This window comes from Staurois parvus, unplaced genomic scaffold (genome assembly GCF_062004578.1).
Source record: "Staurois parvus isolate SC_StPar_1 unplaced genomic scaffold, SC_StPar_1.0 ptg000022l, whole genome shotgun sequence".
In the NCBI taxonomy this organism is placed as follows: Eukaryota; Metazoa; Chordata; class Amphibia; order Anura; family Ranidae; genus Staurois; species Staurois parvus.
The window spans coordinates 8,812,377-9,100,734 of record NW_028317818.1 but is presented as its reverse complement, the minus strand read 5'-3'; the positions used below and the strand labels follow the sequence as shown (position 1 = coordinate 9,100,734).

At 42.4% G+C, this 288,358-nt stretch overlaps 2 protein-coding genes and 1 pseudogene across 5 annotated transcripts in view; 2 read left to right on the top strand and 1 right to left on the bottom strand.

The window, feature by feature from the left end:
• Positions 1-27,287, top strand: part of TMEM186 (transmembrane protein 186) — a 28,425-nt gene extending 1,138 nt beyond the window's left edge. For 2 of the 3 annotated variants that reach the window (XM_089692166.1, XM_089692150.1), the window contains exon 2: positions 26,556-27,287. In XM_089692166.1, coding sequence (XP_089548292.1) covers positions 26,567-27,271 — 705 coding nt within the window. In that variant the 5' untranslated portion in view covers positions 26,556-26,566 and the 3' untranslated portion in view covers positions 27,272-27,287. Of the gene's footprint in view, positions 1-26,552 lie in introns of all 3 variants that reach the window. The other variant, XM_089692156.1, reaches the window with a different exon arrangement.
• Positions 27,288-48,280: 20,993 nt separating this feature from the next.
• ABAT (4-aminobutyrate aminotransferase) lies at positions 48,281-257,884 on the bottom strand. 2 transcript variants are annotated; one of them, XM_089692117.1, is made up of 16 exons: positions 257,746-257,884; positions 199,067-199,198; positions 137,407-137,504; positions 134,579-134,608; positions 132,527-132,644; positions 110,642-110,691; positions 96,248-96,328; positions 95,646-95,738; positions 90,427-90,489; positions 88,821-88,884; positions 71,957-72,105; positions 65,447-65,584; positions 63,377-63,544; positions 58,889-59,035; positions 57,545-57,656; positions 48,281-53,446 (listed from the first exon to the last, which is right to left on the bottom strand). In XM_089692117.1, the coding sequence occupies exons 2-16, from the start codon at positions 199,134-199,136 to the stop codon at positions 53,325-53,327; spliced, it is 1,503 nt and encodes a 500-aa protein (XP_089548243.1). In that variant the 5' UTR covers positions 199,137-199,198; positions 257,746-257,884; the 3' UTR covers positions 48,281-53,324. The 2 variants fall into 2 exon arrangements, with proteins under 2 accessions (XP_089548243.1, XP_089548238.1); XM_089692112.1 differs by having other exon boundaries at positions 257,682-257,866.
• On the top strand, positions 100,164-106,220 carry LOC149472196 (uncharacterized; annotated as a pseudogene).
• Positions 257,885-288,358: the final 30,474 nt, after the last annotated feature.

Here is a 288,358-nt window from a genome sequence, read left to right as displayed (position 1 = left end):
CCTTTCATATGTTTTCAGAAGTTGGTATAATGGAAAAGTAGTTGTGAAAAAACCCTTATTTTTGTATTCATTCTTGATGGTCTCTAAGTGGGGTGTGGCAGGGGGTGTGTTCTTTGTCTCCATACTTTGTGCTGAAAGGTGCGCCTCCAGGGGGGTGGACATTTAAAAAAAAAAATACTTGTCCAAGGGGCTAAATTGGGGTCCCAATCTACTTGTCTCTCATGACAATCTACTTGTCCTGATAAAAATAATTCCAACCAAAATTGTATTTAACCGCTTTACAACTGCACTATAGCTGAAAGACGGCTACAGAGCAGTTGTCCTGTTCTGGGAGGGCGTCATATGAAGCCCTCCCAGAATGCACCTCTAGCTGCACGCACCCGACACTGTCTGTGATCAGCTGTGTCCTACGGACACAGCTGATCACATGACTAGGTAAAAAGCCAATCACAGCGGCCTTTTACGACGTGATCATCTGTGTCCAATGACACGGCTGATCGCAAAGTAAATACAGTTGCCGGTTATCGGCTACACTTTCCTCCTCACTGTCACAACATGAGGAAAATACTGCTGATAACCATCAAATGTCACAGAACAGGTTTGCACTGATAGGGCAATCAGTGCCCATCATTGCTGCATATCAGTGCCTCCTCATTAATGCCCCCCCAGTGCCGCCTCATCAGTGGGAACTCATCAGTGCAGCCTCTGCTTAAACCAATGACTTCTGCAGGTATCCTACCTTCTGAAACTTCTTTCTTTATCCCTTGGTTTTGTTATTGCTCTCTCTTTCTCTCTCTCTCTCTCTCTCTCTCTCTTTGTTGCATCTTTTTCTGTACATATTTTTATTGCACCATTTTGACCTTTTAGTAATAAATCCTATTTTCTGAAAAGTGTTGAACTGTTTTTAAAGCTCTTTAATGCAAACTAAGAATCCCTGTCTCTGAAGAGTGCTACTGTGTGTTTTAAAACCTCTGTCTACATCTGTCTGCGGTGGCAGTGTGTATACAGATGCTTATTCAAACATCATAGTGTTACTGTTAAGATTTGTGAGTTTCCTCCTTCTCTGTAAAAAGGTGATAGAGGCAGTGTGAAGGGTTAATTGCGTAATTAACCTGACCCAGTAACAATCGCTCTCAGGCTGCTGGCACATAGATTGTGGTCAAGCGAGCTGGAAAATCTTTGTGCAGGTGCAGCCGAGAGTGGCATTGTTATGCAAGTGGCAGCGCGGTTTTAGATTTGCTGGTCCTGCGGTCACAAGTTGGTGAGAAGGGCTGGGGTCTGACGCCACGCTCGTCACAGTACGGTGTTGCATGACTGCGCAATTGTCATTCAAACTGCAACAGCACTGAAAGCTGAAAATTGGCCTGGGCAGGAAGTGGGTAAAAGTGCCCAGTAGGTAAGTGGCTAAATCTGAGGTGCTTTTTGGATTGTCTGGGTCTTTTTATAAACAAAAGGGGCTTTATGGCAACTTCACCTTTTCTTGTTTTTAACATTGCGTTGTTTATCTTCTCACCTCCCTGGCTGTCTCCAGCACCACCCCCAGGGAGTAGCAATGAGGAGAGAGACCTTGCAGTGTGATGAGCACTGATTGGGTGTTTGTCAGGAAAGGGCAGTGTCAGGCTATCCTAACGCTCAGCAGAAGTGTATTTGCTGAGTGAGTAAATGTGGCGCCGACCCCAATGAGAAAAAAAACTTTATTCCTTCAGGTTACCCTTGCACACGGAAACATTTGGGGGCTCAGTACAAGCGCATGCTGAGCACCAGTCAATTTCCAGTGTCTGCTCTGTTAATGGATAAGTTCACCTTGAAAAAAAATAAAAGTGCATTTTTAAAAAAAAATGTTAAGGAGCCTGTAAAGCAGATCACTGGTGCCATGCAGACTGTCAGTGTGACTGTCTGTACATCATACAGTGGGGCAAAAAAGTGTTTAGTCAGCCACCAATTGTGCAAGTTCTCCCACTTAAAAAGATGAGAGAGGCCTGTAATTGGCATCATAGGTAGACCTCAACCATGAGAGACAAAATGAGAAAAAAAATCCAGACAATCACATTGGCTGATTTGGAAAGAATTTATTTGCAAATTATGGTGGAAAATAAGTATTTTGTCACCTACAAACAAGCAAGATTTCTGGCTCTCACAGACCTGTACCTTCTTCTTTAAGAGGCTCCTCTGTCCTGCACTCATTACCTGTATCAATGGCACCTGTTTAAACTTGTTATCAGTATAAAAGACACCTGTCCACAACCTCAAACAGTCACACTCCAAACTCCACTATGGTGAAGATCAAAGAGCTGTCGAAGGACACCAGAAACAAAATTGTAGACCTGCACCAGGCTGGGAAGACTGAATCTGCAATAGACAAGCAGCTTGGTGTGAACAAATCAACTGTGGGAGCAATAATTAGAAAATGGAAGACATACAAGACCACTGATAATCTCCCTCGAACTGGGGCTCCACGCAAGATCTCACCCCGTGGAGTTAATTTTTCTTGTACACTTATCAGCCTATAATAAAGAAATCACCCCGTGGGGTCAAAATGATCACAAGAACGGTGAGCAAAAATCCCAGGACCACACGGGGGGACCTAGTGAATGACCTGCAGAGAGCTGGGACCAACGTAACAAAAGCTACCATCAGTAACACACTACGCCGCCAGGGACTCAGATCCTGCAGTGTCAGACGTGTCCCCCTGCTTAAGCCAGTACATGTCCGGGCCCGTCTGAAGTTTGCTAGAGAGCATTTGGATGATCCAGAAGAGGATTGGGAGAATGTCATATGGTCAGATGAAACCAAAATAGAACTGTTTGGTAGAAACACAACTCGTCGTGTTTGGAGGAGAGAGAATGCTGAGTTGCATCCAAAGAACACCATACCTACTGTGAAGCATGGGGGTGGCAACATCATGCTTTGGGGCTGTTTCTCCGCAAAGGGACCAGGACAACTGATCCATGTACAGGACAGAATGAATGGGGCCATGTATCGTGAGATTTTGAGTGCAAACCTCCTTCCATCAGCAAGAACATTGAAGATGAAATGTGGTTGGGTCTTCAAACATGACAATGATCCCAAACATACTGCCCGGGCAACGAAGGAGTGGCTTCGTAAGAAGCATTTCAAGGTCCTGGAGTGGCCTAGCCAGCCTCCAGATCTCAACCCCATAGATAACCTTTGGAGGGAGTTGAAAGTCTGTGTTGCCCAGCGACAGCCCCAAAACATCGCTGCTCTAGAGGAGATCTGCATGGAGGAATGGGCCAACATACCACCAACAGTGTGTGCCAACCTTGTGAAGACTTACAGGAAACGTTTGACCTCTGTCATTGCCAACAAAGGATATATAACAAAGTATTGAGATGAACTTTTGATATTGACCAAATACTTATTTTCCACCATAATTTGCAAATAAATTCTTTCCAAATCAGCCAATGTGATTGTCTGGATTTTGTTTCTCATTTTGTCTCTCATAGTTGAGGTCTACCTATGATGCCAATTACAGGCCTCTCTCATCTTTTTAAGTGGGAGAACTTGCACAATTGGTGGCTGACTAAATACTTTTTTGCCCCACTGTCCATTGTACAGGCAGGCAGTTTCACACTGACAGGAAGAATCAATGACTACCAGAGCGCTCCACAGCGCCGTGGTAGTTCATTGAGAACTACAAGCTACATGTTGGTACTCATAGTTGATTCATTCACAGAATTTTGTGAATGGATGACGCGCCATGTGGGCGAAGCCCTGCAAAGCCGCGCTCTTTTCAAAAAGTGACAGTGTGTCGAACTTCTCCCTGCTGTCACACAGAGGGCTCGAATCATTAAGCCGCTGCGGGAGCATATCACATATTCAACCCTAAATACGGGTGGAACAAGTAAAATGTTCCCAAAGGTGAACTTATCCTAACCCTTTTGCTGCCAGAGCCCTTTTTGCGTTTTTTGCACATGTTTAAAAAAAAAATATTTTAGGCCTGAATGTTACAGAAAAACCCCAAAACATGATATATTTTATGAAAGCAGACACACTAGCGAATAAAATAGTGGTAGTTACAATTTTTTTATATCACATGATATTACCACAAAGGTCTAGGAAGCCCAAAATTTAAGTAAAAAATACACTTAAGTTAATTTTAGGGCACAAAAAGGCAATAAATGACTCATTTTATGGTAAAATATAAAAGGTGAGGTTGCACAGAGTAAATAGATACCCTTAATCAATATACTTAAAATTTGTGTGCACTCATGAAATGGAGACAAACTTCAGTACCCTATATTTTCTATAGGTGACACTTTTAAAGCCCCCTGTAGGTCATTAGTTTAGCGTTACAGAGGAGGTCTGGTGCCAGAATTATTGCTCTCATTCCAGTGTGCGTTGCAATACCTAACATGTTTTCTTCCTCAATGAACGGGGGTGCATATACCCTTGCACCAAAGCCAATGGGACCCAATGAGTTTACCTAATTAACCACGCAAAATCACGTGTGTATATATATATATGTGATTTTGCATTTCCTAGTACAGGACGTGCCTACTCACACCACCATTCGCGGCTGGAGCTGTCAATCACCAGGTCCCGGACGGTGATTACTGAGGATCTCCGACGGGGAGAACTGTTTTGTTTACTAACAGTTCTCCTCTGTGTTAGCTCGGGCACACTGCTCTGGATTCCTGTGCACAGCACAGCCATCCAAAGCAGTGTGCTTACAGTGAAGCACACAGACACCGCTCCCTAGTGAAACACTCCCTGCACACAGTTAACCATTTGATCGCCCCCTCATGTTAACCCCTTGCTGCCCAGTGCCATTAGTACAGTGTCGGTAATTTTTTTTTTTTTTTTTTTTCTTCAGCACTGATCACTGTATCAGTGTCACTGGGGATGTCTGTGACACCAAGCCAGTCCTCCCAGTGCCAGAATGTCCACTGCAGTCTGACAACCCTGCTATAAGTCGCTAGTCGCCACCATTACTAGTGAAAAAAAAACCCAGTATATATACCGCTATTTGTAAACGCTATAACGTTCACGTATACCAATTCATTTACACACATGGGGATTTGTTTTGGCAAAGACATGTAGCAGAATACATTTTGGCCTAAATTTATGATGAAATTTGATTTTTTTAAATTTTCTACTGGACATGTTTAATAGCAAAAAGTAAAAAAAAATTTTTTAAAAACCGCACAGGCGATCAAATACCACCAAAAGAAAGCTCAGTTTGTGGGAAAAGACTTGCCTTTCATTTGTGTGCAGTGTTGCATGACCGTGCAATTGTCATTGTGGTAAAGTAACGCAGCACCGTAATGCAAAATATGGCCTGGTCAGGAAGGAGGGTAAATCCTCAGGAGGGCAAGTGGATAATAGGATTTTTATAAACAAAGACTGGGGATTTTAGTGCTCAGATTTTCCTAAAGAAAGAGATCAAGCACATATTGTCCATTCCTTCTTTAAAAGCGGTATCATAAGAGAGGATAGATCACCTCTATTTGTGTCATCAAAGTCACACCAGTTTTAATCAGTAATGTTGCATATCAGGGATCAGAATTTAATCGCAATATACTACTTGTGCTAAGAGACTATTACAACCTAGCCCTATTCTTATCGTGGTGAATCGTATATCCATGACAGGTATAGTTAGTCATCTTTTTAAGTAGCCCATTGTAGACAGCAGAGCATAGCTGAGTTAAATATAATTGTTCACCCATCTACGTTTGCAGCTTCACTGTTCAACAATGTTGTCTCTTCAAATATCCATGCTTATTGTTCACTGTATGCATGTATATGTACACATTCTTTCATGGAACAGGTTCATCCCCAATTTGTCCCTAACTGAAAACTACAGCTGAAAAGCTATTTCAAAAAGGGATGGGGGGATTGGCTTTCTAGCTCTACATAGTATATCTCAGAGTTCACCCGTACCCATAACTCCTAACGCCTCTTTCCAGGAGAAAATCATGCATAAGTAAGCATATTGATGTTGTCTTGATCCCAATCAGTATCAAAGGATAGGCAAAGGTTTCTTGATCTCATTCCTCTAAATAAGTATAACGTGCTCAAACACAAAAACAGAAAAATAACCTCAACATGTTTAGCTCCTGCAATGGAGTTTGGTCAGGCGTAAATATATGTGCACCCCTTATTGTGTCAAACAAAAGCACATGGTTCAAAGCTTGGTCTGTTTGTATGGGACTTCTATTTATATTTTCCCCTTTCAAAGATGACGCAATTATGTCATCGCGCTGCATCTGTACGTTTTGACGTCACCGTGTAATGATGTCGAGCATGCGCAGTAGTGATATACAACGCGATCCTGTGGGAGGAGGATGGAATGACAAACAACACTGAATATCATTCCAGCATCAGTGCCAATCAGAATTATATTCTCTCACATAGGAAAGGAGGCATAGACTCCCACCGTAGACTTGGCATCCACATACCACAACAAATTATCAAGATATTTTTATTCTCTTGCAGGCAATCACTTATATGTATATTGGCATGGCTCTATAGAGGAATATGCATGTCCTAGATTTGAGATTCTACACCATTCCTTCTACTCCAGCCCTCCATAAATCACCTGATGAATATGCTGAATATCAACCTTTTAAATATTTTTGCCCACATACACCATTTATTGATTCCCTTATCTAATACCAAGTTTTGGCCATACTGTAGAACAGGCCCCATATGTTGATATATGTACAGTAAATATAAACACCTGTTAAAATGTCAGGTTTTTGTGATGTAAAAAAATTAGACAAAGATAAATCATTTTAGAACTTTTTCCACCTTTAATGTGACCTATAAACTGTACAACTGAATTGAAAAACAAACTGAAATCTTTTAGGGGGGGAGTAAACATTAAAAAAATAAAATAATGTGGTTGCATAAGTGTGCACAACCTCTTATAACTGGGGGTGTAGCTGTGTTCAGAATTACGCAATCACATTCAAAATCATGTCAAATAGGTGTCAGTACACACCTGCCATCATTTAAAGTGCCTCTGATGAACCCCAAATAAAGTTCAGCTGTTCTAGTGGGACTTTCCTGACATTTTGTTAGTTGCATCCTACAGCAAAAGCCATGATCCACAGAGAGCTTCCAAAGCATCAGAGGGATCTCATTGTTAAAAGGTATCATTCAGGAGAAGGGTACAAAAGAATTTCCAAGGCATTAGATATACCATGGAACAGTGATGACAGGCATCATCAAGTGTAGAAAATATGGTGCAACAGTGACATTACCAATAATTGGACGTCCCTCCAAAATTGATGAAAAGATGAAAATAAAACTGATCTGAGAGGCTGCCAAGAGGCCTAGAGCAACATTAAAGGAGCTGCAGGAATATTTGGCAAGTACTGTCTGTGCGGTACATGTGACAACAATCTCCCGTATTCTTCATATGTCAAATGTATGCTAAGGAATGGCTTCACCAGTAGAAGATCAAAGTTTTGAAATGGCCCAGTCAGAACCCAGACTTGAATTCGATCAAAAATCTGTGGGGTGATCTCAAGAGGGCTGTGCACAGGAGATGCCCACGCAATCTGACAGATTTGGAGTGTTTTTGCAAGGAAGAGTGGGCAAATATTGCCAAGTCAAGATGTGCCATGCTGATAGACTCATACCCACAATGAGTGCTGTAATAAAATAAAAAGGTGCTTCAACAAAGTAATAGTTTAAGGGTGTGCACACTTATGCAAACATATTATGTTAGTTTTTTATTTTTACTTCCCTCCACCTTAAAGATTTCAGTTTGTTGTTCAACTGAGTTGTACAGTTTATAGGTTACATTAAAGGTGGAAAAAGTTCTAAAATGATTTATCTTTGTCTCATTTTTTTACATCACAGAAACCTGACATTTTAACAGGGGTGTGTAGACTTTTTATATCCACTTTATATATAGCCATGAAAGAGAGGCACTCAAACGCATGTTGAAGGCAACCTTGCTTCATATATTATTAAATTTAAATATTTATTAAATTTTTCATGTTAATACAAAAACTCAAACAGGGAAGTAATTCTCATACAAGTATACATTTATAACATTTCTGTCTTTCCCTTACTTAAAACTCTTTTCTTTCCCATCCCACTACCCCTCCCTCCCACCCCTCTTCCCCCTCTGCAGACTCTATCCCATTCTATTCTCTTGAGGCTTTTTAGTGTTATGTTAACATCCTAGTTTATGTTTTCTTATATTTCTCTTTCAATCCTGCTCTTTCCCACTTTTCCCATCTCCTGAGATACACTCCCATTCTGTCTTCCTGCATATGATATGATCTTTCCATTCTACCTATCTGGTTTACTCTGTTAATCCAGTCCGCCTCCTTCGGTACCTCGACTTTCCGCCAAAACTTGGGTATCAACCCTTTCGCTGCATTCAAGAAGTACCAAATACCTGAATCTTTATATTTATTTACAGATGTCTCCACATCGTGTAGGAGACACGTCGTTGGATCTAATCCTATGTCAATTTCCGTTATTTCTTTAATCAACTTGACTATTGTCTTCCAAAAAGCCTGGATTTTCGGACATTCCCACCATATGTGAAACACCGTGCCTATATCTCCACATCCTCTCCAACACATATTTGAACTTTCCCCATTCATCTTGTGTTCAACACTCGGTGTGATGTGCCATCGTGTCACAAACTTATAATTAACCTCCACCTCTCTCATACTAACATTATCGTGTATCAATCTAAACATCTTTCTCTGTCTATCCTCATCAAACTCAACTCCCATATCTCTTTCCCATTTTGTCATAAAATTTAACTTTGTGTTTGTGTCTAATTCTGTGAGAATTCTATACACTTTTGAAACACCGTGCTTCCCATCCCTTCGTGTCTCCAACAACCTTTCAAACATATTCCACTCCTGTTTTATTCTCAAAGGTTTCGGTAGTTTTCCAATAAAACTTTTCAATTGATGGTATTTCCACTCATCCATTCTAAAAAAAATGTCTCCCTTCTTCTCTATTAACTCTTTAAGTGATCTCAATTCCCCCTCCACCAATACATCTCTCAATTGGGTATCTTCCTTTCTGAACCATCTCCCCGAAATCTTGTTCTTTCCCGGAGGGAAGTACTCAGAATTCGTGAGAGGCATTAATGTTGAATTAAATTCCCATTTCATATTTTTATGTAAATTGTCCCATACCCTAAAAACATTTAAAGTGTAAATACTTGTGCTTTCTTTGGTTCCCCTAAACTGTGGTGGGACCCATATCATCTGACTCAATCCAATTCCACTAAGCTCATTCTCTATTGTTACCCAACTTTTCCCCTTATGGTTAAATGTCCAGTCATATATTCTTGCCAAAACCACTGCTTTATAATATCTCTTGACATCTGGTAAACCCAATCCCCCTTTCTCTTTAGTCCTACTCAATGTTTCATATGCTATTCTAGGTTTTTTATTCTTCCATATGTATCTTGTTAACATTTTTTTCATTATCTTAAAGAAGGCTTCTGGAATTTTAATTGGTACCATTTGAAATCTATACAGTATTTTAGGCATAATTACCATTTTGACTAAGTTTATACGTCCTATCCAGGATGGATTTCCTCCTTCTAGTCTTTTTAAATCTTCCCTGATCTCATTAATCAAAGAGATATAATTTACTCTATACAAATGCTTGGATGAGGCAGTGATTTTTATTCCTAGGTATTTTATCTCTTTTTCTCTCCAAATAAAGGGGAATTCTTTTTGTAATTTTTCTTTTTCATTCTTGGATATATTAATATTCAGGATCTCTGTTTTCGTTGGGTTAATTTTTAAATTTGATAGTTCACCGTACTCCTTCAGAATCTTCATTATATTTGGGAGAGTTATTCTGGGATTCCCCACATAGAACAATAAATCGTCCGCAAAGGCCGCTACTCTATGTTCTATGGATTCTATCTGAATTCCCTTTACCGATCCACTATTTCTTATTATTGACAGCAGAGGTTCGAGTGACAATACATATAGCAGGGGAGACAGAGGACAGCCCTGTCTTGTACCATTTGACATTCCAATGGGTTCTGATCTCTCCCCATTTACCGTGATGATTGCAGTAGGCTCCCTATATAGTTTACTTATCCACTCTCGCATTCTATCTCCTAACCCCAGCACTTTTAAGTTGTCTATCATAAAGCCCCAGTCCACTCTATCAAATGCCTTCTCCGCATCAATTGACAAGAGCACCACCGGGGCTTTCCCTCTTCTACTCTTCTGAATAAGCATCAGGGTTCTCAAGCCATTATCTCTACCTTCTCTCCCCGGTACAAAGCCCACCTGATCTCCGTGGATCCATTCAGGCATCAGATCTCTCAACCTGTTTGCTAACACCTTTGCATACAGTTTAGTGTCTGTGTTCAATAATGAGATAGGTCTATAGCTGGAGCACTGCGATGGGTCCTTTCCCTCCTTGTGAATAAGTACTACATGTGCCTGTAGGGATTCTCTCCTCATTTCCATCCCACCTCCCAGTGCATTCATATATTTCTCCAGTTTGGGTAACAATACTTCACTAAATTTCTTATAGTACCTAACTGTATAGCCATCCGGACCTGGACTTTTTCCCCCTCCTGTACTTCTTAATGCTATTTTAATTTCTTCCTGGGAGATTTCTACGTCTAGGGAGTTCAACTGTGCTTCACTTAGTTTTGGTAATCCCGCATTTTTTAAGTATGTCATCTTTTTTTCCTTAATTCCCTCTTGTATTTCCTTTAGAGGGTCTTGGGGGCTAATATTATATAACTTTTTATAATACTCCGTAAACACTTTAATAATCTCTTTATTTGAGTGGGCCAGCTCCCCCTTTGAACTTTTTATCTTTTCTATATAATTCCTATTTTTCTTTTTATTCAAAGCTCTCATTAAATATCTTCCTGGTCTGTCTCCCCATCTATACCTCTCGTTCAAAACCCTGTTGTATACTCTTCTCTTCTCCTCATCCATCAACCTCTCTAACTCCTCTTTTTTATCCAGTAAGTTCTGTCTCGTATCTTTTGTTATTTTCTTCTTATGGATCTGCTCCAAGTCTAATATTTCTTTTAAGAGCCCACTGACCTTCTCTCTTCTTTCCTTTTTCTTCCTTGCTCCAGCCGCAATCAAGATTCCTCTTATGAATACCTTATGACTTTCCCAGACTGTAGCTATCGATACTTCCTCTGTTTCGTTCTCCTTAAAGTATTCCTTAATCTCTTTCTCGATTTTCTGAACTACATCCTCATCCAGAAGAAGGGCCTCATTTAACCTCCACCCTAATCCTCCCGTCCACCTTCTTCCCCATCTCAACTTCATCACGACCGGAGCATGATCCGAGAACGTCCTTGTCTCTATGTCAATTTTTACCAGGTGATCTATTAGTTGATGGTCTATTAAGATGTAATCTAATCTCGAGTATATCTCATGTGCATTCGAGAAGAAGGTATAGTCTCTGTCTTTCATATGCCTTATTCTCCAAGTATCCACTAGTTGATATTCATGCATCACTTTTTTCATAGCTCTCAGAGCCCTACTCCCCTCTCTTTGCACAGGAGAGGTATTATCTTTTTGTGGGTCCATACAAAAGTTTAGATCTCCAGCTACTATCAAACGCCCTTTTTTAAAGTCCATTAATTTTTTCAACAAGCCCTTCATATACTTCTCCGAGTTTTTATTGGGACAATATATATTGGCTAAAGTACACTCAATCCCCTGGAGTCTACCTTTTAAAAATAAGAACCTCCCCTCCGGGTCGGTTCTTCTATCCTCCAACTCAAATCTCATGTTCTTTGCCACACCTATTGCAACCCCTTTTGCTCTTTTAATTGGGGAATCTGCGTAGTACCATGTTGGATAGTATTTGGATTTCAATTTCACGTTTGCCTCTATCTCGAAATGCGTCTCTTGTAAAAATACCACTGACGTAGCCCTATGATGTAACTCTTTAAACAACCTAAATCTCTTCCCTGGACAACTCAGCCCGTTCACATTATAGGTTATAAACTGTAATTCTTCCATCTTTCCCAATTAAGTCCATCTCTCTTCCAGATTGCCTCTTCCTCTTCATCTCTTCTGTCCTGCAGAGTATTGACCCAATACCTCCTCTCCTCCCTTCCACCCACCCAACTCTCTTCCCCTCCCCCCTCCCTCCCTCCCCACCTCCCCCCACCCCTCCCATCCCCCCTTCTTTTTTCCCTACCCGTTTTTAGGCCTATAATCTGCCTACAAATCATTTGTGGATCTATTTCCACCATTGATTTAAAGTTTAGGGCGTCAGCTCCGCCTATGTACGGTTCACCTCTCCTCCAACCGCCCCGATTCCCTCTCTCTGTCAAAAAGTCTTTACTCTTTACCCCCCTGCCTTAATCGGAGCCTCCAAGCGGGTCTCGGCATCCGGAGGGGGAAGGCTAGGGGCGAGAGGGAGAAGTAAGAGAGAGAGAAGAAAAAAAAAAAAAAAAAATTCGTTTTCTACTTAATTCTCCCTCTCCTCCTCCACCCCCGATGCCTCCCTCAGCCCGACCTGTTGCCAGTCCTCTTTTCTTTTAACATTTATGTTTCCTTTATCTTCTTCCTCTTCTTCCCAGCCAGCTATCTTCATTCTTTGCAAGTCCAGTCTATCACAAAAATCTCTTAAATCATCCGGAAATCTCAAATACGCTGTGACCCCATTTTTCCAGCCAATCAGAAATGCTGAGGTACCCCATCTATACTGCACATTCTGTTTTCTCATTTGCTCCAACAGGGGTTTCAGGGATCTCCTTCTCCTTAGGGTCTCTACTGTTAAGTCCGCATAGATTTGGATAGTCAAGTCTCCATACTTAACTAATGGTCTTCCCTTGGTCTTCTTCCAGATCTCATCTTTGGCCCCAAAATTTTGGAACTGGACAATTATGTCCCTCGATCTTTCCTTCTCAGTAGCCCGTTTGAACTTTCCTACCCTAAACACTCCATCCAGGTCGATCCCATCAGGTTCCGGTTTATCTCTTATGGAGTTTAGGATTTTTTTAACTAGTTCATATAGTATTTCCCCTTTAGCAGTCTCTGGGATTCCTCGTATTCTAAGATTACTCCTTCTTTCTTTATTTTCCTGAACTTCCATCCTATAGGTCATTTTTTTCTGGTTATTTTCTAATTGGCTTATTCTTTCCTTTAAATTATCTATTTTCTGGGCCTGGATTTTAACTTTCTTCTCCGTTTCTTCCATTCTCAATAGAAGGTGACCTAAATCATTTCGAATAGCTGTCATTTCATGTTTTATCGTTTTTTCCAGATTTTGAAACATTTCTGCCATCTCCTTCTTATTTGGTAGTTGTAGTTCACCTTCTGGTTCTTTTTTTCCCAAGCCCTCCACTATTTGTTGGCTACCGCTGCTATTTATGCCCAATGATAACCTAGGGCTATTTCCTGAACTAATGTCCATTTCCCCCTTTGCACCTTGGGCCCTTTCTGGTGTAGTATTTCCATAAGATGTAAATTTCTTTATTGTTCCTGTTTGGGCCCCTTTGGGCCCTGCTCCCTTGGAACCTTTGTTCTTCATATCCTCTATATATCTTGATAGCCTTGCAGTTTTTCCTATTTCCTTTACTCTCCTGGGACACCTGGACCTCCTTTCTTCTTCTTTTCTAACCCCTGGGAATCCTCCCCTCTTTAACCTCTTGGACGCCTGTATCACTCAGGGGTTCACCATGCAATAGGCCCCCAACAGTTTTCACTCACCCTTCCCCTCTCCGGACGGTGGTTCCAGGCTTATGTGGAGGGCCTTCACTGCTGCTCAGTCCTGGGGGGGATTCCTCGGGGTATCCGTTATTCAGTTTCTTTCTTTCCACCTCCTTTCTCTCTCCTTGAGGATGGTCTTGGGGAAGAAGAATAGCTGTCCTAATATTTATGGGTCTCCCTGACCCAGGATTAAACAGCCGGCCAGGGGGATAAAGGCAACTATAAGGTGGCAACACTTTATTTCATTAGAGCACCGACCAGCCTCCTCTCTCCCACCGAGGTCTTCCTCAGCTGGTCCCTTTCTCCTGCTTCACTCCTCCACTGGCCGCACAGCTTTCCAATCCTGTAACACAGGGGGAGCCGACTTGTCACTGCCGCTCTGACAGGGAGCCGGCCGGCGTCTCTGTCTCCCAGTGATGCCTTGCGGCGAGCAGCGTGCTCACACCGCCCTGCTTCGTCTCCCCGGCAACCCGACAGCCGCCCTGGAGTCTCCGCAGCGAGATCACCTTCCGGAGGTCCGTGTCCGCTCTCCTCTCTCCTCCACGCGCCAGTCTCTCTCCGCTTGGAGCCCTCCTCAAGCAGGTAGGGCTTCACTCCATGAGGGTCTCGGAAGGTTAGTTTGGAGGTTATCGGAGAGCACTCACATCGTGCTCTCCGACGCCGCCATGTTTAGGCTCCGCCCCACCTTGCTTCATATATTAACCATTCACTAATGGCAAATAGGTAAAACCCTCATTAAGACCATGAGTGGATCTAGACCGCAGGCGGAAGATCCATTTTGCTTCTAATTTCAATAGGATTTTATCAGTCTAGCTTTCCGTACTGCCCACAATGATAAACATTCTGGTTTACCATTGTGTTTCTCTAGAATGTGTCTTGCTATTGGTATGTCTTTCTTAAGGATGATGTCATTCACATGCTCCAATATTCTACTTAATTGACGGATCATTTTTCCAACTGTGAGAACTAGTATCAAATGGTAGAGTTTTTCCAGCACACAGCCAGTCGCTTTATTCTTTTTCAAAGGCCTTTTAGCCCAATTTTATTTAAAAGAAAGTTCCACAACATGCTTCTCACGCAGGGGTATCCACCATGTTACAAATGAAACAAATAATCAGCCTCCTGGCTTGTACACACAATTCTGCCGCTCTGGCCTTCCACTTTAGGCTCACAGCTGTCTCCTACAGACTCCTTCCAAAATGGCTTTTAGCACACAGCTAGCAGACACTTGCAACCAGCTAGCAGCCACTTGCTGCTCTGGTTCCCACCTCTCGTAGGTGGAGCTCTACTTACTCCAGGGCAATGACCTCCTGTCTGCCGGGGTGGAGCCCCGAATCATGGTTAGGCCTCTACAAAAAGGCCTGTACACACCTGTGCAATCAGTGTGCTGGGGGTTCTGAAAACACGGACCCTGGATTGGAGAATTAATCCCTCCCAGATCACTTTAAAATCTCCAGGCTCCAGATCCCAAAACAGACTTTACGAATAAATGAGGAAACTGAAAAAACAGATTCCTCTGAAATAAACCCTCTGGAGCCCCTCAACCTGTATGGTTGAGAATCCAGGGTTATAAGCTTTATTTAGACCATGGCAGGATTCTGCACTGCCACACAATATATAGATAGGTACAGGGACATTTTTACCACATATATTGCACCTCTGTACTACAATGGAAAAAACTATAATGGTGATAATTTACCGTTTTTTTTGATTGGTGAACTCCTTTAACTTGGCGCCATAGGCACAAGTCTTACAATGACCACATCTGTGGCTTCCCAATGGTTTGTCTGGCAGCCACGTATGTGTTTGCTGTGGCTGAGATATTCTTTCCATATGACTATGTACCAACAGATCTCGTAAACTTTTTCCTTTTCGATATGTGAACAAGGGAGCATTTGACAATATCTTTGATAGATCTTTATCGTCAAGCAATATATACCAATACTTCTTTACAATATTCTAGATCTGCCCTGATTGTCTACAATATTTTCCTGCTACCCTCATTTCAACATCCTCCTTCTTTTTGATCCTTTTGGGAGCAAGAAGCTGTTCCCTGGGGATGCTTCTTACCTTATTGTAGGATTTGTTAAGATCCAGAGTTTTATACCCCCTTTTCTTAAATCATTCGAACAATCGAGTACTTTTCTATTTGAAAATTTCCTCAGAGGAGCATTTTCTCCTAGCCCTCAAAAACTGTCCAGTTGGAATCCCACATTTTAGGGGGGCGGGATGATGACTTTCCCAATGTAGGAGGCTGTTTGTAGAGGTTGGCTTACGGTATATTGCAGTACATAATTTTCCTTCATTATCCCTTGTTATAAACAAATCTAGAAAGTTGATGCTATCTCTGTGGATTTCACTAGTAAAGTACATACCTATGTCATTGTCATTAAGAGTTCTATCAAAATCATGGAATGTTGCTTCCGATCCCTGCCACAAAATTAATACATCATCAATGAATCTAGCCCAAAGCAATATTTTTGATGTGAAGATCTCCATATTGTCGGTAAATACAATTGGAAATAGATTGGCGTAAGTGGGGGCACACATAGTGCCTATTGCTGTGCCTTTTATCTGTTTGTATATTTTACCATAAAATATATGAAGAAGTTATGTTCAAGAACAAACCTTAATAGTCCCAAAATGAAATTGGTGTGCAGTTGAAAAACTGCTCCACTATTTTGTAGGAAAGTGTGCACTTTCAGCCCCTATCCATTATATAACTATAGCTTGAATATGTTTTGGCAACTACCTGAAAAAAGCTAAAATTGTGCCTGTGTCCAAATATATATGGACCCAACTGTATTACTGAGTAGGGTCTCCAACTAGGACCTCATAATTGTTATCTTTACTCAGAATATCATAAGAAATACAAATGATGTAGCGCTAAAACACCCAGTTAAAGCGTCAGTGCCTTAGGACATGCAGCATGATGTTAAAATCCTATATGAACATAATACATATATGTGCGTGATGATACTGACAAAATGGAAAACAGATGTGCAACCCCTACACACAGTGCACATATATGAATATAAAGTCCAGTGATCCTGTATCAATATTTGCACTCAAACAGAGTCCTTGGACTGTATGTGGGCCCGCACACCACCACGTGCAATCCGAAATCAGCTGAAGTGGCCTCTCACCTCCTCCCTGCGACCCTGCAGGGCCACAGAGCTTTATCAGATCCCCACTGAGTCAAGGTATGCTTCCTGTTGAGTGGATGGTTGGTATATCCCCAGTATACAGCTTCCACCTCTCCTGTGGTATCCTCCGAGGTGAGCTGAGCAGGATGCACCCCAGCTCAGGCCCCCATGGGATAAAGGAAGCAAAAGACATCCTCCATAGTGTAAAACCGTTTAATAAATGCCGGAAAATAAATGTATAATACACTCACATTTGCCAAATAACATACAAGCTGTTTCCCATAGCATGGGTGTATGCGTGTGGCTGAGGGTGTACCAAGATGGCGCCGCGCCGGAAGTGCGTCACCACGTATTGCCGTCGACGCGTTGCGTCACGTGACCCCGTGACTTCCTCAGGACTGACGTGATTGGTCTATAGCACTCACTTAAATAGGCCAGCCTTTCCTCCAATCGTGACCCGCTGGGAGTGGTCACGGCGGCCATGTTCTTGTAGCCCGTCGATCTTCTACTTACACATAGCCTGAATAGGTGTATATAGAAGTATACATACACCACAGGCTTCAGCTCTAGCACAAAAAATCGTGCCAGAACCGATGTGGAATGTAATGGTAAGTAATTATGATGTACTAAATCCACCAGCAAAATGTAAAAACACATATATGAAAAATGTGATGAATCTATAAACAAAAAGCCTCCTGAAATGAACTTTATTAGGGAGGTAAATAAAATGCAAATGCAAATCTAAAAAATAATGATGATAAAAATAATAATGAAATGTATATAAAAAATATATATATATATAAAAAAAATATATATATAAAACAGGTAGATCACAGAAAACCGCCGCTCTCTATTTGAGGAGATAAATATTGCCAAAAATCTTGGGAAAAAAACATATAAATAAAAATATAAAAATAAAAATAAAAATACCACCTCTAGACATACGCTGTTCACCCTTCATATGGTTACATATATGAATAAGAATGCAAATAACCAGAAAACACATAAGTAACTCAAGATACCACACAAAAGAAAAATTAATAATTGCTAATGAAGCAATTTAAATCAAAATCAATGTTAAGCCCTTTGGGCGTGTGTGTATCTAAAATAAATATCCACTTTGACTCCGCCTGACTTAATGCTCTGATCTTATGGCTTCCTCTCCAGTGCCTATGATACTTCTCAATTCCCCAGAAAACCAGACTAGAGGGATCCTTATACGTGGTGACGCACTTCCGGCGCGGCGCCATCTTGGTACACCCTCAGCCACACGCATACACCCATGCTATGGGAAACAGCTTGTATGTTATTTGGCAAATGTGAGTGTATTATACATTTATTTTCCGGCATTTATTAAACGGTTTTACACTATGGAGGATGTCTTTTGCTTCCTTTATCCCATGGGGGCCTGAGCTGGGGTGCATCCTGCTCAGCTCACCTCGGAGGATACCACAGGAGAGGTGGAAGCTGTATACTGGGGATATACCAACCATCCACTCAACAGGAAGCATACCTTGACTCAGTGGGGATCTGATAAAGCTCTGTGGCCCTGCAGGGTCGCAGGGAGGAGGTGAGAGGCCACTTCAGCTGATTTCGGATTGCACGTGGTGGTGTGCGGGCCCACATACAGTCCAAGGACTCTGTTTGAGTGCAAATATTGATACAGGATCACTGGACTTTATATTCATATATGTGCACTGTGTGTAGGGGTTGCACATCTGTTTTCCATTTTGTCAGTATCATCACGCACATATATGTATTATGTTCATATAGGATTTTAACATCATGCTGCATGTCCTAAGGCACTGACGCTTTAACTGGGTGTTTTAGCGCTACATCATTTGTATTTCTTCTGCATTGTTTTGATCTTGGGGTATTGGATCAGATGTTAGCAGCTTCACACGTTTACCAATTGTATTTTGCATAGGAGCGCAAGCAGATTCTTAATTATCAACTCAGAATATCATAACACAGCTAAAGATAAAAATTCCTGTTCATCAATACTATATTACCACCCTTATCTGCAGGTTTTATAATCAGCTCTTGATTACTTTTTAGGCTTTCCATTCGGGATAAGGCTACTTTCACACTGATCTGCGCAAAAACGCATTGGCGTTTTTACCGTGCTTTCTGAGTGTTTTTAAAGGATACATGACTTAAAAACTGCACCAAAAACACTTCTCAGAGGCATGTTTGAGGAGCTTTTCAGGCGTTTTCCATTGATTTAAATGGGAAGAGGCTTTTTTGGGGTGTTTATTTTTCCCCAAACATGCCCCAAAGATGCTGCAAGCAGGAGTTTTTACACTGCTCCGCAAGCGCAATGCCTCAGTTTGAAAACATACATAGATATACATTCACATACATAGCGAAGCGTTTTTCTTGAGCTTTTCAGGTGCTTTTTTTTAACCCAAAAACTCCTCAGTGTTAAAATAGCCTTAGTGAGATTGTAGAACTTCTGTCTTTTATCTCTACGTATTTTGGTACTTAAAGGTGTTAATTCTTGTTCCGTAAATTTTACGAACAATTGTATTTGAGTACCCTGGGGTGTGGGAGGTGTGTAATTGGATCTAGCCTAAGGGATGTAAATGGGCCCTCAATCCTCACAGCTCTCCCCTCATTTTTATTTTGTAATGATTCTAAGACTCTCAAAATCTCAATATCCCTAGATGTTTTCAGGGGTGTGGAAATTTTTAAAAAACTACTTGTCCTTCATGACAATCTACTTGTCCAGATAAAAATAAATTTGAACCAAAACCATATTTAAATCTGAGGTGCTTTTAGGAATTTCTGGGGCTTTTAAAATCAAAAGGGGCTTTATGGCGACTTAAATGTGTTATATTTTTAACATTGCGCTGTTTATCTCCTCCTCCCCTCCCTGCCTGTTTCCAGCACCGCACCCAGGGATTAAGGAGGACGGGAAGGGAGACACCTTGCAGTGTAATGAGCACCGATTCGGTGCCTGTCGGGGAGTGTCCGGCTTATCCTTTTTATCCCTTTCGCTGCCAGAGCTGTTTTTGCGTTTTTTGCCCACGTTTAAAAAATCATTTTGGACCCGAAGTTTACACAACCCCCCAAAATATTATATATTTTCTGAAAGCAGCCACATCTTGTTTGTTTCATTTCAAATCCATTGTGGTGGTGTATAGAGCCAAAAATGTTAGAATTGTGTTGATGTCCCAATATTTTTGGACCTGACTGTATATGTGTAAAGCGCTGCATAAAATGACAGCGCTATATAAGTACCTGAAATAAATAAATGTTCATATCATCAGTATGAGAGTGAGGCTTAATCATGATTCTCAGACTGCAAACCATTATCTTTTTTGGGATATGCATTTCTAGGCTGACCACCTCCCACCAGCACCCAGAATGTTTTTTGTATGCTTTCAGCATGCATTTGAATGCCTGAAAAATGTTATCTTCTTTTGATTGTATTAGTGTTTCATTCAAAAAAACCTGGCTGGACTCAACTGAGAGTCTATTCCTTCATCAAGGAAGCCTGCCATATTTGCTATAATAGACCCAGGCCCAGTCTATCATAAAACGCACTATTTATCAACTATAATCACTTCTATGCCTGCTATATCAAACTATTTTGAGGTTCCCTCTCTTGGCATAATTCTTGCTTCCTCAATGAACGAGGGTGCGCATACCCACGCACCAAAGCCAATGGGACCTTATTAGTTTACCTAATTAATAGTTAGGATTTTTATAGACAACGACTGGGGATGTTAGTGTTCAAATTTTCCTAAAGAAAGAGATCAAGCACATATGGTCCATTCCTTAGTTAAAAGCCACGTTTGAGGGGGGCAGGATGATGACTTTCCCAATGTAGGAGGCTGTTTGTAGAGGTTGGCTTATGGTATATTTCAGTACCTATTTTTCCTTCATTATCCCTTTTTATACACAAATCTAGAAAGCTGATGCTATCTCTGTGGATTTCACTAGTAAAGTACATATGTCATTGGCATTTTGAGTTCTAACAAAATCATGGAAAGTTGCTTCCAGCGCCATCGCATGGCTGCAAGGAGGGATCCCTGACTCCTAGATAGCGTTCTATATTACTATATAGGGCCTCTACGTCTAAGCTTGCCAGCCACACATTCTCTGTCAGGACTATACCTAACGAGCATGGTTATTTGAAGAGACAACATTGTTTAACAGTGAAGCTGAAAACGTAGATGGGTGAATAATTATATTTAACTCGGCTATGCTCTTCTGTCTACAATACATTACTTAAATAGATGACTAAAGTTATCCGATTCTCCATGATGAGGATAGGGATACGTTGTAATAGTCTCTTAGCACAAGTAGTATATTGCTGTTAAATTCTGATCCCTGATATGCACCATTACTGATGAAAAATGGTGTGACTTTGATGACACAATAAGAGATGGTCTATCTATCCTCTCTTACAATATCACTTTTAAAGAAGGAATGGACAATATGTGCTTGATCTCTTTTTTTAGGAAAATTTGAACACAAAAATCCCCAGTCTTTGTTTATAAAAATCCTAACTATTAATTAGGTAAACTTATTAGGTCCCATTTGGCTTTGGTGTGTGGGTATGCGCACCCCCGTTCATTGAGGAAGCAAGTAATAGGAGAGGGAACCTCAAAATAGTTTGATAGAAGTTTTGCAATGTAATGTGCATCGCAATTGACTTTTTTTAAGCGTAGGCGCCCATATGCGTATACAGGGGTGAGGAAATTGTTAAACCATTAACGTTCGTGGTGATACCTCACATGCATGATGCAAGCTCTTTTTGCATACCACCATAGGACTGCTGCTTGCTTTTGCGTGCAAGGATGGGGGTGGGGGTAAATTTTATTTTTTTTTTAATTCATTTTGCTTGAACTATTTTTACACTGTACCTTTTTTCATTTTGTTTTTCGATCACTTTTATTGTTATCTCATGGAATGTAAATATCCCCTGTGATAGCAATAGGCATTGACAGGTTTTCTTTTCTGAGAAATTTGGGGTCTGTTAGACTCTAGATCTCTCCTCTGCCCTTAAAGTATCTGATCACACCAAGATCGATGTGATCAGATGCTTTCCCAATTTTAAATTGGTGCTGTTTATATCCAGCAAAACAGAAATAATTAAATGCTCTTAGCCGGTCTCCTAGACCAGTGTTTCTCAAACTTTTTTCAAACAAGGCACCCTTTAAAATTTGGCAGAATCCCGGGGCACAACAATCAAAAATTAAAAAAAAATGAAATGTTACTTACCATCAATTACCAACTTGTGCTTGAGACGACCCACACAATTTCAGAGTTTAGCCGTTACAAACACAGTTTACAGATCACTAGTAAGTAGTAGTAGTAGTTAGTCAGAATGCCGCAGCGCAGTTGTAGTACAGGGTGCCCATATTTGTTGCCTGTGGTTTCACAAAGACTTCTATTATGTCCTGCTTTTTTGGTGCATTTTATGAAAGTCTCTATGGGAAACCGCAGGTGATGAGTACAAAAAACTCCTTGCTGCACCCACACTGTGGCCAAACTGCAGCAGGGCAACCGGTAAGCAATATAAAAAAAGTGCAGTACAAAGTTTTAGAAAGTAATGAAAACCACATAGCAAAAAAAGAAAAAAAAAAATATATATATATAATTTTTTTTGTTTGCTATGAGGTTTTCATTAGTTTCTAAATGTTGTCCTGTACTTTTTATTTTGTATGCTTCATGCACAATGCCCTGTTGCAGTTTGGCCACAGTGTGGGTGCAGCGCAGGTTACCCGCGGCACATATATAGACTCTAATTTTTTTTTTATTTTTTTTTTTACTTGATTACATAAAAACCAATCACCAAATCTGCCGTGAAAAACAGTGGAGGGGCTAAACGCTAGTGCTGTCAGCAAACAGGGCTGATCCTGTTGACACTGCATTTTTGGGGACACTATACAAAAGAGGCACTAGTATAGTTCCGTTTGTGATCAATATATTGATCTATACAAACACTATACAAGTAATGGCGATGATCAGCGACCTATAGCATGAGTGCGATAGTGTGGGCAATCTAGCACTAGCTGACCCTGGCTGGGAGGGGCACTAACTGACGCTGATGCTATCTGATGTCGCTAGTGGCAGTAATACAGTGATAAAGTGATTCTATATACTGACACTGTATTGACACTGGCTGAGTGACTAGGTGATCTAAGGATTATAGGGGTGATCAAAGTGTTAAACATGTTACTCTAACGTGCGTGTAAAATGTAGTGCTTTTACTCAGTGCCATATTCATTCTTCTCTCCCTAGATGGCCTAGTGGGCAGCCGGGGGGGCGTACACACACCCAGAAATAAAAAGTGACATAAGATTATGTGGCTTTGCCCACAGCCGCTGCTTGCCCACACATTGTTGGTGGGCGGGTGGCAAGTAGTTGGGAAAAGATTCAAACTTTTTGTTTAAACATTTTTCTTTTTTTTTTACTTTCATCAGAGTTCTGCAACGTTACCATAGTAACATTGAACTGCTGGGGGGGGAGGGGAGGTTGAACTGGATGGACTTTTGTCTTTTTTCAGCCAGACTGACTATGTAACATGTTATACTTACCTGTGTAATGGTTTTGCACAGAGCAGCCAGGATCCTCAACTTCTTGGGTCCCCCACCAACGTTTCCTTCATAGCTAGACACTTGCTATGGAGGCACTCATGCATGCTCAATCCCGAGCCCTGCTCCGTGTGTTCATAAGACAAACAGAACAGGGCTTGGCCCGCCTCGCTCCTTCCTTACTGGCTGTGATTGAAAGCAGTGGGAGCCAATGACTATTGCACATCGCAGGATCAAGATAGGGCTCAGGTAAGTATTTAGGGGGACCGGAGGAGATCTGCATGCAGGCTTGCTGTACTTACCTCTGGGGTTGCCAAGCTATCAGCACCTTCATGTCCCTGGACAAATCAAAAAACGATTTTATAAAACCCATTTTTTTTTTTTTCACCACTATTTTTCTTTTTTACTGGCTTCTCAAAATAGATGCAAATGTTCAGACGTCAAATAAAGGTTTAGTGTAATATGACATTTTTGTTTGTTAAATAGTATTTTTTACAGAGATCTATGCATCAGACCGAAAATAGGAGGAATTAAGTGCTAAACAAGCAGCTATGCCAACACGGATTGCGCATGTATGATCCATAGTTGTTTTCAGGAAGCTGGTCCAAAGCAATGCTGTCTGTGCAATGCTGAAGCAAGTGCATGTAGACAGGAAATGGTTAAATGAGCCTGGAGAAGAACTGACCCCAAAACCAATATATCTTCCCAAGCCAAAAAAACTCCATTCAATGCTTTAGTGTACTGCAGTGCAGTTCATTTTGAATGTCACCCTGATGCACTAAAGCAGTGGTGGGCAACCTTTTTTATCAACTGAGCCAAATCGCGCCAAAACCATGATTGAAATTTATTTTGAGAGCCACATTTTTAAAACTGAAAATACATCCCCCATAGTAATTCATCCCCCATATAGTAATTCATCCCCCATATAGTAATTCATCCCCCCCCTATAGTAATTCATCCCCCCCTATAGTAATTAATTCCCCATATTGTGTCAATTCACTTACCTTTGCTCCGTGCGTTCCTCTCGCCGTGTTCCCGCGCCGTTCTGGTCTTCAGGGCGGACTGTGAGAGGAGAGGAGTTCGTCACGCTGCCCCGCCTACATCCTGACAGCCAATGTTTGCCACGCTCCGCGGGCCGGATTAAAAGGTCCGCCGGGCCGTAGTTTGCCCATTGCTGGGTTAGCTGCAGAGTCCTGACTTTTGAGGCGGCCGCCCGAGAGGAGGGAGGGGAGCGGGCGCCCGGCACACAGAAGAACCGCATTAGAGTGTGTAAAGAGCCACATGTGGCTCGCGAGCCGCGGCTTGCCGACCACTGCACTAAAGCAATGCAGCTCCAACACCTGTTGAATTCTATGAGGAGGTGCAGATGAATATCACAAACTCCCTTCCTCTAATGACAATACACCTGTGCATGTTCTGTACAGAATAGATGTGGAATAAGCAACCCGCTATAATTTGTGTACTTCAGCCAGATCTGTAAGTTTCAGCCCCAGAAATTCAGCAGTTACTGTACAAGCTTAATGTAAGTAGGCCGGTTCACACCGTATGGATAGTAGGTTATGAGGTTTCCAATGGCATAGTTCACACCAGTGCAGTCACTTCCAGAGCATTCCAGTTGCAGAAAAAAAGTAGAACACATTGCATTTTTTTCTGCACTAAACTGTACTGAAACGCGGTATAAAAAAACAAAAAAGTGAAAAAATGCATCGGAATGCATCAAAAACACACATGCAGAAATGCATCACGAACACATCCCTTAACCAGCCTTTAATTAGTAGTAGCCACAAACTTTATTAGGGTAATTTATGTTTACAGTTCAAAGGTCCAAACATTGTTTTCATATTCCACTTTAAGGCTTCAATCCCTTTTAACCACTTGCCCTCCTCAGGATTTACCCCCTTTCCTGACCAGGCCATTTTTTGTGTTACGGTGCTGCTTTAACTGACCATTGCGCGGTCATGCAACGCTGCACCCAAATTAAATGTACGTCCTTTTTTTTTTTTTTTTCAAAAATTTTGCTTTTTTGATTGCCTGTGTGGTTTACATTTTTTGCGCTATAAAAAAAAGACAAAAAAGAAAAAAAAACAATATTTTGACTTTTTGCTATTAAACACATCCAGTAAAAAAATTTAAAAAATCTAATTTTGTCATAAATTTACACCAATATGTATTCTACGACATGTCTTTGCTAAAAAAAAAATCCCAATACATGTAAATGAATTGGTTTACGTGAAAGTTATAGCGTTTACAAATGGCGGTATATATACTGGGATTTTTTTTTTTTACTAGTAGTGGTGGCGATCAGCGACTTATAGCAGGACTGCGGCGGACATTCTGACACTGGGGGGAACTGGCTTGGTATCATTGACATCCCCAGTGCAACCAATGCAGTGAAAAGCACTGACACTGTACTAATGGCACTGGGCAGGAACGGGTTAACAAGAGGGGGCGATCAAAGGGTTAGCTGCGTGCAGGGAGTGTTTTACTAGGGGGCGGTGTCTGTGTGCTTCACTGTAATTACACTGCTTCGGATGGCTGTGCTGTGCACCGCCATCCAGAGCCGTGTGCCCGAGCTGACAGGGAGGAGAACTGTTAGTAAACAAAACAGGTCTCCCCCTGTCGGAGATCTTTGGAAATCACCGGGGGCCATCGAGTAATTACCAGCCGGGACCTGGTGATTGACGACTGCGAATGGTGGCGAGGGTGGGGTGCATGCGTGACTCGCTGGTGTCCCCTATCCGGAATTGCGACATCACGTATATATACGTGATTTTGCGCACCCGTGCCGCCTTGTAGCAGTATTTCTGCTATAGGTCAGTCGGGAAGCGGTTAATGTAAATGGTATTTTGTCTTTTATGCATTGATTTACTATACTAATATATTATGATTTCACTTGAATACTCAGTTCACAGATATAAACTTACAAAGCAGAGGCTAGGCTTCTCATCACATCAAGGTACGTGATAACATGATTCTATGAAAGGTGTACATGAAGCAATCTCTGACACTAGATGGAGAGGTCTAAAGCTAGATGCCAATTTGTAATCCAAAAAATGTTTTTTTTTGTTTTTTTTTAAACATTTGGAATGAATCTGGTAACAAAATGTGTGTTTTGATGTCTTGGACATTATACAAGAAAAAGAAGGAAGGATTTCAGTTTTACGGCTTTAAAAACATTTATTTCTCTTTAGCAGGATCCATAAACATGGCACTACTTTATGGATTTTCTATGAGGTTCAGACCAATTAATCAACAGATACTGTTATGGACATGGAGATCAAGATTGCATAGGAGTGCCAGCCTCATTGGATGTAGAGAAACTCCTCAAGCTATACATGGAAATGTATTTTCACATTTGTCTGTTAAAGTCAGGCATCCACAGGTACAAAGCCAAAATACATTCTGTTCATCTGCTTCTGACACCACGACTGATGAGAAGAAATTTCATGTGATCTACAAGTTTCCTGGAATACGCATGTGCAAGGCTGTGTCCAGACTGAAGATTCTGCAGACAATGTTGACTTTTACAGCCCTTCCACCTGTTTATTATTACTATTTGCAAGGGCAAGTTTCAGAGTTAGTTTTTTATTATTTCACTGGATTAACTGTGTTTGCTGGAGTTATGCTGTATAGCATTACGTATTATTTACAGAGAATTATAGGGATGATTTATGTAAACCAAGAAGCAACAACTCTGAAGATTTCTCACTTGACATTTTGGGGTAAAAGAAAAGATATTTTTTTACCTGTTGAAGATGTGAAAGTGCTGTCAGAAACTGGAGACATAAAAGGGGAAGTTTTCCTTCAGATCAGAAGATACAGCAGTCCAGATGTTTTGTACATAACCAAACACTACGGCCAGGTTATGGATAAGGAAAAGTTTCAATTTATATTTGGAGAAATAAAATAACTCAGAGTTGTCAGGATTCTTGTTGTGTTCTCTGGTTGATTTTACAACCCTGATTCCAAAAAAGTTTAGATACTGTGTAAAATCTATATAAAAACAATACAGTGATTTGAAAATCTCATAAACCCATATTTTATTCACAATAGAAATTAGAAAACCTATCAAATGTTTAAACTGAGAAACTATCATTTTAAGATAAAAAGTAAGGTAATTTTGACATTGATGGCAGCAATAGGTCTCAAAAAAGTTGGAACAGGGCCAGTGTTTATCACGGCGTAGCACTCCTTGTTTTTTTTAACAACACTGTAAATGTCTGGAAACTGAGAGGACCAGTCAGTGGAGGTTTGGGAGAGGAATGTTGTCCCATGCTCGCCTGATATAAGATTCTAGCTGCTCAGCTGCCTTGGGTCATCTTTGTTGTATTATTCATTTCATGATATACCAAATAGTTTCAGTTGGTGAAAGGTCTGGACTGTTATGCAGTCCAGTTATGCAGTCCAGTTATGCACTTGGACTCTTCTGCTAGAAAGCTATGCTGTTGTCATAGATGCAGTATGCAATTTAGCATTGTCCTACTAAAATATTCAAGACCTTCCATGAAAAAATACATTGTCTTGATGGGAGCATTTGCTGCTCTTAAACCTGTATATATCTTTCAGCATTGATGGTGCCTTTCCAGATGTGCAAGCTGGCCATTCCATAAACATTTATGCGCCCCCAGAACATGCGGGTTTTGAACTGAGCGCTGATAGCAAGCTGGAAGGTCCTTCTCCTCTTTAGTCTGGAGGATGCATCATCCTTGGTTGCCACACAACAGTTTTCCACTTTAGAACAGACCATTTTAAATGAGCTTTGGCCCAGATAAAATGGATTATGTTCAGATGTGGCTTTCTCTTTGCATGATCGAGCTTTACTGTACATTTTTGGATAGCATGGTGAATTGTGTTCACAGACATTTATTTTTGGAAGTATTCCTGAGCCCATGCAGTGATGTCCATCACAGAATCATTCCTGTTTTTAATTTTTAATGCAGTGCTGTCTGAGGGCCTAAAGATCACAGGCATCCAGTATTGTGTTTCAACCTTGTCCTTTACCACAAAGATTTATTTCTCCAGATTGTCAGAATTTTTTGATGATATCATGTACTGTAGATGATGATATATTTAAAGTTCTTGAAATTTTATATTGAGAAACATTATTCTAGAAATTGTTTGATTTTTAGATGCAGCCCATCTTTACTTCTGAGACACTCTGACTCTCTAAGATGCCCTTTTTATACCCAGTCATGTTACTGATCGATTGGCAGGTAACCCAATTATTTGCAAAATGTTCTTCCAGCTTTTCCTTGTTAGTGCCACTTTGCCAGCTTTTTGCTGCCAACTTTTTCAGATGTGTTGCTGCCATCAATTTTAAAATTAACTTCTTTTTTACATGGTACATTTTCTCAGTTTAAACATTTGATATGTATTCTATTATGAATAAAATACAGATTTTTGAGATTTACAAATCATTGCATTCTGTTTTTTTATATAGATTTTACACAGCATCCCAACTATTTTGGAAATTGGGTTACATTATATATCAGTAAAATGCCCTACATTCTATACTTAAAGCGGTTTTTCAGTTATCTTTTGAAAAATTAAACAGCAGTTACAAAAAGTGTAGCTGCTGACTTTTTAATAAACAGACACTCACTTGTCCGAGGATCCAGTGCTGTTCTCACCCAGCTGGCTTCTTCGTAGAAATCCTACGCCAGCATACTGTGGGCAGCCAGCTGCTCACTACGCATGCGCAAGCCATGCTGCGCTTACTGAATGCTCTGCAGCTTTCTGGGGCCTGTGACTTGTCCCAGAAGGTTGCAGGGGGAAGGAGGGAGGCTGAAACCAGGTACCTGCTTCCGTGAAAAAAAATTGTGCCAAGCACTTAATACTTACCTGCTGTGTGTATTGGATTTGCACAGAGCAGCCTAGACCCTCCTGTTGTCGGGTCCCCCGCCGGCACTCCTGGCCCCTTCCTCCTGTTAGGTGCCCCCACAGCAAGCAGCTTGCTATGGGTGCACACGCTGCTCCATGTGTCCATTCACACACAGAGCCTCGGCTTGGCCTCGCCCCCTCTCTTTTCATTGGCTCACAAGCTGTGATTGACACCAGTGGGAGCAAATTCTGTCTTAGCCAATGGGGAGAAGGAGTCCCGTGATTTCCGAGACTCCAGTGCACATCACTGGATTGAGAAGGGACTAAGTTGAGTATTAGGGGGGCTGTGGGAGCTGCTGCACAGAAAAGGTTTTTTTTACCTACATGCATAGAATGCATAAAGCAAAAACAAATCTTGAGCCTTTACAACCACTCTAAAGTGCCCAAAAGAAATGTGAAAAATGAGTAACATTTCAACCGGGAGTTATAAAGAATGCAATACTTTGTATACAACATATGAGGAGATCATAAGCACATACAACTTTACATAAACATAGAAACATTGTAAGCATTTGTCACGTATGTACTACCAACATGAGTGCCATCATGCAGTTGCTTCTAATTTAAAGTAGTCTGTTTTCACAGTATATTTACTGGCTACTAATTTAGTGACAATATCAATCTGCTGCTGTACCATCTACCTGTTTCCTTGTGTCTCCAGCGCACATAGTGTTCTCTGTTGTGCTAACCCAGAGACTGCTGTCAGCCTGTGCTTTGACAAGCAACGTCTAATCATAATGGTTCTGTCTGCACATAGAACCTGAGATTTCTAAAAGAAGGCATTTCTGCCCTGTGGTTTAACCCCCTTAACGAATGCCACAAATGTTTTCATTTTGCAATATGTATTCAATTCATAAGAACTTTATATATAAACAAATTGCACTGTTTTCCTGAGGATAGCTTTGGCTTTCTTTTAGTACATGAAGTGATTGTAAAGCTGTTTTTTTAAAAATAAAATAACAAACATGTTATGCATACCTGCTATGTGCAATGGTATTGCACGAATTGGCCCGAATCCTCATCTTCTGGGGTCCTACTGCCCCCATAGCAAGGTCCAACTGGGCCCCAAATGACAGGGAGAAGGAAACTGTATTAACGTGTTACTGAGGGCTACTTTTTGTTTTTAGTTCAAATGTGACAAACCAAATGTGAAACCTACCTGCTCTGTGAAATTGTACTGCAAAGTGCGGCCCTGATCCTTCTTCTTGGGTCCCCTGCCAGCGATCTTGGCTCCTCCTGTTCTTTGTGTGTCCCCATAGCAAGTGTTTGCTATAAAGGCACACTGTGTCTGCTCGCTCCTGAGCTGTGTGTCTGTGGAGCTACTCTCCATAGACTTACACAGCAGGACTTAGCCCCTCCCCCCCACTTCCTCCTCCCTGCATTTGATTGACAGTACCAGAAGCCAAAAGTCCTGTGTGAATTACTTTAAATGCATTATTCTTGGTTTATATGAATAAAAAAGAGGGCAGTAATAAAAAAGACCATAATGTTAATAATAATATATGTTTGCTTACACATATATTATTAAAGAGTTTAACCAGGTTATAGTCAGACTATTATTCCTAATTTGGTACCAGCTGATTGGAGAAAAGCAAATGTGGTAGAAATATTCAAAAAAGGGTTAAGATATACAGTACTGTGCAAACGTTTTAGGCAGATGGGAAAGGGAAGGGAAATCCAAATCAAATCAATATTTGGTGTCACCACCCTTTGCCTTCAAAACAGCATCAATTCTTTTAGGTACACTTGCACACAGTTAAAGGATAAGTTCACCTTTAGAACATGTTACATGTTCCACCTGTTTTTAGGGTGTAACATGTTCCCATAGCTGCAGCTGCGCCCCACCGCCCCAGAGTTCTGTGAATGAGTGCCTACAAGTCCCAGTATCCTTAGCAGCTGTCGGCTTGTAGTTTTCAATGAACTACCATGGAGCTGTGGAGCGCTGTGGTAGTTCATTGAAGCTTACTGCCAGTATATCTGCTTGCGACAGGCAGATATTCTGACAGATCTGCAGGAGACCTGCATGGGATCAGCGATCTGCTGATCGCTGGTGCAATACTTTCCAGACTCCTGCAAAAAAAATGTGCATTTATTATTTTTGTCAAAAAGGTGAACTTATCCTTTAATGAAGGAATTTGGCAGGTAGGTTGCCTTTTTACAGACCCGGAAGCACTTTTTTTTTTTTCATCACATAGGGGACAAAAAGTCCCCTATGTGATGATTTTTTTGGTGACAAGTTTTCTTCTAATTTCTTTCTCCCTTGTGGTCCACTGAATCTAATGTAATGCAGTGCAGATCCATGCTGGCTGGGGAAACTGACAGGGTGACAGCAAGAAGAAGGGGAGGAGAGCGGACGCTCAACTCCCTCCCCTCTACCTGGCAGCACCCACTATGCCGGTTCTGGGCCTGCAGATGGGCAAGCGGAGACCAGGATACATGGCATAGAATGCGTGGGGGGTGTGGAAGTAATCCGGTGCTACCTGAGGTACCAAACTGCTTCCATCTGAAAACCAGAGGTCGTCTTGTCAGATATGCATCTATTATTTGTGGTAGAATATAAGCTATTTAGAAAGTTTAGCCCATCTCTGATTTAGGTTACAGCTGCCACCTCTCCCTCTGTAGATCTGAAGAGGTTAAAAAGAGGGACTCTGCATTTAAGGATTCTTCAGGCATAGATTAAGCCATCCTCTTGAGAAAGTTCTCTACAGACAAAACATCGTTGGGGTGTGGCTGAATCTGTGTGCGAGTATGCAGGCTGTCAAGCTGGAAGAGAGCAAAGATTAGATCTATAGGTGGTAGCTGTCCACATTGTGAACACAAGGTCCTGATGGCTCTAAGACAAGCTGAGCCTGTGCTTGTAAGTAGGATTTTAAAGGACTGATTAAATAAAATGGGTTGTTTTATGGAATTACACAATTGTGCTGCTATTTCTTTTTCCATGGGTTTTGTAACACCTACAGTATTCTGGATGAGAATTACTCTCTGGAAAGGGTAATTTGAACTGCCTGTAAGTTACATGCTAGGAGGGTAACCTCTGGGGGGAACCGAGGATGGAAAAGGATCTGGGGGTCCTTTTTAGATGACAAGACTCAGCAATAGCATGCAATGCCAAGCTGCAGCAAACAAGGCCAGCAGAGCACTAGCATGTATTAACTGCTTCCCGATAGGCCTATTGTAAAATGATAGCTGAGTGGGACCTCTCCCATTCTGGGTGGACATCATATGACGTCTTTTTGGGGCCATGCTTCTGCATGATCTATCATCCACTGTTTCCGTTGGACACAGTGGATAATAGCCTGGCCAGTCCTGGTATTATGTGATTGCTGTGACCACAGAGATCATGTCAGTTGTACACAATGAATGGCTTTATGATTGGTCACAATGATCACATGGTAGAGACAGAGCCAACCACAGTGCATCAGTACCATCTGATAGCTATGGCTAATCACACTGATAATGAATGGTTACCATTCATAAAAATGATTGCTTGTAACAGTGATCATTACTGTTATAAGCAATCACAGAGAAAAAAAATCCTGATCTCTTCCCCAGAGTAGTACAATGTCACTATGGTAATACTGCAATGCTCTGGTCATAGTCAGTAAAAAAAAAAAAAGTAATCATTTTAATTTTTTCACGTACTGTCATCAGTCAGTACGCCTGATCACGTCCCACCAGTCATATGATAACGCTCTACTGCCCTGATTACAGTATGTAAAAAAAAAAGTGAAAAATATATTTAATTTCTTAATTTTCAAAAAAATTATGCCAGATTCACTGTGCCTCTTACTAACTACCTCAGACTGTCTACCTTCCAAAAGCTACATCAGGTTTGATCAATTTTCTAAAAATATATATCATAGTTTGTAGACTCTATAACTTTCACACAGACTAAATAATATATACTGTTTTGGGTTATTTTTCCCAAACAAATGTAGCAGAATACATTTGGTGTAAATTTATGAAGAAAGATTATTTATTTGCAAAATTTTAGAAACTAAGAAAAATTTGGTGGGGTTTTTTTTTTACATTTTTGGTATTTTTTCACTTTGCAAAAAAAAAAAACAGTGGTGATGAAATAGCAGCAAAAGAAAACTGTCTCGGAAAACTGCAAAAAATGTTATTTGGGAACAGTGTTGCATGACTGAGTAATAGTCATTCAAAGTGTAACAACGCTAAAAGCTGAAAATTGGCATGGGCAGGAAGGCGGTGAATGTATCTGGTACTGAATTGGTTAAAAAGGTATTTACACGAGATAAGACTATAATTTTACAACTCTGGTTCAGCCACATCTTGAATATACCGCCCAGTTCTGGTTACCAATCCTCAGGAAGGAGGTGCTTGAACTGGAGAGAAGAATGACTACAAACAATAAACTTGTTCTTGAAGAAGAAACACTTATGAGAGGATATGATTGAAATATACAAATCTTTAAATGGGGAATGTATCTTTGGGGGAAAATTATTTAATCTTAGGTCTCTAAAGAAGACAAGTGGCCACACAATGAAGTTTGACGAGAAGTGGTTCATTCTTGCCCACAAGGCACTAATACCCCCTTCCTGCCCATGCTAATTTTTAGCTTTCAGCGCTGTTACACTTTGAATTGCGCGGTCATGCAACACTGTACCCATATGAAATTTTTATAATTTTTTTGTGACAGAGCTTTCTTTTGGTGGTATTTAATCACCTCTGGGTTTTTTATGTTTTGCTAAACAAACAAAAACCACAGAAAATTTTGAAAAAAAAAGTTTTTTTCTTAGTTTTTGTTATAAAATTTTGATTTTTCTCCTTCACTGATGTGCTCTAATGAGGCTGCACTGATGGGCACTGAAAGGTGGCACTGATGGACATTGACAGGCATCACTGATGGTCACTGAAAGGCAGCACTCATATATGGCACTGATAGGCGGCACTGACTGGCACTGATAGGGTGCACTGACTAGCACTGATAGGCGGCACTGACTGGCATTGATAGGAGGCACTGACTGGCACTGATAGGAGACACTGAACCCCTTGTAACTGGCACTTTTGCTAGACAGCAGTCAGGTCTTAGTGTAAACATAGAACAAAATATAATAAACTATGTGAAAAAGAGGAACTTTGAGTTACCTGTAAACTCTTTATCTTGGAGTACAGTACAGGCAGAGGCGGCTCTTCAATTAGGCAAATTAGGTGCTCGCCTAAGGCCTCACAGCTGCCTAATTTGCCTAATGCAGTGGTAGGCAACCTGGGGCTCTCTAGCTGTTGTGGAACTACATTTCCCATGAGGCATTGCAACATTACAAAACTGACAGTTACAGCTATGACTTGTAGAGGCATGATGAAACTTGTAGTCCTGCTACAGCTGGAGAGCCGCAGGTTGCCTACCCCTTGCCTAATGCATTACACCAGTTTTTAGCACTGCAGCAGGGCTTAGGAGTCTGCTGAGCAAGCATCAGCAGTCTGGCGTGAGATATCTTCTGTTCTGCTTTCCAGTTGGGCTGTCACCACCTATACACAGGCTCCCTGAGTGGCTGTGTCTGGGATCATTTAATCAGGAATGTCGGCGGCTCTGTGGCTGGGAGCAGATTGGGTGCACAATGAACTGTGCTGTCTTTGGCTTTGGGGCCCCTGAAGATTCCCCCCTCTGGCACAGTTAGTGTCAGTGTAGAAGCATCAGGAAGGAACAATAGGAACAGCAGCTGATCTGCGTCCTGATAATTACTGAGCCAATGGGTGGTGTTGTAACCCGCCCTCTTCTCAAGCCTGCCACCTTTGCGAAAAGATTGGAGCTATGCTGGAGTCCTGTGGAGAAAGAACCAAGCTGCCTTGGGGACCGCGGAGGAGGCGGAAAAAGAGCAGAACTAAGCAGGAGAAGTTAATCGGCATAATGTGCACAAAGAAGTGATTTTTACTGCAAGGGCCCCCCTCTCCCTCCCCCTCCCTTCCCTCTCCTCCCCCCTCCCTCTCCTCCCTCCCTCCCTCTCCTCCCCCCCTCTCCCTCTTTCCCTCTCCTCCCCTCCCTCCCTCTCCTTCCCCTCCCTCCCCCCCTCTCCCTCCCTCCCCCCCTCTCCCTCCCTCCCCCCCTCTCCCTCCCTCCCTCCCCCCCTCTCCCTCCCTCCCCCTCCCTCTCCTCCCCCCCTCTCCCCCCCTCCCTCCCTCCCTCTCCTCCCCCTCCCTCCCCCCTCTCCCTCCCTCCCTCTCCCCCTCTCCTCTCCTCCCCCTCTCCTCCCCCCCTTTCCCCCCCTCTCCCTCCCTCCCCCTCCCCCCCTCCCTCCCCCTCCCCCTCCCTCTCTCCCCTCCCTCTCTCCCCCTCCCTCCCTCTCTCCCCCTCTATCGCCCCCTCCCTCTCTCTTTCTCCCCTCCCTCTCTCTCCCCCTCCCTCTCTCCCTCCCCTCTCTCTTTCTCATGTCTAAGACATCACAAAGCCTAAAGCTGCTTCTGTGTACAGGACACAGGCTGTGTATTTAAAGACCCTGCGTAGTCCCCAAGCAATGAATGAGGAATGTGAATGAGGCAGCTTTGAAGACACCCCCCTCAGCACCTCCTATATATCCCTATCCCACAATGTGAGTCCTCAATTTTGTAGCAAGCAATGCAGATTAATTTAGGAATAAATGTGTAGACTGTGTTCTGTACTGTACTCCCAGACATAGATATTACAGGCAACTCAAAATGCCTCCTCTCTTAACCATACAGTATAGGATTCAGGCAAAATATTCATAGAACCTGGGAAGCCCCCAAGCAAAGACTAAGAAGGGTGGGCAACAAATGGCAAACCAAACTATGCCAGTAGGTCCAACAACAAAAAGCGTCAATAGTACCAACTTCACAGTGCTGTTGCAAAAAACTTGTGGCTGAAAGCTGCGTACGCAGAAGACGGGTTGTTTATCTAGTAGATCTTTGAAGAGGTATGAACAGAGGACCAGGCAGCAACCCTAAAAAGCTAGGCTACAGAGGCCTGGTGCTGGAATGTTCAGGAAACCCCCACTGACCTTTAGACTGTAAAATGTAGCGATGCGTTGTCTTGTCCATCAAACGATAGTGGACTTTGAAGAAGGATGTCCCTTGCATTATCCTAGGGGTAGGATGTATAGGGAGGATGGCTTGCTGATAGAAGCTGTCACTTTGAGGTAGACTGTGATGGCTCTGACTACATTCAGGCAGTGAAGAGTAATTTCCTTTGAGTGCTTTGGAACAAGGCATAGAGATGGAAGAATTATGTCTTCAATGAAGTGGAAGACTGATATCACCTTAGGAAGAAAAGATGGTTTTGGCCGTAAGACACCTTGTTTTTCTGAAGAATGAGAAACAGCTGCTTTTAAAACAGCCATCAGCTCAGAGACACTCAAGAAAGTCACTTTGCAGGAGTCATCTAAGGGGATATCCCTGGTGGGTTCAAAGGGTGGTTTGTGAGAGAGAACCAAATTGAGGTGCCAAACAAGCACAGGCTGCTATAAGAGGGGGCATGATCAGAGAATATAGGCTTTGACCAGAGGTTTTTTGAAAAAGAATGGGTCGAAACTTGTCCTTTCTGCGTGCTTAAGGCCAAGTTCTGGTCAAGTCCTGATTGTAGGAAGTTCAGAATGCAATGCGCACAGTAAACTCTGGAACTGAAGTACCTATGTTCACAGCAGGCAAAGAATGATTTGCATGTATTATCATACGCATGCGCGGTGCCATTTTGCCATGGATTTCACGGACTTAGTGATAAATCAGCCTGGTTTACATAGGGTAACCAGGCTGATTAATCACTAACTCCGTGAAATCCGCGCAGTTAGCATGTTCTGGTTTTGGTCTTCGGCAAATAGGCGCTGACGTTACACGCACGCGCCATTTTCCCCCATTTTCCCTATAAATTTAATGGATCACATACATGGCGTCATTTGGTATCCACCCTCTGAAGAAGTACATGCACACGAAACGTGTTAGGAGGAGCCAAAGACGCCGTGACGTCACGCCGCTGGTGCCACGTGGAGGCCCGGCGGCCATCTTAGTTACTGGATGGTCAGTTCATTGCATGCTTACTGCTGCTCACTCTGCTTTATTTGGATATTTTCCTTATTATACTTACCCTGCTGTATACTCTGCTTTTATGAGAGCTTTGTGATTACCCTAACATTTTAATCAATAAATTAAGTCATTTACATACTACACTAGGCTTTTTCTATGGTCTCCTGTATGGAGCAATATATTTCCACAGCCCTCTATGATCCAGCCTCCACAGTATCCAGGGAGGGGAGTCCCTTATCCAGGCTTCTACAACCCGTCAATCCCTTTAAGGGATCTCTGGCCAGCTGGACCATATTCCCATCTGTGAGCGCCTGAAAAGCACCACCATACTCAGAAGGAGGACAGCCTAGGATTAGGACCCCATTCAACATCTAGGCGAGACCTCCGCAGTGATATTTAATGCGTATTTACTTTACGTATCTGGTGAGTGCGTAATTCTTCCATACGTTATTGGAGCATTGATTTGAAGAATCCACAGCTTATGTGCACACAGATCTTAACTGACTATCATTTATTGGCATACTCATGAACGTTATTATTTGCACTGCACCTTTTATTTATTTTATGTCTTTGAATGTTTTTACTATTGGTTGCCTTTGGTATTCTAGCTGCTTTTAATAGAGAGTGCTTGCTTCTTCTTTTATGTTTTATAATTGGGTCCTGCTACACTGCAAGGAAAACAATGTCCCTCTGAGGCTGAGTGTCATGTGGGCCTTTGGCAGAGCAAATGTTCATCTGAGTTTGTCATGGCTTCCTTCTCCTGGTTTCTACCATAGCTAAGGGTGAGAATAATCCCCTGTGGGGTACTAATGGAGTAGGGTGCATAGTATAGGGCAAGTGTGTTTCAGATGGAATTTGCAGCAACCCAGGTACAAACCAACCTGTAGAAAAGTCCTTGTGACAAAAGGGTGGGTGAAAGTTCCTGATTACCTTATACAGGCTTTAGAAGGAAGTGGTGGTAAAATGTGCAAGCTGTGGTTTGATGTAACTCCTGTCATCCACATGGGACTAAGCGCTGAATGTTTGAGTGTTATCACTAAATTTGAAAAGTTTACACTGTAAAGTGAGTACATTTCAAACCTAGCCCAGCAAAGGTTAAAGATACAGGGCGACCCTGTCTTACCTGTCCAAAACACTGGTCCCTATGTAGGTTCCAGGCTTCACCCACCACAGTGCAATATGCATACCCCTGAAGTATTCCCTGAAGCTTCTGGGTTCCATGGACCTGATGAGTACCCTGCAGCTAACTACAAGTTTTGCACAAAGTGCCAAGGCAAGTGCCCATGCAGGATCCAGTTCCCAAAGGAACCTTCCAAGCCATCCCCACAATGTGGGGTACCAGCATGGCTCCCACGGTTTTACGGAGGTTTCCGAGATCCAGCTGTCCTGCTTTGATTGTTGAACAACTGACTGAAGAACCAGAGGATAAAATAATAAAGTAGCTGTACTAAAAGTGATTTTTCCATAAAGGAGAAGAGGTCCATCACCTTAGAACAGGGTTACAGGGGAGATGTCCAGGGGGCATGTCAACAAAAGCTTTGCCAGTGTCCTTCATCTGAATGTACAACCCTTTAACCCAGGGTCTATGCATACTCAAGCTGTGTACTGTACATCAACTGGAACTAAAGAACATTACCTGTACATCATAAATAGGTGTAAAGAACATTGCATGTCATAATTCACCTTACCCTCCTAGCTGCATAGTTATAGTTACATAGTTGGTAAGGTTGAATAAAGACACCAGTCCATCCAGTTCACCCTTAGTGTGTATGTGTGTGTGTTTATGTCTCCACCATTTTCAATATCACTGTACTTTGGTATTTGCTAATAAACATATCTGAAAGTTCTTTGGATTTACAGTATGTGCATTCCAAGTGCAGAACGAAGTTCCACATCCTTACCATTCTAACCGTAAAGAACTCTTTATGCAGTTTAAGTCTGAACTGCTTCTCGTCCAACTTCACTGTGTGGCTGTATGTCTTCTTTAGGGGCCTAAGAATATATAGTTTCCTCGCAATGCTAGAGTCAAAATTTTAAAGATTTGTATATCGCCATCATATCCCCTCTTAAGCACCTCCTATCCAGGGAGAAGTTTAATGTTTCTAGTTGTTTCTCACAACTAAGGACCTGCAGCCCCCTTATGAGATTTGGTGAACTTCTCTGGACTTGCTCTTTAGTTTAAATACACTGCTCAAAAAAATTAAAGGAACACTTTGAAAACACATCAGATCTCAATGGGGAAAAATATCATGCTGTATATCTATGCTGATAAAGACTGGGTAATATGTTAGGAACGTAAGGATGCCCCATCGTTTGATGGAAATTAAAATTATCAATCTACAGAGGACTGAATTCAAAGACACCCCAAAAATCATACCGAAAAAATCATGCAGCAGGCTAGTCCATTTTGCTGAAATTTCATTGCAGCAATTCAGAATGGTACTCAGTAGTTTTGTATTGCCCCCACGTGCTTGTATGCATGCTTGACAATGTCGGGGCATGCTCCTAATGAGACAATGGATGGTGTCCTGGAATATTTCCTCCCAGATCTGGACCAGGGCATCACTGAGCTCCTGGACAGTCTGAGGTGTAACCTTGCGGCATCAGATGGACTGAAACATGATATCCCAGGTGTTCTATCGGGAGAAGCCATGAACATTATGCTGCCTGTAACATTGTTCATCATGACCTCTACTAGCTAGACAATGGCCTTCATGCTCGCCTGACCTAAATCCAATAGAACACCCAGAGTGGATGAGGGGGACCGTGGAGCATTCCAGACGCGGAGACTGATCACCTCCGAAAGCGGTAAGTGAATTTTTATGTCTAATAATTCCTTACCTGCGTAGTCTGGAATTGCCCAGCGGGACTACTCACCCGTCTGGCTGTCCGTTGATCAGCAAAGTGACAGGTATACTTGCCCGGGGCTCCTTTGAACCCACCTGTCAGTGTAACGTCATCTACCAGTGTGATATGTCTTGTCTTTTGTGTTGTCTGTGTGTACCAGTGTGATTGGTTGGGTTGTTGTTGATGCGCCTGTGAGGGAGGGGAGAATTAAGGCAAAATATTCCTCGTCAGGAGTGGACAGGATACACTCTGATTTGAGAGAGGGTGCCGGGAACTCGCAGTCGCAGTGATGGTGACTGACGAGGAGATCTCGTAGTCGCAGTAATGGCGACACGGGGGAAAAAACCACAGCCAGGGATTGGCTTGTGAGGGAAAAAGAAAACTAAAAAAAACAAAAAAAAACAAACATTTTACTCCCGACAGGCGTGTCTGAAATACTATGTCATGATCACACTGTGTATGTGGATTAATGTTTGGTGTACACCACGAAAGAGTGAGGATTGGTGAAAGTGGTACAGTGACAATCGTAGCTCCTGATATATTGGTTTACAGGGTTAATGTACATTATTCTCAGTGTAGCAGGAAAATAGGGAAGTTACTGGAGGAGAAGCGGGGGGGGCAAAGTGCTGCGCGGGTTTCGCTTACACTGTCTCACGGCACAGCACTTTCAGAACAGAGTGACGGCTTTGGGGACCACCTTAGGGTCCCCGGGAGGGAAGTAAAACAAAATGGGACAGAAACTTATAAAGCCAGAGAACAGTTCGTTTGCTTGTGAACTAGTGGAGGAGAGAGAGGGACCAGAGTATGTAAAAAAGTTGAGAAAGCTGTGTAAAGAGAAGAGAAAGAGGGCTTCTAATGAAGCATGACATGTTAAAGACAGCAGAAACTTGGTTTAATGTGGCCCGCGCCCTACATCAGGAGGGGTGGGTGGAGCAAAAACTGAATCAGGACGGGGGAGTTGTATATGTATATTACAGGAAAGGAGATGCGCCTGGTAAGGTGCCGCCCCCCATGATGATGGCCCGTCCTGGAGGTGCAAGGCATGTGGAAATACAGGAAGGCCCCGAGAGTCCAGATTTTTGCATACCGTGTAGTCAGAACCTCCGGATATGTAAGGGGTGTTCAGTTAAGAATCCGGGGTGGGAGGAGATTTGCAAGGGATGTGACCGGAAGCTGACTGACTATGCAACATCCGATGCTTCAAACTCAGTCACCTCCATTTCCCCCTCCAGCCCCACCCCTTCCGCCCTCATCAAAGATGGCGGCGCCCAGTGAAGCCACCGGAAGCCATGTTGACTCTGGGCTTAGTACACCGATACACCATACACACCTCATGCCAGCTGCCCCCCCTTTGCCCAGTGCTTACTGTCTCTGGCTCCCAACCACCTTCGGCTCTCCACACACCCCTAATGCCTGTAGTACCACCACCACCAAAACGAACAGAGGCTTCAGACCAAGTTGAACTGAAGACACCCACAGAATGGCCGGGCTTGAATTTTACAGATGTGGTGACCCCTACCTCTCTGCCAGACAGAAGAGGATGGGCTCAAGAAGTGACAGCGGCCACCATCTGCCCCCCAACGGGACCGCCCACCCCTGGAGGGCCGCAGTTCAGATCCGGAGAAACACCCGATGCCTTTTTACCGGCGCATAGCCCAGATCCACAAGACCTATTCCACAGCCTGGAGGGATTTGGTCAGTCTGTGTGAGATCAAGGCTGGGGATGCATATTGGCCGATAATGGAAAAGGATCTCACCAGAGTAAAGCCAAATGAGGACACCACTTATGCCTCGGGAATTTCTTTCTGTGACCAGTTGCAGCAGTGGGCCAGAGAGAGACTGGCGGACCAGGCCACCACATTGCAGGACATTACCCAAGACAAGACTGAGTCGGTGGAAAAGTTCCATACCAGACTAACACAGGTGTTTACAGAGCTGGGATTCAGTGTCCATAACAAGGTACATACTCAAATGCTGGCCTCTGCATTTGTATCAGGACTAAAGGAGTCTGTTCGCAAGGGCTTGATCACTGCCCGTTCAGAGTACCGTACCCTCCACCTGGATATACTGCTATTAGTGGCAAAAGGTCTGGAGACCGCCCAGGTGGCCTGAAAGCCGACACCATTCATGTTGTCGGCTGGAGAGCAGGTCTCCAGAAGAAACCCACTTATTTGCTTCAACTGTGGAAAACCAGGACATTTCAGAAGGGAATGCAGAGCTCCCAGACGTTCACGACGACCCAATGACTACAACTCAGGGTGGGAAGAGTCTGCAATGCCACCACCTCCACCGCTTCCAGGACCCCCACGCACAGGTCCTACCCAAGAACATCTAAACCTTCTCCAATAGGACAGGTGCAGCCAGAAGCGTTTTGCAGAGAGAAGATTTACCCAATGAAACATACCTCTCAAACATTGATGTTTCCTGCGTTGGAGTAGACGGCTGCCCACAACGCAGTTGGCTTACAAAACCTCTACATATCGGCACCTTACCCAATCTTGTCTCGTTTTGTGGTGTCAAATACTTGCCCGTTGAATCTGCTGGGAGCTGATGTCTTGTCCAGGTTGCAAGCAACTATATCCTACCAACCAGATGGCACCATTCAGCTCTCCACCCCCTTGGGAGAGGAAGACACCTCGGCTCTATGTTCATTACCACTGATGATGTCTCCACAGGAAGTTTCAGGCCACCCCTTGCCAGACCATGTAGAACAGGCCTTACAGGAGCTGCCACTCACTCTTTGGTCCACCGGCCCTGAGGATATTGGCCATCTGAAAGTTGCTCCAGTGTTAGTCCAGCTTAAGCCTGGAGCACCATTGCCACGGAAGCCTCAATACCCTCTGAAGCAAGCCCAGATGGACGCCATCTCCAAACAAGTCAATATACTTCTGGAAAATGGGGCATTAATTCCCTGTGTGTCCCCATGCAATACACCCCTTTGCCCAGTGAAGAAAAGAACTCCAAAAGGTGAGCCCACCAAATATCGCATGGTTCAAGATCTGAGAGCAGTCAATGAGGCAACTATTTTGGAAACCCCCATTGTACCAAACCCCCACACCCTGCTTGCAGGGGTACCTCCCACAGCCCAAGTGTTCACAGTTATTGACTTGGCAAATGCCTTCTTCAGTGTTCTGCTGGACCCCTCTTGTATGTATCTCTTCGCCTTTACCCATGCTGGCCGACAGTATACCTGGAGAGTTATGCCCCAAGGGGCCCAAAATTCGCCAAGCCAATTTACAAAGGCCATGACAACTATCCTCAGCACCTGGCAACAGTCACACCCGGAAGTCATAGTGCTCCAATATGTGGATGACTTGCTCCTATGTACCACCAACCATTCTGAAGGAAAAATCGCCTCTCTGAGCCTCCTCCACCACCTGGCTGAACAGGGCTGCAAGGTTTCTAAGGACAAGTTACAGTGGTGCCAAACTTCTGTCATTTTCTTGGGACATTGCATTTCCCAAGCCACTCGTCACCTCACACCGGATAGAGTACGGGCTATCCAGAATGTCCCAATACCTCAGGGACCAAAAACCCTGCATGCTTTTCTAAGGTTGGTTTCCTATTGTCGTTCCTGGATCCCAGAAGCTTCCATCTTGATGCAGTCCCTTTATGATGCCCTGAAATCTGAACCCTTTTCCCTGACAGAAGAAGCTGTACTTGATTTCCATCGCCTGAAAAAAGCCATCTCCACTGCACCTGCATTAGGTCTACCAGATTATGATGAGCCCTTCAAACTTTTTGTGGCTGAGAGACAGGGTCATGCAACAGGAGTTCTGGCATAACGCCATGGGGGTCGCCATGCGGCCTCTGGGTTATTACTCCTGCAGGCTAGACCCGGTTGCACGAGGTGGTCCCTCCTGTCTGAGGGCTGTTTTTGCTGCTCATCTTCTTCTGGATAAAACGGCAGATTTGGTCTTAGGACATCCACTCACACTTCTGGCCCCCCATGACATTACCGCAATACTGAACCAAACCCAACCAAAACATCTATCTGCTGCCAGGCATCTGCGACTGCAAGGCTCCCTTCTTTTACCTGATCATGTCACCCTGGTCAGATGCACCCAGATAAACCCTGCAACTCTTCTCCCTCTTCCAGGGGGGGGGTAGACGAAACAGAAGAAGACATCGAAGACATGGCACCAGAGGATGTGGTACATGACTGTTTGGGACTTATGCAGGCAGAAACTACACACCTACCAACAGTCCATGATACGCCCCTATCAAATCCTGACCTAATAATTTTTGTGGATGGATCCCGCTTTGCAGATAATGCTGGCACCTACCACACTGGATATGCTGTGACTACCGACACAATGGTACTGCAAGCTAGACCTCTTCCACCTTTTATGTCTGCACAAGAGGCTGAACTAAGGGCCCTCACCAAAGCCTGTGAATTAACAAAAGGACAGACAGCTAACATTTACACGGACTCCAGATATGCACTGGGAGTTGCACTTGATTTTGGCCTAATCTGGAAAATGAGACAGCAAGAACCACTGCCAAGAAGCTGCTCACGGAGATAGTCTGCAGATATGGAGTGCCCGAGGTGGTTGAAAGCGATCAGGGGCCGGCTTTTACTGCCAATGTCACAAAAGAGATCTGGGAGGCTCTGGGGGTCACACATGCGTTTCACACACCCTATCATCCCCAGAGTAGTGGGAAGGTAGAGCGCCTAAATGGGGTCCTGAAGTCAAGAATGTTAAAAATGGCCCAAGAGGTAGGCATGGGATGGCCGGACAGCTTGCCTATTGCTCTTTTCAGTGTTAGATACACACCAAGGGAAAGTCATGGGTTGTCTCCCTATGAGATTTTGTTTGGGTCCGCCCCTAGACTGGGTACCTACTATCCTCAACAATTACAATTGCAGTCTGACTCATTGACAAAGTATGTGATATCTTTGACACGTGTGTTGACTAATATCCATGTGCAAGTATTCTCCTCCATTCCAGATCCTGAGGCGGACATAGGAACACACACTTTACAACCTGGAGACTGGGTCTTGGTCAAAAAGTTTCTGCGAAAACATACATTGGAACCCAGATATGACGGTCCTTTCCAGGTGCTCCTGGTGACTGCCACTTCAGTGAAGTTGGAGGGAAAGTCCACCTGGATACACGCCTCACATTGCAAGAAGGTTCCAGCTCCAGAGGATGAGGCCCTGTCCGTGTCATCCACACCACAATGATTGTGTTGCATATCCTTTTTTGGTGGAAATGGGAGGGGGCCAACAGGTGGCCATGACTCACAAGGGTGACTCCACCCTGGTTTGGTATAATTCATCCAACACACAAGTAGCAACATTTTTCTTCAATCATAGCCTGTGCAAGAACACACCTGTCCCCATTGCCTCCACAATATATATATATGTGTTACAGATAATTCTTGGGGAGCAGATTGTGGCTACTGGGGATCAGTGGGATGGAACACGAGACCGGTTTGGGGGTATAAGCCACAAAGTGCAGTAGAGCGGAAAGACCGGTATGGAAAATCTCTAATTTCCCGAATGACACTCACTTACCACCCCTAAGGTAGATAGGTGATCCACAAAAATGAACAAGCAATTCACTGTAGCCATCCCCCTTACTCTGACCATAGAGAGTCCGGGAGATCAGGGAACTTACCTTCTAGGGGTGTTATACCCCAGAGGTGGCACAATCCACCATTGTGAGTTCCAACTGAAAGATATATACCTTTCAAAAGAGTGGTTGGCCCCCCTTAATCATTCTCTCCCTTCTCCCAATCCCCACGCCTCCATGCCATAATGCCATTGCACATCCTCTCAGATCCATTACTTAAGGTGCCTCCCAAACCCCCCCCATGCAACCAAGCACAAACGAAGTGCCCCGCAAGGGAGTTTTGACCCCCATGTCTATAAAGATGCGATAGGAGTCCCAAGGGGGGTACCCGATGAATTCAAGGCCAGAGACCAGGTGACCGCGGGATTTGAATCCCTATTCCTCTTCATCACTGAGAACAAGAATGTAGATTGGATAAACTACATCTACTATAATCAACAACGGTTTGTAAACTACACACGAGATGCCCTAAAGGGGATAGCAGAGCAGTTGGAGGCTACTTCTAACATGGTCTTTCAAAATCGTATGACACTCGATATGTTATTAGCTGAAAAAGGGGGGGTCTGTAAAATGATACCAAAGACCATGACCTGCTGTACGTATATTCCAGATAACACAGGCCCAAATGGGAAGGTGACACTGGCCATCAAGAGGTTGGAGGACCTGTCAAATGAACTTAAGGAAAACTCTGGTGTTACACATCCCTGGGATCAGTGGTTTGGATGGCTGAGTGGCTGGCAGAAAGCCCTCGCCCAAGCAGGGGTGGTTATCCTGGGTATTATCATTCTAATGGCAATAGTCGCCTGCTGTGTGATCCCTTGCATTAAGAGGCTAATAGGGAAAGCTGTGAACGAGATCTCCCCTACATTCCTGAACTATAACAATGTTGAACTCCCCCGTGAAGAAAGGGAATCCTATACTCCCTTACAGACCATGGCCCCTGATCATCATATTTCAGACTTATAAAAAAAAAAAGGGGAATGCTACAAATTTCCCCCCCCCCCTAACAGACAACTATAAGCAGGGAAAGACAGTGCCTGACTGTGGCCTTCTCAGGACGTATCGAGACTCTAGGGATGGATTAGCCACTCAGGGGCTCTATATGCGTTTTAAAAGAGTTCCAGAGGGAGGGCCACCAGGCAGTTAGGACATCAGAAGATATAGGGACAGTCAGGAATAAAATAGCCATTTTAAGGGGGGATTGTAGTGGATTGTGATTGACAGTCCACGTTTTATTAGATGATCAGTAAAATGACAATTTTATAGTCTTGCTACTGTCTGTATCTTGCTCTTTAAATTCCTTACTCTCTTAAGTAAACAATCAGATATAGGTTGACAGAACAATGATGATAATTAAGATGGCGCCTTCATCCGGAGTCTCACCCTTGGTGACTCATTAGGAGAAAAGTATCTTTTAATGTAAACAACCCCCATAAAAGGGAATGAGTCTCTTTGGGGACAATGATTGGAAGATATCAACACGGATGGACGAACACGCAGAAACCCAGTGGACTTTTCACCCAATCAATGTATATGCTTTGCCTGCATCATATGCCCTATAAATGATACTGTTAGTTCCTCAATAAAACAGAATTTTAGGAAGCTGGCAAACTGCGAAGTGTCAGTGTCTTACTTCCACGTGCACGTATTCTCATATTAATTTGGCTCACTGGTAGATCACGGTAAATGGTCTGTAAGTGACCAAGTCCAAGACAGAGGCACACACTGCAAGATGCTTGAAGTCCAGTGTGAAGTTTCCACAGTCAGTGTTGATTTGGGGAGCCATGTCATCTGCTGGTGTTGGTCCACTATGCTTCATTAAGTCCAGGGTCAACGCAGCCGTCTACCAGGAGATTTTGGAGCACTTCATGCTTCCTTCCGCAGACGAGCTTTATGGGGATGCTGACTTCATTTTCCAGCAGGACTTGACACCTGCCCACACTGCCAAAAGCACCAAAACCTGGTTCAATGACCGTGGGATTACTAGGCTTCATTGGCCAGCAAACTCGCCTGACCTGAACCCCATAGAGAATCTATGGGGCATTGCCAAGAGAAAGATGAGAGACATGAGACCGAACAATGCAGAAGAGCTGAATGCCGCTATTGAAGCATCCTGGTCTTCCATAACACCTCAGCAGTGCCACAGGCTGATAGCTTCCTTGCCATGCCACATTGAGGCAGTAATTGCTGCAAAAGGGGCCCAAACCAAGTACTGAGTACATATGCATGCTTATACTTTTAAGGTCTGATATTGTTCTATGTACAATCCTTGTTTTATTGATTGCATGTAATATTCTAATTTTCTGAGATTGTGGATTTGGGGTTTTCATGAGCTGTAAGCCATAATCATCACAATTATGACAAATCACAGCTTGAACTATCTTGCTTTGCATATAATGAGTCTATCTCATATATTAGTTTCACCAAATGAACCTTTGCACGATATTCTAATTTTTCGAGTTTCACCTGTAGTATGAAATGCAGCCTATTAAAGTTGGCTTTTTTGAAATGTTTTGTACTCATCCTTCCCCCCCACGTCTCAAAGATGTCAGGAAATAGGAGATAGCATGCCCTATACTGTTAAAGTTAAAGTTACAAAGAAAAATAAACTGGAATTCTACTTTAAATTTACAAATACATTTTATTTATAATTAACACATAAAGCAGTTAAAATTTAACAGATTTGTTTCAACATGAATACAGAAGTGCAGTTAGTCATAACATGTTTGGCACTATATAACACTGTAAACAGTAGTTCAGATTCCTTTCATGAGCACCCTAATTATCAGTCATAATTATACTGGTTTTTTTAATTATAACTTCCTATATGTTTGGTATACAAAATAAGTGCGAAAAGAAGGAAAGAAAATACAGGAAAAAGCATAATTATGTATTTGGAAGTTAACAGATGTACAGAACATGCTATATACATGTTAATCTCAATGGATCTGAAACATTCAACAAACTATCCCATTCATACAAGAGTATCTGTTTAGTTACCTTTCATATTTAAAAAGGTTTACAAACTTCTAGAAATTTTAGCCTAATGCGGTCATTGTTTATTTTTCAAATATTGCTAAAACATATACGTATAACAACCCATAAGATGTTAATTTAGTTTTCACAAGAAAGATGTATTTTAATTTCCTCTGTGAGGTTCATTCATTTTCCCATCCAACACTCTGTAGCGCTATACTGTTTATTCAACATTTATCTGATACGTTCTCTATAATGTACAGAGGTCAAGCTATCTGAACCAATGCTAACATCCTGATCTTTCGCACACAGCAAAATCTCTCTATAACACACCTGTGGCTCCTGAGCTGAACTTCTATGGTGCATGCTGGACAAATGAGGAGCGCACAAAGGAGCAGACACAATCTTTGTATGACTGCATTAACTATTCTGAACTTTCAATATCCGGTCTTCCAATATCAGCCTTATGGGCCCTTTTCACATGGGTGGTGTGATTAGGTTCACCTGTCAGTTTTTCAGCAGACCTGACCAGAAGCTCTATGCAAGTCTATGGGCAGGCAGATGTAAATGGACGTGCTTCTGCTTACATCCAATTACCTCTGAATCCATCCAGGTTCAGAAAAAAGAAAACAAAAAAGAAATGCCAAATTTTCCTTGTTTTGGATCTAAAGATGACAGATCAGAGATATCCTGAAGTAATCGGTAAGTTCTTTTACATAAGGTGGCCCCAGACCCAATACGGGTCTGCCAAAGTCTGCTGCCAAAATGCAGGCAAAAACTAAATGGGCACGGGTGTCAGAAGAGTGACACCGATTCTGCTCTGATTCAGCAGGGGATCTGTTCATGGATCCTTTGCTGAACAAAGTGGAAAGCACATGTGAGAGAACCCCATCAGTTATGGATGCCTTATGTACAGTACAATCTCTCAATAACAGGTCAAACATGTAGACATTTAGGATGAAGCACATACCTTTTTTATAACCTGCAAAGTCACACGTTCAGAGACAAGCTACAACTCTGGGGCATTAATAACGGTGCCAGCCAACAGTCAGCATTACCACAAGCTTACACAGGTTTGCTTGTAGGCTACTCAAAAAAAGACACTGGAATTTCCCCTGATCAGGACTAATGTTTACATAAACTATACCAACCCCTTCTCTACCCATAGGTCATTAGCAGCTGATTATAAGTTCTAACCCACCAAAGGTATGCAAGTGGCACACAACAGCTATTTCTGCAGTAAAGCTGCCTATAATTTATAGTTATAGACAGTATTAATGCATTAAGAATGAGTAAACAGGAAAGCCGTAGATGCTGCCCCTATATTTAATTAATTAAAAGTCAATACATTTGAACAGCTTCTAAAACTTCTAGCTCAACATGTACTAAATGAAACAAAGGCAAAAGCAGTTATCCTAGTACTTTTATATAAGACCTATTGTAGACCTATCTGCTCATTCAATCTCTAAATATATATTTTACTGTAAATGTCCATATTTAGGGCACATATTAATGGTTTAGGTCTATGGCAATAGCGTCCTTTAGTTAATAGAACAAGTTATAAAAATAAACTTTTACAATAGTATAATAATAATCTACTTTATTACCCTACATGATATATTGACCTTATACATTGCCTGGATGGAATTAAACAGTGCCTACAGACAGGTTGTGATGTTTCAATCACTCGATTTAATGTAGGCCCAGAATACCCATTAATCATAGAAAACTGTACTGTACCTACAAAGATTTTTAAACAATTTGCCACTCAGCTGATAGAGCCCAATGAATGGCAGAGCTGCTTTCTCTGAAAAACTTTATATACAGCTTGCATGATACGTTTGTGCTTATGGGTTATATTAGGAATTTCATAGTGCAAATACTGCAGAAGGCAAAGCATTTAACCAGCAGATGAAGCTGTTCATTGCTTCAGAGTAAAAGATCAGAGTGCAGTGTGTGCACTGTTCTCTGAGTTTCTTGAGAATTGTAGTGTCCCCTCGTTCTCAGTTGGCTCATGCAAGAATGGGTGGGAAGGCAGCTATCTCCCCACGTTGTTTCCCGGGAAAGTGTTATCTGACAGTGGTAAGTCCAGACAAGCTACTTTCACTATCTTTAAGCTTCTGGCTCATACGTCAATATGCACACTCATTTGAACATGGTACATTATGCATGTGTTTTTGTTCTAATGAACCAATATTTTTTGCCATATGGATTAAGAAATAACCCCTGCAAATCCAAATAACCTGTCATGTGATGACTGTGCCTGTCAGAATACCAAGGGAGAAAGATACAGACTGGCCAAGTGGGCAACAGTCTTACATAATGTTTGTGGGAAAGCATACAAGTGACCAATACTCAAATGAGATGCTCTAAAATTCTACATTCCACCCAGGCAATATACAAGAACATATCTATAATTTAGGAAAATCCATACACTTTATCATCAAAGAAAAATACAAACATTTTACAGAATGTATGCATTTCTATGGACAGCTTAGCACAACATAAATATATTTGGCTCAAGTACAGAATAGTAATTTAAGAATGTGTTACATACACATACATACATTTGGCCAAGTCTATGGGGTTCAAGAAGTTTCAAAAGATTTGGCACTTCAGACATTCACATCAGGTGGTGGTCAGGGTTCTACAGCCAAAAGATCTTGAACACTTATACATGTATTCTTATATTCACAAGGGGTAAGGTTCAGGTTTGCGGCTAATGTGGATCTGTGCGGAATCCCTAGGAATCACAAACTTTTGATCAAAAACTTTGCAGATTCTTCACTAGAGATAAGGAACACGTATAATGCACTGTATAAAGTTGCCCTAGGTCAGATTAATTACAAAAAACAATAATTTGAAGGAATGGATAACCCAGCTCTGTTTCTAGAAAAGGGACGGCTTACAGCAGCCATATTGTTATTGTGTGTGTTGGGGCAGTTGGGGAGAGCTGAAATTTCTGTGTAGACTATGATAATTTGTTTTTGTTTGTTTTTAGTTTTTCTTAAATTTTGGCATTGGTACATGGCAGTGCCCACTTCCCATGTCCTTTGTTTGTGAATAACGTGTCTATTAGCTCTACAAATGGCCAGAATTGAATAACAAGATTTGCCCCCCATAGACATCAAATTGGTGTGCTGCAAAGCTCACGAACTTCAAGCAAGATTCTCAGAAATCTTAGCAAAGTCAACCCAGGTATATTCACTCATCCCTCATAGCCACTGTATGCACTATCAACTGCTGTGACGTGTGGCACCATATGTATCTGTGCTGAATGGGGAATAACAGTTTGCTAGGCAAATATTTGTACTCTAGCCAATAGAGTCAATAACTGCCGATCAGACTTCCCAGCCCCATAAGACAACTAGCATCTGATTTCTACAGGTACCATACCTTCTTGTTACAAGGCTATAAGTCTTTACAGGTCTGCTATAATATGAGTTTGTTTAAAAAAAGGCAAATAGTTAGAAAAGAGGACAATTACAATGAAAAAAACAGCAAATATTTATTGATCTCTTTTGACTAAAATGTCTGGCCATAGGCTGCACAGTAAAGCTATCACGTATCTATCTAATAATAGGAACCATCTCTATTTTTGTACATGTATGTACTCCGATATATATTTTTGTGCCTCTTTCATATAATATTTTTTTGGATAAATGGGTATTTAAACAAGGTATACAACAAATAGACTAGATACATGGATAACCTGAGTTAAAGAGAAACTAGCTTGAATTTATCATCAGGAAAAGACAATGACAAAATGGCTTATTATTTAGAAAAAAAAAAAACATACTGGCTGTAGCAAAAATAAATGCTTTGGAGAGCAAAGCACAGATTTTCGATAAAAGCAATTAAAAGGTATATCTGATACCACTTAAAATACTGCACTGATCTAGGAAAATGAAAATGAATTAAGAATGGATGAAAGATACTTGATTTGTATTATTGATGTTCTTTATGGCCATTATGTAGAGGATGCCATAGTCAAAGGTCTAGCAAAGAGAAATATGTCACATATAATTAAAGACTGTTTGAATTTTTCTCTATACAAGGTAACATGCAAATATATTTCAAGTGGGGTCATTTACCTAGTGCTACTGGAACATGATGTCAGTTCTAATCTAATTAGTCTAGTATCTAACTATAAATCCAATGTCGTAAATAACTAATCTCACAGAACCAGACTCTCACGCTATGGGGACAATGAATGGTGAGAGGTAGGCCAAGAAATTCCTACCATTTTTTCCTAATCCTTAACACTTACATCGATAAAACACATACACTGAACCTACATTGTGAAACTGAACACAGTGTTGATACTCTCAAAGCAATAAGGTAATTGAATGGGAGAAAAGAAAAACAATTTCACAGTCTCTTTGTTACACAACTTCTTAATTATTATACAATATTAATAAGTACTTTGTATTGAAATCCTTTATTTTGATAACATCCCTGAACACTATAAGCTGTACACTAGAAAAAAATCCGTTTTCCTATGAAAATAGGCATTGCAGGACTTTAAAACGGATTTGTATGGGAACACTGGTTTGGCTCAAGAGCAAAAATACTCTTCCTTCTGCTAAAGTTAGACCTGAACTGTGTGTATAGAGTAGTAGAGATTAATAAAAACAGATTAAGATCTCCTTCCTTCTTTTGACTAAGGCAGCTCAGCAGAATCAGTTTCTACTTGAAATCCCTCAGGATGTCATTGAAGATGTTCAAGAAGAGGTGTGCATGGTGGTCTTTGAAGACCAAGGTTGGCCTGAAGCGGATGGATCGGTCACCACAACCTCCTAGTACCACACCTAAGAAGACAAAATGCTCATTAGAATATTCTTGCTTCTTTGCACTTTAGAACATTCCATGTTAACAGTATGCAGCATTAAAAGAAAACTGTCATGAGCAGAAACACTTAGAATATCAAAGCTGACCTCTCCTACTGAAAAGTTAGTTGCCTGGCCGTCATACTGATCCAGTGGCTTTAATATTTTACCCAATCACATGCCCAAACAAAGTTTGTAGATCAGGAGTTTGGACCATTGTGATCACCTGGCACACACTGGGTCTATTACATATTTAAAAAGGCCAGAAACATTGAAGGCAGTCACAGCTAGGCAAATAGCATCTTCAGGATGGCCAGCAATGGCAGCCCTTTTTTTTACTCTCATATCCTTTGAAGTACATAAAATATGGAACTGGACAAGACGTGATTCACTTATGTGTTTTAAATGCGTCTTTATAGCGGAAGTAAACCAATCAGTTTACAGATTTCATGGCATGCCATGATTATTTACTGTCACAGTTGCTTGTACTCTCAACTGATCTGACAAGCCAGTAAATAACTGGTGTCATAACTGATCATATGTGCAGCACCATGGTAACTGCAGATCAAACATGATGGCAGCTTCCTTGACCTTAAAGGATAGGGGGGCTTAGTTCCGCTTTAAATTTCAGTTACCTGTGGTTCTAAAGGCTGAAGGTTTTTTTTTCATCTTAACACATTCTCTGCATTTATGTAACAAAACCTTCGGAGTGCAGCTTCCCCCCAGTCCCCCCTCCCCAAATACCTGAAACCGATCTCGATCTTGATCCAGTGCTGTGCACAAGAGCAGGAACTCTATCTCTGCTCATAGATTCAGAGACAGCAGCCAGTGAGGAGAGAGCAGGGAAAGTGGGGACAGGGCCGAGCTGTGCTGTGTGTCTATGGACACACAACACTGGCTCTGGAAGGAGCCTGCTCAAGTGCCCCCAGAGCAAATGGCTTGCTATGGTGCACATTTGGTAGGGGGTTGGAACCAGGAGAGCTTGCGGAGGAACTGAGAAAAGGAGGATTGGGGCTGCTCTGTGCAAAACCATTACGCAGAGCAGGTGAGTATGATGTTTTATATATGTAAAAGTGTTATAAACAAACTTTAAATAAAAACTGTGAAGTCCATCAATCAGTCCATCAAACAGTTATTAACTCTCACTATCCTATAATATCAAAGTTCAAGATGTTCAGAAACTCTTCTAACGATCTCCCATGTGCATGTACCAACATTTCAGAAAACACATGCTTATATCAATCCAACAGCTTTCTCAGGATGAATGATCTCCACAATCCTCCCTGGATTGCTGATCCCACTGTTTCCAGGCACTTTACTCCATCCAGGGACAAAACATAAGGAACACAATAGTGTAATACCGCCAATAGTAAAATCAAATGACCTTTATTTGAACTGCTTACATCAAAACAAGCCTTTATGCACGTAATCACTCATAATAGAAACCTCACAGCCTCACAGCCATCCAGGAAGAACGTCCAGGTGCTCCAGATCATTCGCTTCCCTTTTCCAAAATGGCCGCCGGTCAACTTCCGGTTCCTGTGTGCGTCTTGACGTCACTTCCCTTGACGCTTTTCGTCATTGGCTTAATCATAAGGGCCCCACTTTTACATATATAAATCTGTTACACCTTCAGGGGAAGGTGTTGTTTGTGTTAAGGGTTATTGTTTATCACATTTATTTAGGAGGTGGTTTTTTGTTAAAATGAGTATGACGTTTGTTATTAGAAAAAAAAAAAGGTTTACAATCATTTTAAAATCCCTAGAGATGGAATGGTATCACTGCGATTACATGTTAATGCAGGGGTCTAGCCATAGCCTGATAGTCAGATTTTATGTGCATGTCATGCTCTATAGTCACCGCAAGGCTTTGTACATATGAGCAGTGTGTGTACAGCGAACTCTTATAAAGCTTTCAAGCACCTTCGTTGAATATTTCCAGGCACCATTAGGCTCCTCAGTGGATTGCTTTTCAGAACTAGTTAAAAGGTGGCTCAGAGGCCATATGCTGTCTCCTAGATGACCTCTTTTTTTTAGAAAATCCCACCGTACCATGTGCATTGGATACAGGTGCATCACGGTACCATTAACCTGAAACAAGCTTGTTTGGTGACAATGCAGCCTGCTAAAAGAGACATACTGTGTAACATTTGCTGCATCTGGTCACTGCCACAAAAATCTGCCCAAACATGTCCACCAACAATGTTACCTTGCCAGTGGGCTGCCAGAGTGAATAAATACTTAAAAAGGCATAGAATGAATGGAGCCAAGTTATTGAAAGAGACCCTCAAATCATTTTATGCCTATTAAAAATTAAAACGTTAGAGTACCCAAACAAGCATATGCTAGGCCATATTTGAAAATCATTTTTCCCCACCATGCTGAAAACAGAGCTCGTCTTTTCATTCACCTCTCACACTATAGTCTTTGGCTGGGGATGGAGAAGTCTCACAAGTCTGCAACCACTGTTGATTCTGATCTTCCCTGACCCCTTCAGGATCCTGGCTGATGATAGAGCTGGGAGTGGCTTTGTTGGTTTGGAAGGTGTTGGAGGAGAGTAAATAGACAGGGTCTATTTTCGGCACAGCGGGGTTTTTAATTTTTAATCAAATAAAGCCTAGAATGTATGTGAGTATATGTGTATGTATATATATATATACAGTAAGCGAGTACTGTAACTAAAAATGTTTATCATAATAGGCATGAGATGATGACAGGGTTTCTTTAAAGCAAATCATGTTTTTGTTTTTTCACTGACATATATTTTATACTGACGTGGTATTTCTGCAGAGCTGAATGGTCACTCTAGATTAGAATAACATTTTTTCCATGCAGGGTCTGTTATAACATACATGCTTATTCCTAAAGTATTAAATCAAAAGCAAACATTTATCATAGTGCATCTTAATAGTTCTTTGATATGATGGCTGCATTCATTTTCTTTTTTTTTTTCTATTTTCATCTGGTGATCTAGCCAGCAAGCCTGTTGTTTTTCAAACGCACAAGCTCTCCAGCAGAATGCATCAGTTACATGGATGAGTCAAATCACTTAATATTGGCAGAGGTGCTTAGAATGATCAACTTTTATTATTTATTTAAAACCTTTATCCTAACAGGAAAAAAACAAAGCAAAACAAAAAAAACGTTTGCTGTAACTGATTATAGAGTGTGAACGGGAGTTTGGCTTCAATTTGTTAGTGTATTTAAATGTGCTAGTACATCTAAATCGCTCCTCCCCCCAGACTTAAATTGTTTCTGCCCAAATGTGCTCCGTGTGCTCCTCCATCCAGAGTAGTGTCTCATTAATACAGGAGGTGTGTTACTTCCAGATCACCAGGTGAAAACAGAGGGAAGAAAGCCAAAGAAAAGAAAACTACTAATGCAGCCACCCCATCTAATGATTGGTAATCTGCAATATATTACATTTTTGGTTTTGGTTATAAACCGCTTGAACTCTGGGATAAGCAAATATTGTCTAAATACATTAACCTTGTCTATTCTTATATCTTGGTGTCCTTTGTGTGTTTCTTCCAGATTTGTGCAGTAATCCAGTGTGAAGCTTTGGGGTTCATTTACTAAAGGCAAATAGACAGCACTTTTCAAGTGAAGTTGTCCAGAGCTTAGTAAAAGAGGGGAAGCTCTGTTGACTGGCATCATCCAATCATGTGCAAGCACAAAGGCGGTTTATTTTCCTGGTATGTGATTAGGTATTTTTTGCAAAGTGAAGCTTTGCTGCAAAGTGAAGCTTGGCACAATTGCACTTGCAAAGTGCAAGGTCCATTTGCCTTTAGTAAATCAAACCCACTTTCTCTTCAGGAGCTTCCTGTAATAAAGACCAGTCACTTCTGCTGTCTCTGCTTGGTCTTGTAGCCACCCCCTGTATTGTTTTGCAGGCCGCCTACAGTGTGTGGACCTGCTGGGTCCCTCCCAAAGCTCTGTTATCAGCATGGCCCATGTGTATTAGTGATGATGGCACTGCTACAATAATAAGGTTAAAGTTAATATATGAAATATTCAATTTACTCCAAACCAGAATTTTCCAATAAAAGGTATATTGTCTGAAGGAATATTGCCAACTTACCTTTATTTCTTGCTTGTGATATTAACTTAACCCGGGTTGCATCATTTGGAGCGTCAAAAGCACAGAATGTCCCTCTACCTCTAGCTCTGCTCACAAGATGTGGATACCGGGACTGGAAGAAATGGCACATACTTCCAATTATTTCACATTCTAAGATCAAGTCTGATGCATTTCAGTTGAAAATGCAGTGAAATAAACACCAGATAATAAGGTTTAATCCTTTTCCTGCCAGAGCAGTTTTTGCATTTTGTGCACACGTTTAAAAAATCATTTTAAATGGGTTTTGTGAAATCTTCAGGCCTAAAACAATTTTTTGAAATACATTCTTTCCCGAGCTGGAAGTGACGTCATACACGTTGCTTTCCGGGACACAGCAAGAGTGGGAGGAGAGCGGATGTGTGCCCGCTCTCCTGTCCCCCCCTCCTCCCGCCATGTCAGCCCCAGGCCTGCAGATGGGCAAGTGGGGCCCAGAATACAAGGCGGGGGACAATTACTGGATTGTGTGTACCCTCCCACGGTGTCAGGACCATACAAAGTACAAACCTGGCAGCGAATTGGTTAAATATGTAAATGCTTCTCTAACAAGACAAAATTATATTTGCCATAACATCCAGCATATACAATTTAAGCCATTACATGCATATGTGAAATATGATTTTGACTTACCTGTAAATTCCATATCTTGGAGTACAATAAAGCACACAAGACTGGTCTTTATAGACTATGATAGCCGCATATAACCCATGGTCTATGGATACCAATCCTGTATCCTGTACTGTATGATTAAAGCAGAATTCAGGGCTATTTTTTTTTGCTTGTGCAGTGGGGCTGTGCCGACACTGCATGGGTTAACTGCTCGTTTTGTTATAGGGGAGAGGACAGCAACAATACTCACCTGACCCAGTTATTCTCCGCACACAAGACATCGGCAGGAACAGTTCACCACTGGACCGTGGGGGAGTGTGGTCTTCTGTAGGATCAGCGGGTCAGGTGAGTATGAGCTTTGTCCTCACCCCTAAAAAAAAGCAAGCAGCTGTTCCATGCAGTGGGGGTACAGCCCCACTTCATGGTAAAAAAAAAAAAATTGGACCGGAGTTCTGATTTAAGATATAACTAATACCACCATATATTTCTTATACCAAATAGCTAAACACTGAAAATTGGTTAAATTACATCTAGTTGTGAAGTTTTACAGGTATATTTACTAAGGCGTACCTTTTAAAAATGTTCACATCTTAAAAAAACAATTGTTTAATTTACATCAGATCAAGAGTGCAGTATACTTGTGAGTATTGGTATGACAGCAAACTATAGACAGATGTAATATAAAAAAATAAAGATTACCTGGACATCCAGAAGGCCATCTAAAAGAACTTTTCCAGATTGTACAGCATTGTTTAGGAGATCCTCTCGCTTTATGACATTTAAAACTTCAGCCAGCAGAAGTGTTTTGGAGGGGTCACCAAGCCAGGTGTTGAAAATTCGGTAAGGCTTACAAAAGAATGGAAAAGAGAAAAGCACATTTTTACTGCAAGGTATACTGTATATGGAAAGTAAATACATCTTAGCAAAAGAGAAAAAAGAAATCCAATATGAAGTCATGTTGTACTATACTGACATTTTCAGTCTAATAACCTCATTTTTCTCCAGGAAGTAGGGCATAACTGTGTTGTGCTGACTCTTGTAAACATGAACAGTTTAAAGAAGTGAGTCTCATGAACTACTAGTAATAAAATCAGTAAGGTAGTGGAAAGTAAAATGTGTTTGCTGGATGCAGGAATCGGGCCCAGAGGTCACTGAAAATTATTTAGTACACAATTTTGAGAAGAGCCCTGCTGTTTTCTTTATTATAGGCTGATAAGTGTACAAGAAAAATTAACTCCACGGGGTGAGATCTTGCGTGGAGCCCCAGATCGAGGGAGATTATCAGTGGTCTTGTATGTCTTCCATTTTCTAATTATTGCTCCCACAGTTGATTTGTTCACACCAAGCTGCTTGCCTATTGCAGATTCAGTCTTCCCAGCCTGGTGCAGGTCTACAATTTTGTTACTGGTGTCCTTCGACAGCTCTTTGATCTTCACCATAGTGGAGTTTGGAGTGTGACTGTTTGAGGTTGTGGACAGGTGTCATTTATACTGATAAAAAGTTCAAACAGGTGCCATTGATACAGGTAATGAGTGCAGGACAGAGGAGCCTCTTAAAGAAAAAGGTACAGGTCTGTGAGAGCCAGAAATCTTGCTTGTTTGTAGATGACCAAATACTTATTTTCCACCATAATTTGCAAATAAATTCTTTCCAAATCAGCCAATGTGATTGTCTGGATTTTTTTTCTCATTTTGTCTCTCATAGTTGAGGTCTACCTATGATGCCAATTACAGGCCTCTCTCATCTTTTTAAGTGGGAAAACTTGCACAATTGGTGGCTGACTAAATACTTTTTTGTCCCACTGTATACCCAACAAGGACCAGCGACGTACTGGTACATCACTGGAATTTGAATGGCTATACCAGGATGATGCCTACAGCTGCAGGCATCATCCTGGTATCATTTTTTTCAGCCGGTGATTGGCTTTCATGTAAAAGCAATCCTAGTGGCTAATTAGCTGCAGGATTGCTTTTACAAGCAGTGGGAGATGATGCCCCCCCTCCCCCGCTGCCTTCCACGGCCTTCTCGAGCAGTCTCGTGCCACCGGGGAACCGGAGAATGCAGCCGGTGTTTCTGCCAGCTAACCATAGAGCTGATTGGAGACCAGGGTGGTGCCAATCATCTCTATAGTCTAAGAATTTGGAAGCTACAAGCATTTCATCACTTCAGTTTCGCAGCATCCGATCACACCGAATTTGGTTTGATTAGATAATGTAAGGAGATATCCAGAGTCTGATAGACCCCAGATTTCTAAAAAAAGAAATATATGACAATGCCCATTGAAGTTATAGGGGATATTTGCATTCCTGTTATAGCATTAAAAGTGATAAAAAAAAAAAAAATCGCCCCTCCCATGTGCGCACGCCTGTGTGCACAAGCCTTGACCCTGTGCAGGTATGTAAACAGCGGTTGCACCATGCATGTGAGGTATTGCCGTGAACGTCAGATCAAGGGCAGTAATTCTAACACTAGACCTCCTCTGTAAATCTAAAATGGTAGCTTTTAAAGGCTTTTAAACCGTTGCCTATGGATATTAAAAATGTTTGCAGTTTGTTGCCATTGCATGTGCAGTTTTAAAGCATGTCATGTTTGGTATCTATTTACTCGGCATACCATTATTTTTTTATATCTTACCAAATAATTGGCCAATATATTGTGTTTTTGTGCATTAAAAGTAAAAAAAGTGTATTTTTTTTAAATTTGCTTTGGAAAATCCGCTGCGCGAGTACTATGTGGCATAAAAAATTGTAGTACCCACCATTTTATTAACTAGGGTGTCTGCTTTAAAAAAATATATAATGTTTGGGGGTTTAAATTAATTTCCTAGCAAAAAATACAGATTTTTTTCATGTGAACAAAAAGTGTCAGAAAAGGCTTGATCTTCAGGTGGTTAGAAGAGTGAGTGATGTGTGGCATAAACTTCTAATAAAACACACCTGCCCCCCAAAACGACCCCTTTTTGGAAAGTAGATACCCCAAACTATTTGCTGAGTGGCATGTTGAATCAATAGAAGAATTTATTTTTTTACCACAAGTTTTTGGAAAATGACAAAAAAAAAAATATATTTTTTTACACAAAATTGTCACTTAAATGATTTACTGCTCACACATGCCATGGTTATATATGGAATTACTCCCCAAAATACATTTTGCTACTTCTCCCGAGTATGGGGGTACCACATGTGAGAGACGTTTTGGCAGTCTAGCCAAGCACAGGACCCCAAAATCCAATAACCACCTTCAGGCTTTTAAAGGGCTTTATTTCCTCACTACACTTCCAGACTACCTATTACAGTTTCAGAGGCCCTGAAATGCCAGGATAGCACTTAACCCCCCAAATCACCCCTTTTTGGAAAGTAGACACCCCAAGAAATTTGATTAAAAGCACGGTAAGTATTTTTCAGATCTCATTTGTTGCCACAAGTTTTTGGAAAATGAAGAAAAAAAAACAAAAACATATTTTTTCTATTCTTTTTTTATATTTCAAAACTTTGTGAGAAAAAATGAGATATGCAAAATACTCACCATGCCTCTTTTTAAATTCCTTGGGGTGTCTATTTTCCAGAAAGGGGTCATTTGGGGGGGGTGGGGGAGTTGGTGCTATCCTGGCATGTCAGGGCCTTCAAAACTGTGATAGGTAGTGAGGAAGTGTAATGAGGAAGTTACGCACCTTCAGGCTTTCAAAGTGGTCATTGGATTTCAGGCTCCTGTATGTGGTTAGGCTCCCAAAAAGTCTCACACATGGTATCCCCATACTCGGTAGAAGTAGCAGAATGTATTTTGGGGTGTAATTCCACATATACCCATGGCTTGTGTGAGAAATAAATCATTTAAAATGACAACTTTGTGTAAAAAAAAACGTTTTTGTCATTTTCCAGAAACTTGTGGAAAAAAAATAAATCTTCCATGGACTCAATATGCTTCTCAGCAGATAGCTTAGGGTGTCTACTTTCCAAAAAGGGGTCATTTGAGGGTGTTTGTACTATCCTGGTATTTTAGCACCTCAAGAAATATGATGGGCAGTCAGAAAGTAAAAGCTGTGTAAATTCCATTATCTATACCATAGTTTGTAGACGCTATAACTTTCACACAAAGCAATCAATTTACACTTACTGGGATTTTTTTAACCAAAAACATGTGCAGAATACATTTTGGCCTAAATTTATGACAAAAGTTTAATTTTTTTGGATATTTTTTATGACAGAAATGAGAAAATAATGTTTTTCTCAAAAGTTTTTTTTTCTTCATTAATTTTTCTGGTTATAGCGCCAAAAATAAAAAGTGCACAGGTGATCAAATACCACCAAAAGAAAGCTCTATTTGTGTGAAAAAAGAACATAAATGTCATTTATGTACCGTATTGCATGACCACGCAATTGTCCGTTAAACTAGTGCAGTGCTGTATAGCAAAAAAATGGCGCAAATTGCAGTATCTTTACCATAGTTTGTAGACGCTATAACTTTCACACAAAGCAATCAATATACACTTATTGGGATTTTTTTTACCAAAAACATGTAGCAGAATACATTTTGGCCTAAATGTATAACTAGCTTTGAGTTTACTATATATTTTTTATAGCTGAAAGTAAAAAATATCATTTTTCATCAAAGTTTTTGGTCTTTTTTTGTTTATAGCGTGAAAAATAAAAAGCGCACAGGTGATCAAATACCAACTAAAGAAAGCTCTATTTGTGTGAAAAAAGGACGTAAATTTCGTTTAGGTGCAGCATTGCATGACCGCGCAATTATCAGTTGAATTAGTGCAGCGCCGAGTAGCAAAAAGAGGCCTGGTCAGGAAGTTGGGTAAATCCTCAGGAGGGCAAGTGGTTAAATAGATATATTTCAGGATTTTTTTTATATTTTATCCCAGAATTGCAATGTTAAATCTAAGGCACTGCCATCTATAGTCATCTACAAGTGAAATCATGTTTTCTAAATAAAGTATTCTGCTGTCGGTGTTTACAGGATGGGAAACGACTCTGACTGGCTCTTGAGAGTTTGATGGGATCAAAGGATATTCATGTTTCATGAAATGACTATTTTAAAGAAATGCAGTTTAAGTAACTTTATCATCTTAGTGAATTGACCTAAATGTTGAAAATGGGAGCTGTTAACACAATAGGTTTATAGGCGCTTTAGAATATATTTTCCTCAACAGCATTAAGCAATAATAGTCTGAACACTTACTGCATCAGGACGAAGTTCCTCCTTAAAGAAGAACCCTCCTGTCATCATTTTCTTACTGAAGGAAACAACATCAGCTGGATCGTCCAAGCCCCAATGTTCGTGGGCCCAAAATTTCCCAGTTGCTCCTCCTCCAGTTTGAACCTCATCCACTAAAAATGCGCATCCATGCTGTAGAGATTTAATATTAGGATGGATTAAAACTCAAGTAATAATGCAAACTTACTATTGTAATTACAGAAAATTGAAAGAAATCAAATTCAGATAGATTATAACAGGTAATTCTGGTTCAAAAATATTCTTGTGTTGTGAATAAATCAGGACATTTGTGTTCTTCAGTATCTAAATGCGTCTAACGGGCAAGGCATTATACCTATGGGTGGCCCTATTTTTATGTCTTTGGCTGAACTGAAAGTCACAGTTATGGACAGTAGAATGACATAGGATGGCCCAAATTAATAGCTTATCCTTCTGAGTTTTCTGTGACTAAAAGCAAACCTTTTCCCCCACTTTTGATAGAGTAAGGGAGAGTTATAATTCCAGTCGGTTTTTTACCACCTGTGTCCCATTCTGGAGCTTTCCCTTCAAATCATGTCCCAAATCCAAAACAGGAATGGGTGGGAAATCAGTCCAAAGTGAGGGATAAACCTGGTTGTCACCAGAACAAGTTTTTCCATTGGAAGATTTCCCCTCTATTCCTGTTCTGTGGGCAGCACAGTGGCTAAGTGGTTTGCACTTCCATCTAGGCTGATTGGTTTGAATCCCAACCATGGCACTACCTGCCTGGAGTTTGTATGTTCTCCCTGTGCCTACTTGTTTTTCCTTTGGGTACTCCAGTTTCCTCCCACAATCCAAATACATGCTGGTAGGTTAATTGGATCCTGTCTAAATTGACCCTAGTATGTGTATGTATGAATGTGAGTTAGGGACCTCAGATTGTACGTTCCTTGAGGGCAGGACTGATGTAAAAGTACAATATATATGTATTTATATATGCTGTAATATTTAAATAAACTTGAAACTGGTTTAATTTAAATAAACTTTCACTCTTGATGATGATAACGATAAAGAGAACAAATTGACAGGGTGAATCTCCCAAGTGGGGGAGGAGAAAACAATAAAAATTGACAGGTGGTCTAATCCCTCTCCACTCTATCGTAAACTAAAATTCCTTTTCAATTTCACACTTTAACAAGGAGAATAAGATGCTTGTATACTGAATATTTTGTGCACTGGTAACATGCAAAATTTCACATGATTATTGGAATATGGAGATAACCATATCACATACTTGTTCATTCTCATGTTCTGGCTAGAAAATGCATTGTTATGCCCTAGACTGAAACTTTGTTAATTGTCATAATGGAAATGGCCTAGATTTTGAACTCTACAGACTGGTTAGCTCAACCTCTATAATAAACCTGCAAAACCTTTATATTTGTATCCATGAATGTTAATTTAAAGTGTTACTAAACCCATAACATTAAAATCAGTCTGTATATGCAGTAAAGCATGCTTGTTATACTCATTGTGGAACCTAAGGGGTTAATCCTCTGCATTGTGTAATAAGGCTGTTTGATCCTGTCTTCTCTGATCCTCCCCTGTCCCCAATCCATCTGCTGAGCCATAGGAAGCACTCTGCACATACTTAGTTTGGTGTGTATTGCTAGAGAGGTTTTTTCTTTTTTCTTGGGAGGGTGCATGTGATTGGCACAGTGCCAATCAGCATTATCCAGACAGAGGGTCAGGGTTCCTGCAGATTCATAGAACAGCCAGAGGAGAATGAAAACCTCTCTTATCAGCTTGAACCAATCCTCGGCTGGACAGTGATAGAAGTCACAAGACTGCCATATACAGCTGAAGAGAAAAGGCATTTAGCAGTTTATATTTACTAAAATAATTGCATTTCCATATTCTGTGTACTGTGGGAGACCAGACAGAGTGAATGACTGGATATAGTGAATGCAGAGTCCTGGGTTTAGCAACACTTCAACTTAAAAATTTGACTTAAAATGATTTATGTTAATATTTGGATACATAATAACAACAATAATAACTTTTAAGTTTTACAACCTTACGAGCAATATCTCTCAGTTTTCTAAAGAAGTCATCGGATGCATGGTTGTCTCCTCCTTCTGACTGGATTGGCTCTGTAACAATTCCTGCAACAGTTTTTTTCTTTTTCCTGTATTGTACAATCAAGTCTTCAACCTACATGAACACACAGGGTTAGGTTAAGGCTATAGATACATGGACAATTTTTGGTAGCTCAGTTATGCTAGAAGATATTCCAAGAGTAGAAATCTATTGTTGCATAATTCCTTTTTGTGTAAACTATGCAAGAGGCATGTAACATGAATCAATCTGAAGATGTCGCACAATGCTTTTAGCCTCCACCATGGAGGGCCAAAAGTGTCTGTATGGCTTTAGTTTTAAGTCAGTTACATGCTCAACTAAACGAAAGGCTACTTCTTAGCAGCTGCAACTTGCAAAGCCCATGTAAAACACAAGATATCAAGTATCTCCAGGGCTCCTGTAGCTACCAACTTCTTACTCATTGCTGCCACAAGTAAGTCTGGCCACACTAGAATTGTGTTCTAAAGTCACGAAAGTAATGCTGACAGATTACCTGCTCCGCTTTAGTGTTTGATCTTCGAGGTTGACTGCTAGAAAAGGACTCTTATTAGAGCATTTTCTGATCACACAATTTAAGCTCCTCTTACAGTAATCCCTGTATGTAGTCTTGCTTTATTCTTTAACACCACAGTGGAGCAGGAGAGTTCTCATGTCACTATTTATACCACCAATGCAGTATGTGACATTGGAATCATTCCAACACAATGCATACTACTGCTTCAATACCCTGCTTGCAAAATGGACCATAATGAATAAAACAATAATCCTAGGAGCATCAGTAATCTCCATTAAAAGAGACATTTACGAACAGATTGTGACTGATTTGGTGTCAATACACTTTGCTAGAAGAGGTCTTGCCAACTCAGTTGAGGATCCCTTAATTTGATTAATGGCTGAATGATACATCAAGGCAAGCTGAACAAATTCTTTTGAAAGTTGGTTGTGTACCTTCGGAGTCTGCACAATTGTCAACAGTATTCAATGGGCCGAGAGGCTATTCTTGATAAAGAAAGAAAATAAGAAGGGCATTGTTGTGAGAAAGCAGATATTTGACATCCTAGCCCTGGCAACTTTCTTTCACTTTCAGCCCATAACGTGGATAGATGACCTCATTAACAAATATTGAGGGGAAAAAAAGGCCATATGGAGTGGGGTCAAGCTGGAAACCAAGTTGAAATTTGAATGTGAGAGAAATTGGAATTTAGAGTTCCTAGTGCGCTCAACAGGAAAACGTGCAGTAAACAGAAAACAAGTAACAAAAGGCTGGGGCATTACGAACTAGTGTCACTCAATAGAAGTGCTACAAATAGAATAGGTCTGGTCTGCAGGACTACTTGGTGGACAAGGCACAAGTTTATCTACTCAAAATATAAATTAGATGATTGTGACTATACAAAGATATATCAAACTTCCATATTATTTAGCCTAGCAAGGGTAATACCATGTCTAATTATAGACAATCAATCCAACACAAGGGGGTTGGCCCCACTGTATGTCCACACTATAAATGGTCTGTTGTAGGTGGCTTTAGAGAGTTCCCATTTGTGAGGTAATGAAAAACCAAATCAACACCATTACTTACATTCCTCACATACAGAACTCAGAAAGATTTCCTCTTTCTACTTCAACATCATCCTTGGCCCAGTTCTATACAATGATCACCTGTAGTATATTTAGCATCTCTTGTATCCAGTTGCTCTAAACAAAGGCATCACCTTTGCAAAATAAAACGTGATTGTTGTTCAGGAATTATAAATGAACTTTGTGGAAGGAAATGAATATATATACATTGCAGAGGAGAGATGTGGGGTCTTATTGATCCCACATCTCTCCATAAAGAGGACCTGTCACTACATATTTCTATTACAAGGGATGTATTTTTTTAAGGGACAGGGCAAAAAAAAAAAAAATTAAATAAATAATAATATAAAAAAATGTTTAAAGTGCCCCCATCCCCTCCCCGTGCTCGCATTTAGTGGTGAACGCATACATAGGCCATGCTCACATATGTAAATGGTGTTCAAACCACACAAGTGAGGTATCGCCACGAACGTCAGAGCAAGAGCAATAATTCTAGCACTGGATCTCCTCTGTAACTTTACACTGCTAACCTGTAGACATTTTTAAAGCATCACCCATGGAGATTTTTAAGTACCGCACTTTTATGCCATTTCACGAATATGTGCAATTTTAAAACGTGACATGTTGGGTATCCATTTACTCGCCATAGCATCCTCTTTCATATTTTACAAAACAATTGGGGTATATATTGTTTTTTTTTTAATCAAAATAATTCATTCATTTTTAAAAACTGTGCATTTCGGATTTTGGCCAAGTGCATTTTGAATTTTTGGTTATATATATATATAGGAGGTGAATTTTATTATATCTTTTTATGTGACAACACTGAAATGACACTTTGCTACAATGTAAAGTAGTGAGTGTACAGCTTGTATCACATTTGCTGTCCCCTCAAAATAAATCAACACACAGCCATTAATGTCTAAACTGCTGCCAACAAAGGTGAGTACACCCCTAAGTGAAAATGTCCAAATCGGACCCAATTAGCCATTTTCCCTCCCCGGTGTCATGTGACTCCTATGTGTTACAAGGTCTCAGGTGTGAATGGGGAGCAGGTGTGTTAAATTTGGTGTCATTGTTCTCTCACTCTTACATACTGGTCACTGGAAGTTCAACATGGCACCTCATGGCAAAGAATTCTCTGAGGATCTGAAAAAAAGAATTGTTGCTCTACATAAAGATGGCCTAGGCCAGTGATGGCGAACCCGTGGCACGCGTGCCACAGCCGGCATGCCGAGCCTTATCTGTGGGCACGCCAGGAGAATACCGTATTTTTCGCTCCATAAGACGCACTTTTTTTCCCCCAAAAAAGGGGGGAAAATGTCAGTGCGTCTTATGAAGCGAATATAGAGCGGCCGGTCCGGTATTTCCACCGCCGCCGTGTCAGAATACCGGGCCGGCCGCTCAGCTCTGCAGTGGGACCGTACCTGTCCCTCTATCCAGCGGCGCGCTGTCTTCCCGGCTTCTGTAGGGTGCGTGACAGCCGGGTCCCAAGTGCGCATGCGCAAGAAGCAGTGCTCTTTGTGAATGGTAAGGCGGTACCTGGGACACATGACAGATCCCAGAAGCCGCCGGACCAATCACAAAGCGCAGCGCTTCTTGCGCATGCGCACTGGGCATCCGGCTGTCCGACGAGCGCCCACACTACAGAAGCCGGGAAGACAGCGCGCGGCTGGATAAAGGAACAGGTAAGATGAAAAAAAACTCTGCGGAAGTAAGAGCGGGTACCTGTCAAATTCAGGTACCCGCTCCCCCCCTCCCCAAAGGTCAGCAGTCATCTGTACTGTCCGCAGTCTCTGGTCATCCCTGTGCTGTCCGCAGTCTCTGGTCATCTCCTGTACTGTCCGCAGTCTCTGGTCATCCCTGAACTGTCCGCAGTCTCTGGTCATCCCTGTACTGTGTCCGCAGTCTCTGGTCATCCCTGTACTGTGTCCGCAGTCTCTGGTCATCCCTGTACTGTCCGCAGTCTCTGGTCATCCCCTGTACTGTCCGCAGTCTCTGGTCATCCCTGTACTGTGTCCGCAGTCTCTGGTCATCTCCTGTACTGTGTCCGCAGTCTCTGGTCATCCCTGTACTGTGTCCGCAGTCTCTGGTCATCCCTGTACTGTGTCCGCAGTCTCTGGTCATCCCTGTACTGTGTCCGCAGTCTCTGGTCATCCCTGTACTGTGTCTGCAGTCTCTGGTCATCCCCTGTACTGTGTCTGCAGTCTCTGGTCATCCCCTGTACTGTGTCTGCAGTCTCTGGTCATCCCTGTACTGTGTCTGCAGTCTCTGGTCATCCCTGTACCGTGTCCGCAGTCTCTGGTCATCTCCTGTACCGTGTCCGCAGTCTCTGGTCATCTCCTGTACCGTGTCCGCAGTCTCTGGTCATCCCTGTACCGTGTCCGCAGTCTCTGGTCATCCCTGTACCGTGTCCGCAGTCTCTGGTCATCCCTGTACTGTGTCTGCAGTCTCTGGTCATCCCTGTACCGTGTCCGCAGTCTCTGGTCATCCCTGTACCGTGTCCGCAGTCTCTGGTCATCCCTGTACCGTGTCCGCAGTCTCTGGTCATCCCTGTACTGTGTCTGCAGTCTCTGGTCATCCCTGTACTGTGTCCGCAGTCTCTGGTCATCCCTGTACTGTGTCCGCAGTCTCTGGTCATCCCTGTACTGTGTCTGCAGTCTCTGGTCATCCCTGTACTGTGTCCGCAGTCTCTGGTCATCCCTGTACTGTTAATTAGTTTGCACTACTGTACGAGTTGTTTTTTCTAAACCAAAAGCTCGATATTCAGGTTTCATTGCAGTGTTGGCACTTTGAAAGAAATAAGTTGGTTTTGGGTTGCAGTTTGGGCACTCGGGCTCAAAAAGGTTCGCCATCACTGGCCTAGGCTATAAGAAGATTGACAAGATCCTGAAACTGAACTGCAGCACGGTGGCCAAGACCATACTGCGGTTTAACAGGACAGGTTCCACTCAGAACAGGCCTCGCCATGGTTGACCAAAGAAGTTGAGTGCACGTGCTCAGTGTGATATCCAGAGGTTGTCTTTGGGAAATAGACGTATGAGTGCTGCCAGCATTGCTGCAGAGGTTGAAGGGGTGGGGGGTCAGCCTGTCAGTGATCAGACCATACGTCGCACATTGCATCAAATTGGTCTGCATGGCTATCATCCCAGAAGGAAGCCTCTTCTAAAGATGATGCACAAGAAAGCTCACAAACAGTTTGCTAAAGACAAGCAGAATAAGGACATGGATTACTGGAACCATGTCCTGTGGTCTGATGAGACCAAGATAAACTTATTTGGTTCAGATGGTGTCAAGCGTGTGTGCCGGCAACCAGGTGAGGAGTACAAAGACGTGTGTCTTGCCTACAGTCAAGCATGGTGGTGGGAGTGTCATGGTCTGGGGCTGCATGAGTGCTGCCGGCACTGGGGAGCTACAGTTCATTGAGAGAACCATGAATGTCAACATGTACTGTGACATACTGAAGCAGAGCTTGATCCCCTCCCTTCGGAGACTGGGCTGCAGGGCAGTATTCCAACATGATAATGACCCCAAACACACCTCTAAGAAGACCACTGCCTTGCTAAAGAAGCTAAGGGTAAAGGTGATAGACTGGGCAAGCATGTCTCCAGACTTAAACCCTATGGAGCACATCTGTGGGGCATCTTCAAATGGAAGGTGGAGGAGTGCAAGGTCTCTAACATTCATCAGCTCCGTGATGTCATCATGGAGGAGTAGAAGAGGACTCCAGTGGAAACCTGTGAAGCTCTGGTGAACTCCATGCCCAAGAGGGTTAAGGCAGTACTGGAAAATATTGGTGGCCACACAAAATATTGACACTTTGGGCCCAGTTTGGACATTTTCACTTAGGGCTGTACTCACTTTTGTTGCCAGCGGCTTAGACATTAATGGCTGTGTGTTGAGTTTATTTTGATGGGACAGCAAATTTACACTTTTATACAAGCTGTATACTCACTACTTTACATTGTAGCAAAGTGTCATTTCAGTGTTGTCACATGAAAAGATATAATAAAATATGTAAAAAAATGTGAGGGGTGTACTCACTTCTGTGAGATACTGTGTGTGTAAATATATATATATATATATATAAAACAAACAATGGTGACAGTGCAACTGCACTATACATTTGGGGAGCAATTGCTTCTGAGGCAGCAAAAAGACGTTTACCAGCAGATATCCCTGGAAATTGAGTGGGGTCTTCAGAAGATAATTAATACATGCAATGTAGTGATACATGGACAGACCGAAAATTCAAAATATGCACAGATGTGTGGTACCTAAGACTTCACAGAACTAGCTAAGCATCCAATAATTATCTTTTGGACTCATTTACTTCAGAAGACAAAGTTTGTAATAAGTATGTTTTTACATTGCATATGTACTTGAAAAATGCCATAGTGCCCAAGTTCCAGGTGATGTTTTATTTTGTAAACCTTTTGTAACATGGATGGTAGGTAGGTCTATGAGGAGCAGGGATATTCCTGGTGGGTGTGGTATTACTAAAGAGGAATGCTTAAGTTTTTTTTCAGAGAGCACTTAGAAGGAGCAAGGGAAGGATATATGGATATACTGTACATAGTGTGTGTGTGTGTATGTATATGTATATATATATATATATATATATATATATATATATATATATACACAAACCACAAACAAACCAGCCATTTAAGACACCTAACCAATGCTCGTCCATTGGGTATAGTTGTATTTCAATAAATCAATAATATTCGGTAATGGCGAGAATTATCTGCAATTTTTTACTGTGGTGGTGTGTTTCTACATAATTAATGCATTTTTAGATTTAAAGTGATAACATTGCCTGGGAATTCTCATTTAAATTATACTGTATATACTGCCAGTTACCTCTTCCAAACAGTGGGCCTCTTCATCTTGGTTTTCCTTTGCAAACTGCTCCAATGGGTACTTTAGTCTTGGAAAAGGGGCAATAGGCCAGTCGAAAGAAGGAATATCTAGTTTGTGAATAGCTTTAGAATGTGTTGTTGCTAGGCAACCTATAAAGTAAAAATAAAAATATGTAGCACAAAAGAAAAATATGCATAATTGTTACCAATAGCAAAAGAAGAAGAAAGAAATGTATGATATTAATTGTTAAGTAATAACAATGTACTACAAATAGGGTAAACAAGAAAAACTAGGTTACTTCTTAATCTTAAAATAATGAATTAATATTTTAAAAGGTAATTGACCGTACACCTTATACTTGTTTAACCGCTTTCCGGCTGCCCTATAGTAGAAATACTGCTACAGGGCAGCACAGGTATATATATATATGTGATATTGCAGTTCCGGGCCATTCGCGGCCTTGGCTGTCAATCGCCGGGTCCCAGCTGGTGATTGCCGAGTATGAACGACGGGAGAGAACTGTATGTAAATAATACAGTTCTCTCCCCTGTCAGCTCCTGCACACTGCTTTGTATGGCTCTGTATAGCACAACCAAGTGACAAGCTGTGACCAATCACAGCTCACTCATTAGTTCTCAATGGCTGCAAGAATGCAGCTAGAGAGAAGGAGAAATGATTGCTTTTATATCCTTTATGGGTATAAAAGCAATCAGTGTAAAAAAAAAGAAAACATTTTTTCATCACCCCCCCACAAGTAGTACAGTGTCACCATGGTGACACTGTACTGTTAGGGTGACAGTATGTAAAAAAATAATAATAAATATAAAAATTTTTTTTTAAAAAAAATTATGATTTTTGGTTATAAACTAATTTGGGTTATTTTTTTTTACTAAAAATATAACGGAATAAATTTTGGCCAAGATTTATGATGAAATATCATTTATTTGCTAAATTTTATAAAAAAAACACTTTTTTTCCAAATTTTTGGACTTTCATAGCAAAAAAAATAAAAATCCCAGTGGTGAATAAATACCACCAAAATAAAGCTTTATCTGTCTCAAAAAAATTCATATGGGTACAGTGTTGCATGACCGCGCAATTGTCATTCAAAGTGTGATAGCACTGATAGCTGAAAATTGGCCTGGACAGGAAGAGGGTAAAAGTGTCCAGACTGGAAGTGGTTAATATGGGTGCAGCACTGCATGACCACGCAATTGTCAGTTAAAATAATGCAGCGCCGCAGCACAAAAAATGGCCTGGTCAGGAAGGGGGGTAAATCCTGTGGAGGGCAAGTGGTTAAGAAAACACTTTTCCAAAACTGTTTGTATAGTTATGATATTATTTCTAAAGTCAAGTAAACAGTTGTTTCTTGAAAGTACCACAAAACATAAGCCAAAAAAGCCACTGAGCTCTTTTCTTTAAAAGACAACTAAAATGAAAATCTCTTTAGTTGCTTTCAAAGGAGGCTCAGCATTCATTTTGTCCAGAGTATGAGATGGAAAAATGGCTAAGCAGTGTGATAATTCTGGTGGGGAGGTGTGACTAGAGTCTTTGCTGTGATGAGAGACAGCAATGCTGTGATGAGCACCCAATGACTATCATGTCCTGGAAATAAGGATGTAATAATGTAAACATAGAAAGTGTTTCAGCCAGGCTGCATTGGTGAAATAAAAGACCTGCAGGTGTGGCATTTCAAGTAAATAATATTTTTACAAATGGCACAATGTATTTCAAACTACTGGGGCTGCATTTTGCAAAAAAACTGTTTTATCCTGCTGTTCACTGTCCCTCTCTCTTCGACTGTATCCCACTTGCTCACAAGCAAATGCAAAAACATATGTACAGTCAGGTCCATAAATATTGGGACATTGACACAATTCTAACATTTTTGGCTCTATACACCACCACAATGGATTTGAAATGAAACTAATAAGATGTGCTTTAACTGCAGACTGTCAGCTTTAATTTGAGGGTATTTACATCCAAATCAGGTGAACGGTGTAGGAATTACAACAGTTTGCGTATGTGCCTCCCACTTGTTAAGGGACCAAAAGTAATGGGACAGAATAATAATCATAAATCAAACTTTCACTTTTTAATGCTTGGTTGCAAATCCTTTGCAGTCAATTACAGCCTGAAGTCTGGAACGCATAGACATCACCAGACGCTGGGTTTCATCCCTGGTGATGCTCTGCCAGGCTTCTACTGCAACTGTCTTCAGTTCCTGCTTGTTCTTGGGGCATTTTCCCTTCAGTTTTGTCTTCAGCAAGTGAAATGCATGCTCAATGGGATTCAGGTCAGGTGATTGACTTGGCCATTGCATAACATTCCACTTCTTTCCCTTAAAGAACTCTTTGGTTGCTTTTGCAGTATGCTTTGGGTCATTGTCCATCTGCACTGTGAAGCGGCGTCCAATGAGTTCTGAAGCATTTGGCTGAATATGAGCAGATAATATTGCCCGAAACACTTCAGAATTCATCCTGCTGCTTTTGTCAATAAATACAAGAGAACCAGTTCCATTGGCAGCCATACATGCCCACGCCATGACACTACCACCACCATGCTTCACTGATGAGGTGGTATGCTTAGGATCATGAGCAGTTCCTTTCCTTCTCCATACTCTTCTCTTCCCATCACTCTGGTACAAGTTGATCTTGGTCTCATCTGTCCATAGGATGTTGTTCCAGAACTGTGAAGGCTTTTTTAGATGTCGTTTGGCAAACTCTAATCTGGCCTTCCTGTTTTTGAGGCTCACCAATGGTTTCTATCTTGTGGTGAACCCTCTGTATTCACTCTGGTGCAGGCTTCTTTTGATTGTTGACTTTGACACACATACACCTACCTCCTGGAGAGTGTTCTTGATCTAGCCAACTGTTAAGAAGGGTGTTTTCTTCACCAGGGAAAGAATTCTTCGGTCATCCACCACAGTTGTTTTCCGTGGTCTTCTGGGTCTTTTGGTGTTGCTGAGCTCATCGGTGCGTTCCTTCTTTTTAAGAATGTTCCAAACCGTTGTTTTGGCCACGCCTAATGTTTTTGCTATCTCTCTGATGGGTTTGTTTTGTTTTTTCAGCCTAATGATGGCTTGCTTCACTGATAGTGACAGCTCTTTGGATCTCATCTTGAGAGTTGACAGCAACAGATTCCAAATGCAAATAGCACACTTGAAATTAACTCTGGACCTTTTATCTGCTCATTGTAATTGGGATAATGAGGGAATAACACACACCTGGCCATGGGACAGCTGAGAAGCCAATTGTCCCATTACTTTTGGTCCCTTAACAAGTGGGAGGCACATATGCAAACTGTTGTAATTCCTACACCGTTCACCTGATTTGGATGTAAATAACCTCAAATTAAAGCTGACAGTCTGCAGTTAAAGCACATCTTGTTCATTTCATTTCAAATCCATTGTGGTGGTGTATAGAGCCAAAAATGTTAGAATTGTGTCGATGTCCCAATATTTATGGACCTGACTGTAGGTCCCCCATGCATATGTAAACGCGATGATGCGATCACACCAAACATGTGAGGTATCCCCATGAACGTCAGAGTGAGAACAATAATTCTAGCACCAGACTTCCTGTGTAACTCTAAACTGGTAACCTGTAAAGACTTTTAAAGCATTGTCTATGTAGATTTTTAGGTATTGTAGTTTGTCCCATTCCACTGGCATTCACAATTTTAAAAGCGTGACATGTTGGGTAACTCAGTGTAATATCATCTTTTATATTTTACCCAAAAATTAAATATTATATATTTTTTTACATGTATGAGAGTAATGTCAGAATTGGCCTGGGCAGCAAGTGGTACAGATCTACCAACATCTGTTCTAAAGTGGAAAATAGTGCTTGTTGTAAATCTTAATTTATGTATTTTTTATTATAATTTTTATTAATTACATTTTACAAAAATGCAACACATCACCAACACAAATTCTCTAAAACACATTTACATATTCCATTTTCCCCTCCCCACCCTATCCCACCTCTCCTTCTCCTCTTCTACTATTTGTCTCACTACACCTTTATTATACATCCTTTCTCCATATTCCTCTCCCTACTCTTTCCTTCTCCTCTTTACTCTATCAGATCAACATATTTCTGTGTAGTCCTATATTCATACCACCTCCCACATGTTTTTCCATTTTATCCTCCCCACTAAGATTTAATTCTTCTATCCTATATAACCCTCTTTATCCAATCTTTAACCTTTGGTGCTTCTTGGGTCTTCCAATATTTGGGTATCAACCCATTCGCTGCATTAATTAAATGAAATACAATCGTATTGTTTTACCATAAGACCAGTATTAAAAAATAAACAAACCCGTGGGTCAACTGTTAAACTTTATCGTTCAGTTTCTAATATTTGTCGTACTATCTTCTGCCAATATTCCTGTATCTTGGGACATTCCCACCATATATGTGCCATTGTACCCTCTCTCCCACATCCCCTCCAGCAGAGCGAAAAATTCTCTGGGTGATACTTATGCACTCTACTCGGCGTATCATACCATCTTGTCAGGAGTTTATAACTCATCTCTACTGTGTTCATATCAATTGCCCCATGAGAAATTCTAAATATTTTCTTTTTTTGTTGTTCATTCAGCTGTGTTTCTAGTTCCTTTTCCCATCTTTCCATATATAATGGAAAAACCAGCTCCAATATTATAGTGTCTTATACATACGAGAGGTGCAATGTTTTTGTGATCCTTCTAAATTCATCAATTGTTCTAGTAGGCGCAAATTTTCAATTGCTCTTATTGGCTGTGGAAGTGTTGCAACAAAATGTATAAAGTGGTGTATCTCCATTCATCCATCACATAAAACATGTCCCTTTTGTGTTTCAACTCCTGAAAAGAACATATTTCTCCTTTTTCCATAATATCATTCAAACGTGCATTCCTATCTTTTATCCACATCCCTGTTATGCTCCTCATCCCTTGTGTAAAATATTTTGTTCCCTCTAGTGGTATTAGGGGTGAATTATATCCCCATCCCATCTGTTTATATATTAAATCCCATATCTGTAATACATTCCATGTTAGAGGGCTAGTATTTTCCGCTATCGAACGGTATTGTTGTGGAATCCATATAATCTTATCTAATTGTGTTTCACTCAATGTTTTTTTCAATCTTTACCCAACTTTTCCCCTGTGAGTTATAAGCCCGTCCCATTATTCATGACAATATTACTGCAAAATAATTTATTTTAATGTCCGGCATATTTAGACCCCCCTTTATTATGTCCTTACATAATACCTCCTGCTTAATCCTTGGTTTTTTACTTACCCATATATGTCTCATTATCACTCTTTTTAAGACCCTAAGAAACACCTGCAGCAGGTATATTGGTAACATTTGAAATTTATATAGAATGTTTGTCAATGATCCATCTTAACCATATTTATTCACCCTATCCAGGAAAGAGATCCCTTTGAGCTTCTTCTCAATTCCTCCTCTATCTCATTAATTAATGGGACATAATTTACATAATAAATACCCTTCAATGATGGAGTTAATTTAATTTCTGAGAAATTTAATTTTTCTCTCCAGGTAAAGGGGAACTTTCCTTGTATCTGCCTTTGATAGATTAATATTCAATATTTCTGACTTCCCCAAATTAAAAAAAAAAATTGACAACTCTCCATATTGTTTTAATATACTCATTAAGTTCGGTAGTGTCAATCTAGGATTTACAACATAAAAAAAACCAAATCATCTGCGTATGCCGCCACTTTATGCTCCGTATCTCCAATCTGAATCCCTTTTATGTCTACACTATTCAGTATAGTCGCTAACAGAGGTTATAAAGATAATATAAACAGGAGTGGCGAAAGTGGACATGCCTGTCTTGTTCTATTATATATTGTAAACGGTTGGGACAGTGAACCGTTAATGTTCACTACTGCTGAGGGCTGACCAAAACATTTTTTTTATCCATTGCATAATTTTATATCCTAGTGCTAATACCTCTAAAGTACACATCATAAATCCCCAATCTACTCTGTCAATTGCTTTTGCAGCGTCTATTGACAAGAATATCACTGGGGACTTTCCTTTCTTACTTTCCTGCAGAAGGAGTAACGATCTCAAGCCGTTATCCCTTCCTTCTCTCCTTGGTACAAATCCCACCTGGTCAAAGTGGACCCATCCTGCCATTAAATCTTTTATCCTATTAGCAATAACTTTCGCATATAGTTTTGTATCTACATTCAATAATGATATTGGTCTGTAGCTAGCCCATTGAGATAAATCTTTCCCTTCTTTAGGTAGAATTGTAATGTGTACCAACAACTCTTTCCTCATTTCCTTCCCCTCTCCTAATGCATTCATATATTCATACATTCTGGGCACTAGCTGTTCCAGAAATTTCCTATAATATCTTACTGTATAACCATCCGGCCCTGGACTCTTTCCACTTTTGTGCTCTTTTAAGCTACTCGTATTTCCTCTTGTGTTATTGGATTTTCCAGCATTGCCATTCTTTCTTCTTCTAATCTAGATAATCCAGCTGCTTCTAAAAATGCCTTAATTTTCAATCTTCTTTGTCCCTCCGGTTCACCTTGGTCCTTGTGTTTAACAGCATACAATGAGCTATAGTATTTTTGGAATATGCTAGTGATCTTTTTAGTTGGATATACTATCTCCCCTTATTTATTCCTGATCTTCTCTATATAATTAATTGATTTCTTCTCTTTTAGTATCTTTGCCAAATATTTCCCAGGTTTATTCCCTCACTTATGTTTCTTTTGCAATCATGTTAAAAATCCTCTGTCTTCTGTTTCAGTAGATCATTTAGCTTTTCTCTTTTTAAGATTATTTCATGATATACCTCCATTTCTGTTCTTTTATGAGCTTGTGCTAATTCCTGTATTTCCTCTATTAATATTCTAATTGTTTCTGCCTGTTTTCTCTTTTTTTCTGCCGTACTGAAATCAGGATACCCCTTTATACGCCTTATGAATTTCCCATACCATGGCTTTGGAGACACCCTCTGCTTTATTTAACTGAAAGTATTGCTCTGTTTCTTTTTTAATTCTTCCTTCAGTCTCCTGATCTTGTAAAAGTGACTCATTTAATTTTCATGCATTTATCTCATCTATTGACATCCCAGTGGGTTCCGACCTCTCCCCATTTACCATAATAATTGCGAAGGGCTTCCTGTATAATTTTGCTATCCACTCTCTCATTCTAACTCCAATCTCCAGGGCTTCCAGAGTATTCATCATGAAGCCCCAGTCAACTCTATCGAATGTCTTTTAGGCATCGACTGAAAGCACTACCACCGGAGCTTTTCCTTTTATAAATGAGCATCAGGGTTCTCAACCCATTGTCTCTACCCTCCCTCCCTGGGACAAAGCCCACCTGATCCCCATGTATCCATTCAGGCATTAGTTCTTTCAACCTATTTGCTAAAACATTTGCGTATAACTTAGTATCTGTGTTCAATAATGAAATTGGTCTATAACTAGAGCACTGAGAAGCATCTTTTCCTTCCTTATGAATAAGTACCACATGGGCCTGTAGAGATTCTCTCCTCACATCCATCCCACCTCCCAAGGCATTCATATATCTCAACTTAGGTATTAATAATTCACTGTATTTTTTATAGTACCTCACGGTGTAATCATCTGGTCCTGGACTTTTCCCCGTCACTGTACCTTTTAGTGCTACTTTTATTTCTTCCCGTGTAATTTCTGCATCTAAGGAATTCAATTATGCTTCGCTTAATTTAGGTAGGCCCACATTTTTTAGATATGTCTTCCTTTTTTCAATATTCACAGTTTCAGTATTATTTAAAGAATACTGGGGACTGATATTATACAACTTTCTATAGTACTCCGTAAACACTTTAACGATCTCTTTAGTTGAATGGACCAATTCCCCCTTGGGGCTTTTTATTTTTTCTATATAGTTCCTGTTTTTCTTTTTCCTCAGGGCTCTCATTAAATATTTTCCTGGTCTATCTCCCCATCTATATCTCTCACTTAACACTTTGTTATAGACTCTTCTCCTCTCCTCTTCCATCAAAGTCTCTAGTTCTTCTTTCTTATTTATTACCTTCTGCCTTGTTTCTTTTGGTATTTTATTCTTGTGTATCTGTTCCAGGTCAAATATTTCTTTTAGGAGCCCACTAATTTTCTCTCCTTTCTTTTTTCTTTTTTGCCCCAATCGCGATCAAGATTCCTCTTATATATACCTTATGGGACTGCCACACTGTAGCTATCGACACATCCGCTGTCTCATTCGCCTTAAAATATCGCTTAATCTCTTCCCCAATCTTCTGAGCAGTATCTTTATCCAGGAGAAGTGCCTCATTCAACTTCCATCCTAAGCCACCTGTCCACCGCCTTCCCCATCCCATTTTCATTATAACAGAGGCGTGGTCCGAAAGAGACATTGCTTCTATTTCTACTTTAACCAGAAACTCAATAAGTCGGTGATCTATTAATATATAATCCAGTCTCCAGTATATCTCATGTGCATTTGAGAGAAGGTATAGTCTCTATCATTCATATGCATAATTCTCCAGATGTCCGCAGTTGAACAGTGTCCTCAGTTCCCCTTCATGCCACGAGGAGGCCCGGTGGCCATATTACTTTTGGTCAGTTGCACAACTCTTATCATTCACTGGTTCAGTGTTTTCTGCCCTGTTTTACTTTTTTACTATTTTGGAATAAATGTTCTTGATTTTACTCACCTACTACACTATGGAGTTTTTTTGGCTCCTACCTGGAGCTAATTAATTTTTAGGATATCATACCTATTCTGGCCCCTGGAGGGAGTTCCTCGTCCATTACTCACCTGGTCTAAAGAGGATCTCTGGATCTGGATGCTGTCCATTTTACCAAGATTGCCTGCTCCCGGATACCCATTGTACCCGCTTGATGAGTGATTTCCAGGGGTCATATTACATATGCGCTTTTATATAGCGCGTCCAGTGAGTGCGCAATTTTACCGTTTGATCCTGGGCTTACTAGTTTCTATGCAAGATCCTGCGTTTATTTGCCTGGACATTATCACTTATTCATTATTGGTCACTATTTCTGTTATACATCACAGTGTGCTTTCAGATCATCTGAGACATATATGGGTTTCTAGATCCTATGTCATATCTATCAGCGCCGCACCTTTTTTATATTTTCTGTGTATGTTCGAATATTTTTTTTATTGTACTAGCGTTTGTCTTGGAAGTTTTAACCCCTCCGCCTTTTGCTGATCTGCTGATTTGCTCTTCATCCTGTAACCTCCAACAGTTCTTGCTATGCCTTCAAATATTTCTTTATTCCCCGTTTTCTTTCGCTCTAGAGGGATATAGATTATGGACCGTACCAAGGCTACTGAAATTGCACCTTTATGTCTCACTGGGTGACCCTCTTTCTCCACATCCCACCAGCTTCTACTCTTGGTTTTCTTCCTCCAAACAATACAAAAACATTATGGAAGTGCTATGACTAAGCACGCAACGCTCTCAGCCTTCTGCCTCCCGGCCACCGACTGTTCAGTTCCCTGTACCCGTGAGCACCGTCCTCTTGGTGGGGGGATTTCCGAGGTGTCTGCCCAAAAAGCCCTGGTCCTCCTCCTCCCCCTCTCTCACACCGACAGCATTTTCCAGGAGGCCGCGATTTCGTCATCACTCGGCTTTTTCCACTTCACTTCCTCTTTCCACCGCACACCTCTCTTGGAGCCTATCTGCACTTCCAACCCAACTAAGGAGCCTCCGGGGTTCCTACATCCAGCTGGGAACCCCTCTCTCCAGCAGTGCAAGGTATGGCATTAACGGCAGGTGCATGGAGCTCCTGCTACACGCTCCCACTCAGAGCCATGTGCAGGCCTCGCCCCCCCTTGCGGCGGGTGCCCACACTAAAGGGAGGACAACTTCGCGGAAGTGGGAGCGGGTACCTGTCAAATTCAGGTACCGCTCCCCCTCCCTCCCCAAAGGTCAGCAGTCTCTTAGTCATCTCCTGTACTGTCCACAGTCTCTGGTCATCTCCTGTACTATGTCCGCAGTCTCCAGTCATCTCCTGTACTATGTCTGCAGTCCATTGGTTCAGGATATTTTTTTTCTTGTTTTCTGCCTCTAAAACTTAGGTGCGTCTTATGGTCAGGTGAGTCTTATGGAGCGAAAAATACGGTACTTTAAACCAGGCCTTGAAATTTCCATTTGCCTGCTCGCCGATGGCTTGCTGAGCAGGCTTGGAGCTCAGGCCGGATCTGTCATTGTCACTGGGAGCCGTCAGGCTGCTCAATAGCTGAGCGCAGTGAAAGCAAAGGAAAGAGTGTGTGCTGTGCTTTCTGCCTCCGCCTAGAGTGCAGTACCCGGCTCTGTGAACAACGAAGTACTGCAACTTTTTATAGGGGTGTGTGCGTGTGTGTGTCTACCTAATTGCAGCTCACTCTGGTCACATGATCCTCTATGTCAGCCAGTGGTAGCTTCAGGGGAGAGAAGAGAGCACTTAACAGCGTGCATGTGTGTACATGTGTGTGTCTGTACATGTGCCTGCGTGTATGTACATGTGTGTATGTACATGCGTCTGTGCGTGTGTATTTCTGTATATGTACATGTATCTCTGTGTATGCGTGTCTGTACGTGCCTGTGTGTGTATACATGTGTCTGTATGTGTGCGTGTGTTCATGTGTTTCTGTGTGTATGTATGTACATATCTGTGTGTGTTTACAGGTGTCTCTGTTTATAGGTGTTTGTTGGTGGCGAATAACTCTTAAGGCCTGGCTAGTAGCTCAGGACTTGAAATTTTAAGCCCTGCTTTAAACCACCAGATTGTAATGTAGGTCTGGCCCAGATACTTGCAGAGGTTTTTAAATAAAGAGTACAAAAAGGATTTCTCAGACAAAGAAATTCAGTTTGTAGCAAGCTTGGACAGGGAGGAGCTGCTTAAATACAAAGAGTAAAATAGGAGGAGCAGTTTACAGTCAACAAGGGGAACCTACTTTATAACTGCTTTTCATAACATAAATAGATTAAGAGGACCTTAGAAAAACGCTGACTGACTGTATGAAAAGATAGTATACTGCAGGTATTGCATTAAAATTCAAAGGGGTCCAGTCAGCAAAATTATTACAGTTGGAGGTCAGAATATCATGTTTGCACTATAACACATCACAGTCCCCTCTTCACAACAGTGTCCTTATTTCACCCCCCTTTCACATCATAGCCCCCTCTTTATCAGTGTTCTCAGTCCCCCTTCACATCACCATCCTCAGCCCCCCTTCACATCGGTTGATACGGTTGTGTCACGGTTGATCTTATATACGGTTTTATATATATTCAAAGTTAAGTCCCCTTTATTCCCTCGTACCTCCCTGTCATGGCTGCACGTGTGTGCCTCGGTTAGCTAGTCGCTGTGGGAGTGGCATGTTGGGGATCTGTGACACCCCCATTCACATCACAACCCCCCTTTCACATCAGTGGCCTTAGCCCCACTTCACATCATAGTGGCCTTTTTACATCAGTGTCCTCGACCCCTCCTTCACATCACAATCTCCCTTACCATCACAGCCCTCTCCCCCTTACATCAATGTCCAGAGTTCCTCTTAAGGGTCCGTTCACATCACACAGGAAAGCGGTACGTGTTCCTGTGCAATTTCTGTGTGGTATGATTTTTAGCCCATTCATTTGAATGGCCTAAAATTGTGCTGGAGTGCACAAACATTAGTACATGCACTACTTTTCAAAAACACACTGCATCAAATCACAAGATACTGCAGTACTATGTGATCTGGTGCAGGCAAACGCACTGCATTTGTGATCTGCATTTGGAGTGTCATTAAGAATACATTTTTTTTTTAGATAATTTAAATATTTATTGATTTTTCAGATTATTACAAATTTCCATCATAAACACACTTAAATATCCAAAACCATTCTTCATTACTTCATTACCCTTTCTAAAACTATTCCCACTCCCAGCCATCCCTCCTCCCTACCATCCCCCTCCTCCCCCCGTCAACCCACTCTGCATTCTCCCACCATCTTTTCTACTAAAGCAAGAGGACCTTACCTATCATCCTAGATTATAACTTCCTATATTTCACATTCAATCCAGATGTTTCCCATTTTGCATAGTATAGCCCCATCTTGTCTTCCTGCATGTGATAGAGTTTTTCCATCCTACTAATCTGGTTCACTCTATCTACCCAGTCTTCCTCCTTCGGCACCTCTGCTTTCCGCCAGAACTTGAGTATCAAACCTTTTGCAGCATTTAGTACCATATACCTGATTCTTTATATTTATTTACTGATAGCTCCATACTATGTAAAAGACAGATCGTTGGATCCAACCCTATATCAATCTCAGTTATCATCGCAATCAAATAAATGATTAACTTCCAGAATACTTGAATTTTTGGACATTCCCACCATATGTGAAACACCGTGCCCATCCCTCCACACCCCCGCCAACACCACGGTGAATTCTCCCCACTCCTCTTGTGCTCAATGTTCCGTGTAATGTGCCATCTTGTCAAACACTTATAGTTTATTTCCACCTCTCTCATACTTACATTCTCGTGAATTAATCTATATATCTTTTTTTGTTTATCCTCATCTATAACCACCCCCATATCTCTTTCCCATTTTGTTATATAAATTGGCTTTGTGTTTGTGTCTAATTCAGTTAGTATTTTATATACTTTGGCAATACCGTGCTTCCCATCCCCTCGTGATTCCAACAACCTTTTGAACAGATTCCAATCCTTTTTAGATCTCAAGGGTTTCAGGAGATTCCCAATAAAACATTTTAATTCATGATAGCACCACTCATCTATCCTAGTGAAAATCTTTCCCTTTTTCTCTTACAAGTCCTTAAGTGGTCTCAATTCCCCCTCCACCATTATATCTCTCAATTGGACATCCTCCTTTTTAAACCATTTCCCTGTTATCTCTTCTCTACTTGGAGGGAAAAACTCTGTGTTTCCAAGTGGCATTAATATAGAATTGAAATCCCACTTCATATTTTTGTGAAGATTATCCCAGACCCTTAAAACATTTAAAGTGTATAAGCTTGTGCTACCTTTTATTCCTCTATACTTTGCTGGCACCCATATAATTTTACTCAAATTAGTTCCACTGATTTCTTTTTCAATTTTATCCCAACTTTTCCCTTTTAAATTATACGTCTAATCATAAATTCTTGCTAAAATTGCTGCTTTGTAATATCTTTTAAAATCTGGCACTCCCAAACCACCTCTCTCTTTATTCCTACTTAAAAATTCATAGGATATTCTTGGGTTTTTATTCCTCCATATATATCTTATTCTTTTTATTGTCCTAAAGAAAGCTTCTGGGAGTTTAATTGGAATCATTTGAAATCTTTATAGTATTTTGGGTACAATTACCATTTTTACCAGGTTTATGCATCCTATCCATGATGGGTTTCCTCCTGCTAATGTTTTTAATTTCTCCTTAATTTTGTTTAACAGTGAAATATAGTTTAGTTTATATAAATACTTATATGAAGCAGTGAGTTTTACTCCAGAGTGTTTTATATCTCTTTCTCTCCATATAAAGGGGAATTCCTTTTGTATTTTTTCTTTTTCACTTTTTGGAATATTAATGTTTAGAATCTCAGTTTTTGTTGGATTAATTTTTAAGTTTGATAGTTCTCCATATTCCTTCATTATCTTCATTAAATTTGGGAGTGTTATCCTGGGGTTCCCCACATACAATAAGTCATCCGCAAAGGCAGCCACTTTGTGTTCTGTAGTTTCTATCTGAATTCCCTTTACATCCCTATTTTTCCTTATTGTTGACAACAAGGGTTCCAATGACAGAACATACAACAATGGGGACAGTGGACAGCCCTGTCTTGTTCCATTTCACATCCCAGTGGGTTCTGACCTCTCCCCATTTACCATAATAATTGCGGAGGGCTTCCTGTATAATTTTCCTATCCACTCTCTCATTCTAACTCCAATCCCCAGGGCTTCCAGAGTATTCATCATGAAGCCCCAGTCAACTCTATCGAATGCCTTTTAGGCATCGACTGAAAGCACTACCACCGGAGCTTTTCCTTTTATAAATGAGCATCAGGGTTCTCAACCCATTGTCTCTACCCTCCCTCCCTGGGACAAAGCCCACCTGATCCCCATGTATCCATTCAGGCATTAGTTCTTTCAACCTATTTGCTAAAACATTTGCGTATAACTTAGTATCTGTGTTCAATAATGAAATTGGTCTATAACTAGAGCACTGAGAAGCATCTTTTCCTTCCTTATGAATAAGTACCACATGGGCCTGTAGAGATTCTCTCCTCACATCCATCCCACCTCCCAAGGCATTCATATATCTCAACTTAGGTATTAATAATTCACTGTATTTTTTATAGTACCTCACGGTGTAATCATCTGGTCCTGGACTTTTCCCCATCACTGTACTTTTTAGTGCTACTTTTATTTCTTCCCGTGTAATTTCTGCATCTAAGGAATTCAATTGTGCTTCGCTTAATTTAGGTAGGCCCACATTTTTTAGATATGTCTTCCTTTTTTCAATATTCACAGTTTCAGTATTATTTAAAGAATCCTGGGGACTGATTTTATACAACTTTCTATAGTACTCCGTAAACACTTTAACGATCTCTTTAGTTGAATGGACCAATTCCCCCTTGGGGCTTTTTATTTTTTCTATATAGTTCCTGTTTTTCTTTTTCCTCAGGGCTCTCATTAAATATTTTCCTGGTCTATCTCCCCATCTATATCTCTCACTTAACACTTTGTTATAGACTCTTCTCCTCTCCTCTTCCATCAAAGTCTCTAGTTCTTCTTTCTTATTTATTACCTTCTGCCTTGTTTCTTTTGGTATTTTATTCTTGTGTATCTGTTCCAGGTCAAATATTTCTTTTAGGAGCCCACTAATTTTCTCTCCTTTCTTTTTTCTTTTTTGCCCCAATCGCGATCATGATTCCTCTTATATATACACCTTATGGGACTGCCACACTGTAGCTATCGACACATCCGCTGTCTCATTCGCCTTAAAATATCGCTTAATCTCTTCCCCAATCTTCTGAGCAGTATCTTTATCCAGGAGAAGTGCCTCATTCAACTTCCATCCTAAGCCACCTGTCCACCGCCTTCCCCATCCCATTTTCATTATAACAGGGGCGTGGTCCGAAAGAGACATTGCTTCTATTTCTACTTTAACCAGAAACTCAATAAGTCGGTGATCTATTAATATATAATCCAGTCTCCAGTATATCTCATGTGCATTTGAGAGAAGGTATAGTCTCTATCATTCATATGCATAATTCTCCAGATGTCCACTAATTGGCACTTGTGGATCACCTTTTTCAGTAATCTCAAAGACCTACTCCACTCCCTCTACACAGAAGAGGTTGCATCCTTTTGTGGGTCCACACAAAAATTGAAATCTCCCGCTAATATCAAACGGCCTTTTTTAAAGTCCATCAATCTTTTCAGCACACCCTTCAAAAATATCTCCGGCTTCTTATTTGGGCAATAAATATTGGCTATTGTACACTCAATTTCTTGTAGTTTAAGAATACATTGACACCTGTAGAAGATCACATACCCAATACACTTTAAACAAGGTGCGGGAATCATGTATGGAGCGTGGGTTTCCCGCACTGTGTTCTAGTTTGAACGCGCCCTTACATAACAGATCTCCTTCACATCACCGTCCCACTCCCCTTTACATCACAGTCCCCCCTTTACAGCAGTTGAACAGTGTCCTCAGTTCCCCTTCATGTCACAGCCCACCTTTACATTGCAGTCCACCTTGCAATCACATACCCTGATATGTGCCTGCTGCACCATATACTTATTCCTGCCAGTCCCCCTGCTTTCCTATTAAAAACTGACCCCACTAAGAAAGAGTCAGTTCTCTAGCTGTGCTGCTCTCCTCCAATGATCAGACTTGTCCTGACACAGCCTTTCACTAGGGAGTTCAGGTTACTGCAGTTTCTCTTACCCTAGCTCTTAGCGTTAATGTATGTGTACTAGAATGAAAATTCAGGACTCCTGAAGACAGCTACGAAATTCACAAAAACATGATGCCTATTTTACTGGCAAAATAGAATGTTTACTTCAAGACAGCATTACTACATGCATCACATGAATTTACTGCAAGTACATTATATTTACTGCACATGCTATTTTATCCATTTATAAGGTATTTTGTACATAAAGGTCAGTTCACAATGATGAATTACACATGTTACTGCTCTTTAAAATACTGTTAGTGATAAAGGAGTTGCTACTTTGAGGTCTTAATTGAGCATAACAGCAAAAATGACTTCATATGAAAACCATCATAAATTTAAGCAATGTTTCTCTTGTGAAAGAACTGAAAAGAGGACAAACTATTGAAAAGCATAGTGATCTGGACAACATATTAATTAAGATAGATTGCAAATCTGAATTTATTTCTAACGATTATCAGATACATATTTTCAGAAAGGAACATTCAATAATTAATTACATTCTAAAAAAATAATAAGATGAAAGAATTTCTCATGACAGACAAATCAGATTGTGAGTGTCTGATAACACCCTGCTAATTTTGGTTACTTTTGCAGTTATGGCTTCTAAAACCTTTGAATCTCCTGGTACAAAAAAATAAATAAATCAATAATCAGGAACAGAACAGTGTTCTGGAAGCAAATATCTACTTTTTATCTACAGAGCACAGGATTCCAAGGTGTAAGAATGCCTTTGTTCCTCATAGCAGGACTGAAAACAAAAGCTTAGTAGTATAGATTCTACATGGACAATTAGCAGCCAAGCAGCTACATGCATTCTCTTTTTAGCTATGTATCAATATATTTATTACATTAGATAATGGAAAATCATTGCATATTGTGGGAGGCTAACATCAGAAGGCTTTGTTCTTACCCATAGTTCGTCCGTGAAAACCACCCATAAATGATAAAATGCTGTAGTCAGGGCATCCTGGATACTAGATAAGAAAATAAAACAGTGGAGTTAATTCCCGTGTTATTGGACAGTATAGACAGAAGGTCACTTTAATATAAACCAAACATGTTATTACTGCAAACATTTGTTCTATATACAATTACATACAGTAGATTGGTTAACACACAGTTAGTAGGTTAACACCTAGTTGGTAGGTATATTAGGTATGCCACATAAATATCTCCCTCAAAGGTGATCCTTATGCCGCAATTCTTGTACTTATTGCACAACGCACCAACTGTGATCCCACAAAAAAATTTTTGATTTGTGAATTCCATCTTCTGTTCCCTCCTATGGAATGAATATTTTCCCAGGGTCCCACTGGAACAACTCCATCGCCCCAAGGATGATGGTGACCTTGCCCCGGTGGACTCTACCAAAGATGCGTAGCTGATGCAGCCCTCCTCAAATGGGGGAATCCAATAGGAACTACAAAACTTCTGTTTGCGCCCTCCAGTTGGTTCTTTTTGTAGTTACCTGGTGGGCTGCATGGCGTCCTTAGCAGAACCCGATCCCCCATGTTTAAGTTCCAGAACCCAGATTGTCTCCTTTATACACAGGGACTCAATCCTGGAGGCACTTGAATCTCAGGCTTTTAATAAACCTAATACAAGGTTTTCCCACTGATCACTAATCTTATGCAAAAATTGTGGAATAAGGCCAGGCACCTGCAGAAAGTTACTGACTTTACCAAATACAGTCCAATCTGCTGTAACACCTCTTATGTAGAGTTAGCCAAACTGCAACAGGGTGCTAGATGGAAAGGTTTTGAGGTTACCCACTTGTACCATATTTTCAAAGAGGGGATTCTGTTATCTTTTTCTGAGTTGGAAACTACATTTGCTTTTGCCTTTGCCTCTGTACTATAATTATGTGTAACTATATCATTCTATTAGGGTGCAGGGGGACGCACCTGAATGGTGCCAATCCCCTACACTGCTCTTTAACGTGATTTCTACTTCTGAGTCCTCCAAAGGCTTTATCTCACAATGCTAATCTATGCTTCTGCCCGAGTACCTTAAGAAATACTCCATGAGAGCCCTGATACAATGGAAAAAAGGATCTAGGCCTATGTCAGGAGATCAATGGGATGAAATGAAAGGGTGAAAAAAGAAAAGGGAAAGAAAATAAAAAAAAAAAAAAAGGGAGGGGGATTTATGATTCTGGGGATGGGAAGTAGTACTCACTGGAATGGGTTCCTGACGTTAAGGCCCTCATTAAGAAAACTTAAAGGATAAGGTAACCTTTTAGAAAAAAAATAATAAATGCACGTTTTTTTTCAGGTACAAAAATGTGTATTTAATATTTTTGTCTGCAGGAGCCTGTAAACCATTGCACCAGGAATCAGCAGATCGCTGGTGCCATGCAGATCTCCTGCAGATCTGTCAGTATATCTGCTTGCTCGTATGGGATGCACAAGCAAGCACATATACTGAGAGGAAGAATGAATGAACTACCACGGATTCTAATTACTTGTGTATATGAAGAGATATTCACTATTATAATGTGTTAAGTTGAAATATACCTGGTTAACCATGCAGGATTCCAGCTCTTCTTTTGTGGCACTGTTTTGGCCTCTTTCTTTGTTCTGAAATACAGTGATAGAATGAAAAACTCTACAAAAATAACAAACTAAACAACAGCATGTACTTTCCTGAATGGGAACAGGTTAACAAAATGATAAGTGTATTAAAGTGTTACTAAACCCAGGACCCTGCATTCACTATATCTGGTCTCCCACAGTACACTGAACATGGAAAAGCAATTATTTTAGTAAATATAAACTGCTAAATATCTTTTCTCATCAACAGTATATAGCAGTTTCGTGATTTCTATCAATGTCCAGCTGAGCATGTTAAAGCGTGTAGGAGGAGCTTTCATTCTGCTCTAGGAGAATGCAGGACCCCTGACCTCTGTCTGGACAGTGCTGATTGGCACTGTCCAGACAGAGCACTCTCTCAAGAAAAAAAAAACTCTCTAGCAATACACACCAAACTGAGCATGTGTAGGGTGACTCCAAATGATGTGTCTTATCAGGAGATAAGAGGGGGGCACAGGAAGAGGATCAGAGAAGTCAGGATCAAACTGTTTTTACACAATGCAGAAGATTAACCCCTTTAGTTCCACAGTGAGTATAACAAGAATGCTTTACTGCATATACCGACTGATTTTACTGTTACGGGTTTAGTAACACTTTAACTATTCTTGAAGGTGCATGCTCTATGGCTGTTATCTTTATTTTTTTTTTTACTGTTCAGTAAGTCACACTGCCCGAACAAGCATGTTTATATTAAGTGCCACAAGCCAATATGTACATGCTTACTCCAGGACAGTGACTCACTAAGTAATGAAGTAGAGATAAGGATGACATCCCTGGAGAATGCATCTTCAAAGACAAGTCTCAAATTCCAACTTCCGTATTTCAGATAGGTTCCTCTTAATGGCAGATTGGTAAGGGCTCACTTTAGCAAAACCTCTCTGGTTTATCATATTAGAAACCTTGAGGACAGCATTATTCAGTCTCCAGGACATGTCCTTGTTAATTTGTTACTTGGGCTAACTGCCACTGTTCCCACCAAAACGATTTACATTTTTTTTTTAAATGACTTTAGAGCAAAGATTAAGCTAGTTGATCCCTCAGTTATGCTGGCAATAAATAGTCTTCATTTCCATTCAACAGAAGAAATATTTAAATATCTCTAATTTTATTCTTCACATGCACAGATCGAAAGCAGTTCCATATTTCGCTGAATTCCAGGCAAACTGCTAAATACACAGTTATAGCTGCCAAAGGATTTGTATTTCTTTCCAATTCAGTTCTGATATTTACACAGATGTCTTGCAGTGCAGGAGACCTGATGTTTCTCCACTGCAGGTACACCTTACACAAAAATGCAGTCTGCTCATTACATAGTGGTCCCTCCTCACCATGTAAACAAAGCACATTTAACCTGAAAGGGAAAAAACACCTGTGGAAAAAGGTTAGAAAATATATTCATTTTACACCCAGCTTCTGCACTGAAATGGGTGATGTCGCATTTCTTACTACAAGATCCTAGGAAAGTAGAGTATTCCAACTATCATGAGAATTACTCCAGTGTAGAAGCATCTTCTCATGATATTTGGGATCCTCAGTGTTTCCAGGATCTTGCTGAAAAGATTGTGACGTCATTCTCACCTAGGTTCTATGGGTGGAATCTGGGAGTATATACTTATATTTGCCATCTGTTCTTTTCTGGTGTTTTTATTAAATAATGTGTGTGTTTACATTTGCACCACCAAGTAATAATCAGACATTTTATTTAGCGCAAGAGCCACTTTCACAGCTCCGGAAGATTTTACTCCCTTCCTGCCCAGGCCATTTTTTTCTATTCGTCACTGCGCTACTTTAACTGGCAATTGCACGGTCATGCAACACTACGCAAATTAAATTTACATCTTTTTTTCACATAAATAGAACTTTCTTTTGGTATTTGATCACCACTGGGTTTTTTTCTTAATTTTTATATAAATGAAAAAAGACCAAAAAAACCCCCCACAATATTTTCTATTTTCTGTTATAAAACAATCCAATAAAAAATAAAAAAAAATCAGATTTATACATAAATGTAGGCCAAATTGTATTTTGCTACATATCTTTGATTAAAAAAATCCCAATACGTGTATATTGTTTAGTCTGTAGGAAAGTTACAGCGTCCAAAAACTATGGGATATACACAGTAGTATTTGAAAATTGATCAATTTTGATGTACTGACGGCCGATATAATTTCTTGAGGCCCTTAAAATGCCAGGACAGTACAAATACCCCCCCTTTTGTAAAGTAGAGATTCTGAGGTATTTAGTAAGAGGCATGGCAAGTTTTTTGAAGCTGTAATTTTTTGTCACAATTTTTTGGAAAATGAAGAAATTAAATAAAGTTTTTTCACAATTTTTTTTTTTTGCACACCGTCACCAGCGCAGTACAGAGTTGTAAAATGACAGGTGTGGTGGTGACATGGGACACTTACTAGTTAAGAAAAACTAAAAGAAAAAAAAAAGTTAAATAGGTTTTTTCTTTAATTTTATTACATATTTTTTTTTCACTTTTTAAATTTTTAAAAAAATACTTTCATCAGAGTAGTTCAGTGTCACAATAGTAACAAAGTACTACTCTGGGGGGCGATCAGGGATTTTTTTTCTTTTTACACTCTGAATGCTGTTTTGAACAGTCATGAATGGGTTACATTCATGACAGCTGTAATTACTACTGATCTGTGATTGGCTACAACTAATCACATAGTACAGGGTGCTGCGATTGGCCCAGGTACCTTATGATCACAGCTAATTGGCAATGGAAGCAAAGCTGTTATAAATTACATTCACTCGTAACATCTTTGCTGACATTGTGATCGCTATGCGATCACATGATCCCAGGGCCCGGTACCATGAGACACAAATTCGCTGTGTTTGGTCTGTGCCCCCTTGAGTCTGTACAGGCAAAAGGAGCTATATATACGTAATTTTGCATGTACATGCTGCCCACCCATAGAGGTGCCTTACAGGCCCCTTCAACATGGGGCCCAGTCGCAAATGTGACTCCCGCGACCGCTATAGTTATACCACTGGTGAGGTGCTGGATTGCCTCCCACTGAGCTGTGCTGGAAAAAAGTATAACCTGCCATACTTTTTCCAGTACACACCACCACAACACAGTGGCGTGAACCAGCTAGGTAGGAGAGAAAGCATCTAGGCTTGTCTTGCGGTGAGACTGCCAAGAGGAAAACAGAGGGGGTCGCTTCTTCTATATGCCACCCCTCCTATCCAGATGTAGATAGGTGTGACAGAGGAGCCTCGATGGCCGCTGCAGCATAGGGCCCGGTCACAAATGCGACTCCTGCGACCCCTATAGTTACGCCACTAGCAAGGTGGTGGATTGCCTCCCTGTCAGGGCAGGAGCTGTGGAACGGACAGGCAGGCCTAATGGCAGGGTCACGCACCGACTGACGACAACCACCACCCACAGACCGGAGTCCCTCAGGGTGCGGAGTCTAAGTTCCAGGCTGCCCTTCCCCAGGGCCCCTGATGGTGGGGATGGACTTGACGCAGCCAGGGACCAGGTCGCGGCCCCCCGAGACAACCCAGCTGTGGTAATGGCCGCCGTCAATAGCTGGTAAGAACCAGAAGACAATAGCGTAGTCGGGCAGGCCGGGTCAATAACAACGGGACAGACAGTACAGAACGGTAGACAAGAATAACAGGTCACAAGCTGGGTTCAGCAACCGGAGGTCAGCTAAAAGGATAATGCAGAGAATAGTCTAGTCAAAAGCTGAGTCAGTTTCCAGGAAAGCCACGAGAGTAGAAACAGAGCTTGTTGCAACACAAACATACAAGACACGAATGCAAAGGGCACGTGCGGACAACAGGCTTATATGTGATCAACCACACCCCTCTGGGGGATGGACCGCAGAGGCCTGAAGGCATAAAAGACTCCCACCATGCTCTGCAGAAATCCAAGATGGATGCCAGCACATGGAGCAGCATAACCTCTGGGAAAAGGTAGGACCTTGACACTCCCACTGTGCTGCACTGGAAAAAAGTACGGCCTGCCGTACTTTTTCCAGTACACACAACCACAGCACAGTGGCGTGAACCAGCTAGGTAGGAAACAAAGCATTTTGGCTTGTCTTGCGGCGAAACTGCACTGGAGTATCCACCCAACGCAGCCCCACCGCTCCTGGTATGAAAAGGCCCTTAGTAATACTTACAGATTTTTCCCTTTCCTAGTTTGTGACTATAGAGTAAAAAGTGAAGCAGCATACCGATGAGCTTATTTATCTGTCACTCTACCCTCTCCTCCTATCAGCATGTTTCTCAATAGCAGATGAACACAGAAGCCCAACTGAATGGCTACTTGCACTGTTACTAGTTTCTCAGTCTGAGCTTTGCTGTACATTGTGATTGCAATAGGCGGGCACAAAGTCAAACTTAGGTACTTATACAGCTTGCAATAAACAAAATATGAATTCAATAGCTGCGTTAATGTGTGTCCTTTATATCTGCCTAGAGTTCAGATTTAAATTTGGTGTCATTAGTCAAGGTAAATTTTCTGTCATTCCGAAAGCCAGAGACCATTCATATAATTTGAATAAGGAGTAGTTGGCCATGTAACTTTAGCAAACCTTGTCAATACAAATGACTAAACTAATATTGGAAAACCACTCTAAAACTTAATATAGAGTCCTCTGTTTGTAAAAAACAAGTTAGATGAACTGGCAAATAATGCATTCGTCAAAAAGTGTTCTAAACAACTGGACAGAGTAATAAAAATGATAACATGAAAGTGCTATAATTCCTAACCAAGTGAAGTGTTGAAGATCATGAATATTCTGTGAACCCCCCCCCCCCCCACAATATGAGAACCAAAAGATAATAAAAGAGCTGTAACAATAGGTAAAAAAAGGTAAAATAGGTTAAAAAAACTCTACCATGCTATACACCTTGAACAGGTACCAGAAATGACACCTCTACTAATATAAGGAATGAACCTCAGATCACCAACTTGTTTTATACTTAGATGGGAATTAACTGCTGATTATAGTGAGAGTGCTCCGCCGAAACCTCTGCAAGTACTACAGGCAGACACTGCCATCCTAATAAAGTGCTATAGTCGGAAAAGGTCAGATTTTATCCATCCTTTACTTCCTGTTCCACCACTGGTTAAATAGCAATCTTATAGCTCAAAACATGGAAGAGTTTGCACTTACTCTGTACCACATGAATATCGATTTAAAAGCATTTTCATTTGAGCATGATCCACAGGACATTGTAACTATTTGGCCCAAACCCTTTGGTCCAACCTATAAGTGAAAAATACCAAGGAAAAGAGAAAGTATTTTACATGTCATTTTTAACAAAAATATAAAATAAACCAGCACATGAAATCCACAAATGGTGATAAAATATGGGCCTGTTTAAAAAAAAAAAAACATGTATTTTGTACAGGTATACAAGTATGGGTTTAAATTTGTATCATTTTCAAGAGTATGTTTGACAATGTTAATGTTACATAGCAGAATATAAAATTGGCAAGCTTAAAGAAGCCAACTTAACATTGAAGGATACCATAACAAAACGTAGTTCAACATAAATGGACCTGGACACTGAATTAGCAGATAACATAGAAGAGTTAATAAACAAAAAAAGGTGTGATTCATATTCCAGGGGTCAATAAATAAAGGTTGGGTTTAGGAACTGAGACAAACTACAGATTTTTTTGTTTATAAAATAAACTTATGCAGTTCCTTTCTCACAGCTGCAGTGCCTTTATGAGAACAACATGGATGACAGATGAGCTTTTTGTACTTACAGATAACAAGGATTCCTCCAGTTTCTCGGTGAAATTCTCAGGGGGTAAAATGCCTAGAGCTGGTCTGTTGACAAACGTGCTCTGAAAGAATGAAACCGCTGTAAATATTAGCTGACAATGATCATGTGTTGTTCTTACCAGTTACATTTACCATTCTAAGTTTACAATTATAGCAAGAACAAACCTAAATCATCACCTGTTTACATAAATGTGCTGCTACTAACATTTAAAAATATGTAAGCAGAGCTTTTAGGATCTAACACAGATTAGTTTCTTGACATAGAAGAGCTTAATTTGAGCACATAGTTAAAAGTATTCCATTATTAACCACTTGCCCTCCTGAGGATTTACCCCCCTTAATGACCAGGCCTCTTTTTGCTACTCGGAACGGCACTAATTCAACTGATAATTGCGCGGTCATGCAATGCTGCACCCAAGCAAAATTTACTTCCTTTTTTTCACACAAATAGAGCTTTCTTTCGTTGGTATTTGATCACCTGTGTGCTTTTTATTTTTCACGCTATAAACAAAAAAAGACCAAACATTTTGAAGAAAAACGATTTTTTTTACTTTCAGCTATAAAAAATATATAGTAAACTCAAAGTTAGTTATAAATTTAGGCCACAATGTATTCTGCTACGTTTTTGGTAAAAAAAAATCCCAATAAGTGTATATTGATTGCTTTGTGTGAAAGTTATAGCGTCTACAAACTATGGTATAGATACTGCAATTTACGCCATTTTTTTGGTATACAGCGCTGCACTAGTTTAACGGACAATTGCACGGTCATGCAATACGGTACATAAATGAAATTGACATCTTTTTTTCCCACAAATTGAGCTTTCTTTCAGTGGTATTTGATCGCCTGTGCGTTTTTTATTTTTTTCGCTATAAAAAAAAAAGGCTGACAATTTTGAGGAAAAAAAAAACAATATTTTGGACTTTTGCTATAAAACATGTCCAGTAAAAAAAAATGTAAAAATCAAATTTAGTCATAAATTTCTGCGACATGTCTTTGCTACAAAAAACCCCAATACGTGTAAATTATTTGGTTTACGTGAAAGTTATAGCGTTTACAAATGGCGGGAAAGATACTGGGATTTTTAATTTTTTTTAATACTAATAATGGCGGCGATCAGCGACGATCAGTGACTTATGGCGGTGATCAGCGACGTATGGCGGGACTGCGGCGGACATTCTGACACTGGGGGGAACTGACTTGGGGTCACTGACATCCCCAATACAGTGATCAGTGCAAAAAAAAAACACTGACACTGTACTAATGGCACTGGGGAGGAAGGGGTTAACTTTATTATTCAGTGAAAGGGTTAACTGTGTGAGGGGAGTGTTTTACTAGGGGGTGGGGGTGTGTGCTGGATGGAGACACACTGATCCCGACAGATAAACTCTTCTGTCCCGATCAGCGTGTCAGGAGCTGTCAGGGAACTGACAGAAAGCACAGCTACTGCAGCTGTGCTCTCTGTCACTGATTACCACTAATTGCCGGTAATGACCGGCTGTGACCCGGCGACTGACATCCGCGGCCATGATTGGCGGGACAGGTAGGGCGGCGGCGTGCCTCGCGCGCGCCCCCTACCTGTTTTGAAAACACACGTTTTAAAACGTGGTTTTGCCCAGCTGTGCCGCCCTGCTGCCGTATTTCTACAGTGGCTGGGTGGCATGTGGTTAAAACAGATTGATATTCAAATATCGAATTTAGGTACACTGCTTTTAAAATGGAGTTTCAGTCCTTGAAATGCCTACAGGGAGCCCAGTCTGTCCATATGCTTAGGATGACATTTTTGATCGATAGCAGACACACACACATTCAGATTACTACCTCTACAGCAGCTGCTCTACATACTCTCAAGCCCTGAAGAAGGGAGATTTTTTTTAGACTCTCTAAATGCATAGGTTACCAAGTTTTAATAAATTAAATTATTTGCACCTAACCATCTCATCGAGTAGTCCCTGTAGTGTTCCACTTTTTTCAAAACTTCAAGTTTATACCAACGTCCTGTAGCTGGTAGAGGACAACTATGGTCTACAGCCATTCACAACCAGGGTTCCTCCAGAGGTTACTAGAGGTCCTTGTGCTGTGGATGATTCACCTCCCATCTGATGGTGCCGCATAATTCAAGGTCCAAAGCCACTTGGCAGAGCAAACAGCACAACACCAATGATCTTTTTAGCTGTCTGTAAGGGTGGCATTCTGATCACCACTGTCAGGGGTACAGGGGTATTATTTCCTCTGACCCCAATTATTTATTCTTAGCTGGGGTTCCCAGAGCCCTGAAAATTATTTCAAAGTTTCCTCTGTGGTAAAAATATTGGGAAAGGTTGGTCTAGAAGCAGTCTATTTCCTATTTGGGCCTCTCAACATCTGCTGTTCTCCAACATATCAGTCATCAAAAAAGCAGATCTAGCACCACTAGAGACTAAAACTTTCTAATGTATCAAAGTATCAGTGCTACATTTATCTGAGCTTCTTCTTTGTTCACCAGCCAGATTTAAGCCTACCTTGGCTAAGTCTGATAGGTGATGTAAGAGCTCATTCAGATTGTAAACTAGTGCTGTCCTCTATGCAGAGCCGCTTGCACGTACGTATGCATCCACCTAGGAGCCACGTGCAGGTAGCCCATGGAAGTGGATGCACATGAAGCACCAGCATGGACACAATTGCATGTCAAAGCTTGACATGTGGGAAGAAGCAGTTGCACAGATCCAAACACACAGCTTCTGCCTGCACGCAGCCCTGAGGTGGATGCACATGCATCTGCCAATGGCTCTGCCTGGAGGACGGCACTGATCTGCCATTTGAATGAGCTCTAAGGCTAGGTTCACAAAAGCCTGTAGTCTGCGGAGTGGTTGTGGGCGCAGAAATCGCACCTGTTCCTGCACCCACAATCACCCTGCTCTTACGAGATGCATGGGGCTGCCATTCATTCTGAATGGCATCCCCCCTCATCTCAGCCCATAGCGTGATTGCGACTGCGGGAACCCAGGGAAACTGCAAAACTATGAGGTTTCCCTGCAGCCGGGTTGTTGAAAAAAATGCATGCATCTTTTTCCTACAGGAAATGTGAGCACAGTAACCCATTCAAATGATGGGCTGTTGCACCTGAGCAAAAGAGGGCCGCACGGCCCGCAATAGTGTGAACTCAGGCTAAGAGATAAGGAGATGGGAAGTTACAAAGCACATTATTCTGGAAGCACACTCACCCACATCACATTCTCTGGAATCTGGTGGCAACCAAAGATTTCCTCACTTTGTCAGAGCCTGGGATCGAACCTGGCCTTCTGCAGTGAGAGGCAATGTTTCTTCTCACTGAGCTACCTGGGATGCTGGACTATACTCTGCCTGATCTATTGGATAATCCTGCCTTGTTTTCTCTTGAACCTTGAAATCCTTGCTCCTCCCATGAACTTCCTATAAAAACCATGTCCATGCACTTCCTCCTTGCCAGATTATTGTGCCTTCCAGCCAATATCCCGCTTCTCCGTCCTGCTGCCATCTACATCTTCGCAACTGACCTTTGGCTTTGTTACTGACTATGATTTTGCCTCATCCTAATCTACTACGATTTGTGACCGACCCTTGGCTTGTGACTGACTCCGCTTTTGTCTGATCCCTTAACTGTTTGATCCGCTGCTGGTTTCCAGCTTGTTCATTCCCTGGTGGGGTGATCCTGAGATCTGCGACCTGGTATTAACACGCAGCCAAATCCATTTCCACCATTAGGAGCTCTGGGGCAAACCGGTAAATACTTAGACCCCGCACCTCAGGGGAGCCGGAGTCTTTCCCAGGGTGATCTGCTGGTGAACCTACCCTGCTGGTTTCAGGTAAGCCTTACACTGCTGTAGCAACTGGTCTCTGAACCTGACCCAGACTGTGATAGAATAATCTGGCCTAAGCATGGAGACCGCTATTGAAAACATTCAGCAGCAAATTGCTGAGCTGCAGAAATTCGAGGTTACCTATCAAGAAAAAGTTGCCAAATTAGAAAGCATTGTGGATAGGCAACAGGGAGAAATTCAGGCTCTGCAGAGTCAACTGCTGAACCGAGATGATACTAGCTCACATATGCCCCAGCCCAAACCATCTAAGTTTAATGGTGACCGCCGCCACTACAGGGGTTTCCTTAATCAATGTTGCATATATTTCCAAATGTACCCTGCTGCATTTCCTTCAGAGAAAAAGAAGGTAATGTTTATTATTGGGCTTCTGACTGGGGAAGCTCTAGCTTGGGCCTCCCCTTATATAGAGCAAAACCATGGCATGTTGAATGATTTTGATACCTTTTTGAACGCAATGAATCAGGTTTTTGATGATCCAAACCGTTGTGCTACTGCTGAAGCAAAATTGCATACTCTGAGGCAAGGAAGACGCTCGGTCGCTGAATACACAGCCGAGTTCAGAAGCTGGATCGCAGATACCACTTGCAACCCTGCAGCACAAAAAAGCCAGTTCCGCCAAGGGCTTTCTGAACAGGTAAAGGATGAGCTTGCCAGAGTAGATATACCTAATGATCTTGAGGAATTCATCGAATTGTGTATCCGAATTGATCAAAGACTTACAGAAAGGAGGAAGGAGAGGCTGGGAATGTTTGGAAATAATAAGGGCATGCATCTCTCTGCTAGTCCATTTGTTCAGCAGGATTCAAGAGTCTCTCTGGGTTCTAACACTCCTGAGCCTATGCAGGTCGATGCTATCAAGAGATCCATTTCCATTCAGGAGAAAGAGAGAAGACATTCAGAGAATTTATGTCTATATTGTGGGGATTCTGGTCATTATGCAATTATTGTCCTAACAAAGTTAGAAGAACAATTGCTGTGACTAATGTGATTGCGCCTGAACAAATAAACTCTATAAGTCAGTCTGTCTCCCCACTGATTCCTGAAGAGAATAAAGTGAACTCACTACTCTTACATTTGGTTATCCCCATTAAACTTGTATCTGAGGGCTGTGAAATCTCCTGCTCAGCTATGCTGGACTCCGGGGCTGGGGGGAACTTTATGGATATAGAGTTTGCCAACAACAATAATATTCAAGCAAGAAATACGTATACCCCTATTGATATGGAGACAGTTGATGGGTCACTCTTATCTTCAGGATCGGTTACCCATTAAACAGTTCCCCTGGTACTGTTGTTTGGGGCTAACCATTGTGAGACCATCAGCTTTCAGCTGATTGCGTCACCCAAGTTTCCCATAATCCTGGGCATTCTTTGGTTCTCCACTCACAATCCTTCCATCAACTGGGGAGCACAGACTATAGATTTTATGTGCCCCCATTGTGAAAAATATTGCAAAAAACCTTGCCAACCAAGTTCGTCATCGACCAAGGAAGCGCAAAGTGATATAGGGGCTATCCAGTCATATGACAATTTGCCCCCACATTACCATGAGTTCCGGTATGTCTGTGACAAGAAAAATGCAGATCAATTACCCCCTCATCGCCCATATGATTGCCCCATTGAGCTGCTCCCATGGGCAGAAATACCTTTTGGCCGCCTTTTCAATCTGTCGGAACCTGAATTAAAAGTAATCAGGGTGTGGATCGATGAGAATTTGGAGAAGGGCTTTATTAGACACTCAACAGTTGCCCAGCCCTGTTCTTTGTTGAAAAGAAAGACTCCACCTTGCGTCCATGCATTGACTACAGAGACATGAATAAAATCACTATTAAAAACCGCTATCCATTACCCTTGATCTCTGAAATGTTGGAAAGACTTTGTTCTGCCAAGATCTTTATAAAACTTGATTTACGAGGGGCATATGTCTGCATTCGTCAAGGAGACGAATGGAAAACCGCCTTCAGAACCAGGTATGGGCATTTCGAGTCCTTGGTGATGTCGTTTGGACTTTGCAATGCCCCTGCAACGTTTCAGCATTTTATCAACAATGTTTTTCATGATCTGCTGGATCAATTTGTAATTGCCTATCGAGAAGATCAAAGCAGTGGTAGATTGGTCAGCACCTGGAAATGTTAAGGAGATTCAACGTTTTGTCGGGTTTGCCAATTTCTACAGGAAATTTATAAGAAACTTTTCTAGAGTGATAGCTCCAATCACACAGCTGACAAAGAAAGGGGTACCCTTCATGTGGACCTCTGAGCCACAGGCTGCATTTGAAAAGCTGAAAACTCTTTTCACTTCTGCACCAATTTTGGTACATCCCGATCCTGAACTACCCTTTATAGTAGAAGTGGATGCTTCCAATTCTGCCGTAGGAGCTATCCTGTCTCAGCGAAGTGATGAAAAGATGCAGCTTCATCCTTGTGCCTACTTTTCTCGTTTGATGTCCTCACCCGAAAAGAATTACGACATTGGGAATAAAGAACTACTGGCTATTAAGGAAGCCTTTTCTGAATGGAGGCATCTGCTAGAAGGGGCTAACCACCCTGTAACTGTTCTCACTGACCATAAGAATCTGGAATTCATTCGCTTGGCCAAGAGATTGTCTTCTAGACAAGCATGTTGGTCATTACTCTTTTCTAGATTCAATTTTATCATATCATATCGACCTGGATAGAGGAATGGTAAAGCCGATGCCTTATCAAAGGATGCTGTCTGAGCCTCCCCAGGAGGGCAACTCTGAGTTTTCAATCCTAACGCAAAAGAACTTCCTAGGGGCCACAAGTGCAAATACATTCTTGAGTCTTCTCAAAGAGGGGTATGAGAATGACCCACTTCTCAGTGATCCTCCTAGGGACATTAACCTTGAGTACAAGAATGGCTTTTGGACTCTAGCACATCGTCTCTATGTACCTGAGTCAGCTCGGGTGGAAGTCCTTAAATTAGTTCATGACTCCAAACTGGCGGGACATTTTGGGATTTCAAAAACAGATGACCTTCTGTCACGTTCCTTCTGGTGGCCTAGTTACAAGAAAGATATCAAACGCTATGTGGCCTCTTGTCTGACGTGCGCACATCATAAGACACCCCGAGCTTCTCCTTTGGGGTTACTTCAGCCACTTCCTGTTCCATCAAGACCTTGGGGGTCAATTTATATGGACTTTGTAGTCAAATTACCTCCCTCAAAAGAAATGACCACTATCTTGGTAGTCGTCGACCGCCTTACTAAAATGTCTCATTTTATACCCGTTAAGGGAGTACCTTCTGCTGAACAAACTGCGGAGTTGATGGTTCGAGATGCTTTTAAATTACATGGAATTCCTGATGATGTGGTATCTGATAGAGGAGTACAGTTTTACATCAAAATTTTGGAAAAGCTTTTGTTCAGCTTTAGGGGTAACTGTTAACCTGTCCTCTGCTTTTCATCCACAGTCTAATGGTCAGACAGAGAGGACCAATCAAACTTTGGAACAGTACCTTCGGTGTTTTGTCAGTTATCTTCAGGATGACTGGGTGGACTATTTACCTACGGCAGAGTTAGCCTATAACAATGCTAAACATAGCTCCAAAGCCCCTTTTTCCTCAATACGGGGAATCATCCAGTTTTTATTCCTGATCTCCCTATCACAACTCAAATTCCTGCTGTTGCCAATAGATTAACTGCCTTGCAGGAGACTCAGGCGAAGTTGATCGAGACCTTGGGGGAGGCTCAGGAATGTTATAAAAGGGCTGCCGACAGACAAAGCAGATCACTTCCTACCTTTCATGTGGGTGACAATGTTTGACTATCTACTAAAAATCTGAAGGTTCATGTTCCATCTGCAAAGTTGGGCCAAACGTTTGTGGGACCTTTCCAGATTTCTGCTCAGATTAACCCAGTCACCTTTCGCCTAAAACTTCCTGACAGTATGAAGATTCACTCTGTTTTTCATGTATCACTTTTCAAACCATTTCATGAAAATCATTTCTCTGGAAGAATTCTTCCTCCTCTTCCACCTGTTGAGGTACAGGGTGAAGAAGAATATGTGGTGGGGAAGATTCTTGACTCTAGGATGTTTAGAGGAAAACTACAATATCTTGTCCTATGGGAAGGATATGGACAAGAGGAAAATTCTTGGGAGCCTGAGGAAAATGTCCATGCTCCTAGATTAACAAGAGAATTTCACCAGAGGTTTCCCCACAAGCCTGGTCCCAAGACGTCCAGGGGATGTCCTGTGAGGAGGGGAGTACTGTCAGAGCCTGGGATCAAACCTGGGCCTTCTGCAGTGAGAGGCAATGTTTCTTCTCACTGAGCTACCTGGGATGCTGGACTATACTCTGCCTGATCTATTGGAAAATCCTGCCTTGTGCCTTGTTTTCTCTTGAACCTTGAACTCCTTGCTCCTCCCATGAACTTCCTATAAAAGCCATGTCCATGCACTTCCTCCTTGCCAGATTATTGTGCCTTCCAGCCAATATCCTGCTTCTCTGTCCTGCTGCCGTCTACATCTTCGCTACCGACCTTTGGCTTTGTTACTGACTACGATTTTGCCTCATCCTAATCGACTAGGATTTGTGACCGACCCTTGGCTTGTGACTGACTCCGCTTTTGTCTGATCCCTTAACTGTTTGATCTGCTATTGGTTTCCAGCTTGTTCATTCCCTGGGGGGGGGTGATCCTGAGATCTGCGACCTAGTATTAACACGCAGCCAAATCCATCTCCACCATTAGAAGCTCTGGGGAAAACCAGTTAATACTTAGACCCCGCACCTCAGGTGAGCCTGCGTCATTCCCAGGGTGATCCCCTGGTGTACCTACCCTGCTGGTTTCAGGTAAGCCTTACACTGCTGTAGCAACTAGTCTCTGAACCTGACCCAGACTGTGACACACTTTAAGGGATTTTTCTCACTTCCCATTTTAGCTATGGAACAGAAAAGGAAGAGAAATCGCCCCAATGTGACACAGATGGCAAAAAAAAGCTTTCCTTCTATCCAAAAAGTTCTACTTTAGGCAGAAACCATGTGATCATGTGACCAGATTTCTAGACCTATGGTTTCTAGTGAGTAGCACTGGAGTGAACATGGAACAATATTTGCTATAGGAAAAACATTTCAAGAAGTCTGGTGCTCTTAATATTTTCATTACAAATAGTAAGATGACATCAGGATAACTGTATATATATATGCACACTAATAAAGTGCACTTTGTTTTTTTGCTCTGTAAATAGGGGGATCGTGCATATGGGAGTTGCATGGCTGACAGAAAAACTGGAACAGTTTATACCACACGCAAAACAATGGAAGGACACTTCTTGAAATGTACCAGAGCAGGACAGAGGGATGGAAGTACAATGTCCTGGTAAAGGTGAGGGAAAGACATCACCTCAGGGAGAAAGAGTTTCCCATTCCTTAAGACAATCTTATTGAAGTGATGATATCAAGGAAAACAATCTTTAAGATGAGAGTGGACAGATCCATCATAAGTTCAAAGGGTGGTTCTCATGGAGTCACAGGTGAATAGGCAAGTCTATCTTGAAACAGAAAACAAACAATCACTGTCAAACAGTACCCTAGGCTAGAAGATGATCCAGACCAGACTGGCGGAAAGATACAATATATATCCAATGGAGTGCTTCCTGGAATAACGCTTCCTTGCCTAGCATCATACAAAGTGTGCTTTCCAGGTGCAATGGTAGACCTTGAGAGAGCTAGATTGCCTAGCCTTCAAGAGCACAGGAATAATGAATTGGAATGGCCCCTATTTCTTAGGACTTGGGTATCAACAGCCATATTGTTAAATCCAGGGACCACCAAGCAGGGTGGTAACCCAGTTCTTGCTTATCTGGGAGAGCCCATAGAGAGCCTGCTAAGAGCCACATCCAGCTGGGCCAGATCACAGCAATGACAATCATAATGCCCACCATCTCATTTTTGTGCAGCAGATGAGGAAGAAGCAACAGAAGTGCAAAGCATGTAGTTTGTTGTTGGATCTGAAAGCCAGGAGATCCATATTTGAAGTTCTCCCACCTGTGACTGAGGACCTAAACACCTCCGGTTGGAGAGACCATTCTCCTAAATCCAGACACCCTGTCTACTTGAACCTTCAGTATGGAGTTTGGGAGGCAAGCCTCCTCTAGTGACCAAGTCCTCTACACCAATTGAGTGTCCCCAACTCCAGGACTGGATGCATGAGCCCACATGCCAACGACAACTTGGGCCTGGGTGAGTAAGAAGTCAGTAAATCCAGAGACTGTCTTTTTTTCCATACAAACATGTTGAGTTGCAATAGTCTAGAGTGAAATTGGGTGCAAGAGACTGCATCAAAAGGAAGCAACCATCAAGCCCAAAACCTTTATCCAAAAGCAGGGTTGGATAGCTCTCAGACTGCAAAGACCAAGCTTGGGATTGGAGAATCTGACTCTTTCGGTAGAAAATCCCTAGACTGGGTAGTATCTAGAAGGAGTTCTATATATTCTAAGCAGTGAGTTGGTTCCACTTCTGGAGGTTCAAGATCCAAACAAAACACTGTAGAGATGGAACAGATTATTGGACATTGACTGACAACAGTCAGTGTCAACTAGATTCTACCTGGCCATTCACATATTCCACTATGGGGATGTCCTGTGAGTGAATCAAGGCTAGTACAGGGGCTAGCATCTTGTAAAAATCCAAGACAGGTGACAGGCCAAAGAGAAGGGCAATGAACAGATAATGCAGCAAAATTACAGCAAAAAGCAGGTAGTGTTGATGCGTGGAAAGATGGAGGCATGTATGTAGGGGGCTGTTCTTGAGGATAGGTGGATGGCACTTCCTCCATGTTCCCCTCCTTGTTGGGCGCTAAGTGGGAGTCACATAACTGAACAACCCCGGGGTGAGTTCTTCTGGGCTATGCTAGGCATCTTAGGGTCGCTCACCTTGTATATGGGGTACCTTTAGTGTGCTGTACTCATCAATGCCCCGGGACAAGACAGGGGGTTGCTTTCAAGGATAACTCAACCTTAAAGGACCCCCAACTCAAAGATGGCCTTACACTGTGTACAGTGAACCTCTGTTAACTCTCATCCCCATGTCCATATACACCACTGATGTAGCTTGTAGCATGCTGAGCCGATGCCCACTCCACCTGTCCAGCGTATCTCCACTACTTCACTCCGAGTAACGAAATGGAGTCCCACTGTGCGCCTAGCACAGACTCCACATGTGCACTACATTAACCCCCCTGGTGGTATTCCCGAGTGTAACTTGGGGTTAAGTTTCAGTACCAGAAGTGGTAACCCTGAGCTACACTCAGGATTACACTGCAGTGTTGCTCTGGGATCCCTGGATCACTTACCTTGTCCCACGCTGTCCTCCCGCTGCATCCCCAGCCATGTCCTCCGGCCGATGCCGGCATCCGTCTTCCGGGTTCCGTTCCCTGCGAGCATTGGGACGTACGGGGGACGGAACCGGCAGGAGATTCAAAAATGTACAAATTTTACATACACATAATACACTAAACTTTGATAGTATTACATTACTGCAACAAACCATTTCACATACATTTTGTCCCGAGTGCTTTGACCAGTGCCCTGCCTGCATTTTTACCGTTCTTTCTGCCTGGAAACTGAGAAACGTTCATGGCATCCAAAAAGCGTCCCTTCAGGTCAAAAGCAGTTTTAGACCGGCAAGAGAACAGTAATAGTAAATTAGAACCACTTACAGAAGGGAAATTCGTCATCAGACACTGAAAACGATTCTGCGACTGAGCTCAGTGATGTGCGAACTTGGCGCTCTATTTCAAATTTCAGTGTTTTTGGTTTGATTACATTATTGCATAAAATGTATTATTTTTTAAGATTATTTATTATATTATAATGTATGATTGAGTGTTTCAAATGTTAGCATACTCAGGATGTTTACTAGGCTCTTGTTCAGACAGATATCAGTGAGTTATTCCTAAGAATTCCAGGCCTGCAATAAAAAACATATTTCCATTGAAAACAAACTTTGAGCACAGAAATACTGACATAATCAGACCACTAGGGAGGTTAATACTCCCTCTTTTGTACCTGTGCACAGGTTGGGAACCTCTGAGTGCTGATCTGCTCCCATTGCTATGGGAGACAGACAGCCAAGGCAGATAATGCTGAAAAAAACTCCCTTGCTGCAAGAGGATGGCTCACTTTTAAAAAGTACAAGCTTCATGACAGGCTGCTGGCTAGAACTTCGTTACCCTTGATAACCACTCACTGTAATCCACACTACATTAACTCTTGCAGAGCTGTCTTTGTACCCCATGGACCAGAAACATTTAAGCCCCGTACACACAATGAGAATATCGGACAAACAACCGTCCGTTTTTTTTTGCATGCTAGTCTCATATCAAAAGTGACGGGGTTACTAAAGTTAAAAAAATTCTTAAAACACAGAATAAAAAGTTGGAAGTGATGTAATGTATTTGTATTGTATTTTGGATGAAAACTGTATGGATTAAATTAAAATCGTACGATCTGGTATCTTACGAGAAAAAAGCCATTGTTCTAGTTTTTAGAGACTCGTAATCACTTGTCTTGGTACCACTGGATTGGATAAGGACAATGTGGTGCCTATATTTAAAAAGGGATAAAAGTCCTACAGATCTGTAAGTTTAACCTTCTATAGCTGGGAAGATAACCGAGTGTCTAATAAAGACCACATATAAGAGTTTTTGCTTGAAAACAATATTTTATGCAAAAGTCAGCATGAATTCAAGAAATACAGAAGCTGTCAAACAAATCTTTTATTTATGAAAAAGCATGCAAAAAAATTAGACAGAGGAGGGACTATGGATATAGAATACTTATTATACAGGATTTATATAGCGCCAACAGTTTGCTCAGTGCTTTACAATATAAAAGGAGACAATACAGCAACGATACAGTTCAATACAAGAGGGTTAGGAGGGCCCTGCTTCTTGCAGCTTAATATCTAAGAATACTTGTATTTTGAAAAACGCTTGACACAGTTCCCTACTCTTTAACCATTTATAAGTGACAGAGTTTGGATTAGGAGTACCATTTTGGTGTTTGCATATGGCACCTATGCAGTGGAATAATGTCCTTACAAGATTTCTGAATTTACAAGATGACCTTAATACAATATTTAATTAGGCAAGTATGTGCCAAATGAGGATTAATGTTGATAAATGTAAAGTTTTGCACTTAGGGGCTAAAACATGCATGCAGAATACATTCTTGGAGGAGAACAGCTGGTGGAGTCAATGGATGAGAAGGATATGGGTGCTATGGTAAACCATAGACTCAATAATAGTATGTAATGCCAAGATGTATTTACTAAAGATAGCAAAATATTTTTTGTATTAAAAGAGGTATAGGATCTAGAGAGAGAGATAATTTTGCCCCTGTACAAATCATTAATAAGGCCTCAGTTGAGCACCAGTTCACAAAAAAGGATATCAGAGAACTGGAGAAAGTGCAGAGAATAGCAACCAAACTGAAAAGAGGCATGGAGGAGCTCAGCTATAAGAAAAGATTGCCTGAACTGAATTTATTATCTCTTGAGAGGACAAAAGGCACTTTTTACATCTCGAGGAAAAGAGACTTATCCTCTATATAAGGAAATGCTTCTTTATAGTAAGAGCTGTGAAAATGTGATGCAGACTCCCCCAAGAACAAGGAAAGATTGTTTTCCTCTGCTGGAGTGAATAAGATCATGCTTTATTGTTTTTTGTTTCTGCCTTCTTCTGGAGTCAACTGTGGGTATAGGATTGTGGAGGTATTTCTATTTGTTTGTTTTTTTTCTATTGGTTGAATTAGATGGTCTTTTTTTTTCAACCTGAATGTGTAACTATGAGATGACATCACAGTGTATTTTCAGCTCTGAATGTTGTCAGGCACTCCTACTTCATTTCTAATGGATTACAAAGAACACAGATCTTTGTACCTTTCATTTGCATAACCTCTTATGCTCTGGCAGAATACATTGGAGTTATCAATTCATATGATTAACAAGTTTTTTGCACTTTTCAAACAGATAACAAAAAACCTTTAATGGTATATTTAACAGACCAAAAGGGAACAAATAAGGGAAGATTTTTAGGGTTTACATACACTTTAATACATGAACCTTTTAAAAGAAAACTCTGAAAGTGATGCCAAAAAAGAATACATTATGCATGCATGCTCTAAAGGGCTGCATGAGGAGTACCACTGAGATCCATTAATGATCTACACAATCTAATAACTTATTCTATGTGAGCAGTCAAGGTGGGTGCCAGCCTCCCCAATTATCAGCATCTGTACATTCACCTTGGCTGCTCACACACAAAGAAGCCAAATGGGTGTAGTGCATTCTAATATTGTAGTTTAATGGTAAGCAATTTGCCCTTCCCCAATGCCTGCATGGTTTACGCCTTGCCATTATTTCTGAGCAAATAGTCCACAAAGGTAAAAACTCAAAACCAAGCATATATATATATATATTTCTATATATTTTGTACAAACATTATTTATGTGCTGTACATTTTTTAAGTGCTTTATTTTACACAGGTATGGCATAGCTGACATTTATTTCCACTTACCAAATTCTGTGGCTGTTGTAGAATTTTTATTAGGGCTGGGTGATTATAACCTGAAACATATAATATACAAGTAAATATATGAAATACAAGTCATAAGCAGATATACAGTCCAGAGGAGAGAAAAAGTGATGTCAGGAAATTGGAGAAGACACAAACACCCTGTAAGTAATATGGCTCATAAATCACTGTAGTGAAACGCTGATAAGGGCAAGCCTGTAGAAATAGAACTGAAACCTAGCCGACTGCATCATTCTGGATCAAATTCTATTTTTATTACAAAGAAAAGGAATAAGTAAGCATTATTACTGAAGTGAATCAATCACAAAAAGCTCTATTATAACAAAAATTCTAGTATATAGACACAAAGTACTTATTTTTACTTCCTCTGTTTCTTGACATTCAGCCAATGTTAAACTCAGCTAATTCTGGTGACCATCCACAAGGAAGAAAATAAAATCCTGTTCTATTACTTTGATATTTTAAAACACCAAATGAAGGTTTTAGAACTGGAATGCAGCCTAGCAGCATACACAGTGCAATAATAAATCTGCTCTTATTTTTAATAACTAAGCGTTGTAGCAAGGGTACAATACCATATGCTAGATGCACTATAGTCGGTGATAAGAAAACAAAATAGTTAAAAAAATTATAAATATATTTATTGCTATATATGCAGCCTGACTGAGGCTTCAATTAAGCTTTAAGAGTAAAAATGGATACCAATATGGGAATTGTACATTTGCAAATACCTTTTCTGAACTAAATGCAAAGCTTAAAGTAATACTAAACACACACTGTTTAATTTACATTATCCCTTCTCTTTCTGTATGTGGTTGATGGCACAAATTATTTCAATAAAAAAAAATCTAAGTACTTATTTCCTAATTGATATACAGCTAGCATATGACCCAGCTCTTTCCCAGCCTGTCTGCATGGAAATATAAGCAGGAGGAGCTTCTAATCCTGCTGGTCACATGTTCATAAAAAATAAATAAATAAATAAATAAATAAAAAACAGCCTTTGTGATAGAGTATAGAAATAGATATCAATAAATGGTTTTAAATCGTCATACAGATATATATTTAAAATAAAATCTTTGGATTTCTGCCAGTCACAGGCTGTGTCACGCCCCTCCAGCTTATGTCTTAGAATAACAGGGAGGTAAAGCCTCCATCAAACAAGATATAATATCCCACCCCTATTGTGTTTAACTGGTTAGAAGGCATGGTGGAGGAGAGGATAGACAGTGGGCTGTCATTTACCACTGTATATACGCCCACGTGTGACTCTGTAGTCACTTGGGCTACTCAGATGTGATCAAGGAGGAAATGCTCAGTATGCAAACACATTGAAAACTGAGCATGTGCAGTAGCTGCCAACACTGCTCTGCAAAATCTCCAACTGCACTGGGGACATGGACAGAATGGGGAGATAGAGAACAGTAGGATCAACAAGTTTTGGTCCAGAATACAGAAAACAAATCCCATAGTGATTGAGTGAATATGAACAGAGTGTAGTACAGACTTATTGATAGTTTTTATGTGAGGTTAGTGACAATTTAACTGTACCCTTAATGCAGTCCATGAAAATAATATCTATTCAGACAACCTTATAGTTCGGTGTACCTTTTTTATGATTGCTTTGCCACATTAAACTGATAAATCCTGTTAAAAAACAGACAAATGTCAGATTTCAGCCTAATGTAATAAGGCAGCGGTTTTCTAACTATCTCTCGTCTCTTGGCAGCAGTTTACAGTTATAGTAATTTGGAATCAGTCTTACCATCCTTTGGTAAGATGATGGCCAACTCTAAAGTGGTTGTTGTTGCCAAACCTGCAGACTGGTTTTGGTTAAGGTTTAAAAAAAAAAACAAAAAACTGGTTGTGGGTAAATGGTAAGCAGAGCCAGACCAACACACAGTTCTTTACATGTATAATAGTAGACAGTAAACAACCCCCTCTCCTGTTGTTTCTGCTGTTCACCCAAATTTAAAGTCCATGTCCAACCAAATTTCTTTTACATATAGTTACATAGTTAGTCAGATTGAAAAAAAAAAAGGAAAACACATCCATCTAGTTCGGGTGTCGGCAACCCGCGGCTCCAGAGCCGCCTGCGGCTCTTTTTCATCTTTGCTGCAGCTCCGGAGCACACTGCCCACCAGGTGACAGGCAAGAGGGTTTCATTGGTCGGTAAGCCGCGGATCGCGAGCCACATGCGGCTCTTCTGTGTGCCGGGAGCCCGCTCCCCTCCCTCCTCTCGGGCGGCCGTCTCAAAAGTCAGGACTCTGCAGCGGCCTGGCGGACCTTTTAATCCGGCCCGCAGAGCGTGGAACATTGGCTGTCAGGATGTAGGCGGGGCAGCCAGGATGTAGGCGGGGCAGCGTGACGAACTCCTCTCCTCTCACAGTCCGCCCTGAAGACCGGAACGGCGCGGGAACACAGCGAGAGGAACGCGCGGAGCAAAGGTAAATGAATTGACACAGGGGGGACTTGGCTTACTACTTGGGGGGGGGGGAATAGTACTATGGGGGATGAAATACTATATGGGGGATGAATTACTATGGGGGATGAATTACTATATGGGGGGTGAATTACTATATGGGGGATGAATTACTATATGGGGGATGAATTACTATATGGGGGATGAATTACTATATGGGGGATGTATTTTCAGTTTTAAAAATGTGGCTCTCAAAATAAAAAGTATGCATTTGGAGTGCTGTCGATCTTCGGCTCCACATATGTATGTGAGCAGGTCTTCTCCAACACGAACTGTATTAAAAACAAACATCGATCACGCCTCACAGATGACAGCTTGCAAGCCTGTGTGAAAATGAAGGTGACGTCTTACAGCCCTGATGTGCAGACACTGTGCACTGAGGTTCAGGAGAAAAAATCCCATTAACCAGATAAATTAAATATTTTAATTAGCTATTAATGTGCAAAAATATATTTTACATTGTTAAGTGAAAAAGTTCTTTTTTTCTTCAGATTGACAGCTAACTGCACGATCCTGTATATAGCATTAAGGTAAGAAACAATATATGCAGTGTCGGATTTGTTTTAAATGTTGCAATGGTTTTGCGGCTCCCAGTCTTTTTTTTCCCTTCGGAAACGAGTCCAAGTGGCTCTTTATGTCTTAAAGGTTGCAGACCCCTGATCTAGTTCAACCAACAGAAATAAATAAGCAAAAAATCAAACAGAAAACTTCCGTATACATAATCCTCTAACCACTGATCCAGAGAAAGACAAAACATCCTATGAAACATGATCCAATTTGCTCCTGTGGCAGAAAAAAAATCCTTCTGGGTTCCCCAGGAGGTAATCGGATATTTCTTGGATTAACAATCATCTATTCCATATTTCCACAGCTCTAACAGTGAAGAATTATTTCTATATATGGAGGTTAAATCTCTTTTCCTCCATACAAAGTGTCCCTCCTTGATCCCTGTAACAACCTTAAAGGTGAAAAACTACACCAAGTTCATTATATGAACCACCCATGTATTTATACAGTACATGTTGATCATATCTCCCCATAATCACCTGTTCTCAAAACAGAATAAGTTCAGTTCTGCTAAACTTTCCTGATATCTGAGCTACTCAATGCTTATCAGTTTGGTTGCCCTTTTCGTTCTCCAGTTCTCTAATATCCTTTTGTGAACTAGTGTCCCAAACTGAACTGCATATTCCAGATGAGGCATTACTAATAATTTGTATGGGGCCAAAATTAGGTCTCTCTCTCTAGAGCAGCCTCTTTCAACCAGGGTGCCCATGCACCGTCGGGTGCCTTCAGGTCTCTTCAGGGGTGCCTTGGCAAAATGCCAAAAAATTTCCCAAAAACTGTATACAAGCCAGCAGGTGGATCAAGTCTGACTTTTAGCCACTTTTAGACTGGGGCTGCTGACCAATGTTGTTGGTTAGCTGGCTGGCAGGTTGAACAGGGTAGCCTTATTTATATTCATCTGCCTTTTAGTTACACAAAGCCACAGGTTTTCCTTGTGCACCATTACAACCTTCTAGCTGCCAGTATCCTAATATCCAATGATGTCATTGGTTGATAAGGAGCACATTGAGCTCCTGCACATCATCCTTGTTTGCCTCTCCCCTGCCACTATCTGCCAGCACTGGGGTCACATTAGCTGAGAGAGGGAGAGAAACCGAGGGAGAAGAATACTAGTCAGTACCAGTGTATGAAGGTGTATTTGCTTTGGAAGAATAAATCACCTCTAACGTTGAGTGTCCTATGTGTGTGGATGTTCCTGCAATATGTAAAGCTATTAAAATAGTTTTTTACATTTTAGAATGGGGTGCCTTGAGACTGTCAATAATTTTAAAGGGCGTCTCAGCTGAAAAAAAAAAAAGATGGAGAAACACTCCTCTACAGTCCATACCTCTTTTAATACAAGAAAGGGTTTTGCTATATTTAGAAAATGCATGCTATTTACCCCCCCCCCCCCAAAAAAAAAAAAAAAAAGAGGGAAAAGGGCATTTTATGACCTCTATATCATGCAGGTTATACAGTATAAAAAAGGTGAGCACATGAGCATAGCGGACTGGTACACATAAGGTAAATGGCTGGATTGAGCGGTGGTACAATTTGTGAATATGTGTATCAATGCAAATTAACAATTTGCCTCCAGCACGAGGGACATTTTGTGTATCACAGTTATGGACTTCATATGTTTTGAATTACATCACAACTGCAATTGAATTTGAGCACATAAGGTGAAGGTTTGATTGAGCTGTGGTGGATTTTGTTTAACAACACGAATTATCAATTTATCTGAAGCACGATGGACATTTTGTGTTTTACAGATATGGACAACAATTTTCTTGCACTGCATCACTGTTGCAATTAAATTTGCGTACATATGTGTTTTGGACTGGTTTTCTATAAAGGTAAGGTCACTATATGATTTAAGTGAAATGTTTACAGCAATGCAGTAATCAATCTTTGATGTATGTGAGAAATGCATTTATTGTTAGCTAGCTGTAATTGGTATCAAACACTTGAGGGCAGCGCAGGAGCACTTCTGCATAATATTGTGTTATCGGTGCACAGTCTGCCACATGAATACAATGGAGCAAAAGCTCCAGAACAAATACTGATGTAAGCGGGTTGCCCTTCTGGAAGCTCAAATTGAAGATTTGGAAGAGCAAATTGCAACAGTGAGCGGAGCAGGCAACCTTGAAAGGAGTCTTCTACTCACAGAGCAAATAGTTAAGGGTGCTGATGTGAAGGGTGGAGGGGTAAATCAGGACAGTCAAGCCTCCTGGCCAACATAGCATCAGCTTTATTAGCCTTGGTGTAGAACAATTGTTTTGTCCATGTATAATGTCATTCAGCCTTATCTGTTAGGCACATTAAAACTGAGTTCCACCCAAAAGTGGAAGTTCTTCTTTTCTGCCTCCTTCCCCCTCCAATGCCACAGTCGGCACCTTTTGGGGGAAGCAGGAACCTGGTTTTGATGGTATCCGCTCCCACTTCCGGCTCCATTCGCCACGGTGAATGGAGCCGGAAGTTCAGCACCCCCTGCAGATCTCTGGGACACTCCCAAAGTCCCAGAGGACTGCGGCCCATTGACAAAGTGCAGCATGCTTCATACAATGCGCAGTAGGAAACTGGTGCTGAACCTGCAAGGCTTCGTTGCCAGTTTCCCTTAGTCAAGATGGCAGCGCCAGCAAATGACAGCCGATTGAAGATTTGACTCAGAGTGAGGACTGCACTGGATGCATGTGTTTGTAGCTGCTGACTTTTAATTTTTTTTTGGGAGGAGGCAGGGGTTGGAACTGTGCTTTAAGATAACTGCAAGTTTTTTCAACATGTTTAAGATTGGCACTGGTAGGGAGATCCTTAAATTCTGTAGATGTGTATGCTAGTTTAAATCCAATTTCAATTTTCTTGCTGAGACCCTTGACGGATCAGTTTTCCCCGAACTACCGATTCATAGGCTGCACAGAGTGTGCAGGCAGAATTTATCGAACCTGCTTTAGTACAGAAATCTTCCTTGGTTTTAATATGAATGTTCTTAACAATGGAGGTGAGAAACAAATAACATTGTGGGACCAGGAGTTTGCTTGGGGTTCATAACTTGTCATCTGCAAAGACCGAAACAGTATTTTTCATCCTAGACCGTATGTCATTTATAAATATATTAAAAAGTAAGGGTCCCAACACTGAACCTTGGGGTACACCACCGACAACCCTAGACCATTCAGAGTATGAATCATTAACCACTATTCTTTGAATATGATCTTTTAGCCAGTTTTCTATCCATTTACATACAGATTTTTCCAAGCCTGTAGACTTTACCTTACACATTATCTGTGTGTGGGGAAGTGTGTCAAACACTTTTGCAAAATCCAAGTATACCACGTCCACCTCTCTCCAAGGTTTTACTCACCTTCTCATAAAAAGAAATCAGATTTGTTTGACAACTTCTGTCTTTCATGAATCCTTGCTGTCTGTTGCTTAATATATTTTTTCTAGCAAGAACTCATCTATGTGGTCTTTTATTAAACTCTCCAGCATCTTCCCAACTCTAGAAGTTAAACTAACAGCTCTATAATTACTTGGTAAAGATTTTGAAGTAATTATAGATCTGTTAGTTTAACTTCTAGAGTTGGGAAGATGTTTGTTTTTTTTTGGATCACATTATATTTTGGGACTATCACTATTAAGTTGGTACCAGAGACTTTATGTTGCATAATTACTATATGGGTATTAATTGATAATAATTAGGAGCGCGACATTAATTTAAAAATATATTTTATGGTACAGGGCACGACACTGGATATTTTGGAGGAACCTGGTAGGAGTGCAAAAGTTAGAGGAGCTATGAGGGCTTATTTAGACATAAAAACCTGGCTAACAGGTAAAAAATCTGGTTATACAAGAGGGTCTTTGAAGGCCAGGTGTTTGCCATAACAACATTACAGGGTGGGAAGCAAGTTATTCTCATCCCTCTGTAGGCTGGAAGTGCAAACGTTGTTGGATATGAGAGCATTATAGAGGTGGCAGTGCCTCTCCAAGGTTTCCTGGGGGAAGATGAGAGTCTCAAAAACCTTGGGAGGATTGCAAAGAGTTTAGAGGGAACTCCAGCTTCAGGTCCTGAAATATCCGCCATAGCCCTCTTTGGATACAGATGGCCTGTGGTGAAAAAAAGTTTAAAGGGGTAACCCCATTGCTGGCAAATATTCTTTGAGGATCTGGAAATAAAGCATGGAGGCTCTCCATTTCAGGATTGATGTCAGAAAAATGTCTTCAAATAGCTGAAAAGAATGGCCCTGAAGAGATAAATCCACTGTGTCCAGAGAGGCATCCAGCAAGGTGCTTCTTATGTTTAAAGTGGTGAAGTTTAACCACCAAGTCCCATGGAGGAGCCACATGTTGTCACTTGCCAAGTGCCCTATGGATTTTTATCAAACTCCAGCCTGTCAGGGAGGATGTCCATGACAAGTTATTTTAATATGCAGAGTTAGCCGAGGATACATAAATATCCCCTACAAGCTCTGTTCTCAGCATCCTCTTGTTTGTCTTTCATAGTTTGCATTTACTCTTGGAGTTCCTCTGTTAACTTCTCATGGCCCTCTAGGACTGTTGCCACAGCATCCATGCAGTCTTCCAAAGAGGAGGTGCAGGGGACCAATTCACCTATTTCATTCATTACATCTGCACAGTTTCTAGAATACCCTGGTGACGTCCACAGATGACTGAGCAATTTGTTCATCAGGAAATCTGTAGCCTGGGGGCCAAAGTCTACATTGGCAGTGGGGGAAGGTTTTGGCTGTCTGCAATCACTATAATTCTACAAAAGCCGAATTATTCCCTCATACAGCAGAGCAGACACCATTTTGAGTTTTACTGTCTGAGTTTCCAGGTCTGAGCAGGGTCCCAGTTTAGATTTGCAAAACTATCTCATCCCAGCAGTGTCAGCAACACAATGGGGCTGATTTACTAAAATTGGAGAGTACAAAATCTGGTGCAGCTCTGCATAGAAACCAATCAGCTTCCAGATTTTATTGTCAAAGCTTAATTGAACAAGCTGGACAGCACAATGGATAAATGTTTAGCACTTCCGCCTGGCAGTACTAGGGTCGCTGGTTCGAGTCCCAGCCACGGCTCCACCTGCCTGGAGTTTGCATGTTCTCCCTGTGCCTGCGTGGCTTTCCCCCGGGTACTCCGGCTTCCTCCCACACTCCAAAGACATGCTGATAGGTTCATTGGATCCTGTCTAAATTTGCCCCAGTATGTGTATGTATGAATGTAGGTTAGGGGCCTTAGATTGTACACCCCTTGAGGGTTAGGGACTGATGTGAATGTACAATATATATGTAAAGCGCTGCGTAAATTGACGGCGCTATAGAAGTACCGTACCTGAAATAAATAAAGTTAGAAGCTGATTGGCTACTATACACAGCTGCATCAGATTTTGCACTCTCTAGTTCTGGTTTAGTAACTCAACCCCCATAAAAGGTAAACTATAGCCATTTCACCCCAGTCTTTGTGCTGGGAGCTTGCTGTGCGGTGCGCTCCCAGCACAAAGACAGGTACGCTAATATGCGGCCCCATGAATAAAAGTCCAGTTCTGTGAGGCCGTATTTGTGTTACGTCGGCATGAAGGGGTTAAACACTGAACCCATGCATGCAGCCTTTTTTCAAAAATCTGATCTTATAAAAATGTAGGGGATGTGAAAGGCCAGAAAGAAAAGCTGCACACCCAGAGACTGACAGACAGCAACTATGGGGACCTGTTCTGAGTGTAAGTTCCCTGTGTGTGGTGTCTGACTGCATGTTTGTGTCCACACTGACTGCGTGGGTCTGCCCCAACTGTGTGCTGCAAGTGTGTAGGTGTGTTGGGTGTGTAAAGTGGCTTTACATAGGCAGAGGGGATGCCATCAGTCTTACACAGGCAAGAATAAGCATTTTCTTATTTTCCTCTCCTCCAGTGATCAGACACTGGCACAAGGATTTACGTCTGTGTCACTAATTAGCTATAATCTCAGTCCAGGAGAGAGATACTGGCCAAAAAAAGGTGGCACTGGCTTTCTGGCTGGAACTTAGATTGAAGCATTGTCAAGGGCAGTACTATGATCATTTAAGCCTCATACCTAAGCTATGCTTACACGTTTTAGTATTGTTTATATAAACTTAATGAAATAATTAAAGCTACATCTGATGTTAGGTCCACTTTGAAAGGAACAATGTGACTTCCGGTTCCCACCATCCTTCTCCACTGCACCCAAGTAAGCCTGCTACGGCATGGGGGTTCACCTCCTCTCCACACCCGCTGATATAGGGGAACTCTATGGGCCGCTTCGTGGAGCGGTTGCACGCCTGCTCCTCCTCTGCCCCTCGACTGTCACAATGGGACACAGTGGCCGCTGCAGCCAAGATGGTGGCCACAACTCCAACCCACACTGACACAAGGGACCAGGCTCACACTACACAGCTGCAACTCTCTCCTCCTCAGCCTCTGGACCCTGCCTCCCCAGCAGGCATAGCCCAGACAGTGATGGTACGCCTCACTCCTACTCTCACAGCAGCTGTGGACAATGCAGTCTTCAAAGGCCGAGAACAGCTTCACAAGTATCTCCATGTTCAGGCTCAGCACATTACTCAGGTGGAAGAATGGATCTCCTCCATTGAAGAGGACTGTGGCTGTATTGGCTGCAGTGGCCAGACTCACATTTGTTCAAAGGAAACTACAAGAAAAAGGTAGATGATCTTGAAAAACGCTCACGGCGGAACAACCTGCCTGAAACATATACTCCCTCTATGCTTGCTACTATTTGTGCAATGTCCATTCCAGAACAACTAGGCCTGCGTGATCAATGTGCAGTCAAGTGAGCCCAACGCATCGCCCACCTTCAGATTCAAAATCAACTACTCCTGTTTGCGGACTAGTCTATAGAGGTTATGCGCCAATGGAAGGCCTTCTCCACAATTTGCTCTGCTCTCTACCACAAACATATCAAATTTACTCTGGCGTACCCTGCTGTCCTCCATATTCAACCAGCGGAGGGAGACCGTCTCTCTTTCTCACCTTCCAAAACGGAACACTACCTCAGCAACACCCCTGAATGGCAATGGATCAAGGAGTACCTTCTACACCATCTTCCTCCCCCCCAAGGCGAAAATGTTCCAAAACCAACGAAGCCCTCAAAAACAGCCTCAGAAACATGTACACTTTGGTTGGGCAGAGGACCACTACGACTGAAGCTATGGGTAGGCCAGGTATATGATTCTCCTTCGTAGGCCGTAAAGCAGGGGTAGCTATATTGCTACACAAAAATTTAGGCCACACTGTGCGCTCTGTCAACTCTGATTCTGAGGGTCACAAACTCCCCGTCCATATCACTATCGCCTATCACTATCGTGACATTGCTATTTTCAATGTACTGTATATGCCCCAACTCCCCAGGGCAGACCTTCTACCAAGACCTGATATCATGGGACCTACCAATCCCATAATCCTGCCATATACTGGGCGGGGATTTTAACTCAGTCATGCACCACTATGCCGATCATACCAGGGATTGTCTAACGCGACACATTCGACAACCGCCTCAGCCTCCCGCTCTTACTGCTTTAGCACAGTCCATTAATACACTCAATCTTCATGACACATGGCACCTTCACCATCCGACGGACCAGGAATACAGGTTCTATTCACACCCACATGACTCATTCTCTCGCATTGACTATTGCTTCTGCTCGCATTCTCTCCTCCCTATTACGCAAATTAACAATATTTAATATGGCCATCTCTGTCCAATTCTGATGCAGCTATCCGAGTTGAAAGCTCCAAGGACTACTAGCTCCTGGCGCTTCCCCACCTACTTAGCTAATAACAAGGACTTCAAATCTCATCTCTACGTAGCCTGGGCGAAATTCGCAGACACGAATGGAGCCCGCTTAACCAAACCCAATCTATTCTGGGAACCTGGGAAAGCGTTTCTCAGAGGACGCATAATTTCTAATACCACACAATTTAAGAAATGATCCCATTTTCAATACCAACAGGCTAGTGAATCTCTTTGTCAAGCACATATCAAGCTCTCCGTCAATCACACTTCAGCGAACAAGCTGACCTGGCAATCTGCTAAACGAGCCTTTGATTATTGGGCTGAACACCTTAAGGCAGCCAAATCAGCCTAGTCCACTCTGAAATTCCATAGATATGGCAGCAAAGCAGGTAAACTGCTAGCACAGCTCTGTGCTGGCCCCCGTGCTCCTACTTATATTTCCACCCTCCAGTCTACCACGGGAAATATTCTTAAGATGTCCTCTGATCTTAACGCGCTGTACTACACTGTAATCAGAGGACCTGATTGATTCTAAGGCCGCTGAGGACTTATGAGCCACTGTACACCTTCCTAAGCTTACCCAATCCAAGCTAGATGCTCTCAATGCTCCCATCACGTTAGACGATATCCGTGCCACTATCCAAAATTTACCCCCTGCTAAGGCTCCTTGTCCTGACGGCCTTAGTGCTGAGTTCTATAAACTAACCACGGAATTCATCCCAGACACCGTGCATCATGTCTACAAGGCAATGTGGGAGGGCTGGCTCTCAAGTACATATCAAACTCATAGCTAAAAAGGGGAAAGACCCACTGTTGCCAGGATCTTACTGACCTATTTCTCTGATGACTGTCGACACCAAAATACTACTGAAAATTACAGTGGCCAAGCTGGCCTTGCTACTCCCTACCATGCTACATCCGGCCCAATCTGGTTTTGTACCGGGACGATCAGCGACGCTTAATATCCACAAAGTACTGTTGCCCCTAGAATATGCTAAAACCCACTCAATGCATGATCTGACACTCATATCCTTGGATGCCGAAAAAGCCTTTAACAACATTAGCTTCACCTGGCTCTTCATGGTCATGCAGCAGTTTGGTATTTCTGGTCCCATTTTAGACTTTTTATGACAAATGTACTCTTCACCATGGCTAGACAGGTCACACCTGACTTCATGTCCACTGACATTCCCCTAACTAAGGGTACGAGGCAGGGCTGCCCACTTTCCCCCCTTATTTTTAACATTGCTTTACAAGACTACTTAAGTCCACCGCAGGGGTAAGTGGTGTCACGATTGGCGAACACACTTTTCGTTCAACTCTATTTGCGGACAATATATTGTTGTTTTCCTCAGATCCACCCTCAGATTTTAAACTACTCCAGAACTTATTTGCGACCTTCCAAAGCTGCTCGGGCTTACGAATCAATTTTGACAAGAGTGAAGTACTCCCTTTGAACCCTACTACTTCGACTCACTGGCTCACGTCTTCACCTTTTTGTATAGCTAAACACTCAATTACCTATTTAGGCATACACATAGGCAGAGAGCCATTGTCTCTCTATTACCTTAATTACCCTCCTCTATTCAATAAGATTGTGCAGGAACTGGAAGCTTAGTTGACCCTCCCCCTCTCACTCTTTGGGAGATGCCATCTCTTCAAAATGATCTCATTTCCAAGATTGCTGTACCCTCTACAAACGCTTCCTGTTTTGTTAAAGCATTCTGATTTACAGAAGATTCACACGGCCCTACAAGCCTTTCTATGGCAACGCAAAAAAAACAGAAGATAAGTCACCCCAGGAGTGAGGGTGGTGTGAGGCCTGCCGAATATTAGATTCTACAATTTGTCCTGCCTCCTTTGCCAGGGTCTCAATTGGATTACCATGAAATCACGTTACTCTAACTATTCTTTGGAGGAAGCACTAGTGTCCCCGCTAAATCTCTCTGCCATTCTGTACTGCAACCTTAAATCTCTACCTGTGTCTCTCTGATCGAATCTTTTGATCAGAGACACCGTATTGGCTTGGAGGGAAATGCGGAAGCTTCTTGGCTTACCATTAAGGATATCCTGTTACTTGCCTATACTTGGAAACCCTATGTTCCCTCCTGCTAGTGAACATGCAGCATTTTCCCATTGGTCACGTAATGAACTTATTAATGTCATATCAGTCTTTGATGATACCCAATGATCCTTTAAACCCTTCTCAGTTTTAGCTGCCCAATACGCTCTGCCAGGATCCCATATCTTTCACCATCATCAGCTGGTGACCTATCTCCGGTCTTGCTATTCCCTTAAACGTGATCCCTTCCAATGCTCCTTCGTAGAGATATTGCTTCGACAAGACCACTACTCCATCTCAGACATCTACCCTCATCTGGTCTCTCACCAATCCACAAAATACCACCTTACTTCATTTAAACCTTATACCCCCATACTTTGTACGGACAGTATGAAATACTATTATCAGGATATAGGAAAATAGCTTTGCTAGTACTCCGTGAAACATGGTGCAAAACTCAATTCAAAATCATCTACCAGGCCTATTATTCTTTCTCCATGAACTCAGCAGTTGCTGCCCACCCAACATGCCCTTGGTGTGATCACAACCGACCGACCTTGTTTTATCGCTTGTAGGAATGTGCTCGAGTTTCAGCTTTCTGAGACCAAATCCTTCATTACATCAATCAACTATACAACATACTCTGTCTCCAAAGAGCCCATGATCTGTCTCTTTAGCTATGAAGAGACTACAACATCGGCATACCCTACCGCTTTCCCCCAGTAAATATATATTTGCCTACTGGTGGCTTGCAGAGCCCTCATGCAAGCCTGGATTCATCCAAATCCCCCAACTCTTAACACGGTGACACAGGTGTTAACTAACCTTTTCAACCTGGAAAAGCTTGACGCCATAACCCAAAATTAAGACCTCTCGTTTCATCTCAAGATGGAGATGCTACATGGAGCATTCCTTCTCACCTGCCGAATTAGCCGCTCACATGGAACCCTTCCGCTATACAGATTGGTATCTCAAAGCTCAACTAACCAACACACTGGGTAAACTCCAAGTGACCAACCACTCTCTAGCTCCACCCCCCCACTTATCCTCCTCCCCAACTCTCTGTTGATTACATAATCCACACTTTTGTTTACCTAGCCCACATGGTAATCCTTTTACAGTGTTCTATCAGAGAAGTACTTCTGTTCAGGCTACTGTATCCAAGCTTCCATTCCTATGGAATTGATTTACTTTAAAGTTTGGCCTTTAATGCCATATTATACCTCACATGTCTATTTCTAACACTTTTTCTTCTACATTGTAATTATTGTACTCCTTGTCTTACAAATACTTTTGGCTTTTAGGTTTTTATATCAAGATTGTATTGTTGTATTTACTTTGAAAAACTTCAATAAACATTTATTTAAAAAAAGAAAGGAACAATGCATCAAAATGTGTTTATCTTGGTTGAGAAACAATTCTTCAATATTCAGAAATGTACAGTATATGTAAAAGTGTTAATACATGTGTATTATATGCAACTCTATAAACGTATTTTACCTACAGTTACAGATTGTGAATTCAGGTACTTTGCCAACACTGGGTTTATCAATCTTTTTGCAAAGTAAGGCAATATTAAACAGCCTAAACAAATGCTAAATGAAGGCAAAACTCTTTTTATCATTTGGTTATAGTAAGGGAGGGTTATATTCCCATCAGGATTTTTTTTTTACATCTGTGTCCCATTGGAAAGATGTACCATAGCCAAAACATTGAAAGCAAGAAAAATCTCTGGTAATCACCAGGATCACCAGAACTGGTGTCCCCATTGGAAGATTTCTCCCCAATTCTCTTCTGGTTACCACTCAAAGTATTGGAATTTTTCACTTTTAGTGAGAACAGTCACTAGGACAAATTAAATGAATCCTCCTAACAGGGACACAGACAGAATTAAAAACCTGACAGGTGTTCTAATATATCTCTCTACTCTATCCAAAATGAGAAAAAAAATTGCCATCAGGTATACTGTACTTAAACAAATACACAAACAATTGCTGCAGATACTTTGCTAAATGAGAGAAAGCTTACTCTACAACAGATGTGCATCTAATTCTGTAGCCAATTTGCTTGATAAATGTTACTATACTATATACCATTTACATGCACTTCTACAGCACTAGTCGCACTGTACATACAGTTTATTAAATTATATCAGGAATATAGCAACAGTAAAACAAGTGTTCATGACTAGGGCAACACTGAAATTGACTAGTGGAAAGCTGCAAAAAAATACCTTAGTGACTTTTGTTTAGCCTTCACTGTGAATGTTAATCTACACTGCCAGACCACATTTCTCAGTGTTCACTTTGCTAAGATCAACAGAGATGGGCTGTAGAGAGAACAACTGTGCAGGCTGGGAGGGGGGTGGAGCCCGATCATGGCGGCAATGGAGAGTGTAGAGTGAACACTCCCCGTTAACCTCCCTCGACTATCTCCTCCTCAAGTGTCCCTGTTTGTGGACTGGCTGCCCCGGAGATATGTGGACCCACCTGCCTGGTTGAAGAAGCTTTTTGGAGACTGTGGGGAGCCGAGCCTGGACTGTGACAGTAAGCGTCCGCTTCCCCAGGGATCATCTCGCGGTAGTGCCGAGAGAAGGAGAGCGGTTGCCGGGAGACAGCAGTCACGTGTGCTGCCGCGGAGGATCACTGGGAGACAGAGTTGCCGGCCGGCTGGCGTTTCGGGAAGCCGAAGGCCGGAACAAAGCCGGCTGTCGATCGGAAGGCCCCGCGGTGGTCTGGGTAAGTGCATCCCTAGCACCCCATACCAGTTTCCCTTGGACTCAGTGAATCCCCAGGCTTCCCATAGAGGCTTTGGAAAAGGCTCCCCTGCTCCCCTGGGGTTATTGGCGGTGACGGAGCGACGAGGAGTGCGGCTGTCAGGAGACGGCTAGGACGGTGCAGCCACACGAGAGAGACGCCGTTCACCTGGCTTATACCCTGGGAGACAGACACATTAAGAGTGGAGAAGCCCAGTTAGCCCAGTGAGGAGAGAAACCCGTGATCGGGTACCCCGAGGGTGGAACACAGATATACTGCCTCAGTACTGCCACTGTTTCCGTGAGATTATATATATCATCGAACTATAATATTATACTCCTTACCTCCCTCCTCCATACCTCCATATTACCTCATATAATTATTCCACCCTGTTAACAAATTATACTATCTTTATGCAACTATAGATACATCTCTAGCCTTTATTTCCACATCATTGGGAAATCGCATATTGTTCCTAGAAGAAGTTAACATCACAAAGAGTAACCCCCAGGAGAAGATCGCCACAGAAGAGACTCGCACCCTGAAGTACATTACAACTTGGAGGGTGAGTGATAACAGTAGTTCCACTGCAGAGTGTTAGTTTTTTTTTTTTTTTTTTTTTTTTTTTTTTCCCTCTCTCCCTTGCTCTGCATCTGCTGTTTAAGGAATTTGGACTTTGAATTCGGAGAGTTCTAGGGTGGGTTCAAAGATCCGACAGATTATAAGGAAAGGAGGAGGGATAAAACTTCAAAATAATTATGAAAGGTAAAAACACCAAAGGGGTTGGGTCTAGGAACCCCCAATCTGGCACGATTAAAAAATTTACGACACAGGGAAATCTCACGCCAGATAGATCCCAGGGAATCAGTGAAAAGAGTGAATTGGAAATAAGCCTGGATAACAGCCCGAGACTTTCCCTGGGTCCGGTGTATAACAGCCAACAATCAATGGAAGGCATTGAGACGAGAGAACTTGAAAGGGATCTTCAAATACCAAATAAAAAGGAAATGGCGGAGATGTTTAAAGGTCTGGAAATATCAATAAAGCAGGAGATGGGTATAATTCGGGAAGATCTGGAGCAATTGTTAACTAGGGTGGAGGAAACGGAGGAGAAAGTTCAAAAGCATGCCCAAATTATCCCAAACTTGAAAAAAGGGATAATAGATAATAGAAAGGACCTAAAAAGACTGCTTTATATGATGGAACAACAAGAAAACAGAGCAAGGATGAACAATCTAAGAGTGAGAGGTGTCCCAGAGCTGTCCATGGGGGAAGATTTAAAAGTTAATTGGCAAAATTTTGACCTTCATAATGGATAATCAGGACATGGCGATATGTAAATTGGATGAAGTATATAGGATAGGAAGGTCTCAACGAGAAAAAGGAGTAGAGAAACCAAGAGACATAATTGTTAAATTTCATAGTCACGGTGATAAAGAAGAGATATGGAAAAAGGTGAAAGGAAGAACAAGTATTGTATATGAAGGGAAAAACATCCAAATTTTTGCGGACTTAACAGCAGAGACTTTGCGGAAAAAGAGATTATTGAAACCCCTATTGGAAGTATTGAAAAAGCATAATGTGAACTATAGATGGGGTCGTACAGCGGGTTTAATTGGATGGAGGGAAGGAATTACAGCGGTCCTGAGGTTCCCAGAAGATGTGGGGGATTTCTGTGATAAATTTGACATACAGAAACTAGAGATCCCGGGTTGGGAAGGGGAGGAGGGAGAGGTATATAATCTGGAGGAAGAAAATTGGCAGCCGGTTAGAAAAAGAAATAGAGAAACAATGGATAAAGGGACACGGGGGAGGAGGGGGGGGGGTGTGCGGTCATGGGAGGAGTTGAACCCCTGAGGTAGGGATCTAAGGTGGATAAAGATCCATAGGCAGAGGAGGCCTGGAGGAGGGGGGAGGGGGGGTGGGATGTGGGGGGGAGGAGGGCGGGGGAGATGGGGAGTGGGGGGAGAGGGATGGGTAATACTCTGCATAGGAGGGGTAAGGGTAAGAGAACGGGTAGAGGAAAGAGAGAGAAAAGAAAGAGGAGGCCAACATGGAAGAAGTTCAGTTTGTAACCTTTAATGTAAAGGGACTAAGCTGCCCCGGAAAGAGATTTAGATTATTGAAGGAGTTGCAACACAGGACAGCCTCAGTGGTTTTTTTGCAGGAGACACATTTGGATTTGGAATCTAAGATTGGGCTGCGCTCAAGATATTTTCCGACATGGTATTATGCGGACTCACCAATTAGAAGAGCAAAAGGGGTAGCTATAGGGTTTGCAAAAAATATTAGGTTTGATGTGGAGAAGAGAATAACAGACCCAGAGGGTAGGTTTTTGTTCCTAAGGGGTAAGTTGCAGGATATTGATTGTACAGTGGCTAGTATATATTGCCCAAATAAGAAACCAGAGATATTCCTAAGGGAAGTATTGCAGAGGCTGATGGATTTTAAAAGAGGTCGATTGATAGTAGCGGGGGATTTTAACCTTTGTATGGATCCACGGCTGGATTCTACCTCCCAAGTGAGGAAAGAGGAATATAGGTCCCTGAGATTATTAAAGAAATCATTAAATGAGTGTCAGCTGGTGGATATATGGAGAATTAGGCATATGAAGGATAGAGATTACACATTTTACTCACATGTTCACGAGACTTACTCCAGATTGGATTATGTATTGGTAGAACATCAATTTATAGACTCTGTGGCAGAGGTTATGATTGGAGGGAGTTCTATTTCAGACCACTCTCCGGTTGCAATGAAGTTAAGATGGGGTAGTGAAGACAAAGGTGGTTTTATGTGGCGGATGAATGAAGCACTTTTATTGGATGAGGAGGTCAACCAAAAGATTAAAACAGAAATTGAAAGATATTTTGAAGAGAATGACACTGAGGAAGTTTCGGTCGCAACATTGTGGGAAGCTCATAAAGCCTATATCAGAGGACTACTTATCGCAATAGGGGCAAAAAAGAAAAGAGAAAGGAGAGAAAAGATCAATAGACTTTTAAATGAAATAGCTGATCTGGAACAGGCCCACAAAAGGAACATCTTGAAAGAAATAAGGCAGAAGATAACAAAAAAGAAAGATGAATTAGAGAGGATAATGGAGGAAGAAAAAAGAAGAGTCTTTAATAAATTAACAAGCGAAAGGTATAGATGGGGAGATAGACCGGGAAAACACCTAATGAGGGCATTGAGAGAAAAGAAAAATAGGAATTATATAGAAAAAATAAGAAACTCCAAGGGCGAAATGGTCCACTCAACTAAAAGAATCGCTAGAGTATTTAAAGATTATTATAGTGAATTATACAACATAATACCCCAGGACACCCCCAATAACATTGATACAGTAAATAAAGAAAAAAGAAGTATATTTCTAAAAAATGCAGGTCTACCAAAATTAAGCAAAATTCAACTGAATTCTTTGGATTCAGAAATCACGTCAGAAGAAATAGAAATAGCATTGAAGGATACAGTGGTGGGGAAAAGTCCGGGCCCAGATGGGTTTACTGTAAAATATTATAAAAAATATAAAGAGTTATTAATACCTAGATTGAAGACCTATATGAACGCCCTTGGAGATAAGTTGGAAATTAGGGGAGAGTCCTTACAGGCCAACATAGTCTTAATCCACAAGGAAGATAAAGACCCTTCTCAGTGTGCAAGCTATAGACCCATTGCGCTGCTGAATGTAGACACAAAACTGTTTGCGAAAGTTCTGGCAAACAGGCTTAAGGTCTTGTTGCCAGAATGGATACATGGGGATCAGGTGGGATTTGTCCCGGGAAGGGAGGGTAGAGACAACGGATTAAGATCATTATTGCTTATACAAGAGGGGAAAAAAGAGAAGACCCCAGTAATATTATTGTCAATTGATGCAGAAAAAGCATTTGATAGAGTGAATTGGAGCTTTATGATGGACACCTTGGTGGAGTTGGGGCTGGGGGACAGAATTAGGAAGTGGATTGGTAATCTATATAAAAGCCCCACAGCCACTGTCTTGGTAAATGGAGGAAGATCGGAGCTCTTTAGGATGTCAAATGGAACTAGACAGGGATGCCCCCTATCCCCACTATTGTTCGTTTTGTCCCTGGAGCCATTGTTGTCAATGATAAGAAAGAACATCAATATAAAAGGAATAAAGATAGGTGATAGAGAACATAAGGTAGCGGCCTATGCGGACGACTTATTGTTTTTCGTTGGAAACCCTCGTATTTCTCTACCAAACTTAATGAAAACACTGAAAGAGTATGGGGAAATATCAAACTTAAAAATTAATCCAACAAAATCAGAAATTTTAAATATAAATCTTAAAAATAGTGAAAAAGAAAAAATACAAGAAGAATTCCCCTTTGTGTGGAGAGAGAAAGAACTAAAGTACCTAGGGGTAAAATTGTCTGCCTCAACTAATAATATGTATAAGATTAATTACATCTCACTTTTAAATGAGTTAAAAGAGGAATTGAAGAGGTTGGGAACTGGAAATCCATCTTGGATGGGCCGTATAAACCTGATAAAAATGATAATTTTGCCCAAAGTCCTATACAAGTTTCAAATGATCCCAATTAAACTTCCAGAGGTTTTTTTTAGGACACTAAGGAAAATGCTCTTGGGATATATATGGAGGAAAAAAAAACCGAGGATATGTTATGAAACGCTGACTAGAATTAAAGAGAGAGGAGGCTTGGGGCTCCCAGATTTTAAGAGATATTATAAAGCGACCTTGATCGCGAGAATCTTTGACTGGACTCATAACCCGGGGAAAAGTTGGGTCAAAATTGAAAATATACTGAGCGGGTCCAATCTGAATAGAATTATATGGTTACCTACACCTTACCGTGGACTAGATGTTAACACAAGTACATACACTTTTATTGTTTTAAAAGTTTGGCAGATGTTACACAGACAAAGGGGTTGGGTTTTTAACTCACAGTTAATGCCACTTAAAAATACAGATTACTTTGCACCGGGGAAGGAAGATATCACGGGGAATTGGATTATTAAACAGGATGCGCAATTGAGAGATATAATGGTGGGGGAGGAATTAAGATCTTATAGAGAGATGGTGAAATTAAAGGGAGAGGTTTTTAGTAGAATCGACGAGGTTCGATACCACCAATTAAGACACTTTTTTGAGAGCCTCCCAAAACCGGTGAGAACAAAAAAGGATTGGAATCTATTTGAAAGTCTGTTAGACACACGGGGAGATGGGAGACATGGGGTTGCTAAAATATATAGAATCTTAACAGCACTAGACACTGACACAAAATTAATTTATATAGAGAAATGGGGAAAAGATATGGGGAGGGAGATCAGTGAGGAGCAACAGAGGAATATGCTTAGATTAATCCACGAAAATATTAGTATGAGAGAAGTGGAACTAAATTATAAGTGTTTAGTTAGATGGCACATTGCACCGAGTGTGGAGCACAAGATGAGTAGGGAGAACTCCCCATTATGTTGGAGAGGCTGTGGTGAAGTAGGTACACTATATCACATATGGTGGGAATGTTCAAAGATAAAGGTGTTTTGGGGGAAAATCGTCCATTTAATGAGAAAAATTACTAAGATCGATGTTGGATTGGACCCAGAGTTATGCCTCCTTCATATATCTGAGCTCACAGTAAGATCATATAAGGACTCAGGGATTTGGCACTTTCTGAATGCAGCTAAAAGCTTGATTCCTAAGTTCTGGAAAAAAAGGGAGGTCCCGACGGAAGAAGATTGGTTGATCAGAATGAATCAGTTATGTGAGATGGAAAGACTTTATTATACACACATAGATGGGATGGAGATATATCATAAAAAGTGGGGAAAATGGGAAGTATTTAGACAAGAACTCTTGATGAACAATGATTTTTAGAAATGAGACTTAGAAAAAAAAAAAAAAAAAGGGATTGCGCTATATGTATATCTATTATTTTTTTTTTTTTCTCTCTTTTGGATTTGAAAAGAAACGGCAGAGTGGGATGGAGGGGGGAGGGGGGACACTGGGATAGGTGTGGGCGGGGAGGGGCCTTGGGAGGGAATTGGGTTGTGGGAATTAAATAAATTAAGAGGAATATAATGATTATCTTATGAAGAAATGCTTGTTAATTATATCTGATTGAAACCTAATAAATATTTATAAATATAAAAAAAAAACAGAGATGAAGGTTCAGAAAGTGTGTTTTGCTACCTTGCGTATAAGCATATAATAAAACACATAAGTACTTCATAAATATACATATGTAAAATATGCACATAAAAGTTATATACCTATGGGAATGGAAGATATCTGGGAATACAAATCCAGCATTCGATTGCCATCAACATCAACAAGATAATTTCCACGGCTCTCTTCATAATTGCAGAAAAAATTCACAGCATCTGCATTCTGAGATTTAAGAATAAAAGAAACAGCTTGAACAAGTATAACTCACTAAAACTAAAGAGAAGTGCAATGTAAAACAAACATTCATTGAGAAGCCATAAATCTTGTCCTTGGGGAATTTTCACACAGGGATATACAAAAAATATTACAAAACTAAAAAAAAAAAAAAAAAAAATGATGGCAAGGGCAACATAAAAAGTACAGCACATACAGTTGCAAGAAAAAGTATATGAACCCCTTGGAATTACGTGGAGTTTTGCATGAATTGGGCATAAAATGTGCTCTGAACGTCATCTAAGTCACAACAATAGAAGAACACAGTCTGCTGAACATAATACTACACAAACATTAGATGTTGCCATGGTTTAATTGCACATAATATGTAAACATTCACAGTGCACGGAGGAAAAAGTATGTGAACCTTTGGACTTAATAACTGGTTGACCCTTCTTTGGCAGCAATAACCTCAACCAAACGTTTCCTGTAGTTGCAGATCAGACCTGCACAACGATCTGGAGTAATTTTGGACCACTCCTCTTCACAAAACTGTTTCAGTGTAGCAATATTCTTGGGATGTCTGGTGTGAATCGCTCTCTTAAGGTCATGCCACAGCATTTCAATCGGGTTGAAGTCAGGACTCTGACTGGGCCACTCCAGAAGGCGTATTCTGTGCTGTTGCAGCCATTGTTTTGTTGAATTACTTGTATGCTTTGGGTCATTGTCCTGTTGCATCACCCATCCTCTGCGGAGCTTCAGTTGGCGGACAGATGGTCATACGTTTTCCTGCAAAATGTCTTGATAAACTCTGGAATTCATTTTCCCATCAATGACAACAATCCGTCCAGGCCCTGAGGCAGCAAAGCAGCCCCAAACCATGATGCTCCCTCCGCCATGTTTTACAGTGGGGATGAGGTTTTGATGTTGGTGTGCTGTGCCTTTTTTTTCTCCACACATAGTGTTGTGTGTTCTTCCCAAACAACTCAATCTTGGTTTCATCTGTCCACAGTATATTTTGCCAGTAGTGCTGTGGAACATCCAGGTGCTCTTTTGCAAACTTCAAACGTGCTGCAATATTCTTTTTGGACAGCAATGGCTTCCTCCATGGTGTCCTCCCATGTACTCCATTCTTGTTTAATGTTTTCCTTATTGTAGATGTGTCAACAAAAATGTTAGCAAGTGCCAGAGATTTCTGTAGGTCTTTAGCTGACACTCTGGGATTCTTCTTTACCTCATGCAGCATTCTGCGCTGTGCTCTTGCAGTAATTTTTACAGGACGACCACGCCTAGGGAGAGTAGCAACAGTGCTAAACTTTCTCCATTTGTAGACAGTCTGTCTTACCGTGGACACATGAACATCAAGGCTTTTGGAGATACTTTTGTAACCCTTTCCAGCTTCATGCAAGTCAACAATTCTTGATCGTAGGTCTTCTGAGAGCTCTTTTCTGCGAGGCATGGTTCACATCAGACAGTGCTTCTTGAAACCAGTAAACCCAAAACAGGTGTGTGTTTTTTTAAGGGCAGGACAGCTGTCAGCAACACATCCAATATCATCACACAGATTGGAGTCAAGGTTGGCTCACTCCTGGCTCCGATTAGCTCTGGGAGAAGTCATTAAGCTAGGGCCTCACATACTTTTTCCTCCCTGCACTGTGAATGTTTACATGTTATGTGCAATTAAACCATGGCAACATCTAATGTTTGTGTAGTATTATGTTCAGCAGACTGTGTTCTTCTATTGTTGTGACTTAGATGACGTTCAGAGCACATTTTATGCCCAATTTATGCAAAACTCCACCTAATCCCAAGGGGTTCACATACTTTTTCTTGCAACTGTATTTCAAAAATTCAATTGATGTGACAAGTCCTGTGTAATATTTGAAAAAGCAGGTGGAAATACTTTTCATCCATTTTATCTATATTTGTAGCATGCCTCTTACCTGTATGTTGTTAAGCTGTTTAATTAATTCCTAAAAAAAAACAAAATCAAATTCATATTACAAAGTATTTATGATAGAAATGACCACAACTAGAATGCATACAACAGAAATTCTGGAAGCTTACGAATTAAACAAAATAACAATTAAACTTATAGAACTAGGGTCATCGTTTCGAATCCCAACCACCGTACTAACTGCCTGGGGTTTGCATGTTCTCCTTGCCTGATTCAATTTCCTCCCACACTCCAAATATATGCTGGTAGGTTAATTGGCTCTGGTCTAAATTGGCCCTAGTATGTGCAAGTATGAATGTGAGTTGGAGACCTTTGTTTGCAAGTTCCATGAGGAAAGGGACCGATGTGAATGTACAATATACAGATGTGCTCAAAAGTTTGCATACCCTGGCAGAAATTGTCACATTTTGGCATTGATATTGAAAATACGACTGATCCTGCCAAAAAACTGTCTTTTATTTAAGGATAGTGATCATAAGAAGCCATTTATCACATATTTGTTTGGCTCCTGTTTAATAATGACAGAAATCGCCCAAATTGCCCTAATCAGGTTTACATATACTGAAATGTTTGGCCTTGGTACAGACACACAAGTTGACCTACACAGGTTAAAATGGTAATTAAGTGTTAAATTTTCCATATCTGTGGTTTTTGAAATTGCAATTAGTGTCTTTGTATAAATAGTCAATGACTTTGTTAGCAAGTTCTCCCACTTAAAAGATGAGAGAGGCCTGTAATTGGCATCATAGGAAGACCTCAACTATGAGAGACAAAATGAAAAAAAAATCCAGACAATCACATTGGCTGATTTGGAAAGAATTTATTTGCAAATTATGGTGGAAAATAAGTATTTGGTCACCTACAAACAAGCACGATTTCTGGCTCTCACAGACCTGTACCTTCTTCTTTAAGAGGCTCCTCTGTCCTGCACTCGTTACCTGTATCAATGGCACCTGTTTGAACTTGTTATCAGTATAAAAGACACCTGTCCACAACCTCAAACAGTCACACTCCAAACTCCACTATGGTGAAGACCAAAGAGCTGTCGAAGGATACCAGAAACAAAATTGTAGACCTGCACCAGGCTGGGAAGACTGAATCTGCAATAGGCAAGCAGCTTGGTGTGAACAAATCAACCGTGGGAGCAATAATTAGAAAATGGAAGACATACAAAACCACTGATAATCTCCCTCGATCTGGGACTCCACGCAAGATCTCACCCCATGGGGTCAAAATGATCACAAGAACAGTGAGCAAAAATCCCAGGACCACACGGGGGGACCTAGTGAATGACCTGAAGAGAGCTGGGACCAACGTAACAAAGGCTACCATCAGTAACACACTACGCCGCCAGGGACTCAGATCCTGCAGTGCCAGACGTGTCCCCCTGCTAAAGCCAGTACATGTCCGGGCCCGTCTGAAGTTTGCTAGAGAGCATTTGGATGATCCAGAAAAGGATTGGGAGAATGTCATATGGTCAGATGAAACCAAAATAGAACTGTTTGGTAGAAACACAATTTGTGGTGTTTGGAGGAGAGAGAATGTCGAGTTGCATCCAAAGAACACCATACCTACTGTGAAGCATGGGGGTGGCAACATCATGCTTTGGGGCTGTTTCTCCGCAAAGGGACCAGGACGACTGATCCATGTACAGGACAGAATGAATGGGGCCATGTATTGTGAGATTTTAAGTGCAAACCTCCTTCCATCAGCAAGGGCATTGAAGATGAAACGTGGATGGGTCTTCCAACATGACAATGATCCCAAAACATACCGCCCGGGCAACGAAGGAGTGGCTTCGTAAGAAGCATTTCAAGGTCCTGGAGTGGCCTAGCCAGTCTCCAGATCTCAACCCCATAGAACACCTTTGGAGGGAGTTGAAAGTCCGTGTTGCCCAGCGACAGCCCCAAAACATCACTGCTCTAGAGGAGATCTGCATGGAGGAATGGGCCAACATACCAGCAACAGTGTGTGCCAACCTTGTGAAGACTTACAGGAAACGGTTGACCTCTGTCATTGCCAACAATATATAACAAAGTAATGAGATAAACTTTTGATATTGACCAAATACTTATTTTCCACCATAATTTGCAAATAAATTCTTTCCAAATCAGCCAATGTGATTGTCTGGATTTTTTTTCTCATTTTGTCTCTCATAGTTGAGGTCTACCGATGATGCCAATTACAGGCCTCTCTCATCTTTTTAAGTGGGAGAATTTGCACAATTGGTGGCTGACTAAATACTTTTTTGCCCCACTGTATGTTAATGGTAAGTCCAAACTTACAAATTGTTTTTCAGAAATGTTTTTAGAAATCAGTTATAGGGCTGGGATTGACTGCTGATGTAGGAAACACTGCAGACCGTCAGCGGATAGTGAGTGCTGCAGGGCAGGAGAATTAAAAGAAAAAAGTTAAAAGAAAAAAAAAATTAAAGTTCAGGTGCATTTATCTAATTATATCGTTAGTTAAATACTGCTCTCTGCATCTGGGATTCATTCAGACGAGAGTGTTACAGTAATGTGCAGTAAAACAAGAAACATGGCACTAAGTATGTTGAGCCCAATCCATGTTCTCTGCGATGTACGATGCGCCTGCCCCTTACAGCACAATAATACACAGTGCAATGTGGTGCACTGAGTTGGTAAACATGAAAAAGAAGACTGATGTCTGAAAATAGTAAGCATAAAATGATTGATATGCAATATTTCATATTTTAGCCAGCCAATATTTTTTTCTTATTTTCTAATGACTATAAAAAAGCTTTATAATAATGACTATATAGTTCCTTAACAAGTTTTACAATTGTTCACTCACTCTTGATCGTGGTCCTGGGACTTCTGTCTTCATTAGTGGACCATCATATTCAAAATCAACATTCTTTTTGGCAGCAGCTTGACTGATGTATCGGCAACCTAAAAAAGAGATATGTCACTAAAATCTTATGCACTGAATGAAATTCTAAACTTTATATCAAAAGTGGATGATGCAAAATGACAAACCATTTGACAAGTTTTAATACAAAGACAAATTGTTACAAAAGTTAAAAAAAAAATACAAACCTTAAAGTTTGTGCAAATTGTATTTTTTTCACAACAATCTTAGGGTATTACTATCAAGCAACTGAACCCCTGAGGAGAAAACACAACCAAGAACAATCCTTGTCTAGTCACTATTTTTTTGCTGCTTGATTCTAAGGAATTAATTCCAATTTAAAAATATAAACTCTTTCACATGTGCTTGTTTTGTCAGTTCCAGTGTGATCCCCAGCATGGTGCCTTACATGAATCTAAAATCTTCCAAAAAATCTTTGCCTTGTTAAACATTGCACAGACATAGTCCACTGTTGTCACTATTAGAAAGTAGGTCCAAGTTCAAAGATGAGCAGCCATTGATGTAGTAAGTGCATTTAGTCAAGATGTTGCTGAAAAATGTAGTGGGGAAAAAAAAAGGGGAAAACCGTATTTTGAGGAAAAACATATCAGTATCAAACCAAAGATCCTGGAGCCTTCTACAATGGTCCAGTTGGTAATGGTCAAGTGGTATTAAACCCACGTTTTTGAAAACTGCGAACAGGTAGGGCTTTTATGACAGAGGAGATCCTATTGGTTTCTTCTGTCATAAATCCTTCCCCTACTTGTCAGCTGTTATGTACACTCAACATGCATTAATGGTACCCAGTATGTGCCAGAATGATGTGATTACCCAGCAAATACATGGGAGTGAAGTCATCACGGCCTGGTCATTCAAGCAGGCAAAAAAAACAGAACTCAGAAAGAAGAACAGGCACAGATGGAAATGCCTTGGGCCCAAGGTGACACCACAGTGGTAGGGGGCACATTATTATTATTATAGCAATAATTGTAGCAATTTGCTGCCCAGGTGTCACAGGCGCAGCATACAGCCCACTGCCAGCAAATTAATGAAAAGCTGAAACATATAGGCGTGGTATGCAGATATGCTCACATTCAAGCAGTACTTGCACACAGGGATGTATGCGCTGACCTATCAGATAACAGGATTTTTTTCTCTCACCATAAAATCCCATTCTCTGGGTTCATTGAAGGACATAGACCAGTAATATTCTTGACCGTAGGGCTACAGAACCACTTTCATGAGTCTATGGGCCGTCCTCACTGGAGGCAAACCCTCCCACCTATTAGGAATCTCAGTTAGGTACAAAGCAATACACAAAAGGACATGAGAGGGGACGGAGCTGTGTCCTTAAATGAACTCAGAAAAAAACAATATTATGCCGAATTAAAAAAAAATGAAAAATCCCATTTTCTCTTACTTTCAGTGAAGGACACAGCCTGGCAATATTGACCATAGGCACATCCCAAAGCGGTGACCAATGAGGAATGGGAAGACAGAACAAAACAGAAACCAACAGAAAAAAAAACCTAGGAGAAAGCCTAACACCACAACCGTGGATAGCAAACCAAGCGTCCAAAACACCAAACCGAAGATGTCAACTTCAACTGTGTGAAACCCTAAAGAGCTAAGGCCTGAACAACAGGAGTTCAAGTCAACCCGAAACAGAAGCCGAAGAAGGCACCAACCTAACGCAGACCATCGCAGAAGTGATAGAAAGTGAAGGTGACTGTTTAACAAAATCAACAGAGGAAGGACCCCCAATGGCCACAAAAGGAGGCCCCTTGAGAGCTGACAGAAGTAAGTTCAAGCCCCACAGAGGCATGGAGAATGCACCAAAAGTATGTGGCAAACCCCTGAATGAAGGTACAAAACAAGAAATGCACAGAAAGAGGGTGCTAAGAGACAATTGCAAAGGACAGAAACCCCTGCCTGTAATGGCACTCAGGGCAAGAAGCAGATCGATGGCCCACAGGAAAAAGCTAAAAACCAAGGCACCAAGACAAAGCATAGGGGAATCTTGATATTAGTACTATGCAATCCAGATACAATGGCAGATCCTCCTTGATGTGGATTCTCAACACAAATAGGGTGTGGTGCTTTGCATTAATATGATAACCAAATTGTGTATGAATATAAAAAAATAAACAAAGATCGTAATGGCCCAAGTGCATATAAAAATAAATAAAAAGCCTTGAGACAGAGCCGAGTGACGTCATTTCTGGTCGCAGTCGATACCGGAAGAGTTTGGAAGGCAGCCTGTATAGTTTATGAAGTATCTTACCAAGTAAGTGAATTTCTTTCCTAATAAACCAGACATTTTACATACTACACCAGGCCTCAAAATTCCCACTCATCTGCTCACATTTAGCAAGTGGATATAACATGGGGGCAAGTGTGTCCACATCGGAGGGGGGACACGTGCCGCCGACAGCAGCAAGAAAGAATACAGGGTGGAGGGTTGGGTGGGAGCAGATATCTCCTCCCAGCCTCGGCCCCCTGTCATTCTCCTAGAGCAGAGAGCAGGAGGCAGTGGCAAGGTGGGAAGGGGGTTTGGGCGGGAGCCTTTCCTATTCAGCTGGTGATTGGTTGCTCAGACCGCCTAGCAACCAATCACCTGCTGGTTAACTTGAAAAGTTAACTCTGGCAGCTCCCACTCCAGCCCCCTGTCCAAGGCTGTGCTTCTTCCATACAACTCTGGAGAGAGTGCACAGGACAAGCTTCTCCGACTAGAACCAGAGAAAAACTGCGCCTCACTCACTGCCGGAGCTCCTGACACCAACTGCGCCGCACACACTGCCATGCGACTCCGCCCCCTCCTTGGGCATGTACAGATGTGCCGAGCACCCTGCTATGTGACTCCACCCCTCTCTCTGGGCTGAAGGTGCGTATCAGCTCTTCTCCTCAATTTGAAGTCTCCTGTAGGCGGCTGACGAGGAGTATCTCTGGTTGCCTGGGGCTGCTACTAATCATCAACTGTACTCCCAGAAAGGCCTTCCAAGCCCTGCCCCCTTCTATTATTGTGCTACATTTTCCTCTAGTGCTCCTTCACTACATTCTGAGCAGCAGTTGGTTGCTAAGAATGCCCTGCAACACGCTTCTTTTCTCACCTCCCGCCCTCTGCCTGACTGATGGCCACTGATCTATGAGGGACTCTGATAGGGACCCTGATGTAAGGGGGGACTCTAATGGGGACACCTGATATTAAGGGGGTTACTCTGATGGGGACACCTGCTATTAAGGGTGGGGGGATTGGGTTACTCTGATGGGTACATGCCTGTATAGAGCAGAGAACGGGAGGCAGCAGAACACTGGACGAGGCGGGGGTGGGAGCTGCCAAAGTTGACTTTTCCTGACTTTTTGCTTGAACAGCCTACCAACCAATCACTTGCTGGTTAACTTCAAAAGTTAACTCTGGCAGCTCCCGCCGCCCTGTCCAGAGCTGTGCTTCCTCCCGCCTACTGTCCAGAACTGTGTGCATGTCTCTGCATCTTTTAACTGTTTGCATTCTGTGTCCTGGGGTGTGTGAAGGGGGGTAGAGGATATAGCTGTAGGGGGGTGTGAAGGGGGGTAGAGAACATGGCTGTGGTGGGGGGGGCTCTTGTGAAGTGGGGGTAAAGAACATGGCTGTGGAGGGTGGGGGGGATGTGAATGGCGGTAGAGGACATGGCTGTGGGTCTGTGTGTGTGTGTGTGTGAAGGAGGTAGAGGACATGGCTGTGGGGGGAGGGGTGTGTGAAGGGGGGTACAGGAGATGTCTGTGGGGGGTGTGTGAAGGGGTTAGAGGACATGGCTGTGGGGGGGAGGGGGTATGAAGGGGGGTATAGATTTATTTTTGTAACTTTATTCTGCATTAAACATTTAACAGTGTCAGTTTTGGAGATAATTTACAAGGGTGTGTTTAGGTGTTTAGAGTTGATAATTGTTTTGAAGAAATACGTTTACTATACTGACAGCACTGAGATTTTGTTCACAATTTATCATTTCTTGTTCGCATTTATTTTTTATATATGCACTTGGGCCATTACAATCTTTATTGCTTATTTTTTCATATTTATATTCATACACACTTTGCTTATAACATTAATGCAAAGGTTTGCGCCAGACCATATTTGTATATTAATATAAGGTGGTAGGGGATCCAGATAAGTGAAAGGCAGCAGCTTGGTTCTAATAACGGGTCAGGTGGCAGTTCATAGGTCATTATTTATGAATTCTCAACAAAGTAGGAACAAGAGAAGCAGACAACTCCTCGTCTTTCAGAAACATGCTCTCAAGTGCTAGGCCAACAAGCTAGAGACAGAAAGCAGGGTGGAGATCAGCCCTTGGAACAGAAGACCCTCTCAAAAAAAGATACCAGGGACCGTCTGCGACCTGGCGCTTCACTCCTGCGTACATAGGTTGAGAAGACGCAACCCAGAGCTGTGAATATGACCGGAATCCCACCGACCACCATACTGATTAGTAACTAGGAAAAAAGCTTTAAGGGGAGGTCAGCAGAAAAGACTCCGAAATGGACCCGCAGCCTCACCAGGGCAATTGTCATATCCAACCAGGACTCGTCCTGTCCTTGAATACCCCCTGCTGAGACGAGGGACCAGGGGATCCACCTCCAGGGGTCTAACCGCAGGCATATTTGACGGAAGGACCCTGGATGTAAGTATCACTCTCCTTGGTCCAAAAGTTGATGGAGGAGGCAATTCATCTAGTAATATGTCAACATCCGGAATGAAAACCACTGAGAGAGCAAGAAAGTGAAGCACTTCCCCACCAACAGAAGTAATAGACTTCCAGCACCACTGCCGAACTCCTTGCTCCATCCCATTTAAGACACAGGCCATTGCTGCAATGATGGCTGGCTGAATCCCAACAGGGCATCCCCAAAGATGCTCCATCTGACAAGACAGAAAACACCTTATCGCCCATACCTCCAGGACATTGATAGTCAACCAAGATTCCTGCCTGTCCAGAAGTCCTGAGCCGACAGTTGACCTGTCTCTTAAACCCAGCCAGATAGGCTACTGTTCATCATGACCACAGTCCAGCTAAGAGGAAGGAACAACTAGCTGTTCAGCAGAAAAGGGGGCCAAAACCACCAGTAAAGGGAGGACTTGACCGACTTGAATTTATCCATGATAAAGGGAACTTGTCCTATGTAGTTAGAATCATCTTCCATAGAAAGTGAATGTGGACTGCACATACAGGACTACCTCGAAGGCAGAAACCATGAAACCCAAAACAGAAATGCAGAGAGGACCACATGCAGGTCAGGAGCAGACTAGATTTTGTCCGTTGGTAGAAACACTGTGGCCTATGCTGAGTACATAATCAGACCCAGACACTTCAGCCTTATGGAAACCAGAGATGACCCCTAGAAGTATACAAACCATAAAAAAGCAGTAGAATGCACATGGCAAACACTAGGGTGTCCAGGCAGGGGAGAGCGAAAACACGCCCAGGAAAGAGGTCCTTCAGAACACCCCCTCACAGAATTTCCTGTACACTCAGTAAAATCAGGATTGGAGCCAGCACTATGCAAAATGCCCAGGGAGAAGGCACCAGTGCCTCTTATAAGGAAAGATGCACAGATACACAGTTACACATTGTCCATGGTCGAGGACTCCCAGAAGGCTCATTGATGCTAAGAGGCCACTACAGATGGAATTGAGGCTTTCCTGGATTTTTGGATCCCATAAGAGCATGCAGGACCAAGAAGACCAGATAGGTGTGCACTGGTTTCCTAGGATACTGTAAACAGAATGGAGTAGAAAACCCAAACCTCTTATGACCAGAGGCCAAAGTGATCATTCCCAGAGGGGGTAAGCCCCTGACTGCTAGGAAAAGGTCACGTAATCATGAGGGGAATAAAAGAGTGGAAAAGAAGGAATCTGTCAGTTAGATAAGCAGAAACGCTATTCCATAGAAACATTCTGCTGTCAGTGTTCCCTGCTAATAGCAGATAAGTCATGGTTGTTAGGGACGTAGCAGCCACCCGCTTCATGACAACCATGACAGTTACTGGTTGTTAAGGGCGCTGGCTATTGCCAGCATGAAATTACCACAAGCTTTCACTACTAAAATAACGCATAATTTCATAAAATAGCGCATACGGTATTTTAGTAGCAATTTCTAGTGAATTGAAAAAAAAATGTTTTGAAGAACGCTAAGTGGTATTTTACTGCATTTCTTAAAGCAGTAGATACTGCTTTGTGAATGGAGCCTAATGTCCCAGGAGCTGTCTGTCACCCAGTATCTGCAGGTAGATACTTACTGAGGGAGATAAAAAGATCCTTCTCTAATCTAGGGTTTAAGAACAGTGCCTTCTAGCAAGTAATCATCTGGCAATCTTCTCCAGACCCTCAGCCCATTTCCTGCTGGGGCCTAGACTGCAATATTTTGTTTATCTGGATATCTCCCAGCGGCAGCAGCCCCCAGGAGATCTGAACCCTCCCTAGAGAAGTAAGTATGCACTTGGGCCATTGGCAAGGTTTCCTAAACATTTATCACCTCCCCAGCCACCTTCTGGATGCTCCTTCCAGGGACTGGCTGGGGCATGTTAAATATTCACATTGATTATTTGAATCTCCCTGTCCTATACTCTGGAAACTTCTTTCAAATGCAAGTGGGAGGAATCAAACTCTCAGCTCAGGAAACTCTGAACAAGCCAAAACAATCAATCACTGCTCCACTCACTACAGTGCAGTCAAATACTAAATTTAACCTAGCAGCCTAACTAGAGGAGGAAGCTACATATATAATTTGCAACTGACTTGTTTCACATGGTTTGAAGAATGAGGCTACTTTATCCCTGGATATGCTATAACAGCAAAGAGGAGTGGAAAAAGGTTAAACTTTTTTAATCACCTGAAGGATAGCTAAAAGTAAAAATGAAATTGCTAAAATAGAAATACAAAATAGGAAAAAAAACAAGCCTACAACTCACTCATCTCCAAATGTATACTCTAGGGGTAGGCGACCCCCGGCACTAGTGCTGGAGGTGGCACATGACAACATCAAGGACAGCACCCAAGGGGAGTCCTGGGAGACCCACCTCCCAAACAATAGAGCTGGCCAGCGGCTGCATAGATTCCCGCTGGTGTCGGTTCCTGCATTGCTCCCTCCACACTGAAGCTATGTCAAGTCGAATTCCCCAGGTTGCTTGTTCTCACTTTGAAAGTGTAGTTAAATTCAGTAGTTTTCCTCTTCTGTGGTACAGCACTGGTTTAGCCTGAGTTGGCTCATGGCCAGGCTTTTATTATCGGTGTACCTGCCCTCCCTCCAAACATTTTTCTCCCTCAGCATCCATGCGCCTGGCTCAGCTTAGAGAGGATATAGCCAGAGAGGTTTATCTTCAAATGACTATTAACTCCTTTCAGAGCAATCTTTTATGAGTAACAAGTGCAGGTGGGCTGAAACTGGAGCTTATCTGAGGCCTGAAGAAACTTGAATTGGGCCTGATCTGGGATGGAAATGTACTGAATTTGGGGCTTATCTGAGGCCTGAAGGAGCAGGAATTGAAGCTGATCTGAGTCCTGAAGGCACAGGAATTGTCGCTGGAGAATGGGGTGTGAAGGTGCAGAAATTGTGGCTGATCTGAGTCCTGGAGGTGCAGGGATTGGAGCTGATCAGAGATCTGGAGGTACAGGAATTGGGGCTGATCTGATGTGTGAAGGTGCAGGATTTGGGGTGAGCTAAAGTGTGAAAATGCTGGAATTGGGACTGATCTGAGGCCTGAAGGAACAGAAATTTGGGCTTATCTGGGTTAAAAAAGTCAAGGAATTGGGGTGAACTGAGGTCCAGAGGTGCATGAACTGGGGTAACCTGAGGTGTGAAGGTGCAGAAATTGGGACTGACCTGAGGTGTGAAGGTGCAGAAATTGGGGCTGATCTGAGGTGTGAAGGTGTAGGAATTAGGGTGATCTGAGGTGTAAAGGTGCACAAATCAGGGCTGATCTGAGGGTTGGAGGTGCAGGAATTGGGGCTGATCTGAGATCTGGAGGTGCAGGAATTGGAGTAATTTGAGGTGTGAAGGTGCAGAAATTGTAATCAGAGTTCTGGGATTTTTGGAATTGGGGCTTAACTGCGGCCTGAAGGCACAGGAATTGTCGCTGGGGACTTTAGTGTGAAGTTGCAGTAACTGGGGTGAGCTGAGGTGGGAAGGTGCAGAAATTGTGGTGATCTAAGGTGTGAAGGTGTAGGATTTGGGATGATCTGAGGTGTGAAGGTGCAGGATTTGGGACCGATCTGAGATGTGAAGGTGCAGGAGTTGAGGGTGATCTGGGGTGTGAAAGTACAGACATTGGGGTGATCTGATGTGTAAAAGTACAGACATTGGGGTGATCTGATGTGTAAAAGTACAGACATTGGGGTGATCTGGGGTGTAAAAGTACAGACATTGGGGTGATCTGTATGGTGAAGGTGCAGACATTGGGGTGATCTGATGGGTGAAGGTGCAGGGACCGGTGTGAGCTGAGATGTGAAGGTGCAGGAAATGGGGTGATCTGAGGTGTGAAGTTACAAGAATCTAGGCTGATCTGAGGAATGGAGATGCAGGAATTGGAGCTGTTCTAAGGTCTGGAGGTGCAGGAGTTGAGGTGATCTGAGGTGTGAAAGTGCAAGAACTGGAGCTAATCTGAAGTGTAAAGTGAAGGAATTGGGGCTGATTTGAGGCCTGAAGAAATAGGAATTGGGCCTGATCTGGGATGCAAATATAAAGGATCTGGGGTGGTCGAAGGTGTCAAGGTGCAGGGATTGGGCTAATCTGAGGTGTGATGGTGCAAAAATTGGGGCTGATCTGGGGTGTGAAAATGCAGGTACTGGGGTAATCTGAGTGGTAAAGGTGCAGGAATTGATGTGATCCGAGGTATAACGATGCAGGAATTGGGGTGAGCTGAGGTTTGAAGATGCAGGAATTGGGGAGATCTGAGGTGCAGGGATGAGGGCTGATTTAGGGTCTGAGGGTGCAGAGATTGGGTTTGATCTGAGAGAACTGTATTAGGGTGACCGCTATCACCTCACACTTAATTTCCAACTGTATATTTTGCAGACGTACAGAAGGTTCACATATTGTTTTCAATCTTACCATATTTGCCTCACAGCTCATGTGCTCCGGAAAATATGGCATGCTTGAAAGCTCAATGTTTTCTTACTATTGCTTTCAGAATTTACCTTTTCGTAATGGAGTATGTAAAGTTGACATTTTTTTTTTTTTTTTTATAACTGGCACTCTTAAATTTCTTTGAAATTGCTCAAAATGTTGCCTACCTCTGGAATACACTATAAAAAGAAATAAAAGAATGAAAACAAAAGATGCACACTAATTCCATACAATGGAAAATCAGAAATAGTCTCTATGTACTTTTCAGTGTACTTTGCCAGTCATAGGCAGCCAATGTGAGAAAGAGAGATGACAGCACATCACAGAGAATGCAACATCTTTATTTTGCCTACAACTGGAAGAAAAGACTGGAAGGGTAAACACTGATCACTTGCCTGACTATGTTCAAGCTTTTAGCAAACTAGAGCCAGTGCTCAGAATATTATCTAACAAGGATTTCACTCAAAATATTTATCTGCTAAGCAACACAAGGTCCAACAAATACGCTATATTGCCAAAAGTATTGGGACACCCCTCCAAATAATTGGATTTAGGTGTTTCAATCACCTCCATGGCCACAGGTGTATAAAATAAAGCACCTACTGTAGGCATGCAGACTGCTTCTACAAACTTTTGTGAAATGGGTTGCTCTCAGGAGCTCAGTGAATTCAAGCGTGGTACCATGATAGGTTGCCACCTGTGCAATAAGTTCATCCACGGAATTTCCTTGCTACTAAATATTCCACGGTCAACTGTTAGTGGCATTATAACAAAGTGGAAGCAAAGAAGAACAGCAGCAACTCAGCCACGAAGTGGTAGGCCACATAAAACAACAGAGCAGGGTCAGCGCATGCTGAAGTACACAGTGCGCAGAATCAATAGCTAAAGACCTCCAAACTTCATGTGGCCTTCAGATTAGCACAACAGTGCGTAGAGAGCTTCATGGAATGGGTTTCCATGGCTGAGCAGCTGCATCCAAGCCTTACATCACCAAGTGAAATGCAAAGCGTTGGACACAGTGGTGTAAAGAACAGTGCCACTGGACTCTAGAGCAGTAAAGATGCGTTCTCTGGAGTGACGAATCACGCTTCTCTATCTGGCAATCTGATGGATGTGTCTGGGTTTGGCGGCTGCCAGGAGAACAGTACTTGCCTGACTGCATTGTGCCATGTGCAAAGTTTGGTGGAGGGGGAATTATGGTGTGGGGTTTTCAAGGGTTGGGCTTGGCCCCTTAGTTCCAGTGAAGGTAACTCTTAAGGCATCAACATACCAAGACATTTTGAAAACTTAACTTTGTGGGAACAGTTTGGGGATGGCCCCTTCCTGTTCCAACATGACTGCGCACCAATGCACAAAGCAAGGTCCATAAAAAGACATGGATGAGTGAGTTTGGGGTGGAGGAACTTGACTGGCCTGCACAGAGTTCCGACTTCAAACCAACAGAACATTTTGGGATGAATTAGAGTGGAAACTGCAAGCCAGGTCTTCTCGTCCAACATCAGCGTCTGACCTTACAAATGCGCTTCTGGAAGAATAGTCAAACATTCCCATAGGAACACTCCTAAACCTTGTGGACAGCCTTCTCAGAAGAGTTGAAGCTGTTTTAGCTGCAAAGAGTGGGCCAACTCAATACTGAAACCTACGGACTAAGACTGGGATGCCATTAAAGTTCATGTGTGTGTAAAGGCAGGCGTCCCAATACTTTTGGCAATATAGTGTATGTAACTCTTTCCCATATGCCTAATCAACATGGATGCTATAAATAGTTGCTAAGATACACTAAAGTATTTACATGCATATCGTCTTACCATATTTAAACAGAGTCTAGCAATTACACAACATATGAAACAGTATAGCATCTACTGCATCCCAAAAGATTTACACATGTATACCTACAATACGCGATACCTCTGTAAACCATTATAGGTTTCCTAATTAAACATTGCCTTGAATGGCTGCTGCAAAGATTTTTAACCACTTGCCATCTGCCCTATAGCACAAGTGCTGCTACAGGGCGGCGCAAAATCACGTATATGTACACGTGATTTGCCGCTGCCACACACAGCAGACAGTTAACCCTTTGAGCGCGCCAATGTTAACTCCTTCCTGCCCAGTTTCAGTAGTACAGTGTCAGTGCTTTTTATTAGCACTAATCACTGTATTAGTGTCACTGGGGATGTCAGTGGCAGTTAGTTCCCACCCAGTGTTAGAATGCCCGCCGCAGTCCCGCTATAGGTCGCTGATCACCGCTATTACTAGTTATCTAATAAAAAAAATTCCACTCTATATACTGCCATTTGTAGATGCTATAACTTTCATGTAAACCAATTAATATACAATTATTGGGAGTTTTTTTTCAGAGAAGACGTAGCAGAATCCTTTTTGGCCTAAATTTATGAAGACATTTTTTTTTTTTTTAAATTTTTTAGTATACATGTTTTATAGCAAAAAGTCAAAAATATTGTTTTCTTTTCACAATTTCCAGTCATTTTTTGTTTATAGCGCAAAAAATAAAAAACATAAAGGTGATCAAATATCACTGAAAGAAAGCTCTATTTGTGGGAAAAAGAGACATAAATGTCATTTATGTACAGCGTTGCATGACCGCGCAACTGTCAGTGAAAGTAATGCAGCACTGTATCACAAACAATGGTTTGGTCAGGAAGGGGGTAAATCCTCTGGTTAATCACTGAAAACAGTTTACAAAAGTATTGTTTTTATAATGTGGCTCTGAGCAGTTTCTCGTGTTTATAATATGGCAACTAAAGAGATAGTAATTCTAAGCCCCATAGACAAGACTTTTTCAGGTTAAAGATTTTTTTTTCATCATCTGATTGACAAGTAATTGATGCCTAATGTTATATCCCAAACCAGGGAGTTATTCATTACATTTCAGAAGGAAATGGAGGGAGGAACTTTCCTCGGGTTCACAAGATCCTTTCAGTTTATTTCACTTTATTTTCACAATATAACTTATGTGTCAAACATTAGGGTTGCCACAGCAACACAGTACTTTCTTTGATACATCAATCATGAATATTATAATCACCTGAAACTCCTGCAATGGAATCCCTGAGTTACTCAACATTTGAAGATAATATTGCCGGTCATTGACATGGGGGGTTAAGGCAAATGGCAATCACTAAAGGTTCAATGACAAAAGCATACAGTATCATGAGGGTGAGGGAGGAATATCACCTTGTAACAGTTACTAACAGAGACCACAGAAAACTACAAAAAAGCAGGCCTTGCAGCAAATGTGCAAGGTAAATTTATTAGATCAGGGCCTCCTCCTCCACTAAAACTCAAATCCAAACAGCATATAATACAGGGGGAAAAGTGTACTTTAAAGAAAAAAAGTTATAATAAATACTTGCCTAACCCTCACCTTCACACTTTAAGGCAGTGTTTCTCAACTCCAGTCCTCACGGACCCCCAACAGGTCATGTTTTCAGGATTTCCATTATTTTGCACAGGTGATTTGATCAGTTTCACTGCCTTAGTAATTACCACAGCTGTTTCATCTGAGGGAAATCCTGAAAACATGACCTGTTGGGGGTCCATGAGGACTGGAGTTGAGAAACACTGCTTTAGGGGGTCAACATTTCAATTCATCCAGCAAGATTCCTGGGAAACAATGAATACCCCAAATCTAACGAGAACACAGTCCAGTGTAAGAGTTTCTAATAGATGCCTGTTCCTTTGAATGTATTTGGGTCTAAACCTGCTCAAGTTTAAAATGAGCAGTGAGAGAGTGTTCCTGCAAATCTGTTGTGTGCTCAAATAATGCAAAGAAAAGGATTTTATGGGGAGTACAAAAAAAAAAAATAAAAAATCATATTTTCTCTTGGAGGACACAACTCTGCTTTAGAAAGTCCTGGCCAGGGAATTTCCAAAGCAAAGCAATGCTACAATAAGGTTGGCAACAGTTGTCAGAAAATCAGTCTACCTGTCCTAAAGTAAAACTAAAGACAACACTTTTTTTTTCCATTTTGGATAAAGGGCCTATACTTTAGAAAGAATGTTGCCACCCACTGTTGTAGAAACTGTGAAACTATGAACGGATGACCAAATACAAAACTGTAAAATTGAAGCCCGATAGTGGAAAGTAAAGGATGAACTTACTGCCTTGGTAGTGTTTGGTGGAAATGGTGGTTCTTGGTGCTTGATGGCATTCACTTGTACAATGGTTTGCCAGATTCAGTGTGAGATCATAGCAGCCAACACTGCAGGGACTTTATGTGGGCCCTCTACAACCTCAAACAGGTAATCTGTCCTCTGAAATCCGCCTGTGACGTCCAAGTACACCCCAACCACCATGGCAACATCATGCTTAAGTGATGGCTACTAGAAAAGCCATTACTGGCATTACTAAAGTCAGGAACCAGGACGACAATGGTGGTCTCACAAGAGGAGTGATGTGAATTCCCTGAATGAATGTACAGACGAGTGACAGCGCTGCGAGGGGACGTTGGAACAAAACTGCCAAGGCAGACAACTGAAGCTTGACTGTGCTTAAATCTATCTGCTGTTCCCATCCATGATGGAGAAAAGTCACAAAATTCACACACCCATTTTTCCGACACATGGGCTAGTTAGTTGTCTATAAATGCTAGACCTTGCCCCCAACCCAGAATTGGACAGATGGAGACAAAACATCATGTGAAGGAGAAGGGGTGCTTCTCTGTGGACTTGGCAGGATTGGGTTGGCAGGGGTGCTTGTCCCTGCAGAGGTAGAAGGCTTAGGGAAGTTAGGTCCCTTGTCACAACTTCTTCCTGAACAAAAACATTTGTACATGATTTGAAAAGGTAGGACTTTAAGTGGAGGCAAGAAGGCACTTTTTTTTGGTGCAATTTTTTATAATCTCATCCATTGACCCACCAAACAATTGATCTCCTAGCATACCCAAAAGATCCTTCTTAGAACGGCACATCTGTAAGTGCTTTTTAGAAAGTCGGTCAACTGACCAACATCTAAAGTGTTACTAAACCCACAGTAAAATTAGTCTGTATATGCAGTAAAACATGCTTGTTATACTCACTATGGAACCTAAGGGGTTAATCTTATGCATTGTGTAAAAAAACTGTTTGATCCTGACTTCTCTGCTCCTCCTCTTGTTCAAATGTCCAGGTCTTATCTCCTGATAAGACAGACTGAACCGTAGCCATTCTGCAGATGCTCAGTTTAGTGTGCATTGCTTGAGAGGTTCTTTTTTTTTCTTGGGAGAGTGCATGTTATCAGCACAGCACCAATCATCACTGTCCAGACAGAGGTCAGGGGTTTGCATCCTCCTAGAGCAGAAAGAAAACTCATCCTACAAGCTTTAACCAGTGCTCTGCTGAACACTGATAGAAGTCACAAGACTGCGCTAACTGCTGATGAGAAAAGGTATTTTAGCAGTTTATATTTACTAAATAATTGCACTTCCATGTTCTGTGTACTGTGGGAGACCAGAAATAGTGGATGCAGGGTCCTGGGTTTAGTAACACTTTAAAAGGTACAACAACCTGCTAATGACCACAGCAGAAGTGGACAGCCTAAATACCAAGGAAACTGGAGTCCAACTACACATTGCAAGCAAATTTTAAGCCCGGTAGCAGTTGTTTCCACCAAGTCCACATAAACCTGTGAAACTTGTACCTCATTCTAAATCATTGTACAAGTTTTGTCAACTGTCAGAATTTGTAACATCAGCACCAAAGCGTTATATCAATCCTGTAACCATGTACAGGGACCTAGCAACTGCTTCCACCTTGCTATCTGTAGGTATAAAGGAAGGAGAATCCACCACTGGAATCACCGTGACTTTGTTTAAATAGGAAGCTGAGGGATCTATCACCAGGGGGAAATGCCCAATTTTAAAAATCAGCTTCTCCACAAAGATAACGCACCAAAAGAGCAGTGATAAACCAGACGGCTGCGATGGTCGCTTTCACTCCTTCTCGACAGAATCATCCAAATAGGAAAAGTAAAAACAATTTTTAGCAGAGCGCTTGATCCTATGTGCGAAAAGGCTATTTGTGCAGCAGGCACCGCATTAGGGGAATCCACAATTTTAAGTGTCCCCCTGACTGATTAGTCTGTGCTGAAACTACCTCTTTCTCTTGGGAGCAAAGTTGAGGCAGATTGTTGATCGTTGCTTTCAGAGGATGAGAATCCAGAATCAGACCTCACATTTGTCACCGAGGCTGAACCTCCTGCCTGAAATTATTCCTCCTTGAAATCCTCCGAGAGCACTGATGGAGGTGGAGGGGGAATTTTTTACCTATATGTGGTTGGGTACAGGCTGCAACAGGCCGGTCAGGGAATTCATGGTTACAGCTGGTCCTTGTCAACCTGATGGTGGGAGAAGGGACTGCAAGGACAAGAGTGATACTGCTAGTGATGGCTTACAAGTATTGCAAAACGTATCTCCTGAAGCCCCTTGCACCCCATCAATTTCCACCAGACTGAGCCAACATAGGGTAGTGTCCCCATACAGGGGTACTTGCAGTCCCAGGAGAAGCAGTCCTGGTCTCAGCAGCTGGCTTGAAGGCTTTAGCAGCACTAGGATGTTTGGAAAGCAGCTTGCAGAGACTTCAATGGCAGCAGTAGCACTGCAAGACCTGGCAGGCTCTGATGCTGGAATGTACTGTGCTGTGATCAAGGTTATTTCCCAAAACGCATCAGATTTTTACTCACTACTATTTTCTACATTTCTACGATGCTGGAATGTCCATCTACCCAAGTACAGCACTCCCAGCAGTGTATAATCTGCCACACCATCCATTTCCACTCCTCCTTCCACTGATATGGGCACTCAGGGAGGAAGCCATGTATTGTCCCCCCCTATTGTACAGCGCTGAGCAAACCCTTTGGCGCTATATAAACTCGTAGTAATAATAATAATAATAATGCACCAGTATGGCAGACGTGGCTTTGGGTATTCCTCTAGGAGCAATGCACAGGCAAACTATAAACACTTAAGCAGGGGATGACAGCTTCAAACCTTCTGCGGGAGCCTGGAGCACATAACGCACAAGGCAAAAGCCCTAGCCAAAGAATCTCGCTGTTCAGAACCCCCCTTCCCCGCAGGACAGTGACCACCAAACCCAGCCAGTAGGGAAAACCTGAGACCTCCACACTCCAAAGTGTTAAACAAAGAAAGTGAGGGTAGGGAGGGAACAAAAGGGGTGAGGGCCACATAGAAAGAAGCATTAGGTAGGTCATACATGATTTTTTTTTTTTTCATTCAACCTGTGGGTTGAGCAAAAAAAAAAAAAAATGAATTGATTCTTTCTTCACACATTTGATGTGGATGGAGGAATCATTCCCACTGAGCTATTGCATTCTGCAGCAGGAAGCATTCTCTGCCGACAGGATACAATGATCAGTGTTGTCGGCGGCAGTGATCATTCAGGAAAAACCTGACAGGCGGTTGTACACAACGCAATCAATAGATCGCCTTGGGTAAAACCAGCCAGCCCATATATGGATCGAAATTCGCCATGTATGTCCAGCTTACGTCATCACACCTTCGAGAATGAAAGCCAGGAGCTACAGTTATCAACCATGGTACTGCAGACCACTGGCCTGAACCGAGATACCGCATGCCTGTAAAGGAGACTTTGTGAAAAACCAGTAGTTTAGCTGGCAGTATGTACCCTGCAGCGTAAAAAACCCCCACAGGCTGCTATACTGTTGCAGCCAAACCCACATAAAGCTGAAAACTGCATACGCTTAAGGACTTCAACTGGGGGTACTAAAAGGATGTTTATTATCCAGTCTGTCACTCAGCCAGCAATGTGCTTGAAGAAAAACCAACAGGAACAAAAAGATTTTCCAGAATGCAAATTCTGTGTCCTGAATCCTAGATACCAGGCAATTTTTGAGTTGTCCACAGCTGTGGAGGGGGTTTTGGCCACCAGCAGAGGTTGCCCCTTGGCTGTTTTTTATGTCCTATTCCTGATGGTTTCAATATACCCAATCTGTGATTATCTGAAGCAGAGCTGTGTCCTTCAATGTACAAAAGAGAAAAATCCCAATAAATGAATATTAACTGGTTTGTGTGAAAGTTAGAGAGTCTACATACTATGGTATATACAGTGCATACAGAAAGTATTCACAGCGTTTAACTTTTGCCACATTTTGTTATGTTACAGCCTTATTCCAAAATTGATTAAATTAATTTTTTTCCTCAACATTCTACAAATACCCCATAATGACATGAAAGAAATTCGTTTGTAAATCTTTGCAATTTATTAAAAATAAAAAACGAAAAAAAACCACATGTCTGTTAGTATTCACAGTCTTTGCTGAATATTTTGCTGAAGCACCTTTACCACCAATTACAGCCTCAAGTTGTTTTGAGTATGATGCTACAAGCTTGGCACACCTATTTTTGGGCAATTTCTCTCATTCTTCTTTGCAATACCCCTCAAGCTCCATCAGGTTGGATGGGGAGTGTCAGTGCACAGTCATTTTCAGATCTCTCCAGAGATGTTCAGTCGGGTTCAAGTCTGGGCTCTGGCTGGGAATTTACGCAGCTATGATGCTATACCGGAAATGGCAGTGATCAGTGACTTATAGTGGGACTGTAATAGTGTTACGGGCAATCTGGCACTAACATACCCTCGCTGGGAGCTACACTAACTTTATAACGGACACTGACATCAATATTGACACTAATACAGTGATCAGATATAAAACTGTACACTGTCACTGTAATGATGACACTGGCAGGGAAAAGAGTAAAATCTAGGGGCAATCAAAGGGTTAACTGTATGACAAACAAGTGTAATGTGCCTGATATTTGCTGCTTTTACTAACAGATCTGGCTGTTTTTTTGTTCCCATTTAATTCATCACCACGGGCGGGGTTTGCTGGAAAACCACTAATAACTTTTAATTATACAGGCAAGTAAATCATCATTGACAGTAAGGAATAAAGTGCTGAAAGTAAAATCAATAGGAGGCACAAATTATCTCTTAAGGATTTGCATTTAAGATTTTGCGGACCTGACAACTGGATTAGACAATTCAATTGATCTGCTGATGTGTCAAGAATGCCGTTTAAAAAGGGACTGTATAGCTTTTTCAATGTGTTTAGATCAGGGCTTTTTTCTCCCACAGAATAAGTGCAGGAACTCAATCAATACCTCTGCATTCCTCATCCACATCTTACTTTCGCCTTTCTTCAGCTCTGACCTCAGTACACAATCCTCCCTGCACTGCCCCCATTTTTTCCCCCTCCTTAAAAGCTCCACCATTTTCCACGTTTTATTTTTGTTGTTGTATTAAGCTGAAGAACCTAGCTGGCAGCCGGCTCTAGCACCTCTCCGCACACTGTAAGAGGCTCTGCCTCTCTCACATGCAGGGAGATCATCCAGCGGGGGCATCAGAATCCAGGCAACAGGGAAAAACTGCCCCCCGTCCCATCCATGACTGCACCCCGAGCATCTGCATCTCCCTTGTCACTGTCCTTCATTCAGTGGGAGCCACTCAGGAGATCAGCTCTGTGAGTGCTGCTGGAAGACAAGTCATCACTTGTAAACACAGAAGCTGGACCTTCGTGTTTACAAGTGACAGTGGTGAGCAGGGAACAAAAGGTCTGAACCAGAGATGGTGGAACTGAGTTCCACCAAGTTCCAGCTGAAACAAAGCCCTGGTTTAGATACACATAAGGCCTCATGCACATAGGTATGTGAATTTATATTCCAAAAACTTTACATTTTTTCTGCTAAAACTTGGCAGGAGAAATGTTGATGTATGTACTTGCGTTTATCTACGCATGGCGTTCAAAGTAAATGCATTCTACTGGGCAGAATATTAATGTACAGGCTACCCCTAAAGTACGAATGCATATTTTCAAGAAATCTTTCAACAACATTTTATTTCATTGGAATATTAATCAAGAACAATGTGATTTCCACCATTTGTGATACAAAGTTCTATGGGCTTTGCAAGATTAACATGAACCGATACAGTAACTCCACATTTCTGTTAATTTGAGCACATTCGTTCATGATGCGTGCCTTCAGGGGATTCACATCTGTGATTTTCATTGAGTACACTTTCCTTCTCCTTTAGCATATCCCAAAAAAGTAGTCAAGATGGCTAAAGTCTGGTGAGCTTATATAGTGATATATTATACACATATAGCGATATTTCTTGTGTCCAGACTTAGGGACACCCTGTGTTCTGCCCATTGGAATAAATTTACGCTCATAAGCGTGCGTTTATGCGCATGTACACACACAAATTATGCTTGTAATAACCTAAAAAAAACAAAAATGCAGCTTTGTTGCTTTCTTTATGTCTCTAAGGCCTCATTCACATGGCCATAAAAAATGTTAATATGCATGTATTTTCTAGGAGATAAGTTCCTGCGTAGCGATCAGGAAAATACTCGTTAACATGCATAAAGACATGTATGTGCACATAATTTTCTTTTTTTATGTTAATTTACTTTTCCCCTTTGTTTAACTTAAACAGAGCTTCATCCAAACGGGGACGTTCCGCTTTTACTCCTTCTCCTCCCACCCTCCTCTCTCATATTTGGAGTGCATTTTGGAGGAGGTATCTGACAAAATAAGATACCTGCTCCCACTTCCCGATCCGGCCACCTAGGTGAATGACGCAGAAGTCCCCACCCCTCTTCCCCCACAGCCCCTTGGGATATGTTAGAGATCCTAGGAGACTTTTGGGCTAATCAGCGCAGCTCAGCTCACACATGCGCAGTGGGCAGCTGCAAGGAGTCGGCTGCCCACAGTTAAGATGCTGGTACCTGGAACCAAAGACAGGACAAAGAGCCGGGTCAGGTGAGGACATAGCTGGATCCTGGGAAAGGTAAGTGTTTTTTTTTAAAGCCAGTAACTACAGTATTTGTAGCTGCTGACTTTTACATTTTTGTTTATAGGGTGAAGTTCAGCTATAATTTACGAGCTTACGCATATTTGTGTTTGTACACATAAACTGCATGTTCCTAGATGTAGATTTTTGTGTTACAAATCTTAACACTGTACATGTTTACACACTGTGTGAATGGCTCCATTGAAAACAATGTAGATGTGTTCAGATCCATCATTAAGAAACACTTGTATGTGTTTTTTTTTTTTTTATGGACGTGTGACTGATTGCTGCTTTAAAATAATGATTTAAATGACTGATGTGCATTGTCAGAGGCCAGCATAGAACTATGTTTAGAGACATAACAAAAAAAAAAAGGTTGACTACATGATGCATGCCAGAGATGGGACTAGAATTAGACCGGTTTTGAAAAAGTGTCCTGCTCCTTTGGAAAAAAAAGCATCTTCACTCAGAGGTTGCATGGGTCTTTGACAGAGCAAACTTTTGCCTGAGTTTTTGCTGAGATTCCCTTTTGCCTGGTTTCCTCCATTGAGATGGGTGTGGGCAATACCCTTTGGAGTATTAACGGATTAGGTTGCAGATATAGGGTAAGCATGTCCAGAAGGAGAATGAATTAACCTGGGTACAGACTGTGCAGTGCCAAGTCACCTGCTGAGGTGAGAGCATGTGCAGGATCCAATGCCCAAAGCAACATTACAGGTCGTCCCTAAAGTGTGGGTTCCGGGTATGGCTTCCAAATATTTACAAAGGTTGTGCTGATCTGGATGGACTGCTTCAATTGTGGTATTAAAAGACAATGACGGAGTTGATTGAAAAATTTGAAGATAAAATAAAAATCTAGTTAAGCGAAGAGTGATTTCTTTATAAGAGAGAACAGTTCCATCACCTTAGCATACCAGCAAAAACATTGTTTGTAGTATGGTTATAGGGGAGGAGCCAATGTCGTCAAAAGCTTTGACAGCATCCAATCACCTGGCGGTAGGAGCCTACAACCCAGGGTCTATAAATGCTGTCTGTGTCCTGTACTGTGCAATAAAGATACACATTTTTAGCAGAGTGGGGAAGAATTAGAACTTTCCAACAATGTCTTTATTGCTGTATACCCATTCCCAATTATGCCTTTTCCTTGAAGGGTATCAGAGTAAGGAAGTGTGGGGGCATGTCCCCAGATACAGTCACAGACAGCAATAAAACCATGATAAAAGTTGAAGTGGTTCTAAAGGCTCAAGGTTTTTTTACCTGCATGTATTCTATTCTATAGAGCTGAGCCACAGCTCTATATGTGTCTTATGGACACACTGAGCAATGGATAGGGAAAGAGCATGCAGTGGTGCCCCCAGGGCAAGCGGCTTTCTCTGGGGGCACTGCTCAAGGGGAAGGAATCAGGAGCACCGGAGGGGAGCCAAAAAGAAGATCGGGGAAAAAAAAAACTATTGCACAGAGCAGGTAAGTATTTTGAAGAATAAAAATAAGGAATCTTTAGTATCACTTTAGTTCCTTCCTACATCTACCCAAAACCTTAGCTGCCATTAGGCTATAACATTGACTCTGTTCAGCCAAGACTTTTTTCTTAGTTTCCGATAAGGTGGGGAAGTACTAGAATTCCTGTCAAATTTCCACTACTATTCTGGGCTCTGATGGGAGAGTTTTCCCCTTTCTGTCCTGCTAACAAAGTTTTACAGGACAGGAAATGAGAGGAACTCTCTAACAGAAGCCCAGGAAGAAACAATTTTTTTTTTTTAGTAGGACTGGGGTAGGAAAAGGTTTGATGCCATATCAGTATTTCTTTCCATGTCCTTGCTGCATTTTTTTCACTTTCTGTCTGGTGAAACTGTTGTCAGGTAAAGGTAAATCTTTCTAATGGAGTCCTGGATAGCAGTAAGACCCAATAGGAGTTCTAGACCTTCCCCACTCTATTCAAAACTAGAGAAAAAAAATATTAGTCTTGACATACACTTTATAAATTAAATCTACCTAAAGCGGAACTTCTTCTGAAAAGGGAAGTTCTGTTCTTTCTCCTCCTTCCCCCTCTTGCAACACTTCTGAAAGTTTACCATAAATAGGAACCAGCAATCCAAGCACCAGTTTGGCATTCCCCAGCACCCCTCTTCCACCTGCAACTTCTTGGAACACGTCAAAGGTCCAAGGAGGATGAAGCACCATTCACAGAGCACAGTCCAGCTCTTGCATGCGCAGTGGGGAGCTGGCTGTGAAGTTTCTCTTTACCACTTGACATCCAGAAGATTTCACTCCCCCCCCCTTCATGACCAGGGCATTTTTTACTATCCGATACTGTGATATTTTAGCTAGCAATTGCTTGGTCATGCAACACTGTACCCAAATTTATATAATTTTTTTTTTCACAAATTGAGCTCTCTTTTGGTGGTATTTAACTGCTTGCCACAGCTGGGCTAGATCACAAACATGTACATTATCCAGCACATCCAGGTATAGGGCACGAGACCCCTGCCCCTTCTTTGCTGTGCTTCACTACAGCACAGGTTTGGCAGCAGGACTTGGCAAATGAGTTATGGCCAGGACCTGCTGATCGGCTGTAACCAATCACAGCACACAGCCCTGTATCTACAAACAACACAGAGCTTTGCAGAGTGAAGAAACAGCCACATAGCTGCTCTGTATACAAAGCAGGGAGAAAAACAGTCACATCTATTAGTAAAAGCAGCACATATTACACATTGTTAGGCACACAGTTAGTGCTTTTTTTGCCCCTAGATATTAACCCCTTCCCAGCCAGTGTCATTAGTACAGTGACAGTGTTTTAAAAATGTATCAATCTTGATGTACTGATTACCTATCTCATTTCTTGAGGCCCTAAAATGCCAGGACACTTACAGCGTGGTGTGACTGGTCCAGGTACCATGGGATCATGTGTGACGAATCACAGCATCACAATGGTATGCAAAATGTCATGAATGAAAGCCATTCATGACAGGCTTGTTTATATTGTAATCATGTGACCGCCCAACCTAGATTTTGAGTCACTGGATAAGCATATTAAAATATAATTAATATATAAAACCAAGACATTTTTTACCTTGATGCATTCCTGGAATCAAGGTAAAAAATGTCCCAGTACTTTTATTGCAACTTCCCCCCACCCCACACACACATATATACTTATCCAATCAAGTCCTACCTCAACCTAATGCTGTACCCAGATGCAGCATCACTGGTCTCTGTACCTCTCCTCAAAGGACACAAAGGCAGCAAGCGGATTGCTATGGGGGCACACGCAGAAGGAGGAGGAGCCAACAGTGCCAGCGTGAGACCACAGAAGAGGAGGTTTGGGGCTATTCTGTGCAATATTATTGCACGGAGCAGGTATGTACAACATATTATTTATTTCGTTTATTTTAATAGAAAAAAAAAAAACACAGGCAGTGAATCTGCCAGTTTTTATAAGGGGAAAAAACGGTGTTGATGCAGAAAAAAAAACAAATCTATAAAATCCAGATCCTGGATTGGAATACATAGCATTAGAGAAATCCTGCAATCTGCAGTCATCCACTATAAAATCCTAAATGGAAAAACCCTGTCAGACTCTTGATGTATCATTCATACATAAAATGGATGATAATTACATCCAATTCACATGGAGAGCACTTGAAAAAGATGATTCCACAGATAAAGGCCTTAGTGATAGCAACACCTGTTTAGCAGAGTATAATCCATTCAGTGCCACATAGCAGACACTCCCCCTATTCAAAGAAGGAAACCTGCTTAAATGTGGGGAAATATATACTCAATTGATCTCTTGAAACAATATGATCAATCTATAGATGGTTATGCTGAAAATTATAATACAGATGGTCAAATCTCATATACCATCAAATACAACTGTAGCCAGACCAGGCTTGCGTACCATGGGATATATTTCTAAAAAAAATTGCTGGGCGTTCGCACAGTCAGAATGAATAATCCCCGCACTTTATCTAATACAATTTTTCTTATCATTGCTAGATCTATCTAGAAAATCTTGAGACATGTGTATAAGATAGCTTCTTTAGGCCTCTTTCACATGGGTGGAACATCTGTCCGTTTTTTCTTCCTTTTGTTGACGGATGAAAAACAGACAGCGATGTATTTCTACGGACCATCAGATGTGAACGGGTGATCATCTATTTACCATCCACTTACATCTGTTTCCGTTCCAGTCCATTTTTTTTTTACATAGACAAGGGTACGTCCAGATCTGAAACTGAATGGACCGGATGTAAACAGATGTCATCCGTTTATATCCATTGCGTTTATGTCCAGTTTTAGGCAAGAAAATGTTTTGTTTATATTTTTGTCACCTGATTGGTCTCTGCAGCAACTAAATAAAAACACATGCAAAAACGGATGTAGACTAATGTAAACTGGACTGAACTGATATAAACTTATGTAAAGTAAACTGAAATAAATGGAAGTAAAAACTGAAATAAACTGATCTAAAAACTGATGTTAGCCTCCATGCATATTAGCATTTTTTTAGGTTTTTTTTTAGCTCAAAAAACACTGGAAAAAATGCTGGGATAAAAAACGCTGGTAACAGTGTTGCTTAGTAGCGTTTTTATTGGTTTCAATGAAAGAAATTAAAGCTGCTAGAATGGCCCAGCCAATCACCTGACTTCAATCCAATAGAAAATCTATGGAAAGAACCAAATATCAGAGTTCATAGAAGAGGCCAACAGAACCTTCAAGATTTGAATACTGTTTGTGTGGAAGAATGGACCAAAATAGCACCTGAGCAATGCATGCGACTAGTTTCTCCATACAGGAGGCATCTTGAAGCAGTCATTACCAACAAAGAATTTGTATAAGGTATTGAATAAATTTCAGTTAGCATTTTCAATACTTTTTTCCTGTCACATTCGATTTTGTTTCACATAAAACTTAACCCCTTCCCGCTGGCGCCTCCCGGCCCTTTAAGAGTTTCAGACGCCGGGAGGCGGGGCGGGTGGGGTGTTGTTTAGGAATCATGTGACCGCCGTGACGCGTCATCACGGCGGTCACATGATCGGGAAAGGTCCCGATCGAAAGAGCGGACCGGGACCTTTGCGCGAGTACCACACATGGTTTCTTTGTATGTATGGATTTCACGGGTTGTTACCGATATGTGGTGAAAATTTAACGTCAAGCACCTTTAGAAATATATTTACCTAGAAAAATGGTGACGTGTTTAATACTTCTCCCGCTGTATATACACACACAGAAAGAAGTCCTTGTTTACATTTGTGTGAAGTGGAAACACACGTATTGCCACAGGGCATGTAAATGCATGTTCTTGTTGGTGTGTTGTTCATTGTTAACAGCACCCCAAAACACCTTGTTAATGCACGCGCATTGCAGCGCAATACAGCACATAGAAGCTTATTGCAATGCACTGTGTTTAAAAAGAAAAAGGAACAATTAAGCAGCCTATTAAAATAAATGGGGCTGCCCAACCCAAAAAACGCAAAATAACACACAAGTGTGGCTTACCCCCTCTACCCGCATACAAGGCACACAGCCCAGTTGTCCAATCTCACACACATGCAGCGGCAAGGGCGAACTGAATGATCAGGAAGTACATTTGTTTTGCCTCCTCTATCCTCGTAGGCGACGGTCCTGAACTTCCTGTCTAAGGTTTCAGAAATGCTTATATAATCATAGTCATGTGTGTAGCAAGCGTACACATAGAGATGGATGCGGTTCAACCATTTTGCTCCAACCCTCCATCTTGTAGACCCTTCTCCCCCTCTTTGATCATCCCCCCTCCCTCTCTGTTGAGTGACATGTGGTCGGTGTGTATTGGCAGAGGTCACAGGCAGCCAAAGCCCAGCAGGAAGCTCAGAGCTATAAAACCCCCAGGGCAGCTGGGGCCTAACTGTCTAAGAAACTCTACAATCTGGCATATCGTAAAAGTATAAACCAAGTCCCTCACTGAACTTCAAAAGACCTTCCAAGGGGTCATAAAAACAGACTTACTTTTAAAAACTCACTTTTCATATAAGTTGATATCTTCACGTAGGATATAATTACCTAAACATGGAGCCTATATTCGGAAGGCTCATTTTGAGGCCATTCTCCTGGTATGTTACACCCCTTAGCTGGCATACATAGAAAAGCAGAAAAGTATATCTCTTGTACCATTCAAATGTGTATTTCATATCTAACCGTTCCGCAGATGCATCTGCATATTAATCTACCCATGGGTGGAATGTTACATGTACCTAGGAAACGTTATGAATCTTAATAGCAGCTATGAGAGTATCTGGTCATAACTCTCTACCTACACTTCCCTCCCCGATTAAGGCAATTGGTTCTTTGTTGTAAGGAGACACCCTGCTGAGATTCTAGAAAAAGGCTGTTATGCTTGGTGTGTGTTGTGAGAGAAAAAGAAGAGTCTCCCGTTTAACATCGAAACTGAGTGAGAGACAAGAAATCCTTTTTGAACTCAAAAGACTTGAAACTGCTTAAACCAAGGCTGATTGGCAAGTACTTTAACCCTTTAAACTCCTGTTACCTCTTTTGCTGTGCTATTGTTCTCTGTATATTTATATATATATTGGCTACATCTTTTTCTGTAAATATTTTTATTGCACCCTTTTGACTTTTTAGTAATAAATCTTACTTTCTGAATGTGTTTAACTGTTTCTAATGCCTTTAATGCAAACATGAATTCCTGCCGCTGAAGAGCGCTACTGTGTGTGTTTAACACTCTGTATAACCTTCCTGCGGTGACAGTGGTATACAGACGATTATCTAACCATCATAGTGTTATTGCTGATATTGCTGAGTTTCGTCTTTCTCTGTACAAAAAGGAGGTTGGTGGCAGTGTGAAGGGTTAATTGCGTAAATAACCTGACCCAGTAACAATCACGCTCAGGCTACAAGTACACAGGTTGTGGTCCATTAGCTGGAAAATCTGTGTGCAGGGTGCAGCTGGGCCTGGCATTGTTATGCACGTGACATCGTGGTTTTAGATTGGCTAGTCCTTCGGTCACAGGTTTGGTGAGAAGGGCAGAGATCTGACGTTGCGATCGTCACAACGTGCACTTCTCACCTCATACACGTTTCAGGAGTATTTGCATCAGCATTCAGCACACTCTCCAGCTGGCTCACTATTTGGAGGAGGATGCACGAGCCACTGCTGGCTTCTTCGACACAAAATATTAGGGCCCATAGAACCACAAGAGTGGCCTCATGGGACCTCCAATAATAGTCTACTTTTTAAATTTCTTTATTGATACAGAAATGACCATGGCTAATCAAAGAGATTTACAGTATATGTGAACTGGAGAAGGTAAAGAAAACATTTTTAATTTAGGTTTAGTCTTTAAAAAAAAAAAAAAAAAGGTTAAAGATAATACGAAGCCAAAACTTTTAGTTAGCTTTGGATAGAACAGGGAAGGGTTAAAACCCATATCTGGTTATATTTTGCAGTCTGTGTACTTCTAGGGGGGGAAATCCCTTCAATTTCTGTCCAGGAACCAAAAAGACATTCTCAAAGTGAGGGTAATTTCCATTATAGATAGTTTTCACTAAAATATTTGTTCAAATTGGATGATTTACCCTCACCTCTTGCTCTGTGACAGTCCTGCAGTTTTGGATTTTCCATCACTTTAAAGCCGGCCCATACATAATTGAAATTTGGTCAGTTCACCAGAGACCAGCCTTATTTCTATCTATATACGGGCAGGCTTGTTGTACAATAGTCGATCTACTGATGAACTTCTGTACAACAAGCCTGTTTGAAAATTTACACACGATCAGAGCCGCCGGCTTCAGTCTGACAATGGTCAACAGGACTTTGTCAAGTTTTTGAGGGAAATTCACCCTACATTAACAGAGGATATAAACCTTCACCAGACTATCAAAAAAAAAAAAAAAATTCTACATACCCTTTAAGATCTGGGAATTAGTAACTGGATTTAAGTGGATATATTTTTTCAGTGGACTAACAGGTTTTGCTGCTGTTCAGCATGCAAAGCTTTAGCTTATCTGTAGGTTTACAATGAATACACCAACTCGATCCTGTCCTAGTTATTTTGAAAAACACAGTAATGATCCACTATTCACATATCTGAGAGGGCAAACTCTACTTTTCCTAGTCTTTATTGCATCTTAGAACATATGTCCTGACTTTAGACTTTAGTCTTTTAAAAAAAATAAAACTGATAACAGTCTCATTGCTGGTTAAAGGTAAACTCAAGTTTTGTTAAAAATTAATATAACGTCTATATTTCCAAAAAGCCACTTTGTAGATTAGCTTTGCTGAAATTACCCTTAAATTTCATTATGGAGCAAAGAAAAAAAAAAGAAAAAAAATGACTTTGTTATCTTGCAGAGACCACAGGTCTCTGCACATGGTGTGAACAAGTCCAAAATATTCTATGCAAATCAAATCTGCATTTGTTTCATATTTTTTTATGCACATGTGGCTTTATACATTTTTATGCTCTGAATAATAATACACTTTCAAAAGAGGTTATAAAGTATGTTCTTATTGCATCAGCAACAATTGCAAAAGACTCTGAGCTTAGACCTCGGGAGTGTACGGTCATTGACCAATCTAAACACCTGACCCTGACCAAAACACTAATCCTGGCACAAACCTAGATCAAACCTTGATCTAGGTATTTTGTTATTATTTTAATTTATTTTTTTAAAAAAAAATTTTCTCTCTGAAAGGACAACTACTTTTGTAGGCAACATCTGGATACAGTTTATACCACTGAATGTATTCAATGAAGCAAGTATTTATCCCTTTTACATTCTATATATATTTTTTAAGACTGGTCACAACCATACACTTTAGAGGAAGTTAAAAAAGTTTTAACAAAATGTGTAGAGTCACTGCTCAGAGAGTCTTTCAACATTGTTTTTTTATATATTATGAATATAAAATGAATACAAAATTAAAATCATAAAATTAAGTATCATAAGACATAAAAGAGTTCATGAGGTGACTTTAGGTGCTCATTAATCCTCTGACTTCCTGGAGGTGGTGATTGTACATACAGGTATGTAAGGAATGCGCACTCACCAGAACGCGCAAGATAATGTGCGTTTTTTGTATTTAATCCTGATATCATCTAATGGTCATCATAGGGTAGGACAGGAATCCAATAAACTTTCTCTTAGGGTAGATGGGTCCTGGGATTTAGGGGTGATGAATCAAGGTTTTTCCAGAGTTCCCTTTAAGGGATGGATGGGTGCAGCTCGCTGGGTATAATGGAGGCTCCCTCTCTGGAGGTCAGGTGGTGAGTAGCTGTAAATTAATAATCCACAGGGGAGTCAAGGCAAAGACATACCCATAGTGTAGTAGCTTTGGAGTATTTATTTCAGAAAAAAACAGGTATCCAAGTAAAATGACATCAAGAGCAGGTAAAACAGTGTGGACTAACCGTCCAGAGTTAAAGATGGCCGCCGGAGCTCCACATTGCTCCGGCGGCGTGATGTCACGGCGTTACTGGCTCCTCCTAAAAAACACACATTATCTTGTGCGTTCTGGTGAGTGTGCATTCCTTACATATCTGTAAATGCACCTTTCTCCTACCTCCACTCTTAACTCCAAAACGCATTGACTCCTGCTGCCATCCTCCTGGGTAAATGCACCTTTCTCCTACCTCCACTCTTAACTCCAAAACGCATTGACTCCTGCTATATTCAGAACAAATGGTGTATTTATATTTGTGTATGTTGACCAGTTCTCACCTCCAGCTGCACCCGTTTTATGATTGTGTCTGTTTCCTGAGAGAAACATCCCCCACTACTCACTTGATCCTTATCAGCTTCTAATTGGGGTGGAGTTGAATGCTCATTTGAGCATCTCCCTATAAATTTAGATCAGCTCATGGAGGAGATCTCTGATGGGGGGCACAGTCTCTGATGGGGGTGCTGCTTCAGATTGAGTGCGGCTTAGAAGGAGTGCATAGAAGAAGGAGTTAAACACAGCAGTTGACCTAAAGCAGGAGAACTTAAGCAGCAGGAAGACACAACAGCAAGAAGCTCTACTGCATGCTGGAAGACTGCAAGCAAACACCCTGGGAAACCTCTTACATGCCTGAGACCCACTCTGTGTACCTTTATATAATACGCCCCTCTTCTCCTTATCATATTACTATCCTCTGTTCCCAAATCTCATTTCTTTACCCCTCTGCTCCACCCCACAACCTGTACATCTCCCCCTCACTGCTATCATCTCCCTACTATTGCTCTCTTCACCTCCCCAAAATGCCTCTTCCACTCCTCCTTCTCATTTTCCTCTCCTCCATTCCCAAAATCCATTCACTATATCCCTCTGCCCCTCCCAAACAATTGTATATTGTGTCCTCACTGCTTCCTTCGCCCCTCTATGGCACCCACCACCTCCTCCTATTACTCCACTCTCCCACTGACCCCAACACCTCCACTAGTAGTTTCTCACGCTCCTGCACATCCCGCTCCCATGCCACCTTTCTCACCCTTCTCCTCCTCCTAGCCACAGGGGACATCTCCCCGAATCCTGGCCCTCCACCTCCCTCACCCGCTCAACACCCTCCCACCTCCACGTCCTACTGCAACCCCCACAACTTAGTATCTGTCCCCCTGCTCCCTAAAATCTCCCCCCCCATTTTCATGTGCACTCCTGAACGCCCGATCTGTGTGCAACAAGCTTACCGCCATCCACGACCTCTTTGTTTCCCGCTCCCTCAACCTCCTAGCGATCACGGAAACCTGGGTCCAGCCCACTGACTCTACCTCCCCTGCTGCACTCTCCTACGGAGGTCTCACCTGGACCCACTCACCCAGGCCTAACGGTCGTAAAGGTGGTGGGGTTGGTCTGCTCCTGTCACCGCAGAGCACCTTCCGAGTCCTCCCAAACCCCCCCCCCTATCCTTCTCCTCCTTCGAGGCCCACTGCGTCCGACTATTCTCCCCAAACCCCCTGAAGATTGCTGTGATATACCGGCCTCCTGGATCCATACCCCGCTTCCTGGATGACTTCTCCTCCTGGCTACCCTTCTTCCTCTCCTCTGAGCTACCCACCATCATCCTTGGGGATTTCAACATCCCTGTCAACCTCGACAACCCAGACACAGCCCGTCTCCTCCACCTAACCTCCTCCTTTGCACTTGCACAGTGCATACAATCCACCACCCACTCCGACGGAAATATCCTGGACCTTGTCTTCTCCAACCACTGCGCTCCCCACAACCTCACTAACACCCCCTTCCCTCTCTCTGACCACAACCTGATCACCTTCTCTATCTCCTCGTCCTCCAACGCCTACCCCTCCAAATGTCACACTACTACCAGCCGTAACCTCCGCAACTTAACCCTGCCTCCCTCCACCCTGCAGCTGATCAACTCCACGACCGCATCCTCCCCCTGTCCTGCCCCAACTTGGCTTTGACCGCCTACAACAATGCGCTCTCATCAGCCCTTGACTCACTAGCGCCTTTAACCACACGCAACATCAGACCCCGACCGCTCCAGCCCTGGCAGACTGATCACACCAAAACCCTCAAACAACAAAGTCGTGCCCTGGAGCGACTATGGCGCAAAACCAAATCCCAAAAAGCCTTCACCCGCTACAAATCTGCCTTCCACACCTACACCTCCTCCCTCCATGCTGCCAAACAGGCCTACTTCATGACCCTCATCAAGGCCCTCTCCTCCAATCCTCGCTGACTCTTCTCTGCCTTCAACTCTCTACTCTCTCCACCCCCACCTCCACCCAGCACATCACTCACTGCCCTTGAGATTGCCAATCATTTCAAAAACAAGATTGACATAATTCGCAAGGACATTGCCGCAACTCACACACCCTCTCAACCCGTCCCCTCTCACACAGCTACCCCCTTATCCCCCCTCCCCCTCGACATAACCCGCAGGGACTTTGTCGCTGCTCAAACTCTCTCCAACCCCCTTCACCCTCACTCAGCTGCCCCCTCATCACCCCTCTCCCACGGCCCCACCACTGCTCTGACCTCCTCTTCCACCCCACCCTACATTCCTCATACTGAAGCTCCCCCCACACTCCGCACCTTTGACCTTACTACCATCGAGGAATTCTCCAAGATCCTCTCTGATGCCCACCTCACCACCTGCCCCCTCGACCCTATCCCCTCACAACTCCTACGACCTTCCTCCTCCTCCATCCTATGCTCCCTCACCCACATCTTCAATCTCTCCCTCTCCTCAGGCACTTTTCCCTCCCCTCTGAAACATGCACACATCACCCCCATACTTAAAAAGCCCTCCCTGGACCCCAATGACCCGAACAACCTCAGACCCATCTCCCTGCTCCCATTTACATCTAAACTCCTCGAGCGCCTAGTCTACACCCGCCTATGCTCTCACCTCAATGACAACAACCTCCTCGATCCCCTACAGTCTGGCTTCCGTCCCCTACACTCCACCGAAACTGCCTTACTCAAACTCTCCAACGACCTGCTAACCGCCAAAGCTAATGGCCACTATTCAGTGCTCCTACTCCTTGACCTCTCTGCGGCCTTCGACACAGTCGACCACCCCCTCCTCCTCAAAAAACTACACTCCCTCGGCCTCAGAGATTCTGCTCTCTCCTGGCTCTCATCCTACCTGTCACAACGCTCCTTCAGCGTTACCTATAATGCTACCACCTCCCCCTCACTCCCCCTCTCTGTTGGGGTCCCTCAAGGCTCTGTCCTTGGGCCCCTTCTCTTCTCCATCTATACCTCCTCCCTTGGCCAACTCATACACTCTCACGGCTTCAACTACCACCTCTATGCCGACGACACACAAATCTATCTCTCAACCCCCCACCTCACCCCCTTGGTCTCTGCCCGAATCACACACCTACTGAGCAGCATATCAGACTGGATGTCGCTCCACTTCCTTAAATTGAACCTCTCCAAAACCGAGTTTCTTGTCTTCCCCCCAGCCCGGACACCACCCCCCATTGATTTCTCCGTCACATCCAACAACGCTACCATCAAACCCGCCCTGCAGGCCAGAGTACTGGGTGTCATTCTGGACTCCAACCTATCCTTCCAGCCCCAAGTCCAATCTTTAACAAACTCGTGCAGACTCCACCTCCGCAACATCGCCAAAATCCGCACGTTCCTAACCCCAGAAACCACTAAACAGCTCATCCACTCTCTCATCATATCACGACTCGACTACTGCAACTCCCTCCTCACTGGCCTGCCTCGCCGCTGGCTATCCCCGCTTCAGTCCATCCTGAATACGGCTGCCAGACTCATTCACCTTTCCAACCGCTCTGTCTCCGCCACCCCCTCTGCCAATCCCTCCACTGGCTTCCGATTGCGCAACGGATCAAATTCAAAATCCTAACGCTGACGTACAAAGCTGTCCACCATACTGCCCCGAACTACATCACTGACTTAATATCCAAGTACCGCCCAGCACGCACACTCCGCTCCTCACAAGACCTCCTTCTCTCTAGTTCCCTGGTCTCCTCCTCCCATGCCCGCCTCCAGGACTTCTCCAGGGTGTCACCCATCCTCTGGAACTCCCTGCCCCAACCCATCAGATTATCACCTACTCTCCTCTCCTTTAGGCGCACCCTGAAAACCCATCTCTTCAGGGAAGTCTACCCCACCCCCTGCTAACTTGCCGACCTCCTCCACTCTTCCTACCACTCCATCCCCCACAGCTATCTCCTCCTGTGCCACCACCCCCTCCCTCCTAGATTGTAAGCTCGAAAGAGCAGGGCCCTCGAACCCCTCATGTATCACATTGTATTGGTATTGTTCTGTCACATGTTCTGTCCCCCTTTGTAATGTAGAGCGCTGAGTGAACTATTGGCGCTTTATAAATACTGTATAATAATAATAATAATGCACAATCACCACCTCCAGGAAGTCACAGGATTAATGAGCACCTAAAGTCACCTTATGAAGTCTTTTATGTCTTATGATACTTAATTTTATGATTTTAATTTTGATTATTTGTCTATACGCTAGTTCTTATGTACCTTATTGATCATTTTAGCGCTGCACACCATCATTTATACTGCTTATTTTAAGGTTTTACCTGGTTACCTTGTGCATAGCTGCTTTTATTTATTGTGTGCTCACATCCACCTACCTTATAAAATGAATACACTTCATTACATTTTATGAAAGTGTATTATGGTGATATGTACGGTATGCATGCCAACATGGTAATGCACAGACATCAGCAGGGAAGTAAGCCATAGTGTTATTCAAATATAGCACAATGTTGTAACAAAAGTAGAACTAAAGGTAAAACTATTGTTTTAGAGTGCAAAGGGATTAGAATGCTTGTCAGGTTTTATTGCTGTCTGTACCCGTTTAGGAGATTCACCCTCACTATTTGTCCTGTTTACCATTATCATTGAAAGCAAAATTAATCCCTTAATTTGCAGGGATTTCCTCTCACTTCCTGCTTGGCTATGGGACAGGAAGTGAAGGGAAATAAATCTCTCCAACGGGACACAGTTGGCAATGAAAAAAAAAAAATCTGACATGGCATATAACTTTATCTTGCCATATTTCAATCCAAATATGTATCATGCCAGTCAGAATACTGGGTCAGTTTTAAGGTTATATACCAGAAAATGGCAGGGCTTTTTGCAGCAGGAATTCGGGGGAACGTAGTCCGGCACTGAATATATGCAATAGCAAGGGGTGCTGTGGTGTGCTGGAGGGTCTATTGATGGTGGCTGCTGGGTGATCCATTATCACTGGGGGGAGGAGGATCTATTGTTGTACGGGAGTGGAGTTATGGCTGCTGGGGGGTTCTGTTGTTGCTGGTGGGCGATCTATAGACACTGGCAGGTATTATGCTGTTGGGAGTAATCTACTGTTGAGGGAGGTCTTTTGTTGCTGGAGTGGATCTATTGCTGCTTGTGTATTTTTTTGGGGGGTTCTTCTGTTACTGAGAGGATCCCTTGTTGCTGGGGGGATGTATTGCTGCTGGCTGCAGGGGACCTATTTTACCTATTTTACTGCTTTTCTTGTTAATCAAAAAAAATTCTATACAAAATTACTTAGCACGACAAAATGATACTGGGATCTGTATTCCAAGATGGAGGTACTGGATGGTGGGTAGGGGGTGGAACCAAGAGACGTTACTCAGAGGTGCACAGGGGTGGAGACAAAGGGTGATTTGGAAATGGGAGTACCTGCACCCATTCTCTAAGAAAAAAAAACACTTGGAAAATGGTAAATATAGCATTCTACTTCACAAAAAAAGATCTTAAAAAGAAACCCTCTTAGGAAGACAGGAAAAAAAAAAATAAATAAATAAAAAAAGGATGATGCCATTGCTATACTCCCCTTCTAAAAATTCCAGTTTTCTGGCCTCAATAATGACCTTTTGGCTTCACTACATTAAATTACTGACTCAGAACAAAGTATAAGGACTGGCTTTTCTCTGACCTCCAGAATCTTCTTATTTTCGGGCAGTGACATAATGATTGCAAAGTAGTAGGTAAGCATAACAGCCAGGCGACCACCATTTTTAGAATAAGTTCACCAATGCAGCCCCTGTATTTCACATAGACTGATTTAATCTGTATTACGTGGTCTCTTCATCTCCATTCGACATGCCATAATAAGGACTGCCATGGCCTATTTATTTTAAAGACTTCAAATATGGAATTTTAAGATTGGGATTGGTAGCTTGTAATAATCACTTCAAATAAAATCACACACAGCAATTCAAGCAAAGAATTAAATGAGCTTACACAGGCTCAGCATTTCATGAACTACATCTCTTCTAGAATAAAGCAGTACACTACTTCTTTACATACCTTTGCATGTTGCTACATCTGTCTCCGATGATTTTTCATTCTTCATCTACATCATAGGCAGCTGTCAGACCGTCACTACAGTATTTATGGTTACAGTCTACTAAACCTGTTATCTCCATTTTGCTTCAATGGGCTCTACTTACTGTAACATCTGAATGGGCAGATATTGGAAAAAAAGCAGAGCAATACAAAAGTAGCATGTCGGTGCAGACAGGGGAGAGATCTGTGTGGTTTACAAATGGCGGTATATATACTGGGATTTTAAAAAAAATTTTACTAGTAATGTAGGCGATCAGCGATTTATAGCGGGACTCCAGTGGGCATTCTGACACTGGGGGGGAACTGACTTGGTGTCACTGACATCCCCAGTGACACGAATACAATTATCAGTGAGAATAAAAAGCACTGACACTGTACTAATGGCACTGGGCAGGAAGGGGTTAACATGTGGGGTGATCAAAGGGGTTAACTGTGTGTGGTTTTACACTGTGTGGCTGTGTTTGTGCTTCACTGTAAGCACACTTCATGGCATTAAGCAGGAGCTGACAGGAGAGAACTGTTTTGTTTACAAACAGTTCTACCCCCCCCCCCCCCCCTTACTCCCGTTGGAGATGCTCGGCAATCACCAGGCGCCGGTCAATACTCACCGGCCGGGACCCAGTGACTGACGGCCGCAAATGGCGGCATGGGTAAAGCATGCACAAGCCTCGCACGGGCCCCCTACCAGTAATGCTAAATCACGTATATATACACGAGATTTTGCACACCTGTGCCACCCTGTAGCAGTAACTCTGCTATAGGGTGGATGGGAAGCGGTTAAAAAAAAAACCTACATTCGTTGCATATCTTATTTTAGATCCAATGATGTCATCACTAGGGCTCTGTGCTTCTTTATGCAATGCAAACAGATCATGGCTGATGGGATATAGCTTCCTGAAAACATCACAGCACCCTGCCTTAGTACTCCTCTCAAAAGTCATCTACCCTGATGCAAGCAATGAACTGGCTCTTGAGAACAGATATGCAAATATTAAAATGTGGCCATGGGCTGGTGTCTGTGGGTGTACGTAGACAGAATGCATCTGCATACGGACTGACACTGACTGCCCTAGGTAATGACCAAATGTGAGCCTCCATGGTTGAAAGAACTAATTAAATGAATAAAAGGGACAGTCGGGCTAAAGTAGAAAGAGCTAAATGATGCTGTGTGCCATCCAGCCTGGAAATGAGATGGGCTCTATCTGATTTGCTGCAGCTTCTACTGCACAGTGTCCAGTAAAATCAGAGTAAATCATTTCAGCACAGAGATGAGAGTACTTGAACCCAAGGCACAGGCTGTACAACTTTGAGCAAAGCTAAGATGAATGAATAAAGAACCAGCAAACACAAAATACTCCTGCGCTTGGGGATGGACTCGATGCAGGCTATAACCACATAAAGGAATGTCCTGGAACATGCACACCTTGCTGCCCTCAAATGGACCGGGGAAATCCAAATATACTGAATGAGGAAAGAAAAAACAGAGGGTGCACAGGCCTAGTGCATTACCATAAAAAATGTTTAATAAAAAATAAAGTATGTGCTGTACTCACAAACGACAATATAGTCAAGGCATGGATATGCATATGCGATACTATATACAAGAACAAAAGGAGATAAATCACTAGTAAAACATAAATGTTGATATAAACTGTTACAAAAAACGTCTTAATATGGTTCACAAAGTTTAAATAAAATTAAATAAGTATTGTTACAATATAGTATAATATCTGGTAAAATTGGTATAGTGTATGGTATACGTGTGTATGCATAAACATGGAAGCATAAGAAATATAAATATATAGGAAATTAAAGAAAAAAATAAATAAAACATTTAAAATTAATAATTATATAAAAAATGTATATGTGTGTTATATATAAGAATTATATAAAAATGTCAAAGGTGTTATGGAACAAACATTTGCAGGATGAGAAAGCAGTGCTCGAAGAGAGCTCACTGGACAACATGCGTGCGCACATGTGTGTGTAACACGTCCACATGAGCAACTGCTTTTTAGTAAAAAAACATGTATATACATACATACATACATACATAAACCCACACACATATATGGAAACTGAATGAAAAAATGGGTGACCAATGAATGACTCATAGACACAATAAATATGAAGTAAGCAACCTAATGTGTAAGGATGCAGGGTAATGATAGCTATACTGATACTATAGTAATCATAGCTGATGTAAATGAATATATCTAAAGCATACATCTATAGTGGATGGTGTACCCACTATAGGTCACAAGGGAAATGATGGAACTAGCACTAAAGGAGGGGGGGGGGGGGAGAGAGAAAAATAAAAAAAAAAAAAGGAGGGGAGGGAGGGGGTTTGGGAGAGAGACAAAAAGGATGAGAGTAGGACTCTAGGGAACATGTGCAGCTCAGCAAAAGGTACCTATGCACAACGGGTAGTCAGTGGGTGACCCCATGTATCTCAAGATCTTCATTAAGCCCAGTGGGTGAGAGGGAACCCAGAGTGAAGATCCAATAGGTCTCCCTCTTACATAGTCTCTGGAATTTTCTTCCACCATCTGAATCTCCTGTGATGGATTCAATTCCAAATACAGTCAGGTCCATAAATATTGGGACATCAACACAATTCTAACATTTTTGGCTCTATACACCACCACAATGGATTTGAAATGAAACGAACAAGATGTGCTTTAACTGCAGACTGTCTGCTTTAATTGGAGGGTATTTACATCCAAATCAGGTGAACATTGTAGGAATTACAACAGTTTCCATATGTGCCTCCCACTTGTTAAGGGACCAAAAGTAATGGGACAATTGGCTTCTCAGCTATTCCACGGCCAGGTGTGTGTTATTCCCTCATTATCCCAATTACAATGAGCAGATAAAAGGTCCAGAGTTCATTTCAAGTGTGCTATTTGCATTTGGAATCTGTTGCTGTCAACTCTCAAGATGAGATCCAAAGAGCTGTCACTATCAGTGAAACAAGCCATCATTAGGCTGAAAAAACAAAACAAACCCATCAGAGAGATAGCAAAGACATTAGGAGTGGCCAAAACAACTGTTTGGAACATTCAATCCCAAATACTTTCATGCCTGATGGATCACCACTGTGTGCCTCCCGAAAGTGCCGTGGTACGGAATATTTGTATTTGCCTTTATTGCTCTCCTTGTAATTAATGATGTTACATTTGTGTTCGCCAAACCTGACCCTCAAGGGACGCATGGTTCGGCCAACATATAGGAGGCCACAGGGGCAGATGAGCCCATAGATCACAAAAGAAGTACCACAGTTGATGAACTGCTTAATCTTATATGTACGGCCATTGGTGCCAGCCACCTCTTTCTTTCTGTGGCACATGTATTTGCAGGTTCCACAATTGCTCACACCGCATTTGAAACTGCCCCTTTGATCAAACAGGGCAGACCAAGGATTGACCGTATTACTGGCACCAGCAAGAGGCTTCTTAATTCTACTGGGTGCTACAGTTGTGACCAAAATTATTCAACCCCCACTGAAATTGAGTGTTTTGGCCAGTTTGACATTGCTTTTGATCATTCAGTCATCTTGCTTACATTTACATTAAAGAGGCACTTGTAGGTCAGACAAATATAACATAACAGTTATAATGAAATAACCACAAATGTCTTTTCTGTGCTCACAGCATTATCAGTTTTATTCAACCCCCAAGTGACATTCAATCTTAGTACTTAGTACAGCATCCTTTTACAGTTATAACAGCTTTTAAACGTGAAGCATAGCTTGACACAAGTGTCTTGCAGCGATCTACGGGTATCTTCGCCCATTCTTCATGGGCAAAGGCCTCCAGTTCAGTCACATTCTTAGGCTTGCGCACTGCAACTGCTTTCTTTAAGTCCCACCAGAGGTTCTCAATCGGATTTAAGTCTGGTGACTGCGATGGCCACTCCAAAATGTTCCAGCCTTTCCTCTGCAACCATGCTCTAGTGGACTTGGAGGTATGCTTGGGATCATTGTCCTGTTGAAAGGTCCAACGTCTCCCAAGCCTCAGGTGTGTGACGGACTGCATCACGTTTCCATCCAATATCTCCTGGTACTGAAGAGAATTCATGGTACCTTGCACACGCTGAAGCTTCCCTGTACCTGCAGAAGCAAAACAGCCCCAAAGCATGATTGACCCTCCACCATGCTTCACAGTAGGCAAGGTGTTCTTTTCATCATAGGCCTTGTTCTTCCTCCTCCAAACATAGCGTTGATCCATGGGCCCAAACAGTTCTAATTTTGTTTCATCAGTCCACAGAACACTATCCCACAACTTTTGTGGTTTGTCCACATGGCTTTTGGCATACTGCAGTCGACTCTTCTTATTCTTTGGAGACAGCAAGGGGGTACGCCTGGGAGTTCTGGCACGGAGGCCTTCATTACGCAGTGTGCGTCTTATTGTCTGGGCTGAAACTTCTGTACCCACATCTGACAAATCTTTTCTCAGTTCCTCAGCAGTCACACGGGGACTTCTCTCCACTCTACGCTTCAGGTAGCGCACAGCAGTCGAAGTCAGCATCTTCTTTCTGCCACGACCAGGTAGCGTTTCAACAGTGCCCTTTGCCTTGAATTTGCGAATGATGCTTCCTAAGGTGTCTCTTGGTATGTTTAACATCTTTGCAATCTTCTTATAGCCATTGCCCTTCCTGTGAAGAGAAATCACCTCTTCTCTTGTCTTCCTGGACCATTCTCTTGCCTTCACCATGTTTGTAACCACACCAGTAAATGTCTAGAAGGAGCTGAGTATCACAGTCATTTTAAAGCTGCCTAATTGGTGCTTATTATGCTTGATTGCTGCTCGGTGACATCCACAGGTGTTTTCAATACCTGATGGAAAGCACCTGTATGAACCTCTGTTCTTCAGAGTGGTAGTCTTTAAGGGGTTGAATAATTGTGGCAATGAAGAAACCACATAAGAACCATTTACTACTGTATTACATAAACAATTGATGTCATTTTAGTTGCATTTGGGTAGTTACAACGTCCTTGTAGGATTTGATTCTGAATACAATTCCAAATGTACACTATAGTCCCTAAACCCCTTTACAGCATTGGGGGTTGAATAATTTTGGTCACAACTGTATGTGACTCCTGAGATCCCTAGGTTTCCTGAACACAATTTCGGGTCTGGGGGCAAGGCTCTGACCAAGAACTGGGTCCTGCTTAAGAATTTTCCAATGCTTTTGAATGCTTCGCTGTATGTCAAAGGCTTTAGTATTGAACCTGGTGTAAAACCTGACCTGGTTATTAAATCTATTGTTGGGGTCTTTAGTGGCTTTCTTGGCAGCAGTGTGTGGTATATGCAGTGGACTCTCTTCATATTGGCCCCAATACTTCTGGTATGCTTCCTCGATGTGGACCTCACTGTAGCCTTTTTCAAGGAACTTGGTCCTCAAGATGGCGCTCTGTTCCTCATAATCACCTCTGGTGGTTCATGTTCTCCTTAACCTGCAGTACTGACCAAAAGGGACTTTACGGATCCATTTGGGGTGGTGATGGCTACTAGCGTGCAAGTAAGAATTGCCTGCGCTAGGCTTAAAATGCGTTTTAGAGCAGATGTTGCCACCAGAGTCTGTCCGGAATTCAAGATCTAGGAATACCAGACTGTTGGCATCCACCACATGTGTGAAGCTGATTCCAAAGGGGTTATTTTGGCAGTGTGCAAGAAACCCATCCAGATCCTCATCTGACCCTTGCCAGATGATTAAGATATCGTCTATATATCTGGCGTACAGGGCCAGATTGCTCTGATATGGGTTGTCGTTCCATACTGATTCCTCCTCCCAATACCCCATGAAGAGGATGGCATAGCTAGGGGCAAATCTAGCTCCCATAGCCGTGCCTCTAATTTGTCTGTAGAAGTTCCCTTGAAAGGAGAAGTAATTATGTGTGAGGGTACAATGGATGGCTTTTTGTAGGAGCGCTACTTGAATGGGAGGTATGTCACTATTGTCCAAAAAGTGTTTGATGGCAAACATGCCATATTGATGTTCGATGGATGTGTAAAGCGAAGTGACATCCAAGGATAACCATTTATATTCTGGACACCACTTCGAGGAAGATAGGATCTCCAACATATGCCCAGAGTCTCGGACGTAGGATGGTAGACTCACGACTAGTTCTTGGAGGAAATAATTAATGTAGCATCCCAAATTGCTGGAGATGCTATCAATGCCAGCTATGATCCCAGGGGGATTAGTCAGCTCTTTGTGAATTTTTAGTATATGGTAAAAATAAGGGGTCAGTGGGTGTTGTTTGAGCAGGAATTGATATTCATTGTTTGATGGTATTTTATTGGTCAGAGCCTCATCCAGCAACCCTTTTAAAGCATCTTTGTATTCCGGTAGGGGGTCTCTGCGGAGCTGTTCGTAGGTGTTACAATCTCCTATCAGTCTAAAGGCTTCCAAAAGATATACATCTTTGTCCTGGATGACCAGACCACCCCCTTTGTCAGCTTGTCTTATGATAATATCATCTCTGTTTTTTATGCGAGTCATAGTGATGTCAAGGTTCTCGACCCCCAAACAGTGTGAGATGTTTTTTGGAATGCTATGATGTTTGTTATGTTCGCAGATCCTCTTGATATCCTCAAACACCATGTCATAAAAAGTTGGGATGAAATTCCCTTTAACCCAATGTGGATAAAAGGTGGAGGCAGGTTTGAAGGTTGTGTGAATGATGCTGTCTTTACCGGTTGACACGTGATCATCAAGGGCCAGTGCAAACCCATCACATTCACCTTCCTGTAGTAAACTTTCCAGCGAGGGAAGTGAGGGATCATTGCTAATGGAGCTGGTATTAGGTAACTGCTCTACCTGAGGAACTGCAGTCAATAGAGGTTCTTTTTTGAGGGTGAAATACCTCTTGACAGTGAGGTTTCTGACATATTTGTTGAGATCTATAATTATTTCAAATAGGTTAAGAGGATTTTTGGGAGCAAAATTGAGGCCTTTATGTAATAAATTCAGTTCGGTGTCTGTGAACACAACACTGGATAGATTATAGATTTTAATGGTGGAGTGTGTAGTGGTTACCTCCTTCCTCTTTTTGTTATTCTTTCCTCCTCTCTTTCCCCTCCTAGTCCTCCTTCTCTCTTTCTCCCCAAACTTTTGGATATGACAGGACTCTGCTGATGGACAGGTGCGGGGGTGGAATTCCCCGCAATACCTCTCTCTATAAAAGAGGGGGAACTGGGTGGGTGGTTGATGCTAGGTGAATTGCAGGGCGAAATGTTTCTGATGTTGGCATGGGTACCTTTGATGATGGTATGATGGTAGGATGAGAGGGAAGCTGATGTGCCAGGATGAGGGTGGTCTAGGGGAGGGGTGCTGCCCTTTGGTGCACGTGCAGATAGGTGCTCCTGAGGGGGAGTACCCCTATGGGGGTCTCTAGATGTAAGGTGGGAGGAGTTCCTGTGGTAATATAGAGTGGAAGAGGTTTGTGGCTTATTGTGAAAGTTGTTGTGGTGGTGTTTGTGGATGTTGTTGTTGGACTCTGTACGTTTCTGATTGCCACCCCGTTTGCCTTTACCATGGGTACTATTGCTTCCCAACAATAGATTTAATAACCAGGTCAGGTTTTGCACCAGGTTCAATACTAAAGCCTTCGACATACAGCGAAGCATTCAAAAGCATTGGAAAATTCTTAAGCAGGACCCAGTCCTTGGTCAGAGCCTTGCCCCCAGACCTGAAATTGTGTTCAGGAAACCAAGGGATCTCAGGAGTCACATAGCACCCAGTAGAATTAAGAAGCCTCTTGCTGGTGCCAGTAATACGGTCAATCCTTGGTCTGCCCTGTTTGATCAAAGGGGCAGTTTCAAATGCGGTGTGAGCAATTGGGGAACCTGCAAATACATGTGCCACAGAAAGAAAGAGGTGGCTGGCACCAATGGCCGTACATATAAGATTAAGCAGTTCATCAACTGTGGTACTTCTTTTGTGATCTATGGGCTCATCTGCCCCTGTGGCCTCCTATATGTTGGCCGAACCATGCGTCCCTTGAGGGTCAGGTTTGGCGAACACAAAATGTAACATCATTAATTACAAGGAGAGCAATAAAGGCAAATACAAATATTCCGTACCACGGCACTTTCGGGAGGCACACAGTGGTGATCCATCAGGCATGAAAGTACAGTCAGGTCCATAAATATTGGGACATCGACACAATTCTAACATTTTTGGCTCTATACACCACCACAATAGATTTGAAATGAAACGAACAAGATGTGCTTTAACTGCAGACTGTCAGCTTTAATTGGAGGGTATTTACATCCAAATCAGGTGGACGGTGTAGGAATTACAACAGTTTGCATATGTGCCTCCCACTTGTTAAGGAACCAAAAGTAATGGGACAGAATAATAATCATAAATCAAACTTTCACTTAATACTTGGTTGCAAATTCTTTGCAGTCAATTACAGCCTGAAGTCTGGAACGCATAGACATCACCAGACGCTGGGTTTCATCCCTGGTGATGCTCTGCCAGGCCTCTACTGCAACTGTCTTCAGTTCCTGCTTGTTCTTGGGGCATTTTCCCTTCACTTTTGTCTTCAGCAAGTGAAATGCATGCTCAGTCGGATTCAGGTCAGGTGATTGACTTGGCCTATGCATAACATTCCACTTCTTTCCCTTAAAAAACTCTTTGGTTGCTTTTGCAGTATGCTTTGGGTCATTGTCCATCTGCACTGTGAAGCGGCGTCCAATGAGTTCTGAAGCATTTGGCTGAATATGAGCAGATAATATTGCTCGAAACACTTCAGAATTCATCCGGCTGCTTTTGTCAGCAGTCACATCATCAATAAATACAAGAGAAGCAGTTCCATTGGCAGCCATACATGCCCACGCCATGACACTACCACCACCATGCTTCACTGATGAGGTGGTATGCTTAGGATCATGAGCAGGTCCTTTCCTTCTCCATACTCTTCTCTTCCCATCACTCTGGTACAAGTTGATCTTGGTCTCATCTGTCCATAGGATGTTGTTCCAGAACTGTGAAGGCTTTTTTAGATGTCGTTTGGCAAACTCTAATCTGGCCTTCCTGTTTTTGAGGCTCACCAATGGTTTACATCTTGTGGTGAACCCTCTGTATTCACTCTGGTGAAGTCTTCTCTTGATTGTTGACTTTGACACACATACACCTACCTCCTAGAGAGTGTTCTTGATCTGGCCAACTGTTGTAAAGGGTGTTTTCTTCACCAGGGAAAGAATTCTTCGGTCATCCACCACAGTTGTTTTCGTGGTCTTCTGGGTCTTTTGGTGTTGCTGAGCTCACCGGTGCATTCCTTCTTTTTAAGAATGTTCCAAACAGTTGTTTTGGCCACTCCTAATGTCTTTGCTATCTCTCTGATGGGTTTGTTTTGTTTTTTCAGCCTAATGATGGCTTGTTTCACTGATAGTGACAGCTCTTTGGATCTCATCTTGAGAGTTGACAGCAACAGATTCCAAATGCAAATAGCACACTTGAAATGAACTCTGGACCTTTTATCTGCTCATTGTAATTGGGATAATGAGGGAATAACACACACCTGGCCGTGGAATAGCTGAGAAGCCAATTGTCCCATTACTTTTGGTCCCTTAACAAGTGGGAGGCACATATGGAAACTGTTGTAATTCCTACAATGTTCACCTGATTTGGATGTAAATACCCTCCAATTAAAGCAGACAGTCTGCAGTTAAAGCACATCTTGTTCGTTTCATTTCAAATCCATTGTGGTGGTGTATAGAGCCAAAAATGTTAGAATTGTGTTGATGTCCCAATATTTATGGACCTGACTGTATTTGGAATTGAATCCATCACAGGAGATTCAGATGGTGGAAGAAAATTCCAGAGACTATGTAAGAGGGAGACCTATTGGATCTTCACTCTGGGTTCCCTCTCACCCACTGGGCTTAATGAAGATCTTTAGATACATGGGGTCATCCAGTGACCCCCCATTATGCATAGGTACCTTCTGCTGAGCTGCACATGTTCCCTAGAGTCCTACTCTCATCCTTTTTGTCTCTCTCCCAAACCCCCTCCCCTCCTTTTTTTTTTCTGTCTTCCCACCCCCTCTTTAGTGCTCGTTCCATCATTTCCCTTGTGACCTATAGTGGGTACACCATCCACTATAGATGTATGCTTTAGATATATTCATTTACATCAGGTATGATTTCTATAGTATCATCAGTATAGCTACCATTACCCTGCATCCTTACACATTAGGTTGCTCACTTCACATTTATTGTGTCACCCTTAGGCGCATGCGTATGACCGCATTCCCATGCGCTTGTGTCTATGAGTCATTCATTGGTCACCCATTTTTTCATTCAGTTTCCATATGTGTGTGTGGGTTTATGTATGTATGTATATACATGTTTTTTTACTAAAAAGCAGTTGCTCATGTGGACGTGTTACACACACATGTGCGCACGCATGTTGTCCAGTGAGCTCTCTTCGAGCACTGCTTTCTCATCCTGCAAGTGTTTGTTCCATAACACCTTTGACATTTTTATATAATTCTTATATAGAACACACATACATCTTTTATACATTTTTTATATAATTATGAATTTTTAATTTTTTTATTATTATTTATTTTTTTTCTTTAATTTCCTATATATTTATATTTCTTATGCTTCCATGTTTATGCATACACACGTATACCATACACTATACCAATTTTACCAGATATTATACTATATTGTAACAATACTTATTTAATTTTATTTAAACTTTGTGAACCATATTAAGACGTTTTTTGTAACGGTTTATATCAACATTTATGTTTTACTAGTGATTTATCTCCTTTGTTCTTGTATATAGTATCGCATATGCATATCCATCCATGGTGCACTGCATTGCCACACATGCCTACGTTTCATCATATGACTATACTAGAATGATAAGCCCACACCCTGTAGGCTGCATTTCTATGAATTAATAAGTGTCTCTGCTGGGTTTCAGATCTACTCTCTATACTAAATCCATGTCCCATGGTTGTCTATGGCAAGCAGAGCACTAGGCAGCTTCGTAGCGTTGCTCATCCATCCATCCATTTATTTAAAGGCGAGCAGTGCAGTGCATCACCAGGGAAGGATTTTTATTTTATATATACAGTGGGGCAAAAAAGTATTTAGTCAGCCACCAATTGTGCAAGTTCTCCCACTTAAAAAGATGAGAGAGGCCTGTAATTGGCATCATAGGTAGACCTCAACTATGAGAGACAAAATGAGAAAACAAATCCAGACAATCACATTGGCTGATTTGGAAAGAATTTATTTGCAAATTATGGTGGAAAATAAGTATTTGGTCACCTACAAACAAGCAAGATTTCTGGCTCTCACAGACCTGTACCTTCTTCTTTAAGAGGCTCCTCTGTCCTGCACTCATTACCTGTATCAATGGCACCTGTTTGAACTTGTTATCAGTATAAAAGACACCTGTCCACAACCTCAAACAGTCACACTCCAAACTCCACTATGGTGAAAATCAAAGAGCTGTCGAAGGACACCAGAAACCCAATTGTAGACCTGCACCAGGCTGGGTAGACTGAATCTGCAATAGGCAAGCAGCTTGGTGTGAACAAATCAACTGTGGGAGCAATAATTAGAAAATGGAAGACATACAAGACCACTGATAATCTCCCTCGATCTGAGGCTCCACGCAAGATCTCACCCCGTGGGGTCAAAATGATCACAAGAACGGGGAGCAAAAATCCCAGGACCACACAGGGGGACCTAGTGAATGACCTGCAGAGAGCTGGGACCAACATAACAAAGGCTACCATCAGTAACAAACTACGCCGCCAGGGACTCAGATCCTGCAGTGCCAGATGTGTCCCCCTGCTTAAGCCAGTACATGTCCGGGCCCATCTGAAGTTTGCTAGAGAGCATTTGGATGATCCAGAAGAGGATTGGGAGAATGTCATATGGTCAGATGAAACCAAAATAGAACTGTTTGGTAGAAACACAACTCGTCGTGTTTGGAGGAGAGAGAATGCGGAGTTGCATCCAAAGAACACCATACCTACTGTGAAGCATGGGGGTGGCAACATCATGCTTTGGGGCTGTTTCTCCACAAAGGGACCAGGACGGCTGATCCATGTACAGGAGAGAATGAATGGGGCCATGTATCGTGAGATTTTGAGTGCAAACCTCCTTCCATCAGCAAGGGCATTGAAGATGAAACGTGGCTGGGTCTTCCAACATGACAATGATCCCAAACATACCACCCGGGCAATGAAGGAGTGGCTTCCTAAGCAGCATTTCAAGGTCCTGGAGTGGCCTAACCAGTCTCCAGATCTCAACCCCATAGAAAACCTTTGGAGGGAGTTGAAAGTCCGTGTTGCCCAGCGACAGCCCCAAAACATCACTGCTGTAGAGGAGATCTGCATGGAGGAATGGGCCAACATACCAGCAACAGTGTGTGCCAACCTTGTGAAGACTTACAGGAAATGTCTGACCTCTGTCATTGCCAACAAAGGATATATAACAAAGTATTGACATGAACTTTTCATATTCACCAAATACTTATTTTCCACCATAATTTGCAAATAAATTCTTTCCAAATCAGCCGATGTGATTGTCTGGATTTGTTTTCTCATTTTGTCTCTCATAATTGAGGTCTACCTATGATGCCAATTACAGGCCTCTCTCATCTTTGTAAGTGGGAGAACTTGTACAATTGGTGGCTGACTAAATACTTTTTTGCCCCACTGTATGTGTAACTTTCCACTTATTTATTTTTCACTGTGCACACTTCTTATGGTTCATATGATTTTATGATTGTCACTAGTTTCAATGGTTTTATTTATACACATATATATTTATATATATTTTTATAGACCTTTCGTGTTTACTTACACTATGTCAATTGCCCCTGTGACTCCTCAACCTGCACAGGGGAGTGTCCAGGATGGCCCATGTGACCTTTGGTTTAACTAGTAGTGAGCATATACAGTTGTGGCCAAAATTATTCAACCCCCAATGCTGTAAAGGGGTTTAGGGACTATAGTGTACATTTGGAATTGTATTCAGAATCAAATCCTACAAGGACGTTGTAACTACCCAAATGCAACTAAAATGACATCAATTGTTTATGTAATACAGTAGTAAATGGTTCTTATGTGGTTTCTTCATTGCCACAATTATTCAACCCCTTAAAGACTACCACTCTGAAGAACAGAGGTTCATACAGGTGCTTTCCATCAGGTATTGAAAACACCTGTGGATGTCACCGAGCAGCAATCAAGCATAATAAGCACCAATTAGGCAGCTTTAAAATGACTGTGATACTCAGCTCCTTCTAGACATTTACTGGTGTGGTTACAAACATGGTGAAGGCAAGAGAATGGTCCAGGAAGACAAGAGAAGAGGTGATTTCTCTTCACAGGAAGGGCAATGGCTATAAGAAGATTGCAAAGATGTTAAACATACCAAGAGACACCTTAGGAAGCATCATTCGCAAATTCAAGGCAAAGGGCACTGTTGAAACGCTACCTGGTCGTGGCAGAAAGAAGATGCTGACTTCGACTGCTGTGCGCTACCTGAAGCGTAGAGTGGAGAGAAGTCCCCGTGTGACTGCTGAGGAACTGAGAAAAGATTTGTCAGATGTGGGTACAGAAGTTTCAGCCCAGACAATAAGACGCACACTGCGTAATGAAGGCCTCCGTGCCAGAACTCCCAGGCGTACCCCCTTGCTGTCTCCAAAGAATAAGAAGAGTCGACTGCAGTATGCCAAAAGCCATGTGGACAAACCACAAAAGTTGTGGGATAGTGTTCTGTGGACTGATGAAACAAAATTAGAACTGTTTGGGCCCATGGATCAACGCTATGTTTGGAGGAGGAAGAACAAGGCCTATGATGAAAAGAACACCTTGCCTACTGTGAAGCATGGTGGAGGGTCAATCATGCTTTGGGGCTGTTTTGCTTCTGCAGGTACAGGGAAGCTTCAGCGTGTGCAAGGTACCATGAATTCTCTTCAGTACCAGGAGATATTGGATGGAAACGTGATGCAGTCCGTCACACACCTGAGGCTTGGGAGACGTTGGACCTTTCAACAGGACAATGATCCCAAGCATACCTCCAAGTCCACTAGAGCATGGTTGCAGAGGAAAGGCTGGAACATTTTGGAGTGGCCATCGCAGTCACCAGACTTAAATCCGATTGAGAACCTCTGGTGGGACTTAAAGAAAGCAGTTGCAGTGCGCAAGCCTAAGAATGTGACTGAACTGGAGGCCTTTGCCCATGAAGAATGGGCGAAGATACCCGTAGATCGCTGCAAGACACTTGTGTCAAGCTATGCTTCACGTTTAAAAGCTGTTATAACTGTAAAAGGATGCTGTACTAAGTACTAAGATTGAATGTCACTTGGGGGTTGAATAAAACTGATAATGCTGTGAGCACAGAAAAGACATTTGTGGTTATTTCATTATAACTGTTATGTTATATTTGTCTGACCTACAAGTGCCTCTTTAATGTAAATGTAAGCAAGATGACTGAATGATCAAAAGCAATGTCAAACTGGCCAAAACACTCAATTTCAGTGGGGGTTGAATAATTTTGGCCACAACTGTAAAAGAGGGAGCAGACATTTGGTCAGTTGGCTCTGAGGAAGAGGCAAGTCCTCGAAAAGTGTCAGCCTTTTGGATGTCTATACTCCCTATTGTGGACTGTTACTCAGCGCGGTGTTGACCCAGATGTTCTTTATGATGTGCCTTGACTATATTGTCGTTTGTGAGTACAACACATACTTTATTTTTTATTAAACATTTTTTATGGTAATGCACTAGGCCTGTGCGCCCTCTGTTTTTTCTTTCCTCATTAAGATGAATGAATATATGAACACAGTTTCTAACAACTCAGATAAGCTTTAGGCTCCATGCACACTAACGTTCTGTTTGTTCTTAGAAGCTGTTACTAGCATTTTTGTTCTGCTCCTAGAAGCTAAATAGTGTTATCCTATGTGTCCATGCACACTACTTCAGGCTATTTGCATTGTTTGGGCTTCAGCTTCTAGGAGCAGAAAAAAAAAATGTTTTTGTTGAGTTTTTTGGAGCGTTTTTCCAGCAGAAAAAAAAAAAAAAAAAAAAAAAAAAACACACTACCAAAGCTTTTTTTCTAGCTTGTTTTTTTTTTCACATATACTGCAAAAACGCTAATAAAATGCTACTAATTAAAATGCTATTACCAGCATTTTTCTAGCTTAAAAAAAAAAAAAAACCTGCTAGTGTGCATGGAGCCTTACATATTTAGTCTGGCTGAAAAAAGACAAAAGTTCATCCAGTTCAACCATAGAAAAAAAAAAAAGTTATAATCCTATACCCACAGTTGATCCAGAGGAAGGCAAAAAAAAACCCAGCAAAGCATGATCCAATTTTCTCCTGCAGGGAAAAAAATTCCTTCCTGATCCCCCAAGAGGCAAATCAGATATTCCCTGGATCATCTTTACCTATAAATGTTAGTATCCAGTTATACTCTGTATCTAAGAAAGAATCCAGGACTTTTTTGAAGCAATCCACTGAGCTGGCCAGAACCAACTCTTGAGGGAGTCTATTCCACATTTTCACAGCTCTCACTGTGAAGAAACCTTTCCGTGTTTGGAGATTAAATGTATTTTCCTCCAAACGTAAAGAGTGCCCCCTTGTCCTCTGTGATGACCTCAGGGTGAATAACTCTACACTGAGTTCACTACATGAACCACTGATATATTTATACATGTTGATCATATCCCCCTTAATCTCCTCTTCTCAAGAGAGAATAAATTCAGTTCCTGTAATCTTTCCTCATAGACGAGCTCCTCCTTGCCTCTTATCAGTTTGGTTGCCCTTCTCTGTACTTTCTCCAGTTCCCCAATGTTCTTTTTGTGAATTGGTGCCCAAAACTGAACTGCATATTCCAGATGAGGTCTTACTAATGATTTGTACAGGGGTAATATGATATCTCTCTCTCTGGAGTATATACCTCTTTTAATACAAGAGAGGATTTTGCTTGCTTTAGGAACCACAGCTTGGCATTGCATGCCATTATTAAGCTTGTGATCTACCAGAACTCCCAGATCCTTCTCCATCATTGATTCCCCCAGTTGTACCCCCCCCCCTAGTATGTACGACGCATGCATATTCTTAGCCTTAAGTGCATAACCTTACATTTATCAACATTAGACCTCATTTACCACATAGTTGCCCAAATAAACAGTGCATTGAGGTCGGCTTGTAAATTGAAGACATCCTGTAGGGATGTTATTCCACTGCACAGCTTGGTGTCATCTGCAAAGACTGAAATGGGATTTTTAATCCTAGACCCTATATCGTTTATAAATATATTGAAAAGTAAGGGTCCCAACACTGAACCTTGGGGTACACTACTGACAACCTTAGACCAATCAGAGTATGAATCATTAACCACTACTCTGAATACAATCTTTTAGCCAGTTTTCTATCCATATACATACAGATTTTTCCAAGCCTGTAGACTTTACCTTACACATTAGCCGTGTATGGGGATCTGTGTCACCTTTATACTGTCTAAATATTTTTGGATCATATCAATTGTGAGCCAATGTGGAGCATTTGGAGCTGTGTCAATACCATGCCCATTAGCCTTAACATGTTATTATAATTGTCAAAGTCAATTCAAACCTTTTACTGCAAGTCTTCAGCTTACATTGAAATAAAAATTGGCGATCCTACCATTATTAGACTTTTTCAGGCACTTCCTGTTATAGACAGTTCAGCAAAGAAAATCCACTCTACCTCTCGATCCATTTAAGAAAAAACGGGGTTATTTACTAAAACCGCATGATGCAAAATCTGGTGCAGTGCTGCATAGAAACCAATCAGCTTCCAGGTTTTATTGCCAAAGCTTAATTGAACAAGCTGATTGGAGCTGATTTTACAGCTGCACTGGATTCTGAGTCCACCAGTTTTAGTAAATCTCCCCCACAGTTTAAGACCTCTCTGTAGGCTAGCATCATGGACCAAAGTTTACACATGGTTATAGAGTACAAATTCATTACTGAAAACTCACTGCTGAGAGCTTGTCTTTCTTATATTTCCTATAATAGGGTGACAACTTTCTCTCCGTGTCCCAATTGTACTCCTGTGTTGTCAGTCCTGTTGAATAAGCTTCCGCTAGAGACTGCATTTGGCGTTTGCAAAAACACATAACACAGGCATTACCCACTGTTTCTGCCATGAGAACTGCCATGCAGCCATTACTGTAGGTACGCGAAAATAGGAAATGGCTATAAAGGAGTCTGAAGGAGAACCACACTGAGACACAACAAAGAAAAAATAAAATCATTTCATTCACAATGCTCTAATCAAACATTCAGTTAGAGCTTACATCCACCTCCTATTCTTAAAGCCACACCATCATTCAGTTGTCATATGCCTGAACATCAGGTTCCGGCACATGACACATCTTTAGCTTTGGCATTATATTTGATATTACACCAGTGGTGGTCAACCTAAAATTATAGAGGACCTCAAGTGTGGACCCTGATACTATTCAAGGGCCACACAATGCATTTTGGAGCATTGAGTCCTGCTGAATAATAACCCAGCATTGGTACCAGTGACCACAGCCTTCCCCTCACCCGCAGCACTGGTGTCTTTTGCCACGTTTTGTTCAGTTTTTTTTTTTAGTGGAATTTTTTTTGCTGGGCAGAATAAAAATGCAAAACACAAATCGAGGCAAAAATGCACTAACACAGATTTTAGCAGATTCTCCATTGCACTCGATTGTAGCAAAAACACTGCTTTTTGCTTTTAAAAAAGTTCCTGATCCTTTCCAAAAACGCAGCAGCTCAAAAAAGCATAGATGTGAACATGTTCCATAGGAAACCATGTTAAATGGACTGTGGTACGTTTCTGCAAAAAGCAATAAAAAAGACATTGGTGTGAATGGAGCCTTAAGGAATACAATAAAACCCCTCAGCATTGGTATCAGTGACCTCAATACTAACTCCCAGCATTGGTGTTAGTGACTGCAATGATTCACACATTAATATTTCTTTTTAGTTTTTAATCCTAAAATTCCAGATAGGCCAATTATTCTTATACAGTGTATCTGATTAATACATTTCCACTTTTAGTCAGCCCATTCATTTTTATAGCTCATGCAACAACTGTCACAGCTGAGTATGATGAAAACATTTTTTGACAGAAGGATGACAAGCCATGAAATCTAAGGCTTTATGTGATTCAGTCTAAATCATTTAAAACTGAAATTCTCCAGTCATAGGTCTTCTGTGCTGCAAGATCAGTAAAGTAATTTTCCCTAGCTTTTTAAGGATACGCTGCACATAAAACATAGCAAAAGATATATTTGTATATTAAGATGATTTATTCACACATAGGCTGGATTTCAGTTATTATTTTCTGTATTACTTAGAACCAACATATTACAAAGGACTTTATATGAACGCATAACCATCCACATCACTCTGTGCTGCAATCCTTACAATGTAAACCAGAACTCCAGGCTATTTTTTTTTTAATCTGTACTGTAAAAAGGTTATGCTTTATTTCTTTATATATACAAATTTATTAAAGCCAGGAAGTATGGCTCATGCTATACTTCCGACCCCACGTGGCTCTCATGCACAGAAGCTGCAGTGTTTGTCTGTCCCTCTCTCCCTTTAGGTTCAGTTCACACTAGTGCCGTTTTGTGGGCCACGGCATGGCAGTCCATTCATCTGGATGGGCTGCTGTGCCTCACAAAACGCAGGGCAAAAAATTGCAGCTTGCACTGCGAACAGCACTACAGTGTAGTTCCTGCCCAGTGCGGGTGCAATTTCCAGTGCAGGCAGCATGCCATTAGGATTATTAGCACCCGCGGGTCCTGCATTTTGTGTGCGGATAGTTGCAGCTGAGGGACGAAGTACAGGTCCCACAGCAGCTTCCACCCGCACTACTGTGAACCAAGCCTTAGTCCATGCACCGGACCCTTTGTATTCTCTGAGCTATTCACCTATATGCATATGTCTGAATCCAACCTAAAAGAGAAGTGCAAATACCCTACCCTCTACCACTCCAGATATAGAACTATGATCTGCTGCAGTCTTCTCTTCCTATGGTCAAAAGCTTTCTGCTGGCCACATCTACTTCTACTGTGGTTAATTTGGTCTCAGTATGTGTGGTGTACACTTTCAACCAGTATACAAGATGCACTCTGGATAGTGGGAGGAAACTGGTGCTGTTAGAAGGAACTGACATTAAGACACAATGGGCTTTATTTACTAAAGCTGGAGAGTTCAAAATCAGGCTCATTTCTGCATGGAAACTAATCAGCTTCTAATCTCAGCTTGTTCAATTAAGAACCTTGGCAATAAAACCTGGAAGCTGATGCAGAAGTGAGCCTGATTTTGCACTCTCCAGCTTTAGTAAATAAACCCCACTGTCAACCTGCAAACTCAATGCAGATATGGTCCAGTTTAAATTAAACCAAGACCATCCAAGCCAGTGGTATTATTGAAATGGCTATATAGTGTTTGAGGTTCTAAGTTAATATGGTGTAACCAGAGTACTTTTATCAGTGGAAGAACTACCAGGATCACATTTAAAATCAGGCCCTGGAGTTCCGCCACTGTGGGGGGAGGGGGGCGGCACGCTGACTACTTCTCTAGTTACGATTGGGTCAGGAGAGGGGAGATAGCACACTTATTGCACCGCAGTGGACTGCCCTTACAGTCTTTCCACTAGGTCCACCCATTCAATTTGCAGCTGCAGACAGATGATGGGGCATGCTGTCGGAAATCGGAAACAGAGCAGAAGAGAGTCAGCTGACCCAGTACAGTGAAGGGGGAGTTGCTGCAAGAGGTTGCAGCCGCTGTGTGAGGAGACCCCATCTCCTAATAAGTGTCAGTGGAGACACGTGGTGTGGAGGGAGCTAAAAGACAACGAGCATTACAGGGGGAACCGAGTGAACACTGACCGCAAGTGTCACTGATCCCAACCAGCACCTCTGCCGCTAATCCCATCCCCCCGCCAGCACTGCCACTGATCCCATCAATCCCCAGCACTGCCACTAATTACCCTTCCAGTACTGCCACTGATCCCATCAATTCCCCAGCACTGCCACTGATCTCTTCCCAGCAGTACTGCCACTCATCCCATCAACCCCTCAGCACTTCCACTGATCGCACGCCCCCAGCACTACCAGTGATCTCCCCCACCACCACCACCATTGCCACTCATTCCATCCTCCTTCCCCCCAGCACTGCCATTGATCCCATTTTCCCCCTCCACCACCACCACAGCTGCTACTAACCAGGGGGGGCGGGGCTTCATGGTTTCTTGCACCAGATCCCTGAAGTTTCTACTTACGCCTCTGACTTGTATGCTAAAGTTTTCATTTGTACAAAATATGTCCTAAAGTGGATTCAAGGCAAAAACTTTTTTTTTTGCTGGAGGCAGGTAGAAAGAGATAAAACCACTCTCAAGTGTTGTATTTGCAGCCTGAATAGTAGTTGTGGTTACATTATCTGCAGCTCACCAGAGACTAGTAATGCTTTCAGACATTGAAGGATGAAAAGAAGGCGCCTCCAAGTGTAGTATTGGCAGTTTATTAACATACAAAGATAAAATTCCATTTACACGAAGTCAAAACATGAGAGGCTCATCATAGTAAATTCGACCGTTGTTCCTGGTGGTATTGGTTAAGGGCCGTCCGGCTGTCCAGCATGACTCATGGAATGCAGGGAAGTCAGAACTAAGATGGCTGCAGAACCTCAGGAGAAGTAGAACGCATACGTCAGAAGTGATATAAGGTGGGGGCGGTAATGTGTTTCAGGGGCATGTGCAAAGGGCTCCTTTATCAGACCTCAGCGTCACTTCCGACATACAGTCAGGTCCATAAATATTGGGACATCGACACAATTCTAACATTTTTGGCTCTATACACCACCACAATGGATTTGAAATGAAACAAACAGGATGTGCTTTAACTGAAGACTGTCAGCTTTAATTTGAGGGTATTTACATCCAAATCAGGTGAACCGTGTAGGAATTACAACAGTTTGCAAATGTGCCTCCCACTTATTAAGGGACCAAAAGTAATGGGACAATTGGCTTCTCAGCCGTTCCATGGCCAGGTGTGTGTTATTTCCTCATTATCCCAATTACAATGAGCAGATAAAAAGGTCCAGAGTTCATTTCAAGTGTGCTATTTGCATTTGGAATCTGTTGCTGTCAACTCTCAAGATGAGATCCAAAGAGCTGTCACTATCAGTGAAGCAAGCCATCGTTAGGCTGAAAAAACAAAACAAACCCATCAGAGAGATAGCAAAAACATTAGGCGTGGCCAAAACAACTGTTTGGAACATTCTTAAAAAGAAGGAACGCACCGGTGAGCTCAACAACACCAAAAGACCCGGAAGACCACGGAAAACAACTGTGGTGGATGACCGAAGAATTCTTTCCCTGGTGAAGAAAACACCCTTCACAACAGTTGGCCAGATCAAGAACACTCTCCAGGAGGTAGGTGTATATGTGTCAAAGTCAACAATCAAGAGAAGACTTCACCAGAGTGAATACAGAGGGTTCACCACAAGATGTAAACCATTGGTGAGCCTCAAAAACAGGAAGGCCAGATTAGAATTTGCCAAACGACATCTAAAAAAGCCTTCAAAGTTCTGGAACAACATCCTATGGACAGTTGAGACCGAGATCAACTTGTACTAGAGTGATGGGAAGAGAGAGTATGGAGAAGGAAAGGAACTGCTCATGATCCTAAGCATTCCACCTCATCAGTGAAGCATGGTGGTGGTAGTGTCATGGCGTGGGCATGTATGGCTGCCAATGGAACTGCTTCTCTTGTATTTATTGATGATGTGACTGCTGACAAAAGCAGCACGATGAATTCTGAAGTGTTTCGGGCAATATTATCTGCTCATATTCAGCCAAATGCTTCATAACTCATTGGACGCCGCTTCACAGTGCAGATGGACAATGACCCAAAGCATACTGCAAAAGCAACCAAAGAGTTTTTTAAGGGAAAGAAGTGGAATGTTATGCAATGGCCAAGTCAATCACCTGACCTGAATCCGATTGAGCATGCATTTCACTTGCTGAAGACAAAACTGAAGGGAAAATGCCCCAAGAACAAGCAGGAACTGAAGACAGTTGCAGTAGAGGCCTGGCAGAGCATCACCAGGGATGAAACCCAGCATCTGGTAATGTCTATGCGTTCCAGACTTCAGGCTGTAATTGACTGCAAAGGATTTGCAACCAAGTATTAAAAAGTGAAAGTTTGATTTATGATTATTCTGTCCCATTACTTTTGGTTCCTTAATAAGTGGGAGGCACATATGCAAACTGTTGTAATTCCTACACCATTCACCTGATTTGGATGTAAATACCCTCCAATTAAAGCTGACAGTCTGCAGTTAAAGCACATCTTGTTCGTTTCATTTCAAATCCATTGTGGTGGTGTATAGAGCCAAAAATGTTAGGTCCATAAATATTGGGACATCGACACAATTCTGACTGTATGTCCTGATGATTAGTGCCGCCCTTCAGTGCCCATCAATGCCACACATCAGAGCCCACCAATGCCGCCTTTCAGTGCTCATTAGTGATGCCTGTCAATGCCCATCAGTGCAGCCTATTAGTGCCTCATCAGTGCCCATCACTGCCGCCTTTCAGTGCTGCCTATCTGTGCCTCATATCAGTGCCCATCAGTGCCACATATCAGTGATGCCTTTCAGTGCCGCCTATCAGGGCCTCCTCATCAGTGCAATCTATCAGCACCCATCAGTGCCAATCTGTGCGGCCTTTCAGTGCCCATCGCTGCCGCCTTTCAGTACCCATCAGTGCAGCCTATCAGTGCCCATCAGTCATGCTTTTCAGTGTCCATCAGTGCCGCCTATAATGGCCTCCTCATCAGTGCAGTCTATCAGTGCTAATCAGTGCCCATCAGATTTAGTAACACCTTAAACAATCCTATTAGCATATAATAGGACTGGTGATGAAGATGATGATCGTTTTGACAGTCTGGCAAAGGGGAGAGCGATAATTTAAAAAAAAAAAAAAAAAAAAAAAAAAAAAAAGGGTTTAGAACCATTGTCCTAGAATATGTTCTACAATACTGTGCTTTTTTTAGTAACTGACCTTAAAGAAAGAGCAAACAATCAAACTTGTTCATGTATAACACAGAATACTGACAACTAGCATACCCTTTAAAAAAAAAAAAAAAAAAAATTACAGATGGAATCTTATTGTCAGCTACAGGCAGCTCTTTCTTGGATTTATACTAAAACTGCCACAATTACCCAGTCAAAGCCAAGCTGCAGAAACCCCCACAGGCCATATGTTGTAAAACAGCAAAATGATTTGGTTTCATTTTTAGTGTACCAAACTCTTGCCCATTCTTGGAGATCCCACTCCTTGAACTTTCAGGAGGTTAAAAACCACCTAAAAAACTGTTACTATGATCAATGAAAAAGTGACAAATCATCTAGATAAACAGGATTTCTAAAAACATGGATGCCATGGATAACTTATTCTCAGCACGATTAGAGAACATTACTTCTCTGACCCCTTGGTCCCTGAATAGGTATATGTTTCTCTTACTTCCTTTTCTCTCTCTTTCCCCTGCTTTCTGCTACTCTGTCCTAGGGCCTTTTCTTCCCCCCAAGGCCCTTTAATTTTTTTATTTCTTTGTTCCTAAACAGAATACTACTATACAAACACCTGCTCCAAGTTTTTATTTGTTCTCTCCACAAAATTTCAGTAAACAGGACACAAGCTTACATTACCATTATGAATAATATAGTGATTCTATATTAGTCTTCTGTATAATTTGTTATACGACTGAAAATTAAGTTTTTGGCTTTTTTAAAAATTATTCAACAGCGTTGTGACTTCTTAATACTGTGGCTGTTTTGTTTATATTCTTTCAAGTGCACATCTGGACTCATACTTGGGCCATTAGCTCCCTCGGACGATGCCTTTTAAGATATGGCCCTTCCAGCTATGTTATGCGTTTTAAACATAATATTTACTCTTCTTGATGGTTTATATCAGTGGTTTCCAAACTGCGGCCTGCAGGCCAGATGTGGCCCTTTGCTTGCCTTTACCTGGCCCTCAGGTCACTATTTCTCCCACTAACAGAAAGTACTATTCCTCCCACTGTCAACAAGGTTGAGGCACCATTCCTTCAACTGACAACAGTAGTGGGGCACAATTCTTACCACTGACATCAACATTGGGGAACTAATTTTTTCGACTGAAACCAACAATGGGGCATTATTCCTCTCAATGACACCAATGATGAGGCACTATTCCTCCCACCAACACCAGTGATGGGGCACTATTCCTTCCACCGACACCAGTGATGGGGCACTACTCCTTCCAATTGACACCAGTGATGACGCACTATTCCTTCCACCAACACCAGTGATGGGGCATGCTTGAGAAAGCAGCGTGCCAGTCATCGGATCCTGCGCATGCTCAAAAACACGTTGCATACCTATGACATCACACGCCATCGCTGCTGCTCCAGAGTGCACAGGGACTTGCCAGGCTTTCACCTTCAGGCTAGCCAGAGTTCACACAGACTTGCACTACAGGCTCCACTCTGACACCTCTCCAGCGCTCCCTGCTGTCCAGCCAGCATTCCTGTCCTCTGGTCCAGATTGCGCAATGTTAGCCCTTTATGAGCCTACTTTTTACCATCTACATGTGAGTGGTTTTAATTATGTTCACCAGTAAATACTTTTTACAGTCTACACTTAGAGGCGTTGTTTTTCTCTTCTTAGGTTTAGCTAGAGACTACTACTAGTATGGGATGAATATAGTCTGGGGTGTTTACGGCTGTTGGCATCCACCATTGATAATATCTGAAATAGATCAGACTGTGGCCATATTCTGCTTTAGTCAGACAGGCCAAATGTTGAGTGTCTGTGAGGGGGCACGCATCAAGGGGATGATGTAGTCTCAGTCGAAGACCTTTCTCTGGCACAAGGCAACTGCTATCAACCTGAGAGGAATGTAGAGTTTCCTCATAGCCTGCAGCAGAATTCTCGTTGTTAGTTGCTAGTATAAGGACACAAAGTGGGCAGGCTTATATGGATGAGTCGATCCAGCACCCAATCACTTGAAGGTAGGGGCATATAACTTATGGTCAATGAATCAGTCCTGGTGTACTGTACGATAAGACATCAAGACTTGCATATAAATTCAACTGATTTTATCCCTGGTCACTAACCTGATGGTTTGCATTGTAGACATATCACTGGCCACAAGAACCAACATGTCGTTTCAACTGGTCTTTTCCTTTTTGCATTTACATATAGTAACTGAATACAGTTGTTTTTATGGGCACCATCTCAATGAGTGTAGCTACCCTTTTATTTTGTATGCATAACAACATTATATACCAGTTATACACACACGTATGTGTTTTTACATTGATATTTAACCATTTGACGCCTGGCCTATGGCCAAATGGCGTCCGTGAAAATGTATTAGCTTTCCGGGAGGCCGCCATATGGGTTATTTTCACCAAAGACATGTAGAATACATCTCGGCCTAAATTTATGAAGAACAATTATTTATTTGCAAACTTTTATAACAGAAACAAAGAAAAAAGTGTTTTTTTTTCAAAATTTTCGGTATTTTTTTGTTAATTTAGCAAAAAATAAAAACCCCAGCGATGATTAAATACCACCAAAAGAAAGCTCTAGTTGTGTGAAGAAAATGATAAAGTTTTAGTTTGGGTACAATGTTGTATGACCACGCAATTGTCATTCAAAATGTGAGAGCGCTGAAACCTGAAAACTGGCCTGGGCAGGAAGGTGTAAAATTGCTCGATATTGAATTGGTTAAACAATCTCGTTACACTTCTTACTAAAAATGGATATTAAGTTTTACTTACATGGCACAAGTAATCTGAGGTTTTGCTGCAGGGCCTGTGTCATATGTCTTGAAAGCAACATTGATGCCATTCTTCTAGACTTGATTCACAGATGGCTTGTAACTTGTAGACAAGCAGCTTATGCTTTCTTTTCTAAGAAAGAAAAAAAAAATTCTGAGTTACAGACAGCACACACCATACTCCAAAACAAACCTATCTGAACATGGCAAAACTATACTACAGTTGTGACCAAAATTATTCAACCCCCAATGCTGTAAAGGGGTTTAGGGACTATAGTGTACATTTGGAATTGTATTCAGAATCAAATCCTACAAGGACGTTGTAACTACCCAAATGCAACTAAAATGACATCAATTGTTTATGTAATACAGTAGTAAATGGTTCTTATGTGGTTTCTTCATTGCCACAATTATTCAACCCCTTAAAGACTACCACTCTGAAGAACAGAGGTTCATACAGGTGCTTTCCATCAGGTATTGAAAACACCTGTGGATGTCACCGAGCAGCAATCAAGCATAATAAGCACCAATTAGGCAGCTTTAAAATGACTGTGATACTCAGCTCCTTCTAGACATTTACTGGTGTGGTTACAAACATGGTGAAGGCAAGAGAATGGTCCAGGAAGACAAGAGAAGAGGTGATTTCTCTTCACAGGAAGGGCAATGGCTATAAGAAGATTGCAAAGATGTTAAACATACCAAGAGACACCTTAGGAAGCATCATTCGCAAATTCAAGGCAAAGGGCACTGTTGAAACGCTACCTGGTCGTGGCAGAAAGAAGATGCTGACTTCGACTGCTGTGCGCTACCTGAAGCGTAGAGTGGAGAGAAGTCCCCGTGTGACTGCTGAGGAACTGAGAAAAGATTTGTCAGATGTGGGTACAGAAGTTTCAGCCCAGACAATAAGACGCACACTGCGTAATGAAGGCCTCCGTGCCAGAACTCCCAGGCGTACCCCCTTGCTGTCTCCAAAGAATAAGAAGAGTCGACTGCAGTATGCCAAAAGCCATGTGGACAAACCACAAAAGTTGTGGGATAGTGTTCTGTGGACTGATGAAACAAAATTAGAACTGTTTGGGCCCATGGATCAACGCTATGTTTGGAGGAGGAAGAACAAGGCCTATGATGAAAAGAACACCTTGCCTACTGTGAAGCATGGTGGAGGGTCAATCATGCTTTGGGGCTGTTTTGCTTCTGCAGGTACAGGGAAGCTTCAGCGTGTGCAAGGTACCATGAATTCTCTTCAGTACCAGGAGATATTGGATGGAAACGTGATGCAGTCCGTCACACACCTGAGGCTTGGGAGACGTTGGACCTTTCAACAGGACAATGATCCCAAGCATACCTCCAAGTCCACTAGAGCATGGTTGCAGAGGAAAGGCTGGAACATTTTGGAGTGGCCATCGCAGTCACCAGACTTAAATCCGATTGAGAACCTCTGGTGGGACTTAAAGAAAGCAGTTGCAGTGCGCAAGCCTAAGAATGTGACTGAACTGGAGGCCTTTGCCCATGAAGAATGGGCGAAGATACCCGTAGATCGCTGCAAGACACTTGTGTCAAGCTATGCTTCACGTTTAAAAGCTGTTATAACTGTAAAAGGATGCTGTACTAAGTACTAAGATTGAATGTCACTTGGGGGTTGAATAAAACTGATAATGCTGTGAGCACAGAAAAGACATTTGTGGTTATTTCATTATAACTGTTATGTTATATTTGTCTGACCTACAAGTGCCTCTTTAATGTAAATGTAAGCAAGATGACTGAATGATCAAAAGCAATGTCAAACTGGCCAAAACACTCAATTTCAGTGGGGGTTGAATAATTTTGGTCACAACTGTATGTTACTTGAATGAGTCCATGAAGTACGCATGAGCAATGCAACATGAAACATCCAGGCCTTTCTTGTAACATACTGATTTAATATGGCAGTGCATTTACCCATAGTGACTAAAATTAAAGTTGAACTACAGGTAGATACAGTATATTAAAAAAAAAAAAAAAAAAAAAAAAAAAAACCTGTAAAAGAAAACTGTACTGAGGGAATACAAAGGCTGCTACTGCTGATCTCCTGATCAAAATGCTTACTGCTCAGCTGTTTGTGATTCTGTAACTTTCCATTTCTACTTCCACATCAATGACTATAACTTAGCCATGCTAGTTTTAAATATTTTTCCCATCAGAATAGATTTAATTTTATTGAGTAAAAAATAAAATACATTTATAAATAAAGTGGACCTTGAAGTAAAATGTGAAATCCGCTTACTTTATCATTGTCACTAGAGATGAGCGAATCGAACATGACGAAGTGGAATTCGTTTCGAAGATTTGGAAAAATTCGATTCGCGACGAATCCGAAGATTAGCAAACTTCGGATGCACGAATCGAATTTTCCCAAAAATGGCGGCGACATGTGTGGCGACAGGAGAAAATAGACAGAGAAGATGGGGCGGGGATCTCTGGGAAGGCGCGCAGACAAGGCGCGCTGACCCATAATGCATTCATGAGTCATGAATCATGACATGTGATCGCATTAGCCAATCAGCAGCCAGCCAGCCAGCACTGTGTAATGGTGGAGCTATAAATCGCGGCCATCTTCGAATTCTCCATTAGCCTCCGGTCATTCAAGAGAGACAGACCTCTGTGTATTGAGGGACAGAGTTAGGGCCACAGAGACTTTAGGGACACAGAATCGTTACTCAGGGACACAGAATCGTTACTTATTGTACGTTCAAAGAGTTAAATCCATTTACACGCCGGCTGGCGGTAATATTTTTTGGGTGATTAGTGCATTCCAGTGACACAAACGTACAGTTTCCAGCCAACGGCAAGCTGCAATTGACCGATTGTGTACAATAAACTGACTTTCTGCTTCACAACCACTATTGTACGTTCAAAGAGTTAAATCCGGTTTTATTTTTGGGGTGCTTATTGAATTAAAGAGTATGTCAGACAACACACAGAGGAGTGGCAGAGGAGGCAATGTTTCAGGAGCGAGCAGACGTGGCAGCAGAGGGAGGGGTCGAGGCAGCACTAGTCGCAGCCAGAGGCCAGTGCTCCCGGTGTCATCCAGCGGTCGTGTCTCCACCGACAACCCTGCCGTCATCGATTGGTTGACTCGGTCGTCTTCCTCTTCCCAGGTCACCTCTGACACCTACAGCCAACGGTCGGTGGGTACGTCAGACACAACCGTTAGTTGGCATGGCCCGGGAGCAAGCCCACTGAAATCACGTGTCCTCTACCTGCCCCTGTCCTTTGGTGTTCCCTCACCAAGCGAAGTATCGCATGCTGTGGGCTCAGCCCCACTGTACAGTGAGGAAGAGCTAACAGAGGGCGGTCAGGAACGGGGGGAGACATCCGCCTCTTCAGCAGCCAGGCGAAGAAGTACTGGCGAGGAGAGTGGCTCGGTAGCCGGTCTAGAGACAGGTCTGTCTCCTGACCCACACGTAGCCGAGGGGGCTAGTAGTGACGCGGAGACCCTAATTGATGATGATGAGGCTGATCGCACTTGGCAGCCTCGTCGTCATCAGGCTATTGCTTCCGCATCATCAGGAGAAGAGGGTGCCAGCTTGCCAGCGAGCAAAACAGTCGGTGGGTTGCCCAGGAGGCAGCAGGGTCGCAGCAGTGTCAGTGGAGGCAAACGGCCACGGAGTAGAGCACCAGCTCCACTGCAGCCTACCACCACGACCAGTAGTGGTGCCGGTGTGCACGGAGGAAGTAGCAGTCAGCCAGTGAGGAGTAGCGGGGGCAAAGTTTCCTACTCGGCGGTGTGGCAATTTTTCGTCAAGCCGCCCGAGGAAGTAAACATAGCCGTATGTCGACTATGTGGCCAGAAAGTCAAGCGTGGCCAGGGGGCCCATGTTGGGACTACAGCGTTGCGTCAGCATATGCAGCGTCGCCATTCGGGGGCCTGGGAAAACCGTGATAAAGATACGGCGGTTCTGCCTGCCCCAGCTCCATCACCCGCTCCGTTACTTGCTCCGTCACCCGACGTCAATCGCCCTCTATCAGCCAGTCAAGGCTCCAACACCTCTGCTGAGGGGAGTTGTTGCTCGTTGGCATCTTCCGCTCGTTCAGATGCTCCTTCTCCTGCTACTCCTCTTCACGGATTCCGTCAGCAGTCTTTCTTGGAATCCGTTTCCAAGAGACAACAGTTTGCGAGCACGCACCCGATGGTGCAGAAGCTGAACGTCCTCCTGTCCAAGTTGCTGGTGCTGCAGTCCCTCCCTTTCCAAGTGGTGGACTCAGCACCTTTCCGAGAAATGATGGCTTGTGCCGAGCCGCGGTGGAGAGTGCCAAGCCGGCATTTCTTCGCCAAAAAGGCAGTGCCAGCCCTGCATTCACATGTAGAAGAGATGGTGGGCCAGTCTTTGAGCATGTCGGTCTCTGCCAAAGTGCACGGCAGCGCCGACGTGTGGAGCTGTAACTACGGTCAGGGACAGTGCATGTCATTTACGGCCCACTGGGTGAACGTGGTGCCGGCACAGCCGCACCAGCAACTTGGACAGGTCACGCCGCTTTTGCCTCCATGTTTGCTTGTCCTTGGTCCAGCAAAGATGTCCGCCTCTACCACCTCTTCTTCCGCCGTGTCCTCAGCCGCCACCCCCGTGCCAAGTCCCATTACCCGACCGGCATATCACATGTGCAGGGCGCAACGGTGTCACGCTGTGCTGCACCTGGTATGCCTTGGCGAACGTAGTCACACAGGGGAGGAACTTCTGAGTGTAATGAACAGAGAAATCGACAGATGGCTGTCTCCGCGCAAACTGAAAATCGGAACCATGTTGACCGACAACGGAAAGAACATGGTGTCTGCTCTGCGTCAAGGAAGGTTGTGCCATGCGCCATGCATGGCTCACGTGTTCAATCTGGTTGTCAAGCGGTTCCTAAAATCCACCATCCCACTGCAAGACATCCTTAAAATGTCACGTAAACTTTGCATGCATTTCAGCCATTCCTACACCGCAAAGCACACCCTCCTTGAGCTGCAGCGGCAGAACGGAATTCCACAGCATCGCCTGATCTGCGACGTTGCAACAAGGTGGAATTCAACCCTACATATGTTAGACCGCCTTTACGAACAGCGAAAGGCCATCACAGATTTCCTGATGTTACAAGCGGATAAAAGGTACTCCCCTGTGTAACTTAGATGTCAGCCATTGGCAGCTCATGCGTGACACCTGCCGCTTGCTCAGGCCCTTTGAGGAGGCCACGCTATTCGTGAGTCGGCAGGACTATGGGATGAACAACGTCATTCCTCTGTTGCACGTCCTGGAACAAATGCTGTTAACAATGGCTGGTCAGGGTGCGGTAGACGTGGCGCAGATCTCAACGCCACATGACCCCTGTGGGGGCAGGACAGGAAGAAGAGGAGGAGGTAGAGGAGGACATTGGTGCTCAGGAATTATTGAGTGAAATGGGTGGTTTTTCCACTCAGCGGACAGGAGTGGAGGAGCAGGAGCATCTGGTAGAGGAGGAGGAGACAGAGGACCCAGACGCACCGTGGCAGTATGCTGTGGAGATGGAGGCAGGGAGTCCCTCGCATTCCTTGGCACAAATGGCCCATAGCATGCTCGGTTGCTTGCGTAGCGACAGCCGAATAATAACCATCAGACAGAGGGATGACTTTTGGCTGTCCACCTTGTTGGACCCTCGCTACCGTTCAAAAATGGTGGCCTTTTTCACACCTGCTGAGAGGGAGGCCAAAATAAAGTACTATAAAAACCACCTATGTAGTCAGTTGGTCTCTGCCTTTCTGTACCAACGTCCATCCTCAGACACTGTGGGCCCTGTGCGCTCGCGTTCCGCTGCCATGGCAGCAGGGGAGGGGTGGGGTGGTAGGAGCAGTGGCAGCTCCACCAGCAGCGGCTGCCTCAGTCTGCAGTCGATGATGAGTAGCTTTCTTCACCAGCGCAGTGTGGAAACTACTAACCAGCCGCAGCAGCAGCAGCATCAGGTGGACCTGGAGCAGGACCTCAAACAACAGGCTTGGGCCTACTTGGACAGCACCCTGCCAACCGAGGTAGACAATCCCCTTGACTACTGGGCAACGAAACTTGACCTTTGGCCCCAACTAGCTGAATTTGCCCTTGAAAGGCTGTCATGCCCGGCCAGTAGCGTGGCATCGGAGCGCGTGTTTAGTGCGGCAGGAGGTATTGTAACTCCGGAGGACACGACTGTCCACCCAAAGTGTGGAGAGACTCACGTTTGTGAAAATGAATCAGGCGTGGATTAGTCTGGATTTCAAACCACCAGTTCCTGACACAACTGACTAAATCCGCCATGAATCATGCCCCAAACATGTTATTAGGGACAAATAGGCCGCTGTCTTTACAACTTTATAATTCCATGCAGTATATAGCCCTATCGGCCACTTTCTGGCATCCAGTTGCTGTAGCCCCCATCACCGCACTGTGCCACGGGCCCCTGTACCGCCTTCTCATACTGCTGCCAGATCCATCCTCTGCCATGTGCGTCTTTGTCGTCTGCTCACGCTGCTGGGTTCCAGTTTTAAACCTAGGCCTGTGTATGGCTTCCGAATACTGCTGCATCCACCGCCACCCTGCGCCATGTGCCACTTTCAGGTCTCCTTACACTGTTGGTGGGTTCCATTTTGTGATAGGGTGCTGTATGGCCTTCCATTGCTGCTGCCTCCACCGCCATCCTGCGCCATGTGCCTCTGTCGTCTGCTCACGCTGCTGACGGCTTCCGCTTTTTAACCGAGGCCTGTGTTTGGCTTCCGAATACCGCTGCATCCACCGCCACCCTGCGCCATGTGCCACTTTCAGGTCTCCTTACACTGTTGGTGGGTTCCATTTTGTGATAGGGTGCTGTATGGCCTTCCATTGCTGCTGCCTCCACCGCCACCCTGCGCCATGTGTCTCTGTCGTCTGCTCACGCTGCTGACGGCTTCCGCTTTTTAAACTAGTCCTGTGTATGTCTTCCGAATACTGCTGCCTCCACCGCCACCCTGCGCCATGTGCCACTTTCAGGTCTGCTTACACTGTTGGTGGGTTCCATTTTGTGATAGGGTGCTGTATGGCCTTCCATTGCTGCTGTCTCCACCGCCACCCTGCGCCATGTGCCTCTGTCGTCTGCTCACGCTGCTGACGGCTTCCGCTTTTTAACCGAGGCCTGTGTTTGGCTTCCGAATACTGCTGCATCCACTGCCACCCTGCGCCATGTGTCTCTGTCGTCTGCTCACGCTGCTGACGGCTTCCGCTTTTTAACCTAGGCCTGTGTATGGCCTTCAATTGAAGCTGCTTCTGCTCCGCCACTCTGCCATTGGACTCTTGATAGTCGTCGCCCCACGCTGCTGCTGGGGGGACTTTTTAACATAGGCCTCTGTATGGCCTTCAATTTTAGCTGCTTACGCTCCGCCACTCTGCCATGGGCCCCTGTACCGCCTCCTCATGCTGCTGCCAGGCCCGTAATCTGCCATGGGCCCCCGTACCGACTCCTCATGCTGCTGCCAGGCCCGTAATCTGCCATGGGCCCCCGTACCGACTCCTCATGCTGCTGCCAGGCCCGTAATCTGTCATGGGCCCCTGTACCGCCTCCTCATGCTGCTGCCAGGTCCAGAGTGTGTCATGGGTCTCTGTACGGCCTCCCATTGCTGCTGTCTCCATCGCCACACTCTGCCATGTGCCACTTTCAGGTCTCCTCACACTGCTGGTGGGTTCCATTTTGTCATAGGTTGCTGTATGGCCTCCCATTGCTGCTGCCTCCACCGCCACACTGTGGCTCCACACTCTGGTTTTGGCCCCGTGACTGCCCAAATGAGTGAAGTGTGCGGTGATTCTAAGATCGACGGCACTCATCTGCATGTCATACTGACTGACAGTATTATTTCTCTTCCCCAGCAGACTCCAAGGGCATTTAAATTAAAGGTACAGTGTTCTGCACTAATATAAAGGCTCTCTGAAGCCTAGAAACACCCTTTTTATGAGTTAAATTCGCAGCGAATATATTCGCCTCGAATCGAATTTATTCCGCGAATTCGGCGAATCGAATTTTTGAATAATTCGCTCATCTCTAATTGTCACCTACCCTGTTCAAGAAAAAAAAGTCATCATACTTTGTAATGGCACAAATAAGCCCGTAAAGAAAAAGGTTAAAGCAAATACCTACCTAACCCCCATCTTATGCATCATGGGATCTTCCCTGCTCCCAGAATCTAACTGACAACACCCTTGTCATTTGCAGAAGACATTGGAGGTGGAGGCAAGGTCATATGTATGCTTACCTTTTTAGTTACAGGTACTTTTATTGCACTTATAAAGTACTGTGGTTTTAACAAGTGGATGGGGCACTGATCAGACCTTTTATCTCAACAGAGTGTAGCTGTTCTCCTATGTATGGTCCAATCAGCAAGGATATGTGTTGCACAGTGTTCTTGACCAAGCTGAGAAGCAAATGCAGTGAAAATTGATAAACTGTTTGAACCAACAGAAGTGTCAATGTCAAACTGGGTACACAGAATTAAAAATCCTTGGGCAAGTAAAGAGGTTCCCATATACAAATCTTAACTGTATATTTTAGGCAGTTGCCCAGATCTCAACTACAATTATTCATCACGAGTAAAGAGTACTGATGGTAATGGGCTGCATTCACAGTGTGGAATCAATAGGTATCAGCTAAGCAAGGTTATGCAAGGTCTGGTAGGGCAAGTAACACATTGGCTTCTTATAGACAGCAGATGCACAGAACTAACCAAAATGGATGAGAGATCAGCAATTTTGCCAGTTTATGGCAATCATGGATTATGGGATACAGTAACCACAACAAACACCTTTATAGTTTTGTTAAACCATTATTATCAAAGACTACTACAGCAGAAAAAGGAGAATTAAAAAAATGAATACTAAAATGAATGGAAGCTGTGCTTATGCTTTAATGTCTCCCTCTCCTGTAGCACACTCACCTTTCCTTCCCATCTCCCATTGAGCTGCCAAGAGCATGTAAAATACTTTCTGCTTCCAGGTCTGAAGAAGCATAATACTCTTCTTCATCTCTTGTAAGCTTGCAGTAAGGCTTCATACACACTGCAACTAAAAAGCATCTGTTTTACAGGAGTTTTACTTTTTTTTTTTATCTGCCTCTAAACGACCCTCTATGAAGCCTATGTATCCATACACACATAGCCATTTACATGCCTTTACAGGAGCGTTTAGGAGCAGAAATCTGAATGTGCCAAAATCGCATTCAGAATAGAAGTGTTTGGGGAAAAAAAACCCCGAATGGCATGCCTAAATGCACCTAAACGCTAGGTATGTTTAGCGCTTGAGCATTCATTTCAATATTCTGGTAAATGAAATGAATGAATACCTAAATGCTTGACACATCTGAACATGTCTAAGCGCATTTGAAATACACAGATTTGGGCTTCTAAACTGGGTAAACACCCAGTGTGCATGTGGCCTACAACTTGAAGCTTACACAGGGATACCTTTTAATGCTCGCAGGGATTTTATAGAGCATTGGAAGAGCAAAAGTAAAGTGAAAATGGGATGTTGTTGTGAAGGAAGGGCGGTAGACCAAACCTTTTTTTTTTCAATTACACAGACACACACAGTGTATATATAAGACTGGGAACTGGACTGTGAAAGCAATAAATATTCATTCAAGCTAAGTAATCACACTACAAAGTCCCATGCACAATGAGTGTGTAGTCCTTCTGCAAGGGGCTCCGGCATGAAGCTGCAGGTGGAAAGCGCAGGTGTCCTGTCAAGCCCCATTGCTGGCAGCCTGTCAAATTCTATGAGAGTCTGACACCGGCTGTGGCTGAACAGAAAACACAAACTCATTTTTGCCAACTTCACAGAATATTGTTCAGTTATCAACTTGTTTACTAAGAATTATGGTTTTAATGCCTCTGACACTCTGTTAAAGGGCAAGAATTTGTGTTCATTACAAAAAGATTAATATGTAAATGCAGAATTTCATATTCCTGATATATGCCTGCTGTACGACTAGCATCGGAGCTAGGACCCTGGTGAGTGCGCAAGATGAACCAAAAAGGAAGGGTAATAAAATGGTAGTGTTTTGTGCCCACAGCAAAACGTGCTAGAAAGACAGGGATATGCAAGTATGCATCCTCGATGTCCATCCTAAATGAAGAGGTTGTAAGATTTGTCAACAGGAAGCAGGCAGAGATTAAAACTCTAGCTTGTAACCCCTGGACACCACATCTTTCACCCTTGCATTGGAAATGCTGTTGGACCAGGTGTCTGCAATGACACGTCATCCCCTCATTGCTTGGAGGACTTGGGAGACCAGGATTTACAACTGAAATGGGTTTCAGGTTTTAAAATAGTATAGAATTTAAAACAAAGCAAACATTCATACTCACCTAGGTAGATGCAGCATTGGTCTGATGCTGCATTTGCCCCCCACGCCCTCCCCCCTCCCCCTCTAGACTGAGAACTGAACGATCAAAGAACACTAATTGAACAGTTTTTGGTCTTCAGTGAGCTGGTGTCAGATGCTGGACTGTCAGCCACCGTCTCTCTGTTCTGCCCTCTAGCACTCACTGGAGAACTGGGCTGTGCAGTGGGCAAGATCAGCTGGCTCAGGCTCTCAGTGGCGTGCTGAGCGGCTCAGCCAGCTGCCGGTCAGGCATCTGTTTGGATCCTGACAATAAATTTGGGATCTTTTCAGACCCTGAACCGGCTGAGTGATGTCAGCCGACAGCAGACTTTTGCCTGCTGTCGGCTGAATACGGGTCACAGAAGAGCGGAACGAAGTGCGCTCCTGTGACCCACAGGGGAAGAAGGGCCAAAAGAGCTTTGGTCCTACTTCTCCTTTAAGCCTAGATTAAGAAGCATGGGAAAAAAACCCAAAATAAAATAACTATTTTTGCCTCCAAAAAGGTAGAAGTTTGGCTAGGTGGTGGCTTTTTTTTGTGTGGTAAAACCACAAGTGATTTTTTTTCATAAAATTGTCAAGGGTGCGTAAAAGAGACATTTGCTATCAAAGGGTATGCAGCACAATTGTTATTTACATTGTAGTGCCGCAGTTCAGTATTTATCAGAGGGTCCTCCACATATTAATAGGCATGTGACTCATTCTGGAAGGGAGATGGTCAATGTCCACTAACTCACCAACACAATAGTGTAATGCAGCAAGCATAGGCTGGAAACAATCCACAACAGGCTGGTTAGTAAGGATGGCAGCAGGACTTACAGGGTCTAGCAAATTGCTATGACAGCAACAGCAGATTGCAGAGCCTGTTAGGGAAAACAAGAACTTAGAAAGAAAGAATTTCCAGACGTTTGCCAACTTGATCTTTGAAGCTAAAGTTTGGCTAAAAATGTAATTTATCACCTACAGCTTTAGTTACCCAACTTACCTGTAACGAAGGATGTCCCACGTCATGCAGAGTGTTGAATTTTGTGGAAAACATAGACCCTAGGGAGTCTTGAGTAATCAGAATCACACCAGAGGCTGTATCATGGCTCAGGAGCTGTGCTGCTAACAAGGAACAGTATATGCAAGGTGTCTGGAGAGTGCCACAAACAGAGCCCATTGTCTGAATGTAACATTACAGGTTAGTCATACAATCTTCAGTCTAGTGGGGACAATTAAGGCAGTGCCAAATTTCAGTTGATCTGGATAGCTGCATAGTGGGTTTAATTGTCTTGATGAAGGTAAAAAGGACTAGGAAAAAAATGGATTTGCTTTTCTCCAAAGAGAAAAGACATCAAGTTTCCTAGGACACTAACAAAAACTGAAGGGGAGGGGGGAGAGTTGTTCTTGGCTAGCCAACTCAATGTTCCAGAATTCTATTCCTCAAAAAAACAAAAACAACTTGTAATTGGATGAAAAAAGGTGCCCCCTCTTAAGCTTCTAAGACAGTGAATGGAGGTATACAGATGCCACAGTGCTTTGCAACTGAATGGGGCCATATTGCAGTTAAAGAGCAGTAGTGCAGGTTTTTATGGAATAAAATAGTTGGTGAGGAAGTGATATATCATCACCTCACTGCCTGTCAAATGCCCTCCAAAAAGTGATCCACCATGGATTGCTCTTTACAGTGCAACATTTGTATACACAAGCCATAATTGTAACTAGCAAAATAACAAAATTTCTCTTTAGAAGGGGATTCCCCTTACATTGGAAAAATGTCCCTTCACTTCCGGTGATATAGACTCAATAGGAAGTAAGAGGATCTCTCTCTAATGCAGAGTTTCTCAACCACGGTTCCTCCAGATGTTGCTAGGGGTTCCTTGAGCAATGGGCAATTTCTGCTTCTTTGGTAAGTTGCCACTGACACCATTGATCTTTTTTAGCTATCTGTAAGGGGGTAGTTCTTACAAGTGATCACAAGTATAAAGGACCATTCTTCCAATTGGCCATCTCACTAGTGTATCATGAATTGTAGATATAGTAATTTTTAGCAGAGGTTTCCTGAGATCGGAAAGTAATTACAAGGGTTTCTTTGTATTGAAAAAGGTTGAGAAAGTCTGCTCTAACGAGAAACAATGCAACTGAAAGTGTTTAACCCTCCCCTAATTATTTTTTTTTTTAAATGTTGCTTTTGCTGTACATGCTAGATTCTTAGGAAGCTAGAAGACTCTGCACTTTATATCAGATAAAGTGGAGAGGATTTATGAACATTTATGGAGACTCTCATTTGGAGGGTGTGTCTTCCACAAACCAGATCTTAAGTGTGTTACCCTGTCTTTTTCTGCTGTTGTATATGGAAATTTGGTGTCTGCTCCACAGTCCTGCCTCCCGTCTTGGTGATTTTTGGCAATGGCTCCGGCTCAGGATCTACCTGCATGGAATTTTCACATAAGCTCCTGAACACCCCTCTCCTGAAGACGCATACTTGCGAAATTGCAACCCCTCCACAGCTCATCTTGGTTGAAATTGTAAAAGATTATACATGCATACTGTATGGAATTGGTACTGTACATACACAGGGGCCATTATTTTGACCTTGGATAGAGTAGTCAAATGCAAATGTATGTAAAACTGTGGATGGGATCACAAAAAATAGGAGTTATGTTCAGTAAATATATGTGTTTTTAAAGGTATAGGTCGGATGGGGTTTTATATTTATTAACACTATGTGTGTGGGATGTACTGCCATAAATAAAAGTTGTTTTTACCTAATGTATGTGTACTTTTCTTAATTTGGGAGACAATGCACTAGTAAAGTCCCCTAATATCTTTTGGGCTACCTCAATTGGGAGCCACTGTTTTATTTATTCAAATTCCTTGGATGTGGTGCCATTTCATCTCCTTCTGCAACCCTTGGCTCATTATTTTTTCTGCATGTTAGCAAATGATTCAGTTACCTACAAATTGCTCATACTCTTAGAGCATGTGTGACTGAACAAAGAAGAGCATGTGTGACTGAACAAAGAAGAAATAAACAGACACTAATTGAGGGGGAAATTTGGCAGCTGAGGGACTCCAAAAGCCAATGTGCATTGTCAATCAAGTAGAAAGCCGAAGTTATACATATCGGTAGCTCTAATTCCAGGAGTCTTCCAGGACAGCCCCTAAGATATAGCTCCTCCTCCCTGAGGGCAGGAAACACATTGCTTCTATTATAAAAGATAGACCTGCCTGCTGTTCCCTCAGTTATCAAGAGCAAAAAGAAACAGAACACATGCCAATCCAAAATATGCAATATTATAATTATTGGTGGGAAGCTGGCTGTCCTGGAAGACTCCTGGAAAGAAAGTAACCGGTAAGTCTAACTCTGGCTTTCCCCCAGTTGTCTTCCAGGACAGCCCCTGAGATGATAACCAATAACCTACTTACTTAGGGAAGGGACTACTGTTTGAACCATTTTTCTTTCAAAGGCCTGGTTCTCAGCCGCTAGAATGTCTACCCGGCAATAGCGAATAAATGTTGAGCATTAAGTCCACATAGTCACCCTACTGATATTTGCTCCGGGGAGACGTCAGCTCTTTCCCCCCCATAAGGTTGATAATGCCCTTGTAGAATGTGCCTTAAACCAAACCAGTGGAACTTCCATCATTGCTTTGTATGCTTCCCCTGTAGCCTGTTTTATTCACCTTGCCAGGGTAGGTTTGAAAGCCTGTTTCCACTTCTTGTTTCCTGCATATACAACAAATAGTGCCTGTGATGAAAGAAAATGTTTGTTTTTTTCTGTGTAGGTTAGGACACACCTTCTTCATCCAGAACGCTGAATTTTCCTTCCTTTTCATTTGCAGGATTCTGGCAGAATGTTGGCAAAACAAATGTCCTGGGTTCTGTGAAACTTTGAAGAAACCTTGGGCAGAAAACCTGGGTCAGTTAAAATTATAGAATCTTCTAGAACTGACATATAAGGTTCTCTGATAGTCAGAGCTTGGAGCTAACTAATCCTAGCAGGCATGCTACTAAGAAAACTGTCTTCCAAGTCAAAATCTTTAGGTCAGCTTCCGTTAAAAGTTCAAAGGGGACACCACTTAGTCCTTTTATTGCTACCGACAAATTCCAATTTGGGCATCTAGACATCTTGACCAGTCTCCTTCTGAACAAGGACTTACAGAACCTTTGAACCAAGGGGTGCTCTTGAAGGGGCACTTGTAAAAAAAACAAACACTGAGAGCAGCTATTTGTAACTTTTAAAGTGCTTAATGACAAATTCATATCCGTGCCATCCTGCAAGAACTCCAAAATGACCGGAACAGAGGATTCCTCTATTTTCTTCCCTAAAAGCCAGGAATTAAATATTTTCCAGATCTTACCATATATGGCTCTAGCAACTGGTTTGCGACTTTTCAACAGAGTTGCAATTACCCTTTCAGATACTCCCATATTCTTCAAGATATCCTCCTCCAAAACGAGGTTGCTAATTTTAGCTTCTCTACCTGAGGGTGAAGTAGACGGCCCAGGGTCAGATTGGCCCTGAGAGGTAGAAGCGAAGATGGGGCATCTGTTAAGGATCTCAGTAGAGTGAACCATGACCGTTTTGGCCAATGAGGTGCATTTAGAATCAGATTGGTCTTCTCCTGGCAGAATTACTGCAACACCTGAGATAGCGGTTCTATTGGCAGGAATGCATGGCATAGCGGAATATTCCAGATGTTCTGCAATGCATCTATCCCTAAGACTGGTTTTTCCCTTGTGAGAGAAAAGAAAAGCCTAGTCTTGGGAGTTTTTCTTTGCTGCAAATAAATCCACATCTGGCTGATTCCATTTTTTCCTCTAAGTCCTAAAAAACTTGTGGGTACAGAGACCATTCTGCTTGGTTTACCTGGTGATGACTTAGGAAGTCTGCCAAGACATTCTGCTCCCCTGAGGTGAATTGCTGAGAGGGAGGCAAGATTCTCTTCCGCCCATGATAAAATCTTGTGTGCTACGATCATCAGAGGTTGGCTCCTGGTGCCACCTTGGTGACGGATATATGCCATGGTGGAGGTGTTGTCTGTCAGAATCTGTAAATGGTGACCTTTTATGGTGTCCTGAAAGAATTGAAGGGTTTTTGCTACCGCCCAAAGTTCCCTTCAGCTTGATGAATTCTTTCTCTTTATTGGGATTTTTGGTTCTTTTCACTTTCTGAGGAAACAAGCATCATGAATCCAACGACTGCCATCCCAGTGCTGTAGCAGCCGCTTCTGCAGAGGCCTCTGGCCCACTGAACTGCTGAAAAGGTGGATTTCATTGACCCTAAAATGAACATTACCTTTCTGAAGGTTACTGGCTGATTGTTCTGGATCTGAGATTCCAGATTGGAAATTTTTTGAATCTTGTCTTCTGGCAAGAACACCTTCTGAAAAGTGGAATCCAGAATGTATCCTAAAAAGAGAACCCTCTGAGAAGGAATTAGATTGGATTTTTTCAGATTTATCTTCCAGCCCAATTTCTTTAACCAATGCAGAACCACCAGGATGTTTCTTTCCAACTGCTCATCTGGTGCTGCTGTCAGTAAAAGGTTGTCCAAATATGGGATGACCTATCTTAATAGGATTAGATCTCCTATTAAGATAGGTAAGGCTCTTGCTTTTTCTGGATCCTTTGGTAAATGTGTTATTAGCAGTCTTGAGGGTGGCAATTGATCGAACTCTAGCTTGTAGCCCTTTTCTATTAAATTCAGAATAAAAGAATTGGAGGTTACCTCTTGCCATCTTGTGGTGAATTTCTGGAGCCTTCCTCCCACAGTACTGTAGTCATTGCGTCTTGACCAATTCTTCTTTAGTCTGACTTTATCGTTTGCTTGTTGATGCCCTTGACTACGAAAAAAATTCTGCTGAGAAGGCCTTTTCTTCCTATCCAGAAAACTTTTCTTCCTATCAGCTGTACATTCCAATGCATCTTGAAGGTCTGAGCCAAAAAGAAGAACCCTTGTAAAAGGCAAGTTGAAAAGCCGTAATTTTGAAGAAACATCCCCAGCCCTTGTCCTGAGCCATAATGTCCTATGGGCAGAATTTATGAGAGCTGGGGTTTTAGCTGAAATCCTCACGGCTTCTGAAGAAGCATCTGCCATGTAGCTTGCTGCCGTGAAAAGTATGGGAAGAGAAGCTAGAAGCTGCTCCCTGGGAGTGCCTGCTTCCAGATGACACTTAAACTGCGCAAGCCAAAATTCCATGTTTTGCGCCACACAAATAGTAGCCAGAGCTAGCTTTGGTAGCGGTAACTTGTACCTTGAAGTTCCTTCTTCTGAATCTTGGTCAAAGTCAGATTCCACCAAGGAGCCATCTGGATCACCATCTTCTATTCTGTCTAGTTCCCCTCTTACTTCCTCCCTTGAGGACAGGGGCACTGAAGCTCTAATCTGAGAAGCTGATATTTTAGGGGATGGCTTTTGCCTATTGGGGATTAAGACTCTGAAGGTGTGAAAAGTTGCTGCTATTCCATCCTTAATTGTGGTGGGAAGATTGTTGCAAGCCAAAGAAGACTCATCCTTCACTAGATTATAAATACAAGGCTTGTTCCAGGAAGAGCTTATTTTAGTAACGCAGATTGCAAATTTTTTCTTTGCAGCCAGTGCCTTCCCCTTGTCCGTGGCCTTTTCCTATAAATTCCAGGAAAAAAAAATCCTCTAAATGGCACTACCCATCATGCAACTTAGAGAGTAAAAGTAAAAACATCATACACTATGCCTTACCTGGCTGGAGCCCGATTCCCCCGAAGCTTGAGCGGCTACCTCCATGGCTTCCTGCCCATTGACTGCCAATGCAGCCTCTGCTGAGTCGGCTTTGCGGCTAAACAAAGGATGCCAGTCTTTGCCCCACCTCTTCCCTCAGTGCCCACGAGGTCTGGAACCAGCGACCTCGGCACATCAACCATAAAATTACATTACTTATGGATCCGGTCGCAGCCAAAAGTACCACGGTGGCTTAGGAGGATCGCCATCCGGATCTCCCACCACCAGGACCGCAATATGGCCCCTGACTCTACGCTCTCCAGGTAACCAAGGGGAAGGCGGCTCACAGATCACTTCTTCCTGCAAGAAGGTTGTCGGCCAGCCAGAGGAGGAAGTGAGGTAAAAAAAAAAAAAAGTAACTTGCAACTGATCCCGGATCCAGTCCACTCTGCGGTCGCCCCTGAGCTGTGGCTCTCCTCAATGAGAAAAAAAGAAAAAAAAAAAAAAAAAAATGTATATATATATATATATATATATATATATATATATATAATGAATATATATATATATATATATATATATATATATATATATATATATATATATAATGAATATATATATATATATATATATATATATATATATATATATATATATATATATATATATATATATATATAATGTATATATATATAATGAATATATATAATGAATATATATATATATAATGAATATATATATATATATAATGAATATATATATATATATAATGAATATATATATATATAATGAATATATATATATATAATGAATATATATATATATATAATGAATATATATATATATATATATACACACACACACACACACACACACACACACACACATACCAATAAAATGAGCCCAAAGCGAGAATATTACAACTATAAAAGCAACAGTGAGTTAAATCACCTGAGGAACATAGATTAATCTTTATCATCTCTAAGCACTGCCATACAGAGTAATCTCTGGAATAATCCCAACCTTTGCTAACATTATGGAGGTTGTAGCTTTTTTGTATTCAGGTGGGGTTTCAAGGCTATCGCAACTGAAAATCAAAAAAAACTGTACAGATGACTGTCCTCCATACAGATTGCTGTATCTTCTCCATACAATGCTAGTGTATATACCGAGACCTTTTCTTAGAGCCATAAAAGTGGATTTCACCAACCTCTTTTGAGGCTACAAAACCAAGAGGATCTCTAACAGCCTCCTGGTTTTTGTCAAAAGAAAAATGTGGCATCAGGTTCCCAGATCCCACAAAATATTTTTATGCAGTCTGTATGACAAGAGCACTGGATTGGATCAAACATGCTGTTGAAAAAGGGGTGGGTGGGTGTAGAAGATATGTTGCTTCTTCCACTACACTCCCTCCATTGGCAGTTGTCAGCTCTCCCATCCTATATTAAAACTCATCCTTTGATAGGCACCACACTGTCGCCAGAGAGGGGCATTTCCCAATCGAGCACCAATTTATAGTCTATATGCACATGAATGCTTATGGAGATAAGGCATGGTGTTCTCCGATCCATATGACATCCTCCCAGTTCTGGGACCTCAGATTGAGCGATCGGTACAAGGTGGCTGTGATCATCCCAGGTACCATATAATCACATGCTCATCAAGTAAATTGACATAAATGGCAGCCATTTATGATTATTTACTATTGTAATGCTGTAATTATTCACAGTGATTACATGGTGTACAGGGCCAATCACAGTAGCTATGTACCAAGTGACAGCGGTGGCCAATCACACCATCCCCATAGTAAACAAGAGTAAAACAAGAACAAGAGTAATGAATGAAAGCCATTCATGACAGTTAAAATGCAACAACACAAGAAAAGAAAAGCGCACAGCCACCCTAGTGTAATCCAGTTTATTAAAAATCACTCATAAAATCTGCACAATATACACTCACATAATCCATTTGGAAAAAGGAATGTCTGTGCGTGTCCACACTGAACAACCTCTCCCAGTGGCTGCTTTATGATCTGGGCAGTAAGGATTCTTCCCCTGTAACCAGCTGACAGCTATGAGGCCACTGAAGCTAGTCAGTGCATGAGGATGGTACTACTCCTGAGCCCAATCCAGAAGGCACTATGTAGCGGATGGTCGTAGGGCGGGGAGAGGCTTGGAGTGAAAAGGAAATACACAGACATGTGTCCTGGTTGCCTAGGCAACAATTTTCAGAGGCGTGGCCTCCTTTAGCAACTCATGCCCACCCCTCACACTTGCTGTGCTATATAGAGACCACCCGACTCCTTCCCTAGCCTGGATCTTAAAGCGGCTAACAAGCAGCCACAGCGTAAAAAAAAAAAAAAAAATTCTAATCACCTTCACAGTGTCAATATGGTGACACTGCATTACTCTGGTGACAGTATGTAATTAAGAAAAAAGAAAAATGTGAGAAAAGAAAAAAATTATACACACACATACAGCACATACACACTGCTTAAAAAAATTACAGGAACACTTTTTAATCATAGTATAGCTTCAAGTCAATTAAACTCCTGGGATATTGATCTGGTCAGTTAAGTAGAAGAGGGGGTTGTTAGTTTCAGCTGCTTTGGTGCCCACTACATGGGCAACAATAAGACAACTCCCAAAAAAAGAATGGTTTTACAGGAGGAGGTCACTGACATTTATTCCGCTATTCATCATTTCTGACTGTTTTTCAGTAGTTTTGCATTTGGCTAGGGTCAGTGTCACTACTGGTAGCATGAGGCAATACCTGGACCCCACAGAGGTTGCACAGGCGGTCCAACTGCTCCAGGATGGCACATCAATACGTGCCATTGCCAGGTTTGCTGTGTCTCCCAGCACAGTCTCAAGAGCATGGAGGAGATTACAGGGGACAAAGAGAAAGCACATTTATTAAATACCTTCCTCAGCTCTGTGTATACAAAGGAGCATGGGGGAGCTCTTGTCCATAATGGGCATGGTATTGACACCGCTCCAGATGATCCACATTGGCTCGCAACTGATATGATCCAAAAATATTTAGACAGAATAAAGGTGAATAAAACACTTGGACCGGATGGCATACACCCACAGGTCCTTAAATACAGGCCTGTGTATATATATATTTATTTCCAAATGTGAGTGTATTCTCAGCTATTTTTCAATAAAGTGTACTACAGTGTGCACTCAGTGGTGCCTTCTCTACCTCGCTTTCCACATGCCCTGGTCCAGATCTTGGAGGAAATACTCCAGGACACCATCCGTCGTCTCATTAGGAGCATACCCCGATGTTGCCAGGCATGCATATAAGCACGTGGGGGCCATACAAACTACTGAGCACCATTTTGAGTTGCTGCAATGACATTTCAGCAAAATGGACTAGCCTGCATAATTTTTTCACTTTGATTTTCAGGGGGGTGTCTTTGAATTCAGTCCTCTGCAGGTTGATAATTTTTCATTTCCATCCTTACTTTCCTAACACATTACCCAGTCCATATCAGTATAGATATCCAGCATTATATTTTTTCCCATTAAGATCTGATGTGGTTTCAAAGTGTTCCTTTAATGTTTTTGAGATATATATATGGGGTACCACAGCAGCAAGAGAGGTGCTAGGGCATGAAATGGCAGCATGTCTTGAGTCTGACAGAAGTGAAGACAGGCATATATGATCCCCAGTTGTCTCAAGCAACTGATCTCAAATGGAGGAGCCGACTGTCACGGCTGGATATTTTTTTTACCTTTTCTGGTCTCTTGAGGTAAGGCTACCACCAGGGCTCTAAAAAGTGCATATATATATACCAATTCTTTGAAAGAAAAATATAGTTAAGTGCTCTGGATAGCTCAGTCAGTGTTTTCATTGTATATTTTCTGCCTATTTCAAATTTGAATTCTGCTATTTTACCAGAGGAAACGAGAAAATAACTGCCAACTTCATATAGTTACACACAAGAACGGCAATTCAAAGTAGTTCTTTTAGTGCATATGAGGTTTTTGTTTTTGAACCTATTAAATAAGAATGGCCCAGAAAGGAAATTAAAGTAACATTATATAATTCACCAGTCTCCATGGTTAGAATTCTACATAGAGAAAAAGACCCTTTGTTTTTGTTTCTATGACAGCAAACAAGGCATTTGTAAACTATTTTGTGCAACACAGTGGGTAAACTCTAAGCAGTAACAATAGAATTAACACAACTATTTCCATGGTTTCACTAAATTTCTCAGTCTGTACCAACACACTATCTGGAGTACCATTAAAAGATACGCAAGCCTAAATTGTGACATTTTTAATTTAAAATATTGCTAGAAAAACCAAAATGAGAAAAAGCATTATGCAATTGTAGTCTGAGAGCCCATTCACACGTCTGTATTGTAGCAACACGTGTTACTACAACACAACAGCTCTATGTGCATTGCTGTGGCATTCCTTATGTATACATTGTGTTGCTGTGAATGACACTTCAATGCATTGTACAGTAGTAACTGTCACAATCCATTGCAGCACATCAAAACTCATACAGTACACCTATTTAAATGGGCTGCCTATTTCACCAAAACACACCAAAAACAGGTGCATGTAGCTTTTTTTGGCAGGACAGAGCATCGCAACACACATTGATTGGCAAATTGTGTTGGTATGATGTCATGAAAAATGAATGGCACCACATCACACCAACCTCCACATTACTGCAGCATGATGGTGTATACAGGTTATAAAGATCTCCCCCACTTGATCTCAAGTCAGGCTGTGTACGTCTATAAATGCACACATCCCGGCTCAGACCCGCCCCACTCTCTGATCCAACACAACAAACACTTTACTCCTGCGCTACGAAAGGACTCAGTAGACCCAATAGGAATGTTCTGGAATATTCTGGAACATGCACTGCTTGCTGCCCTCAACAGACTGGGGTGGTCCGAATACACTGGATACAAATGGAGAAACAGAAAAAGGGCGCACTGACCTAGTGCATTATCGTTTAAAATAATTTATTAAAGAAACAAAAATAGGCATCATGCTCACAATGGACATAATAACACAGGCATGTCAAACTGAACAAGGTGTATGATCCAAACAACATCTGAGTCCATACGATGGAACCCTGGATGACTAACTGGCCAACGCATTTCGAGGACACAACCTCTTCCTCAGAGCCCTGAGCCCAGTTGGTCATCCAGGGTTCCATCGTATGGACTCAGATGTTGTTTGGATCATACACCTTGTTCAGTTTGACATGCCTCTGTTATTATGTCCATTGTGAGTATGATACCTATTTTTGTTTCTTTAATAAATTATTTTAAACGATAATGCACTAGGTCGGTGCACCCTTTTTCTGTTTCTCCATTTGTATCCACTCTCTGATCGCATGATTTGACTGAGTCCCTTAGAGAAGACCTGAATCTGGGACAGAGCTGGATCACTGACAGGCTCAGGTAAGTGTTTAGGAAGGAGGGGAGGGAAATAGTGGGTTGCTTTTTACCTTAATGCATGGAATGCACTAAAGTGGTTGTAAACTTCAGACATGAAAAATGAATAAAGCATATCCCTATAAAGTGTGTACTTGTCTCAATCCAGAGCACTAAATCTAATTTCTGTCTGCTGCCTCGTTCCTCTGCCTCGTTCCTCTGCTATCTGCATAAGTCACTGGCAAATTTTCCTGACACCAAGAGAAAAAAGGTGACAGGGGTGAGAGCTTCAGCACAGCCTGTGATTGATAGCCTCAGCTCTGTTGTGTGAAGGGGGAAATATCCCTTCCTTCCAATTAGCTCTCCACACTGAGCTCTGCAGTATGTAACTCCAGCTCCCATCCCCCATTTTCAGACAAGCTTTATAAATTATGGACTTTGTTTGCAATATTCTCTTCATTATTTCCATTCAAACAGGTACAATTTATGTAGGAGGATTTGTTTAATCTCTGTGTATTACCTGAGGCCAGTCACTTCACTGGGCATAAGGGTTTACAACCACTTTAACCACTAGGTAAAAAATAAAAAAACAAAACATCCAGGCACACTCACTTTAACCTCTTCACTCCGGCGCCTCCCAGCCCTTTAAGGGGTTTCTGATGCAAGGAGGCGGGGCTTAAGGTCACGTGACCACAGTGATTGGCTGTCACAGCAGTCACGTGATCAGAAAGGTCTTGATCGCAAGGAGAGATCAGGACCTTTCCGTGGGACGATGACACATGTGCTGGGAGCACGCAGGGCGTGCGCTCTCAGCATATGCTTGTTTACAAATGGTACACACATTTGCAGCCGCTCAGCGTGAAGAGATTAAGAATTGTCGGTTCAGGGGATTGCTGCCCATTCCTTTATTTACAAATGATCTATCACTTAAACCTGTCAGTTCCCAGGAACCGATTGCATCATATTACTAATGTCATAGTGGTTCTAGAATTGAATTTATTATGGGAACAAAAAACACCAGGGGATATACAGAAAAAAAAAATGCACTGGATCCAAGTGCATATTTTTTCCATGCTTACCTAGTAAGCTAGTTGTGATGGGAAACATTTCTACATATTACTCCCTATTTTTATGTCACCCACTGTCTAAAAACAGTAATATTCAAAATGTCCAGGAAGACCGCCTGGCATGTAAGACATATACAGTTCTCACTTCAGTGATCAAGATCTGTGCTTAGCTGCAATAATGTCCTGTTTACTTGCTGTGAATGAAGCAAGCATGGACGTGATTCACGTCTATAATAAACTCTTCCTGAGCTGCCTGAAAATGTCCGCATCTCCAATTCACTGTCACAGCAAGACATTCCACATTCAGTGTTTAAAGGCACTGTACACTTTCTAATCTTTGTCGTATTGATTAGATATTAGAGTCGTTATATTCCCTGCGTTGTTTGCCTTATAATGATAGGCTCACATGATGTGGCTGCAATTTGTCTTGGCTGATTGATCCCCCATGTCCATGCATTCAATTACCTACAGCTAAAGGGTCTGGCAACATCGTGTTCCAAGTCACACACCGTCCAATCCATGCCTTGTCATTTCACTGTGTTGCATCACAAATATCGGAGTGCTAATGTGATTAAACATATCTCTCCCTTCATTGCTCAGCCTGTTTGCATCTTTCAGATCTAATTACTGATTAGCTTTCACCTGCACAATACTAGCCGGAGAGACCGAGGTATTATGGGATATGTTGTTTCTTCATTGAAGCTTTGAGACTATAGGCAGTAGTAATGCATTAACCTGTGCAGTGCCTCATGTTTGAACACAAACAGGAATTGCTGACAAAGGAATGTGAAAGTTGACTCTACTATAGACTGTGTACAGGGAAACAACACAAACTACCTAATCAATGCACATCATAAGGAGGTGACTAACACCAGGTGAAGATGGGAAGGGTTATCATGTCTTTCATAGCACTGACATTTCAACTGAGGCTTATTCACTTACATTAATGACCCCAAGCATGTATTAGCCCACAAACCTCACAAACATACCCAAACAAACGTGGGAAGCATATTTGCATTTTCTTCTCCAAGTTGCATTTATTTGCAGTGTGTTCTGGTGCACATAATGCAGCACTGAAATCATGTAAACCAGGCTCATTGAAGTACATTTTTTTTCATATGCATTTCTACTTCATCTAAAAATGTGTTTGACTGCTTATGGTGTGAATTATTATACAGGATTTATATAGCGCCAACAGTTTGCTCAGTGATTTACAATGTAAAGGCAGACAATACAGCAACAATACAGTTTAATACAAGAGGGTTAGGACGACCCTGCTCCTTGGCTTACAATCTAAGACAGCCTTTCTCAACCAGGGTGCCTTGAGGTTTCTTCAGGAATGCCTTGGCAAAACATATAAAAATTGCCAAAAACTTGTATACAAGCCAGCGAGTGGAACAAGCCTGCCTTTTAGTTACACAAAATCACAGGTTTTCAGTGTGCACCATTACGACCGTCTAGCCGCTGGCATCCTGACAACCAATGACATCATCAGTTGATTATTATTAGTATACAGGATTTATATAGCGCCAACAGGTTGCACAGCGCTTTACAATATAAGGGAGACAGTACAATTACAATATATTTCAGTACAGAAGGAATAGGAGGGCCCTGCTTGTGGAGTTTACAATCTAAAGGATAAGAAGGATATCAGCTGCCTGCACAGCGTCCTAGTTTGACCCTCCCCTGCCCCTCTCTGTCAGTGATGGAGTCACATTAACTCAGTGATGGAGAAAAACTGAGGGAGAGGAGAAACACTGGAACAGTACTCAGTGCCAGTGTGCAAAAATGTATTTGCTTTGGAAGAATAAATCACCTCTAATGTTGGGTGTCCTACATGTGTGGATGTTGCTGCATTATATAAAACTATTGGAATAGTTTCACATTTCACAGAATGTGTCCCTTTAAAAATATGGACAGTCTAGAGGCACCCCATTTTAGAATGGGGTGCCTCAGGCCTGTCCATAATTTTAAAGGGTGCCTTGAGTGAAAAAAGGTTGAGAAACACTGATCTAAGAGATGAGCCCTTACCCAGCATTCAACCCCTGATGCTGACAAACCAGGGCTCCAGTCACCACACATATGTACATGTGTAGGGCGCTCACTACACACACAACATGCGTTTTTCATGTGCTGTGCTAGTGTGAATGGGGCTCAGTGTTCAGAAAAGGTTCCAGACTATCTCCCTGCCTGCCAGAGCAAATCAACCAGGTCTTCACTGCTGCAGTCTGTGCACAGTTACTTAGCTAGTCTCCCATCATGAGGAAAACTGTCTACATGTGACTACTTGATTGCAACTAATGGTTTCATCCTAGCTTTTTTTCAGAATGGTTAAATAATGATGGTGTACACCTTGCAGTGCCCATATCCAACTGGTTTGTTGACCGGATTGCATCAGATTATCTCAGGTTTCCACAAAATCTCAGAAAACTGCTTAGGTCAGTTGCATATGAAAGGTATAAACTGTGCACACATAATGTATGTTACGGAAAAAGATGCTTTTAAAAAAAAAAAAACAATTTAAAAATTAACTAGTTGTCATAGTAACCCTAAAGGTTGGTGGGTGGGAAAGTAGAAATAGCAATGCATTGGAAAGGCTCAAATACTTTTAAATCACTGTGACAGCCTTTCAGATGAGCTATTACAGGGTTGCCATAGAAACCAATTGGGAAAATCTTGACAGAAATCTGTAATTACTAGGAGGGCAAATTGAACTTTCATAGTCCAGTAATCAGCACACTGCAGCGATTCCAACTGTCATGAGCTCTCCAGGAAAAAAAATGCAGTGAACCTAGGGAACGCAAGATTGTACAAAGCAAATGTGCCATGAGGTTTCCTTCACAAGGTAAATGCATGTTGTTAAAGGCTGTTATTATAGGACTTTATAGAAGGAGTAAAAGGATTCATGAGCCCTCTAAAAATCATGCTTTTCTTTTTTTTTTTTTTTTAACAGCAAAGAAGTCTATTAGTCTGATATAAATATTTAGAAAACATAAAGATGCATTTATAGACAAAAAGATGCATTAAAAAAATAATAGTTACCATACTACTCTGTGTGCAGAGCTATTCATCCTGAGAAACTGCATATATATTTGTTCTGTAGAAATGAATGTTCCTAGGATATTTTCTCTCTAGGTGGAATGTTATTCATTCATAGAGAATAGCATGAATCAGCCAAATAATGTTTTATGGCCACTGGATGACCAAAGGAAATACATTATATCTAGTAGGATGAAGCAAAAACGCTTATAAAGTGCAGTACAGTTTGCTCCAACTGAAAAAAAAAACAACTTCCTGAGCTATAAAGCCAATCTGATAACTCCTAGGGCTATTTCCTATTAAGATTAGTAGAGGTCTGGTTCAGATTAAACCTGGGTTCACACTTGTGTGGTGCGGCATATCACATGTGATTCGCACAGGAACCACACCACAATCCTGTGCAAATCACATGCAAATTCTGTACGATGTGATTGGAGTAATAAATTTTGTACGGCTCAAATTGCATGGCATCCGCACCAAAAGGTGCAGGAGCCTTTTTTTGGTCCGCACTAGAATCAGATCGCATGGGTATTCACACCCATGCGATTTGATTCTGCACATCGCACCGCGGTTTGCGAGCCGATTTCAGGGTGTTGTTAACTTTACACACCAGCAGTGGTTCAGATGAACTGGGTGCGATTGTGATGCCGTGTGAAATTCGCACAGAAAACAGTGCAGATTCTGCACCACATCAGTGTGAACCCAGGCTAAAGAAGTGTTAATAAAATGTGGCATTTATACATTGGTTAAACAGTGATCCTGGACTGACCTCAGCATATCTTTAGGAACTTTGGCACATCACAACAAGATATCATTTCATCACCTTCCCTAGCAGAAATACAAAAAAATCCTTCAATTGGAACTTCAGAATCATACCTTACAATGCACACATCTGTGAAGGGTAAATGACTAAAACTGAATCTATCAAGGCAAACCTCAGGCTTCCTAAGTGAATGTTTCCCATCTGTTTTCAGGGCTCCTGGGGTGCAGTGACCCAGGATACCTGCAGGATACCTGTCATCTCATTCAGACTAAGATAAACCTTTCTAAACTGGGGCTGCCAGTCAGTGACTCACAAAGTCATTATGTAAAGATTGGGATAAACACCCAGGAGTGTGCACCTTCAAAGGAAGGTCAGTAATGGCAGCTTCCATAGGTTTAGTCTAAACATTTCCATTTCAGTTTAAAAGGTAGAACATCGCAATGACACAGATTACAACATATGAAAATTGTAAATTGCTGAGGAGCTTCAAGAGCAGCAATCATATAGGATGTCCTTAAATCTGAAGTCAGGCCAAAAACAATAGCTGTGCACTCTAAAAATACATTTGAACTAATGAAGTCTGTGCCATGTTTATAGGCTGTAGTGTTCTGTAGTAATCTTACTTTCATTCATCTTGAATGTCTGCCGCTGAAAAGTAAAGTATACTTCCAGGATGAAGTACAGCTCTGACAGTGGATTGCTTGCTCTGCACCTCCTTCACAGTAAAGGTCTCACATTCTTTTCACAGAATGAAAGGTATTCTGTGCTTGGAGGAGGAGAGATGACGTTCATCTGTACCTCCTCCATTTCCAGAACACCTTGCACTCTGTGAAAAGAATGAAAGAGGTTTACTGAATGGATGAGCAACCCGCTATCATCTGTATATATATTTCAGCAGAGAGTGTAAAGCTGGTCGTACATTGGTTCAGCAGGGACCAGATGAATTTCTATTAGTGCGTGGTAGTTACCACTCAATTGACAGACTTCTGTAGAATGGACATGCTGGGAAACTCTCCATTAGCAGCTGCAGCTGATCAATGTATTCTGACAGCTGTGCGTCCACCTCATTTGGGTGGATGGAGGAATCTAGACTCACTAGACCCTACTTTATGTCCCCAACTAACAGCTATGTACTCCTCTAATAACAGAAGTCTATATATAATTTAATAAAAATAAAACTAGTGACTTTTCAAGACAATTGTTCATTTATATATTTGCTATGGCCTTGGCAAGTTTCTAGGTGATGATCCCGCCCACTGTGCAATCTCTCTCAGCACATATACATACACACACCTACCTAACCTCGGAGTATCTATTTCAGCAGTGAGATAGCCCCTCCAGTACATAGAAGTTCTAGCTAGACTGAGTACTCAGCAGATTATGCGCATTGACCAGTCTGAAGTGTATGAGAGTTAAAGCCCAACTCCAGATTTTGGTGAACTTTAATAGTTTAGACCAAGCGGGTCCAAATGAACAATTTCCTTCACTAATACATGTGCTTACCATCATTGCTCTATACAATATATGTAGCATCAGATTCATACAGTATACAGTGCCGTGCCCCAGCAGTGGGACAGGAACTTCCCATTCTACTCTCAGAAAAAAAAAAAAAATCAATTCAGGCTGAGTGCTGCTCAGCCAATCGCTCACTGGAGGTTTTGTATTTAATGATCAAATAAAAGGCTTTCTCTGATTAGCTGATGTGAAGATCACAACATCATCTGCCCACCTCTACACCTCAGCCAATTAGAGAAAGCCTTGTAATCATTCACAAAGTACAACGTTTCCAGTGTATGGCTGAGCAGTGTTCAACCCGATGGGAGCAGGATGGACAGTTGTTGTCCAGCTGCCACAACACAGCACTGTATGTAGTTGGTGTACATACTGGATTTATACAGTTCTTAGAGCTGCTGCATGCATTTGTGAAGGAAAGTGTTTGTTTGTGAATTTTAAACAGTTTGCTTGGACTGAGCAGATCCAAATACCTGGAGTTAGCTCTCTCTCTCTCCCTCTCCCTCTCCCTCGTCTGGAGGCGCACATGCTCGCCCCCTGCTGACCTGTGCTGTGATTGGACACTGAACAAATTTCGCAGCTAATTTCAGGCAATGATTTTGAGGAACTGAGAGGAAGAAGAAACAGACAGTTAAGAAACGTAGCACATATCACACACATTGTTAGGCACACAGTTAGGCCCTTGATTAACTCTAGATGTTAACCCCTTCCCAGCAAATGTAAATAGTACAGTAGCAGTGTACAGTATTAGCACTGATCACTGTATTAGTGTCACTACTGAAGTCAGTGTCAGTAATGAACCTCTTAGCCAGTGTCAGCTAGCACCAGATTGCCTGCCACATTATCACAGTCCCACTCTAAGTCATTGATCTCTGCCATTACCAGGATAGGGTCATAGCTGCGTAAGTTCCAGTATATATACACAAGGGGCTCCTGCTCTCTCCACGGCCACCTGCTTACTCCACTGCCGGCGCCAGCTCGATGCACTCTGATGTACTGGGATGGCAAGACCCCGGGCATGCACTTCCCTGGTTTGAGGTCAAGGGCCACATCAGAAGGCTCCAAAGGTTGAGCACCCCTGATGTAGATTATCCCCTCAAGACACAGTACTCAATGTAGGTTATCATACTTTCCATACTTCTCTCCTAAACCTGCTGCCTGCCTTCGTACCTTTATACTACTCTCCTGCAAATACTACCTGCTGTCATATAATTTAAATTCTTTTCCTGCATATACTCCCTGCCAAGACACTTCTTTAAGATTGATACAGGAGTGTGGAAATTTGTTTAAAAAACTACTTGTCCAAGGGACTAAATTGGGGTCCCAATCTAAAAAAAATAAAATGCTAGGATAGAAAATATGATGGGTTGATGTTATTTAATTAGGTAGAGTTGATTCTAGGAATGTCTGGGGCTTTTAAAAACCAACAATGTTTTGGGCTTTTTTAAAGCACAGGCACTATAGGATAAATTGGTGGGTGTTGCATTTTTTTGTCACACAGTATTTGCGCAGCAGTTTTTCAAACGCAAATTTGAGGGAAAAAAAATTTTTTTTGCATTTTAGGGCAAAAAAACCACAACACCTAACCCAATTTTTGGTAAAATATAAAGGATGATGTTACGTCAAGTAAATGGATACAAAACATGTCACGCTTTAAAATTGCGCACACCCTTGCAACGGCAATAAACAACGTAAATTTTACTATCCATAGGTGACACTTTAAAAGCCTTTACAGATTACCACTTTAGATTTACACAGGCGGTCTAGTGATAGAATTACTGCCCATGATCTGACGTTTGTGTTGATACCTCACGTGTGGGACGATCGTTGTTGGCGTTCATGACTGCCGTTTGCATTCACCTTTGCATGCAAGCACGACAGGATGGGGATGCTTTAAAATTTTATTTTTTTTTATTACACTGTCGCTTTGAATCTTTTTTTTTTTTTAATCACTTTTATTGCTGTAAACATCCCTTGTAACAGAAATAGGCAGTGACAGGCACTTTTTATGGAGAGATCTGGAGTCAAGACCCCAGATCCCTCCTCTGCCCTTAAAAGCATTTGATCACACCAAGATTGGTGTGATCAAATGCTTTTCATTATTAAAAATGGTGCTGTTTAGATCTGGGGAAACTGGAAGTGATGTATAATCATCGCTTCCTGTTTCCGATATCATAAAGGCAGATAGAGCGGTTCAGGTCTCTGTTACATAGTTGGTAAGGTTGAATAAAGACACCAGTCCATCCAATTCAATCTGTGTGGGTGAGTGTGTGTTCATGTCAAGAACATTGCCCGTATCCCTGTATATTGTGTTCGTCAAGATACCTGTCCAAGATTTTTTTAAAACTATCAATGCTTCCTGCAGACACCACCAATTGTGGAAGAGTTCCACATCCTTACCGCCCTGACAGCAGTTTAAGGTTAAACCGCTTCTCTTCCAATCTCATTGAGTGGCTCCGTGTCTTATCACACTCCCTGAGACTGAATAGTTTATTCCCCATACTAGAATCACTATTAAGATACTTGTATATCGCTATCATATCCCCTCTCAAGCGTCTCTTCTCCAGGGAGAATAAGTTTAGTGTTTGTAATCGTTTCTCATAACTGAGATCCTCCAGTCCCCATATTACCTTTGCTGCCCTTCTCTGGAATCTCTCTCCAGTTTTAGCATCTCCTTCCTGAGGATTGGTGACCAGAACTGGACAGCATTCTCCAGAGGTGAACGAACCAGAGTTTTGTAAAGTGGCAGGATTATAGTTTTCTCTTGAGTAAATCCCCTTTTTAATGCACACTAATATTTTGTTTGCTGCAGCTTGGCATTGCATGCCATTGCTGAGCCTGTCATCTACTAGGACCCCCAGATTCCCAGATGTAAAAATGCAAGGCTCTATTCTCATTGTCTTTATAAATTGAACACCAGCACACTCGCTAAAACATAATGTTTTAGTGTGAGCGGTCTGGTGTGACCGAGCCCAACAGGAATAAAAATAGACATGGTGGAAAGGATTTAGATTCACAAAGCATAACTAGTATTAACTTCCTAAAATAAGTCATGCATACTATGACTGAAAGTGTTTATTTTGCAAAAATAAAAAAACTCCAGGCAACCGCAGAATATGGAAAATATCCAAGCCAGCTTGGTAGACCAGATCAACAAATCTGTTAATGTTTATGTACAAGAGAAAAATGAATGTAACACGAGTAAAACAGATTAACTATTGCAATCCTGGTTCCTAACTACACAGGTCGATTTATGCAAATGGGCTTCATCAACAGTATTACAAATTCAGACAAGGCTTTTTTTTTTTTCTTTTTGCATATGTAAGCATTTAAATATTACATTATTAAATATTATTAGTGTTAAACTTATTTATAAAATCATTTGCCTCTTCAGCATTATTTATTTTGCTTGTGTCAGACTCTTCAGCTTGATTGAGAAGGTCATTGTCACCTGACTGACCATGCACAACAAACTCAATCCACAAAGCTTTAATAAAGGAAAAGGAACTTCATGTTTGCTGACATGCCTGCCATTTTCAAATCCCATTGCGCTTAGCCAATAGAAAAATAAAAATAAAAACTTTCACTTTTTTTAAAATAAGGATCCCTATCCTTATGCTTAACCTTCTGAACTGGGCCTTGGGTGTCTGGTCAAGGCCAGCTTGGACATCCTCCAAACCCGTCTCTAACCAAAATCCCACTCTTTGCTAACTTTTTAGCCTAGTTGGCTGCAAACCAGGTCATTCCTTGCTCCGCCGCTCACATAAAAAAGGGGTGGGATACTGGTGTCCTTAAATGGCAACATGCCCATATTTAGTCAATCTCATTGTCCATGGGCGTCTCCAGTGTCCTCAATGTGTAGTTTGCAAGCTCCTGCATGTTTGGTATCTATTTGTTTGATGCAACTCCTTTTTATGTTGTGTTTTTGTGTGCACTAAAATTAATTTAAAGGATAGGTTTAACTTTGGAACGGGTTATTTGTTCCATTCGCATTTAGGGTGCAACATGTAATATCTTCCAGCTCCTGCCTCCTTTTCCCCTTGATTTCCCCCCCCCCCTCCCTCCCTGTGACAGCAGGCAGGGGATTTTGTCCCTACAACCACTGTCACAATTTAAAAAGAGTGTCCTGTAAATGATTGACCTACAAGTATCGTCAGCTGTTCCAGCAGACTGCAAGGACTCTCCTAGTTCATTGATTCTTCCTGCAATTCACTAACTGCCTGTCTGTAGGAGGTACGGGCAGACAGTGTACTGAAAGTCTGCAGTATCCTGGCATTGAACCCACGATCTACTGATCGCGGGTCCAATGCTTTACAGGCTCCAGTGTACAAAAATAATAAAATGCACATTTCTTACCTGCAAAAAGATGTTCCTTTTTTTTTGTTTTGTTTTTTTTTTTAATATAAAAAGGTGAACAGTCCTTATTTCCCTTAAAATATAGATCTGGCAAATATTGTGCAATATAAAAATTAGCAATTGCCACCATTTTAGTCTACAGGGTCTCTGAATTTAGAAAATATATATTTAGGATATGCAAAACATTAAAGAACTGCTCTGGATGTGAATTGGTCAAAGTGCATCTATACCCAAAACATTTATTTTAGTTTCAGATAGAATGGGGAAAACATTTACCACATAGGAAAGAGGGATATTCAGCAACAGGGAACAGACAATATGAAGGATTCTCTTCATGGAGCCCCTAAAGACAGTAAAACCTCACAGAAGTAGAAGTATTAATCCTTTCCACCAATAAAGAAAAGATTTGGCTATAGATGCACATAAATCATTCCCAGTAGTTTGCCATACATATGCAATTTAGGCTGTTAAAAAGAAGCATATCATATCATCCTCTGTAGATCATTACTTTTCCAAGATGAAGAGGAGGGCAGGGACATCCACAATATGGCCTCACACACGTATCCTTGGGCCACATGATGTAAATTCAGGCGCATCTCGTTACTTGCGCTGTTTACATCCGCCCATAGAAAGCAATGATTATATGCAGGTAAACCCCAATACTTGCAGAAACATGCACATAGTTACATAGTCAGGTTGAGACACTAACCCATCTTCTTCATACAATAAAAAAAAACACACATAGAAACCTCCATATACACAATTCTATACCCACCGTGGATTCAGATGAAGGCAGAAAAACTCCAATAAAGCATAATCCAATTCGCACCAGTGGGGGAGAAAAAAATTCTTCCTGATCCTCCATAACACAATTGGATATTTCCTGGCTCAACTTCCCCTGTTGTCAATACCTCTAAATATTAATATCCAGTTATATTTTGTGCATTTTAGGAATGCATCCAGCCCTATCTACAATCTACTGAGATGACTAGAACTAGTTCTTGAAATAGTCTATTCCACATTTTCACAGTTCTTACTGTGAAGAAGCCTTTCCGTATGTGAAGGTCTTTTTGTCAGGGCAGTATATCCGTACACATGTGCAAGTTTACGCAAGTTCCATCGTACATCCATTGCTTTCTCAAGACCGTAGTATGAAGCACCTGTGGTCTCTGGAGAGGGATATACTCCAGAATTTGATATAATATGACCCCAGGTGCCAGTGTGCATGTGGCCTACAGCACTGCTGTCCGATACGAGAGGCACACACTGTAGTGTTTGGACAACATGGGCCATGAACAGGCAGAGATGCAACATACAATACTGTGAAAAATCAGCACTGATTATCTTTTAACAATAAATACATGTATCAAGGCACATATCTTTTGTCTTGAAGACCATCACTGACAAAACAAACCTAGATACAGTAAGAGGGCATCGGGTAGTAATGAATAAAATCAGGGGGGAGAATAGGAAGGGACAAGGGAAGGGTGGAGGGGACCTTTGAAAACCATGAGAAACGAGCTTTAAAGGAGAAGCAGTGCCAAAGCTTTTTGCCCATACTTTTCCTTTGGATCACATGGGTGCACTTATTTTTGTCGTTCTGTAACCCAGATTCAGACAGCAGGGGGCTATCAGCTGCAGTAACTCAGCCAGTCCAGAATCTCGTGGGTTCCCAATTTTAATGTCGGGGTCTGCTCAGATTTCTGATTGGCCAACTGGCTCAGCCTCTCAGTGTGTGAGCGCGTGTCAGTGTGTGAGCGCTGGATGGGCAGAGCACAGAGTGGTGACTGACAGTCATTGCTCTGTGCTCAGAGCAGACATGAGACGTGAGAAATGAGCGATCTGCAGTCTTTGATCGCTCAGTTCTCAAGCTTAGAGGCGGCAAGAGATAGATGCAGCATCGTACAGACTAGGTGAGTATGTATGTTTTTATTATTTTCAAATCTCACACTTCTCTTTGAAAGCCCCTGGAAAGATACTGAACCCACAGCACATTAACAAGTGTGTCTCAAGGAGGTATCAGTATCATAATCTCAGTATAATATTTAGAAAGTACGTGTTTATGGCCAGCACTCATAGTTAAACAATGAGCTTCAATCCAGTTTGCCAAGATTTTGTCAATTTTTTTTTTAGACCGTTTCAACTATAATTTTTTAAATAGCTGCACAAACTTGGCGCTATATAAATCCTGTATAATAATCATAGGTAAGTTTGTATAGTGGTAAAGTCCCATTGAGTGATGTCTTCCAGCTATGGAGAGTGTGAGGGGTAGATCTCCAGTGTGCAAGGATTTCCCTCCTTGCATAAAAGGTTGTATATAAAACAAATAGCTTTTTGTAATGGGAGGGTTCAATATTGGTTGCAATCCCCAGTATAAAAATAAGAGGATCAATAATTAAGACAAGTTCCCCCACAATGCGGACTACCTCAGTCCATTAATTTTGAAGCTGAGGGCAGTCCCAACCTACAAGCAGAAATATGCCAGTTTTGACTCCACACTGATAGCAGGTAGCTTTCTTTGAAAGGTAAATCCTAGAGAGCTTGTGAGGGGTATATTAGACATGGTGCATGCCTTTGAATTATAGGAATCTGTTCTTAGCCAATATCATGTCAGTCAGATAATTTTGTAGATGTTCGTCCCAGCTCTTTTTGGAAAATAAGGCAATGACACTGCCATTGTTGATAGAGTGTAGTTAGTTTAGGACTGTCTATATTAAGCAAGCTAGAGTACAAAGCGGAAAGTAGTTTGGGCAATTCTTCAATTAACATCAGGCCTTCTATAAGCTCAGAAGCGAATAGGATTTGTGTTGGGCATAGAGTAGTAACTGCATGACTCAATTGCAAAACGCAGAAAAAAACATGAAATTAGGTAAAGCATAGGTGGCTTTAAGGTATCATAGTTCAGAAAAGTACCCTAGGATTAGAATATGATGCAGATTTTTAATTCTGTATCTATCCCACAATTGGGAATCTGGGATACTGTGCATATTTGGTAGATTATGGTTTCCCCAAAGAGGAGTATACAGAAAGATTCCACAACATGAAATCTTGCTCTAGCCTGTCTTCAAACTGTAAGAGTTGTACGAGTAGGAACAGTGATGGCTAGGTTAGAACAAGGACTTATAAAAGGTATGTTGCTTAATTACGAGTAGGGTGCTAAAAGTACAACTTCTAAGGTGACTGCAGAATTATCTTGCGACTGAGCAAACCACCATCACATGGTAACTAAAACTGCCACTCAGTATAGCATTAGAAATTTGGAAAGGGCAAGACCACCTCAAGTAAGAGACAATTGCAAGCTTTTTCTGCATCAAGGAACACAACCACACCAGGAACCCCCTCCTCAAGTTGGTCACTGATCTCATTTCCTTTGCCAGGCATAAAGCTTGTCTGATCTGCTTGTATCAGCATAGACTTAACTGCAGATAACCTTTGTGCCAGTACTGTAGTGATAGGTTTAGCATCAATCAAAACTGGGATGGTAGTGAACACACGCTGGATCCTTTCCAGGTTTTGGGAGAACTACAATGCTTCCATGATAGATGGTGGCAATCTCTCATCCTTCAAAGTATTCACTATAGTACTATGGAAGAGAGGTGCCAAGCCTTCCGGTTTTATAAAATTTTATTGTTAGACTATCCGGGTCTTACTGGATTGGAGAGCACAGTGGTTAAATGGTTAGTACTTCCACCCAGCAGTACTACAGTCATTGGTTCGAATCCCAAACACAGAATCACCTGCCCGGAGTTTGCATGTTCTCCCTGTACCTGCGTGGGTTTACTCCGGGTACTCCAGTTTCCTCCCACACTCCAAAGACATGTTGGTAGGTTAATTGGATCTGGACTAAATTGGCCCTAGTATATGTATGTATGAATGTAAGTTAGGGACCTTTAGATTGTACACCCCTTGAGGGTTAGGGATTGATGTGAATGTACAATGTATATGTAAAGCGCTGCGCAAATTGATGGTGCTATATAAGTACCTGTAATAAATACATTGGAAAGCTGCTATGGCAAGTTGGACTTCCTCAAGGGGTATGGGGTTATCTAGAGCCTGTCGTCAGGCAGTGGAAAGAGTTGGAAACTCTATAGTATCTAAGTACTGATGTAAGTCACTTTCACTGTATCTGGCCCTGGAGGAATATAAGACATAGTAGTAACTGGCAAAGCTTTTATTTATATGGGTGAGTCTTTTATATTAGCTATATGAGCATTTGATGACTGTTCTTTTACGAACCCAGCCATAAGTTTTACTGTTCTTTTCTCCCGGTTCGAAAATGCATTGGGTTTTATATAGCACCTTCTACCTAGCTGTTGCAGTATGCAGCAGCAGAATTTCCCTACACACGTCTGGGTAAAGTGGGATTCTGGCTGTTGAGCTTGAGCCTCTGCTTTGTCCAGGGCTAGACGTTTATCCAAAAAAACACCCCCCCATGAGCACTGCAGATTTAAGATGACCACACATGTAACAATCTGATTGTACAATCTACTTTACAGTTAATAAAACTATGAAGTACTAGGGTCTATCTAAACAATTCATTAAAGAAGAACAGTGGGGAAAATAATTATTTGATCCCCTGCAGATTTTTTATGTTTGCCCACTTACAAAGAAATGAAGGGTCAATAATTGTTAGCCTAGGTGTTTTTTAAACGATAGAGACAGAATTTCAACCAAAAATCCAGAAAAAAAACACGATACAAATGTTATATATTGAGTTGCAGTTCAGCGAGTAAAATAAGTAAGAGGTAAGACATTTCTTGTAGTTGGTTACCAGGTTTGCATGCATCTCAGAAGGGATTTTTGGTCCACTCTTCTTTACAGATCTTCTCTAAATCCTTAAGGTTTTTTGGCTGTCCTAGGCAACTGGAAGTTTCAGCTCCCTCCATAAATTTTCTATTGGATTAAGGTCTAGATACTGGCTAGGCCACTCCATGACCTTAATGTGCTTCTTCTTGAGCCACTCCTTTGTTGCCTTGGCAGCATGTGCTGGGTCACTATCATGCTGGAAGACCCATCCACGACCCATCTTCCATGGTCTGGCTGAGGGAAGAAGATTCTCATCCAAGATTTTACAATACATGGCCCTGTCCACTGGCCCTCAATGCGGTAAAGTCGGCCTGTACCTTTAACAGAGAAAAAGCCCTGAAGCATAATGTTTCCACCTCTGTGCTTGACTGTAGGGATAGTGCTCTTAGGGTCATAGTCAGTATTTTTCTTCCTCCAAACATGGTGAGTCAAGTTAATGCGAAAGAGCTAAATTTTTGTCTCCTATGGCCACAGCACTTTCTCCCAATCCTTTTTAGAATAATTTAGATGTTCACTGGCAAACTTCAGAAGGGCCTGTAAATGTACCTTCTTGAGGTCTTGCGGGCGCTGCAGGATTCAATCCATGGTGGCGTATTGTGTTACCAATGGTATGTTGGGTGACTGTGGTCCCAACTGCCTTAAGATCATTCACAAGCTCCTTCCGTGTAGTACTGGGCTGATCCCTCACTTTCCCATGATCATGCTTACCCAATGAGGCGAAATCTTGCATGGAGCTCCAGACCAAGGGCAATTCATGGTTATTTTGTATTTCTTCCATTTGCAAATAATTGCTCCAACAGTTGTTTTTTTCTCATCAAGCGTCTTGCTGATGGTCTTGTAGCCCATTCCAGCCTTTTGCAGGTCTAAAATATTGTCCTTGACATCCTCTGACAGCTCTTTGTTCTTGCCCATGGTGGTGTCCAAGAAAGAGAGATTCTGTGGACAAGTGTCTTTTACACACGGGTTGTCGTTAGGAGCACCTTCTTAAATTGACTAATCTGTGTACCACATGAGCACATAGCCAATCTGTGGGAACCAGAATTATTTTTGGTTGGTAGGTGATCAAATACTTATTTTACTCACTGAACTGCAACTCAATTTATAACATTTGTATTATGTTTTTTCTGGATTTTTGGTTGACATTTTGTCTCTATCATTTTAAATATACCTATGATAAAAAGTACCCTTTTATGTCTATGTAAGTGGGCAAACTTACAAAATCTGCATGGGATCAAATAACTATTTTCACCACTGTATGGCCTTTCATGCAAGTCTTCATATTACGTAGCTAAAAGGCTTTATAAGCAGACTGTAATATGTTTAGCCTATTTTACAGTCAGATTTAACCGCTTCCCGACCTCTCTATAGCAGAACTACTGCTACAGGGCGGCAGGGATGCGCAAAATCGCATATATACATGTGATTTTGTATTTCCACGTAGGGGGCACATGCGCATAGCAAGCTGCATGCTGTGGGGGCACCCAAAAGACAGGAGGAGCTAGGAAAGCCTACGGGGGACCCGAGAAGAGGAGGATGCAGGCTGCTCTGTGCACAAACACACAGTAGGTAAGTATAGACATGTTTGTTATTTAAAAAAAAATAAATGAACCTTTAGAATCGCTTTAATACTGCCAGCATTAATTACAGATGTCCCCTCTACTGCTTCTGTCAAACAAGTTAAGAAATTTTGCAAACCTGTCCATGTGACTAAATAATGGCAAGGAATCAAAAGCAGTAAATCTGCATATTCCCAAACGGAAACTTCAGGTCACTTTGCATATATTATCTCTTCAAAGAACATTCTATTTTAACCTGCAAATGTTCTGTAACATAAAGATAAATCAAACAACCTTACTCCACATAGATTAAACCATACCTTGGAGGCTAGTTTGCCTTTTTTCTTTACCAGCGAATAGGACAAAACAAAACATTTTTTTAAAGGATCTATGACTTCCAACAAACATCTAACACCCAATTGATGAAAACTTTTATTAGTATTTAAAGGATTAGCAGAAAAAAGGAGAAAAGTGTAATGTCTTCTGCCCTGTAAAACGTAGAGGCTACTTTAAAATAATTTTTTTTAGAAGCATGTTCCTTGATCAATCCTCCTACCCTGTGGTGCCCCCTCAGCAATACTCTTGCTCTGGTGACACAAAATCTGACAAAAAGAGGAATTGTGACTTACCTGTAAATTTTGTATTTTGAAGTAAAGTACAGGACACAGGCAAAGTTTTCATAGTCCCTGACATATAGGCTCATAATTTCAGGTGATTGAACACTGACAAAGCTTTAAAGGACATGCCCACTGGGTGCCTCACATATACCCCTACCCCACTCCATGAGTCCTCAGTTTTGTAGCAAGCATAGAAAAGTAACCAAGGGTTTGAAGGAAGCGTGACCTGTCTCCTGTGCTTTACTCTAAGATATGGAATTTACAGAAATTAAAAATTACACTTATTGTACAGTACAGGATGCAGGCAAAGTATTTGTAAACCCTGGAACGTCCCCAGGCAATGAATGAGAATGGTGGGCAACCAGAACTGTGCCAACAGTCCTAAAAAAAAAAAAAAAAAAAAAAAGGGTCAACAGACCCACCTTCAGAGAGCCAGTGCAAGAACCTTGTGGTCAAAATCTGCATCCAACTGGCAGAGCTTTGAAAAATTATTTAATTGAACAGAGAAGCAGGTGGCAGCATTACACATCTGGGCTACAGATGTAATTTGGAATTTAAAAAAAAAAAAAAAAAAAAAAAAAGTGTATCTGTTGAGGGATAAACTCCAGAATAGGACAAACATCCCCCACGGGGCGTTGGTACAATGAACAGGTTTGAACAGAATAATTTAAAACTGTCTTGTGGTGATACTGGCACAACTACTCCCTTGGTCATAAGATGGTTCAGATTTTGCATATCTGACTGCCTTTGGTTGATCTGAGAGAAGAAAGTGGTGAGGGGGTTGCGCTTCAAACTTTTTTTTTTAATATGCCCTTGAAACCACCGACTGTACTCAAAGGTATAGGATGCCTGGGATCCAGAGCAAGACAAACTGTAACAGAAGCTGCCCCACTGTAGGAGTGAGGGTGCCCTTTCACTGAGAAGATGAAGAGTGCAGGGCTAAGCGAGCTAAAAAATGTTAGGAGACAGGGTTTTTGTTTTTTATTAACCACTTGCCTACTAGTTACTTTCACCCCCTTCCTGCTCAGGCAAATGTTCAGCTTTCACAGCTTATTTTAAATGACAACTGCATGGTCATGCAGCACTGTACCCAAACTTGTATCAATTTATTCACACAGATAGAGCTTTCTTTTGGTTGTATTTGATCACCACTGGGTGTTTTATTTTATAAATAAGTAATTTTTCTTCTTAGCTGATGTGCGGTGATAAGGCTGCACTGATAAGTCAGCATTGATGAGGCTGCACTGATGGGCACTAATAGGCAGCAATAATGGTCACTGATAGGCATCACTGATATGCTGCACTGATGGTCACTAATATGCTGCACTGATGGTCACTAATATGGTGCATTGATGGGCACTGATAGGCTGCACTGATGGTCAATGATGGACGTCACTGATGGGCTGCACTGATGGTTACTGATAGGAGGCACTAATGGTCACTGATAGGCGGCACTGATGGTCACTAGTAGGCGGCACGGATAGGCGGCACTAATGATCACTGATGGGTGGCAATAATGGTCACTGATAGGTGGCACCGATGGGCTGCACTGATATACTGCTCTGATGGGCATTTATAAGCTGCACTGATAGGTGGCACTAATGGTCACTGATAGGCGGCACTGATGCACCAGCTGTCCAGGGGGTAGCGGGCTCCCAGGCTGCCCAGACCAGAGTCAGAGCTGTCTGGGGGGAACCAGAGCACCTGGGGGTCCCCTGCTAGGGAGTGTTTGGATCAGGGCCATTGATCCCATTCAGCACCGCCGCTTCCTGCTCTGAATTGAGGCTAAGAGTCTTCCCAGACAGTCCGGCCTGGACCCGCACCAGTGATCCTGTTGGAGGAGCCCGAAGCAGGGCACACTTCCCGCCAGGAGCTATGCCCCTCACCTGACCCGCCCTTCACAGCCCCACCCCTCTCCTTTTAACCCACTCTCACAGCGCCACCCCCCTCCCAACCTCATACACAAGTGGCACAGTGACAACTGCCAGCCGCCGGCAATGACAAGACTGGCGTCTGTTCTGGGACACCTGTTCAATGACTCCCTCTAAGGGCTCAACCCTGCTGCCCCCCCCATGCTACGCCACTGGGGCTGATAAAAGCCCAGGCGCTAGGCCACAGTTTTTAGTTGCCATGGCGACCTGGTGCCTGGGATTTGTCAAGCCCTGGACTATGGGAAGACTTGGTGGGCATTGTGGCACAATCTTGTGCTAAAAGGAATGGCTGAACTTAGGTTTGGAAGTTTAAAGTGGGTAGAGTAATTAGATGCTCTTTATTTTGCAAAGGTAGAGAGTCCTGCAGAGGGAAGGAAGGCTTGGGATCTTCCACTTGGAAAGTAAAACCTTCCCTCCTGTGACATCTTTAATCAATTGGTCAACTTCAACAGATGTCTTCCTTGAAAAGGCATACTTGTGAATATATGTGAGGCACTTTTTACAGGCAGCTTCAGCTCTCCAGGCTTTTAGCCAGAATATTCTGCGTATGTGAATAGAGATTAGGGCCATTCTGGAGATTTGTCCATGTTCTAGGACATCCACACAAAAAAGCAGGTAATTGCTCTAGTAAAGCACATTCCTAAAAAAACAGGGTCATGTTGGTTGTTTATTACTCTAGTCCAGTTAGTTGTAATTTGGCATACTGAAATTGCAAAGATTGCTGGTTGTGGGACTGGGACTGCCAAAGTAAAGAGAACCTTTTAAGAGCATCTCAAACTTTGTATCTTCAGAATCTTTGAAGGAGGAAGACTGAGACAGCAGGATCAACCACAGGAACAGACTGCTTTTTTGTGAACTATTTTTCCACGGAATAGAGTTTGATAAGATCTTGGCAGGAGTGAAAATCCTTTCTGGAGTGATCCAAGCAACATAGATAGCACTTTAAAGAAGGTCTTTAAAAGATTTTGTAGGTTTCTGTACCCAAAGCGTTATTGAGAGACAGAGGAGAATGAAGCTGCACAATGCCAAGGCATTTGCAGATGACAGCAGTGAGCTTATCCATGTTAGCAAGCATGGTACGTGAAGCTCCCTCTTCAATATAATAGCAATCTCAGAAAGAAAAATCTTCAGCAGCTTCTTCCAATACCGCCTCAATGTCCATTGCATTTTTGAGGCCTGGGCAAAGATGGCTGTAATACAGCTATTATTTATCTCAGGAATTCTGATATACTGTAGATGCAGAAAATTTTGCCTCTGTCAGGTAGGCCACTTGTGTGGCTAAAACAGAGTTTGTATCAGATTGAATAACCAGTGTTAGTGCTCCTGCTCCAATGCAGAGGCACATTTTCACTCTGAGATTGAGTGGGCCTTCAGCAAGTAAATGTTCGTCTGCAGTTTTGCACTGGCTTTGTTTTGACTGGTGTCTGCCATAGCTATGTGTGAGTGCTCTAGGCGTGAATAGAGGTAAAGTGGGCGACCTGTGGTGTGATGTAATATTTTGCCATCCACCTGAGACTAAGCTTTAATTGGTTGAGCTTTAGTGCCAAATTTGAAAAGAGCCCTATTCTTTTATATTAATAGTCAGAAGCAGACAATGTGACCCTGTTTTACCTGTCTATGACGTTGGACTGTATATAAAGTCCAGGCTTTGTCTGTTTTAGTGGGCATACCCCCAAAGGCGTCTTCATGGTCTGGATGAAGACCATGGTCTTGTAAAGCACCCTGCGGCTGATTACACGCATTGCAGTAAGAACCAAGGTGAGCACCTATGCAGGATTCAGTGCCCAGAGCAAAATTAGAGGCCATCCCCACAGCAAGATGTCTGGCTCCAGCTCCCAAGGTTTACCGAGGGTGCACCAATCCAGGTGTACTTTTTCTTTTTATGGCATTAGAGAACAGTGAGGAGTTGATTGAAAAATCTGAGGATAAAATAGATGAGAAAACAAAATAATAAAACTAGTTAAAGCAGAATTTCACCCAAAAAGGAAAGTTCTGCTTTAGGTTCTCCTCCCCCCTTCTCTACCACATTTGGCATATCATTTTTTGGGTGGAGCAGGTCTTGACAGTTACGCCCCCCCGTCTCTTTGCACAGTTCTCTGGGACATGTCACAGGTCCCGGAAGACTGTGGGACCATTCATAAAGGGCAGCATAGCTCACGCATGTGCAGAAGGAAGCTGGCTGTGAAGCCACAAGCTGCCACAGTTGGCTTCACACACTAAAGATGCCGTCGCTGGAAACCTAAAAACCGGTAAAGAACTGGTTCAGGTGAGGATAGCGCTGGATCCCTGGACAGGTAAATGTCACTAGATTGAAGAAAGGCTTTGAGGTAAGGGTGATATCTCTGAAATAGAAGTTCATCACCTAGCAGAAAACTGGGGTCTCGGAGTGAAGTAAAGTAATAAGGGAGGTGCCCAGTGGGCATGTCCTCAAAAGCTTTGCCAGTCTCCAATGACCTAAAATGTACAAGCCTATAACTTGGGGTCTATGAATACTTTATCTGCGTTCTGTACTTTGCAATTAAAATATTTTAATTTCTTATCACTCTATCTTGGCAACAATGATCACCATAACAAGCAGAGTTGTTGAAAATGGTGCTTATACCATTGTGTTTTTAGGATGCATTGGTTTATTGTAAGTTTTGGTTACTTCCGGTCTTTGCAGCGCACATGGTAGAATGGGAGTTCCTCTTCTGTTTTCCGGGTATTTATAGTGTGATGTATTTATAGTGTGATGACCGTCGTCTGCCATGCCCCTGACGACGTCTTTTGATGAAACGCGTATGGAGGAGCTTTGGTGTGTGATGTCATCGCACACTAGAATGGATGGCGGCGGTCGTGTTGGTTTTCTTGATATGCTGGTTTCCTACTGATCTATGTAAGTGCAATAATTGGAATAAATGGTTTTTCTTGGCGTTTACTACACTGAGATGTTTCTGCTTTCTCTATGACTTGCATATTTGGGAGAGATACTTTTTATTGGTGAATCAATCTGAGGATTGAATTTGCTTGGAGTCCGGCCGTTACCATTGAGTATAACTACGCTTTTTGACCGAATATTCCTTAGTGGTCACAGATATCTGGTAAGCGGCTATGTTCGATCACTGTTGGTGGCTTCTATGAGGACTATGAATTAACTGGCTGGGGTTCTTTTTTTTGTGTTGGTATGCTTTTAACCAATTCTGATGTGTTTATACCTTTGCCTAACTAGCGTTAAAAGTTAGTGTTACTAAACCCAGGACCTTGCATTCACTATATCTGGTCTTCCACAGTACACAGAACATGGACATTCAATTATTTTAATAAATATAAACTGCTAAATCACATCAGCAGTTAGAGCAGTCTTGTGACTTCTATCAGTGTCCAGCCGAGCACATGTTAAAGCTTGTAGGAGGAGTTTTCATTTTTCATGCACTCTCCAAGAAAAAAAAAAAACTCTCTAGATAAGAGGGGGACACTGGAAGAAGGGGAAGATCAGAGAAGTAAGGATTAAGCAGCCTTTTTACATCATGAGAGGATTAACCCCTTAGGTTTCACAGTGAGTATAACAAGCATGCATGCTTTACTGCATATACAGACTGATTTTACTGTTGTGGGTTTAGTAACACTTTAAATTGTTCTTTAAAGTGAATTGAGGAACATTTCTGGCTCTTAGGAGAGCTCTTAGACAAGCTACTGCTCCATAATTTTATGGCATTTCCATGTTTGTTCCAGGTGTGATTTGTGGTTACTTTTGATGCTTTAGGCAACAAGTGTCAAAAGGTTCTAAAAATGCACTGCACTATACTGTATATAAAATAGGAAAGGCAAGCATTACTGAATGAAACAAGTAGTAATTGTAAGTTTTTTACCATTTAGACAGTAAAATACAAAAAGGGTATTAAAAAAGAAAAAAAAAAAAAAAAAAAAAAGTACCCTTAAAATGGTGGTCAGTGCTAAGTGTGCACCCTTACAATGGTGGTCAATGCTCAGAGTGAATTTTGTTTTTAAGTAAATAAATGCTTTTGGCTACAGTTCAATCCACCCAAATAATAAACTCACTCATCTGTACAACCACTTCTTTCAGGCATTAATACTCAGATACACTTAAGTGCTCCTAAGCAGAATGGCACAAAAATGACATCAAAAGAACCAGTTAAGCGAAGGTCACTATGTCATTAAACACGCATGTTGAGCAATAATAAACCTATAAAAATGCAGTATATTTATGCTGGTAACGTTAGCTGTTTAAAGTAATGTTAAAAATGTGAGTTTTTCAGCGTTTTTGTATTAGTATTTAGTGGCGTTTGCATTTTTTAGAGTTTTTTTGACCAAAAAACTAAATTTTTTTTGGTCAATAAAAAATGTCCAAAAACACTGGTTTTCCTCTAGAAACCCACTAGTTCTGTTTTTTGTTTTTTTTTTCAGCCAAAAAATGTTGATTACAGTCTGTGTGCATGGACACATAGGATAACATGCTGGCGCGTTTACTGGCTGTAGAAAAAAAAATGTCAAAAACCGCAGCTGTAAAAACGTCCAGTATTCATGAGGACTTCTTAAGACGTTAAAGCAGGTTTTTTTTATCCTTTTTGTGATAAAGGTTTCACCTCTCAGTTTTAAATGTTTTTTTGCAACATGCAACCTGCCACTTTTATCTGTTAAAGGAAGTCGAAAAATAACAGACTTAATGGCTGGATCTCCAGTTCAAAATAAAAAACAATGCAGCTACCACTTCTAAAATAAATAAAATGTTAAATACAATGTTGTTTTTAAATTTCATACCACTTTAAATATACTAGGTTATACTTGGTGAAAGTGGTGAAAATTCACTTTACAAAGTCAGTGAAAATTCCCTTGAAAAGTGATCAGCTTGCTTGTCCTACAAACATGTCATAAAGTCATGGGAACAACTCCATGCCAATTGGGCCTACAGATAAAAGGTGATACATTTGCACAAGTACCATAGAAAAAATACAGATACACTGTATTAGTTCTCATAATCTACTCCTCAGCCACCTGTTTTTACTGCCCTCCGGCTATCCGTGTAAAAGATGCCATTGAATCAACTATCTATTATGCATCATATCAAGGTGTGCTTGATTAGAATGCGAGATCATCTGTATGAAACTTGATGTTAAACTGAAAATGGGACTTTCAACAAAATAATAATCCAAAACACACTTAACAAACACACCACGGCATGGATTATAAAGCTGAAACACAGGGTTATACTCTGGCCTAGACCCTGGCCCCTATTTCCCTAATCCCGCAGAAATGTTGGAGGTGGATTTTAAATGAGCAGTTCATGGAAGAAAACCCACAAATATGAAGGAAATCTGCATAGAATAGCCAAACATTTAATTGATACTGTACCAGATAATTTTCCTTGTGTTAAGTAGATACCCTTTATATGTAAGCACTGTTTGGTTGAAGATCCAATGTTTGCTTAACTGCTTGCTGACCCGCCGCAGTACATATACTGCGAAAGGTCGGCCCATTCAGGCACTGTAACATACCTGTATGTTGTGGCTTTCTTCCAAGTCTATGCACGCTTACACTTGCTTCAGCACAAGCCGATCACTGGGTCCCAGACAATTATTTATGGCCAGGACCAGCTGAACGGCTGAGGTAATGACAGCAGAAAGCCAAGTTGGTAAACAACACAGGAACCTCTACAGACAGCATTGATGTGACTTTTTTCCCCTTCAAAACAGGGAGTAAAAACCAGCACATTGCTTTGTAAAATCACCACACTTCACACACTAAACATATTGTTATGCACACAGTTACCCGCTGATTGCCCCTAACCAATCAATATACACTTATTCAGATTTTTTTCCCAAATACATGTAGCAGAATACATTTTGGCCTAAATTTTAAAAAATTGGCCTAATTTTGAAGAAATTTTTTAATTTTAATTTGGATATGTTTTACAGCAGAAAGTAGAAAATATTTTTTTTTCCCCCAAAATTTTAGGTTTTAGGTTTCAAATTTTAATTTTCAAAAACTTAACAGTGGCGATCAAATATCACCAAGAGAAGCTCTATTTGTGTGGAAAAAAATGAGACAAATTTTGTTTTGGTACAGCATTGCATGACCGTACAATTAACAGGAGCGCAGTGCTAAATAGCAACAAATGGCCTGGTGGTGAGGGGGGGTAAAACCTTCTGGAGCTCAAGAGGTTAAACATGTTGAAAAGTCAACAGTTTCATCGGGATGTACTTACTTTATCACATAACAAGAATGTGTATTAAAAAAAAAAAGTCATAAAATACCTGAAAACAAGGAATGAGTATGTAGGTAAATTTACATTACCTGCAAAATTCTATGAAAGACTTGAAGGTCTATTTGAGCCTAATCATTTTGTTTAGTTTCTTGAATGCAGGTCATAATTGCAGAAAATATGTGAACTGAAAAAGCAGTAATACACATAATTCTATATGTTCCATGAAATGCATTACCCTCCCCATGAAATGCATTACCTTCCCCATGAAATGCATTACCCTCCCCATGAAATGCATTACCCTCCCCATGTTCATAGAGAGCCTGTGGAATGGATTCTCTATATGAGAGTCTTTAGGGCTCATACACATGGACGATTAGGGCTGTACAATGCCCAAATCATTGTATTTCTGCAGCGCGTATGGCCGGGTGTTTTTAGCCAGCTATAGACCATAAACCTATACAAAGAAATGACAGGTTGGCACTGTCTACAGCTCTCACATGGAGTGGATTACTTGCAGTTAGGAATAGATGCAGGCTCTGGAAATTAGACAGTTTGCATGCAGGGGGAGCAAGTCTGTCCTTAACCACAGGTAATAATTCCATCTGTGAATGCATGCAAACAGCAGTAGGCAGTGTCAGCCTGTCATTGATTTGTGCAGCCTGTCTGCAGCTGAATGGAAACACTTCGTCATACCCACTGCAGAGATAATTGTGATCTGGGTGATGTATGGCCCTAATTGTCCTTGGGCAATATTGAAACCTGCTAGAGTTAGGGCCCATGCACATTGACTTAAAAAAAAAAAAAAAAAAAACACTGCTTCTACAGTTTTGCATTTTGCCTGTAGAAGCAGCTCAATATGATCCCATGCACATCAGGACGTTTTAGAGGCATATTTTAAGCTCAGCGTTTTGGCATTTTTGAGAGCAGTTTTCTGGCAGAAAAAAGCACTAACCCTAGGTTCACACCTAAGCAATATCTGCAGTGTTTTGCAGAAATGCAGTACAGTCCATTTAACATGATTTCCTATGGGACAAGTACATCTGTACGTTTTCACACAGTGCGTTTTTTTGGAAAGAGTCGGGACTTTTTTGAATGCAAAAAGTTGTGTTTTTTTTGTATTTTAAATCTGCCTAGCAACAAAAGAATTTTACAAAAATTAAAAAAAACAAAAAAAATAAAAAACAAAAAAACGCAGAAACATCTCAAATGCAACCTACATAGGTGTGAACCTAGGGTTAAAGTGCCTAAATGCTAGTACAAAGAAGCATAAAACTAGTGTTTTACTTTCTGCCTAAGGATTGTTGTTTTTTATGTCAGTGTGCATAGACCCTTAGAAAAAAAAAAGCATTTTCACTTGCAGAGAAAATGCAATTAGAAGTAAGCCTTATATTTAAAGCGGAGTTCCACCCAAACGTGAAGACTCCACTTGTCTGCCCCCTCCCCCTCTCAGCTGCCACATCTGGCACTTTTTGGGGGCGTGGGTACCTGGTTTTGACAGGTACCCGCTCCCACTTCGCTGTGGTGAACTCAGTTGGAAGTTAGGCCCCCCTGTAGCTGCTGACTTTTAATTTTTGGGAGGGGGGGGGGCGGAACTCCTCTTTAATGTGGCTGTAAACCCTTACATACAAGAAATAGATGAGCAATCTGTGAGGAAAAAGATTTAACTAAAATCATTCAAATGAAAGTGACATACAAAAGTGTTAGCAAATACATTGAAGTGAGGTGTCTTTCCCTTTTTAAGAGTGTATTCTTAGACAAAATCTATAAAGAAACTAAAAGAAAACTGTGCAATCCAGTGCTTCCCTCCGTGTCACATACCAACCAATATCCAGGCATAATACCAGATACTATGATCTCTAAATTATAAGAGATCAACAAGCGCTTAGTCAGTAATCCTCATTGTGGCAGAAGCATCCCCCAGTTCAGACATCCACCAATGGGATCAGAGATATCCTCAAGGTGCATAAAAGGCAGAGACAAACTCTATGCCATAATACTGTATCATGTTTATTTTGTATAAAAAAAAAAAAAAAGTACACAAACAGCAAGGAATGCAAGAGACAAGAAAATACATAATGGCAGTCACTGGGTGTGATGTCACAGCCCAGGCTCCGCCCTAAGCATTTCGTCATTGGTCAGGCGTTGTTGGGGAAAAGCAGGGATGCTGCTGCCACATTACTGATTAAGCGCTTGTTGACCTCTTCTGGTTTGGATATCTTAATATCTGGTAAGACACTTGGACACTGGGTGGTGTGTGGCACAGAGGGAAGCACTGGATTGCACAGTTTTGTTTGTCTTTTATGGACTAGATGAAGTGTTGTGCACTTTGTTTACCTGTAATTCCAAACAAAATGTTTTTTCTTATTTTATGTCACTGTCATTTAAATGTTCGTTTACATTTTCTTTTTACAGACTGCACACCTATTTCGGTATAGCTTTTGATTGTGGTTGTGTGTTCAGACTAACCGCATGCAGCATTCTACTGCAATAAGAATTGTTTTGTATTTAAACCCATACATATGTGCAGTGAAGTGACTTGCCTCAGGTGATACACAGAGATAAAGCAAGTCCTCTACATAAGTTGTACCTGTTTATCTATAGCCCTCTATACGCTACAGTCTTGTAAAAACACACAGATCACAGGATTTTTGTCATCAGCAAAAAGCAGAAGGCAGCGATCTGACGTCACACACACTGCAGAGCTACAACACAGAGCTCAGAGAAATCCAAGCCCCGGTGTAGGGCATGGACCCTCCATCCATGAGCACCCAGGAAACAATGTATAGCTGAAGCTGTCAATCACAGGGCATGCAAGCATTGTGAGTACGGCTTTGCCACAGGAAAAGGAAAGGACTGCAGCAAGCATACACAGTACAAATCGGCCATTTACAGAGGAAGTTAAAAGGTGAAACTATTAGGATGGGCATTGCCTACATCATCCCACTGCTCACTGGTGCTCCGTTGATTGAGGAGGCAGGTATTTGCTGTACTGGTGTAATCGGGGGTTCTTATACACACACTTGCAGATTTAAGCTTTGATAAAACCTATAAGCCGACCGGTTACTATGCACAGCTGTACCTGTTCTGTGTGGACTCTGGATTGAGACAAACACACACTATAGAGCAGTGTTTCTCAACTCCAGTCCTCATGGACCCCCAACAGGTCATGTTTTCAGGATTTCCCTCAGATGAAACAGCTGTGGTAATTACTAAGGCAGTGAAACTGATCAAATCACCTGTGCAAAATAATGGAAATCCTGAAAACATGACCTGTTGGGGGTCCATGAGGACTGGAGTTGAGAAACACTGCTATAGAGGGATTTGTTCATATTTGATGTCAGAGGTTTATGACCGCTTTAAGAGGAGGAACCATCACATGAGGTAGTAGAACTAAAATGTAGGGGAGTTAATTGTGCAGATTGTCGGAAGAATTTTGAAATGCAGAGAGGATCATAGGATTTGTTGGTATTACTTGATTATCAAGGTGTTTGTAACAATAATATTCTGGGCCATCAAATGAACTCAAAAAGACCCTGAAATTGTATTTTCTAGCCTTTGTCAGAAAATGACAGTTGGGTCTGCAATTAACCATGCAACCCTTTTTATAATCTTTCAAAAAAATATGCAAAAGAGCGACAAGCAGGGCGCCAGGTCAGTGTAGATAAAAGCAGTAGTAATTTATTATAAAGAAACTTACATCTTAAAATCCCTCAGAGAGTGTGGCAGATGAAAGACACTGGAGCCAGGGACATCAGAAGAGCCATCTGTGGACTGGTTTTAGTCCTTTTACTCCCTCCTATTTAATTGTTCACATTCTAGTATAATTTATTTCATATAATAATTATTTCCATCTTCTGTGTGAGCGCTGAAGGTTGCTCATAATTTCTGACGATCATCTCTTATTTAAAAAAAAAAATAGCCTACTATGTTTTGACAAAACGCTCAATCATTATTCTGTACAATTCAGAAACCATTTTATTTAGAATTGTAAAAGGGAACATTTAACATTCCATATAAATGGAAATTATTTACTTAGAAACTTTACAGTTTACAGAATGGATAACCAATAAGTGTTCTAAAGCATTTCTGGAATGAAAGTCTAAAGGTCATAGGACAAACAAGAATCACATAACTAGTGTGGATTACACAGAGATTTCTAAGAAGTCTAATGAAGTTGGATTAACGTAGATCTCTTTTAAAAAAAGTAGTTGTCCATGCCCTAATATCTAAATTTATGGTAATGAAACATTCCATTAAGGTTGTGCATCATTCTTCTAAACGTCATGTAATGGGTAACCTACGGCCAACTGTTGGGGAAATTATCCCATCTGTCACAAGATGCAGTGCCTAAGTGGCCAAACACCATTTACTACCCTGTAAATCCTCCAGCACCATCCTACCTGAATTTATACAAGTTTTTATTCCCAGAGGAATGCCAGGTGTAAGTGGGCTAATATTGTATTACAAAAAGTCTCTCTACCGCAACTGTGTGACAAGTTAATTGGACTGCTTAAAGCCTTTTCCACAAGGGTACTGAGCCCTGTAGTCTGTGAATGGGCCCTGTGTTAAGCCACCAGATGCTGCATGTAAGTGTATGGGGGCCCAATAGCTGCATGGACACAGCCACTTATCCCAGTTTGACAGATGAGTAGGAGAGAGGCCCCTAACGAATGCTGTCTGCGCTTGGGATTTTCTCCTGCATATCTGTCAAACTGGGATGAGCAACTACACGTATGCCGCTGCTGCTTCCCTATACTTACATTGTCTGCCCATGGGCAGCACTTAGAGGCTTAAGCCGCATAAACATACAGCCTATTTGTGAACTATAAACATCAGAATCCGTATGAATGAGGGCTAACTCTTGGGGTTCGCTCACACCAGGTTAGTTGGATAGAGCTGATCTGCATTAGTCACTGCAGGTTTCTTGAAAGGACACATAGAAAACTATTGTTTTCTATGTGTACAACACATTACAATGCATAGCATAGCATGACAGCATCCTGTTGTGTTGAAAGAAATGATAATTTTCAGTAAAGTTTAAGAAAAAAAAAAAGAAACAAAACAAACACTGCAATGTGCTGAAACACAGGTGAACAGAGCATACCAGAAGACATGCTTTATACGCAGCATAACGCACAGCCATCTACTGTGTGAGCCAGTCTTTATACTATGACTTTTATGTGAATCCATTAATGTTATATACAGTTTACAGAAAATCCTAACTACTGTTAGTAGAAACGACAGTTCATACACCTGAATAAAAACTAAATGTATATCATTATGTTGAAGCTTTGGGCTATGTTTTCTGTATTCTGCTAAAACCTGGTTAATCCTGCTGTTCACTGTTCCTCCCTCCTTGTCTGTGTCCTCACTGTAGCCTGAGATTGAACAGACAAGATGGTACATCTACTGAGCATGCTCGAGTTTCAGTTCCTTTCTTATCTGTGCAGCCCATGGGACACACATGTGCGTGTATACACTCCAGTTAAATGACAGCCCACTTCCTCCCTCCTCCTCCTCCATGCCCACTAAACAGCTAAATACAATGGTGTGGGATATTACATGTTCACTGATGGAGGTTTCAACTCACAGTAATTTCTAAGCACATACAAACAATATACACAGGCTGGGGGAGCTCAAAACAGGCTGTGATTGGAAGAACCTCCCCCTAGATAGCCCACACCATGTTTTTTGCTCACAGTGATCTCTATTGCACAAGAGTTTATGGACAATTGCTTTTAAGTGGTTTTTCCCTAAAATGTTTCACTATAACCTATGTACACTTGAAAACTCCCCTTAGCATCACATTTATGCACATCAAGTGTTTTTTTTTCTGTCTGAAAGCTCTTCTCAAAAATATACTTGTGCACTTTTTTTTTTTTTGGCTAACATAGAGATGCTTATACAGGCTGAAGAAAGTAAACTCCAAAAGCCTGTAAAAGTGGCATTTTTTTAATGCCCAGTGTGCATGAGGCCTAAAATTTTTTGTTCTAATAAAATGTATTTTTCCTCCATATTTGCAAACACATAACCAGCAGCAGAGGACTAGAAGCTCCTCCTGATGTTTTCTTGCAGATAGGCTGGGAAAGAGCTGGGTCACATGACAGCTGTATATCGATCACGAAAAAAAATGTTTGTTTTTTTTAATTAAAATAGATACAGTACCATTATCCATATGCACAAAGAGAACGGAAAATGTGAATTAAACCGTGTGTGTCTGGTATCACTGATGCTAGATACAGCAAGGATTGGCATAGTGAAGCCAAGTAGAGAAATAACAATTAAGCATCATCATGTATGTGTGCATGTCAGCCTGTGCCTGCTAAAAGAACAAATGTGGGCAGGAAAATCTTCCATACATCACCGCAAAAGATTTACCAAGCAAATCCATTTCTGTGTTCAACAGATGTAATCTTTAGGAATATTAGAAAGAGGCCACTTGGAAGTCATTGCAGGTACCTCCAGGCTATTCAAAGCATCTATCAGAGCAAAGGATCTGTAATGTGGAAATCTCCCAGACTGCTTTGCCAAATAAATCTCTCTATGAGGTTTATGTATGAAAAGTGCTCTATATCGAACATTTCTTGTCAACCTTACCATCCAGTCCAAGCCAGCTTCCAACTGTCAGTTTTGTAGTACAGAGCTGAAAACATAACGAGGATTACAGTAACAAATGTATCAACCATGTGAGATTAATTCATTTGCTTGCTGAAAGTCATAGATTAAAGTGGAACCAAACTGTCTCAATCAACAATACCGATTCTTAATCGTCATGCTGTTAGCATTAGGAAATAGATAGGAAGTTATATCACGTTTATTTTTTTTTTAACATTTCTTCAGTTACTTGCTGGTTTCTGGCCTAGGCTAAAATGATGTCATACATCCCAGGAGTTTTCACGGGAATTTATTTTCTTTCATTGGGAGGAGGGACTTCCTAAGCTAAACACTCCCTCCTGCCTTCACGCCTGGCCTATGGGCCACAAAATTCCAGGAATGCTGAATCATCTGTCCCTGTTTTGCAAAGTGATTTCGCAACAAAATAAAGCATGGAGACATGGAAGAACGGGCGAAGTTGATCTGAACATTAGAAATAAATTAAATAGTGTTTTCAGTTTGTGGTACTCAGATGCTCTTTAGTTCAGCTTTAAAGATTCCCAACTAAAAGAGGGACTAAGTTCTGGAAGCTACGCCCAAAAAAGATTGACAAAATGCATATGTCCAATGGTGTCCTTAAAGCTGATCTTTCCCCATTACGGATTTGCCATACCTTGTTTTGCATGGTCGCTGTATGAAGGTGGACTTTTTGGTAAATGCAGGGCTTTCCTTCAGCATATCAGAGCCTCCAGCAAAGACAACAGTGAACAGCACAGCACCAAATCTCACTGTATACATCCTGAGACTAGCAGTCAGAGGCAGCAGTGCCTTAGATCTTGAACTGCAGATATACAGCTATGAGACTGGAAGCACCAGCAAGTGCTCAAAACAAAAGGCTAATTTTCCAGGGTGAAGCTTGGATATCATTAACATTTTATTATGTTCACTCTAACATACCAAATCTTCACTTTGAGTTCAGGCTCAATCTAAATGAGAACGTTTTGTTTTGAATAACGTAGGGTTGGGTTAGAGCAGCAATGGGCAAACTACGGCCCGCGGGCCATATACGGCCCGGCGGACCTTTTAATCCGGCCCGCGGAGCTAGGCTCCCGCTAGGCTCCTCTCACAGTCCTCCCTGAAGACCGGTGTAGCATGAAAATCTGTCCTATGAGGATCTGTTCCCCTTCGACGTATCTGCGCATGTGCCGGAGATCGCCGATCGGCTGCTATCTAATGCCTGAAACTGGCACATGCGCAGATACGTTGAGGGGGACAGATCCTCATAGGAGACAGATTTGCATGCTACACCAGAACAGCGCGGGAACGCGGCGAGAGGAACGCGCGGAGCAAAGGTAAGTGAATTGACACAGGGGGGACTTGGGGATTTAATATGGGGGATGAATTAATGTGGGGAATGAATTACTATATGGGGAATGAATTACTATGCTTACTATGGGGGAATATTACTATACTTACTATGGATGACACATACACATCATTCATCTACTCTTGGTCCGGCCCCCGGGTCCAATATATGAACCCATTGCGGCCCTCAAGTCAAAAAGTTTGCCCACCCCTGGGTTAGAGCCTCCACCATGTTTTCACTGTTGTCTGCATCCCCAGTTGGAGTTTCCCTCACCTCCTGTTCTAATGACAGCACTCAGGAACGGAGAGGAAAAAAAGACAGGCAGCAGTAACACCAGGTTCACACTTAGGTGACTTGCATTTTGTGGAAAGGCAGTCCATTAATTTCAACAGATTGCCCTACCTGCAGAAATGCATGGAAACATGTCCCTGATTCTTTTTTTCAAATCACGCCACACCGAGCTAAATTTTGTGTGTATTAAAACTTACCACATTCTCTAATACATGGGGGTACCGTTAGGAATTTCATGGCACATGCAGGCCGGGAACATGTGATTTGTTCAGCACTCCTGACCCACACAGGTATGAACCTAAACCAAAAATCTTAGAGATTGTAATCCCTCCTCATTCTATTCAAAACATAAAAAGAACCACATGATTACCCTGCAAAGTTTGAGCTGCAGGCAGGAGCAGGTACACAGTGTCTGTGTTCACATCCGTGCAGCTGCTCCTGCCCGCACTTCAAACTTTGATGTGTTTGTGTCCATGCAGCTGCTGTGTGTGCATCCACTTCTATGGGCTGTCTGCATGCAGCTCCAAGGTAGATCCACATGCATCTGCATGAAGGACTGGATTAATCACCCCCCTCAATGAGTCCTAATTTTTAGTGGCACTCCGTCGCATCTTGCTAACGTGCATCAGAAATTGTGTGTCAAAACATGTTAATGTACCATGCGTTTTGGTACAATGAGACGAAAAATAAAAAAAAAAAAAAAAAAAAAACAGCACTCCTTTGTGAATTTTGTGCTTAGGGCAGTCCATTGACATGAATAGTCTACCCTAAACATGACGCACCAAAACAGTCAGCAGCTCACCCGCATGGGTGTTTACAGTGCCCTGAATGTGCTGCAACACAAGGCTTCCTAGCTGCAATAATGTGAACGGGCCATTGTATTCATAGGTCAGGACACAGATCCACTGCCTGTGTGAACTTAGCGGACTGCGGTAATGTGATGGTTATAGGTGATCGCATCGTACACGTCATTATTGGACAAGGTTCCCTTCAATAACCACACAGACAGCATTACAACACAGGTCCTCATCTCCACTCATCCTTCATCCCACCACCAGCATTTACCTGAATGTGACCTCTACAATACACTGAGATCACCTCTCCTCATATTGATACATGGGCAAGGAGAACCATAGCTGAGGGGAACCATGGCTGAAGAGAACCATGGCTGAGGAGAACCATGGCTGAGGAGAACCATGGCTGAAGAGAACCATGGCTGAAGAGAACCATGGCTGAAGAGAACCATGGATCAGAACCATGGCTGAAGAGAACCATGGATCAGAACCATGGCTGAAGAGAACCATGGATCAGAACCATGGCTGAGGAGAACCATGGATCAGAACCATGGCTGAGGAGAACCATGGATCAGAACCATGGCTGAGGAGAACCATGGATCAGAACCATGGCTGAGGAGAACCATGGATCAGAACCATGGCTGAGGAGAACCATGGATCAGAACCATGGCTGAGGAGAACCATGGATCAGAACCATGGCTGAGGAGAACCATGGATCAGAACCATGGCTGAGGAGAACCATGGATCAGAAGAAGCATGGATCAGAACCATGGCTGAGGAGAAGCATGGATCAGAACCATGGCTGAGGAGAAGCATGGATCAGAACCATGGCTGAGGAGAAGCATGGATCAGAACCATGGCTGAGGAGAAGCATGGATCAGAACCATGGCTGAGGAGAAGCATGGATCAGAACCATGGCTGAGGAGAAGCATGGATTAGAACCATGGCTGAGGAGAAGCATGGATCAGAACCATGGCTGAGGAGAACCATGGATCAGAACCACTGCTGAGGAGAACCATGGCTAAGGAGAACCATGGATCAGAACCACGGCTGAAGAGAACCATGAATCAGAACCATGGATCAGAAGAACCATAGATGAGACCCCTGCCCAGCTCCCTCCACCCATCATGTCAAGGATAGCGGCCAATACCGGGCTCCATCGGTAAACAAGCACAGAGCCCATAGATAGGATGGAGCCAGGCACAGACTTCCCTCCTCCTCTTCCTATCTACAACACAGAGAACCTTCCTTATCAGCCTGGTTACCTTTTGTCTGCATATAACGGTCCTCACAAAGAGCTGGAAGAAGAAACCATAGAGCTCCTCTCACCTCCTGACGGCCCCTCACCTCCGGGCACTCTATTCCTGGACCTCAGAGAACGTAGAAGACGACACCGGGAGCTCACAGCTGTTTGCAGCCCCGCAGTTGTGATACCGAAGGCATCCTCGGCTTCCCTTTAGTAGAGCATGCTCCTCCCTCTGCCGGCCACTGGGTGGTGCTGACCTCTACTCGCTGCATGCATTGGAAGCTGAGGAGTCTGGAAGGAAGAAGGTTCCCAGTATGAGAGGATGAGCCGGTGTAGCGGCAAGATGTACACCGGTGTACAGCGGGCATGTGAGGAAAGCACGACTACCGTGTATAGAATGAATTGTACAGCCAAACTGTTACCCCAACGTGTCATATTCCTGAGCTGTGCTGGGAGACAGTGGTGTAGCGTGGGTTGTGAGCACCCCGAGGAAGTAATTTGTGCCCCCTAACCCATAGACTTTTAGCACTTTCTCGTGGTTCCTCCACTCACAGCCTGGGCCTCTGATTGGCTGCCAGCAGTCTTTTATTATTGGTTGAATCTTTTGCAGGCCATAGCTGATTTTTCGTCCAAAAAAAAAAATCGGCCGATTTTCGCACCGTCAGTGGATTAATTGGTAGGCTGTTTTTCGGGATTTTGGCACATTTTTTTTATCAGTGAAGTTGGAAAGAAATTGGCCGATTTTGACGAGAAGCCGATTTTTCCGGCAATGATGGGCAAATCGGCCGATCTTTTTACAGATAAAAAATCTGCGCATGAGCCGTGACCTGCAAGAAGAAGAAAAAGAATAAGGATTCCCATCCGCTATTATATTTGACATGAAAAAGTATTGTGGTTGCAACAATGTATCCATTTGTATCTGAATAAAACCATCTGTATCCGAAATGGATACAAATAGATACAATGTTGCAACTGTAATACTTTTTCATGTCAAATATACAGGTGAAACTCGAAAAATTAGAATATCGTGCAAAAGTTCATTTATTTCAGTAATGCAACTTAAAAGGTGAAACTAATATATGAGATAGACTCATTACATGCAAAGCAAGATAGTTCAAGCCGTGATTTGTCATAATTCTGATGAAGGGGGAAGGGGGCCCATGTGTAAATGGAGAGGACTGGAGCCCTTAACCACTTCTTGACTGCACTATAGTCGTATGACGGCTGCAGCACGGTCCTCCAGAACACATGTACCCTGCACTCTCTGTCTGTTGGACACAGTTGATCACATGACAAAATGCGTAGGGCAGGGCCTATTAGCGCCACACTTGTCCTTTCAGAAGGAATTGCTTTCTGCTGGGATTTAAAGTGTCATACACATGTTTTTTTACGTAAGTGCAATTTTAAGTATTTTTTATCTAATAAATACGGTGTTACAGTATGGAAGTTTCCCTTTGAAGTTTTTATGGCGGTGGAGGATTACTGCGAATGTGCTGGAGGAGTTTTCACAAGTGAATGATCTGGAGGTGTTTTCACATATGGAGTCTGTTACCAGTGTATAGAGGTATCAAGATCACACAGACGGCCAACTTACTGCAGGAGAGCGCTGCAACATCTAATGCGATATTTGTCCTACCATTCCAGGTATTCACTTATTTGTGGTGAGTGGGGCTCTGGAGGGGGAGCACTAATTGGAACACTTAATACAGAGGATTGCTATGGTTAAGAAGATTAACTATTGTATCACTTAGTATTCACAGTGGATGCAGATGGGGTTTTTTTTCCACATTGGAACTTTTATATGTTTTCACATTGAATGGGTCTTTTATACACATACATATTGTCTTTTACATATAAGTTCACTGTACATATAGTTTGATGGTATTGTATATCTGCTATTATTCATTTTATAGCACAATTGTTGTTTGAGCACATTGAGTATGTATGTGTGTGTATATATATATATATATATATATATATATATATATATATATATATATATATATATATATATTGGTTTCTTATTTATTATTAATCATAGGGCAGGAGGGATATATTTGTCAGCCCATGGGCATTGTAGTATATGCACATTTGTGGGGATCCTATATGTAGTAGGGTAGTTTATTTATTTAATTATTATTTCAGTAAAGGCAGCGCAGCAATTTTTATGTTTGTATTTGACACATTTGTTCACAATTACACATTTGTGGTTTTGCTAGCAGCAGCCAGTCTAATTGATTAGTCCACTGCGCAAGCTACACTTACACACAGTGGCCTTTTACCACGTGATCAATGGTGTCCAATCACAGCTGATCCCTATGTAAATACATTTGCCGGTTATCAGCAGTACTTTCCTCATGCTGTCACAGCGTGAGAAAAGTACTGCCAATAACCGGCAACTGTGAAAGAAGACAGCTACACTGATAATCAGTCCCCTGATTATCAATGCAGCCTCAACAGTGCTACCCATCAGTGCCCTGCAGTCCTGCCAATCTGTGCCCATCAGTGCCACCAGTCAGTGCTGTCTATCAATGCCCTTCAGTGCTGCCTGTTAGTGCCCATCATTGCCGCCTATTAATTCCCACCAGTGCCACCTCATCAGTGCAGCCTACCAGTGTCTTTCAGTGCTGTCTGTCAGTGCCTCCTCATGAGTGTTCATCAGTGCTGCCTATCTGTGCAGCCACATCAATGCAGATCAGTGAAGGAGAAAAATTACCTGTTTGCAAAATTTTCTAATGGAAATAAAGAAAAACTTTTTATTGTCAAAATTTTCTGTCTTTTTTTGTTTGTTCAGAAAAAAAGTATAAACCCAGTGGTGATTAAATACCACCAAAAGAAAGCTCTATTTGTGTGGAAAAAAAAGATAAAAATCTCATATGGGTACAGTGTTGCATGACCGCGCAATTGTCATACAAAAAGTGCGACAGCGCTGAAAGCTGAAAATTGGCCTGGGCAGGAAGGAGGTAAAAGTGCCCGATAGGCAAGTGGTTAATAATCTGTTACAGCAGAACAGCCAGTGATTAACTCCTATGTAATATACGTAGGCATTATTGGATGGCTGCTTTGCTGCAATGGCTTATTAATGGGTCCTTGTTATTCAAAGCCTTAGCTTCTGATTGGCTGCCCACAGCCTTTTATTATTGGTTGATGGTATTGGTATACGGTAGTCAAAGAGCTATCTCAGATTCAACCAATAAAAGGCTGCAGGGTGGGGGCGGCCAGAGACTCTGGCTAAGAATAATGAGGTGCCCTTAATGAACAGTACTGATGACATTACATCAGGGTTTATTGGCTGGATGCTCTGCTGTAAGCGAGGAGACCCCACCACCAGGAGGGATAAAAGATGGGGGGCAATAAGGTTCATCACTCAGTCCCCCTCATGTGTCCTCCCAGCCAGGCAGGAATTATGGTGCAAGAACAGCAGCTTGTCTTGTCACTCTCTCCAGCCCTTCTTATCACATGCTGATGCTCCGGCCCTTCTTCAACAGACAACAATGGGGCCAGCTGGGGTATCAGACCAACTACATACGGGATGGGTGGGACTCATTTCTGCACCCCTCTAAATTTTGCACCTGGGGCGAAAGTACCTGCTGCCCCCCCACACTGCACCATTTCTGGGAGAACAGCTTGCCTGTCTTCCACAGAGCAGACTTGTACTAACAATCAGTACAGATCCCCCTCCCCAGTACAGGCACCTTTAGGGTAGTCACCTTCCAGTACAGACCTCACAGATCAGTCATCTTCCAGTACAGACCCCTCAGGGCAGTCACCTTCAAGTACGGACCCCTCAGAACAGTCATCCTCCAGTAGACTCCTCAGGACAGTCACTCCCCAGTACAGACTCCTCAGGACTGTCACATCGGATCTGTGGATTGAGCATAATGGATCCGAGTCCGATCCATTATGCTCCTCAATCCGCAGATCCAATCCATCCTGCGGGGATCGTTGGCATGCAACCTATATGGGGTGATACCGGACCTGCTCCACGAAAAGGTAAGTTGTAAAGCAAGCCAACGATCCCCGCAGGATGGATCGGATCTGCGGATTGAGCATAATGGATCAGAGTCCGATCCATTATGCTAAATCCGCAGATCCAATCCATTTTGTGGGCATAGTCGGAGGGGGTGTCACCAAGTGTTACCGCACCGGGTGACACCAACCCTAGGGACACCCCTGGTACTAGAGTCTATGTTTAGGTGTTTCGGTTTGTCCCTTTTTTTTAGTATTTACTGTATCTTACAGGAAATTATGTAAACACCAGATGATGTTGTCTCAGAGACCAGTTTCACAGAGATTTAAACAAGGAAGCATTAGAAAGTTGAAGCGGTGCAGAAGTTGCAAAAAAGAAAAACTCTGTGTACTTTGAACTGCTGGGATTCTTAAGGAGTCATGGACGTTAGATCATAAGCTTCCTTGATCCAAGTTTGGATGATCCGTCCTGAAAGCAACAAATGTTGAGCTTTCTCTGGTCAGTTTCACTTACCATTTATGTTCAATTCCTTCTTTTTTCTTAGCACAACATCAAACATCTCTGAGGGACAGGAGCATAGTGAAGAAACCACTGAAGAGACAGAAGCAGTGGAGGGAGGTGAGGAAGCCGTTACACAAGAGGGAGAAGTCCAGTCCCAGTCTATAGAGTAGTCAGCTTGTCCTGGGCCTTCACAAAGAGCTGAAAACGAAGGGCATCATGTGCACGTAAGAATACTATACAAAAATCATCTTATTCAGATGTACACCAAGGCATCATTGCACTTCTAAATTGGCATATACACTATATTGCCAAATGTATTGGGACACCCGTCAAAACATTGGATTCAGGTGTTCCATTCACCTCCATGACCACAGCTGTATAAAATTAGGCACCTAGGCATGTAGACTGCTACTACAAACATTTTTTTAAAAATGGGTCGCTCTCAGGAGCTCAGTGAATTCAAGCATGGTACCATGATAGGTTGCCACCTGTGCAATAAGTCCAATTGTGAAATTTATTTGCTACTAAATATTCCACGGTCAACTTTTAGTGGTATTATAACAGAGTGGAAGCAACTGGAAACAACAGCAACTCAGCCACGAAGTGGTAAGCCACGTAAAATGAGGGAAGTCAGCACATGCTGAAGTGCACAGTGAACAGAAGTCGTCCAGTCTGAAGAGTCAATAGCTAAAGACCTCAAACTTCATGTGGCCTTCACATTAGCACAACAACAGTGCGTAGAGAGCTTCATGGAATGGGTTTCCATGGCTGCATGCAAGCCTTACGTCACCAAGTGCAATGCAAAGTGTTGGACTCTAGAGCAGTGGAGACGTGTTCTCTGAAGTTGCGAATCATGCTTCTGTCTGGCAATCTGATGGATGTGTCTGGGTTTGGCAGTTGCCAAGAGAACAGTACTTGCCCATCTGCATTGTGCCAAGTGTAAAATTTGTTGGAGGGGGGATTATGGTGTGGGGTTGTTTTCAGGGGTTGGGCTTGGGCCCTAATTCCAGTAAAGGGAATTCTTAAGGCATCAGCATACCAAGACATTTTGGACAATTTCATGCTCCCAACATTGTGGGAACAGTTTGGGGATGGCCATTTCCTGTTCCAACATGACTGCGCACCAGTGCACAAAGCAAAGTCCATAAAGACATGGATGAGCATGTTTGGGGTGGAGGAACTTGACTGGCCTGCACAGATTCCTAACCTCCTTTGGGATGACTAAGAGCGGAGACTGTGAACCGGGCTTTCTTGTCCGACATAAGTGCCTGACCTCACAAATACACTTTTGTAAGAATGGTCAAACATTCCCATAGGCACACTCCTAAGCCTTGTGGGCTGCCTTCCCAGAAGAGTTGAAGCTGTTAAAGCTGCAAAGGGTGGATCAAGTCAATAATGAACCCTACAGACTAAGACTGGGATGCTATTAAAGTTCATGTGCATGTGAAAGCATGCGTCCCAATACTTTTGGCAATATATTGTATGTTGAAGATCATTCAATTCCTCTACAGGTTTGTTTGAGAGGCCAAACACATCGAGAACCTTTTCATCTTGGAAAAAGGACTGAAGATATTGAGATGGACAATGCTATGATGTTCTTCATGGACGAGATGCGCACCACTGACAGAGGACAGAAAGGACCTGTTCCATGATCCCAATAATGCTAATGCAGCCTTCCTGAGGACTATTTTCCATGTCTTGAAAAAAGCACCAGTGGAAAGACATTTGGAGATCCAACTGGGCATAATTATGCAGGGGCATACATAAGAGCTACCATGGCAGGAAATATCTTGCCTAATATTGCCCAATCTGATCCCCTTGAGAGATCATACCATCAGCTTCAATATGAGACACCAGCTATGCCAATTCAACCATATCTACAACCAGGGGCGGACTGACCATTTGGAAACTCGGCCACTGCCCGAGGGCCCGGGGCCAGTAGGGGGCCCCATGACATGCCCCTGGTACCTTTTTCATAGGCTTTTTTGAGTTTGGGCAAGGACACAGGGGCCCCATGATCCCCTATTGCCCGGGGGCCCCATGAGTTGTCAGTCCGCCCCTGTCTACAACACTATGCAACACCCCCCCTTTCCAGTCACACAGCTCATCTCAGCATACAGGAAGGCCTCCTTGTAATGTGAATTCCTCTACTGGTCAGTACTCCACAGGGTAAATATCATCTACCTTCTAACCCCCCCCCCCCCCCAACAATCCTCAGATCCCTCACAATCACAGAGCCAACCCAGCTATGGGATTTCTTCCCAACCTCCAACACCATTTTCACCATCTCCTACCCCTTTCTACCAGAATTTGTAATTAAAAAAATATTTGTACAGAAAAAAGTTTTGTTTTGCATAAAAAGTTTGCACATTTTGATTACGTGTTTTTTCTTAAGGAAACTTTTGGTTGGGAAAATCAAAATAAACCAAATAGATTTTGAACATATAACACGTGTTTGTCTATTTTTAAATTCTATCAAACAGCTAATATATAAAACTATATTAAATAAGAATTTTACATATGCAATCCCAAGCAAATTTTTTTATGTTTGAAAATCAATATACAAATAACAAATTAATAATTTCCACAGACAATCATACTGCCATGGAACTGCTGCTGGAGATTGGAAATGGTCAGCAAATTTTTCCTTCATGGCAATATACAGTCAGGTCCATAAATATTGGGACATCGACACAATTCTAACATTTTTGGCTCTATATACCACCACAATGGATTTGAAATGAAACGAACAAGATGTGCTTTAACTGCAGACTCTCAGCTTTAATTTGAGGGTATTATACATCCAAATCAGGTGAACGGTGTAGGAATTACAACAATTTGCATATGTGCCTCCCACTTGTTAAGGAACCAAAAGTAATGGGACAGAATAATAATCATAAATCAAACTTTCACTTTTTAATACTTGGTTGCAAATCCTTTGCAGTCAATTACAGCCTGAAGTCTGGAACGCATAGACATCACCAGACGCTGGGTTTCATCCTTGGAGATGCTCTGCCAGGCCTCTACTGCAACTGTCTTCAGTTCCTGCTTGTTCTTGGGGCATTTTCTCTTCAGTTTTGTCTTCAGCAAGTGAAATGCATGCTCAATCGGATTCAGGTCAGGTGATTGACTTGGCCATTGCATAACATTCCACTTCTTTCCCTTAAAAAACTCTCTGGTTGCTTTTGCAGTATGCTTTGGGTCATTGTCCATCTGCACTGTGAAGCGGCGTCCAATGAGTTGTGAAGCATTTGGCTGAATATGAACAGATAATATTGCCCGAAACACTTCAGAATTCATCCTGCTGCTTTTGTCAGCAGTCACATCATCAATAAATACAAGAGAACCAGTTCCATTGGCAGCCATACATGCCCACGCCATGACTCTACCACCACCATGCTTCACTGATGAGGTGGTATGCTTAGGATCATGAGCAGCTCCTTTCCTTCTCCATACTCTTCTCTTCCCATCACTCTGGTACAAGTTGATCTTGGTCTCATCTGTCCATAGGATGTTGTTCCAGAACTGTGAAGGCTTTTTTAGATGTCGTTTGGCAAACTCTAATCTGGCCTTCCTGTTTTTGAGGCTCACCAATGGTTTCCATCTTGTGGTGAACCCTCTGTATTCACTCTGGTGAAGTCTTCTCTTGATTGTTGACTTTGACACACATACACCTACCTCCTGCAGAGTGTTCTTGATCTGGCCAACTGTTGTGAAGGGTGTTTTCTTCACCAGGGAAAGAATTCTTCGGTCATCCACCACCGTTGTTTTCCGTGGTCTTCCGGGTCATTTGGTGTTGCTGAGCTCACCGGTGCGTTCCTTCTTTTTAAGAATGTTCCAAACAGTTGTTTTGGCCACGCCTAATGTTTTTGCTATCTCTCTGATGGGTTTGTTTTGTTTTTTCAACCTAATGATGGCTTGCTTCACTGATAGTGACAGCTCTTTGGATCTCATCTTGAGAGTTGACAGCAACAGATTCCAAATGCAAAATAGCACACTTGAAATAAACTCTGGACCTTTTATCTGCTCATTGTAATTGGGATAATGAGGGAATAACACACCTGGCCATGGAACAGCTGAGAAGCCAATTGTCCCATTATTTTTGGTCCCTTAACAAGTGGGAGGCACATATGCAAACTGTTGTAATTCCTACACCGTTCACCTGATTTGGATGTAAATACCCTCAAATTAAAGCTGAGAGTCTGCAGTTAAAGCACATCTTGTTAGTTTCATTTCAAATCCATTGTGGTGGTGTATAGAGCCAAAAATGTTAAAATTGTGTCGATGTCCCAATATTTATGGACCTGACTGTATGAGCTGCTTAATTGTACTCCATTATAACATACAGAGGGCAGGGTGCAAATATGCCATTTGCTTGCCAAAATTCCAAAGGAACATTCGATTAGGTGCCCTGCATGGCTCATTCCATAGCTGAAAGTCCATTTCTTATCATCTAGATTACTTTTAGCATAAGGCTTAAGCAGATGCCTTGAAAGCACCAAGGCCTCATCGGCAACAAGTACATGAGGTAGTTTTGGTCCTTTGGTTCCAGGCAGTGGCTTATCAGATAGTAGGTTGAATCAGCACTTGTGCAGCCTCCTCCCCACTGCAAACTCCCAGAATACTCTTGAACCTGATGTGCTGCCATATGCTGTGATATCCACAGCTATGAATTTATAATTGCTATCACAGATAGCCATTAGAACCATTGAAAAATATTTTTTAAAATTATAAAAGATCAAGAGTCAGGAGGCATTTGGATTGGGACATGCTTCCCATCAAGGCCTCCAATGCAGTTAAAAAAGTTGGTCGGGGTCCAAAATATGCTATTCCTCCCAACATGTTCTTATCAGGTACTGGCATTGCTGATGGACACAGCTCCTCCCATATGGCTAGACAGGTTATCATGTACAATCTCTAAAATTGTTGAAATTCCAGTAAGTAAGTAATGGTTCAAGGAGGTGTATGACTGGCCAGTTGCAAGAAACCTGGAAAGAGACCGTAAAAATAACTTTTAGCTTATTTCTATCTACAGCATTGCATATTAAAAGTTGTTAATCTGGAAGCACACACCTTCTAATGTTGGTGATTCTTCTCTGCAACCGTGGATGCAGCTTATCTAATATGTAGTCAAACATGGATACGATCATTTTTGTAAAGCTGAAGAACTTCATAGGATATTGTCTCAGATGACCATAGTGCAGTGCAACAAAACATTCAGAAAGCTTCTTCAGCAGCATAGGATGAGTCCAGTATCTGCGATGTCTCCTCTTCAAAATCTTACTCCTTTTCATTCTCTCACATCTCCTTACATAGGTACACATGACAAAGAATGTCACTTCATCCCAAAACTTGGCTGAAGCCATTGCTGTCAAATGCAAAATATCAAGAAGACAGCAAGGACACAGCACACTGAAAACACACTGAGTCAGTCACTGAGACCACAATGCAGCATGGTAGGCCCAATACATCCTGGGGAAAACATAATTTCTTGGGATTTTTTTCGTACCTTCATAAAGAATGAAAAACTGATATGAAAACGAATGTAAACAGATGCATGAACAGATATAAATGGATGCATGGACAGATGTAACAGGACAAACATGTAAACAGACATGAAGTAAACTGAAAACATGCAAAAAGTGTAAAAGAAACACATATACAATAGGGGTGCGGGGAGTGATCCTGAGGAAGTCTGTTATATGCTCATGGGAGGCTGAGCCTGGGGTGAGGCTTTAACATGAAAAATATACCTGCTACAGGGACTTTCTTCACATCCCTCCACATTCAGCAGTATTAACTCATTCTTTCTTTGCTCCCCTGCAACTCTTTCAAGCCAACAGGATCAAAGTTAAACACAGAGCACCTGTCAGGGCTCCGGGTATGACCAGAGGTGTGTGGACTGACACAGGGAAATGCAGGCTTCAGATATAGTATAAACAATATAATTTATTTAAGACTAAACAATACATAAACGCAGTGCAAGACTAAACATAAACACAGTGCAAACAAACCAAACCAAAACCCCCAACAGATAACAGAAGAACAATATTAAGCGTAGTCGGGCAGGCCGGGTCGGTAGCAAACGGGTAGGCAAGGTACAAAGGAGCAGGCAGAGCATAGTCAGATGGGCCGGGTCAGGAACAATCAGGTAGACAAGGTACAAAGGAGCAGACTGGAGAGTGGTCAGGAATAGCAGAGGTCAGGACAGGCAGAGTTCAATCAGAGTCAGGGATCAAGCAGAATCAGACAGGAAGCAGACAGGATGCAGGTACAGGGGCTCTTGGGAAACATACACCAAGGCCCTGATTGCAAGTCTGGCCATTCCTTATATGCACCTTGTGCAATCAGCCTCAGGTGTTTTGGCTGACTGCAGGAGTGAGCCTCTGGTTGCTGAGAGCACCCGCTGGCCAGTCCTGGTACTGCAACCCACAAGGCAGGTGAGTCCCACCACTATTGGCGAGTCCATTCCTGAGAGCACCTTTAGGTATGTGTGAATATGTGACTTACTCCCCCTCTGCCATGTGAAAGTAGTGGTGCTTATTGATTGACCCAGAAAAGTCACATGGGGTCAAGGAGGGCATCAATAGCTCCTTCTAAGCACTGAAGTGCCCATGTGGAGCTTACATAGTGCTCTTCTTTTCCAGTTTCAAAGGTGAAGAGGAGCAGCATGAAGAAATATAAGCATAGGCAGTTGGGGAAAGGGGAATTATGAGATAAAGTAGTTGTAAAGGCTGAAGGCTTTTTATCTTTGTGCATTCTATACTTCCTTGAGCCTGACCTTGGTCCAGTGCTGCGCTGCTGTCAATCGCAAACAGTGAAGAGGGAGAGGGGGGGGGATAGGATTGAGCCATGCTCTGTGTGGCCTATAAACACACAGAAACAGCTTGACAGCTTGGGTAGCAAGCATGCACCAGTGCTCCCAGAGCAAGCAGCTTGCTCTGGGGGCACTCAGCAAGGGGGAGGGGATAACAGCACTGGCAGCAGACCCTAGAAGAGGAGGATCAGGGCTGCTCTGTGCAAAACTATTGCACTGATCAGGTAAGTATGATGTGTTTATTATTTTAAAGAAAACAAATTGAGCATTTAGAACTACTTTAAAGAAGATCCATAGTCCGTTGTAAACTCACTGAGCAATTTATTAGGAACAATATACTAATACTGGATAGGATTTCCCTTCAAGTCAGCCTCAATACTTCCAGGCATAGATTCCACATTCCTTTAAAGTTATGATCTGTGTTGACATGATTGCATCACAAAATTTCTGCAGATGTCAGCTTTACATTCATGCTGCAAATCTCCTGTGCTTCAACAATCCAAAGTTATTCTACTGGATTCAGATTTCATGATATCATCAGTATGACTCACTAGACAATGGGGTTTTTCAAAATCAATCAATATTTAAACCTCAGCACTGGATGCGTGCCCAAATTATAATAAATAAATAAATAATATTAACACCCTCTTAGAATAAATGTCCAAAACCAATGATAAATAATGCAAATTACTGCTGCCACCTTTTATAACAAATACAGCAACTAATGTGAAGAAAGAACTTCCCCAGTGGCGCTGTGAACTCAAAATCCAAAGCGTGTACACATCAAATAAAGATCAAAAAATGTCCTTATTAGCATAAGTCCATCAAATCATGTGGGTGTCACATTAAGTGCTCCAATCTTCTTGTCCCTTTACATCCCAAAGCAATATCACCACATGCTCATGAGAAAACATTCCCTTCTAGGTGTACACTCACCAGACCCACATGCCTCCTACTCTCATGGTTGGCATGTATCACTTGTTGAGACTCCATTCAAAAACACCGCTGTGTAAACCTTCATAAACCTCCTTACTCCTCTCCACCAGGTATCATTACCATGGAAAGATAAAAAATAATCTCCAATGGTACAATAACCAATATTAAAAGTTTTATTCAATAAAAATGGAAAGCCACTCACAAAGTAAATAATCAAAAAATACTTGTCACCATATCACTGTGGATTGACATCAGATGTGGGAAAGTGAACTCTCACCACTGCCGGACCTCTCGGACAATGCTCCTACATCACTTCCGATTCCAGCTCTGACGTCACAGTCTCATCCTAACTTGTTTCGTCACTTCCGACTTAGTCATAGGAGATGGCTGCATGGTGTGGCGACTGCCCATATATACTCTCCTCTTCACCGCTATTGGTCCATCGTTCTCACCGGATGGAACGCTGTCCTAAACCACCCATTTAAACAGATATCCTACCGCACAATGCAGGCACCAAATCAACCAGTGCATTTAATCCCTCATTGACTAGGAATTCTAAATTATAAGTTAAAGAAGGACTTCAATAACCATATGTCTAAAAATCTGTGATTAAAAAAAAAAAAAATAAATTAAAAAAAATAAAATAAAAAAAATATATATCACTCTCAAATATTCCTACCTAATGGCAAAGATCACTAATGTAGCAATTAATATCCAGCTCAATGTTCAAGCCACTAGGTGTCAATGAGTATAACATATAGATCCACTTCATTTCCTTCCTGGAGAGGTTTCTAACCCTATTGGACTTCCTCCAAGAGGGAAAAACTCAATCTAGCCCCCAAAACTGCAGTTTAGGTGGATCCCTCACATGACAATGTGAAAAATGGTCAGATACTGTACATTGTGATAACTATTTCCCTTCCTGAAATTCTTCATATGTTCAGCTATTCCTATTTTCAATGGATGATTCCTACTTGGGAGTCATTCCTGCTAAGCACCAAGAAGGCACAAAAATAGCAGAGATTTGTAGCAGTGGGAAACGGCTCTATATTGGAAAGTGAAACAGCCATACTTTCAAGAGGACATATTGCAGTGCTTTGACCGGAGGTGGTAGTAAGTGACTACTCCAACTGAACTGATGTATTCGGATTAGGTCTTATGCTTGAATCACCACTATCCTTGTTCATTATATAGTGCACTGGACTTCCTTGTCTCATTACACGTATGCTTATCCTTTCCTTAATGTGCTGCCTAAACTACTCAATCTGAATGGATATTTTGTATTTACATCACTGCCTGACAGCTTTGAGCTTCTTCCTACAGAATGCCCATTTTGAATGATCTGATTGATCTACTTACATCGCTGCTTTATCTTTATTGATGCCTCATTATCCATGATTGGAAACGGTTATTAGCAGTGAGAACTAACATTGAGACTCAAATATCTACTGCTTCCACACTGTGTTATAGTGCAGCTATTGGATGCAAGTGCTTTGAAGATGATCATATCGATATGTTATTGTCCTACAAGATAAAATAGATTATATAGCCGAGGCCACTAGACTACTTTCTGACTCCGCCACCTACACCAAATTGAAGAAAGAACCCCTACCTGAATTCAAATTAGAAGCCAACTCTTTAGTTGACTCTGCCCTCTCCCAGGACAATGTCACTAAAGTAGAAGCTTCCTTTTTACCCAGAACTTGCTTTAACACACCCTACTTTTATCACCTTCCCAAAGTGCACAAGAATTTAACCAACCCGCCCGGAAGACCTATAGTTGCATCCATAGATAGCAGCATGAGCGTTTTTTCCCAGTAAATAGATTGTTTTTTACAGCCACTTGCACAAGGCCTTCAGTCCTACATCAGAGATGAAGCCCACCTTATACATCTGCTCACCATGTATGACTGAAATTTCACCTATAGTTGGGCCTGTCTAGATGTCTGTTCACTTTATACGTCCATCCCTCACCATTTGGGACTTCAGGCCCTACAGTATTTTTTATCCCATGATCCTCTCATCAATCCCAGACAAGCTGACTTCATACTTCAAGCCACTAATTTCTGCTTAACCCATAATTACTTTAATTTCAATGGAGACTTCTACCTACAGCTCTAAGGGACTGCTATGGACGCCAATTTTGCTCCCTCCTATGCCAATCTGGCCATGGGCAACTGGGAGGACTTCTAGATTTTGTGTAATAATCCCTTTGCTGCACATCGCATATTTTTTGGCCACTACATTGATGACATCATTGTCAATTGGGATGGACCCACACCCCTCATTGACGACTTTGTTTCTTATTGCAATAATAACCCCTTTGGCCTATCTTTTACATCAGAGAAACATCCTGATTGCCTTGCTTTCCTTGAATTAGAAATGAGTCATGAAAATGGGAAAATAATAGTTACAAATTACACAAACCCCACAGCAGGGAATTCTTACATTTTCAGAGCTGTCATTATCCTACATGGATCGACAATATACTGAAGAGTCAATTTTGCCGCCTCCGACAGAACTGTACAAAACAATCTGACTATATTGATCTTAGCGTCATCCTCAAAAGTAAATTTTAGAGAGAAGGGCTACCCAGAGCAACTAATAAAAGATGCCTACACTCTGTACCTACCAGGCAAATCCAAAACCACTAGGTCTAATATTGAGCCAGATCATGCGGTGAGATTTACCACTAGGTACCACAACAAACATCGAAAGATGAAAAACACTGGAACATCTTATTAGATGATCCTTATTTGAGAGACATCATTCCCAGCAAACCCACCATCACTTATAGAAAAGCCCCTAACTTAAAAAACAAAATAGCTCCCAGTAAGTTAAAATTCATTTGATTTGCTCCAGCACCATCCTTGTTCTCCACACCTATCATTGGTATGTACCAATGTCGTAAATCTCTATGTAAAACCTGTGCTTTTGTCCACCATGACCAAAAGGAATTTAGTGCCAAAGGCAAAAACTACAGGCTGGATGACATTTTCAACTGCTCACCCAGTTTTGTGGTGTACTGCCTTACGTGCCCTTGTGGTCTCCTCTACTGTATGTGGGCCGTAGTATTCGGACTCTCCGCTCTAGATTTGGTGAACATTGTTGCCTTATCAAGGGCGGTATGGATATACACAGCGTTCCCAGACACTTTTTAGAGGTTTACAACAAGTGTACCACTGGACTCCGGGTCTGGGTCATTGAATCCATATCTATCGATCTCCCAGAGGCAGAGCACTTCCACAAGCTCTGCCACAGGGAAACCTTTTGGATTCACACCCTTGATACACTGTCCCCTGCTGGCCTTAATAAGGAACTAGAGATAGCTACTATATTATAACACGCTACAATACAATATACCTTCCATTTTTGTCAATGAACATGACCATCTGTTTGCACAATCTTGTGATTTCCCATATAATCATAGTGTTGCCTATACAATAATTTGTTGCTCTTTATATTCATTTATGATACATGGGGGTGGTCCACCCGCATAGGTTACCCCTCTTCGTGTTCTTTTCTTTTTAGTTTTGTTGCTTTATGATTTATACATAGTATGTACTCCATTTGATTATTCATCTACATCACGACACACATATATACAACGCTTACATATATACTGTATGTATATTCACACACACATACATATATATATATATATATATATATATATCCATCCCCCTCTTTTATAAGTTTTTTTTATAAAACCGTTTTCCCACCTAACATTTCCTGGTTCATACATAGACACACACTATGTTGCAAATGGTTTTCCATATATGCATCTCCACTACCTATTCCACCTGGGTAGGCTGGCACTGGTCAGAAATTTTACTGTTTCCATACCTTTTTATATGTATATTCATCAGTCACCATCACCATGTATACATTGATAGTTATTTACTTTTATATATATGTTATTTTATGTATAATAACACAACTCTATATTGTTTGGATCATGTACCCATAGTCCAGACTTATTTCTCACAATATAATAATTGCAATATGGTTTAGCATTTATTGGGTTTATAATATGTGCTTTCTGGATCCCTTCCATTTCTTATACTATTTGTGTACGTTAGGATTTCCTCTATATATAAATTTTACCTGTGTTTCTACTCCCCATCATTTCCTCTCATTATAATTTCACCCTTTTTTTCTTTTTTCTTGTATTTCCTCCTTTTTATTTCCTCTTTTTTTTCTTTTTAATGTCTTCCTTTTAATTCCTTTCCATTTTATTTATCCTACAAACACCTTCCCGATCCTCCGTTCCCCTTTAAATCATTAACTAGATGTTTCCCGCTTTGTCCCACACGTCTCCCTGCTCTATATAAGGCTCCTTCTGTGTCAGTGTTCTCCCTATGCTTGAGAAAGGAATGCACCGGTCCTCGGATCCTGCGCATGCTCAGAAACGCGTTGCATGCTTATGATGTCACACACCATCGCTGCTGCGCCGGAGTGTACAGGGACTTTCCAGGCTTTCACATCAAGGCTTCATCTAACACCTCTTCAGCACTCCCTACTGTTCAGCTGGAGTTCACACAGACTTGCCAGGTTTTCACAACAGGCTTCACTCAACACCTGTCCAGTGCTCCCTGCTGTCCAGCCAGCATTCATGTTCACTGTTCCAGAATTCAACCACTAGGCATTGTGCTCTTTTAACCCCTTAGGAGCCTAGTTATTACCATCTACATGTGAGTGGTTTAATTCATGTTCACCATTAAATACGTCTTACAGTCTACACTCAGAGGCACTGTGTTTCTCTTCTCCAATATATTGTTTGTCCTGCCTGCAATATCAAATTTGACCACTAGATGGAGAAAGTAATTTACTGTTCTACAGAAACTAGAAACTGTTTAGATAAGAGTTAAGAATTAATAAAATTTCCCATGATTCTGAGAGAAAAGAGAGAGATGCATCTTGGGAGCTCAGACTCCATCTTAGAGACTGGGAGAGAAGGAACCAGGTACACTATATTGCCAAAATATTGGGATGCCTGGCTTTACACGCACGTGAACTTTATTGGCATCCCAGTCTTAGTCCGTAGAGTTCAACATTGAGTTAGCCCACCCTTTGCAGCTATAACAGCTTCAACTCTTCTGGGAAGGTTGTCCACAAGGTTTAGGAGTGTGTATATGGGAATGTTTGACCATGGTTCCAGAAGTGCATTTGTGAGGTTAAGTACTGATGTCGGACGAGAAGGCCTGGCTTGCAGTCTTTGTGCTAATTTATCCCAAAAGCGTTCGATCGGGTTGAGGTTAGGACTCTGTGTAGGCCAGTCAAATTCAACCACGCCATACTCACACACCTATGTCTTTATGGACCTTGCTTTGTGCACTGGTGCGCAGGCATGTTGGAACAGGAAGCGGCCATCCCCAAACTGTTCTCACAAAGTTGGGAGCATAAAATTGTCCAGAATGTCTTGGTATGCTGACGCCTTAAGAGTTCCCTTCACTGGAACTAAGGGGCCAAGCCCAACCCCTGGAAAGCAACTCGACACCATAACACCTCCTCCACCAAACTTTACACTTGGCACAATGCATTCAGGCAAGAACTGTTCTCCTGGCAACAATCAAACCCAGACACATCCATCGGATTGCCAGGCAGAAAGCCTGATTTTTCACTCCAGAGAGCAAGTCTCCACTGCTGTAGAGTCCATTGGCGGCGTGCTTTACATCATGTCATCCGACACTTTGCATTGCACTTGGTGAAGTAAGGCTTTGATGCAGTTGCTCAGCCATGGGAACCCATTCCATGAAGCTCTCTATGCACTGTTGTTGTGCAAATCTGAAGGCCACAAAAATTTTGGAGGCTCTGACTCTGCAAATAGTTGGCAGATAGTTGGCGACTCTTGTGCACTGTGTGCTTCAGCATGTACTGACCCCGCTCTGTCACTTTATGTGGCCTACCACTTTGAGGCTGAGTTGCTGTTGTTCACAGCTTCCACTCTGTTATAATACCACTAACAGTTGTCCATGGAATATTTAGCAACAAGAAAATTCACAGTTGGACTTATTGCACAGGTGCAACTTATTGCAGGGTACCACGCTTGAATTCACTGAGCTCCTGAGAGCGACCCATTCTTTCACAAATGTTTGTAGAAGCAGTCTGCATGCCTAGGTGCTTGATTTTATACACCTGTGGCCATGGAGGTGATTGGTGTGAAGAACGCGGTGTCAAACCCCTGACCTTCTCACCAAACTCATGACCAAAGGACTAGCCAATCTAAAACCATGATGTCACGTACGTAACAATTCCATGCCCAGCTGCACCCTGCACAATGATTTTCCAGCTAATTGGACCACAATCAGTGTACCAGCAGCCTGGGAGCGATTGTTACTGGGTCAGGTTAATTACGCAATTAACCCTTCACACTGCCACCACCTCCTTTTTGTACAGAGAAAGAGGAAACTCGGCTATACCAGCAATAACACTATGATGGTTGAGATAATCGTCTGTATAACACTGTCACCGCAGACCAGTTATACAGAGGGTTAAACAAACACAGTAGCGCTCTTTTAGAGGCAGAAATTTGTAAGTTGCAATACAGAGCTATAGAAACAGTTCAACACTTTCAGAAGGAAGAATTTATTACTAAAAGGTCAAAAGGGTGCAATAAAAATATTTACAGAAAAAAGATGTAACCAGTATATATATATATATATATATATATATACACAGAGAACAACAGCACAGCAAAGAGGTAACAGAAAGGAGGTAAAGGGTTAAAGTACTTGCCAATCAGCCTTGGATTTGCAGATCAAGTTTCAAAACAAATGGGCACGTCTCCCTGGTTGGTTCTGATGGTAAAAGGGAGAATTCTTCAACTTCCTCTCTTAAGCCTGACAGCCCATTTTGTAGCTCCCTAGCAGGGGGTGTCTCTGAAGTAAAGGACCAATGCCCCGTTTATAGAGGGAAGGTCTGGGCGTAGGCCTAAACTAAAGCCAAAATCTCTAATAGTTCATATTTTGGCTCATAACTTTTCCTATGCACAAGTGACATTCCACCCGCGGGTAGATTATTATGAAGACGCATCTGAGGAATAATAGGAAATTATACAATGAATGGTTCAAGAGATCTACTTTTCTGCTTTCCTATGTATCCCAGCCAAGGAGAGTGACGTACCAAACTCTTGGTCTCCTTGTGGCCAATCTGAAGATATGCCTGGTTTTTATGTAAGTGTAACGGAAGTGTAGGCAGAACAGAGCACACGGAGAAGATGGGGAACACACAAACTTTATTGAAGCAACAAATTGACAGACACTCAATAGGGAAATGGCAGGGAGCGTGATGTGTGCGCAAACCAGGGACTATTCCAGGCACGGGGGGGGGATCTTCAGCGACAGGCAGGCAATCTCCCCCCCTCGACTTGGGGCCTCAGCCGAGCTCCCTCCGTGACTGGACAGCGGATTGGAGACTCGGGCAACAGGTGGCAACCTACCACTGGGCAGGGGCCTTGGGCAACAGACGGCAACCTACCACTGGGCAGGGGCCTCGGGCAACAGACGGCAACCTACCACTGGGCAGGGGCCTCGGGCAACATGCGGCAACCTACCACTGGGCAGGGGCCTCGGGCAACAGACGGCAACCTACCACTGGGCAGGGGACTCGGGCAACAGACGGCAACCTACCACTGGGCAGGGGCCTCGGGCAACAGACAGCAACCTACCACTGGGCAGGGGCCTCGGGCAACAGACGGCAACCTACCACTGGGCAGGAGACTCGGGCAACAGACGGCAACCTACCACTGGGTAGGGGCCTCGGGCAACAGACGGCAACCTACCACTGGGCAGGGGCTTCGGGCAACAGGCGGCAACCTACCACTGGGCAGGGGCCTCGGGCAACAGACGGCAACCTACCACTGGGCAGGGGCCTCGGGCAACAGACGGCAACCTACCACTGGGCAGGGGCCTCGGGCAACAGACGGCAACCTACCACTGGGCAGGGGCCTCGGGCAACAGACGGCAACCTACCACTGGGCAGGGGCTTCGGGCAACAGGCGGCAACCTACCACTGGGCAGGGGCCTCGGGCAACATGCGGCAACCTACCACTGGGCAGGGGCTTCGGGCAACAGGCAGCAACCTACCACTGGGCAGGAGACTCGGGCAACAGACGGCAACCTACCACTGGGCAGGGGTCTCGGGCAACAGACGGCAACCTACCACTGGGCAGGGGCCTCGGGCAACATGCGGCAACCTACCACTGGGCAGGGGCCTCGGGCAACAGACGGCAACCTACCACTGGGCAGGGGACTTGGGCAACAGACGGCAACCTACCACTGGGCAGGGGCCTCGGGCAACAGACGGCAACCTACCACTGGGCAGGGGCCTCGGGCAACAGACGGCAACCTACCACTGGGCAGGAGACTTGGGCAACAGACGGCAACCTACCACTGGGCAGGGGCCTCGGGCAACAGACGGCAACCTACCACTGGGCAGGGGCTTCGGGCAACAGGCGGCAACCTACCACTGGGCAGGGGCCTCGGGCAACAGGCGGCAACCTACCACTGGGCAGGGGCCTCGGGCAACAGACGGCAACCTACCACTGGGCAGGGGACTCGGGCAACAGACGGCAACCTACCACTGGGCAGGGGCCTCGGGCAACAGACAGCAACCTACCACTGGGCAGGGGCCTCGGGCAACAGACGGCAACCTACCACTGGGCAGGAGACTCGGGCAACAGACGGCAACCTACCACTGGGCAGGGGCCTCGGGCAACAGACGGCGACCTACCACTGGGCAGGGGCTTCGGGCAACAGGCGGCAACCTACCACTGGGCAGGGGCCTCGGGCAACATGCGGCAACCTACCACTGGGCAGGGGCTTTGGGCAACAGGCAGCAACCTACCACTGGGCAGGAGACTCGGGCAACAGACGGCAATCTACCACTGGGCAGGAGACTCGGGCAACAGACGGCAACCTACCACTGGGCAGGGGTCTCGGGCAACAGACGGCAACCTACCACTGGGCAGGGGCTTCGGGCAACAGGCGGCAACCTACCACTGGGCAGGGGTCTCGGGCAACAGACGGCAACCTACCACTGGGCAGGGGCTTCTGGGACTCAACGGGACTCTAGCTGTGGAGGCTGGCCACAGCACAACTCCCACCCAGCTTTCTAGGGTCATTGGGTTCACAGGGACTCAACAGGTAGCAATGGCTCAAGCACTCAGGGGCACCACAGGTAGCTATACTCTGGGCATGCCATCAGGACACGGGTGTTCAGTGCATACACAGCGGGGCGGTTCGGAACACGGGTGGTCGGTGCACACATCGGGGACAGTTCAGAACATGGGTGGTCGGTGCACACAACAGGAACAGTTCAGGACACGGGTGGTCAGTGCGCACAACAGGAACAGTTCAGGACACGGGTGGTCAGTGCACACAGCAGGAACAGTTCAGGACACGGGTGGTCAGTGCACACAGCAGGAACAGTTCAGGACACGGGTGGTCAGTGCGCGCAACAGGAACAGTTCAGGACACGGGTGGTCAGTGCACACAGCGGGGACAGTTCAGGACACTCACGGTAAGCAGCTTGCAGACCCTCAGCGGCAGGCGGCTCCAGACAGGGACGACCAGCGGTCAGCGTTCCAGGGACAACCAGCGATCAGCAGACAGCAGCAGCTCCCAGGGCACTCAGCAGCAGACAGCCTCCAGGGACACGCAGCCATGGATAGTGTGCAGGGTCCCTCAGCCACAGCTCCCAGGGCACTCAGCAGCAAGCAGGGTGCAAGGGTGCTCAGTAGACAGGCTTACAGACTGGCAGGGTCTCAGCTGTGGGGTCTGACCTTTGAGGAGAAGGCTCATGCAGAGCTGTGGAGACTCCCAACCCTGGGGTATTGTAGAGGGCTAGAGTCCTGACCTTTTGGGGGTCTGCAGAGTGCGCAGGGGGGATTGCTGGGGAGGCTCGGTCCCCCTCACCCGAGCCTCCCAACATCTTTCTGGGAGCAGGATGATTCTACCCACATGGCCAGGAACAAAAGGGAAGGCTGCTTCCTGTGTGGGTCTCTTGAAGATCATGTGGGACGCGGCTAGGTTGCCTCGGCAACGCTTGGCCCAGCCCTGTCCATGGAAGCCCCACAGACCTTCTAATGTACAAGGAGGAAGGGAGGGGTGGAGGGATATGGCGGGGGATGGGAGAGGCACTGGCAGTCTGTGACAACTCCTCCCCCTTCCATTTTACAAGTGCCCGAAAGGGGACCTCAACAGGTCTCCTTGGAGGCACTTGTGGGGTGCTATCGCTGTCCATCATCTTCTTCTGCGCTCTGGTCCTCCACTGCTGCCACCAGTGTAACGGAAGCGTAGGCAGAACAGAGCACACGGAGAAGATGGGGAACACACAAACTTTATTGAAGCAACAAATTGACAGACACTCAATAGGGAAATGGCAGGGAGCGTGATGTGTGCGCAAACCAGGGACTATTCCAGGCACGGGGGGGGGGATCTTTAGCGACAGGCAGGCAATCTCCCCCCCTCGACTTGGGGCCTCAGCCGAGTTCCCTCCGTGACTGGACAGTGGATTGGAGACTCGGGCAACAGGTGGCAACCTACCACTGGGCAGGGGCCTTGGGCAACAGACGGCAACCTACCACTGGGCAGGGGCCTCGGGCAACAGACGGCAACCTACCACTGGGCAGGGGCCTCGGGCAACATGCGGCAACCTACCACTGCGCAGGGGCCTCGGGCAACAGACGGCAACCTACCACTGGGCAGGGGCTTCGGGGACTCAACGGGACTCTAGCTGTGGAGGCTGGCCACAGCACAGCTCCCACCCAGCTTTCTAGGGTCATTGGGTTCACAGGGACTCAACAGGTAGCGATGGCTCAAGCACTCAGGGGCACCACAGGTAGCTATACTCTGGGCATGCCATCAGGACACGGGTGGTCAGTGCACACACAGCGGGGCGGTTCGGAACATGGGTGGTTGGTGCACACATCGGGGACAGTTCAGAACATGGGTGGTCGGTGCACACAACAGGAACAGTTCAGGACACGGGTGGTCAGTGCGCACAACAGGAACAGTTCAGGACACGGGTGGTCAGTGCACACAGCAGGAACAGTTCAGGACACGGGTGGTCAGTGCACACAGCAGGAACAGTTCAGCACACGGGTGGTCAGTGCACACAGCAGGAACAGTTCAGGACACGGGTGGTCAGTGCGCGCAACAGGAACAGTTCAGGACACGGGTGGTCAGTGCACAAAGCGGGGACAGTTCAGGACACGGGTGGTCAGTGCGCACAACAGGAACAGTTCAGGACACGGGTGGTCAGTGCGCACAACAGGAACAGTTCAGGACACTCACGGTAAGCAGCTTGCAGACCCTCAGCGGCAGGCGGCTCCAGACAGGGATGACCAGCGGTCAGCGTTCCAGGGACAACCAGCGATCAGCAGACAGCAGCAGCTCCCAGGGCACTCAGCAGCAGACAGCCTCCAGGGACACGCAGCCATGGATAGTGTGCAGGGTCCCTCAGCCACAGCTCCCAGGGCACTCAGCAGCAAGCAGGGTGCAAGGGTGCTCAGTAGACAGGCTTACAGACTGGCAGGGTCTCAGCTGTGGGGTCTGACCTTTGAGGAGAAGGCTCATGCAGAGCTGTGGAGACTCCCAACCCTGGGGTATTGTAGAGGGCTAGAGTCCTGACCTTTTGGGGGTCTGCAGAGTACGCAGGGGGGATTGCTGGGGAGGCTCGGTCCCCCTCACCCGAGCCTCCCAACATCTTTCTGGGAGCAGGATGATTCTACCCACATGGCCAGGAACAAAAGGGAAGGCTGCTTCCTGTGTGGGTCTCTTGAAGATCATGTGGGACGCGGCTAGGTTGCCTCGGCAACGGCTGGCCCAGCCCTGTCCATGGAAGCCCCACAGACCTTCTAGAGTACAAGGAGGAAGGGAGGGGTGGAGGGATATGGCGGGGGATGGGAGAGGCACTGGCAGTCTGTGACAGTAAGCTTCTCATATTCCAAGATATGAGACATGGGGAAAAATGGATTTTAAAAGTGTTATCTGGTTCGTGCTTCTCTGGAATGTCTTTAAACTCCTGGGAAGGCTTGCGTTATCTTTTACAATGTGCTAGATTGCATAGCTCTCTTAGACAACCAGGTGCTTTAGCTCAAAAATGTTTTATAGCTCTGGGGCTCCCTGCTGTGCCCTCCTAACACAGAGGCCATATGTCAATGTGTATGAACAGAGAGGAAGGGGGGAGAATGAGGGGGAAATATGTTTGTCAAGATGGTTGACCCTTTGCCAAGATGGAGGTTGAAGCCAAAATGGTTGAACTGCGTCCATCTCTGGGTGTACGCTTGCTACAATTGGAACTCCTGAATCCAATTATTTGGAGGGGTGTCCTAATACTTTTGGAAATATAGTGTATCAGAGCTCATGTTGGAATAAGACCTTCATCTCTGCATCCCCTAAAGGCAGCATCACCGGTAGCCTTCAACCTTCTGCCATCTATAGCATAACTGTTCATTGTGTTTTCTGTATGTTCTTACAATAATTATATGTATGTCTTATTTTTTTTCCTAATAGTTTCACTCCACCCTGTTTGCTAATCAAGCTTCAAGATTACACTCAGTCTGGTTTATTGCAGAATAGGAAGGTTTAGCTGTATGTATAGCTACACACAGGGAAATGTGTAGTGAGGACAGAACAACCATTGCTATTCACTGTACATTTATGCAATGTAAGAAAAATGTGAAGTTCACCTTTAATGTTGTGTAGGCAGTGTAGCACCTTGCCATGTGACAACCATCTAACATCTGTGTGCAATTGAAAGCTATTGTTCACAGAGCCCATTTCATTACAATAGAGAGAAAAAATGCTTTTGCTTTGGCAGAATGTAAAATGGCATCTTGTGTATACAAATGACACAAGGAACAGCCTCTTTTATTATTGCTGTAAAGCCCTTTTTAGGAACTAGTTAGTAAAGTAAAGAAATTAGTACAATCTCCATACTGCTGAGGGCAGTGAAGGGGACACAGAACTAAGGATTTGGAGCAAAAGCAGCCATTTGCAGGTAATTATTCATATTATTATTTATTACTACCTAATGGGTACGTGCTGTATTCAAAAAACTATTTTTTACTAAAGTTCATCTTTAAAAATATCTTCACATGTTGTTCCTCCTTCTAAGGATTCACAAAATAAAAACTCCTTGTATTGCCATCAAAGCAGAATCTCACATAAACAAGAAGCTGTGCTAAGTGCATTACATTTTTAGAATTTATGCCTAGACGTTTGCGCATTCATAACCCAAGTTATTTTTATATACGACTGTAAAATAAAGGAATATCAGATTATGTGTGGTTTCATAGTTTTGTCAATTAAAATAGGTCCAGAGATGCTTCTCCACAATTGACCTCTTATGTTTTCTAGATGTTTTCTTCGTCAGGTTTCATGCTTTCACTTGCTAACACTTCCCAACAAAGCCCACATTTGGATCTCTGATACTGTATATTATAAAAATGTTTTGAACAAAATCATAGTTTATATACAGTAGCTCTCTTTGTGTTTGCACTCACTTTTGCTTCTAGGATTAGGATGTTCACTGAAATGTTCTTACTTTTTCCTCTCCAAGCTCCCCACTTTTTTCTCCTTGGACACCTCAGTGTTTTTAAAGCAATTTGGATTCTAATTTGCTGTAGTACGAGGTGCGTTCAAGTCAAACCAGGACTTTTGAGTTTATATAATAAACGAACAAAATTCAAGTAGTAGAAACTGCATTGATTTTTCAACATACTCCCCTGCTACATTTATGCACTTATCCGCTTTAACTAATGCCTGGAAAGCTTTGGCATAGAAAGGTTTGTCAGTATGCCTGAACCATCCTAGACCAGCCTGCTTCACATTGTCATAAATATTTTCACCGTTCCCACAGAAAGATTTGAGACTTTATTTGATTATCCAGGATTAAGCATGACACGTGCTGAATGTTCACAGGAATGACTACTGTGGGCTGGGAACCACCACAGCCGGGATTACCACTAATGGACGTACGGCCATCTTTGAAACGTTTACACCATTCAAAAGTCTTACTGCAGCTGAGCATCTCATCGTACTGTGCTTGAAGTCTTCTGTAGCTTTCCGCTGGTTTTACTCCTTTGTTCACAAGAAACTTCATCACCACACGCTGTTCCATGCACATGCACACTGTTATCTGCCATCTTGATTAACAGTCTATTGACTGGCCCGTGACATGTGCGCCGCCTATCAGTAATAGGACATACTTGCCACTTACTACTGTGCGTAGTACCACTACACTAGCATACAGGGGCGGACTGACAACTCATGGGGCCCCCGGGCAATAGGGGATCATGGGGCCCCTGTGTCCTTGCCCGAACTCAAAAAAGCCTATGAAAAAGGTACCAGAGGCATCTCATGGGGCCTCCTACTGAACCCGGGCCCTCGGGCAGTGCCCGAGTTTCCAAATGGTCAGTCCGCCCCTGCTAGCATACCTTTTTATACCTGTAAAATTAGAAGTCTTGGTTTGACTTGAACACCCCTCATAATTACAATATGTGCACAATAGCACAACAGCATGCACCTCTATCCACCTTTATGGCACCCAAGCAACACTAAAATACCCTCCTCTATTGTCCTGCATCAAGTCACAAAGAAAATTGTACCTCAAGCCTATGGGAGTGGGCATACCATGCACCCTCTGTCTACTCCATTACCTTCTTGGACCTATCTCTTTGTACAACATACATTCAACTGAGGGAAAACCTTTCCTATTTATTAAATCAAAGGCATAAACATCTCTTCTGCTCCACTGGGCATGAAGTTTGACAGTAGGAAATACAATTCCACTGGCGTACATCATCACATCACAGGTGTGTTTGGCATCGCAGCTCTCCTGCAAAGGCAGATAATGAAATAATGACAAGCATTGAGATGCAACCCACAGCAATTTTCTCACACCCCCAACTGATGTAATGACCCACGAGTTGGAAAATTTCTTATCTGGCAGTATAGTTGCTTTCTGATTGTAAGTGTTCTTTAGTTCCCTCTGCAGGAAAGCAAGGAGTCTCACACCGATGATGATCACATCCATATTTGTCATTGGCTTGCCCTTTAGTCTATACAATTTTTCCTGTTTTCTCTTGCCAAATCTCTCTAGCTCATTGTGCCCCATGCCTCAGTTCTGGCTCTTCTGTCTACTGCTATGTCCTACTATTTGGATTTTTACTGGTTCCTGCTCTATGTCTACCTGGAGTTCTCTGATTAAACAAGGTAGAGATCATGACATTCACACCCTATTCTCTTCACCTCATCCAATCATTTAATGCTTTGCATTCATTGGGAAAAATGCAGGGGGAGTGGCGGCATTGCCGAGCAATTGACTTCCCTATATCTCTTAGCATTGACCTCTGCTTTGACTAATGGCTTCTACTTACTCTATACACTCAGCTGTTTATTCCTGCTATGTATCTAAGGCCAGTTTCTGTGCCAGATGTTACACTTGTATACCGTACGTTTATACTTGAAGTTAAAATGGTTGTAAGGGTTAATTTTTTTTTACCCTAATCCATTCTATGGATGAAGGTAAAAAACCTTCCAGTTGCTTCCCGCCCCCTATTCCCCACTTTCTCTAAATACTTACCTGAGTCCTTTATGGAACCAGTGCTGTGCGGTTTTCTCTCCCCTAACAATTGTGGCCAAGAACAGTGAAAGCCATTGTCTCCTGCTGCTGTCATACAAATCCTGTGAGAAGGGAGCAGGGGGCGGGTCCGAGCCATGCTATGTGTGTCTATGGTGCACACAGCCCAGCTCAGGAGCAAACCTGCATGTGTGCCACCATAAAAAGTGCCCTCTTATGGTGGCACATGGAGAAAATGAGGAGCTGAGAGTGCCGATGGGGGACTCCAGAAGAGGGGGTTCAGGGTGCAATACCATTGGACAGAGCATGTATGTATAACATGTTTGTTATTTTAATCTAATCTATTTTAATTTAAAAAAAGGAGCTTTTAGAGATGCTTTAAAGTGGTTATAAAGTCAAAACATTTTTTACCTTAATGCATTTCCTGTATTAAGGTAAAAAAAATTCCACTAGCTCTTCTCCTCCTTCACCCCACCCCTAAACACTGAGCCATAGGCTTCTGCTGCTGTCAGTCAAATCATGAGAGGAGAGGTTGGTGGGTATGGTTGGGCCACACTGTGTGTCCATGAACATACACAGCCTGGTGCAGGAATGTGCCTACACAAATGCCCCCTTGCTGAGGGGCACGCACATAAAGCAAGAGTGGAAGGTGCCAGCAGGGGACTTTCAAAACAGAGGTAAAGGATCATTCTGTACAATATTGTTGCACAGAAGAGGTAAGTATAACCACTTTTTTATTTTAAATAAAAAAACCAATGGCTCCTGATGCTCTCAATCTGTCCTGTGAGACCAGAGAGAGAGACCAGCACTGCTGCAGACACAGGAAAGTGTTGGGGAGGGGGGAAGAAGAAACAGGTAGTGGGACATTTTTTTACCTTAATGCAGAGAATGCAGCAAGGTAAAAAATTATTTGCCTTTATAACCACTTTAATGTTCAGTAATGCCAATCTACAAACAGATACTTATAATTATTTGCAGTCTTTATTCTCTTCATACCTTATTTTTCTCTTCCTCCTCCATTCTTTTCACGGTGGTCATGTTCACTAAGGGCAGATGAATCCATCTCCCTTTACTTCCTGGCATTCTGCCTAAAATTCTGGGTCTGCTTCAGAAACATGTGACAGGAACTTCCCAGGATGCATCTATGAGGCCAGGTTTACATCACCAGTGCCTCACTCAACCAGGAAAAAACAATTGTAAGTAAAAGTAAAAAATGTTTATTCAAGGTTCCTTTTTACACAGGGGTCATCCATTAAGTTGGATTTAGGTCCCACATGGTGGACTCCACCTGCAATCTGTCTGCTGAGCAAGCGGTGTCCGCTTTGCCTATGCAGAGTGGATATGGACACAGCGCACTCTCCTCTATGGGCGGTCGGATGTAAACGGACCACCTGTCAGTTTGCACCTGACTGCCATCCAATCCGATCTGCTGGACTAAAGAGGAACAGATCCCCATCTGTCAGTTTTTTTATTGGATCAGATTGGATGTAGGTGGGTATAAATGGACACGTCCGTTTACACCCACTGCTCCATATAGGAGAGTGGAGGTTCTGATCAGGTCTGCCTGAAAAACAGACAGGCAGACCGGATCAGAACTTTGTGTGAAAGGAGCCTAAGTTTACCTCAGTTTTCATATATCCGTTTTAAGTTGAGTTTACATCAGTTTACATCCATTTGTACATCCACTCGCCTGCATCCTTAAAACCATGACCCATCTCTGCTGTCACCGGGGGTTCCCCGCTGAAAGAAGAATGTAAACAAAAGAGGCGAATTTAATTAACAAAAAAAAATGTGCAGGTCGCCCTTTCACAATCCATACCAGGCCCTTAACTGAGCATGCAGCCTGGCAGGTCAGGGAAGGGGGTGGACAAACGTGTGTCCCCCCCAAACCATACCAGGCCACATGCCCTCAACATGGGAAGAGGGGTTACCATGCTGAGGAGGGACCTTGTCCCAATGTTGTGGGAAAAAAAGTCTCAAGGGAGCCCACAGATACCAACCCTCCCCAACATGAATGAGTATGGAGTACATAGTACCCCTACACATTCACTAAAAACAGTCAGTAGTAAAAATACAAATTATTAAGAATAAATGTCCTCCATCGTCAATCACGAAAAATGACAGCTACTGACCTACACAGAAGAGAACCCCACCACCAGCCTAAAACCAAACTCTTCGTTGCTTGATCAAAGATATCATAAGGGGGGCAGCGTCACCTGGTAACATCAATGACCATATATGTTCAAAGATGTCTCTGGGAGACGACGTCCCCTTATTACATGTTGATCAAACATGGACATGTTCCTGTATATGGTTAACTATGTCACTGGGTGACCCTACCCCTTAGTTTACTTCAGTGGTGGGGGGAGGCGCCAGTAAGCGATGGAGCAGTCAGGAAGCAGCAGGGTTTTATTCTGTGCAGGTCGGTGGCTGTTGTTAATCATGACTGACAATGGATGTACATCAGGGGATTTTTTTTTTTTTTTTTAAAAAGGACTTGCCTCACCCACCTTTTCTGTATGCTCAGATAAGGGTTTGGTGTGGATCTGGTGTGCCATTTTTTTTATCTTTGGCATGATGTCCCCCCAAAATCTTTACCAGACCAAAGGGCCTGGTATGAATTGTAGGGGACCCACATGCATTTAAAAAATAATTGAATGTTGGCTCTGTTTAAATTGTGCTGTCAGTGGAGAATCCCCTACTGACAGCAGGAATGAGACTTGGTTGTTACGAAGCTGATGGGTGCTCATCCCTGTGAACCAAAGACTCATACCTGCTTCTGATGGAAAGTTATCCAGAAACATCCACTACTTAATGTCCCTGTATTCCATTTTTCATTGAATTGTTTCTTACTTTGTTTTCTGCCTCCTTGTATTGTCTTCTA

Bases quoted from the DNA above. Each gene is read 5' to 3' on its own strand.
- ABAT (XM_089692117.1), bottom strand. From the start codon at position 199,136: ATGGCATCAATGTTGCTTTCAAGACATATGACACAGGCCCTGCAGCAA. The intron at 137,505-199,066 runs GTAAGTAAAACT...TCTCTTTTTTAG, and splicing joins CCTCAGATTACTTGTGCCAT to GTTGCCGATACATCAGTCAA. The intron at 132,645-134,578 runs GTAAGAGGCATG...CTTAAATCTCAG, and splicing joins AACAGCTTAACAACATACAG to AATGCAGATGCTGTGAATTT.